The sequence below is a fragment of the Vulpes lagopus genome, chromosome 12 (assembly GCF_018345385.1).
Source record: "Vulpes lagopus strain Blue_001 chromosome 12, ASM1834538v1, whole genome shotgun sequence".
In the NCBI taxonomy this organism is placed as follows: domain Eukaryota; kingdom Metazoa; phylum Chordata; class Mammalia; order Carnivora; family Canidae; genus Vulpes; species Vulpes lagopus.
In genome coordinates, this window is record NC_054835.1 from 6961501 (window position 1) to 7222944 (window position 261444).

Below are 261444 nucleotides of genomic sequence, written 5' to 3' on the forward strand. Positions count from 1 at the left end.
CTGCTGGAGAGAGGAGGTGGGAACAAGACCTCATCTGTGTGTGGACCCTCAGAATTATTCAAGGTATGTTCATGGATCTTGTTGATGATGCTAGAAAATGAACAAGTCTCCTCCCCTCTGGAGGCCTCAATTTTCTTAACTATAAAATGGGGCTATGATGAGAAATCCATGTGCTCAGGATGTGAATGAAGCTACTGGCACAAAGTCCCTATGCATAGTCAGTATTAACCGGTGTTAACTATCATGGCGGGGGCTCCTGGGTGGCTCAGATGGTTGAGTGGCTGCCGTCCGGGCTCAGACTGTGATCTCAGAGTCCTGGGATCAAGCCCTACGTCAGGCTCCCTGCTCGGTGCAGGGTCTGCTTCTCCCTCTTCCTCTGTCCCCCACCCCTCAACATTCTCATTCTCTCTCTCTTAAATGAATAAATAAAATCCTTTTTTTTTTTTTAAGATTTTATTTATTTATTCATGAGACACAGAGAGAGAGAGAGAGAGAGGCAGAGACACAGGCAGAGGGAGAAGCAGGCTCCATGCAGGAAACCCGACACAGGACTCAATCCCGGGCTCTAAGATCATGCTGAAGGCAGCGCTAAACCGCTGAGCCACCCAGGGATCCCCTGAATAAATAAAATCTTTTTAAAAAAAAGGGAAAAAGGAAAAACCATCATGGCAGATGCTGCCTCTGTTGCCAGTAATTCCCTGCCCTAAGAAGATCGTACCTCCCCGCCCATGGTCAGTGACTCACAGTGCCTCCCTACAGGCAGAACATACTTCTGTGCCCGTTGACATTGGGCTTGGCCATGTGACTTGCTCTGACCAATAAACTGTGAGAAGAAGTGCCAATATATGCCAGTGCCCCGCAGAAGCTTGAACAGCTCTCCTGGGGACGTGCAGCTCTCTAGCCCTTTTCTTTCCAGTGGATGTATTCTGTAGAGATGCTACAATTTCAGCCTCGATCTCAGCATGAAGATGGTATGTGAGGTAGTGAGATGGGACAGTAGGGCAAGCGTGTTGTAGACAACAGTAAACCTGAATGGAAACAAACCGTGGCTACTGTGATCTACTGATATTTCAGGGATGCTTGTTACACAGCATAGCCTAGCAAAATCTGACCAATATGGAAACTGGCACCTAGAAATAATGGCCCCAACAAATATGTAGCTCTGGCTCTCAAAGCAAATATCAGGTGACAAGAAAAGAGTTACTGAAGGTATCGAGGGTGACCATGTCATACGGCAGGTAACATGTGAGAATTCCTGTGTACAGGTAACTCACAAAGCCCATACCATATGGCACTTAGGGCTTTAGCTGAAGAGCTGGGGAAAAAGCAATGTTTGGTATATCTTGTTTGCTATTTGCTGCATGTTACAGACTGAATCATGCCCCCCCCACCAGTTCATACATTGAAGCCCCAACGGCAGTGTGACTGTCAGAATGTGACTATATTTGTCGTCTCTTATTTTTAAAGATTTTATTTATTTATTCATGAGAGACACAGAGAGAGAGGCAGAGACATAGGCAGAGGGAGAAGCAAACTCCCTACAGGGAACCCAATGCAGGACTTGATCCCAGGACCCCGGGATCACGACCTGACCTAAGGGAGACACTCAACCACTGAGACACCCATGTGCCCCAAAATGTGACTATATTTGGAGAGAGTCTCTAAAGAGGTAATTAAAGCAAAATGGAATCACCAGGGTGAGCCCTAATCAACATGACTGGTGTCCTCAGAACGAGGGGATGTTTGCGCACTCACATGTACAGGGAAAGGTGATGTGAAGGCACAGGGAGAATGTGGCCATCCCCCAGCCAGAGAGAGGCCTGGAACAGAGCCTTCCTTCGTGGCCGTCAGAAGGAAGCCTCCTGCTGACACCTTCAGTGGAGACCCCTAGCCTCTGGGACTGCGAACAATACATTTCTGTCTACTTTGTTACAGCAGCCCTAGCAAACTCGTGCACTGCTTTTTCCCAAGACACCACAGAAAAGAGATGCACTCTGAAGGGAATTAGCCTATTTGCAAGCAGGGATGAAAGGGAAAGAGAGAGCCCAGAAATTCTGGATTTTCAGCGTTGAAAAATACAGCTATTTCTCATCTCTGTCCAGTGGCAGAGAAAGGAAGCCAGAGATCCAGGAGCCCAGGGCCCCGTGGCCTGGAGCCCATGTGAAGTTGAGCGATGCCATTGCAAGAAGGCCACCCATCTTATGGGAGCAAGCTTGGACACAAACATCTCGTCCTCGAGTGAAAAAAGGTGATACTGTCTGGCACACACACATAGACATACACACACACACACACACACACACACACACACACACCCCAGCAGTTTGTCCTCCAGAAACCTAGAGAACCCAGGGCCATTTTTGGAAAAGCCTGCTTTCTCTTTGCAAGATGAGTGGGCAAAACAGACCCAGTCCCCGCCCCTCTGGCAGTTGGTTGATTCTTCAAATTCGAGTTACAGATGACATTTTAGTAAACCTTCTGACATATTGGTATGTGGAATGCACAGTACGATCTTGGAGCAGATACGAGTTTTAAATTTAACTATCTGCATCCCCAGAAAAGTATTGTTTGAGGAGTCCAAGTGTGAATTTTAAACTTTCTGTAGAGACTTTTCAAAATGGGTAATCCACAACTTGTCAATAAAGAATCTTCTAGACCGAGGACAAAATAATGCAACTAAGAAGCGCTTTGTGTGATGGAGTCCAGCTGAGATTCGGTCTCAACGGTAAAGACGACATCCAGATGTGGCAATTACCTGCTTTGCTCAAACCTCTGGTGATGAAGTCTAGAGAAGCAGGCCTAGAAAATTTGGCTGCGTCTTTAGCATACGTTGCTGAGTGGGGACAAAAAGATAAAACATTAGCTAAGTTTCGAAGAGGATCACACTGGCAAAAGAGCTTCCAGCCTGCACTAAAAGAGGCTGTGACCGTTCACGACTTACAACCACATGTGGGCCCCGGAGGGAAGAGAGTAGATGGAGAGATCTGCTCAGCCCTCCATGAGGGTCCTTGGGTCCTCATTCCATGTGGCCAAGGACGAGATGGAAAAGGAAGTCCACCCATAGGGCCCCCCACACACAAGGGCCTCGGAGAGCAGAGGACAGAAAGAGTTTCAAGGGAGCACCGTGGGGCCCATTGGAGACTGTCTGTGTCACCCTGGAGGCGGTGGCCCTGGCAGTCTCCACCTGGCGGACTCAGGATTGCAGCGCACGATGCCAAGGACTTGCCTCCTCTTCCTACCCCTTCTAGAAGATAGTGTTTGTGGGTATGCTGTCCCCATTCCAGCATTGAGTAGTGGGCGTGTGGATATGTGTGCCAGGGCCACCATAACAAAATACCAGACTCAGCGGCTTATCGGTTCTGGAGGCTGGAAGTCCAAGGTGTCAGCAGGGTTGGTTTCTTCTGAGACCTCTCTCTCTCTTTGGCTTGTAGGCGGCCACCTTCTTGCTGTGTCCTCACATGGTCTCTCCTGTGTGTGTCCACACCTGGGTCTAGTGTCTTTCCATGTGCTTGTCTTCTTATGAGGACACTGGTCTTCCTGGATCAGGGCCCCCACCTTGATGACCTCATTTGAACCTAATTACCTCTCCCAAGACCTTAGCTCCAAATGTGGTTACTTTCTGAGGCACTGGGATTTAAGACTTCAACATATGAATTTTGGGGAGACACAATTCAGATTATAACTGTGTGGGAGACCCTCAAGTTTTCCCCCTACTTATAGATCTCTTTAGCAAGAGAGCCATGGGCTGGGGTCATCCCCTAGGGCTGCATTTAGCAGGTGGCTGGGCTGGAGGGTTAAGGAAGGCTTCCTTTATGCTTCTGGCACCCCTCACGCTGCCCACTGGTCTCCCTTGTCCATATGGCTCCTGGGCTTGCTCTCAGCATAGTGGGTTTTCACATGGTGGCTGGCTTCCAAGAGGGAGCACACTGAGAAGCTCAAATGTTAGAAGCTACACAGCATCATGTTGGCTCCGTTATGTTCCTCGAAGCCAGTCCTAGGACCAGCCAGGAATCTCTCAAGAGGAGGAAAGAAGACACCTATGTCTTCTTGGGAGAAATGAGGCAATCGGTGGCCGTCTGTAATCACCCACATCTGTGCAAGAGAGAGGAATATTTGTGGCCACAATGGTAGGTAGGTCATTGTTCCCAATTATTTGCTGTCTTTCCAATGAGAGGATTATCCACACCTGCCCCATTGCCATGTGAGTGCAGGCCTCGCAAGGGGTTGCACTCCTCTACCCCCCATGTCAGGCTCAGCCTCATGACTTGCTTTAGCTAGTGAATCAGGAGAAGTGACACCAGGCTGTTCAGAGAAGCTTTCAGAGGCATCACGTGGCTTAGCTAGGCTGCTCAGGCCTCCCTCTGCAGAGAAGAGACCGTTAGGGGAGCTCCCCTGTTCCATACAATACACGTCTAATTGGCAAGCCTTCTACTTATCTGGAGACCTTTATATGTTTACATCTCTCCACTTTCCAATATTCAAAGTCTTTAAATTCATTCATTTTTCTAGAAGTAATACCTGGCAAGTTTGGCATCTCAAGCTACCACCTATTCTTCCCTAGTCCACAAAAAGTCCCTGAGGGTGGATATCCAGGAGGTCCCCACAATGGTCACATTTGAGCACACAGCCAGGGAGCACCCTGTATGGTCATGCTCTCTACAGGCATGTGGGGATCATCTGCCCGGGCCCCGCCTGGCCTGAGTTCTGACCTCAGGAACCCCTCCGGGCCCTCACACAGGAACACTGTGGCTCAGAGTGGTTAAGTGATGCCCCCAAAGTCACTCAGCTAGTAAGGAGCAGAGCTGGGATTTGAGCCCTGTCTCTCCAGTGTTCTGAGTTCTTAGCCACTGGGCACTCTGGCCTCACTCTGTAAGTGGTCTATAGATATCTGGTAAGTGGATGAACACAGGACCCAGTGGTTCTTTTGGAAACCTGGAAGGCAGGTCACAGGGGTGTCTCAATCTCAAGGATTGACTAAAACTCATAGAAACTGGGGGGTAGGGTAGGATGCATTAATCAGGGTCCACTCCCCTTTCTAGCCCTTCTTCTCCCACTCCCAGAAATTGGGTATCTTCAACACAGAATACAGAAAATATGCAAAACACCAGTGGCATTGACATTAATGAGAGTTTGCAATGCTCAGCCACTGCCCTGGGAGCCTTCCACCAATTAGTTCACTTACCCTTCCCAGGAATCTGATGAGGTTAAGGACCATGATTATTCCTATTTTACTACTGAGGAAACTGAGTCACAGAGTAGGCTAACTCTGTGCTTTTCGAGCTATCTGAGGTGGAGGAACTTTTAGAGACAATTTTCCAATCTGCCTGGAACAATATTATTGTAATGAACACAATCACAACTGGATGTGAACAGTGTCCAGTTGGATTGAATGTTTCTAAATTATGCTCAGTTCTGGTGCTTTTCTTATGATGTCAACACATAGTGCGTGGGCCAACACCAGTCTGTGGACCACACTTTGGGTAGCATGGGCTAAGGGACTTGCCAAAGGCCACACAGCTGGTGAGGGATGGGGCCAGGATTTGGACTCAAGTCTGGGCCTTGACCACTTACCTGGCAGAGGCGCTGAGAAGGGTTTGGCCATGGAGTATAACTCACAATGAGTATCTGAGTATCTTAGGTGCTATATCTCTCCTGACACCCTCTAAAACATCTGAAACACCACTAAATTGATAACTACGTTGGGTTCAATGGGTACTTTTGGAATTAATAAATAATGAATAAAAAGGTAAACAATCAGACACAAAATTGTTCCTACGTGTCAATCGTGCGTTGGACTCCAAACCAAGATGTTGGATATGGAGACACTGGAGGGGATCCGACTCCTCCAAATGTCAAAAAAGCCGGGTCATCTCCAGGTGATGGGATTAAAAGTGTTTTTATTTTCTTCATTGAGCTCATCTGCATTTTCAGCAATCTCTCTTTTTTTTTAAAGATTTTATTTATTTATTTGACAGAAAGCGAGCGCAAGAGAGCAAAACAGGGAGAGAAGCGGGGCTCAATCTCAGGGCCCTGGGATCATGAATGCTTAGCCAACTAACCCACCCGGGGGCCCCTCTGGCAATATCCACAAAAAGCATGCTTTACTTTTGTAGCAAGAGAAAGGTTATTTGGGAGGAAATAAATAGTTTGGACTTGAAGTTCGCTTACAGTTCAGTTGGAGAAAAGATGGTCGGTTCATGGATGGTAAGGATCCTGGCAAAGGAGCTCAATACATGTTTGAGTTCAAGCTCAGTCACATACTAGTTGGAAGAAGACCCTTTCTAGGAAGGGTTCTTTTCTTTACCTATTTCTTGGTCTCTTGCCTCCCTTGGTGCCACTGTCCTTACCCTGTGGGCTGGCTGTGCCGGGCCAGGCTGCCTGGACCGAGTCCCTCCATGGGGCACTGGGGGTGTGACAGTCACAGCTGGCCCTCACGTGTGTGGATGGCCAAGCTGCTCTCTACCTGTGTGGTTGAGGACTCCCTACAGCAATCCGCATACCTGGTCTGTTCAGTTTCTGGGGGAGCCAGGGATGGGACTAGGCAGGTCGTGCAACCCAGAGATCCTGGGAGACCCAAAGCAGGAGCTGCAGGCAGCACAGCCTGTCTCCTCCCTCTCTCTTCCTTCCTGTCACCTAGCTGGTCCCTGGAGCAGAGTGCGGGGTCCCAGGGCCACAGCTCCAGCTTTTCCTCCTCATTCCCCTCCCTGCTCCTGTGTGTCCCCTTTCCTGCTGCCTTAGCTCCCTGCTCAAGGTCAGGGAACAAACAGATAAACCCTTTCCCTAGAGCCAGCCGCGGAGAGGACGCCTCCAGCTAGAATCCAATTCTGAGTCAGGGCCAGGGCTCTCTCTTTCCTGTGAATGTGAAGACAGGAAGGAAATTTTTTTTGTAGCCATAAAAATCAGTAAAAAATGTTTTGTAGGCAGAGAAGAGGCCAAGCAGTTGGCTTTGGTTTCAGGCACGAATTGCAAATGGAAATGGTCAGATATGGGGAGAAAGAGTCTGGAGGTAAACCCTAATATTATTGTAGATTGAGCAATATGTTCTTTTACCTGAGGGCCAACTGGGTGCCTGACGTGACATTGAGAATATGGAACTGACTGCTCCCAGGCTCATGGAGACAGAATGTGAGGCCTAAGAGGAGTCAAGTGTAGGGGTGGGCAGGGAGTTGAAGACTCAGGATGTTTCTAGGCTTTTTGGATGAGACAATCCAGCAGCCAGGGCCAGGGTGGCTTTGAAGACCCAGTATAGACAGCAGTGAACTTGATGGCTTTCATATCTTTAGAGGGATGAATCTGGAGACCAGAGAAGACAGCATCAGCCACCTTGGGAAGGGTCATAGAGGCAATGACAGGGACCTAGGGCTTTATCCAGAAGCCCACGGGAAGCCATGAAAGGTTTAAGTAGGAGACTAGAGTGGTCAAGTTTAAATTTTAGAGCCTCTCTCAGAGTGCCTCTTGTACATGTCCTGGATGGAGAGCAGTGGGAAGACAGAGGAGGTTGGTGGCCTAGCAGGTAGAGGAGTGACAGATTCACGGTTGTCAGATGGAACTGACAGATCTGGGTGACCGACCGGACAAGGTGAGGTCACCTGGGAAAGAGGAAAGAGATGCAGACGGCACAGGGGCTTTAGGACAGGGTGCCTGGGGGTGTGGAAGGGCTCTCCAAGAGGAGGGAGGGGAGAGGTTGGAGAAAGAAAATATATTTTTTATCTCTTGATATTTATTTATCTATCTATCATCTATCTATCTATCTATCTATCTATCTATCTATCTATCTATTTATAGCTTTTGGCTCAGTGCTGCAGAACAGGATGTCAAGAAGGATAAGGCACAATTCCGACCTGGAGAAGCTAGAATTCTAGAATTCCCACACACTAAGTAAAAGCCTGTGAGGGGAGGTCTGTAGGGATATCTGGCTGTGAGCATCTCTGGGATTTGGAGGCGGGACAGGTGGGTGGGAGCGCTGCAGGACCCGGAGGGGGCCCATCTGGAGGCATCAGGGCAGTAGACAGCCATGGGACTGAATATTTCATTTCCCTTCCCACAATCCCGTGGGCCTGACTCTGTGCGAGACAAGTTGTCCCAGCTTCAGGCCCCGGCCTGCCACCCACTCAGCCCCAGAGTCAGCCTCTCTCAGCTCTCTGGTCGGCTCCAAAGTGTCTCTGTCTCTCGCCTCCCATCTCTTTGGGGAAGACTCTCCCTTCCACATTCTACCTGGATTCCTGCTGCTTATTCTTCATGTCTCAGCAGAGAGGGCTCTCCCTCCTGGAAGCTTTTCCTGACCCCCTAACACTGAGTTGGGTGCACCTCTCCTGTGCACAGCATGGCCTGACCCAAACGCGTGGAGAATGGATGGACATTTGGAGGGATGGATGAATGGATGTTGGTATCAGGAGGGGACACAGTTGAACGGAGGGAGATGGATGGGCTGAGTGGACGAATCAGCGGATAGACGGATGAAGAGGATGATTGATTCATTGGATGGATGGATGGTTGGACAGGTGGAAGAGCAGTGGGTGAATCCGTTAGGTGGAAGGTACGTAGATTGGCTAGATGAGTGGGTTGGAGTGGGTGGATCGTGGTAGATGGGTGGGCAGAAGGAGACCGGATATAAAGGAAGACAAAGGAGATGAGGTTGGCTCAAGCTTGTCAAAGTCTGTGGAAGGGCAATGGTGTCCAAGGCAGAGGTGGGAGGTGGCCTGGGGATGTTCTCTCCTAACTCCTCCCTCTGACCCTCAGCTTCCTTGCTGCACTCTCTTCTCTGCACTGGGAGGGACCCAGCATTGGTACAGCAAGAGATGGAATTAGCACCAGCAACTTCTTTCCATCTTACCTCTTTTCCATAACTCATCACTCTGTTTATGTTTTTAGCCAGTTGGTCTGATTATTGACAGTGAGCTGGAGTTTGAGGCTGAGCTAAGAAGGCTAAGAAGCTTGAGTGTCTCCTGATCCACTGTCCTCCTGCGTCCTTGCTTTCTGTGCCCTGGAGTTCTTCCAGCAGAGAGCCGGATACCCAGCCTGGCCACGCAGGGCCAGGCTGGAGGCACAGACTCAGCCGGTACCAGCTGCCCAAGCCCTGTCGCCCTCAGCTCCAACCAACCTGGGTCCCTGCTGCCTGGTGACCACCACCCCGCCCCCGCCCAGCAGCTCCGATTTTCAGCTTGGGTTTGATCGCCTGCCAGGATCTCCCAAATGTCAGCTGCAGCGTTAGCATCTTTAAGAGAGCGCCCGAGGCGATCTTTAAGCAGGGAGGCTGGGGCCCCATGCTGATGAGAGGAGCCAGCTCAGAGCTGACAGCTCTGCCTGATGCCTCCCCAGCCTCTGCTCTGGGAGCCTGTGGTCCCCACTCTTGGGCTTGGATGGCACCTGGGTTTATTTTTAGGCCTGGGTGACTTAGGGCTTTGAGGTTGAGGTCAGTCCCCTGAGCATCCCCTTAACTGGGAGTCCCCCCTGCCGGCCCCAGAGCAGGGAGGGTCCTGTCCTGTCACTGCTCAACCCTCCAACACCTCCTGGCCTGATCCCTGATCCGGAGGAGGAATGGGTAAGTATTTGTTAATTGAATGAATGCATGAGCCTCCTAAGCTGCCTGAAAGACATGAGTGGTGATAGAGTGGTTTCTCCCCTACCCTCACCTTGAGGAGGAGATGCTCAAGGTGAGGGAGAATGGGCAAAGGCTCCAGACTTCGGAGTCAGACCAACAGGTCTAGGCTGGTGTATCAGATCTAGTGTGTGGATGCTGTGCGTCTTTGGGAAAGCTGCTGGTCCTCTTTGAGCCTTAGCTTTCTCATTAGTGAAATGTGCAAAAGGATCCTGCCAGCCCTGTAGCATCGTCAGTAGGATCCACTGAGATAATGAGGTGGGAACACTGGCTACAGTGCCTGACACTTAGTAGGTACTCAAAGAACTTCCCCCGGGCCCCCAGGACTTTGCATGTGCTCTCCCTTCTGCCTCCACGTCCTTCTCCACACCCTCGGCCCTGTCCTTCCAGATCATGAGTACGTTCCCCCTCGGGGACTCCCTCCTCACCTGCGCAGCCTAGGCACAGCTGACATTCCTCGAATCCCCCAGGACTAAGTTCAAGCCTCAACCAGAACCCATGTGAAGTGACTGATTTCTGTTCAGAGCCAAGTATCAACCAATTTCTTGAGGGCAGAAGCTATCTGTATTGATTTCTAGATCCCTGGAGTCTTATATGGGCCCTAGTACACAGTTGGTGCAGAATGAATGAATGGATGGATGAATGAATGACTATCTAGCTGGTCTGAGCAGAATCAACTGAACTTTCTGGCAGGTTTTAGTAATAAGAGAGAGTATGCCTCAAAGACTGAGCCCTACTAACCCCTTCAAAAAAACTCTCCCTCATGTTGGTGAAGGGCTATTGCCTTTCTAAAGCTTCCGCTTCTTCCTCCAATTGTCAGAGGACCGGACAATTATTCTCAGTTCGCAATTGCTCAATTGTCACACAGCATGTTAGAGGCAGGAGCAGAAGCTGCCCTATCCCTGGTCCAAACAATCCTTTTGGTCCTTGGCCCCTGGGCTGATGGCTCTTGGTCCATTTTATGACAATCTCTGGAACTGATATGCTGAAAGGGGGGTTTGAGAGTTGGTACACCTCCGCAGAGAGGAAGGATCAGCACCCAGCTCACCTGAACATATGTTTCCTAACTAAAGGCTGTAGAAACAAGACTCAGAATGGTTATAGAATAAAAATAAAATGAGATAAATGGATGGTGGGTTAGATGGATGAATACTTGGGTGGGTGAAAAGTCGTTGGATGGGTGATGGCTAGATAACTGAATGAGTAGATGGATAGTGGATGGATGTGTGGATGGATGGATGGAGGCAGGGAGGGATGAATAAATGGATGGATGGGTGGATGGATGGGTGGATGGATGGATAAATAAGTGGATGGAAAAAAATAAGTGGATGGATGGATAAGTAAGTGGATGGATGGGTGGATGGATGGATAAGTAAGTGGATGGTTGAGTAGTGGGTGAGTGGTAGATGGATGTAAGATGGGAAGATGGATAAGTGAACAGGTTCTATGAATGCATGGGTAAGTGGATAGGTAGGTGAGTGGGTGGATGGACATGTGAATGCATGGGTGGGCAGATGAGAGAATGGATAGATGAGTGGATAGGTGGGTGAGTGGATGGATGGGTGGACGGAGGCTGGGTAGATGGATCAGTAGGTGAGTAGGTAGATAGGGGTATATGGATGGGAGGAGATATCAATGAGTGAGTGGGTGGGTAGCACTGACACACAGCAAAAAGCACACTGGTTGAGGGTCAAAGAATCTTGCCTTTGCCCTGATTCTTTTTTTTTTTTTTAAGATTTTATTTATTTATTCATGGGAGACACACACAGAGAGAGAAGCAGAGACACAGGCAGAGGGAGAAGCAGGCTCCATGCAGGGAGCCAGAAGTGGGACTCCATCCCTGGTCTCCAGAATCAGGCCCCGGGCTGAAGGCGGCGCTAAACCGCTGAGCCACCGGGGCTGCCCCCTTTGCCCTGATTCTGTCTCTAAAGCCCAATGGGACTTGTAGTAAGTCATCCTGCCTTTTTGGACTTCAGTTTTTTTATCTGTCAAAAGGGGAAATGGTGGGGCAGCCCGGGTGGCTCAGTGGTTTAGCGCTGCCTTCAGCCCAGGGCCTGATCCCGGAGACCTGGGATCAGGTCCCATGTCAGGCTCCCTGCATGGAGCTTGCTTCTCCCTCTGCCTGTGTCTCTGCCTCTGTGTGTGTGTGTGTGTGTGTGTCTCATGAATAAATAAATAAAATCTTAAAAAAAAAAAGGGGCGGGGAGGAAATGGTCCCTGCCCCTCAATGCTCAAAGATCAGAAAAGATTCCTGGGCTGTGAGTACTCCTGGCACCATGGCCTCCCAACCCTACTGACCAGTCTCACCCAGCCACGTGCCTATCCTGTGATGAGCCTGCTCCTTCCTGCACCACAGGGACCTTCCGTGCAGCTCCCATCAATATTTCCTGATGGTGCCCAGGGAACTCTGTTCATAGCTAAGTCACAGGGAACAGTCCCTCGAGTTTGGTCGAACCCAGCTGATCTGGTCTGGAGTTAAGAGGCCATCTCTGAGGTCCCAGAAGTAGATTCTCATCCCATCTCTGGCACTCAGTGCTGTGGGGCCTGAGGCAAGTCCCTGCACCCGCCTGAGCCTCACTTTCCCCATCTGAAAACAGAGATGGGTTGCACCCATCTCCCAGGGTGATCTCTGTGACAAGACAGAGATCTTGGGTGCTCAGCCAGGCGTGGGGCCCCAGGTGGGCTCTGAGAGACAATGCTAGTATTCCTGCCCTGGGGCCAAATGACCACCGGTGGGGCTTGTCCCTTATTTCACAAAACTCTGGGGCATGCAGGTTTCTGGAATGGGGAAGTTCTAGGGAGCCAAGAACCCCAGGGAACAGGCAGGCTCACAGCCTGAGCTTTACATGCACCTCGTTCCCCACACCCCAGGGCATGGGGCTTCCGGGGCTTCCCCTCAGCAGCCAGGTGACCCTGGGTGAGCAGTCTGGCCTCTCTGAGTCTTGCTTTCCTCACCTGTAAAAGATGGGCCTTGCTTTGCCATTCCTTCACCAAAGTAGGTGATTTGCCTGCCAGCCCGCTGGGTGGGGCCGACACCCTTCCTTGATGGAGAAGCAAACACTGAGGTCTGGAGAAGTTCTGGAATTAACTTCAGTGCTGAGTTAGGATAGAAACATGGACCCCTCCCAAGCTTTGCTCCTCATGTGCCCTGAGTACTCCAGCTGAAGCCTGGAGCCGAGGGCTGGACTCTGGGGCCTTCAGCACCCCACAGCCCATGAGCCCTCCTGCTACTCCCCTGCCAGCCCCTGGCAGTCCCTGGTCAGTGGCCGCATCCTCGCTGCATGCTGGGTGGTCACAGGATTCTCCTCGTGGGTGGTAGGGACTTAAGAGATTGCCACTGTTGCCCCTGCCTCGCCACACACCTTGTAAGACCCAAGGGGCACCCACAGAGTCCACAGGAGTTTGGGCAGCCCAAGCAACAGGGCTGTTGGGTCAGGTGAGCAACCGGAGCTGGGGACAGGTGCCCAGGTGGGAGAAGTAGGAGCCGAAGGCCCTGAGGAAGCAGCAATGCCAGGTCCCAGCCCCCCTCCAGCCCTAGGTTCCCCCCTCTCCTTCCCCAACTGCTGCAGACTCTGGTCAAAATGGCACCTCCAACCATCTGTCGTCCCTCCCCCATCCCGTGGGCGCGGCTGTGACTCCAGGACTGGCTCGCCTCATAAACAGGCGGCTGGCGGGTCCCCAGGGCCAGGCGGGTGATGGGCCTGGTGCTGGCCCAGGGCTGCGGAGCCACGGAGGAGCGAGGGTGGGCTGGCAGGATAGCAGGACCCACGAAGTTTCCGTGTCCTCTCAGGGTGGTGCCCCTGCACCCCAGGGGCTCCCCTCTGCACCCATGCCTCTCCAGGTTCCTTCAGCTCACATCCTGCCTGGGTCTCCCATCCTACCTGCCTTGCTCTCACTATGTTTAGCGAATCTCAAATCAATATGTGGGTGTAGGGGCACCTGGGTGGCTCAGTGGTTGAGCCTCTGCCTTTGGCTCAGATGGTGATCCTGGAGTCCTGGGAGGTGCTGGGGGGGGGGGGGGTCCTGGGATGAGTCCTTCATCGGGCTCTCTGCAGGGAGCCTGGTTCTCCCTCTGCCTCTCTCTGTCTCTTATGAATGAATAAATAAAATCTTTAAAAAAAAAATCAAAAAAAAAAATCTGGGTGTAGAGGCGTAGAGGCTGCCTGGATCCTCCCTTAACCAGTGCTGTCTCCTTGGGCAGTAAGCATCCCTCCCACCCCAGGATCTCTACTTTACAACCAAGGAAACTGAGGCCAGAGACCTGGGTAGTGGGGGACGTGGGAGTGGTGGAGGACTCACCCCCACCTCTTCTGGCTACAGCTCGCCTCCCAGGGGTAAGCAGTTAGGCAGAAAGAGGTGTCATAGGGTTCAAGCACCCGGACCTGAAACTGCAAACCGGCTCCCTGGCCTCAGTGTTCCCATCTGGGGAATGGGGGAGTCCACGCTGCTGCTGCTGCCGGGAGAGGGTACCTTTTGAGCCAGAGAGCACACAGGGACTGCTCATTCTCTCACAACCCCCCAGGACTTGGGAGAGGCAGCCCTGGAGAGCTGGGGGGCAGCGGCGGGTGAGGGAGTGTCGGGGTCTCATCTGTCCAGGTCAGTACCCTCCGGGGTCCTCCCCACCCCCACCGCAGCGCTGCAGGGCCAGCTGCCCCTCCTCTCTCCAGCTTCCGACTGCCAGCTCCATCCCCGAAAGCCCCCAGACCCCAGATGCAGTGTTTTTACTGCTCTGACCGCGCTCAGCCTCCCTCCTCCTCCTCCTCCCCTCCTCCTCCGTCGCTCCCCCCTCTCTCGCCTCCATCCTCCCCCCTCCTCCTCTTCATCTCTCTCCCTCTGTTCTCCTCTCTGCTCCCGTCCCTCCTCCTCTCCCTCGTTCCTCCTCCCCCCTCCCGAGCGCTGCCTCCCTCCCTCCGCCCTCCCTCCCTCCCTCCCTCCCTCTCTCCGGGGGAAGAAAGGTCACCGTGCGGCTGATTACTCAGAGCTCAGTTGCTGTGGCAACCGGCGGGGGAAGTGGGCCAGGCTGGCTTTGAGGACGCGTGAGGTCGGCCGCGGGCGGCTGGAGCCGGCGCGGGCCTCTGTGCTCCAGCGAGAGGGAGGCTGCCGGCAGCCCGGCTCCTCGGCCGCTGCGGGCCCGGCTCCGGGGGTTCATTTTTAATGAAGAAGCCCTGCTCCCCTCGCGCACCCCTCCCGCCTCCTTCCCTCCTCCCCGGGGTCTGCAGGGGGAGTGCGCCCCTCCTGGCTTTGACTGCCTCCCTCTCTCCGGTTCTGGGTCTCTGTCTCTGTGTCTCCCCCTCTGCCAAGGTTCCGATGGCTTCTTTCTTTCTCCCCTCTCGGAGCTCAAAGGGACTGTCTTTTACCAGCACACACACACACACACCCCTCTCCCCTGCAGCCTTGGTAAGGAGCCCAATAAAATCCTCAGCACCCCCCCCCAATGCCCCAGAAGCCTTTGTCACTGGCCTGGGAGACCCCCCTCCTTCCTCTGCAAGCCAGAAGCCACAGGGGTCCACAGAGGGTACAGCCCTGCAGCTCCCCCCCCCCTACTGGCCTTTCCCCTGTGCCCATTATGTGCCCAGCCCTGCCTTCCAGGAGCTTCTGGGCCCCTTGGGAAGGCATGGCCCTGCTCAAAGAGGAAGCCAGACCTGCAGGGGTGGGGGTGCCAGCGCAGTGGGCAGGTGGGCAGGGGGCACCTGCTCCTGCGGGTGGAGAGCATCTCAGCCCCTGCTGTCCGTTGGCTCCTTCTCCAGCCAGCCAGCCAGCCCAGGGAGCCAGGCCAGCTAGGAGGGAGGGCTGGGGAGGTCTGGGGCTTGGCAGTGAGGGCCCATGGCTCCGGAGCTGGGCAGGCCTCGATTCCAGTCCCCATCTCCCTTTAGGACCCTTCTCCATGGCTGGTGGGAATGTCAAGTGGTTCAGCGACTTGGGAAAACATTTGGCAGCTTTTTAAAAATTGAAACGTACATTTACCACAGGACAGGCGATTCCCCTCTAAGGCATTTATCCCAGAGCAATGAAAACTTAGGTCCATGCAAAGACTTAACGCATGAATCTTCATGGAAGCTTCATGTGTAACAAGCAAAACTGGAAAACAACCTATTGATAGGCAACTGGCTCAACAGTTTGTGGTACGTCCTTACATGGAACACGGCTCAACAGTAAGAAGAAATTAATTCTTGAGACACGCAACACCATGGAGGAATCTCAAGGTCACGATGCAGAGTGAGAGCAACCAGGCAACAAAGAATGTATACTGTGTGATTCCATTTATAGAACATTCTAGAAAATGCAGACTAACCTATAGTGACAAAAAGCAGCTCAGTGGCTGCTGTGGGACATTGGGGACCAGGAAGTCCCACAAAGGGGCACAAGAGAACTTTTGGAGGACGGTGGATATGTTCACTGCCCTGATAGCAATGATGGTTTTTTGGGCGTATATAGATGCCCAAGCCCCTCAAATTCTGCAGTTATTGTTATGTCCATTAGACCTCCATAAATTGAAAAGCCAAATTCCTGTTGTGCCACTCACCTGCTGTGTGAACTTGGGTGAGTCCCCTCACTCCTCCAAGCCTCACAGAGAGCAGGGGAATTATACTGGCAGCCTCACAGGGATGGTTCTGAGGATTCAGGAATAAAATGTTAACCACTTAGCTCCATCCAGGGCAAACCAGTGGTGCCCCCACCAGGTCCAAGGGGGCACGATGGCCCAGGTGTGCAGCAAGGCCATGCCAGAGCCTGACGTAGACTCCCTGTCCAGTACTCTTCCCGTGGGGCCAGGCCAGGCTGCAGACCAGTCCCTGGCTCCTTTGCTGCCACCAAGGCTCCCAGGGGAGCTTCCCAGCTTTGTGCTAGGGAAGGGGAGGTAAAGTGCTATGTTGAGTCCCCCAAGCCTCTGCAGGGAAGGAGGCTCTAGCCTCCAGTAGCTCAGGATTCCATGGTCCCTTTGAAGCTGCCTCCCCTAGTGGGATGGAAGTGTGCCTCCCCTCCTGCATCCCCTACCCCTGCTCCTGCCCAGGATGGGAGAGAGCCTGAAGCCACAGCCCTGACACCACAGAGTCTCCTGACTCCCTCAGAACAGGGCTGAATAGGCCATACCCAGCAGGCCAGTCACCATGGCTGTGGTTACAGAGAGGAGCTTAACTGAGAAAAATCTCACTGGATACCACTTGCCTTGGCTTCAGAGGCCCATACAGATCGCCCCGTGTTCTGTGACCATGGCTACATCACTGCCCCTCTTTGACCCTCCTCTTCTGGAAACTTCACCTGCCACTGCACTAACCAGCAGCACACTGATTTCACAAACGCCCTCTGCATAGTCATTGCTTTGGGATGTCCATTTCTCGGAGGAAGAACCAAGGCCTGCTGAGTCTGGGAGAAGTGTCCACCCTCAGCCAGGTGGTGACCGGTGACCAGATGGTCGTGAGCAGCCGCGATCCTGGGTTCCCATTCCAGCTCTGGCAGGATGGAGTGACCTTGGGCAAGTCACTGTGCCCCGCAGAGCCTCAGCTTCCTAGTCTGTGAACTGGGGGTGATAAAGGGACAGAATGAGCTCAGGCAGGTGCGGCCCTCAGCACAGAGCACTGCTCATCAGCCTTGTTATCATCCTGTGGGTAGAGGCCCGGTGGTGACCTCCGGCTGCCTCCTCCATTAGTGGCAGGGGATGAGGATCTTCCGTGGGACTGGAAGCCCTGGAAAGGGGAGGGGGCATCACATTTGCTGTAATAACTGCTCCAAGCCCCCTCCTCTCCTTTCCCCATACAAAACCAGGAGGCCTGAGCAGGGCCTGTTTCAGCCCTGCTCCCCAGTGGTCCTCCCTGGCTGCCCTTGAACCTTCTCCCAGACACCTCCCAGATGCTGGGCATGGACAGGCCCTGAAGGAGAGGCCCTGTCTAGGGCTGTCAGGGCTGTGCTGCGGGAAGCCCAAGGTCTCATGGGGGCCTGGAGGAGGCCCCTGACCCATCCTGTTCTGACGGGGAGAGGGCAGAGAAGGAGAGGTCTAACCTAAAACCCAAAGCTTGAGTAAGAAACAGCCAGGCAGGGGCACCTGGGTGGTTCAGTGGTTGAGTTCCTGCCTTTGGCTCAGGGTATGATCCCGGGGTCCTGGGATGGAGTTCTGCATCGGAGTCCCTGCAGGGAGCCTGCTTCTCCCTCTGCCTGTGTCTCTGCCTCTCTCTGTGTCTCTCATGAATAAATAAATAAAATCTTAAAAAAAAAAAAAAGGATCAGCCAGGCAAGAGGCTGTGGGGATGCTCCTGCTGAAGGACACAGTAGCATGTGCAAAGATCCAGGGGGTGAGACTAAAACAGGGCTAATGAGAAAAATTGAAAAATCCTCCATTTCACAAGCAGGGAGCTACAGAAAGTAGCACTGAGGGAGGGAGGGAGAGAGGTCAGTGTGGGTCACGCCATTCTGGCTTTGTGTTAGTCTCCATGTCAGGCTGAGGGTAATGGAAAGCCATGGAAGGTTTGAGACAGAGAAGTGACATATTCAGTAGCACTTCCAGAGAGATCACTCTGGCTGCCTTGAGTAGCAGGGAGTGCAGGGGCAAAGGTAAGAGCAGGAAGACCCGGTGAGGCTGCTGCTAGATATCCAGGTGAGACATAATGGGGGGCCGGTCTGGGGAGGCAGACAGAGGGGCTGAGTGGCCTGAACAAAAAGCCTTAAAGGCTAGATTTGTTGGACAGAGGGGTGAGGGAGGAGAGCAAAAAGGGGGCGATGGGTCGGTGGTGGGGCCATGTCTGAGTCAGGTCATGGAGGAGAAGCGGGCAGGGTGGTATCTTCCCAGTCCTGGGGCCCCACAGCTCCCCCAGAGCCCGTGACCGGAAAACTGCCCTCCTCAGGCCCCAGGGGGAACAGTCCTGGATGGAGCCTGGGGTCTCTAGCAGGTGGAAGGCCTTGAGGGTAAACAGCTGGCAATGGTGGGGGCCGAGTCCCCAGGCCTGCACCACCCATAGCCAGCAGGGGCTCTTGGTCTGGACTAGTCCATTTCCCCCGGTGAGTCACTCCAGTAAAGCAGAATGGGGAGGGCCTGGTTCCCAACCCTGGTGGATTTCCATTCTGCCTCAGCTCCCCTCCCCTCTGGTTTCCTCCTCCCGGAGACAGACAGATGTGCACGGACAGACCCGCAGCCGGCCCCAGAGGGCTCAGCCAGCTGAGCAAACACTGCATGGGGCCTTCATCAATCATGAGAGAATGGGGTGCAGGGCTGGGGGTGGGTTGTGGGCAGCAGTGACAGCCCTGAGAGTCCCTGGACAGTCCAAGTCGAGCTGCAGTCCAGGGCTTGGCTCCTTCACCCCAGCCTCCGGCCCTCCTCTGTCCCCTGGCTCCACATGCTGAAACGTGAAGGTCCCCAAAGTCAGAGTCCTCTTTGACCCCCATGCCCAGTCACAAGCAAGCATATCCCCTCTCCCTGCCCACAGCCACGCCCAAGTCTAGCCTCATCATCTCCCCCCTACACCAGCCTCATCTGGGCATCCTTGCCTCCATGTCCCCTTCTCCTCAGCCTCCTACTCATGCAGCCCCTGGGAAGCCTATGGAAACTTTAAAGGACTTGATGGGGTTTCGACTGGCTCCTGACAGCTGCACGCTCTACCCAGAAGGTGTCGAGCTCTGTCTGGCTCAGCGTGCCAGCCCATCGAGACCCTGCTGCCCCATCGGGTCCCTCCCCTCCCTCCCTCTCTACCTCTAGCACCGGTTTGCCTGCCACCCTCCTGACCTCTGCACTCACCGGTCCTGATATCTGGAAGCCCTCTGCTTCCTGATCCTCAGGTCTCAGCTCAGATGTCACCTCCTCAAGGGCCATCCTGCCTCTGCCCCAGGCCACATTCCCTCCTCTGCCTGCCTCCCCCCACCACGCTCCCAACTACCTCCCTCACCTGTTCACCTGTGTCTGTTTGGCTGTCCTTCAGGATGTTCCCTAAGGACACAGTCCTCCAGGGGACAGACACTTGCTCATCTGTGTATTCTGAGCCAATGAGGGAACAAATGGACGAGTGGATGGATAGATTGGGCCTCCCTGGGTTTGCAGAGGAAAGGGTCGCCAGGGGTCGGGGGTGGGGTGGGGAGAACACTACTGTCAGCCCACGCTGCTGTCCTCTGGACGACCTCCCTTGGGAGGTGGGCCTCTATTCTGGTTCCTTTTTTTTTTTTTTTTAAGATTTTATTTATTTATTAATGAGAGACACACACAGAGAGAGAGAGAGGCAGAGACACAGGCAGAGGGAGAAACAGGCTCCATGCAGGGAGCCCAACATGGGACTCGATCCTGGGCTCGATCCAGCCCATGCCCTGGGCTGCAGGCGGCGCTAAACCGCTGAGCCACCTGGGCTGCCCTCTATTCTGGTTCCTGACTGTTTCCCATCTCCCCTGGGTGAGATCTCACCAGCCACCCTGCTGAAACCACTGAGGGGAAAGATGGAAAGGGCAGAGGTGAGCTCAAGGTCCTGATGCCTGGAGCCCAGTCCCCTTGTCATTCACCAAGGGACAGAATAGCACAGGGGCTGAAGTCAGGTCAGTAGAGTTCAAAAGCCAGCTCTGCCATCCGCAAACCACGGGGCCCGGGGCAGAACTCATCTCTGTGCCTCTCTTTTCTCATCTGTGAAATGGGGAGAATAATGGCATCTATCTCATAGGACCAGCATGAGGAGCTAACAGACTGGGACCTGGTGTAAATAGCTCAGCCTGGCATGCCTGACACATGGTAAGTGCTCAGTAAATGGCAGTCCCCGGACAAGCATCAGCTGAGCTCCTGCCCCGAGCCAGGCTTGGAGGCCCGTGCCAAGTGGAGGGCACAGGCCAAGGCCCCGTTCACTCTCTGACCAATGATGGGTATCTACCTCTTTTCATACTTGGACCTCTGGCCTCTCCCCTGCCTCTCTGCTGGTTCCGGAGGCCCCTTCCTGTGTCCGAGAAGTCCATTCTGGCAAGGCCAAGCACTCCCATGACCTCTCATGATCTTCCAGATTGGGAGAGCTTGCAGAGCATGTGGTCCTGTGCTATCTCCGGCCGCCCCCACGCACCAGATGTGGAACCGAGGCTCAGAGATGATGGTGCTAGCTAGAGGCCTGATTTCTAGCTCAGTGTTCCTTCCTTGGGTCCTCGGGCCACTCCTGCTGTGGCAGCTCTGGGGAGAATCCACTTGGTGTGCAAAGGGCTGGGGGCTCCATGAGGACAGGGACCATGACTGCCTTGTTTACTTTGTGAGCCCCACACAGGCCTGGGACCTGTGAATGAATGAATGAATGAATGAATGAATGACACCAGGACCCACCTGCCTCCCAGGGCAGCATCCCAAGAGAAGCCCACTTTGACCTCCTGTCCCGGTGGGGTCAACAGACCAGGACCAGCCCAGGGGAGGAGGTTGCCAAGGTTGCCAGTGGTCCAGAGGCTTCCAGAAGTCTCTTGACAAAAGGATCAAAGGAAGCAGATGACAGGAGGGCAGGAAATGGCTGCAGGTGGGGGTGGGGGGCACAGAGCCCCCTGCCCAAGCCCAGATGAAAGAGCCACAGGAAAAGGACACAGATGGAAGGGCCATGGGGGGTTGGGGAGGACAGGATGCGGACAGAGGGCCTCAGCCACTTCCTTTGCGGAGAGGATGGACCTGAGGGTCTCTCCCTCCTCCCCCTCCCCCTCCGGTACAGGGTCTTCCTTTTTATCCCCAGCTACCATCACCCAGCCCGGGCCCCCAGCACCCAGAGGACACTCAGAAAATGTTTGTGGATTCACTGTGTTCATGAACAAATGAAAGCTTTTATTAGCCAAACCTGACTTCTCTAGTAGTCGAGGAGAGAGGGTCAGTCCAGTTTTGAGATCACGTGAAGAAGCAGGGTCTTGCTTCTGGTCACCTAGCAAGTCAATGACAGAGTTGACATTCAAATCAGAGTCTTTCCAAGTCTGTAAACTGTGCTCTTAGATACACAACCTCAGGCTGATGGCAAAACTCCTTGCTCATCCACCCGCCCATTCGTTTGCCCATCCATTCATTCATTCCACAAGCATTTCCTAGAATCCTCGTCACGCCGAGACCTGTGCCGGGCACTAGGGTACTGCGTGAATGAAATAGTCACAATCCCTGCTTGCTTGGGATTCCTTGTCTGGAAGGCAGTGTTCCACCCACAGGATTAATTCATCATGATTGTGGAAAGTGTGAATGCTGGGGTGCAAAGCTGGCATATGCAGAGGACCTGCCCCATCCATCCAGGGGCCTCTGAAAAGGCTTAGGATATGGACAGCAGGAGGCATGGACAGGTGGCAGGCAGTCAAGGACTGTGGAACGCATGGAAGAAAATAATTGGCATAATCCTGATCTGAGCAGGCATCATTCAGTGAACCTTTTCCCTCCACAAACACCTTGGGTGGTTTATTCTATAAATCTTTATAGTAAGATGGAGATGCAGATGCCCTAATCATCCCCATTATAATCAGAGAGGTCAGTGATCACAGCTGCTAAGAGACAGAGTCAGGGTCATCTGATCAGGGGGTCGCAGCTCCTGACACTGAACCCAGCGTCTGCAGGAGAAGAGACCCTTCTACTCGGTGGCTGGGGGGAGTTGGACCTGTAGGGACACAGCACACACCTTCCCATGTCATCTGTCAGTCCTCCTAGGGCTGGAAAGGGCTCTGAGTTCAGAGGAGAATATTTAAGGAGGGAATGCTTCTGAGCTCAAATCAACTGGTGCTGCGTTTTGGGCGACAAGGATGCCTGTCTGGTGTCCTGACCAGCGTCCGAGAGCCAGAACATAGCAGAGCGGACCCGGCCTTGAGCCACAAAGCAACAGAGGTTGCCATGCTCCTCAGAGGCAGCCGGGGGGCAGGGCTGCAAGGGCCCCAATGTCACCATTTCTCCTTGTCTCTGAGCCCTGAAGTAAAGGCTGTTTTCCTGTTTCTTCCTTGAAGAGACAGGAGGCCTGAGATCCTCCCTGGCCTGGGCTGTGGGGTGGCTGGGGTTTGCTGTCTCTCGGTGCTTCTCCTCATCACCTAGAGGTTGGAGGGCATGGGATGGAGGCCCCCACGAAGCCACCTGAGCCACCCCAAGGTCCCTGGATCCCTTGGGAAAGTGATAAGGACACACTTATGATACGAATTAATGTCACATATTCCCTGAGCACGGCCGTATATCTGGCCCTGTGTTGAGTGTCTCCCCAGAGTATCTCCTTGAATCCTACATGGCAGAGACTGCCGGCTGTTGCCCAGTATCCATTCTTCCATCTTCCTTTTAGTAACAGAACATCCCCCTCTGGGGTTTTAAAGAGGTCCAGGGCTGCCAGGCTAAATACTACACATCCCAGGCCCCCTTGCAACTAAGCATGGCCATGTGATCTGTTCTGGCCAATGGGACACAAGCAAGGTGTCCAAGCACCTTCCAGCTTCCCTTAAAAGGAAGGGGTGGTCTCCACCTCCTGGGTCTTCCCAACACTCCCAGGAAAGATTGGTAGGGGGAGACGGTGGCCATCTTCCACCCAGTGGATGGAGGCAATCCCGCACAAGATGGGAAGACAGAAGGAGCGTGGGCCCTGGACCAGCTCCCAGAGCGGAGCCCCCTAGACTGACACACCAAGGAAATCAGCTCTTCTCTCCTCTAGCTCGGGTTCCTTGGGTTCTGCTAGAAGAGCTAGGCTGCATCCTAACAGACACCCTAAGGCTCCCACAGGGAAGTTGGCGTTACCTTGGAGTGGCCAAGCCGACCCTTTAACTCAGGCCAAGGAAGAGTGACCCAGAGCCTGTGCTTGAGGCCCCTGAGCTGAACGCATTGCTGCACACAGGTGACGGCTCAGTGAATGACTTCCAGGTGGACAGATGAGGAAAGAGCCTGGGGTGCTTTCTAGGGAGGATCTAACCCTGGAAGAATTGATTGTTTCTGAGCCCTGAATTTGAGTTCGATTTCCCTGGGAGGAGCTGCAGCTCGTACTTCTAATTTCTACGCCCAACATTCAAAGATGATCACTTTGATAATGTCTTCCGGTTTACAAGTGGCTTCATACCCACTGTTCCCTTTAACCTTGACCCTCCCTATGAGGTCAGCAGGGAAGCACTGTCATGATTCCCATTTTGCAAGTGGGTAAACAATCTCTGGGCACATCACTGCTTCACCTGCAGCAGGTCTTCTGCTTCCTTTGGTAATTTTTTGAGAGAGAGAGAGAGAGAGGGAGAGAGCCTGCAGGCACTAGTAGTGAGGGAGGGGCAGAGGGAATCTTAAGGAGGCTCCATGCCCAGTGTAGAAACCAAGAGCCGGTTGCTTAACCCATTGAGCCACCCATCCAACCCAATAATGTTTTCTTTTTTTTTTTTTAAGATTTTATTTATTTATTCATGAGAGACACACACAGAGAGAGAGAGAGAGAGAGGCAGAGACATAGGCAGAGGGAGAAGCAGGCTCCATGCAGGGAGCCCAATGTGGGACTCGATCCTGGGACCCCAGGGTCATGCCCTGAGCTGAAGGCAGATGCTCAACTGCTGAGCCACCCAGGTGTCCCTCAATAATGTTTTCTTAGCAATATGCTACTACTGACAATTTTTAAATTTTATTTATATTTTAAGATATGTTTTATTTAAAAGAGATCTAGAGAGAGAAAAGAGAGCACAAGCAGGAGGGAGGGACAGAGGGGGAGGGAGAAGCAGACTCCATGTTGAGCAGGGAGCCAGACTAGGGGAGGCCAGGGAGGATCATGACCTGAGCCAAAGGCAGATGCTTAACTAGGGCACCTCAGTGCCCCCCATTTAAATTTTATTTATAATTTCATTTTTTAAAGATTTATTTGTGTGTGTGAGAGAGATTGGAGAGAGAGTATGAGCAAGAGAGGGACAGAGGGAGAGGGAGAGAAAGAGAATCTCAAGCTGAGCTTGGAGTTTGACACGGGGCTCAGTCCCAAGACCCTGAGATCATGACCTGAGCTGAAACCAAGAGTCAGATGCCCAACTGACCGAGCCATCCAGGTGTTCCTACTGGTGATTTTTCAAATATCATTTTTAAAGAGGAGTGGAGGGATACCTGGGTGGCTCAGGAGTTGGGCACCTGACTTCAGCTCAGGTCGTGATCCTGGGGTCCAGGATCCAGTCCCGCATGGGGTTCCCTGCATGGAGCCTGCTTCTCCCTCTGCCTGTGTCTCTGCTTCTCTCTCTCAGTCTGTGCCTCTCATGAATGAATAAACAAATCTTTTAAAATAAATAAATAAAGAGGAGTGGAATGTGGGAGTGCAGTAGGAGAAGCCCATCAGGAAGACTCAGGAGACCCAGTGGCCACTGGACTTGCTGATGACCTTTAGAAGTCTCTTCTACTCTCTGATACCTACTGCCCTGATGTAAAATGAAGAAGTTGGAGATGGCCCCTTCCCCCATTTTCATTCTGGGTTCTGCTACCCTGGGCCACTGCAGTTGACAGTGGCCAGAGTTCCCAGCCATGAGGGCAGAAGCAGCCCCATAGATGGAGGGCAGCGTGCTACTCCTTGGCCCTCTGCCAGCACTTCCCAGCTTCCCTCCTAAGCCCAGGTCTGAGTCCTGGGACTTCTCATGTCACTCTCTTAGCTTCAGTTTCCTCATCTGTAAAATGGGAATGATAGTAAAAGTAAAGACATTGCTCATAGGACTTTCATGTCAATTATATACATTAATAAATATATTTATTTATTTATTTACTTAGAATAGAGCCTGTCTCAGTAACTGCTCCATTCATGCTTATGAGTGTTATGGTTAGTGATTGTCAGTCATCGTAATATATTATTAATCATTATAATGAAGGGTTCTTGGACATTTATAGATGATTGCAAGAGAAATGAGGACATTTGAGTGTCAAGAAATGGCAGTTCTGTTGGAAGCCAAGGGAGGGGTCTTGATTCAGTGCCCCTGGGTGCCTCACTAGGGGGTCTGTGGGTTCCTAATCTGGGCACTTTACCCTGCCACCTTTCTTCTCTGTAAATTTTTCCCATCAGCCCTACTTGGGTTGGTTAGTTATGTTAGGAATGGAAATTCCCAGTCCCGACATTGAAAAAGGTCTCAAAGTAGCCTTAGTCAATCCTTTTCCTGAGTCATGGCTCTGTATACACACTGACACACACAGCCCTGCCTGTCCTTGAATACCTCCCCAGGTGGGTCACTCATTACCTACAAGGCTGCCCTGTTAGTTTATCTTGTGAGGCAAAACCGACCTCTCTGGGTGGCCTCCACTGGTTCTGTCTTCGAGGTCCTCCTAGAGCAAGTCCACACTCTTCCCTGCAGCTGGCCCCTCCAGCAATAGGCACAGTGACCACTAAATTGGCCCCTCCCCACCTGAAACCTCCCTGATGCCTTGATCACCCTCCTAGAGTGAGAATTAGCACAGAGCACTGGTTCAGGGGAAGCAAAGTGATAACAGCCCCGTAGATAAGCCCAGGGAGTCATGCTGGCCTGCAATGCCCACCTGCCCACCACCAGCCTAGTTCTCTCTTCTTGCTGGCCTGGATCCTTCCCTTTTGTACCAAAACTGCAGACAGAGAAAAAGGCAAAGATTTGCCTGAAGCAAATACAGCAAATCTTTTCACAACCTGCCCCCCCCGCCCCGCCCCCAAAAGCTGACTCGGAGATACCAGGGAGAGGAGGCCTACTTGATTAGATTTCTTTGGGGTCTGTGGCCTAATTTCATTGCATATCTTTGCTTGAGGTTCCTATCGTGACTGTAGCATGTCTGATTCTCCAAGCTGTTCATGGGCTGGTGGATAAACTCTCAACTCTAGATATTCTCATTAGACCCTTGTAAGCTATATTCCTGAGGTCCTGTAGACTATGCTCCTATTCGAGCCTCCTCATTCCCCAACACTTTGTCCCTCTGCAAGTCACTTTGCCTCTGCAGGCCTCAGTTTCTCCATCTGAAAGATGGAGATAATAATTGTCCCCACTTCTTCGAAGTTTTTTGTTTTTTTGTTTTTTTTAGCATCCACTGAGGTTGAGTATCTGAAGCCCCAGATCCAGTCCCAGGCATACAGGAGGTCTTTAATAAGTGTAAGAAACAATTCATTCTCAGCTGGAAGATGAGCTTGGTACACTGGTAAAAATCAGCCAGAGTTAGGGGGGGACGAATCCCCTTTGTGAGAGGGGCTTGGTCTGATGCAACATTTTGCCCTTTCTGGCTCCTGAGTCAGTGAGTCTCAAACTTTAGTGAGCTTTACTTGATCCAGGGAGCTGGAAAATGCAGAGCCCCAGGCCCAGTGCCCAGCCTGATTCAGAAGGTCTGGAGAGGCCCCAGGAACGTGCAGTTTAACAGCCTCACCACTGCCTCCGCTGCCCCTCCTCCCAAGCTGGGAATAGATGTTCCAGCGACAGGCACCATGCACGTTTACTCTGTGCCTCTGTGCTGGGACCAGAAGCTCAGACTGGGAAACACGAAGCCAAACAGAAGCCAAACAAGACGCAACAGTCCCCTGCCCCCAGGGAGCTCACCGCCTGATAGGGGGTGTTCCCTCAGGGTCAGCTGAGGAGGCTGAGTTCTGGAATGAGCATGGACAGCTGTGGGAATTCAAAAGGTCAGAAGAGACCTACCTCCTGGCACTGTGTGGTTGTTGTCACAAGACAGAAAGTCTCCTAGGCTGGGGCCTTAGGGCATGAAGGCCTTGGGAGGGAGGGGCCAGGGCTGGTCTGGAAGCAAAGGCTGCTGTGCCTGACCTTGCCTGTGCTGGGGATGTGGGGGGTCGGGGGTGGGGGATTCGTCGTAGATGAGGCAGTAAGGTGGTATATGCACTGAGGCAGTTCAGTGTTGCTGATGAGCTCGGAGCTCAGCTTTATCCTTCCAAGCTGTGTGACCTTGGGCCTGCACCTTCCCTGTTCCTAAGCTTTATTTCCACCTCTGCAAAGGGATGACAATGGTGCCAGCCACCTGCAGTGGTGATTTGCCAAGAAGGTAAGGACCCTTTAGCTCCAAGGACTCTCGTTGCCTGGGCCCTGCCAAGGCCCCTGGGCTTAAATGTGTATTCATTACTTCGCATTATTTTTCTTAACCAGGGTCCCCCCAATTCTAAAAGCCTTGGGCCCCACAAACCAGGATCTGCCGAGGCCCACTTCATATGGTTGTTGGAAGACTTAATGACAAGACAGTGAGCCCCTGGCAAGCCTGGGTCTGGAAACAGAAGCCTCCTCAACTTCCGGAGCCTTGGAAAGAGAACAGACTAGTTCGTTGGACAGGAGCAAAGTTTGTCCCCTGGAAGGCCAGGACTTTCCTGAGAACTGAGCCCCACTTGGACTCTGACATCCCCTGGCCCCTATGACCTCACGACTCCAAACCTCTCCCACCCAGGCTGGAAGCAGAGAGGAGCAGGTAGGAAGCAGAATGGAGGACATGGGGGAGGGAAGGAGGCTGTAGAGGAGGGAAGTGACTAGCAAGAGGATTAGATTGAGGCTGGGGCAGACCCCTCTGGCTGCCAGATGCACTAGCCTTTGAAGGACCAGGCTGGTGAGAAGCCACAGGGAGGTAAGGGCCCTGGGCCGAGGCCTTGGGGTTGACATGGCTTTGATAATGACCTTCAAATGTCTCAAACCAGGAGAGGATGAAGGCTTTCCAGGACCCACAGCAGGGAGAGGGGAGAGGGAGGGATACTGGGGGCCTGGGAGTTTTCCCCCCAGTATGAGAAGTGCTCCTTCCATGCCTACTCCGTGCCAGGCCCTGCCCAGGTGCCTCACCTCCCTGAATCCCCACCTCCTTCAAGCCCTCATGCTGCTCCTCTTCATCCCTCCCTAGAGGAAGTGGAGGCTCAGAGAGGGCAAGTTCCTAGCTTAACGGGACACAGCAGGGGTGAATACAATATACTGATGGATTCGGACCCAGCTCTAACTCCAAATTCCAGTTCTTAACCCTCTCCTACCACAGCCTTCTGCGTGGGCTCCGTGGCAGCAGAGGGCTCGCAAGAAACATGGGAATGAATGAAGCGAGGAAGGAAAGAATTCACAGGCGAGGCTCTTCCCACGCCCCCGCCCCAGCCAGCTCCTTCTCACCCCGCCGCCCCCAACCGCCCCGGCCTAACTGGGAGGTTTCTGCAGGTTCCCCCGCGCTCCTCCCGGAGCCCACCCCGAGGCAGCCTTCTCGGACAGACACCCCCCAGCCCCGGCTAGGGGACGCGTCCCGACCCCCGAAGCCCAGCGGGAGAGCCGCGACCTCCGGCGGGGAGGTCTCCGCAGCCGCCTCCCCTTCCCGGGACAGCTAAATAATTGATTCGCCCATAAATAATTGATCCGCGCCGCGCGCGCGGCCTCTGCCCGGGGGTGCGGGGTTCCCCGTTAGGGTTGGGGGGCGGGGGAGGGCCCGCGGTGCCGAGCGCGCAAGTGGCGCACGGTTTCGCTCCGCGGGCCTTTCTCTCTCCCTCTCGCTCCCTCGCGCCGGCTTTTTCCCTTTTTCTTTTTCCTTTTTTTTCTTTCCTGGAGCGGAGCCCGGCGCCAGGAGTCTGGAACCAGCTTGACAAGCTTTTGAGTTATGGAGGGGGGAGGGGAGGGAGCGGGCGGGCGGCGCGGGGAGGGGGCGCGGGGGTGGGCCGGGGCGGGGAGGGCGCGCCGCAGCGGCGTGGGGGCGGGGCGCACCCACTCCCCAACCCCGCAGACCCTCCCCGGCTTCGGGCGAGCGTGGGGCGAGGCGGGCAGGGGGAGTCGGCGGCAAGGGGGCGGGGATGAGTCATCCCGGGGACCCGGCGAGCGGCCCGGTTGGCGGAACGAGCCGGGCTTTAGGGCCGCAATAATTGAGGCCCGGGGAGGGCGGCGGGGTTTACACGGCCTCGGGGGCCGCGGCCTCCCCCGCCGAGCAAGACATTCCTTTCCGCTGAACCGGGCGCCTGGGCCCGCGCCGCCGCCGCGCCCTGCACGCTTCGCCCTAGGCGGCCGGGCCCGGGGCTGGGAGACAGCGCCGGCGGGGGCGGGGTGGGGAGCGAGGCCTCGGGTGGCCCCCTCTGGCCCCCAGCGTTGTTCCCCAGGAACCCACTGGGCCCCCACCTGCCCTGGAGGGAAGGGATCGGTGTGCCCATTTAACGGGTTGGGGACCTGAGCCCAGTGACGGTCATCACTGCCGCGGGTCGCTCAGCTGCCCCCCCCACACCCCCACCCCCGCCCCAGGTGCCTGATTCACAGCCCTTCTCTTTTACCTGAGGCCTGAGATTCTCCAGACACCCCCATACACATTCCTCCGGTTTGACTTGGGGCCTAGGGGCTCAGGGCCAGGCACGCAGTCCAGGCACCCTAGCCATCGCGCTGATTTAGAGCAGGGCGCTTTGCCAGGAGCCCCACTAAGGCACCACCCCTGCCTCACCATCTGACCATGCCGAGCCAGACAGCCATCCGGGTAGGGATGCGGGCAGTGGGGAGGATGAAGAGTGTTGGGGGGCAGGAGGTATGGATCTGGAGTCATTAGTTTACCAGGACCAGTAATAGAGAAAAGTTTCCAGACCCCTTGAGACTCCAGGGGGACCCACTGTGTCCCAGGAGGACACTCCTACATACTAACAGAGACCCGGGTTCCAAGCATGCCTTCTCTGAGGCTTCAGAGTTTCTTCTGGTCAAGTCATGGATGTCTCCTGTGTACTTCAACTTCCCTAAGGGACCCTCAGCATTTCCCCCAGCCCAGCCCCCACCTGGCCTCTTCTAGCTTTTCCAGCCCCCAGCCAGTTAGTGACCTAGATCTGCTCGGAGGCTCTGGAATGTCACCGGCCTGGCCTCAGGCTCTCAGCTCTGTGGCCTGGGGCTGCCCCTTCCACCACTCTGAGCCTTTCTTGCTCATCTGTGAGATGGGTCACTAATTCTGCCAGCCTGGCCAGGGCACTGGAAGGTTCCATGAGGCCATGAAAGTCTCGACTTAGCACAGGGCCTGGCACACAGTAAGCTCTCAATACGCGGTCCCTGTTGTTGGAGCTGGTTGTTGTTATTATTATTTCTGACCGATCCGGAAGCTGTGTGACCCCCCCATCCCTCCCCCCACCCCAGCAGAGCTGGAGAAAGCTGAGCCTGTTGAGCAGCCTCACTCCTCCTCCCCACCCCCCACTGAGCCGAGTGTCGAAACCATCCCGGAGAAGCTGCTGAGCAGAAATTTCCAGTCTCCCTGGCAGAGCCTGGAAGAGTTTGGGTGCGGCTCCCAGATGCAGTTGGGCAGGCGCTGCAGGGCCAGGGCTAGGGAGGGATCCTGGGAATGTTCTGTGAGACCCAGAAAGCACCCCAACCCTAGGGGGTCACCTGGCCCCCAGCTCTAGCGCGAGAGCCGCTCCAACACGGGGAAAACCCCACTGTCGCCTGTAGTCAGTATGGGGCTCAGAGCTTTACCCCTCCTTTAGCAAGCTCCCGAAGTCTAAATGAGCACCCCGGGAAAATGGGGTAACAAGATCACTGAAGAGATGATGCCTGTGAGCCCTAGCACAGCACTCCCCAAATCCCAAATCTCCGTAAGTGGGGGCTGTTTGCTTTAGTGACTCTCCCAATCTTAGAAGCCACCAGGCTTCTTTGGCCACCAGGAGGAGCAGACACACACACACACACACACACACACACACACACACACACACTCACACAGGATGGTGGGTCTTACTGGGCTTGTAGGGGCTGTAGGATCCCTGCCCCAAGTGGCCTGGAGGGGCCACGGGAGACCCTGCAGACCTTGCAGACAGCCTGACCCTTGCTTTGCGCACCGGGCTGTGTGACCTCAGGTGAGCAACTCAGCCTCTCTGGACCTGGTGTTTCCTATCAGAAACAGGGACAGTGGCCTGTGACCCTCACTCAGCAGAGGGAAATAAGGAGCACTGGAGGAGGAGGAAATGAAGGTCAAGTCCCAGCACTGCCCCAGACCAGACAGATGACCTTGGACAAATTTGATGAGACTAAGACAAGATCGAGTAACACTGAGTATGAATGAGTAGAGTGAGTAGTACTAATGAGTAGAATATGTCAACTGCTCTCTGCTTCAGGCTAGAGCTATTAGTTCACAGTTACTCTTGGAGGGAGCTTTTATTATTAACTTTATTTTCCAGATGAAATAGTGAGGCACAGAGAGGTCAATTCACTTTCTCAAGGATTCGAACCCTTATCTGTTGGCTGAATCTCCAAAGAAAAGCAAGTTAAATGTTTTTAAAAATAAAACATTTCAAGCACCTACTATGCGTAAGACACTGAGGTAGGTGGCAATAAAATTAAGGATGCCTGGTCCAGCCTGCCAGAAGCTCATAATTGAGTCTAGACACAAGACTCCAATGGGACCCTCCTGAAAGTTAAATATGAAAAGGACCAGCATAGGGGCACCTGGGTGGCTCTAAGTGTCTGTCTTCCTTTGGCTCAGGTCATGACCTCAGGGTCCTGGGATGGAGCCCCGCAATGGGCTCCCTGCTCAGCAATGAGTCTGTTTCTCCCTCTTCCTCTCCCTCTGGGATCTCTCTCGCTCTCACTCTCTCTCAAATAAATAAATAAAATCTTTAAAAAAAAAAAAAAAAGAAAGAAAGAAAAAAGAAAAGCACCAGGGGTTTAAGTGGAGGCTGGCACAGCAGCAAGGGCAGGCGCATGGCTGCATGAGAAGATGTAACCCCCTTGGGGGCAAGGAAGACAGTGGGGAGAGAAGCAGGAGGGGTGTTGCTGAGGCTGGGGCTGGGCTGCAAAGGCCTTAGGCCTTTGCTCTGCAAAAATGGGGAGCGGTCGAAGGTCTTGGGCAGAGGTGGACATCATTCTGTGGGAGTTTTAGAAAGAGAATTCTATAAGCTGTGAAATGTCCTGGAAACATACACAAAATGACTAGAAGCACAGGGTCAGGATGCACAAACTTTTACAGTGCCTCCTTTAAAAACATTTTTTTTTGCCTTGTACAGGTATAACTATTCCAAAAAAAAAAAAAAAAAAGGACATTTTCAAAAGGAAGAGGGGAGCTGGGAGGCAGAGAGACGTGGGAGGCTGAAGCTGGAGTGAGCCAGGATTGGTGGGCAGGCCGCCTCTCCGACTGCTGGCTCCCCGGCTGTTTGAGTGATGGGCAATCTGGCAGGGGGGGCCACGGCAAGGGGGGGGCATTTGGGACCCTCCTCTTAATCTAGAGCCTTTTCCTTGTCTGACTGGCGGTGGCTTCAGCCTGTCCCTACCCCTCCCAGAAGTCTGTTCTCCCTGATCTGCCCAGTGGCTGGGCTGCAGAGCACAGGCTGATACTTCAGTCCTACTGTATATGCTAAATGGGGCAGTTATCCCAGGGCCCCCCTATGTCCTTGAGGACAGACTGTCCCCTGTAGCAGCACTGGGCACTGTGCTAGGTGCTTTACTGGCAGTGTCTCTTAATCTGAATATAATACAGCAAAAAAAAAGTAGGGGTGCCTGGTTGCCTCAGTTCGTTAAGCATCTGCCTTCGGCTTGAGTCATGATCCTAGGGTCCTCAGATCCAGCCGGCATCAGACTCCCTGCTCCATTGGGAGGCTGCTTCTCTCTCTCCCTCTACCTGCTGCTCCCCCTGCTTGTGTGCGTGCGCGCGCACGCTCTCTCTCTCTCTCTCTCTCTGTCAGATAAATAAATAAATAAAATCTTTAAAAAAATGTGTTGTTCTCCCCATTTAACAGATGGGAAACTGGGGGCTCAGTAGCTCACTCACCCGAGCTTTCAGTGAGGGGGGAGTGGGTTCTTATGAGGTGGGGAGATCACCTGAAAGTCCCTACCACTAGGCTGTACTGCCACTGGCTCTTCGGGAGAAAAATCTATCTCTCAGGTGTCCCTAGATTTTGTGCCTGGGGCCTCCCCTGTTTCTGGAATAGGAGCTATAGTTCCCCCTCAGAGCCATTCCTTCTGCGTGGGATGCTTCTCCTCCCCTCTGAGCACCATCTACAGGAAACCCCTACTCGACCTGTGAAACCCAGTGAAGCCACTACTTCCTCCCCAGAGAACCCCAGACCACCCCTACAGTCTCCTTATCTGTGTTCTGTTCCTAAGGAGCTCCCCGGGGAGAAGAGAAGATGCTCAGGAGACATGGCTGGGATGAGAGTTCCAGCCCAGCCCTGCATGACAGCAAAGAGGGAACAATCAGCTTGTTCTGGGTGTTCAGAAGGGCAGGATTGGAGCAGGGTGGGTATGAGAGAGAGGATGGCCTTGGCTCAACCCAGGGAAAGACAGATCAAGCAGCCCCTGGGATCATTTGGCTTCGAGGCTGGAGAAGGACAAGTTCAGATGGAGAGAGAAACATTGAGGCTGCCTAAGCATGGCCTCTCCGGCTCTCCATCAGCCCAAAGATGACACAGCCCTTTCCTGCCTGGGCGTCCCAGCTCATGCGCACACTGGACCTCTGTGGCAAGGCTGGGGTGGGATGCTGCCTTTTGTGGACAGGTGTCGCCAGCCCCCCCACCCCCGCCCATCCCTAGTGAGCATGCACACATGGAGATTAAAAGCCCCCTGTCAGAGCCCAGAGGCCCCCATCCCAGAGAGAGATGACCAGAATTGGAAACAGAGCAGTGTGGGCAACTCATAAACTCAGAGAACCCCAGTGCCAAGGACAGTGACTGGCACATAGTGGCACATAGTGGACGCTTCAGCATATGTTGGGGAGCACAAGAAAGCCTGAGTGAAAGAATGAATGATTGTCTGACCCCAGCCCAGGGAGGAGAGCTGAGAGCCTTATGTCTGTCTGTCTGTCTGTCCCCTTATAATGCAGACCTCTTGTGTCTGGGGAGCCCCAGAAGTGCAGGGTGGCTGGGATAGGCTTTGGGAGTGGGAGAGGCCGGGGGCACAGGGAAAGCCTTAGAAAAGTGGCCCCCCTGGGGAGGGACACAGACAGTGAGCCATGTTTCTGCTGAAACACCTCTTCTGCTGTCTGGGCACGGGCAGTGCCTGGAGCCCCAAGACACCCTCACACCAGGTACCCCCCATCACCCTGGTGGGGACCTCCCCACGTAGTTCCCCAGGAGGCAGCATGCTGAGGTCATTAAAGCCAGAGGCTCTGGACTCAGACATTTCTGAGCTCCAGCCACACCACTGACTAGCTGGACCAGTTGCCTCAGTTTCCCCATCTGCAAAGGGGACTGAGAGCACCACCTGCTGCACATGTTCACTGGGAAGATCACTAGAGGTGTCAGTTCAGCACACTTTGTCTGCCATTGTTATCAACAACAGTATAGGGAGGGCCGGCTGCGGGGAGATGGCCAGACAGCCAGGCCTGGGCTCTGGGCCCCGTGCCCCCAACTTATAGGGTGACTTTGGACAAGGCCCAGCTTCTCACCAGGCCTGTTTCCCCAGTGGTACAGTCAGGCCCTGCTAACCCCGCCAGCCTTGCCCCTTCCACAGGCCAGACCTGCACATACAGCTGCCCCCTCCAGACCTGCACGTAGTGGCTGGGCTTGCCCAGAGGCACACAGGCACGTGTGCACACATGCCCACATGCACACACACACACACACACACACACAGTGCACACCGGCCCACATGTAGTGCACATACACCCTCACATAGGCACATGCTCATTCACGTTCACACAAGCAGACACACAGGCAAAAGCACACACATTTACACACAGACCTCACTGGCCCATCCCATGCTCAGCCCCCCACCCTGTGCCCTTGCCCTTCTTGCCCAGACATGCACACCTGCTCACACTCAACCCCCCCCCCCAATCTGCTGTGCACCAACTGTTGGTACGGGAGGGGCTGGGAGCGGGAAGGAACAAAACCCACGACTCAGCCGGGGAAGAGGGGTGCGGGGTGGGGGGTTGCGCGGGCGAGGGAAATGACAGCCCGCGGTCCCCCTCGAGTCCCGGCTCATGAATATTAATGCGGCGGTAATTAAAATGCAGGGACGCAGCAGGATGGATGCGGCTGCCTCCGGAGCGCTGGGGAGCGCGGCGTCTTAGCAGGCGGGTGGAACCCGCTCCTCGCTGGCGAACGCGGGATGGGCCGCGGGCCGGGGCTCCGGGCTCCGGGCTCGGGCTCGGGGCTCGGGGCTGGGGGAGGTGGTTCGCGCCCCTGCCGCCCCGCCCGCGGCGCCCCGCTCCGCGCTCGGCCCCAGGCCGGGCCGCCGGCCAGGCCGCCTTTTCCCGGAGCCGGCCCCCTCCCGCCCTCGCCGCCCGGTGATGTCATCGGCACAAAACTTTCCGCTTCCCGGCCGGTCTCGGGGCCCTGAGTCATAGCCGCCCCCGGCCCGGGCCGCGCCGTCTGTTTGTGCCGAGCTGGGCCCCGCTGGCCCCGGCCTGACGTCAGGCTGGCGCGGCCCGGAACCGCGTGGGGCCCCTCAGCCCGGTGCTGCCGCGGGGCCGGGGGTGGGGGGAGGAGGGGGATGGACGTCAGTCCTGGGGCGCTGGGGTCCAAACCCCGAGTCACCTCCTGCCGTTGGCTTCATCTCGGCCGGCTCCTCTGAGCTCTCTGAACGTGTTTCCTTATCTGCCAGTTCGCAGATGCTCAGCAAGTCTTCACAGACTCCGAGCCAGTTGTGCAGCTGGATGAACCCACGCCCAGAGATGGAAAGGGACTCTGCCCAAGTCACACAGCAGGTGGGCAAGTCACACAGCTCTGCTGGGTCCCTGGGCCGGGAGTCACACGTTCTTTCTGCTAGGCCACATGCTGTAGCCGCGTGCAAGGCCCGGTGAAGGGCTTAGAGCAGGTGCCGAGAAACCCCCCACCCTCATCCTATGGGGGGCCGGGGAGTTCTGGGGCAGGACTGGAGGGGCTTGAGTCCCGCCAGGCCATGGGACTCAGGCCAGCTTTCTCATCCCTGAAGCAGCCACCATCATCTAGAATACTAACCCTGTGGAATCCATGAAGATGAAGAAAACTGAGGAAGGCCACGTGGCTGTGCAAACCCTATGGGCTGCTCGGGCGTGATTAAGATTCTGGTCACTCTTGAAGGTGGGCGAGGAGGCCCTTTTGGAATCCGGACACCTAGGTTCAAATCTCAGCTCTCCCACTCCTTTCCCGTTCCCTCTTCTGTGCCCTCAGGCCAGCGGTGCTAGAAGCTGAGCCCCTGTGCCACAGCCCACCACCTTGTTAGAGGTGCCCCTCAGGCCTTCACCAGAGCTGCACAGGGTAAGCCCAAACCTCTGCAAATCTTAAGCTCTTTCTTGGGCCTTCCACACATGATCTCGGGACCCACGTTATAGATGGGAACTAAGAGCCTTTTGGCTGCTGCTCTCAGGGGCTGAGTGGGGATTAGGCTCAGGTCTGTAATCTGGGATGCAGGGCTGTGGCTCTTCCCCAGATGCACTACCACCTCCATCCAATATCTGCCCCTGGTGCTGAGAAAAGCCTGCCGTGCTGCCCCCACACGCCTGCCTCTCTCTACCTCCCCCCCCCCCCCCCAGCCTTACTGAGACTCCGCTGGTGCTCCAGGCTTCCTTTTCTTGCCTGACGCTTTGCATAGGCTGTTTGCTCCCCTCTGCCCCCAGACTCTCACCCTCGTTTCCCATCTTCCAGGTGGACATCTCCTCTTCCAGCTCTCTTTGCCCTGTCTCCTGGAGGGTGTCCCAGTTACCACCACCCCACAACATAGACACACATCGGCACACACTCCCCTCACCCCACCCCCGGTCACAGACTACACCACACAAAGGCACAGACCCAAAGGCACACACACTCCAGATGCCACAGACTGCACACACACATCCCCCCCACACACCACGCAGATGACTCACAGGTACACCCTACACACCCTGACCACACAGCATACACACACGTTCACACCCAGACCATCAACATGCATCGAGGCTGTATTGGGGCCTTGCCTCTGAGCTCTTAAAGCTTCTAATGTTGACCCCCTACCCCTATCATGGTATTTATGCCCTCAGTGAAGGCCTAGACCCACTTTTTCCTTCCCCCTTCGAGCACAGAATCTTGCATCAAGTTTCGTGCAGCCAGTGGTTGGACCCCTGGACCCCTCCCTTGGTGACATTGGTCACCTCCAATCAAGGCCTCCTCAAGTGGGTACACACCTCATCTCTACCAGGGGCTCTCCTCACTCCCTGTAGAGCTGCTCCTGGCCTGGCCTTCTTACCCACAGCTCATACTCACCTGGGCTTTGCTCAGCTCCCCTCCCACCCAGGCAACAGCAACTCAAGAGGAAGGACCGTGTCCGATCGGTCCTTGTCCTGCAACTGCACCCCCACCATCCCCAGCCCAGCACCTCAGGAATATTTGGTGGTGTGAACTGGGCCAGAGCCTTAAAGTCTGCAGCCCCAACTTTCCCATTGGTAAAATGCGGTAACATTGAATGTACCTCACAGAAACTCAGAGATATCATGGTGACTGCCATTAGCACAGCCATTCAGGCCCCTGCTGGGCTGAATTTATGGCTGAACTGAGCTTTGGTGGGTGCCACCCATCCCCTAGGTGAAGCCCTTGCCCAGGTGAGCGCCCTGGTCAGTCATGCCTTTCCTGCAGACTGGGTCTCTGAGGCACTTGGTGCTGAGCCCCTGGAGGTGGGTGGTTTGGCTGGAGTTCCTTTTTTTTTCTTTTTTTTTTTTTTTAAGATTTTATTTATTTATTCATGAGAGACACACACACACAGAGAAGCAGAGACACAGGCAGAGAGAGAAGCTGGCTCCACACAGGGAGCCTGATGTGGGACTTGATCCTGTCTCTAGGATCAGGCCCTGGGCTGAAGGCAGATGCTAAACTACTGAGCCACCGAGGGATCCCTGGAGTTCCCTTGGGAAGCACTGGCTGTCTGTCCCAAGCACCCCCCCTTGGGGACAGCAGTCCCTCTTCAGGCTGAGCCTTGCAGGTTGGGGGACTGGGCTGGAGCCTCAGATGGCCTCCTCCATCCGGCAGAACACCACCCAGTGCCCAGCCCTGTTGAATTGGGAGAAGCTTATCAGGCAGGAGGGCGAGCCTCTCCTGGTGGGTGACCAGAATCAGGAGAACCAGGAGGGTAAGATGAGTAACATGGGAAAGGAGCAGAGTTGCCTGCTTTCACTGAGGCGGACGCATTTATGGGAGACAGACAAAGATGACTTGCCCAATGCCCACACATGCCCACTTCATCCTGGCTGCCTCTTGGGTGCTGGGGGCCTTCCCTCCATCCAGCAGGATCACCCACCTCCTATGGAGAGATGGAGACACAGAGGCCAGGGTGGGGAGGGGACTGGCCAGGCACCCAGAAGGGCTGGCCGGGTGGAGCAGCCATCTGCTGCTCGAATGCCTTCATTCACAGGTGCTCATGGGAAGCTTCCATGTGCCACCTGGAATGTTGTGCAGGGTGTATGGTGAGAGACAAAATGGTTGATTCTCTGGGCCTTAGAGGCTAATGGAGTCAAAGGGCCACAAGCCAGTAAAAAACAAACAAACAAACAAACAAACAAACAAATGCAGCAGGACATGATTGCAATAGCAGGGGTGAGTGGGGTATGTGCTGGAATGGAAAAGAAGGGGCACCCTGGCTCATTTACAAACATTTCTGTACCTGGGCCCTGTGTGTGTCCCAGGGTTTCTTCCAGAACGTTTCTTAGTTCACTCATCCTGTCTATGAATGTGGTTGGAACACCTTGGTCTGAAGTAGGGTGCAGAGTAATTATGAGCAAGGTCCAGACTCCTCCTTCTGGCTGTGTGACTTGGGGCAGGTTCCTGTCCCTCTGTGAGCCACCAGGTTATGACGACCCCTGTAAAATAGGTGCATATCCTGCAGGGCTGTTGTGAAGAATCCTCCAGATGATGTGTGTAAAGCTCAGGCTTGACTGCCCCAAGCGCCCTTGGCCCCTGACTGCCTTGCTTAGACCCTGTAGTCTTTGCCTGAACTCCAGTACCTTGCAGCTCATACCCCAGGAGGGTATGAGCGGTGCCTGTGAGCTGGAGGCCCAGAGCCAGCTGGCCAGGATGACACAGACTGCCAGGGACAGTTTGGTTACCCAACTGTGTACTCTGGGCTCCTGCCTCTCTGGGGTGGAATGTTTCAGATGGAGATGAGTTCTAGAAACACAAGGGCAACTTGCTTGGGGGAGCCATGGGCCCTAACTCCTACCTGCTGGGACACCCTGTTAAAAAAGGGAAAATTGAGGGGCACCTGGGTGGCTCAGTGGGTTCAATGTCTGACTCTTGATTTTGGTTCAGGTCATGATCTCAGGGTCATGGGATGGAGCCCCACACCAGGCTCTGTGCTCAGTGGGGGACCTGCTTCTCCCTCTCCCTCTGCAACTCCCCCTGCTTGCAGGCTCTCTCTCTCTCTCAAATAAATATATCAAATCTTTCAAAAATCAAAAAGGAAAATCCACCACAGCCTCTAAGAACTGACCATACCCACCCATGTGGGCCACGTACTGTGAGGCATTCCAACAGCCCCTTGAAGCTTCTGCAGTGTAGATGAGGCACAAAAGATAAGGAAACTGAGGCTGGGAAGGGGAAGTCCCATGCCTCAGGCCATGCGATTGTTGTGTGGAAAAGCCACCCTCCTACCCCCCCACCCAACCCCTGTTAGTGGTAGTGTTCTGAGCCGGAAACCTGAACTCTTCTCACCAGGCCCCTGCTCTAGTCTCATGAGCAGAGAAACAGGTTTGTGAAGCGCCCAACTTGCCTAACTCACACCCAACTGTTTTCCGTCCTCCCAACTCCTGGGTATCACCCCCAGGCCCTCCTCAGAAACCCTTGGCATGAGACCTGGGGAGGGGGTGCTGAAAGCAGATGCTCACTAAAAGGCAGATCATCAGTGGGAACTTCCTGGATAAAGGCTCTGAGACCCCAGGATGTCACAACTGGAAGAGACCTCAGGAGTCACCACTTCGGCAACTTTTCTGTATGTTGTGCCTACAGAAAAGCTTTGGCTCAGAGAGATGGAGACACCGGCCTGGTGACCCACAGCAAGGTTCTGACCCAGTTGGGGCTAGATGAGAACTGGATTTGGAAACTAGATGGGGGCGAGATTTGCAACTAAACTTCCCGGGTTCAAATCTGGGTCTGTTCCTTACCAGTTGTCAGCCTAAGTCTCTAAGCCCTCTGTGCCTCAGTTCATGATTCTGTAGAATGACAGAGGCAGTTGTGAGAAACAGGTGAATGAACACACATACTATGCTTAACAACAGGGGGGCTGGTACGCAGTGAGCATGCAATAGATGTTCATGGTAATCTGTCATTGCCAGTCTCTGGGTTTCTAGTTCAGTACAAACCCATTTGCCCAGTGGTGACCTTCAGGGTCACCTACTCTGGACCAGGTACTCTGCCAACACTGAAGACCAAGCCTGCCCTTCTGGTGCTCACAGTCGAGCTGGGAAATGCCTGAGATCTGAAGTTGGCAAGAAGAGGGGCAGAAAACACTGGGCAGAAGGTATAGCATGCATGAAGACTGGGGCACAGAGGACATCAGGCTCCCCCAGAAGGTCCACATGGCTGGAGATCGGGACCAAAGGTGAAGAGAGGAGAGGAGTGGCAGAGGGGGTCAGACATCTGGTGCCTGGGAATGACAGAGTCCACAGAGCCAGGGATGGCTAGAAGGGAAGGAAGTGGTCAGGCTTGCATTTTGGAAGGATCTGCTGGCTGACCTAGAGGGCACATTGGACGGGAAGGGGGCCAAGAGAGAGTGGGAGCCCAACCCATACATGGGCAAAGGTTGTAGACGCAGGGAGCAGACTCCTTTAGGTGGGAAGCTCCTTGGGTCTGGGTAAGTATTGAGCTAGTAGTTGGGGGCGGGGGGGATCCAGGATGGACTTGGGATCCAGCCAGGGTCCAGGTGCATGGCTGGAACTGATAGTCTGGAAATTGAAGGAGGAGAAAAGATCATGCATCCCACTTGGGCCATTCCAGCTGCAGCTGTACCCAGGGACCTTGGTGGCTTGAGTTCCTCCAGGCTTTGGGGAACAGCGCTTCAGTCCCTTCTGTCAGTATGCCCTTCCTCATGGGGCAAGGAATCTTTGCCACCAAGATCCATGATCTGGGCACTGGGATCCTGGAATTCCCTGCTCAATGGCCCCCAGCTCACTTCCTGAGTCCATCTTCCTGAGGATGGCCTGAGCTGGCCATTTGGACACCCCTGAGCTCTAGGGCAGGCCCAGAGGTGGCTGTTTGCAGGGGATGTGGACAGAATTTATGCACACAGGCTGGAGTGTCCGTGCCTGAGCACACAATGCCCCTCATAGAAAAGGACAGGACCTGGGAGGCTGAAAGAAAAGGTGGGCCCATTGGGCGGGGCTGTCTCTCCCCATGGATCCCAGGAATCTGAGACTTCTAAGTACAAACCCAACCTTCCAGGTTTGTATTTGACCTTAGGAAGGCGTATTTATCAAAGAAGGAGGATGGAACATATTTTATTTAGCAGTTTATTAGCTTGATTTATAACTTGTGAATACTTAGACCTCTGCTTGTACTCCTGCCCGCCAGTACTGCCCAGAGAGAAGCAGCCTCCCTGGGCCCCTGCACAGCCATCCAGTGGCTGACCTTGACCAGCAGGTAAACTCCTGGGGATCCTCCAGGCTTCCTTCCCAGCATCTTGACCTCACTGTGCTCTATCCAGTCCTTCTGCTTATGTCTGCCTTACCCTTTGCAAATTCATCTCCAGCCCCTCCTCCTCCAGGAAGCCTTCCCTCCCTAGAGGCGGTGGCTTTCCAGTTTGTGGCTGGTATTTTTGTTCACAGGGGCCTGTGGTGGTCTAATGCGCAAGGATGTGGGCCCTGTCCCTCCTGCAGCATCAGAAGCTCCTAGAAGCAGCACCTCCCGGCAGAACCAGTATCTTGCAGAGGGTAGGAGTCTAGCTCAGAACACACACAGACTTGAGGTCAAATCCCAGCTCTGTGACTTTCTTGCTGTGTGACCTTGGGAGGCGGCTTCGCTGCTCTGAGCCTCTTTCCACTTCTGAAAACCCATAATCATAACCGTACCTCTCGCAGCGAGGAGGCAATGTGGAACGCGGAGCCCACGTGTGCCCAGCATTTGGCAAGTACTCGGGGAAGGAATTAGGAAGGGCAGGAGTTACATCATTCACGTCTTTTTACAGCTGAGAAAACAAGCAGAGGAGGTTCAGCGAGGTGAGGCCGGTTGCCCAAGGTCACACAGCCTGAAGCGGGACAGGAGCCCGAGCCAGGCCGGGCAACTTGCGCTCTAATCACGGCCCTGCGGCCCAGGCCTGCCCCCACACGTTACCTTTCCCCGGTCTCCGTGGCCCTTGCGCGCCCGATGGCCGCGGGGGGCCGCGGGGACGGGTGGCCGGGCCGGGGACTCGCCCGCGGGGCGGGACGGGTTAACCAGCTCCGCCGCATTGGGCCGGCCTCCGGGGGAGCCAGCCAATGGGCGCGCGCCGCGATGAGGTAATGCCGGGACCGCGAGCGGTGGGCGGGGCCGGCGGGGACCTCGCCTCGCTCACGTTCCCTCTCTCCCCACCTACCCCTCACCTTTGACCCTGAGGTCCCTTCCCCGGCGGCACCCCCGCGGTATAACCCGGTGCTGGAGCGGAGGGTCTGGGGGATAGGGTGGAGGAAGCCCTGGGTCCTTTAAGGTCTTCAGCAGGGACCCGGAGACCTCTTGCCTCCTCCGGGCCTCAGTTTCCCATTTTGCAAGGTGGGAGCCGGTGATGGCTAAAGGCCGGAGCGGAGGTGGTCGTCCTGGGATCCCAGGAGTCTTCAGCGCCTCCTCGCCCTTGGCCCGGGCGTCAGCGGGCGGCGCGAGGAGTCCCCGGGGCCAAGCGGAGGGAGCCTCGCGGGCCCAGTTCCACCCTCCACGTGGGCCCGACCCGTCAGCCCCTCCCTCCCCCTTGGGTACCTGCGCCTGACACCACCCCCCCTCCGTCCCTTCGCTGCCACCAAGCCCCGGGTTAGTGGCAGAAGTAGCTGGACTTGGAGGTTTCCTAACCAGAGGTCAAAGTTCGATATTAATTGAGCGCCTGCTGCGTGCTGCTCGGAGCCTGGGGCTTGGACGCTGCCCCCCACCCCCCCGCACCCTTTCCCCGTCGCCCCCGCCCTCCCCCGGGCTGTCCGTCCCAGGCTCCTTTCCCGCCGCCCGCGATCCGGGAACGAAGCGGTTAAAGCCTTTCTAGCCGAGCTGGCAGGGCCGCGGCGGCCGGGCTTATTAGTCAGCTCGCGGGGAGGGGGCGGTGGGGGAGAGGAGGGGCTGGAGTTGAGAACCGCAGAAAGCTATTCTCAGGGGCTCCCAAGTGTGGGGAGGGCGGCTCAGCAGGAGCTGCTGCTTCCCAGAAAGTTGATTATTTTTAACCCAGGAAGAAGAAAGGAAGGAGGCGAGGGAGAAGGACTCAGAAAAAAGAGAGGATTGCAGAGGAGAGGAGAGGAGAGGAGAGGAGAGGATGGGGAAGGCGAATGGGGAGAGGGGAGGAGAGAGGCTGAGAGCAGAAGAGAGGGCAGGGAGGGGCAGGGCAGGAGGGGCTGGCAGGGGGTGATGGAGGGGAGTGGAAGGAGAGGCAGGGCCAGTCCAGCCAGGGAGGCCAGTTGGCAGGGGTCTCTGGGAGGGGAATGGATGTGGAGGGGGCACTGCCACCCTCCTTGGCCCCTCACTGCACCCCTGCAGCTGTTCTCTCTGCCCCGGGGCCCTTCTGCTGGACCCACCCCAGGCTGCCTTCCTGAGAGCAGCACCCTATGGGCTATCACCAACCCAGGGCTGTGCCAAGAGAGTGGGGGCCCCCTGAGGCAGTCGAAGTCCTAGGGAGCTGTCCACCCAACAGGCAGCACAGGGACAGGGCCTGGCCCAAGCAGTAACCACTGGGGGAGGGGGCAGTTGGGCTGCCCCCAAAACCTCATGGTCCCCAAAGGGAAAGGAGGAGAGGGCACAAGGCACCCAGGACTCCTTTTCTCCAGCCTTGGGGCAGAGCCTGGCTGAAAACTAAGCCCAGGGAGGGGCGTTAGGACACAATGACAAACAAGAGACACAGCCAGGCCCACACAGGGCTGCTGTCTTGCCTCCAAGCAGAGGCTGCACAAACCACTACGAATAATGCATTAAATAACAAGCAGGCAGTGGGCCTGGAGGGCTGGTCCCAGGGGCCTAATCTCAGCAGGGGTCATAGGAGGGCTCCGGGAGCACCTGGAGTGCTAACTAGGTGAAGAGTGACATGACAGTGGATGGGGTCCCAGGGCACAGACAGAGAGCCTCAGAGAGGATCAGTGTGGCCCGAGACTGTGGCCCTTGTCATGGAGGTGGCTAGATGTTCGGGCAGAGTTCCATGGAGCAGAATGAGGAGTCCAGACCCGCAGAGCTCCCTGGGCTGCCTGGAAGAGGGGGTGTGTGGGTGTGTGTGTGTCCCTTGCACTGAGTGGCCTGCCCTCCACTTGAGGCAAGGGGGGCACACATCCAGCCCCTGCAGTACCAGGAATGGCCAGGCCTGGCCACACCAGAGGATGATGGATGAAGGACCCCACCCATGGCTGGAAATCTGGCACTGCCCTCTCCACCTCTTGTTACTCTAGAACCCAGGATCAGACTCCGCCCCAAGGAGCAGGAAGCCAGGAGTCCTGGGCTCTTGGCTGGAGGGCAATGTCTGTACCCTGATGCCTGCTGAGGGCCAAGGAGGCCTTGTTGTGGCATCACAGAATCATTCACACCCACTTCCCACTTGGGTCCCCCTCTGTCCTGTCCCAGGATGGGAAGGCAGGTCTGCTCAGCCTGTGCCAGGGAGTGGCTCCGCCAAAGCCTGATTCCAGGCAGCACCTGGGGGCAGAGCTTGGCCACCTGCAGCTCCGACCCTCCCTGCACACCCTAGGCCACATGGTCTGTGGCCTTCCCATCAGTCCTTCCCTTAGCCACTCCCCCACAGGTGGCTCATGACCTCATGAAGTCATGATTACAGTTAAGGGACAGACCTGAATCCAAACCCATTGCTGACTGGCTGTGAGCTCTAGCAAGTGGCTCTGGCCTCTGTGTGCCTCAGTTTCCTCGTGTGCAAAATGAAGATAATAATGACAACGGCAGAGAAGCAATGGAGGTAAGGCCCTTAGTGAAGAAGTGGTCTGTCCCACCAGGGTCCCTTGCAGGGCTGAATTTCTGCCTCGGAATAATGAGGGGGCTGGGCGGCAGCCTCCAAAGTGCAAGAGTTAGCCTCGCCACCCTCTCTGCACTGGCCAGGAGGTGGTATGGCTCCCATTTAGCAGAGGAGAAAACCAAGGCTCAGAGACATGTGTCGGGTCCAGCCCTGCACAGCAGGAAGGTGGGGGAATGTGGGTTCGCACCCCTTGCCTCAGGAATTCTGTTCCCACTGCCCCTGCCCTCCAAATAAACAAACAAGTGCACAATGCCTCCGCCTCCAGGACGCTGTCCTCTCCCTCCCCAAAACCGTACAGTGACCCTGGGCCGGCCCTCTGTGCCCAGGAGGAGCTGCGTCCCTGTCAGGCATCTCTGAGCTGTGCTTTCTCCGTGGTGGAGCACAAAGGAGGGGAGCCGGGCAGAGAAAGAGCCCGACAGGCGAGGAGCCGGCTCCGCGGGCGCTTTTCTCCCCGCTTTCTTCCTCTCCTGGCTCTTTGTTAAGCTCCCTTTCAGCTGAGCCCGCAGAGCCTGGGTGTTCCGAGCTGACAATAATTGCTGCGTCTAGACAGTGTCTGGTATGAGGCCTCCCTCTCCAGCGCCTCCCCGGCCTCCCCGAGGCTCCTTTCCCAGCCCTGCGGCCCAGCTCCACGCCCCCCATTTCCCATACCCCTTCTCCTCTCTGGCTGCCCCCCCCCCCAGGTCACCCCTCCTGCTCAGACCTTCCTGGCTCCCTCTCCCCATCCCACCCTTGGGCGGGCACACACTCACCCCCTTCCCTCCCCTGAAATCCAGGGAACAGAGGCCAGTTGTGCATTTGGCTCCAGCTGGGAGACCTTGGGGGAGGCTATAGGCGCCCAGGAGCGGAGGTCCCCTCACTTTGCTGGGCTTGGGGCTGAGCTGGGAAGCTCTGGGATCCACCCCACCCCAGTCCTCCCCTCTCCATCCAGACCTAGATGGGAACCCAGAGGAACCCGAGTAGGAGGGACTTAGGAGAGGTGGCACTTCTTGGCACCTCCAACCAGACATGGATGGAGTGGTTTCAGGAGGTGTGAGGAGTGGGAAGTCGGATTTCACAAGTTCTAAGGTCTATTCCCGCCCCAGGTCAGGTCAGCAGCTCTGGAAGATTCCCCAGGAGCCAGAGGTTCCTCACTGGTGTCAGAATTGAGGCCCTCCGGGTGTCAAGACCATAATAATAACATCCAACGTTTGCTCAGCCCTTTCCCTGCTCTGACCAGTGTGCAAATTCTGTACAAACATTCATTTATTTAACCTCCCAACATTTATTTAATCTCACTAAGAGAGAGAGAGAGAAAGGGAATGAGCTTATTATTTACCATTTTACAGATGAGGAAACTGAGACCCAGGGAGGCTAAGTAGTGGTCACAGAGCCAGCGAATGGAGGAGCCCAGATTTGAAGCCACAGAAGCTGGCTCCAGCCCCAGTGATTCCCAATGGTACAAACATTAAACACTTACTGAATACCTGGGGCTGAGATGAGCACTTTACACTTCTTATGTCCTTTAGCCTCATGACATTGTTGGGTAGGATCCAGGGTTCTGTCCATTATACAGACTAAAAGAGCATGGCTGAGGGCTGCTGGGTGTGGCCAGATAGTGCAGAGAGGCCTGGTCATCCAGGATCTCTCCGTAAAAGGCTTGACAGGAAGTAGAAGCTTCTGTGCCATTTCCCACTTCTTCCCTCTGGGCCTTCTCGAGCACCTCCTGGGCATGCAGCCCTGGCCAGGCTGGAGCAGACAGAGGCCAAGGTGGGGCTCTGTCATCACGAGACCCTGACTGGCAAGTCTGCCAGTTTCCATCTTGAGTGGAAATTATGATGATGCTCAAGGGGCACAGGGTCTCTGGGAGCCGAGGGGAGGGCCCCTAAATCCAAGAAGGCTTCTTGGAGGAGGTGGAATCAACATTGCCCAGGAGGATGAGTAAGACCTAGGCCTAGAAGGAAGGGAGAGGTGTTCCTGGCAGAGGGAATCACACGTAAGAAAGTGCCAAAGTGAGAGAGGAATGGGGTCAATTTCAGAGGACCCGGGAACCCTGAGCAGCTTCAGGCTGGACAGGAGTGGGGGTCAGGGAGGTGAGAGCCCAGCTGATAGGAGGGGCCTTGATCGCAAAGCCAGCTGGAAGCTGGTACTTATCCTAAGGCAGGCAGGCAGAGCCGTGATAATTGGGGATGTTGCAGGGGGCAGGCTGGGGGGAATGGAGAGGCCTGCCCCGTTATACAAAGATGGCCTCCCCTCATGTTGGGGACTGGCCTCAGGTGTGTCTTCCATGTCATTCCGGACATGGGAAGTGGTGGCCTGGAGGCGAGGGTAGCCTGGCGTGCTCCCCGAGGCAATGAGGCCAGGTACTGAATGGCCTTCAGAAAGCAGCAAGGTATAGGGAGCAGCAAAGGTTTGGTGGCTTAGGAAGAGGATTAATTGGGAAGATTAATCCAGAACCTTCAGAGGATGGCTCAGAAGAGCACACTTGGAGGTAGGGAGGCCGAGAAGAGCTCACTGCCAAGTCGGTTTCCCTTCTCACCTCCACCCTCTCCTCCCTCTGCAGTCATTTTGATTCCACACCACCTCCCCCCTCCATGCGCTGTGTGCACTCTGCCCCCACCCCCCCACCCCCACCCCTGCTGCCAGCTGGAGTTGGAAGGAAGATGCAGACCATGGATGGAAATGTCAGAACGCGCAAGCCCATGCTTGAACACCTCTCATGGCCGCCAGGGGCTGACGCTGGCAGATCCACTGATGAGCTTGGAGCCTGCCACCTCTGGGTCTGCCTCAGAGCGACGCGGCCATGGGCCCGGGTCATCACATCTCCAGACTTGACTCGGAGTGCACAGCATAGGCCCAAGAGGGAGCTGGGGGCAAGCGGACATAGCACCTCCTGTCCGTAGATGGTGCAGTGCTGTGCTGCCCGTCTGATGCTGGGGCTTCACACGCTGGGACAGCAGGAAAGTCGGGGCAGGCAGAGGACATAAAGCAGACGAGGACGGTACGGTAGCCTACTGGTGTAGACCTGAATCATGCAGGCCTGTCATCTCTGACCCCAAACCCCTGGTTCGAGAACTCAGAATTTTCTCAGTTGTAGAAAGATGATATGACACGTATACTGCCAATTTCCCAACACCCCCCAATGAGGTGTGGGGCAACTTGTGTAATCACACACATTAACATGTCCGCAGCAGAGCAGATGAACAAAGATGATGACTACTTAATCCCACTTCCTTGTCTTACCAATGAGGCCACGTGGTGCCCCGCTCCCAGGGTGGTCCTGAGAATTTGATGCCTCCCATGGTGCCAGCCGGCCTGAAAGTGCCTCAGACCCAGGTTCCTGTCCTGCTCCCCACCCTTTGCACTTGCTGCTCCTTTCCGGAATATCCCTCCCCAGACATCTCAGAAGATGGCTTTGTCACTTCCGCGAGGACTCAGCCAGGTTGGCCCTTGTCGTGCCTGTCTCCTCCTATCCCTCTTGCTCTCCTTCCTCTTCCTTCCCAGCACCTGCCACCTGACCTAGAACTTAATCAAGGACTCCTTTATTTTTTTTTTTAAGATTGTATTTATTTATTTATTCATAAGAGACACACACACACAGAGAGGCAGAGACACAGGCAGAGGAAGAAGCACCTCCATGCAGGGAGCCCGACGTGGGACTTGATCCTCGGTCTCCAGGATCACGCCCTTGACTGAAGGCGGCGGTAAACCACTGAGCCACCTGGGGCTGCCCAAGGACTCCTTTATTAATTGCCTTCTCTCTCTCTCTCTCTCTCCCTCTCCGTGGAGTGCGAGCTCCTCCAGGGTGGGTCTCTTTCCTGTTGCCCACTGGGTGCCAGCACCTACGACAATGTTGCACAGGGGCCCTCCCAGTCCCCGGCATGCACAACGGCCTGTTCAAGTGCCCTGCACATCAGACCAGTGCAGTAAAGCCTTGCTGGTACCATGGTCATTACTGATGTTATTGATGCTCTTGCTGTTTCTATTATTATCATCTTATTATGTTCCTGAGCTGATCCCAGACCTTGGTTCTCCAGCCTGTGAAATGGGCATCCTGGGGAAGCAGGCCCCAGAAGCTCAGGGAAGCCTGGAGAGTGGGGTGGGGGGAGGCAGCAGTAACTGCAGGAGAGACAAAGAATGCCGCCCGCCCACCTGGGGGAGCCTGCGCCCCTCACTGGAGAGAGAGGCCCAGGAGAAGCTCAGAGAACGCCAGCCCCAGCGCAAGCAGGGCTGCCAGAAGGCCATACATAATTCATTGCCAAATGGGACCGCGGGCGGCTCACTGCGCTGTGAGCTGGGGGCTCACTCTGCGCCTGGCACTTTGCTGACTGCTTCTCACACGTCGCCTCATTGCATCTTCGCAGGTTTGCAGGGTGCGATCCTGCCCCTCCCCCTGGCTCACCAAGAGGGGACCTGAGGTTCAGAGGATGGGGTGCCCGCTTGAGTCGCATAACTTCTCAGGGCCCAAGCTGGGCCTCGGGTTAGGAGACTGGGTTGCGATCCAGCAGCCCCAGTCACCGCGTCTCTGTGGAGGGCAGACGCAGCCCAGGGGAGGGCCTGGAGGGACATAGGAGGATGCTCACCCGCAGGGCAGGCAGGGGACAGGGTGGATGACAGAGGGGCTGTGAAAGGCTGGGGACAGGCATCGCGTCCCTGGCCCACAGCCCACTTCCCTGTGTTCTCTTCCCCTTCAGTGACCATCAAGAGCACTAGCTCTGGACTTTCAAGGGCTCAGTTTGCTCAGCTGTACAATGGGAATGACAAGACCCACCCCCTGGGACTAGGAGCTCATGTAGATGGGAGCTGGCCCCAAAAGCGACATTGGCTCCAAAAGCAGCACCTGCCAAGGGGAAAAGCCAATCCCCAAAAGTTACATATTCTGCAATTCTGTTCAGATAACATTTTTTGAAATAACATTTTAGCAATGTTGGATAGATTAGACATGGTTGGGGATTCAGGACAGCTGGATGGGGATGAAATAGGGTGTGGTTATAAAGGAACAGCAGCAGAGACTCTTGTGGTGATGGATCCTGACGCCGAGGGACACCCTGTGACAAAACTGTACGGAACTAAGTGCAGGTGCAAAGTAGGAGAAGCAGAAGGCTGAGTGAGTGGGGTGGGTTGTGTTGTGCCCATGTCCCAGCTGGGACATCAGCCTATCGTTTTGCCACACCTTTCTGTTGGGGGCGACCAGGGGCAGGGTACCTGGGCTCTCTTGGCATTACTTCTCACACCTGCGTCTCAATCTACAGTTAGTTCAATAAAAAATTCTAATTAAAAAATATCTGCTGGGGCGCCAGGGTGGCTCAGTCAGTTGAATGTGTGCCTTCAGCTCAGGTCATGATCCCAGTGTCCTGGGATTGAGCCCCACATCGGGCTCCCTGATCAGTGGAGAGTCTGCTTCTCCCTCTCCCTCTCTCTCAAATAAATAAATGCAATCTTTTTTTTTTTTTTAAATGTCATCTGGGGATCCCTGGGTGGCTCAGCAGTTTAGCACCTGCTTTGGGCCCAAGGCATGATCCTGGAATTCTGGGATCGAGTCCCACGTCGGGCTCCCTGCATGGAGCCTGCTTCTCCCTCTGCCTGTGTCTCTGCCTCTCTCTCTCTCTCTGTGTGTGTGTGTGTGTGTGTGTGTGTGTCTCTCATGAATGAATAAATAAATAAAATCTAAAAAAATAAAATAAAATAAAAAATGTCACCTGCCTCTGCCTCAAAAGGGTTAAGTGAGTTACTGTGTGCAATTCTCCCCATCACAGCATCCAGGCCAGGCCAGGGACCAGGGGGCATTTGCCTGGCAGCTAGAGTTTTCCTCACTGAATTATTCTTCCTGCCTCACTCAGAGTATCCCCAGTCTTCACTCCAGAATGTTCCTGCCCTCTTCCACCTTCCCATAGGCAGGAATTCAATACCGCCCCATGAGACTCTAGAATAGATTCTGGAGGAGGACAAGGAAGGCCTTTGTCATCAGTCTCCTGTCTGCATGCGGCGGGAAAACCCAGCCATGCTCAGAGGCGTTCAATCAGGATTGTGAGAACTATGACCTCCACTCCCATGGCTCCCTGGGTCTCCTGCCTCTGGGACAGTTAGGGGCAGATCAAAGCATGTTGAGTTTCAGGCAAGTGGGTCCTAGACCTAGCCAAGCTCTGTCTCACTGAGTAATTCTAGACAATCATTATCCTCTCTTTGGTACTTAACTTCCTCATTTGAGGCACAAAGGAATTGGACTAGATTATACTGAGTAGTCTCCAGGGCCCGTGATGCTGGCCAAAGAGGACTTTCTATCTCATTCCGTGTGACTGGACAAGAAGAACTTGGCCCCAGGCCTTCCATCCCCTCCTGCATGTGACCTTGGGCCCTCCCTGCCTTTCAGCATCAGTACAGCCAGAGGGTCACACAGCGTGGGTCGTTAAGTCACTCAACAAACATCCACTGTGTCCTCTCTATGCCAAACACTGGCACAGACATTGGAGGGAAAAAAAAGGTCGGGAAAAAAATACTGTTCTTGCTTTCATAGAACTTGCAGTCTAGAATGACACGAATAAATCAAAAATCACAACCGAGATTATACAGAGAAGGACAGTGCTCAGTTGGGACGGTGTGCTTAGGGGCCTCGTGAGGGCTTCCCTGAGAAGTGGCAATTAAGTGGAGGTCTGAGCGAGGAAGTAATGCTAAGCCAATGGGGTGGCCATGGGTAGTGGCTGCTCTAAAATGGGAGCAGCAGGAACTGGGGGCCGGTGCAGACACACCCTGGGGTGTGAGAGATCATGATTCAGAAAGAACCTGCAGCAGGTGCAGGTATGAGGCAAGCATGGGAGGCAACAGTGTTGGGCTAAGGAGCCTCATCTCCATCTCAGACAGAAGGGATCCTCCGAGATGTATTACGCAGGGGAATCACCAGTTTGGATCTGTGTCTTGAAAATCTCCTGTTTACCGAGAGGAAAAGGGGATCTCACGGGCCGTCATTGATGCGTTGAATAGTTCTTACCGTGGTGTTACTTAAACATGTACCAACATAAAATGAGGCATAAATTCCTTGTAGCTCTTAGACAACCATAAAACCAAGACACATTGATCAAATACAAAATCAATTCAAATCAGATTAATTTTATGTGATTTAGTATGTCTTTTGTTTGAAACCCTGTCACCAGCTCCAGTAAGAACATGGCCCAACTACTGTGGTTCTGAGTTTGTGGGGCAGTGCAGATTGGCCTTTTAAATCAATAAGACCTAGGCAGACAATTCAAGAGGGAAAAAATGGGGGAATGGGGAAGAAATGCTTGAATTAAAGTACGAGAGAATATCCAAATGATCAACAAACACATGAGAAGGTGCTCAGCTTCATGACTCATCGGAAGGGACACAAGTTAGGACCACAGGGAGCTACCACCTCAGATTCCAGCACAGCTACGGGGAGGGGGACTGACAGTATCAAGTGTTGGTGTGCCGGATGAGCAACCAGAAAGCCTCACGGCTGGTGGGAATATGAATTGGTCAAAACACCATGGGAAGCATGCACTAGGTCTACTCCAGCTGAGCACGCCCTGCCCTCTAACACAGCACTTCCCCTTCTAGGCACAGATCCAACAGAAGCACATCTGTGCGTTCACCAAAGGACGTGACCTGCAATATTCACCATGGTACTATTGGTAATAGTCCTAAATGGAGTGAACCCAACTGTCCTGCAGCTGTAGAAAAAAATGGAGGATAAATGAATTGCAAACTATCCGTGTGGTAGACAACTGGCCAGCTTTCAAGATGCATGATCTATAACTATAAGCCACAATATAGACAAAGCTCACAAACATCCTGTGCAAAAGATGTCTTATATATAGATGACAGAAACAGGTACAACTGGTTAGGCATCATGGTAGATGTTAGGCATCATGGTAGATGGAGATCAGGCATCATGTGTTAGGCATCATGGTAGATGGAGATTACCTTCATGAGGAGGTGGGGTAGTGACCAGGGATTCGGAGGAGGAGGAGACCATTGGACTGGACAGTGGAGGAAGTTGCTAGAAACAGCACTTTGGTCCTCAAAGCTCTGAATTCAATTGAAAGGCCAGAGATGGGGTGCGGTGGGGTGGGGAGGGAGGGACCAAGAGGTACAGCCCGGGATCCCCCAGCCTCCTTTCCTTACCCACAAGGACCACCAAACTAGCAAGCAGTAGCCCAGGCCTGTAGAGCCCACCCTGGCCTGACAGAGCCTAAGGCACCTTGTCCTCCTTCAACCCCATGACATTGCCTTGCTGTTCTGTACCACAACTGTTGACCAGAGATGCTTTGGCTTGGTGGTGGGTGCCAGGGATAAGGGAGGGGCTGACCCTATAGGCCAGAAAGTGGGAGCTCCTCCAGGGGAGAGGACTTGCAGGCAGTGCTGGGACACTGGACACTGGTAAGCAGCTTCCAGGGGAGGAGTGGGCGCCGGGCAACATGAGGCGGCCACATTGGCACAAGCTGCCAACCCCGGCCAGCCTCAGGCAAGCTCGGCTCCAGCCCTGGCTTTGATCATCCATTTGTTTGTGCCTTCACCTCCCCTGCCCTGCTGCTTTAGAGTGAGTAAAGGGGGGAGGGCCATTCCCTGCCCCTGAAAAGCGGACAAATAACCCACACGCAGCTGCCAGTGAGGAGGGCCTTGCCTGTCTGCATGAAGCTGGTGTTCCACAAAGGCCAGGTGGATGAATGCTCAGCAGGGCGGGATGCTGTGTGGATGGCTGACTGGGGCCTCCCCACAGGAAGCTCACTGACAGGCTTCCCAGAAAATGGGATTGTAAAATCAGACTCAGAGTTTTTGCTTAAGAAGCACCCACTGTGGGCCAGGCACGGGGCTCAGAGCTCTGATGCACAACCTCATTTAATCCTCCCATTTACAGACCCTGAACTCACACAAGACTATTTTTAAAACCAAGTCTGACAGTATCTGCCTTTCCGTTGGAGTGTCTAGTCCTTTTACATTAAATGTACTCGTCGTAGTAGGTAGGTTTACATCTAGCATCTTGCTATTTATCATCTATTTGTTCCTTCTCTTCTCCGTGCCTCTTTCACTGCCTTCTGTTGGGTTAATCAAGTATTTATAAATATTCCATTCTGTCTTTGTTTACTTTTTTAGCTATACCTCTTTATATCTTTGGTTGCTCTAGGAGGGGCTACAATATGTATTCTTAAATTATCACCATTTACCTTCTGGTAATAAAACATTACTTCATATATTCTGTAAGAACTTTACAAAAGTAGAATTTTATTTTTGCCTCTCCTGTCTTTTGTATTATTGTGGTCATATATTTTACTTTTATATGTAATAAATCCCAGAACACACTGATATTTTTGCTTTAAGGAGTCCATTATTTTTAAAGAAGTTCAGAAAAGAAAAATTGTCTTATGTACCCACTTATATCTTTAACATTACCAGAGCTATTTTTTTCCCCCTGTCAATCTGAAATTCTATCTGGTAAATAATTTCCCTTAAACCTAAAATGAGGGCATCTGGGTGGCTCAGTTGGTTAAACATGATTGTTTAATCATGTAATTGGAGTCCTAGGGGAGAAGTTCATTAAAACTCTTGATTTTAGCTCAGGTCATGAACTCAGGGCTATGAGATGGAGCCCTGCATTGAGCTCCACACTGGGCATGGTGCCTGCTTAAGATCTTCTCTCTGTCTCTCTGTCTCTGTCTCTCTCTCTCTCTCTCCCCCCCCCACCCCCATAGTCCCTCCTCACCTCTCTCCCTCTCTAAAAAATAAAAATAAAAAAATAAGTAAAATACTTAGGAAAAACCCTAAACCTTTCTTTGGCATTTCTTTGTTTTTTAAATAGGCTCCACACCCAGTGTGGAGCCCAACGTGGGGCTTGAACTCACGACCCTGAGATCAAGACTTAAGCTGAGATCAAAAGTTGACACTTAACCAACTGAACCACCCACATAGCACTGGCATTTCTTATCATACAGGTCTCCTGGCAACAAATTCTCTACTTTTATTTACCCAAGAATTTAAAATCTTTTTCCATTTGGAAAGATATTTCACTGAGCATTCTAATAGATTTTTTTTCATCATTTTTCCCTTTCATCATTTTTGAGGTGTTGCTCCATTGTCTTCTGACTTACATTGTTTTTATGAGAAGTCTGTTGTCTCTTACATCATTGTTCATTGCATAATTGTCTTGGTTCTTTGGTTTGTTTCTTCTCTTTTCTTTTTTTTCCAGCTGCTTCCCAGATTCTCTCTTGATTGCTGGTTTTCAGCAGTCTGGCCATGGTGTGCCTAAGTACAGCCTTCTTTGTCATTATCATGATTAGGGTTTACTGAACAACCTTGACTGTTTTTTCAAACAGAACATTGTCAGCCAATATTTTTTCATCACCTACTTCTTTTCTGCCCTATTATCTGACTCTTCTCCCCTGGGACTCCAATTACATGTGTGTTAAGACTGCTCAATCCCATCCCACAGATTATTGAGATTCTGTTCATTTTTGTCATTTTTTTCTTCATGCTTCAGTGTGGGTAATTTCTATTGACCTGTACTTAAAAATTTTATTTATTTATTTGAGAGAGAGAAAGAGATGGAGACAGGGCACAAGGGGAGGAGCAGAGGGAAAAGCAGACTCCCTGCTAAACAGGGAGCCTGACTCAGAGCTCAATCCCAGGACCCTTGAAATCATGATCTGAACCAAAGGCAACCACTTAACCAACTGAACCACCCAGGTGCCCCTATTGACCTGCCTTTAAATTTATTGGTCCTTGAGGCACCTGGGTGGTTCAGTTGGTTAAGCATCTGACTTTTGGTTTCAGCTCAGTCATGATCTCAGGGTCGTGAGATCGAGCTCTGAATTGGGCTCTGTGCTCAGTGGGGAGACTGCTCAAGATTCTCTCTCCTTCTCCCTCTTCCCCCTGCACCCTACACACACACACACTCTCTCTCTCTCTCTCAAAATAGACAAATACATCTTTAAAATTTTTTAATTTACTTGTCTTTTTAAATTGGGTCTAGCCCATCCAGGGGATGTTTATATGGCTTTTAATCCCATCCAGTGAACGTTCGACTTTTGAGATATTGATTTTATAGTTTAGAATTTGATCTGATGCTTTTAAAAAAAAAGTTTCCTTATCTCCTTTGTTATGTCCTGCTCCAAAAAAAGATATGCTGAAGTCCTAAGCCCCAGGACCTCATAATATGACCTTATTTGAAAATAGGAAAAAAAAAAAAAAAAAGAAAATAGGGTCATTACAGATGCAATTAGTAAAATGAGGCCACACTGGAGTAAGGTGAGTCCTCAATCCAGTAAGACTGGTGTCCTTGTAAGAAAAGGAGAGAGGGGCACCTGGGGGACTCAGTCAGTTGAGCATCTGCCTTTGGCTCAGGTCATGATCTTAGGGTACTGGGATTGAACCCCATATAGACTCCCTGCTCAGTGGGAGTCTCCTTCTCTCTCTTCCTCTCCCCCTCCTCACCCCCTTCATGCTCTCTCTTTCTCTCTCTCTCTCTAGTAAATAAATAAAATCTTAAAAAGAGAAAGAAAGAAAGAAAGAAAGAAAGAAAGAAAGAAAGAAAGAAAGAAAGAAAGAAAGAAAAGAAGAGAGACCAAGAAAATACCATGTGAAGAGGGAGGTTAGGATTGGAGTGATGCACACACAAGCCAAGGAACATCAAGGATTACCAGCCTTCACCAGACGCTAGGAGACAGGCATGGAATAGATTGTTCCTCGGGGCCTTCAGAAGGAACTAACCCTGGCCAACACCTAAATTTCAGACTTCTAGCCTCTGGATATGTTGGAGAATAAATTTCTTTTTTTTCCTTTTTTTTTTAAAGATTTTATTCATTTACTTATGAGAGACACACACACACACACAGAGGCAGAGACACAGGCAGAGGGAGAAGCAGGCTTCACATAGGGAGCCTGATGTGGGACTGAATCCCAGAACCCCAGGATCACACCCTGGGCTAAAGGCAGGTGCCAAACCGCTGAGCCACCCAGGGACCTCCCGAGAGAATAAATTTCTGAGAGAATAAACCATCCAGTCTGAGGTACTTTGTTCTGGCAGCTCTAGGAAACTAATGTACTCCTAAAATTTCTCATGTCTTCATCCATTATAATTGCCTTTTCCCATAGACTTTTTTTTTTTAAAGATTTTATTTATTTATTTATGAGAGACACAGAGGGGCAGAGGGAGAAGCAGACCCCCTGTGGGGAGCCCATGCAGGACTCGATACTAGGCCAGGATCATGACCTGAGCCGAAGGCAGATGCTCAACCACTGAGCCACTCAGGTATCCCTCCCATAGACTCTTTAACAAATGTATCATAAGGACTTAAGAGTTTGCTTACTAGGGCATCTGGGTACCACAGCATTTGGTTGAGTGTCTGAATCTCAGTTTTGGCTCAGGCCATGATCTCAAGGTTGTGGGATTGAGCCAGATATCAGGCTCCACTCGGCACAGAGTATACTAAGGATTCTCTCTCCCTCTCCCTGACCCTCCTGCTTGTGTGCTCACTCTTTCTTTCTCTCTCTCAAATAACTAAATAAATCTTTAAATTTAAGGAAAAAAATTAAATAAAAGTTTACTTACTAGTTCAAACATATGGGTTTTTTTTTTTAAGATTTCATTTATTTATTCATGAGAGACACAGAGAGTGAGGCAGAGACACAGGCAGAGGGAGAAGCAGGCTTCCTGCCAGGATCCCAGTACAGAACTCAATCCCAGGATCTGGTGATAATGACCTGAGCTGAAGGCAGATGCTCAACCACTGAGCCACCCAGGTGCCCCTCTGGGTTGTCTTTGATCTGTTTCTACTGACTTAAAAAAAAATTGTCTATGTGTCACATTTTCCTGTCTCATCCCATATCTAGCAATTTTTAAATTTATGCTGGTCATTGCGTGATACAATGTAGAAACTCTGGATTGTGTTATCTTCTTCTGAAGAATTTTGTATATTGTCCTATTAAATTTTTGGCCCTTCACCTTGATTTTTGCAGAGGCTTGGTGTTAGACTTCGTTAGGACAGGTTTACTTCTAAGTCATTGTCTCCCAGGATCTCACTGAAAAGCCTTGTGTTTAACAAACCACTCTAACTTGATGAAATCTGAACTAGGAAATGTGTTTCCTCGATGCCAACCAGCTACAGAAATCTCTGCTCAGCATTTTCAGTCCTTCAGCTGTGTTTTCTCCTTAGTGTCAGAACCCACACCAGAGTCAGCCAAGGACTTAGGGGAGTTTTCTCTCTAAGTGGCTCTCTTTTCTGGGATTATTCTCTCTCAATTTCCAGCTCTCTAGAGGCTCTAAACTCCAATTTCCTACTCTTCAGCTAATAAGATTTTTGATTTCTGTTTGTGTTCTACTCCTTTATGCACTATATAAACTGGAGAATGCCTTCAGAGGAAAGGCCAGATAAATGTGTCTCTCACCGTATGGTTTCCTTTTCTCAAGGGTCATATCTCCTCCAGTTTCTGTCTGCTTTTGGTCACTCTCTAGTAGTTCCAAACAGATGTGTTTTATATATTTGTCCAGATTTTATAATTGTTACCAGCAGAAGGTTAATCTGATATAAGTACTCTTCCACTATAAGCAAGTCTGTGCTTTGTAAATCATTACAGTATACTGCCTAAGACTTATAAGTTAATGCTCATGTTAGGTCTAGTTTTAGGCTTGACATTGGAAGTAATATGGTTTTGTTGTGGTCTGGAGCCAGCTACTCCCAATGTTGAGTCTTGACCCTGATACTTTGTTGAACAGAGTCCTTTATCTCACTGAGGTTCAGTGGCCTCACTTGTATAACAAGAATAACAGTCTCTGTCTTGCAGGATGAGGAATGGAAATAACCTGAGTGAAAGTCCAGCACCATACATGCATGCAATAAAGTGCTCAGTAAATGGGAGCTGTTATTAACAGTGAATTACATGATTCTCTTCTTATAAGATCTCCAAATGACATGACCATCAGCTAGACCCAATATTGGCCTTGAGTAAGTTCCCACCCTATTCTGTTAATAGATTTTATTGCTCTTCATTTTTTTTAATTTTTTAAAATTTATTTATGATAGTCACACACAGAGAGAGAGAGAGAGAGAGAGAGAGGCAGAGACATAGGCAGAGGGAGAAGCAAGCTCCATGCACTGGGAGCCCGATGTGGGATTCGATCCCAGGTCTCCAGGATCGCGCCCTAGGCCAAAGGCAGGCGCTAAACTGCTGTGCCACCCAGGGATCCCTGCTAATAGATTTTAAAGTACAAGCTGATGTCCACGAGTTTGGTCTTCACAGTCAAGTCAAGGGTGCATCTGCTGAGTACAAGGAGGGACTCGGCACCCTCTGCGATGGAGTGAACCACACCTTCTGCACCGTAAAAAGTCTCCATTTAGATCACCAGTAAGGGCTCCTGCTAGCTAATATCTGGCCAAGTCAGGTCCTCATTGAATGTGATGTGCTAGGCTGGGTGACACTTACTCACCAGGCTTAAACAACAACCCAAGTAGGTAGAAATCAATGCACTTGGTATTTATGGGGAAGATGTTCTTTGAAGTAGCTCAGGCCACTGACACAGCAGCCAAAACAAGTAGCTTGGCAGAGGGGCCCATTGTCTTTAGGCAGAGCTGTGGGAGCGAAGGCTGCATTCTGGATCAGTTGTGTGGCTTGGGCAAGTCCCTGCCCCTCTCTGAACTTCCTTCTACTAAGAGGTGACCTCTGGGGTTCCTCTCACCATGGGATCAGATCCTTAGTCATGGACTTACCTCCAGCATGCCAAGTGAGGTTGGGCACCCTGCTTTAAACAAACAAACAAACAAAACAATCAAAAACTCTCTGCTTCAGCTTCCTTATATATAACATGGGGTGCACATGCCCAACACCCTGTTCTGTACCAGGCTATCATGGGGCCCTTAAAAATAAAGTACTATGAAGTTCGGAATAAAAAGCATATATTCCACCCCAAATCTAGAGCCTTCCATTGTGCTGGGCAAACTCAACAGTCTTTATAAGGGCAAGCAGGGGAGATGGAGCCAGCCCCTCTTGGGGAAAAAATGAGAGCTTTCAAAGAGAGACAAATAACTTGCAATTTAAATGCATAAGAGACCAGGCTGTGCCACCACATATGCAGATTGATGCAAATGATATGCAAATGGCCTAGAGTCAGCCTGGGTTTGCCAATGTCCTTTGCCAAGTAGCCAGTTATGGGGTTCAGCCAGGACTGGTCTATGCCAGAAGCTCACATCTGGGGCCCAGAGGCCTTGGGGTGAATGTTTGGTTGCACTTCCTCCAGAAAGCTTTCCAAGACCTAACAGGATGCAGCCCCTCCCTTCTCTCCTCTGGGCTTGGAGCCTACCTCCAGATTCTCTACAAGGGTGACACCCTCTCTCCTTTCAGACTGTGAGCTCTTGAGCACAGGGCATCCTTCTCACTCACCACCACACCCCCACACCGTGCATAGCCCAGAACCTAGCAGACACTCAGGGTTTGCAGGCTGAACGAATACAGGAAGGCAGGATGAGTTAATTTCTTTTTTTTTTTAAGATTTAATTTATTCATTTATTAGAAAGAGAGAGTTCAAGCAAGCAGGGAGAGGGGCAGAAGTAGAGGGAGAATCTTGAGCAGACTTCCCCCTGAGCTTAGGAGCCCAACACGGGGCTTGATCTCATGACCCTGAGATTGTGACCTGAGCTGAAATCATCAGTGGGATGCTTAACTGACTGAGCCAGCCACACACAGCCTCTGGGGGAGTTAATTTCTAAGTCCTGCTTAACCCAAGAAGAGGCTGAGCCCTCATCAGAGGCTTTGAGTGCTGTCACCCAACAATTCAGCATCAGTACCCTGTTACCAATGAAGATTAAGGGATTGGGGATCCCTGGGTGGCGCAGCGGTTTGGCGCCTGTCTTTGGCCCAGGGCGCGATCCTGGAGACCCGGGATCGAATCCCACATCGGGCTCCCGGTGCATGAAGCCTGCTTCTTCCTCTGCCTGTGTCTCTGCCTCTCTCTCTCTCTGTGACTATCATAAATAAAATTTAAAAAAAAAAAAAAAGATTAAGGGATTGAAGTTTGCAAGTGATTTACCCAATTTGTGAATTAGAAAAGGTTCCACTTGGTTGATATGAGGACATCCTTACCCTCTCTCTTTCATTCTGTCATCCTTTCTGGGGTGGGCCCAGACTTTACCTAGAAGTGGTGTACAAGAAGTATTGGTTGACAACTGAATGAATGCATGAATGCATTATGAACAAACAAACAAGGTGTCAGCTAGCTTTCCAGAAACTGTCCATAAGCCATATCCCATTCTATGCACCACTCTGACGTTCAGCTGCTGATCTTTGTCTATTGTTGTAGCAGTTATAAATTTTATTTTTTATTAAAAGATTTTATTTATTTATTTGACAGAGAGAGAGAGCACAAGCAGGGGGAGCGGCAGGCAGAGGGAGAGGGAGAAGCAGGCTCCCCATGGACCGGGAAGCCTGACATGGGACGCCATCCCAGAACCCCGGGATCACGACCTGAACAGAAGACAGACACTCAACCGAGCCACTCAGGCACCCAGCAATTCTGAATTTTCTTTGGTGCAATGAAGTGGACAGTCCTGACTCTCTGACGAGTGTGCCACCTCAAGTAGATGCTTTTCTTTTTCTTTTAAAAAATATTTTATTTATTTATTTGAGAGAGCACAAGAGAGATCACAGAGGGAGATGGAGAGGAGGAAACAATCCCTACTGAGCAAAGAGCCTGATGCGGGGCTCAATCCCAGGACCCAAGATTATGATCTGAGCCAAAGGCAGATGTTTAACCAACAGAGCCACCCAGGCACCCCTAGTGGATGTTCTTCTGCCTAAGGTCTTTTCCCAAGGGCTCCTGAAGCCACTAGCACAGCTTAGAAGTGTGGGAGAGTAAAGGTCCCCCCAGCAACCTCCTGCAATGGAGGCCTGGAGCTAGTGGACAGATGCTCCCACCTCTCATCTTCTGGATGACAATTCTGGGAGGCATTCTGTATGCTTCCAGAGTTCCTGGTTGAATAAGATTCTCCTTTGCCTACAGCAGGACAGGATACCCACATCGTTCCTCTTCCAAGCCTGGCCCTGCTTTCCTGCCTCCTGAGGTCACTTAACTCAGACTCTGCTTCCAAAGGACCCCGAGTTAGGACAGAGTCAGTTCTTAAAATCTGGTTGCATTCATGGCTGTGCATCTCATGAAGAGGATATACATGCGAAGGTAGAAAATAGATGGAGAACGGCAGATGACTTGCCTTCACAGCCAAAGTGAACTGTTTCATTTAGAAGCCAATACCAAGTGGTGTTGAACAAACACTCATTCATTCATTCATTCATTCAGCATAGAATTCTTGCCCTCCTGCTCTGTGCAGGATATAACAGACAAGGCCCTGCTCTTGTACCACTAGCAGCCAATAGAAATAGGACTCAAGGGACACCTGGGTGGCTCAGTGGTTGAGCATCTGCCTTCAGCTCAAGGTGTGATCCCGGAATCCCAGGAACAAGTCCCACATCAGGCTCCCTGCATGGAGCCTGCTTCTCCCTCTGCCTGTGTCTCTGCCTCTCTCTCATGAAAAAATAAAAAAATAAAAAATCTTAAAAAAAAAAAAAAAGAAATAGGACTCAAGTCACAAATGCAAACCACATAGGTAATTTAAAATTTTCTGGCAGCTTCATTAAAACAAAGTAAAAAGAAACGGTGGAATTCATTCTAATAATATTTGTATTTAACCTAATATACCCAAAATATTATGATTTTGACATGTCACAAATATTACAATTATTACTGGGATTTTTTTTCCCCATACTTTGAAGTCTTTGAAAGCTGTCATGTGTTTTACACTTAAGGCACATCTAAATTCAGACCAGCCACATTTTAAGTTCTCACTCAGTGGCAATAGGTGGCTAGTGGCTGCTCTGCTGGAATAGTGCAGCCTGGACCCTGGCCTGGTGAGACTGTGACTTTGAGCAAGTCCCTTCAGAGTATGTCTTCGTCAGAGAGAGATTTCAGAGAGAAAGTGCTTTGTAAACATTGTGAGCCAGTGGTTGCAACCGTTTCATCCATTTACACAGATTTGGGGAATCACGCACCCAATTTTCCTTGTGGAAAGAGATCTCTCTTTTCCAAACTTGGGGCATGAATCCCCAGTCACCCAGGGGAGGAGGAGGGTAGATTTGGAGGAGGAGTCAGTGACCAAGTCCCTCTTCCCCTCCTCCCCCAGATAGAGCAGCGCTGCTCTTGGGAGGGCTAATAAGAGACCATTTTATACCAAATGACCTGCCACCTCCCTATTAAAATGCCAGATAGTTCTGCTCCTACGGTGCAAGGCTGGTGTCTGCCAGGCAGGAGGATGGCTACGGTTGGGTTTAGTGATGGGGCTTTAACAGCTGCTTTAATTTTGTAAAAATCTAAAGTCGGCATTTGGAGCTGGTTGTGTGGGAATGCTAACTGGCTCATTCACACATTAGACACACATTTACCAAACGCCTCGCATGTTTGCACTGTTACCGTGAGAATGCTGGAGATACAGAGAAAAAACAACAGGGCCTGGCCCAGGGAGTGCAAGTCTAGTGCGGGAGGCTGGACAACAAGCAAGCAGACACAGCAAAGCTGGTGAGAGGTGGAATCGACATGGTCAAAGAAGGCTGGGGGAGAGCTTGTGAATAGATGTGTGGCTGGAGGGCAGGGTGCTGAGGCACCCTAGCTGGACATCAGGCGGTACCCACAGTAGGTTGAGTCCAGCCCAGGATAGGTCTTGAATGTTCCCTGAGACTCCTGCTCTGAACAGCAGGACTGCCACAGCAATTCTGACTCAGTTTTGCTGTGGCCTTTGGCAAAATCACCAATTAGGTGAAAACATGGCAATTGCATTTCATTTTCCGGACATTCATAGGCCTCTACTGATGCTCTGCTGTGAGGTATTCAGAGATGCAAAAGAGGTTGGAAACAAACAAAAAACACAGGACTCCATTTCTAGCAGAATGGTGAGTTACACAGTGGAAAAACCATCCTGCTACAAATACTACTTGGATATAGTGGCTAAAATATAACAAATATCCTCCTAAATGCACGGCTGAGCTTGCAAGAAAGGAAGGGACCTCCCCAGGGATAAAAACAAAGAAGTAGCTGAAAACCAGAGCGAGAATCAGGAAGGCTGGTGCTGGCTGCTGTGTCGCACCAGGTGGGCAGGGCTGTGGGTCTCAGCAGCCTGAGGATTGGATTTTACGTCCCCGTGGGGACAAGAAATAAGGCTTTGGGCTCTGCAAAGCAGGGAGTTGTAAATGAGACCCACCTCCAAGCCAGACTCTTCAGAGTTATTTTCTCAGTGAAAAGGTAGATGAGGATCAAAAACAAACAAATAAAAAGAAACCCACTCTCTGCTCAGACAGATTACCAAGAAGCTGCTCTGCAACAGCCTGGGCTTCGGATGGGACACAGGCATCTCTGGGAATTTGTAACCACAGACTTAGCCTCAAGGGGTTTGGGATTTAAATTTACACTACCCTGCTTCCCGGTGTGTTCTGGAGACCCTACCCTGAAAGCAAGAACTTAATATCTACAGGCGTCTCTGGCTGGAGATGCCCTGTGCACAAGGCAGAAACAAATGTGAATACTCACTAGACAATACTCACTAGAGGGCCTTGACTTTCACTCAAGCTCACCCCACTGACAAAGGTCCCCACAGATGAGCTCACAAAGAAAAAATTACAAACAATAGCAGTAATAAGAGGTCAATGATAAAACCACCAGTAGGTTTGGACACCCTCCCCCCTCCCAATCCTGCCACAACCTCACATGATAGATCCAGGAGCTAGAGACTACAAAACAGCTGTGATTAAAATGACTAAGAAGTTCTGGGAAATATCAAAAAGAATTAAATATCATGAAAAAAGAAGAGCCAGGGTTTCTGATTAGAGGAAGAAGATCAAACACAGGCATTTGTCACTGTTCTCTCCTGAAACTCCTTTAAAATGGCAGAAAAGGAATTCTTAACATACTACAATGGCAAAGAAAATGGGATAATTTTGAAATTGGAAAGTAGATCAATGAATGGGAACCAACTTAATGGATATGAAAAATGGAGTACTAAACCAGCAGTGAGGAGAGTGCAGAACCCCTCAAAGGCTCAAGAATTGAGTACCAAGTACTACTGGCAGCAGAGGTGAAAGGGGAGATTGAACCACAAGGAATTTGTTGAAAGACAGTTTATAGAGTAGTTGGTAACCTTAGAGCCCACCCTCCAAGGTGACTGTCTCTATCATATCCCAACAATTCCAACAGAAAACAGATGGTTTATTCCCCAGAGTGGGTAAACCAAAGGACTCTACTGCAGAAAAGTGAACCCAGCTGGGGGAAATGAATGAAAAAATGGGGAATGAATGAAAGTCTTCATATTGAGTACTGACACTCCCAACTGGCAACCAGGCTTAGAATGAACTTCCAGGTAGGAGATTAAAAGAAAACTTTATGCGTATCTGAGAAGTCTAAGAGGAAAGACCTAAAGATGGGAAATTTCCCCATGAAGGAGCCTAGCCAGATCCCTTACCACTAGAGTTTTTGGTGGGCAGCCAAATCTGAGCTGAGTTTCTTAGCACCTTCTCCTTCTCCTCCTCCTCCTCCTCCTCCTCCTCCTCCTCCTCCTTCTTCTTCTTCTTTTTAGATTTTATTTATTTATTTGAGAGAGAGTGAGAGCATGAGTGAGATGAGGAGCACAGGGAGAAGCAGACTTCCCACTGAGTAGGGAGCCCACGGTGGGACTAGATTTCTGGACTTCAGGATTATGACCCAAGCCAAAGGCAGACGCTTAACCAACTGAGCCATCCAGGTGCCCCTCTGAGCAACCTCTGTTTGCAGAAGCCAAAGATCATCAGGCACACATGGGAGGCTCCTAACCCTGAGTCAGACAACAACAAATAGATAAAAAGCAACTTTGGAGGGAATGCAGATGATCATAATAAGAAGAAAAATGTAAAAAAAAATCATTAATATCATCAAAGACATAAGACATATAGCACACAATGAACAAGTACAGTATGTTATTAAGAAGGAATATTCTGGGTTTCTTTGTGTTTTTTATTTATTTATTTATTTATTTATTTATTTATTTATTTATTTATTTATGATAGTCACACACACACACAGAGAGAGGCAGAGACACAGGCAGAGGGAGAAGCAGGCTCCATGCGCCGGGAGCCCGACGTGGGATTCGATCCTCGGTCTCCAGGATCGTGCCCTGGGCCAAAGGCAGGGGCCAAACCGCTGCGCCACCCAGGGATCCCAAGAAGGAATATTCTGAAAACAAAAAAATATCTCTTGAGTAGAACAAACTAAAAGTTTAGTGAAAGCGGGATCCCTGGGTGGCGCGGCGGTTTGGCGCCTACCTTTGGCCCAGGGCGCGATCCTGGAGACCCGGGATCGAATCCCACGTCGGGCTCCCGGCGCATGGAGCCTGCTTCTCCCTCTGCCTGTGTCTCTGCCTCTCTCTCTCTCTCTCTGTGACTATCATAAATAAATAAAAATTTTTAAAAATTTAAAAAAAAAGTTTAGTGAAAGGACTGGAAGAAAAGTTTGTAGATGATGCAATAGCTCAGAAAGCAGAAGAAGAGGACAACACATAGGAGGGAAAAGACATGAAAATTAGAAAATCAGCCTGGGAGATCTAACAACCAAATAAGAGGAGTCCCAGAAAGAACAGAGGAAATAGAAAGGGATGGTAATCGTCAAATAATTCATTAAAGTACATTTCTCTGAATTAAAGAACATGACTTTTCAGATTGAAAATACCCACTAAGTATCCAAAATGGATGAAAATATCTGCACACTGACACATGATTGTGAAATTTCAGATCACTAAGAACAAATGAAAAATCATACAAACTCTCTGAGACCAAAAAGCTAGGTTTTAAACAAAGCATCAAGAATCAGAATGGCATCAGACTTCTTATAGCACCACTAAATTAGACCAAAATGAAGCTAATGCCTTGAAAATCCTGAGAAAAATATATTTCAAACTTGATAGTTCTATACCCAGATAAACTATCAATCAATAGTGAGGATAGAATAAAAACATTTTCAGCAATGCAGTACCTGGATGGCTCAGTCAGTTAAGCATTGAACTTTTTTTTTTTAATCTTTTTATTCATGAGAGACACACACACACACACACACACACAGAGGCAGAGACACAGGCAGAGGGAGAAGGCTCCATGCAGGGAGCCCAACGTGGGACTCAATCCCGGGTCTCCAAGATCACAGCCCAGGCTGAAGGTGGCACTCAGGTCATGATCTCAAGGTTGTGAGATGGAGCTCTGTGTTGGGCTCTGCACTGGGTGTGGAGTCTGCTTAAGATTCTTTTTCTCTGGGCAGCCTGGGTGGCTAAAACGGTTTAGCACCACCTTCAGCCCAGGGCATGATCCTGGAGACTGGAGATTGAGTCCCACGTTAGGCTTCCTGCATGGAGTCTGTTTCTCTCTCAGCCTCTCTCCCTCTCTCCCTCTCTCTCTCTCTCTCTCTCTCTCTCTCTCTCGAATAAATAAATAAAATCTTAAAAAAAAAAAAGACTCTTTATCTCCTTCTGCCTCTCCCCCCAGCTCATGCTCTCTATCTCTCTCTCTCAAATAAATAAATAAATACTTAAAAAAATCAACTCCACACAGGCACAACGGGATAGCGTTTACGCCTCTTGCTCCCATGGGCTTCCCTGTGGCTGCTGGTGCTTGCATTGCCATGAGATCCACTCAACACCCAGGCATGTGCAAGACAGGTCCACAAGATCAAACAATCATTTGGGATTAACATCAAGAGGTAGCCAGCTCACTAATGTATTTTCATACTGTGTCTCTCTCCCTTCCTTTTCTCTCACTCCAGTTTTTCTTGGATTGTACTCCCTAAAGCATTAGTGGCACTTTACTTTCACCTGAGTTCTACTTACTGAGGTCCCAGAATCCAGACCTCTGGTTTAGGATTTGGTGTTGGATTATTCACACATCATACTTAATTACAAAAGGCTGAGGGACACTTGATGGCTCAGTGGTTGAGTGTCTGCCTTTGGCTCAGGACATGATCCCAGGGTCCTGAGATCGAGTCCCACACTGGGCTCCCTGAAAGGAGCCTGCTTCTCCTCCCTCAACCTATGTCTCTGCCTCCCTCTCTGTGATTGTGAATAAATAAATAAAATCTTTAAAAAAATACAAAAGATTGAATTTTTTCCTCTTAAGGTCAGGAAAAGAACATCTCCTCTCACTACTCTTAATCAACAGCTACTGCAATAAGACAAGAAAATAAGACATATAACTTGGAAAGAAAGAAAAAAAGAAACATGTTTCTATTCACCAGAAGTGTCTAAGTAAAAAATACCATATAACTAATAAGTTTAGCAAGATTACATAAGTCAGTATATTAAAAAAGTGTATTCTTATATACTCACTCATAACAAATGACTGGAAATTAGAATTAAGAAATAGAACTGGAGGGGTGCCTGGGTGGCTCAGTCAGTTGAGCATCTGACTCTTGGTTTTAGCTGAGGTCATGAATCTCAATGATCTCAAGGTCCTGAGATTGAGCCCCATGTTAGGCTCTGTGCTCAGCACTGAGTCTGCTTAAAACTCTCTTTCCCTCTCCCTCTGCCTCTCTTCCAGTTCTCTCTCTCTTTCAAATAAATAGATAAATCTTTTAAAAAAAAGAAATAGCGGGGGATCCCTGGGTGGCTCAGTGATTTGGCACCTGCCTTTGGCCCAGGGCGCAATCCTGGAGTCCTGGGATCAAGTCCTGCATCAGGCTCCCGGCATGGGGTCTGCTTCTCCCTCTGTCTTTTCTCTGCCTCTCTCTGTCTCTCTATCATGAATGAATAAATAAAATCTTTTTAAAAATCCCTGGAAAAAAATAAAATACTTGGGTATATCTGTATGCTGAATACTAGAAAACACTAATGAAATAAATTTTAAAATACCAAAATAAACGGAGAGATATACCATGTTCATGGATTGGAGGACTCAATTTTATTAAGCTGTCTAGATCTAATTGATCTATAGATTTGATCTAATTCCAAACAAACCCTTATGGGCTTTTTGGTAAAAGCCAACAAGCTCATTCTTAAACTTACATGAAAAGGCAAAGAAACCAGAAAAACAAAAACAAATTTAAAAAAGAACAAAGTTTCAGAACTCACACTAGATTTCAAGATTTTTCTATAAGGCTATTATAATTAGTGTGGACATTTTAGCCAGGGACTTTGCTAAACTCACTAATTTTAATCTTTTTTTTTGTTGTTGTTAATTTTGTGTGGATCTTCTATCTATACCATCATGTCTGTGACTAATGACAGTTTGTTCTTTATTTCCAATGTTATACTTTAAATTTATTTTTCTTGCTTTATTGGAAGTCCCAAACTTCTATCAACAGTAGAATATATAGCTAAATTGGGGCATATTCATGCAATAGAATCCTAACCAATGTTAAGAATGATCAAATTATTGTTACACAAGACAGCAGTATAAACTTCACAAACATAATATTGAATAAAAGAAGTCAAACACATGGGGCATGTGGCTGGCTCAGTAAGTAGAGCATATGACTCTAAATCTCAGGGTCCTAAGTTTAAGCCCCACATTGAGCATGGAACCTACTTTAAAAAAAAGATAGCAAGAAGTCAGACACAAATGAATACACTGAATCCCACGTATAAAAGGCAACAGTAATAAAAACCAGACTAATAATTATGTTTTTGGAGTTGCTTACTGAGGGGACAAGAGAGGAGTCTTCTGGGATGCTGCTAACATTCTATTTCTCATCCTGGATTGTGATTACAGAAAATGTGTTCACTTTGTAAAAAATCATCAAACTGAAACTAAGATTTGTGCTATTTTCTATGCGTATGTTGTTAGTCTTTAATACAATGTTTAAACAGTTTTGGCTATTTTGCATATATATTATATTTTAAAACTTGGCAAATACTAAAATGTATAGAAAATAATAAAAAGAGGGGTGCCTGCATAGTTCGGATGGTTAAGAATCTGCCTTTGACTCAGGTCATGATCTCCAGGTCCTGGGATCAAGCCCCACATTGGGCTCTGCACTCAGCAGGGAGTTTGCTTGTCCCTGTCTCTCTCCCTCTTGCTCTTCCTTTCCCTCCCCCACTTGTGATTTCTCTCTCCCTCTCTCTCTCAAATAAATAAATAAAATCTTTATTAAAAAAGGAATGCTTTTGGGATCCCTGGGTGGCGCAGCGGTTTGGCGCCGGCCTTTGGCCCAGGGCGCGATCCTGGAGACCCCGGATCGAATCCCACGTCAGGCTCCCGGTGCATGGAGCCTGCCTTCTCCCTCTGCCTGTGTCTCTGCCCCTCTCTCTCTCTCTGTGACTATCATAAATAAATAAATTAAAAAAAAAAAAAAAAAAGGAATGCTTTTAAATTAACATGCTAAACTCCTCAAAGAGATAAGGAAAGGAATAACCCAAAGAATCCGCAACATATAAGTAAGCGGATATGAATCAAGAAAAGGGTATAACAAAATGATAACTATTGATGTAACAGCTCAAGATATGGGGAAAACTCTTGACTAGACACAGAGAGAGCTTTCCCTCTCTCAAAATAAAGACCAAGAAAGACCATGCTAAATAAATAAAAACAAAAATTCCACTTAGATACATTGTAATTCAGAATATCAAAGATGAAGAGAAAAATCTTAAAAGCAGTCCTAAAGGGGAAAACAGATTATCCAAAAAAAAGAAATGATATATAAGCCAGTAGGAGAACTCTCAACCACAAGAGAGGCAAGAAAAGAATGGAATAATACCTTCAGGGTATTGAGAAAAATTAATTACTAACCTAGAATAATATACCTAGCTAAAGTGTCACTGAAGAGTGCAAATGAAAACTCTAACTTACAAAGGCAAAAATATTTCATCCCCTAAACTCTTGGTGAAAAAAACTCCTGAGGGATGTTCTCTGCAAGAAGAAATATGAACCAAAAGGGAAGGAGTATCAAAAACTAAGTTGGTAAATGATATTAGTAAATCTAATTATTGTATTAGGATACAGATTTGGCTGATCTGACCAAGATACAAAACACCAGGATCTCTCAAAGACAGAATCTTATTTCTCCCTAAGTAACAGTATGGACACAAGTAGCTCATATAACAGCTTTGAGGTGTCAGGGACCCAGGCTCCTTCTGTTTTGTTGCTTCATGATCCCCGTGGTGCTCTGGTACCCAGAATTCAGGATAGCTGACCACTGCATCTACTCCCTGGTAGCAGAAACAGGGAAAGGGCAAGGCACAGTTTCCATTCAAGAGCATGATCTGTAAACTGCACACATGCCCCTCCTACTTGCATCCCATTGACCACAGCTAGCTCCAAGAGACGCTGAGACACAGTAGTCTGTAGCCCAGATACAAGTTCTATTACATTGCAAATAGAGAGAACAGATATTGGGTGACGACCAGCAACTCCACCATAACCAGTGAGTAGAAAAACCATATAGTCCTAACTAAATATTTTTACATTAAAAAATATAATTAAGGGATCCCTGGGTGGCGCAGCGGTTTGGCGCCTGCCTTTGGCCCAGGGCGCGATCCTGGAGACCCGGGATCGAATCCCACGTCAGGCTCCCGGTGCATGGAGCCTGCTTCTCCCTCTGCCTGTGTCTCTGCCTCTCTCTCTCTCTCTGTATGACTATCATAAATTAAAAAAAAAATATATATATATATATATATATATATATATATATATATATATATATATATAATTAAGGTGTGCTTGGGTGGCTCAGTCAGTTAAGCATCTGCCTTCAGCTCAGGTCATGATCCTGGGGTCCTGAAATTGAGTCCCACATCAAGCTCCCTGCATGGAGTCTGCTTCTCCCTCTGCCAATGTCTCTGCCTCTCTGTGTGTGTCTCTCATGAATAAATAAATAAAATCTTTAAAATATATATATAATTAAGGGGTGCCTGGGTGGCTCAGTCAGTTAAGCATCTGCCTTCAGCTCAGGTCATGATCCTGGAGTCCTGGGATCAAGCACTGAGTCACGCTCCCTGCTCAGTGGGGAGTCTGCTTCTCCCTCTCCCCCTGCTCTTGCACACATTCTCTCTCTCTCTCTCAAATAAATAAATAAAATCTTTAAAAACAAAACAAAAAATTAAATTACATCAAGCAGGAAATGTTTCCAGGGGGAAAAAAAGCCTGTAATAAGTTGTTTTGAAGTGATAATGTGCACAATTTGAAACTGACACACACATTCACTCACTGTCAAGTATCTACAAAAGAATGAAATTTCCATCTAAACTTAAGAGATTCCACCTGGGACAGAGCAAGTAAAGACCTTCCACAAAGATGGAACACAAAACAAGAGACAGTGTTAAGGACTAGGCTGATGGGCTATGTCAAGTCAGATTCAGCAGATATGCCATAAACCTATATATCACTTACCTGTTAAAAACCAAAAAGGTGAGGTCCCTGGGTGGCTCAGATGGTTAAGACTCCCTCTCTTGGTTTTGGCTCATTGTTGTGATCTCAGGGTTGTGGGATCAAGCCCTACATCGGGCTCCACACTCACACTCAGGATGGCTTCTGCTTGATATTCTCTCTCCCTCTCCCTCTGTCCCTCCTGCTGGTGCTTTCTCTCTCTCTCTCTCTCTCTAAAATGAATAAATGAATTTTGAGGGGAAAGGGGAAGATGGCATTGAAATTCCAGACAAGAATAACAAAGAATAGATTTCATGACTTACAATAATTCTACAGCAATTGGGTCAATGAGATGTTGGCCTCAGGTCAGACAAACAGGTCACTGGAGCAGGACAGAGATTCCAAAAACAGACCCCACACACACCGTTGATTGATATCAGTGATGGTGTCAGAGTAAGACAATAGAGAAGACACCTTTCAACAGTTGGTGCTGAATCACTTGATGCCCACCTGGAAAAATAATGAGCCTCCACTCTTACCTCATGCCTTACACAAAAACTACACTGAAATAGGTCATAGCTATAAATTTAAAAGGCAAAACAAGGAAACTGCCAGACAAAAATATAGGAGACAAATCTTCTCCATCTTGGCAAATATAGATTTCTTAAAGACATAAAAGCACACACAGTGAGGGAGAAAATTTTAAAACTTTCACCCTTCAAGAGGCCAGTGAAACAAATGAAATACTTTAAGGAACTGCTATGCTCAGTAAGAAAAAAGGCAAATAACTCAATTAAAAGATGTGAACAGATATTTTGCAAAACCAGATATACAGATTTTCCAATGTGTATTCTTTCATTACTATGAAAATATGTATATTTTTTTCATCCACATGAAAAAGATGCTCAACTTCAGTAGCCATCAGGGAAATGTAAATTTAAAAACCATGATGGGGCAGCCCCGGTGGCTCAGCGGTTTAGCGCCACCTTCAGCTTGGGGTGTGATCCTGAAGACCCGGAATCGAGTCCCACGTCAGGCTTCCTGCATGGAGCCTGCTTCTCCCTCTGCCTGTGTCTCTGCCTCTCTCTCTCTCTCTCTCTCTCTCTCTCTGTCTCTCATGAATAAATAAATAAAATCTTTTAAAAATAAAAATAAATAAATAAAAAGACTGACCATACCAAATGTTAGGATTTGTAACAACTGGAACTCTCAGACAATACGGATAGAGATGTAACACTTTGGGAAACCATTTGGCAGGGTCTTATAAAGTTAAACATAGAGACATGTGGGTGGCTCATTCAGTTAAGCATCTTCCTTTGGCTCAGGTCATGATCCTGGGGTTCTGGGATTGAGCCCCACAAAGGGGTCCCCTCCTGAGTTTGCTTCTCCCTCTCCCTCTATCTGTGTTTCCCCTGCCTATGATCTCTCTCTTTCTCATGCTCTTGCTCTCTCTCAAATAAATAAATAAAATCTTTAAAATTAAAAAAATTAAATAAATAAAAATAAAGTTAAACATCACTACCATACAACCCAGCCAGTTCACTTTTAGGTGTTTCTTTATCCAAGAGAAATGAAAACCTATGTCCACACAAAGACTTGCCCATGAATGTTTATAGCAACCGGATTCATGACAGCTCTGACCTAGATGGAAGCAAGCCTAATGTCCTCCAATGAGCGAATGCAGAAACCAACAGTGGTACATCCACACAATCCAACGCCACTCTGCAACACAAGTAATAAGGTAACAAACTGCTGACACGTGCAATAACGTGGATGAATCTCAAGAACATTATGGTGAGTGAAAGAAGCCAGAAACAAAACAACATATCCGTTGTAGGGCCATCTAGATGAACTCCGGAAAAAGGCAAAACTAATCTAGAGTGAAAGAAAGCAAAAAAGCAATTGTTCTCTCTCTTCACTCCTGTGGAGCTTTCACGGGTATATTCATTTCTCAAAACTCATCAAAATTGCATGAGTATTATATGTAAATTATATATTAATAAAACTAATATTTTAAAAGAATAAGTTAACAAGGCAGAGGGGAGGAGGCATTCAGAGGATACCCTCCAGGAGCGCAGAGGGGCTGAGTATCTTAGACGTGCACCGTCCAATCCAGCAGCCATGAGCCATATGTGGCTGCTGAGCACTTGAAATGCAGCTGGTCCCAATTGAGATGTGCTGTTAAGTGTGAAATACATACCAGGTTTCAAGATTTTAGCACCAAAAATACAAAATGTTTCGTTAATAATGCTATACGAGGGATCCCTGGGTGGCGCAACGGTTTGGCGCCTGCCTTTGGCCCAGGGCGCGATCCTGGAGACCCGGGATCGAATCCCACATCAGGCTCCTGGTGCATGGAGCCTGCTTCTTCCTCAGCCTGTGTCTCTGCCTCTCTCTCTCTCTCTGTGACTATCATAAATAAATAAAAAAAAAATTAAAAAAAAATTAAAAAAAAAAATAATAATGCTATACGATTACATTTTGAGATACTATTTTTGATGTATAATGTTAAGTTCAACATATTACTAAAATTATTTTCACCTGTTTCTTTTTGCTTTTTTTGGAGAGGGAGAAAGAGGATTCCAACCAAGCTCCAGGCCCAGCACAGAGCCCAATAGGGGGCTTGATCCCACGACCTCTGAAATCATGCCCTGAGCCAAAATCAAGAGTCAGAGGCTTAACTGACCAAGCCACCCCAGGTGCCCCTCTTTTTGCTTTTTAATATGGCTACAGGAAAATTTAAAATACTGTGTGTGACTCACATTATTCCTTTATTGGACAGCACTGCTTTAAACATTGGTAAGAGGGGCACCTGGGTGGCTCAGTGGTTGAGCACCTGCCTTTGGCTTGGGTTATGATCTAGGAATCTGGGATCGAGTCCTGCATCCAGCTCCCCACAGGAAGCCTCCTTCTCTCTCTGCCTATGTCTCTGCCTCTCTCTGTATCTCTCATGAATAAATACATAAAATCTTAAAAAAAATAATCATAAGGAATAAAGAAGTAAATAAAAAAAATCTTTAAAAACAAACAAAAATTTATGGGCAGCCCCAGTGGCTCAGCGGTTTAGTGCCACCTTCAATCCAGGGCGTGATCCTGGAGACCTAGGGTTGAGTCCCATGTCAGGCTCCCTGTGTGGAGTCTGCTCCTCCCTCTGCCTATGTCTCAGCCTCTCTCTCTGTGTGTGTCTCTCATGAATAAATAGATAAAATCTTAAAAAACAAACAAACAAAAAATTAAGGGCAACTAGGGGAAACAACAGAAGCATATCTATAGTTTCCAAACTATCAAAGAAAAAAGGAGAGTACAGAACACTGCAGATTTAATAGATGATAGAATATGAGAAACAACTTTAGAAGATAGGGTGAGTAGGACAGCAAAATAAAATGGTAGATGTGAATCTAAATATATCAACAATCATTATAAATGTAAATTGATTTCATTTGCCTCTTAAAAAACCGAGAATGTCATATTGGATCAAAACAAAACAAAATACAATATTATGCTGGTTAGGAGAAACACTCCAAAGCAAAAGAAAAGAGAAAGGCAGAAAATAAAACAAAGAGAAAAGATATACTAGGCAAATATGGGCCAAAAGAAAGCCAATATAGTAATACCAGTATCAGACAAAATACACCTAAGTCCAAGAAACATTAAGAGATAGGGACCCTACAGAATGATTGAAGTAACAACCCACCAAAAGGGTGCAACAAAAATTAAATTTTCTATACCTCACTACACAGCCTCAAAATAAGAATAGCAAAAACTGGAAGATTTGCTTTGGAAAATCAAGAAATCCACAAAAGGAATGGGGATTTTGATGCTCCACAGAAACTAACAGAGCAAGCAAAGAAAATTTACATGAGATATGAAAGATGTGAACGACAGAATGAACAAGTTTGATGTGGTGAATACACACAGAACCTGCAGGAATCCATGCACCTATCCCAACCGAGAATGCACGTGTGGGGCTGACCTGTGATCCCCCAAATTCACATGTTGAGGTCCTAACTCCCAGTACCTCAGAACATAACTGTATTTAGAGGCAGAGCCTTTACAGAAGTGACTGAATTAAAATGAAACCCTTTGGGGGCCCTACTCCAGTCTGATTGGTGTCCTTACAAGCAGAAGAAATCTGGACACACACACAGACACCAGGGGTGCCGGACAGAGGGAGGTGTGTGAATACATAGGAGAAGTTCAGGAGATTGGCCTCAGAGAAAACCAAACCTGTTGACACCTTGATCTCGGATTTCCAGCCTCTAGAATGGTGAGAGAATGAATCTCTGTTGTTTGACTCCCATGTCCACAGCCCCAGCCAACTCATGCAACACATGATGGTCAAGTGCATGTGCACACTTAGAAAAACTGACTTGTGGGGCACCTGGTTGTGCCACAGCGCTCAGTGGTTGAGCGTCTGCCTTTGGCTTAGGTTGTGATACTGGGGTCCTGGGATCAAGTCCCACGTCAGTCTCCTGGCGGGGAGCCTGCTTCTCCCTCTGCCTATGTCCCTGCCTCTCTCTGTGTATGTCTCTCATGAATAAATAAATAAAATCTTAAAAAAAGAAACAAAACTGACTTGTGTTGGGTCATAAATGAAAGCCTAAACGAATTTTGGAGTGGATGCAAGGCAGACCACATTCTCTTCCCACCATGCCACAAAATAAGTCAACAACAAGATAGTCAGATTTAACACAACAACATCTGTATCTTTGAAAACTAAAAAGCATGTTCCCAACGACCTCATGGGCTCATCAGGAAATGGTCGCAGGAACATTTCTTTCCTGTCCTGACCTTTCCTTCCACGCAGAGGGAGCTGAGTTAGTGTAACACACTGAGCCTCTCCGCCCAGAGGAGGAAGCGGCTGCTGATGGGTCCATGTGGGGAAGATAAAGTGGGCTGCTCCACTGACCAACTTCTCTTCTCTTCTTGGGAGTGAGCTGCCTGCAGGCAGTGGTCCTTCTCTGTTCCCTGACCACCAGACCACCGCCACACACAGCAGCACAGTGACTAGGGGTTAAGGCTGCCAAATCCCCATTTTCAGTGTTAGGACACCAATTTAGCTGTCACACCTATTCTCATCGGCCAACCTTACCTTTAACAGGTTTTGGCGGGGCCGGGGGCGGGGGTTGTTTTGTTTTTTAAACAGGTTCCATGCCCAATGTGGGGCTTGAACTCAAGACCCTGAGATCAAGAATGGGATGCTCTACTGACTGAGCCAGCCAGGCGCGCCACCTTTAACAGTTTAAAAAAAATTTTTTTCTTTTTTTAAAGATGATTCTCAGGACGTCTGGGTGGCTCAGTGGTTGAGCGTCTGCCTTCAGCTCAGGGCCTGATCCCGGGATCCGGGATCAAGTCCTGCATCAGGATCCTTGCAGGAGGCTGGCTTCTCCCTCTGCCTGTGTCTCTGCCTCTGTGTGTGTGTGTGTGTGTGTGTGTATCTCTCATGAATAAATAAATAAAAATCTTAAAAAAATAAAAATAGGGGATGACCATACCAAATGTTAGGATTTGTAACAACTGGAACTCTCAGACAATACGGATAGAGATGTAACACTTTGGGAAACCATTTGGCAGGGTCTTATAAAGTTAAACATAGAGACATGTGGGTGGCTCATTCAGTTAAGCATCTTCCTTTGGCTCAGGTCATGATCCTGGGGTTCTGGGATTGAGCCCCACAAAGGGGTCCCCTCCTGAGTTTGCTTCTCCCTCTCCCTCTATCTGTGTTTCCCCTGCCTATGATCTCTCTCTTTCTCATGCTCTTGCTCTCTCTCAAATAAATAAATAAAATCTTTAAAATTAAAAAAATTAAATAAATAAAAATAAAGTTAAACATCACTACCATACAACCCAGCCAGTTCACTTTTAGGTGTTTCTTTATCCAAGAGAAATGAAAACCTATGTCCACACAAAGACTTGCCCATGAATGTTTATAGCAACCGGATTCATGACAGCTCTGACCTAGATGGAAGCAAGCCTAATGTCCTCCAATGAGCGAATGCAGAAACCAACAGTGGTACATCCACACAATCCAACGCCACTCTGCAACACAAGTAATAAGGTAACAAACTGCTGACACGTGCAATAACGTGGATGAATCTCAAGAACATTATGGTGAGTGAAAGAAGCCAGAAACAAAACAACATATCCGTTGTAGGGCCATCTAGATGAACTCCGGAAAAAGGCAAAACTAATCTAGAGTGAAAGAAAGCAAAAAAGCAATTGTTCTCTCTCTTCACTCCTGTGGAGCTTTCACGGGTATATTCATTTCTCAAAACTCATCAAAATTGCATGAGTATTATATGTAAATTATATATTAATAAAACTAATATTTTAAAAGAATAAGTTAACAAGGCAGAGGGGAGGAGGCATTCAGAGGATACCCTCCAGGAGCGCAGAGGGGCTGAGTATCTTAGACGTGCACCGTCCAATCCAGCAGCCATGAGCCATATGTGGCTGCTGAGCACTTGAAATGCAGCTGGTCCCAATTGAGATGTGCTGTTAAGTGTGAAATACATACCAGGTTTCAAGATTTTAGCACCAAAAATACAAAATGTTTCGTTAATAATGCTATACGAGGGATCCCTGGGTGGCGCAACGGTTTGGCGCCTGCCTTTGGCCCAGGGCGCGATCCTGGAGACCCGGGATCGAATCCCACATCAGGCTCCTGGTGCATGGAGCCTGCTTCTTCCTCAGCCTGTGTCTCTGCCTCTCTCTCTCTCTCTGTGACTATCATAAATAAATAAAAAAAAAATTAAAAAAAAATTAAAAAAAAAAATAATAATGCTATACGATTACATTTTGAGATACTATTTTTGATGTATAATGTTAAGTTCAACATATTACTAAAATTATTTTCACCTGTTTCTTTTTGCTTTTTTTGGAGAGGGAGAAAGAGGATTCCAACCAAGCTCCAGGCCCAGCACAGAGCCCAATAGGGGGCTTGATCCCACGACCTCTGAAATCATGCCCTGAGCCAAAATCAAGAGTCAGAGGCTTAACTGACCAAGCCACCCCAGGTGCCCCTCTTTTTGCTTTTTAATATGGCTACAGGAAAATTTAAAATACTGTGTGTGACTCACATTATTCCTTTATTGGACAGCACTGCTTTAAACATTGGTAAGAGGGGCACCTGGGTGGCTCAGTGGTTGAGCACCTGCCTTTGGCTTGGGTTATGATCTAGGAATCTGGGATCGAGTCCTGCATCCAGCTCCCCACAGGAAGCCTCCTTCTCTCTCTGCCTATGTCTCTGCCTCTCTCTGTATCTCTCATGAATAAATACATAAAATCTTAAAAAAAATAATCATAAGGAATAAAGAAGTAAATAAAAAAAATCTTTAAAAACAAACAAAAATTTATGGGCAGCCCCAGTGGCTCAGCGGTTTAGTGCCACCTTCAATCCAGGGCGTGATCCTGGAGACCTAGGGTTGAGTCCCATGTCAGGCTCCCTGTGTGGAGTCTGCTCCTCCCTCTGCCTATGTCTCAGCCTCTCTCTCTGTGTGTGTCTCTCATGAATAAATAGATAAAATCTTAAAAAACAAACAAACAAAAAATTAAGGGCAACTAGGGAAACAACAGAAGCATATCTATAGTTTCCAAACTATCAAAGAAAAAAGGAGAGTACAGAACACTGCAGATTTAATAGATGATAGAATATGAGAAACAACTTTAGAAGATAGGGTGAGTAGGACAGCAAAATAAAATGGTAGATGTGAATCTAAATATATCAACAATCATTATAAATGTAAATTGATTTCATTTGCCTCTTAAAAAACCGAGAATGTCATATTGGATCAAAACAAAACAAAATACAATATTATGCTGGTTAGGAGAAACACTCCAAAGCAAAAGAAAAGAGAAAGGCAGAAAATAAAACAAAGAGAAAAGATATACTAGGCAAATATGGGCCAAAAGAAAGCCAATATAGTAATACCAGTATCAGACAAAATACACCTAAGTCCAAGAAACATTAAGAGATAGGGACCCTACAGAATGATTGAAGTAACAACCCACCAAAAGGGTGCAACAAAAATTAAATTTTCTATACCTCACTACACAGCCTCAAAATAAGAATAGCAAAAACTGGAAGATTTGCTTTGGAAAATCAAGAAATCCACAAAAGGAATGGGGATTTTGATGCTCCACAGAAACTAACAGAGCAAGCAAAGAAAATTTACATGAGATATGAAAGATGTGAACGACAGAATGAACAAGTTTGATGTGGTGAATACACACAGAACCTGCAGGAATCCATGCACCTATCCCAACCGAGAATGCACGTGTGGGGCTGACCTGTGATCCCCCAAATTCACATGTTGAGGTCCTAACTCCCAGTACCTCAGAACATAACTGTATTTAGAGGCAGAGCCTTTACAGAAGTGACTGAATTAAAATGAAACCCTTTGGGGGCCCTACTCCAGTCTGATTGGTGTCCTTACAAGCAGAAGAAATCTGGACACACACACAGACACCAGGGGTGCCGGACAGAGGGAGGTGTGTGAATACATAGGAGAAGTTCAGGAGATTGGCCTCAGAGAAAACCAAACCTGTTGACACCTTGATCTCGGATTTCCAGCCTCTAGAATGGTGAGAGAATGAATCTCTGTTGTTTGACTCCCATGTCCACAGCCCCAGCCAACTCATGCAACACATGATGGTCAAGTGCATGTGCACACTTAGAAAAACTGACTTGTGGGGCACCTGGTTGTGCCACAGCGCTCAGTGGTTGAGCGTCTGCCTTTGGCTTAGGTTGTGATACTGGGGTCCTGGGATCAAGTCCCACGTCAGTCTCCTGGCGGGGAGCCTGCTTCTCCCTCTGCCTATGTCCCTGCCTCTCTCTGTGTATGTCTCTCATGAATAAATAAATAAAATCTTAAAAAAAGAAACAAAACTGACTTGTGTTGGGTCATAAATGAAAGCCTAAACGAATTTTGGAGTGGATGCAAGGCAGACCACATTCTCTTCCCACCATGCCACAAAATAAGTCAACAACAAGATAGTCAGATTTAACACAACAACATCTGTATCTTTGAAAACTAAAAAGCATGTTCCCAACGACCTCATGGGCTCATCAGGAAATGGTCGCAGGAACATTTCTTTCCTGTCCTGACCTTTCCTTCCACGCAGAGGGAGCTGAGTTAGTGTAACACACTGAGCCTCTCCGCCCAGAGGAGGAAGCGGCTGCTGATGGGTCCATGTGGGGAAGATAAAGTGGGCTGCTCCACTGACCAACTTCTCTTCTCTTCTTGGGAGTGAGCTGCCTGCAGGCAGTGGTCCTTCTCTGTTCCCTGACCACCAGACCACCGCCACACACAGCAGCACAGTGACTAGGGGTTAAGGCTGCCAAATCCCCATTTTCAGTGTTAGGACACCAATTTAGCTGTCACACCTATTCTCATCGGCCAACCTTACCTTTAACAGGTTTTGGCGGGGCCGGGGGCGGGGGTTGTTTTGTTTTTTAAACAGGTTCCATGCCCAATGTGGGGCTTGAACTCAAGACCCTGAGATCAAGAATGGGATGCTCTACTGACTGAGCCAGCCAGGCGCGCCACCTTTAACAGTTTAAAAAAAATTTTTTTCTTTTTTTAAAGATGATTCTCAGGACGTCTGGGTGGCTCAGTGGTTGAGCGTCTGCCTTCAGCTCAGGGCCTGATCCCGGGATCCGGGATCAAGTCCTGCATCAGGATCCTTGCAGGAGGCTGGCTTCTCCCTCTGCCTGTGTCTCTGCCTCTGTGTGTGTGTGTGTGTGTGTGTGTATCTCTCATGAATAAATAAATAAAAATCTTAAAAAAATAAAAATAGGGGATCCCTGGGTGGCTCACCGGTTTAACGCCGCCTTCAGCCCAGGGTATGATCCTGGAGTCCCAGGTCGAGTCCCACATCCGGCTCCCTGGGTGGAGCCTGCTTCTCCCTCTGCCTATGTCTCTGCCTCTCTCTCTCTCTCTCTCTCTGTCTCTCATGAATAAATAAATTTTAAAAACAAATAAATAAATAAAATAAGTAAATAAAATAAAATATAGTAAATAAAATAAAAATAGTAAAATAAGTAAATAAAATAAATAATAAAATAAATAAAAGTAAATAAAATAAAATAAAATAAAATAAGTAAATAAAATAAAAAATAAAAATAAATTAAAAAGATGATTCTCCCCCACCCCCACCTTTATCTTATCTGTTCAGAATCCGGGAGAGAAAAGGGGAAATTATTTACTTAGCCCCCCTCAAAGACATCAACAGAAATCACAATGGGAATTATGAAATATTTGGTCTTGAGGATAAAAAGATAAATGCAAAATTAAATTGGTAGATTGGAACTAAACTGACATTTATAGAGAAATATATAGTCTTAAGTGCATTTACTCTAAAACAGGAGTGATTTAACACACATGAATAGAGCTTTCAACTAACTAAAGAAGCTCAAAAAAAACTGGAAGGAAGAAAACAGTAAAGATAAGAGCATAAATGAAAAGGACATCAACAATCACGAAAATGATCAACAAAGCTGGAAGCTGGTTCTTTGAAAAGACAATAAAATTGACAACCATCTAGCAAGATTAATCAACACAAAGAAGAGTAAAGGCACAGATATCTGATATTAAGAATGAAAAGAAAGTAAAGTACAGATACAGTTGAAGTTTTAAGACTCATAAGAGGGCACCTGGCTGGCTCAGTAGTTGAACATCTGCCTTTGGCTCAGGTTGTGATCCTGGGGTTCTGGGATCGAGTCCTGCATAGGACTCCCTGCAGGGAACCTGCTTCTCCCTCTGCCTGTGTCTCTGCCTCTCTCTCTCTTTCTCATGAATACATAAAATCTTTAATAAAAAAATAAAAGACTCAATACCATGAATGATTTTATGTTACTATATATGAAATAGAGAACTTTTAGAAAAATACAGATGATCAAAGTTCACTAAAACAAAACAAAACAAAAACAAAAACCCTAAATAAAGCAATGGCCAGGAAAGAAGATAAATCAGTGTTTTATAAATCACCCCTCTCCACCGGTGAGCTCCCCTCAAACCCCAGGTGCAGTGAGCTGTTCCTTACAGGCAGAAGCAGTAGAGCAAGAATAGCTAGAAATCTGGGAGAAGTTGACTCCCATGCCCCAGTCCTCACTGATGTCTGCTCCACTCCTGCCCCTGTCACTGATTTTTTTTTTCTCATGCGAGCTCATGAATTCCCCTTTTTTTCCTAAGCAAATTCAGTCTGGTTTCTGTCATTTGTGGAACTCAAATCATGTCACAGTAAAATTTCAAGAAATAGAAGCCTTGGGAAATCCCATAGGAGTATGTCTCACACCGTCCTAGGACTCCCCTGTACCTAGGCACTCATCCAAATTCCACATTTGTGGCCACCGTGAAAAACAAACTTCCCTTCTACCTCCTTCTCAGATACCTCCAGAGAGTCCCTGATGACCAGTTAGTTGGTCTTTTCCTTGTGCCACATCACCCCAGTCCTGGAGTGGGGGCTTCTGCTCCTGCCTGCTGTTCTGCACTAGGATGGCCAGAGAATCACAGAACTCTGTGCCAGCCACCCAACACCCAGGCCCCCAGTTCCCTGGAGAAACACTGATGAGAAATTTCAGGTCACTGGTGGCTCCACTCCTGCCTGACACACTGACCGCAGGCCCCCTGCTCAGTATATGGTACATCTCTTTCATCCTCTTTCCTCCAAGCCCGACAGCAACACAGAATTTGGCCAAGCAGCACTTCTTCCAGGGGGAAATGTCTTCTAGTAGAAGGCATAGAAGGATCCCTAAGCCACTGGACAGGAGACTTGGAGGCATTACTGAATTCGGAGTTTAAAGGGAACTCAGGGGGCACCTGGGTGGCTCAGTCGGTTAAGCATCTACCTTCAGTTCAGGTCAGGATCTCAGGGTTCTGAGCTCCCACTGAGCAGGGAGCCTGCTTCTCCCTTTGCCACCCCCAATCGTGTTCTCTCTCACTCTCTCTCTCAAATAAATACTCTTTAAAAAATAAATAATTACAGGGACCCACTCTTCAAATGAGAAAGGAGAAGGGGCACCCAGGTGGCTCAGTTGAGTGTCTGACCCTGAGGTCATGATCTCAGGAACTTGGGATGGAGCCCCGCATTGGGCTCCACACTGGGCATGGAACCTGCTTGGGATTCTCTCTCGTCTTGCTCTGCCCCTCCCTTCCCCTGCCTCTCTCTCTCTCTCTGAGAAAAAAAAAAGAGAGAGAGAGAAAAGAGAAGGGTGAGACTTACATGACAGGAGTGGTAACCAGGCTGCTACTGACTGAGAACTTCCAGAACTCTTTCTTCTGGAAGAGTCTGGCATGCATGGTCTATCTGAATAAGCTCCCAGCATAGAAGGAGGCAGTAGGGCAGGGAATGGACAAGACCTGAGGGCCCATTCAGGGTGCTTAGAATTGATGCACCTAGCAGACAGTCTCCCCGGCGGCTCCCTGCACATCGCCAGAAAAGAACCCCATCTTCTTATGCCCTCGGGTCATGTATTTCAAGCACAGCGATAGCAGGGGTTAAGCCACATCAGTAAACCAATAGCCAGTTGTATGTGTGCAGTAAGTATGTTTTCAGTCAATGATAACTATTTAATTGGGGCTTAATTAATGGATGTTCACAGAGCACTGGAGATGCTTGGGTGCACGGCCTGCTGAAAGGGACAAGTGCTATTATTCTGTTAGGGGCAGTATTTTAAGACATTTGTATTCATAGGTGTGAGAGATCCAAGAAGATTAAATTCGCTGAAAGTGTACATGAAAATTAGTGCCCGGGTGTGACCCCCCGCCTCTCTCCACACCCCTTCTTTCCTCCTTCCTCCTTCCAGAAAAGTCATGGGTCCTATAGAACCACTCTGGTGTGAACAAGGCTCTCAGATACTCATAGCTTTTGACTCCTAGGCTGAGCCCACAGTGTACTTGGAGCTCCCTGAGGGCCCCAGCGAGGGTTCCCCTTCCTCCTGGCCACACCCTAGTTCCTGCCCAGGGCTGCCTGCACCAACTAGGAGCCTAATAAATCTCGGTGAAGTCAAGGAGGACAGGATGTTAGACTCCCTTAATCAGAATATTAGGTTCCCGGTTGCTCATTGGTAGCATCACAGTCGGCTAGCCTTCCTGCTTCTGAACCCAAGTCCCCAGAAAGGTAAGCAGCACCCACATTTTTCAGGTGCCAAAGCGAGGCGCTGTATCTGGCTGCAGGGGGTTCTACTAAGCACCTCCAGGTGCTGGAGGGGAGGGAGAGAGGCAGAGCAAATGGAGGAAGAAAGGGTGAGGGAAGATTCTTCTCTCCTGGTTTGCAAGGAACTCCTAAAAGTGAGGACACCAATGGAGGCCCTCACTCCCAAGGGCCCCTGAGCCCCTCCATTCCCCTGCCCTGACCCCACTATACCCTCCACAGGGCCAGGGAGGGCAAATCAGCTCTGGGACTTGGGAGGCCCCAGAAGGAAAGGCTGTGACCTTGGCTGACAGGCTGCATTCTTCCCCTCCCCCGTGCCCTCCCTCCTCCGGCCCCTGGAGAATTCTAGCGGGGGGGGGGGGGGGGGGGGGGGGGGGGGGGAATTCTGGCCAGAGAGTCCAGGGAGTTCTCTGGAGAAGAGCCCGGTCCCATTTATTCATTGCCCTCCCCAGTCCACCTTCCATTTCCTCTCAAATGCTCCATGGAACTCACAGGGTCGGGGATCATCACTTCCTTGAGGAGGAGCATGCAGTCTAAGATGATGCTTCAGTGGGTGGGCAGGCCTGGGTCCTCTTTGGGCCACAGTTTTCCCTGTCTGGAAAATGAACTTTGGATTAGAAGAGCTCCAAGACTCCTTCCAGTCCCATAGGCTAAGATTTCCTTTTTCTTATGGACTCCACTCCTTATAGATGTGTGCCCTTGGGCAAGTCTCCAAAGCATAGCCCCTGCTAGCTCATCCATAAAATGGGTACATTACCGGAGGCAGCCTGTCAGCTAGACTGGGATTTTCACTCCAACACACTGCTTGCTTGCTGGTTTCTTGGGTCCACCAGTGGAAGTGGCTCAGGGCCACTTAGCTAAAACTGAGTCCAGACCTTGGTGTCTGGCAAGGCTGGCTTCAGGTTCCCGCTTCACCAGTGACTAACTACCTGACAAGCAGCTAAGATCTCTGATCTTCAGCCTCATCTAAAAAAATAACTGAACAGGGGCATCTGGGTGGCTCAGCAGTTGAACGTCTGCCTTCAGCTCAGGGCATGGTCCCGGGGTCCTGGGATCGAATCCCACATCAGGCTTCCTGCATGGAGCCTGCTTCTCCCTCTGCCTGTGTCTCTGCCTCTCTCTCTCTGTGTCTCTCATGAATAAACAAATAAAATCTTTTTTAAAAAATAAATAACTGGGGATCCCTGGGTGACTGGGGATCCCTGGGTGGCTCAGCGGTTTGACGCCTGCCTTTGGCCCAGGGCGTGATCCTGGAGTCCCGGGATTGGGTCCTGCGTCAGGCTCCCGGCATAGAGCCTGCTTCTCCCTCTGCCTGTGTCTCTGCCTCTCTCTCTCTCTCTCTCTATCTCTCTATGTCTATCGTGAATAAATAAATAAAATCTTTTTTAAAAAATAAAATAAAATAAAATAAAACAAATAACTGAACAGATACCCACTTCCTCAGATTGCTAAGAGTCCACACCTACAAGCTCATGGCCCATGCTAAGTGGTCACTCAGTGTCAACTGCCACTTTGTGTTTGGCCGAGGGCTCCAGGGGGCCAAGGCAACCACAGTGGCCTGGAACAAGTCCCCAGCTCAGAAGCAAACCTGGGACCCCTTCTCTTTTTTTTTTTTTTTTTTTTTTTTTTTTTATTTATGATAGTCACAGAGAGAGAGAGAGAGAGGGGCAGAGACACAGGCGGAGGGAGAAGCAGGCTCCATGCACCGGGAGCCTGATGTGGGATTCGATCCCGGGTCTCCAGAATCGTGCCCTGGGACCCCTTCTGATGGCAACCCTGTTCTTGAGGCCCCCGGAGTGACAACAAGGCAGCAGTGAGCACAGGATGTTCTCAACTACCCCCCTTCCCCATTTGCCCTTGGATCTTTTAAAAAGATTTTTATTTATTTATTCACGAGAGACACACAGAGAGAGGCAGAGACACAGGTAGAGGGAGAAGCAGGCTCCCTGCAGGGACCCCAGTGGGGGACTCCATCCTAGGACTTAAGAATCACACCCTGAACCAAAGGCAGATGCTCAACCACTGAGCCACCCAGGTGTCCTGTCCTTGGATGATTTTCTGAGAGGCCCAGGACCACATGGGCCCAAAGCTTCTGCAAGGGCATGATTAATCTCTGGAGGGACCTGCATGACAGGCCTCCCTCCCTCCATGGTCTATCCCTTTCCCTGGTCTGTCATTTCAGGGGTCCCAGAAGCCAGCCTTCCGGGGGGAGGGGGCAGTAAGCAGGCCCCACCTGCTACTTTGAGAGTTCAGAGAAAAGCTGTTTCAGCTAGGTTGAGGGTGGTGCCCTCCTGGGTTACAGCCACACTGAGAGCCAGGGAGCCAGGCATCCCCGGGCCCAATGAAAGGAGTACTGCAGCCTTGACCTTGGTTGATCCAGGTGCGGGGAGTGTGCCTCTGGCTAGTCAAGCTTTGGATGTTTAGATGTGCTTGCACCTGGAGTGCTGGGGTCCACCCCCCAGCCCCACGCTAAACATCTGCTTCCTGAACACCTTTGCTTAGGCTTTTCCAGTTGAAATTCTTGCCATGCAGGAGGCTCCAGTTATTTGTGGCCTTCTTTATAGCCCTGATCATAATAAAATATTTTGGTGAGCGGGTGCCACAGTGCACAATGCCGAGAGCTACTGAGGTTGTCTCTTTAAATCCACCAGCCGAGCCCCATGAGTGGCCCTTCCTGCTCTTCCATCCCTGTTTGACAGCTGGGCAAACTGAGGTTCAGAGAGCAATTTGCTCAAGGACACACACAGCGAGGAAATGAAGGAGCAAATCTACCAGACTACACAGTTCAGCTCTTAACCTTCCCACTGGGCAGTGTCCACTCTGCCTGCCATGGCCTGAGTTCCCTGAGGATGGGGACTGCTCCTGCTTCAGGACAGGCTTCTCCCAGGCCCCGTGCAAGGCCCAGAATGAATAGTGTCTACTGACAGACCCAGTTCAGTGCGACAGAGACAGAGAGTCTGAGACTGAAGGAGAGAGGGAGCAAAAAACAGAGTAGGTGGGTGTCTGCCAGAAGCCCTTCTACTCCCAGTCCCAACCAGGCAGGGGGCACTGCAGGTGTCATGAGTTTTGACATCACCCCCCCCACCCCCGGTGCTGGGCAAGACCCAAGGGTGTCAACTACAATGTGAAGGCGGTAATAGGGAGCCGCAGATGGTCTGGAAGCAGAATGACGCAATGCGAGGGGGGCGGGGGGATGGTGGTGGTGGCACTGTTTACTGCACAGTGTAATCGGGTGCTGGTGGCCACAGCCCAGTCCTTCGAGAGCTGAGCAGACAGTGGCGAGGCACGAGGGAAGGCGGCGACGGATGCCAGTGGCAGCCCGCCTCCCCCCCCCCCCCCAGTCAGAGCGAACCCGACCCAGCCACACACCGGCCTTCGCGGGGGGTGGGGGACAGCCCGAGAGGAGGCCCGGCCACTAAGATGTGGGGAAACGGCGCCCTTTCACCTGCCTTCAGGGGCAGAGCAGGGGAGCTGCGAGGGCGAGGCCCCAAAGAGCACAGGCTGGGGCGCGAGGAGCACAGCCGCGCGCGGTGGGGCGCAAGGCCGGGCGCACAGGCCGGGACGCACGGGCTGGAGCGCGCAGGCTGGGGCGCTGGGGCGCGCGCACCAGGGGCGAACCGCGGCAGGAGGCTCCCGTCGGAGGAGCCGTGTGTGCCGCCGGCGTGCAACCTGGTATTTCTCTGCCCGGCCCCCAGAGGAATGTTTCCATTACCCAGGCAGCGCCGAACGCCAAAGCCTTTTCTCGCCCGGCCCCGCTCGCCAGCCGTCCCGCGCCGCGCGCCCCGCTCCCCCGCCCCGCAGCCCCTCCGGGCCGCCTGCGCCACGGCACTTTGTGCAAATGTAACCTTTCCGCAGGCCCCGCCTCCGCCAGGAAGCCGCGCGCGCCGGTGCCAGGAACGCGGGGCGGCGCGCTCGAGCTGGAAGGCGGCCCGTTAATCAGCGGCGGCTGACAGAAGAGCCGACAGCCCGGGCGGCCGGCCTCGGCCCCGCTCCCTCCCGGCGCCGGTGCGCCCGCTCGCCCGCTCGCCCGCGCGGCGCTCCGAGGGGCCCAGCCTCTCCATCACGCCGCTCCTCGGTTCTCGCATCTTCTCCCCCTTACCCCCCCTCCCGCGCCGGGTGCCCCGCGCCGTCTGCCTCCCGCCAGCTCGCCTCTTACTGGCTTCCTGGGGAGCACAAAGTCCGAGAAAAGAGAAAAGAGGTCCGTTCACACCACTCCTCGCCAGCCTGTCGCGGGTGTGCCCCAGCTTCCCCACGGGCTCCCCGGGATCTCGGGGGCCCTCCTGTCCCCCCGGACGGATCTTAAGCTGAGCTCTCTGGGTGACCTTGGCGCGGAGAAGCCCAAGAAATCCCTGAAATGACACATTCCACTCCAGATGGCCCCGGGGGAAGGGACCCAAAGGTTTCACGGGTTTTTCAAAGAAGTCGGTTCGGAAGGATGAATACTCACAACCCTAGTCATGCTTTCCATTCATCTCATCAATTAATCTACCAAACAAATATTTATTAAAACCTACTATGTGTGCCAAGTGCCTGCTAAGTCCTAGAGATGCAGCCATGAACTCTGGATGATGATCCTCTATAAAGAAATGTCAATTTTCCCCCTGGCACTTTGGGGCTGGGAAGTTGCCAAGGTGAGCTGCGGCAGGAATGACAGGTGAGCCCAACCTGGGCTGGGACAAGGGTGTCTCTGAGGACTTCACAGGTCCCTTGCACTTAACTCGGCCTGCTGGCCAGCCTCCCTGCTCCCAGGACCGGCCTCAACCGCAAGGCCCTGTCCCGGTTCGGTTCTCACAACAATAAACAGTGTGCAAGGCATACCTGGGGGAGAGGGGTGCTCCCCAACTGCGGCAGACCCTGTGCTCTCTCTAGGGCACTGGTACTCAAAGAGCCACTGACCCAAAGGTCCCAGTGTTATTGTAAACAGGCTGCAAATGTGTCTGTGTTTGTTTTGTAGTAAGAACATTGGCTAGCACTTCTCCAGCGATTGCTGGGCAGCAGGCACTGTGTTGAGCATTTTATATGCATCAGCTTTCGTGATTTATTTGCCACGGCAACAAGTGTGTTTTGAGCCCCTCCTCTTGCCAGGCATCCTGCCAGATGCTGGGGACAGACTACTAGAGAGCACGCTTGCCCTCGTGGAGCACACAGTCTGCTGGGGAAGAGGCAACAGACAAACAAATGAATTCATGAACATCATAGCCTGTGATGAGGGTTGGGGATGAACTAAGCAAGGCAGTGAATGAGACAGCAACCAGTGGGCAAGGCAGGAGGTGGGGTGCTAGCTCCTTTGTGTGGGAGTAGTCAGGGAGGGCATTCCTGAGGAGGGGGCCTTCATGCTGAGATGTCAGGGGTCTGAGAAGAGCCTGTCCTCTGAAAAGCCGGAGAGGAATGGCCCAGACACAGGAACAGTCCATGAAAAGTTCTGTCATTCTCACAACTACCATGTGCCCATTTTATAGACTAGGAAACTGAGGCTTAGAAAAGTAAAATTCCTTCCTGCCTGCCTGGGGTCACTCCACTGGGACTGGGCAGAGCAGGCTCCAGAACCAGGCCTTCCCCTACACGCACTTTCCCCTATCCCCGTCTAGCCCCCTGCCCTGAACCCCCTTCTGAAGATCACTTAGCAAGCCTTTCATGGGGGCAGAAATGAATGGAAGTGTGCAGTGGAAATGTTCTATCTAGACCAGAAGCCCTGATTTCACCCTGTGTCCTCCTCTCCCAAGCAAGGTGACCTTGGGTAATACACCCATCCTCTCTGAGCCTGTTTCCCCCTCCTCGTAAGGAGGATTATTTTGCAGTCCAGTGAGGTCAAGGACACAGAGTGTTTAGCAGAGGGCTCCCAGCCCTCTGAAGGCACTCAATTTGATCTTCGCTGTCGCCAGATTAAATGAAGTGTTGCTAGAGAAGTGGTTTTTATAACTTCGCAAAAATTAGACTGGATGTTTTTTTGCTGCAGGGCATACACAGGGATGGCAGTGAGGGGTGGCCTCAATCCTCTGCTAAAGGGTCTGTGGCAACACCGGCCAATGCCCCCTCCTGGCTCAGCTCCCCCAGCACCTGGAACCTGTCTATCAGTACTCAGCCCTGCAGGGTGCTGTCTGCAAGTTTACCTATCAGAGGTGGCAAGAAGATCCTGCTCACTGAGCCGCTGTCCCCAGCAGAATTTCCTCAGCCCCACCGTGCCCCAGGGCTGGGGTGCGGGAGGCATGAGGGGCAAAGGATGCCCAAGGCCGGGGAACCAAATGCTGAGCCTGGGAGAAAGAAGAAAGCCAGGGTGGGTGCTTAGTTTCCAGCAAGCACTCTAACCTCCTGGCTGTAGAATGGGGATGATAAGAGCACGTTGTAAAGGATTCGGGCAGTTTGTGGCCCAGTGAGGGCTCAGCAGTGTGGGTGAGTCCTCATCACTGATTTTTCTAACCTGGGAGGTTGGGAAGATAGGATGGAGGAGGTACCACTGAGCAGAACCTTGTAGAACAAAGAATTGGAGGGCTCAAGCAAAGGGAGTGGCGGGTGAAGGGGCATCTGGGAAATGGCACATAGTCAGGTGGGAGCTGACGAGGAGAGGGTGGCCAGGATCAGAGGAGTCTCAAGGCAGGGCAGCTGGACAACCGGGTGGCATTGCCACATGCGGCATCAGTGAGGATGCTCCCTGCTGCAAGCAGTGGGCATCCTGACTCAGGCTGGCATTAGCAGTAAGGACACCAGAACAGAATGGCCAGTCCAGGGCGGGGGCGGGGGGGAGTGCTGTCCCTTTTGCAGCAAAAGCTTAATCCTCAGGGAACAGTGGAGGCCACCTGCTTGAGTCCCACACGAGGGAGAAAGGGCATCCCACAGCCACTGGTCCCAAGGCCTTCTCTCCATCTCAGGAGATGCTGGGCACTGTGGCTTAGAACAGAACTCCAGAACCAAGCAACTAGTGAGGGGCTGGCTTACAGAAGCCCACCCTTGTGCTTGGGTAGCTCCAGAACAGTGCCCTCACATTCTGGGGAGGTTGGGGTGGATGGCAGGTGCAGGGGTAGGAGGGCAGGAGCCTGATCTCTCTCTCTACCAGACTCAGAGCATGAGGGGCCGGGTCCACCCCACCTGCATGTCCGCAGCATCCAGCACAGGCTCGGCACGGGGCGGGAGCTCCATGAGGGCTTCTTAAATAAATGCTGAATGGTGCCCTGTTTCTGTAAGCTCCAAGAGCCACAAGAGAGCAACCATCAGTTAAATAGACGATCCTTCCAACCGGGGTTTCTTTTTTTTTTTTTTTAATTTTTATTTATTTATGATAGTCACACACAGAGAGAGAGAGAGGCAGAGACACAGGCAGAGGGAGAAGCAGGCTCCATGCACCGGGAGCCCGACGTGGGATTCGATCCCGGGTCTCCAGGATCGCGCCCTGGGCCAAAGGCAGGCGCCAAACCGCCAAACCGCTGCGCCACCCAGGGATCCCCCCAACCGGGGTTTCTTATGAGAGTTATCAGGACCTTCTACACTGGAATCTCTACAGGAACGGGAGTGGACTGAATAATCCCCCCTAAAGACATCCAGATTGGGATGCCTGGGTGGCTCAGTGGTTTAGCATCTGCCTTTGGCCCAGGGCCTGATCCTGGAGACCTGGGATCGAGTCCCGCATCGGGCTCCCTGCATGGAGCCTGCTTCTCCCTCCGCCTGTGTCTCTGTCTCTCTTTGTGTATCTCTCAGGAATAAATAAATAAAATCTTAAAAAAAAAAAAAAATCCAGATTGTAACGGCTAGAATATTCCCTTAGAAGGCAAAAGGGACATGGAATATGTGATTAAATTAAGGATCTTGAGATGGGAAGATGATCGTGGCTTGTCTGGACCGGCTGTGAATGTAATCACGGTGTTCTTGTAAATGGAAGGAGGGAGATTTGACACAGAAGAGGAAAAGGGGAGGTGAAGACAGGCAGAGGCAGAGTTATGTGGCCACCAGCCAAGGAATGCCGGCAGCCACTGGAAGCTGAAGTGGTCAGGAACAGATTCTCCCCTGGAGCCTCCAGGAGGACCCAGCTCTGCCAACACCTTGATTTTAGCCTGGTGAGGCTCAGCCTGGGCTGTGGCCTTCAGAACTGTGGGAGAATATGTCTCTGTTGTTTCAAGCCACCCAATTGGTGGTCATTTGCTACAGCCGCTGGAGGACACAGAGACAGGGTGGTAATTAAAATGCAGATGCCTGGGTCCCATCCACAAACTGCCCCCACAAAAAGCTCTGAATGCAGGGCCAGAGACTCTGAGTTTTAAGCAAGCTCTTTCCTCCCCCTCCTGCTGCACAGCAGTGCCACACAGGGAAGTGTGAGGAGCTTCTGCGGCAGAACAGAAAGGTGATCCAGGCTTAAGCTACACCAGAGAACACTGGTGAGAATTAACTTTGGCTCACGGCAGCCTCTTTGGGGCCGTGAGGCCCCAGTCCTGTGCAGCTCACCAGTTCTGTCCAGCCTGCCCCACAGCTCTCCCAGGAGCCCTGCCCCGAGGCCTTGCATGTGGCGTTCCCTGCTGGAAAGCCAGGTTTGGGGAAGGGCAGCATGAGGGGAACCAGCTTCACCTTGGATTTGGGACACCTGCTTCTCACCCGTCCTTGCCTCTATCCAGCTGAATGAATGACTGACCATGAGCACCTGCCTTTCCTGCCCTGGTCCTCCATCCTTTGGCCAACAAGGCAGAGCTCAGGATCTGGGCCCCCATCTCCTGTTGGAAGGCATGATGGCCAGGATTTGCTTTTAGCACTAATGTCTTTTATGGGGATGCATACTCCCCAGCTCAGAGAGGGGTCTGTTGCTCCCTGCTATTAGCCCAACCTGTTACCCCCAAACGGCTGAACTGGCTCAGTTCCAAGGGCTAGTGGGTCCTTCCCCACTCTGCTCTCAGGCATCAAGCAACCTTGCAGACAGGGGCTGCAGTCCCCCAGCCCATGGCAGCCTGATGGCAAACTGGTCCAAGTCCAGCCCTTCTTTCTACCAACCCAGGCTCAACTGCCACTGCCGGCTACCTCCATATCAATCTCCTCCTTACTCAGTGGCTCCCCATCACCTACAGCAGTGGTTTCCAAAGCTCTCGAGCTCCCGAGACACTTGCCTCCCTCCTGCACCTATGATTATAAAACAGTTGGGGGCAGCCCGGGTGGCTCAGTGGTTTGGTGCTGTCTTCAGCCCAGGGCCTGATCCTGGAAACCCAGGATCAAGTCCCACGTCAGGCTCCCTGCATGGAGCCTGCTTCTCCCTTCTTCCTGTGTCTCTGCCTCTCTCTCTGTCTCTCATGAATACATAAATAAATAATCTTTAAAAAAAAAAAAAAACAGTTGAATGCTGAGCAGCGCAGGTGGAGGCAAGGCAGGAATGAGGGGCGAGGGGGGACGCAGCCCCACCCACCTCTCCTCTAGAAGCGCAAGGCGCAACACCCAACACCGTTGGCAAACCATTAGCCAGAAGATAAGAAAGGTATGAATGTGGCCCACACAGCTCCCATCCCACCTTGGCTCCCATCCCTCCTTGGCAGGCCTCCTGGGCCAAGGGTCATGGCTGCAGGAAACCTCCCCAGGGGAGACTGCACTTTGGAGCCCAGCAGGGTCCCCACCACCCTATAGATGCACCTACAAATATTTAACTCATCACCACTCTGAGTCATGCTGGGCACTGGGATACTTGAAGCAGAAGTGCCTGCCTTCAGAGAGCAGGAAACTTCCAGTAGGGGCCTCACATCCCAAAAAGCAAGTACAGGGACAAGATGGTTGCAAATGGCAATAAGCACCCCAAAGACAATGAAGCCAATGAATAAAGGGCTGGGGGACATGAGTAGACTGGATGGTAGGCCAGGGCCTCCCTAAGAAGGTGACATTTAAGCTGAGACCCAAAGAATAATAAAGAACTCCTACACCAAGGACAGGGAGCAGAGCAGCCCAGTAGCGGGAATAATACATGCAAAGGCCCTGTGTCTTCGTATGCTCCTATGAGGGATCAAGGAATAAACAAAAGTGTCCCACTGAGTCCCTCCCTCTCCACAAGAAGACAGGTACACAGAAGTCCAGAGCAGCTTCACTCCTCAGTCTGGGACCAGAAGGACTGGGATGGCCAGGGACAGAAGGGACAACAATGAAATAAACTGAGCCACGAAAAAGGACAGCTTGCAATGAGATGGACGATCCCCAAAATATGAATGATGGGAGCCAGGCCCAAAGGAGGTGATGGAGATCAGACTAGGGGTTCCGCCTGGGGTGGGGGCCTGACTGGGAGGGGGCACCAGGGAACTTTCTGGAGTGTGGCATGTTCACTGTCTTGTTCCGGGTGGCGGTCACACGAATGCCAGACCTCCTGAAGCTGTACAGTAAGACTAGTGCATTTGATCCCATGTAAAGTGGCACTGGAAAGTAAGAAGGCCCCCGCCGCCCTAATTGGAAAGACAGGACCCCACCTCAGCCCAGCCCACCTCATCAAATCCGGAGGCGCCCGGCAGGCCTTGTCTGAGGTCAGCTCCTGAGCAGAAAACAAGAGTCGGGGCTCCCGAACCCGAACCCGCACACGACCCAAAGCCCTCTCTCCGACCTTTACGGGAGCCCGCAGGGAGGGGGTCTGTCCTGCTCCCCACCCCCTCCTCTTCCGAGCTCCTCCCCCTCCCCCCTGGGGCCGGAGGCCTGGAGGGGGTCCCAGGGTGGGGATCGAGTGGACGTGCACCGCCGTCGGGAATGTGGGGCCGGGAAGGGCCGGCTCCTCCCCGAGCCCCGAGGCTGTAACCCGAGCCTCCGGTTAAGCGGATTTCTCCCGGGGCAGGACCCCCTCTGGTTCTGGAATGCAGCCTGGGGTGTGGGGGCGGGGCCGGGAAGGGGTAACAAAGGGTGAGGCCGCTTTGAAATTCCGCTTCCTGCTCCCCCCCAGCACTGAACAAACACGCCCTCTCCTCCCGCCGGCCGGGGTTGGGAGCGGAGGGGGCTCGGCCCTGAGCCGCCTGAGAAGCTGGGGCTCGGGGCAGCCCCCCGCCGGCTGGGGTGGCACCCGGCCAACACCGTAAACCACCCCGCACCCATCCTCCGAGCTGCTCCCCTCGGGCTCCCCTGGGGCCAGAGCAGGAGACCCAGGACCTCTTCCCCAACCTGATGAGGGTCCACGGATCAGAGCGCTTGGGCCCTGGAGGCACCAGGGGCCTCCTGCAATGGGTGAGGCTGCCCCGGGGAGGCCAAGACTGAGGTCACGGGGTGCCCTTACCTACTACCCTGCGGGGGACCTGCCACCTGCTCACTCCTCCCCTTGTCCACCCCACTGAGGCCAGCTTACATGGCTCCAGTGCCAGGATTCCATTCTCAAGCCGGGACAGGCTGAGACAGGGGCTGTGAACTGGCCCCAGTGTGGGTTTTGTTTAATCTCAGTAAGAAGAGCCACCTCCATCCAGGGCTTTCCCACAGCTCCCAGAGTCCCGTGGGACTAGGGCGAGGCTGTGGCCTCTGCTGCTCAGTCTCCCAGCAAGAAAACTGGGGAATGGAGGAGCATTGGTGATCTCCAGGCCCCCTCCTCCTTCAGACCTAGCACTGACCTGTAGTACACACACGATGACCTACACACGACACAAACAGGCACCCACGTGCACATGCACCTGCCCCAGAGAGCCCCCAGGTCAGGGCTGCCAACAGTTGATGGCCTTGAATGTCCCTGAAAAGCCCAGCCCCCTGGTGGCTTCCCACTTCCCCAGGAGATATCCTGACCCCCCAACCCCCATCTCCACCCCTGGAGCAGTCCCATCCTGCTGTCCTATCTTTCCATGCATCCCCTCCTCACCCTGAGAATTACCTCCTTCCAACCCTCTTGTCAGCCTCCCACTGCCCTTCTTGCCCTCTCTCAGGGGAACCTTGCCCTCATCCCCCAATTCACATCTGCACCCAGTGCTAGCACATGGCTCCTCCAAGCCCAGGGACAAGACACCAGATGGCTCCTGGAAACTCTCCAGCCATGGATCCCCCTTCCCTTGGGCAGGACTGCCACCTCAGCTGCGCACCTACTGGACCCCAAGAGGGGACCTCTCTCTCCCTTTTCAGCTTGCACTGCAGGCCTCCCTCAGCCCCTCCTCATCCTGTAGGCCACCAGGACTGCCTGAGGGAGGGCCAGGAGTTGGGGTTGTGGGCGGCAGGGTGGCCAGCCCATTGGAGGAAATCCCCAACCTAATGTTTCTATGAAAAGATAGCAAGGGTAGAGGTGGGCTCAGCCGGTGCCATCCCTAACAGATGGGAATGTTAGAGGTTGAGCTTGTATGGATGGGCTTGGGGGGCCCCAAGAAGCTGACAGCCCCTCCACAGCACATCACACCTGCTACATGTGGTCCAGCCACAGGAGACCTGCGGGTCCATCTGAGGCGTCCTCTGTGGTCTTACCCTCCCCAGTCAGCTTTGCCCACTTCACCAGGCTGAGTTGGGGGTCTCTTCTGTGCTCCCCCAGACCCCTGTGCTGCCTCTGCCACAACACTGACCACTCTGGACTGTCCTTGTCTCCACTGCTCTGTCCTTGCATCAGCTGGGACTCCAGCATTCTGCTCATCGACAGACACAGAGAGAGGAGCCAATGAGAGGAAGGAAGGAAGGAAGGAAGGAAGGAAGGAAGGAAGGAAGGAAGGAAGGAAGGAAGGGAGGGAGGGAGGGAGGGAGGGAGGAAGGAAGGAAGGAAGGAAGGAAGGAAGGAAGGAAGGAAGGAAGGAAGGAAGGAAGGAAGGAAAGGTAAATGGTTGGATGGATGGATGGATGGATGGATGGATGAAGAGCCCCTCCACTAACTGCTCATTCCCCATTCTTATAGGTCATGCCCACCCTCAGGGAGGAATGTCCTCCTCCCCAGCCTTGTGCTGGTCATTAACTCTGTGCCTGGACTTTCCTGGTTAATGAATAATTAAGCTGGACAGGGTCTGACCTCAGGCTGACCTTGAGCCTCTTCTAAGGTCTTCCTGCAGTCTGGTTATGTGACCGCTTCAGAGTGACCCTGCTCTTCTTCCCTACTGGTGCATTCTGAATCCTGGGGAAGTGCCAGGCACAGAGAAGTCCTGGCCTCCACCCTGGGGTGCCCTGTCCCACCCATGAGGCCACCCCCTTCCAGGACACGGGGAGCAGGGACTCCTTTTCCTCCTCACTCTTTGCCAAAGTGCAGAAGGGCAAAACTGAGAACAGATACATGGGCCTTGAGCTGGGCTTCGTCACTGATGCACTGAGTCCCCTGGGGTCCAGCTGTCCCCCACCCCCTACCACTAGGCCTCAGTTTCCCTGCCAGTCAAACAAGGAGGACAGGTTCAGCATGACTACAACACATTCCACGACGCTGCAGACACAAGTGGGTGTCATGACCGATCAAGATGAGACCTCAGAGACCACTTCTTTGTGTCTAGTGATGGCCTGAAATCACACAGCAAGTTGAGGCAAGGCTGGGAGGAGGGTAAAAGTCTCCTGAGCCACAGTCCTGGCCTCCCTCCCTATTTGTCCTTGTTCTGTATTCTATCCTATTCATCTATCCATTCATTCACTTATGCCTTCATTCAGCAGGTATGTTGGGCATGGCTCAGGAGGAGGGGCCAGGGTCACACCCCCAGGGAGGCCAACCTAGGGGACACAGCCATGATCCAGGCAGCAATGATGCTAAGCATCATTGGAGCAATTCATGCTAAGGGGTAGGTTTACAGAGAAGTGCCTTCTCCTACCTGAGGGGTGAGAGGGCATGCTGGAGCAGGTGTCATGGATGCTGAGGCCTAGAGGAAAAGTAGAAGAGAAGAGGGAGGAGCCCCTGGCAGGAGGATCAGCATGAGCAAAGGGCCCACAGAAAGAAGGTGGCCCCTTGGGAAAATACAAGCAGTTCAGTTTGGTTGGCTGTATCAAGACCTGATGAGCCAGGGCACCTGGGTAGCTCAATTGTTTGGGCACCTACGTTCAGCTCAGGTCATGATCTCGGGGTCCTGGGATCAAGCCCCACATCAGGCTCCCTGATCACTGGGAAGCCTGCTTTTCCCTCTCCCTCTGGCCCTTCTCTCTCTTATTCTCTCTCTCTCAAATAATGAAATAATATCTTAAAAAAAAAAAAAAAAACCTGATGAGCCATAGGCAAGAGTTTGAAATTAACCCAAAGACAATGAGGAACAAACAGGTTTGAAGCTGGGGCGGGGCATGGTCAGAGTGCGATCTAGAAAGATCACTCTGGCTATGCTGCATGGAAAAGGATTTTAATGGAGCAGAGACATAGCCCTAGGTGACTATGAGTGTCACCCTAGGCAGGAAATAATGGGGTCTGAAGCCATGACAGGGAGAGGGAGGGGCTGGGAGAGAAGTCAATAGATTCAAGAATGATTAAGAAAGAGAATCACCAAACTTGGTGACTGATTTCCACTTTGGGCCAAGATGGAGTAAAAGAGGCCAGATTTACTATCCCACTTGAAACGACCAAAAGTTTCAGAAGAAAAATACATAAATTAGTGGCTTTTGAGAAGGAACTATCTAAAAGGATGGGAGAACAGTGCCTAGTACTCACACAAAGGTGGGAATAATGCCTGGAAAACTCATAATTCACAGGTTAGGGGGTGGAACAATCAGGAGAGTCTTGCCTCAGAGGTGGAGAATTAGCCCCAGACTGAGCATTGCTAAAACCCGCCTAACAGATCATAAGGCAAGACCCAAAAGGATTAATTAGTTCCTAAGTAATTTAACTGCTTCTGAGAATAAAGCTCAAGAAGATTTATCAGAATACAAAAGATCCAAAATTCACGATGTCTGGTATCCAATAGGAAATTACCAGACATCTTCTTCTCCAAGAGAATACCAAATAGTAGATGATACTGGTGCTGCAGGAGGGCCTGGAGGACCCAGGTGCCCCAGAATGGGGGGCCAGTGGCTTCCATGGAGGCTTCAGCAATGGCATCTGGGGCCAGAGTCAGGGCCATAGTCAGGGAGGCCACAGAGCTCTCAGGAGCAAGGCTGAGGACAAGGAGTAGATCCCTGACACCAAGCTGGGCCACCCTGGTCAAGGTCATGAAGATTAAGTCCCTGGAGGAGATCTATCTCTTCTCTCTGCCCATCAGGGAATCTGCGATCATTGAATTTTTCCTGAGAGCACACCCTCAAGGATGAAGTTTTGAAAATTATGCCTGTGCAAAAGCAGATCTGTGCTGGCCAGTGGACCAGGTTCAAGGTATTTGTTGCCATCAGGAATTACAATGAACACATCAGTCTGGATGTTAAGAGCTCCAGGAAGGTATCCACCGCCATGGGTGGGGCCGTCACCCTGGCCAAGCCTTCTTCCATCCTATGCAGCAAGGCTACTGGGGAAACAAGATTGGCAAGCCCCACATTATTTCATGCAAGGTGACCAGGCTCTGTGGCTCCGTGCTGATGCTCCTCATCCCCAACACCAGGGACACTGGCATTGTCTCAGCCCCTCTGCCCAAGATGCTATTGATGATGGCTGATATTGACGATGGCTACACCTCAGCCACGGACTGCACTGCCAGCCAGGGCAGTTATGCCAAGGCCACATTTGATGCCATTCCTAAGATCTACAGCTGTCTCTCCCCAATACTGGAAAGTGACTGTGTTCGTCAAGTCTCCCTATAAGGGATTCACCAATCACCTAGTAAAGACCCATATCAAAGTCCCTATGCAGAGGACCCAGGCTCCAGGTGTGGTCACCACATGTTTTATACAAGAAAAATAAAGGGAATTAAAAGCCTGTGGCAGGAAGGAAGGAAGGAAGGAAGGAAGGAAGGAAGGAAGGAAGGAAGGGAGGAAGGGAGGGAGGGAGGGAGGGAGGAAGGAAGGAAGAAAGGAAGGAAGGGAGGAAACAAGGGAGGGAGGGAAGGAGGGAGAAAGAAAGACATACAAAGATGCAGGGAAACTTGACCAATAAAGAAAAAGAAAAGAAATCAATCAACTAAAACTGACCCAGAACTGACACAGATGTTAGAGTTAGCAGAGAAGTATTCTTTTTTTTTTTTTTAATGGAAAGTATTTGAATTTTTTTTAAGATTGTATTTATTTATTCATGAGAGACACAGAGAGAGAGAGGCAGAGACACAGGCAGAGGGAGAAGCAGGCTCCATGCAGGGACCCCAACATGGGACTCAATCCTGGGACTCCAGGATCACATCCTAGGCCAAAGGCAGGTGCTAAACCACTGAGCCACCTGGGCTGCCCGCAGAGAAGGATTCTAAAACAGTTTTTCTAACTGCATTCTATATTTTCAAAATGTTTAGTAGAAACATGAAGACATAAAAAAAAGATCCAAATTGAACCTTGAAGAGTTGAGGCTTACAATGTCTGAGATGAAAAAATACACGGAATGGGATTCCTGGCGGATTAGACAAGACAGAAGAAAAGATCAGTGAACTTGAAGGCATAGCAGTACAAAACCAAAATGAAACAGGAAAAGAAAATGTTTTTTAATGGAAGGAGCACCAGTGAGGTGTAGGACATTTCCAAACAGCCTGATATATGGGTAACTGGAATCCCAAAGGAAGGGAGGAAGAGAACAGAAAACATATTAGAAGAAATAATGGCTGAAATTTCTCCAAACTTAATAAAACAAGTGTCCAAGAAGCTCAATTAAACCCAAGACACTTGATTGAGCAGATTGGCCGGTGATGGCGGGTAAGGAAGAAGAATTGGGCAAGGGTGATGTCCCAGATTCCTGCCTGGGAGACCTTAGTGAGAGTACCACTGCTGAGGGGGAGGCCTGGGGGAGGGGTATGTGGGGTGGGGTTCGGATGGGAGGCCCTGTGTGGGCTGTGGGGACACAGTGGCAGCAGACACAATGGGTCTGACATTAGGAAGGCAAAGAAGTGGAGATAGACGTCCAGGAGGCCATGGATGAGGCGGAGCACTGCCAGGGAGGGCTGAGGGTCAGAGGCAAGACCCCAGGACACACCCTCAGGTAATCAAGAAGCAAAGCCAAGAGAATTGGCAGGGCAGATGGGACACACAGAGAGGGCACAGGGAAACCAAAGGGGTACAGGAGGATCCAGTGAAGCAGTCACGATGACAGATTGGTCTAAGGTGGCAATGCCATTACTGAAAGGTGAAGTCTGCTGAGGTTGGCTTGGCTTCCTCCAGGTCCTGGGCTGACCCTAGGGCAGGACTGTCCCACGATACTGCACAGAAAGTGACAGACATGAGGAGTCCCAGGGAGGGGTGGGATCTGCAGGACAGAGAGGTCTGAAAGAGGGTGGCAAGCGTAAGGTACTTCTAGGAGAGAGAGGGCTAGCTGGGCAGGAGGTGGGGAAGACGGAGTTTCCAACTTCAGAGGTGCAGCCATGCAAGCAGTGACCAGGTTGGAGTGGACCACAGTGCAGGGGCAGACAGTGGTCCCCAGGAAAGACGGGCCAGAGAAAAGGAAAGGCCAGCATGCTGGCCAGGGGTCCTCATGGTGCCCTGGAGGGATACTCTGAGCAGGGAGAGGAGACTGCCTTGGGCCCTGAGAGATCTAAAGTCTTCTGAGATTGAGGAGTTGTACCCAGAGTGAGTAGCAACCCCAGGGACAAGGGTGTAGGAACCGAAACGGGGTGAGGGAGCTGGGGCGGGCTGGGGGTGGTGTGCACAGGGAGCCCAGCTGTGGTGGGTGGAGGGGCATCACAGACTTAGGTTAGGAATCATGATGAGGGAAGGAGGGGGGAGATAGAGAGAGGGCACGCGCTGGTTTTCTGCACACAGGCTCCATTATTGCTGCCCAATATGAGGAAGGTGATTTGTGCATCTTGCTTTTGCAGGCAGCTATGGCTGCCTAGGAGGAGAGCCCCGGCCCAGCCCCAGCCTGGGCCTTGAAGCCAGAGCTGCAGGATGGAGAGGAAGTTGAGACTAGCCAGGCCCACAGCCTGGCCACAGGAGCTTCCTGCCCTGAGCAGAAGCTGGAGTGCAGGTGTAAGAGGCCCAAGCAGGCAGCAGCTGGCCTCCGTAAGCTCAGAGGCTTCTGAGAACCTCACCTGGCAAGGGGCCTGGAGCGGGGGTAGCCCTCAGCCTGTTCATCAAGGCCACCTGCTGTCTCCTTCCCCCCACCAGCCCTGGAGGCCATCTCCCTGGACCCCAGATGGGTGCAGAGGGCAGCTGCAATCCTGGCTGGCTTCTGCCTCCCTCTCCAGCATCCTCCACCAGGCAAGCAGCAGCCAAGCTCTGCCTTGCTCTCTCTGTCCTCTACCGCTCTGCTGAAACATCAAAAAGCACCCACCTCCCCACGGCAGTGTCCTGTGCTGCCTAGTGAGTGTGGGATTACCCGAGTGTATGCTCGGGATGTGCATGGAGGCAAACACAGACCTGGGCAAGAACATAAGCAGCCTCAGGAACGTGCAAGTACTGGGGAGCAGCTACCAGGGCCGACGTGCATGCGTGCAGAGAAATTATACACGTTTGCGTGCCAGCACGGAGGGAATGAAACCCCAAAGGTTTCATCATACCCGGTATGATTGAATGATCACATGCATGCTTGTACATCGAGTATGCCCGTGTGCGTACACTGTGCACCCAGCATGCAGATGTATACCATGTGCAGGCGCACAACCATTTCATACACATTCATGTAACTCCATGCATTCACAGAGATCTCCATTCCGTGTGCTTATAAGCATCCACAGAGAGGTTCACCCCCACACACACAGATGTGCACTGAAAACCAAGTACAAACAGATACACACAGGCACATGTAAGGTGCACATACAAACATGCTCAAAGATGCACACACACATAGGCGCATATGTGTATATGGGTCGGAATGCAGTTATTCATGCATATACAGAGCTACTCACACTTACACATATGTACACGCAGACTTAGCAATCTATGCACACATGCACAGTCATGCCCATGTACACATACACAGATGCACTTGCAGATATACACGGGTCTCCATATGTTCCTGCACACTTATGAAAGCCTTACTGAGGGCACTCCTGCACATTCCTACTGATAGACACAGATGTACATTTGCACGCCACCCTGAAAGCTTCATGAGGGCAGAATGGTCCCCTGGTTCACAGCTGCATCCGTGATGCCTGGCATGGGGCCTGGTGCACAAGCAGTTTGCTGGGTAGAACACTGGGGAACAGCCTTGGCCATGGCTCAGAGGCAGGAGGCCAACTGTCTGAGGAGTGGCCAGGAGTCCCACGAGACTAAGTGAGGCTAGGATGAGCCCAGGTGGCCAAGATTTCCTGAGGCCTGCTGGGGAGAGGGTGTTCAGGGCCAGGTCACCCATTCATTCCACCTTCCCCTGCCCTCCTTCCCCACTCACACTCACCTGCTCATCCCTGTGTGTGGACTGATGGCAGGTATAGTCAGATATTGGCAGGGGGGCAAAACAGGGCAGGAGGGAGCAAGGTCATAGAAAATATGTGGCCTTGAGGCCTGGTAGGCCAGTCTTGTTTCAAATCTTGGCTCTATCTTGAGGGGATCTGGCCAGGTTACTGGTTTCTTCTGTGCCTCTTCCTTCCTTCCTTCCTTCCTTCCTTCCTTCCTTCCTTCCTTCCTTCCTCCCTTCCTCCCTTCCTCCCTCCCTCCCTCCCTCCCTCTTTCCTTCCTTCCTTTCTTTCTTCCAATATTTTTTTTTAAGATTTTATTTATTTAATCATGAGAGACAGAGACACAGACAGAGGTAGAAGCAGGCTCCTCACAGGAAGCCCGATGTGGGACTCGATCCCAGAACCGGGATCACGCCCTGAGCCAAAGGCAGACACTCAACCGCTGAGCCACCCAGGCGTCCCATTTTGTTTTGTTTTTTTAAGATTTTATTTATTGATTTGAGAAAAAGAGAAAGAGCAGGAGCAAGGGGAGGGGCAGAGGGAAAGGGAGAACCAGGCTCCCTGTTAAACAGGGAGCCCCATATGGGGTTTCATCCTAGGACCCCTGGATCATGACCTGAGCCGAAGGCAGACTCTCAATGGATTGAGCGACCCAAGTGCCCCTGTGCCTCAGTTTTCTTACCTGGCTAGCAGGAAGGCAGTTTTGATGCTTAGGTGTCATTGTCTTCTCTCGGTGCTCCCTCTAGCATGAGCAAATCTGTGGTCCTGGGACCCTGAGAACCTGCAGGTGGGCTCTTCAGGCCTGGGGAGGGTGGCGCTAGGGCCCTCAGCAGTACTCACAAAGCTGTGCTCCCTCTGGACCCACAGGCAGGTCATATGGTGAGGATTTGCTTCTCTTGGGAACTCACCGAAGCACACCCTAGGTGATCAGCTGAATGTTTACAAAGTGAACCCACTTGTATAACCAACATCCAAATCAAGAAATAAGCTATATTTCTCCACTCCCCAGAAGCCAGGGAGAGTTGGTATTTACATAAAGCAATCCTAGTCCCCACAGGCCAGCATGTCCATCTGGAGCTTTGTCTTCCCTTGTAGACAGCAAAGGGATACTCAGCTCTGCAGACCCCTTTGCCCCAGGCTACCCCACCCTCATCTCCTCACATTAGCCAGGGTGGGAGAAACGCACATGGATAAGAGGCAGGAAGATCTAGCCAGGCCCACCCTCTGGCCCTGCCCCTCCTCTTCATCAGATCAGGGCTCCTGTGGCCAGCCAAGGGGCCTCCACCTCCCCTATCAGAGGGGAGATCTTGTTTCAGATCTTGAGCACATCTCTGGAGCCCCACTTTGGGAGCCAGGGAAGAGCCCCACTCCATGAGGGGGAGTGGAGAAGCAGGAAGGAGAACAGAGCCTGTGAGTTCCTATACTGCCCAGCTCCTTCCACTGAGCCACTTGTTGATACCACCCAAGGTCCCACTTTAAGGAAATACTTGAACACAGGGCCGACCCGCTCCAAACCCCATAGCTCCTTCAGCAGTGGAGATGATTACCGTTATTTTACAGATGAGGAAACTGAGATTCAGAGAGACCAAGAACAGAACCAGGACTCCCAGGCAGGATTTTTGAATGTCAGGCTTCCAGGTGAGGGACTGAGCTTGACCTTGGCATTCCCCTGCTCAGAGCCCTCCACTGGGGACAAACCTCCTTCCTAGATCCCTAGCCCTTCATGGCCTGACCCTGCCAACCTCACCTCTCCTCCCCTGCCCACAAGCACACTGGTCTTTTCCTGATGGACCGCCAAGTGCCTTTTGGACTCCAGGTATCCATATGTGGCTGTGTCATGACTTACTGAATACCCAGCTTACCCTGAGAGAGCAGGGATTGGGGCTGTCTTGCTTTCAGCTGGGCGTGCTATGCCCGGCACAGTTCCCGGCACACAGTGGGTCCTCAATGGAGATGTGCTGGAAGGGTGGATGAGGCTGCAGCAGACAGGCAGGGAGGGGATGGCAGAGGCAAGGTGCATTAGCACAAAGCAGCCTTGGGGGCACAAGGTCTAACTCCTCTTTGCAGGGAGCCTGGGGAGGGACAAGGACTTGTCCAAGGTCACTCACTGGTGTGTGGAGGGTCAGGATGAAAACTCAGATCCTCCGCATCCTCCAGACAGTTCTGGGTGGGGAGGCCCTTCCCTCCTCATTTCCCTTCCCCTCTCTTTCCCTCCTCCCTAGAGGCTGCAGGGCCAAGCTGCCCTAAGACAAGGGGCTGGGGGCCCCTAACCTGACCTTCCTTCCTCCTTCCCAGGCTCTGGGATATGTCAGCAGCCTACTAAGAAGACCCCCCTGCAGTCTCCCCTCAGAGAGCTGGCTTTGTAGAGTCTAGGGCCACTAGCTCATCATGGCCATAGATGAGTGAGGCCTCTCCCCTCTCTGAGCTTAGTTTTCTCATCTATAAAATGGGGATATGACCCCCCTCCTAGAGGCGTTGGGGGGACTCTGGTATAAGGACGAAATAAATTCCCAACAGGCTCCTGAGAAGCGGCAAGCGCAGGCACTTCTCTTGAACCTGCTCCAGGCGTCCTCTCAATAAGCGAGATGTGGGAACTACCCTGGTTTATAGATGAGGCTCGGAGAGGTCACGCACCTCCGCAGACCGCAGGGTCCCAAAGCCCGTCTTCTCGGGCCAGGACAGGTTCCCACACTTGGCGCCTGCTGCCCTCTCTCCGCGGGAGCCACCCTGCCCCGCCCCTGGCGTCCGTCCATCCTCGGGGCGGGCTGGCGGGCTCCCCCGAAGCAGGGCCGGCGGGCGGGGGGCGGGCAGTGGAAGGGGGCGCCTGTCCGCGCCTGCCGGCGTGGGTCGATACTGCGGCGGGATGAATGGGAGAGGAGAGCCGGGCGGCGGGGGGAGGAGGAGGGGGGAGGGAGAGGGGGAGGGGCAGAGGGGGAGGGCGGACCCCCGCCCAGCGGGCCCGGCCCGGGTGTGCAGCCGTCAGCGCCGAGCGCGGCCCCGCGGCCCCGCCGAGGGATCGATAACTAATTTCACCGCAGCAGCCGCCCCAGTTTTTTCCCGATAATTGTGCGCCGGCAGCTGCGAGCGAGGCCCCCAGCCCGGCGCGCGGCCCCCGCCCGCGCCCGATCAATTGACACCGCCACCGGGCGGCAGGAAAACTCATTTTTCTCTCCCTCCCCGGCTCCCGGTGGGCGCGGGCTAAGCTCCGCCTCGGGCCGGGGGCTGGGAGGAGCGGGACGAGGGGGAGTCGGGGAGGGTCCCGGGAGGGGGGCGCGGGCCGGCTCCCCCGCCGACTCGGGTTTGGGAAGGAGGCTTCCAGCGAATCCGAGGAAGCCCGGGGTGGGCGTGGGGGTGCCTCAGTTTCCCCAGTCTACGCGTAGGGGGGTGGCCAAAGGCGGGGGCGCAGGACTGACTCCGCCCCATCTCGGTATTCCCCGGCCACCCCTGGCGGCTCCGAGGCAGGGCTGAGCGCGCCGGCGCCGGGGTTCGGGCGCGAGGGTTCGAGTCCTGTGTCCAGCGCTCACCGCGGTGACCTTGGATTCGTCCTTCCCCTTGAGCCCTTCCTCTGTGAGCCTGCTTGCGCATCTTCCCAGAGGGGCCCGACAGAGTCCTGGGCACACAGCTGTTGATCAGAGGCAGTGAGGCAGCGCACAAGAAGGCGCCCCGTACACCATGGCCCCCATTAGCTCCCATTAGCGAGCGAGTGGAAAGGAAATCGTCATCGCTTGCTCACTGAGCACCTACTGTGCGCCGAGCCTGTTCTAGGCGTTGCGGACGGACAGAAATCGCTGCCCCTGCGGAACTGACGTTCTCAGAAGAGGATGAGGGGATGGCTGATAAATATAATAGATAAGTAAACAGTGAGAAGATGGGAAATGCCATGGAGAAAAATAGAGCAGGGCAAGTGGGACAGGGCTTCATCGGGAGAGAGGCCCCCTTGCAAAGCTCTGAGCTGCCAGCTCTGCTCTCAACCTGCTGGCTGCTCAAGGTCGCGGGAAACCTGCAGACTTGGCATTCTCAGAAGAAGGTGGTCAGGAGGAGGGAAAGAGGAGAGGGAAAAGGCAAGATATGGAGCAGGGTGAGGGGAGGGAGGGAGAGAGGGCACAGTGCAGGCCAGAGGGGCCAGAGGGGCCAGAGAGAAAGGGGGTGCAGACAGAGGGAGGAGAGAAGACAAGAGTTCTGATGGCCAAGGCGTCCTGGAGGGTCGGTGTCAGAAGGGACCTGTCCCAGCTGTGCCACTGAGGTGGGCTCCTGGGTCCTGTCTCCAGACCCTGGAGAAGGATAAGACGCTCCAGAACGGAGAGAAGAGACTCATGGACAGGAAGGAGTGGTGTGGGCGGCGGCCCGTGGGCTGGGTCAGGAGATGCTGGGGAGCCTTGCCGGGCCTCTGAGGCAAGCCAGAGCTTCACGGACTGTGTTGGTACAACTCCTACAACTTCAGGAGGAGTCGGAATGACTGGTTGGGGTTCGAGGAACCCCATCTGCTGACCAGATCCTTCCAGTGCGCATGGCCCAGGCCCCACGGTCCAGGCCCCACCGCCCGGCCCCGCCCCCAGGCCTTGGCCCCGCCCACGACCCGGCCCCGCCCTACCCCGACAAAGGCAAACTAGTTCCCAAAATCTGTCCGAGAAGTCCTAAGGCTTTTTCCCCCACAGCGGTCGGTGAGCCAGACAGGGCTGGGGGCCCACGGCTACTGGAGGGAGGAGGAGTAGGGGGACATTCTAGGGCCGAGCAAACCTCAGGACTCTCCCCCTGCTTCCGTTTTTCTCATCTTGAACAAGGTCAGGTGGTGCTGAGGCTCTGAGGTTCTGTCAATCTTTCTTCCCTCCAAATTCCTGGCACGCCAAGCCGGCAAGGGGTTGAGAGCAGTGACTCCGCAGAATTGAAAGGGAGATTGCTAGCAAGCAGATGAGGCTAGTTTAGGAGGGGAGGGCAGGGCTGGCTGGCTGGGACTTGGAACAATGGGGAGGGGGCGGAGGTCCCGCCCACCTGCTTGTCCAACTGCCGTCCCTCCACCCACCCAGACTTTTGTTGTCATCCAGCACGTATTTAGTAAGTACCAACTCTATGTGAGGCACCATGGAGGGGAGTAGGCATAAGGTCCCTAACTGTCCCAGCCTCTCCCTTTCCCCATGACCTCCACATTTTCTCTTGGAGTGTGGACGTAGGAGCACTGGATTGGGAGTCAAGGCTGGACTCAGGCCCACCTGGTGACCTAGGCAGCCTCTTTGGCCTCTTTGTACCTTGGTGTTCTGGCACCCTGTTAGCTGGACCCACAGTCCAGAACCAAGCAGCTGACACAGGATTGCCCACTCTGTCCCAATGCTTCCCCCTCCCTCATAGGATTTGTGCTTCTCCCTGCAGCTTTAGGTTTGTCAGTTCAGAGGTCCTGGTTACCTGGGCTAGGGGAGGGAGACAGAAATGGGGAAGCCAGGAAGCCCCAAACAGCATGGGTCTCACTGAGCTCAGAGCTGTGACTATCATCTTGACCACTTTGGGATCCGTGTGCCAGAGATCAGCAGGCAAAGAAGGGAGTGACTGTTCAGGCCCGGGTAATCTACCCCAGATGCAGCAAACTGTCTGCATAAAGTCTTCTAGGACCTGCAGATAGCTAGCAGGAAGGGGGCATTAAAGGCCTGGACCCCATGGAAGACAGGGACAGAGCTGAGTGCTGCAAGGGGCAGACTGTATGAACATCTCTGAACATCTCTTGCACACAACTTGAAACCCTTAATCCAGGCCAACTGTGGTGATGGCCCCTGCCGACTTTGGCCAGCTTGAGGCAGCCACAGCCCATGATGATGCTTCAGGCTGAAAACTGCATCTCGCTTTCTGCCCTGAGGCTTTTTGGATGTCCCGTGTGGGTACCCGTCCCTGCCCCAGGAACCCACTCAGGACCCACACAGGGCCAGATACAGTACCCTATAGGCCAACCCTTGATCCAGGGTGGAGATGGAACCACGGAGTAAAAGCCTCCCCTTTTCTTCTTCAGGCAGATGGTCCTGAGACATACTTCATAAAGAATCTCAGACAATCCCAGGGGACTGGCCACCCAGACCTCCATAATAATGAGCTCAATAATGTATGTTTATATCTGCTCTTTCCTGTTTCACTACCCACCTCCTCATCCCTCACTCTTGCTCCTGGGAATATGCTTGCAAACAAACTCCCAGGCCCTTCCTTTAGCCTGCTTTCAGGGAACCCAGACCAAAACAGGGATTATGGACTAAAGCATGTCCCCCCGGAATCCATATGGTGAAGTCTTAACCCCCAGACCTCAGAATGTGACTCTATTTGGACACAAAGTCTTTAAAGAGGTAATTAAGGTTCAGTGAGGTCATTAGGATGGGCCCCAATCCAATATGACTGGTGTCCTTAAAGAAGAGGAAATAGGACATAGACACACATAGAGGAAGGACCATGTGAAGACGCTGGGCACAGGTGACTGTCTACAGGCCAAGGAGAGAGGCTTCAAAAGAAACCAAACTGGCCCACACCTTGATCTTGTACTTCCAGCCTTCCAGACCCCCAAAAAATAAATTTCTGTTGTTTGAGCCCTACCTCCACCCACAGTGTGTGCTACCGTGTTACAGCTGCCCTGCCAGACATATGTTCTGTTATTACCCCAATTTTATAGTCAAAGAAACTAAGGCTTCAAAAGGCAAAGGACTCACCCAGGGTCACAGAGCTAGTAAGTAGAGAGCCCAAAGTCAAACTGGGATCTTTGGGCGACAGAGTGCCAGCCCTTGACACTAAGGAACGAAGTGAGACCATCTGGCTCAAAAATCCTCCTCACTTCTGGCAGGTTTGAGAAGCCCCTCCTTCCTTCCTGGCTCTCCCCCTGCACCCCCTAGACATGCCCGCTTGGATTGCACTGCTCTTGCAGAGGCTCCTGGAGCTCCCTGCCTCTGGGCCTCTGGTTTCACTGCTGCTGCAGAGCTGAGCTATTCCAGCTCATCCTCTTCCTCCCCTCCTCTGAAGGCTCTTCCTCACCAGCTAGCTCGCTCACAGCACACACACACACACACACACACACACTCAGTTCTCACCTCCCTTTGGCAGCCACTCTGAGGCTCTCTCTACCGCCTTCACTAATGCCTGCTGCAGACTAGCTGCAGAGCAGCTTTGGGGGTACCCCCCTGAAGACCACACTCTGCTCCTCCCTGTGCCCCTGTTGCCTGTGAGCCCCCTCCTGCCTGAGCAGCATGCCAGGAAAATGTGCACAGATGGTCTCATTGACTCTCACCCCCCTGTAGCAGGGACTGGTACCATCTTCATTTCATACACTAGGACTTGAGGCCCAGAGAAGGGCAGGGGTCTGCCTCAGGATACACAGCAGAGAGTGGTAGGGCTGGAATTTATCCTGGCCAAACTCAGAGAATGGAATTTATTCCAAAATGTCATGGCTTACATGGGACCTTCCCTGAGAGCAGGTTGTAATTGGGGGCAGAGGGCAGGGACCCAGCAGAGCAGCCAGAGGTCACCCCCCTACCTCCCGCGCCTGCCACTTGTCCCTTTGGAGCATTCTCATTCCTCGAAGGACAAGTATGAACCTCCACCCAGTCCACAATCATTCCTGTGTGGCCACCTGCCCCTCAGGCAAAAGGGTGCCCTACACAGACCCTCAAAGACTCCTGCTCTACGTGGAGGGATACTGGCCATGACCAACCTTCTGTGAGCACCTCCTCCATGCCATGGTCTTTGTTGTATTGTATCAATGGAAAGGGGAACCAAGCCAGGCCTGACCACCCCCCAACCCAGAGCTTGGTCTAGTGGAGAAAACACACCCAATTATCCCACTAGCAACTATAACTTTCTGACTCGGGGCATCTGGGTGGCTCAGTCCATTAAGTGGCTGACTTCAGCTCAGGTCATGATCACCTGGGAGTGAGTCCCACATTGCTGCATGCTTGGTGGGGAGTCTGCTTCTTCCTCCCCCTCTGCTCATACTTGCTCTTGCTCCCTGTCAAATATATATTACATATATATATATAAATTTCTGACTCAACAATGCTGGGAGGGACGAAGTCAGTCTGTGAAGGGAGTAGCAGATCTGGAGAATGAGTAACAGTTAATCAGATGAAGAGGGAAGGAACAGCATGTGCAAAGGGCCTGTACAGGGAGGGTCAGAGAAGAGGAGAAGGCCTGTGCCCTGGAGCTCTGGAGGCTTCTGGAAGGTGTTAAAAGGGCTCCCCAGGGCTGGGCCAGGCAAGGTCCAGTGAGCCATCTTAAAGGCTCTCATCTTTATTCAGCAGAGATTTGTGTTTTGAAGACCCTTGCCCCAGCTCTGTGTGATGGAGAAGAGGGTCAAAGCACAGAAGCAGGTAGAAAAGAGAGAGGTTGGCTTGTGTCCAGGTGAAAGAGGCCTTGGGAAAATGACAGCTGGCATGAATATTAAAAAGAAAGAAAGAAAGAAAGAAAGAAAGAAAGAAAGAAAGAAAGAAAGAAAGAAAGAAAGAAAGAAAGAAAGAAAGACCAGGACTCAGCAACAGAGGTGACACAAACAGCCAGTCTTGATTTCAAAGTGGGAGTGATCTTGGAGATTGCCAGTTTATGGACACACAGTTTTATACATGAGGAAATGGAGGCCCAGAGAGGAGCTGTCTTGCCTCCACATGACTCTGCTGGTTCATTCATTTGACATTTACTGAGCACCTACTGGGTGCCAGGCACTGTGCTAGAGGCTGGGGACAGCACACAGGTGAGCAAGACAGATCTGTCCTATTGTGCCAGTGCCACACCAGCCAAACCTGTGTGGTCCTGAGGGCTGGAAGGGGAGAGAGAGGGGGAGGGAGAGACAGGGAAATGATAATGATGATGACAAAATTTTACTTACCAAGCATTTTCCATTGCCAGACATTGTGTCAAGCCTTCTGTAAACATGATCTCATTAATTGCTACATTGCTACAAACAAGTGCTGTTGGGCCATTGTACAGATGACAGGATTAAGGGTCAGAGAGGTGGAGTGATCTACCTCACCAGTAAGGGCCAGGCCAGGCCCTCACCCCACCTTCCCACAGAGCCTGCCTTGTCAGGCCCTCTGGCCAGACCAAGTCCTCCTGGGGCCCCAGACCTGAGGCTGCTGGGGGCGGGGGGAGGGTGTGGGGGATGGTGGTGCATAGAGGGGCATCCAGAAGTACCTTCCCCTAGGGACACTGGAGGTTCCTGCCCCTTCCCCGTTCAGTGGAGGGGCCCAGGCTGGCTGGAGGTCAGAGGGAGGTCAGGAAGGAAGCAAGGAGAATGTGTCAGCGCTGAAACTGCAGCCTGCAGGTCCCCCTTCCCGCTCACTCAGCTCTCCTCCCCCTCCAACAACAAGCAACCTCAGTAAGTCCACTCAGCCCAGGGGAGATGGGACCAGGGTAGGGAGCCGCACACTCTGGTCACCCCCTGCTCCAGCCCTCTCCAAGGCACAGTCTGGGCCAAATCACTGTCCTTCCTCCTCCATCAGTAACAGCAGGAACACTGGTGCTGCCTACCCCTCCCAGGTCAGGCAAGCATGCATGTGCACACGTATGTGGTTGCAGCCTCCCTGCTCACTCATCCAGACATGCACACTCCTTCATTCACTCAATAAAGCTTTGAGTACCTGTTCTGGGCTGGACCCTGTGCTGGGTCCTGGTGACAGGGGTGGACGCAGCATTCTGGGTTCCTGCTATCAGATGCCTGTGGGCTCAGAGGGAAGAAGGATGCTCATGAGCCATTATTGTACAAGGCCGTGCTGAGACCAGAAGAGGACACAGGAGGGAGGGACCAGGGAGGGAAATGGGAGAGATAGTCACCCCAGCAGGGGTGACAGTCAGGGAAGGCTACTTGAAGGTGATAACTTTCTAAGACCCAAAGACTGGATAGGAGCTAGTCAATAAGATGGAGAAAGGAAATGTGAACCAGACAGAAGGAAGAGCACGATAGAAGGCCTGGACTCCCTTGGGACCATGCCCACTTGAGGAATGGAGAGGAGGTGGTCAGGGTTGGTTCTTGGGGGAGCAAACTGGGAAGTTGGGGGTAAGGCTTAGGGGCTGCATGGGACGCATGGGTGGCTCAGTGGTTGAGCATCTGCCTTCGGCTCAGGTTGTGATCCTGGGGTCCTGGGATCGAGTCCCACATCAGGCTCCCTGCAGGGAGCCTGCTTCTCCCTCTGCCTGTGTCTCTGCTTCTCTCTCTGTGTCTCTCATGAATAAATAAATAAAATCTTTTTTAAAAAAAGGCTTAGGGGCTGCAGGAGTTCCAAGCCAGGAGCTAGACTGGGCTGGGTCTTGTAGGCCATGTGAAGATTTGAACTTCTCCCTTGGGAAGTGAGGCCAGGGAGCAGGGGAGTGATAGGTCAAAGGTGAATTTCAGAATGCTCATCCAGGCTATGTATACACCTGCTCACTCCTGTACCAGCCTTCACATGTGTACCTGTTCACAAGTACCCACACAGCCAGACACACACAGGGATCCACCTGTGTGCCCGACCCTGAGCAGAGCTCTTCACAAACACAGCCCCCTGTCAGTCCCTACAGCTAGGTTGTGTCTAGTGTCTGCCTTTTACAGAGGAGGACACCAAGGCTCGAGGGTCAGAGAGGTGGAGAGTTTGCCCAGAGAGACACATGATGGCTCAGCAAAGCAGAGACTCCACGCCTGGACAACTGGCTTCCAGCCTGTGCTTGTGACCACCGGGCAGAGAGCAACCCAGAGAGAAGCAGCAGTTCTGCTTTGGAAGGACAGGCTGGAGTTCCTCCTGCTTGCCTTGTAGGCTTTGCCCCAAGGTCCAGCCCGTCAAACAGCTGGGGTGTGTTTCCTGGGGAAACTAGAGATGGAAAGTCCCAGATAGGCACCCTGGGATGACTAGGCTGTTCATGAAGCTCCCATTCCTGCCCCTTGGCCCTGTAATCGTTTATACAGTAGGGTTACTCATATTATTTCTTTTCTTTCTGGAACTCTGAGCTGGCTAAGACCTGGCTAAGCTGGAGAAGATGTGGTACAGCCACTCTGTATCAGTTTCCCATTGCTGCTGTAACAAATGACCACAAATGTAGTGGCTTTTTTTTTTTTTAAGATTTTATTTATTTGTTCATGAGAGACACACAGAGAGGCAGAGACATAGGTAGAGAGAAAAGCAGGTTCTCTGCGGGGAGCCCGATGTGGGACTCGATCCCAGGACCCCAGGATCATGACCTGAGCCGAAGGCAGATGGTCAACTGCTGAGCCACCCAGGTGCCCCTGTAGTGACTTAAACAACACAAATTTGTTCTCTTTCAGCCTGGAGGTCATATGTCCCAAAGTCAAGGTGTTGAAGGGCTGTGTTCCTTTTGTGGACTCTAGAAGAGAATCTGTTTCCTTGTCTTTTCTAGCTTCTTGAGGCTGCCCACAGTCCTCAGCTTGTGGCTCCTTCCTCCTTCTCCAAAGCCAGCAAGAAAGCATCTTCCAACTTCTCTCTCTCTGACTCCAACCTTCCTGTATCTCTTTTATCAGGACCCTTCCTCACTACTCCTTTTAAGACCTGCTGCTGTATCTTGTTAATGCTTAATAAAGAAGCACATTTATTACGACATCATGAATGTGATCTTAAAAAATCCCGATAGCTGTATTTCACGTTAATTGGCTTCCTGTGTAATCAATCCTATGTATTTGTTATGCTTTTACAAACAAGGCAAGGTATGAAAGTGTCACCAAATGCTCCAGTCGTCTGTGGCACGGAAAAAGTCACAGACATTCGCACTGCCCAGGAAAGTCTTGGGATCTTGGATATGTGGCCAAGAAGCTGGGCCAGGAGACTTTGGGGGTATCTGTCTGGAGCCTGGAGGATGGGTGACTTCAAAAGCTCCAGGAGGTGGCCTCTCAGAGTCCCCTTGGATCAGGTCAGGCTCAGTCCTGGAGGCCACAGCCCAGGCCCTGAGGCAGGGACAGGAGGAAGAACTCAGATGAGGGGGGCACCCAGTCCATTGATGGGGCACACGGAGACAAGAGCAAATTCCGTCGGGTTAGTTGTTCTTCTACAGCAAATCCATGTAAGCAAGCGCTGCAGAGATGCAGAGAAATATCAGTGCTAGAGCCAGACGGCCTTAGGTTCAAATCCCAGGTTTGCTACTTGTCAGCTGGGGGGCCAGGGCAGCTAATCTGGCCAATACTACCTTTCAGTTTCCCTACCATGAGGTGTGGTGAGTATTAAATGAATGACTTCAAAGAACAATACTAAATACACATCTGTCTGTCCGCTGTGACCCACTGCAATGATGATGGCAATGACCATTCTGACCTCTATTGTCACAAGCCAGGAGGTGGGGACTGGGCTGCCCTGGCTGCCAGAGCTCTTTACTCCTCTTCTATAAGAGGAGTGTATTCCGAAGAAAGGGTGTTCTAGGCCAGTGGGCAGAGTGGGGCCTCCTGGGCTGGATTCTGTGGATTCCCAGGTCCTGCAAAGTCCTGTTCCACCTACCCAGCCCCCAGGTGCTCCCCCCACCCCCGCCTGTGTCCTTCTCCCTCCCACAGAGCCTTCCTCTCTGTCCCCCTGACACAATCCAGCCCTCTCACCGTGCCCCTGCCCCTCTCACCACTCACCCTCTCCACCCTAGCCTTGGCTTTAGAAAGCCTAGCCACTTTCTCCAGGAAGCCTTCCCTGCTGTCTGTGGCTGGGTTCGAGATTTTTCTCTGAGCTTCCTGTAGTTCCAGCATTGTGGCCTGATTTATGGGCCTGTTTATCCCATTCCATGATGAATCCATCCTTGCACAAGCTGGCACATAGTAGGTGTGCAGCAAACATTTGTTAAAGGTAGGAAGGAAGGAGGGGGTTAGTCCAGCCCTTCAGGAACCATGAGACAACAGGCTGAGGAGCTTGACGGGGGGGGGGGGGTGGGGGGGGGGGGGGGGGGTGGGGAGTGGCGGTCAGCTCTCAGCCTGCGGCCCCCCAAGGGCACCCAGCCCTCTGTTCCCTCTCTGTCTGCCTGCTGATCCCCAGGGGCAACAGAATGGGGTGGAGTGGGGGCAGCAGGAGTGGTGGTAGGGGGTTGTAGACAGAATACCCAACACCCTGGGGAGGAGAAGGCTGAGCTCTGAGGTCTCTAGAAAAGCTGGAGCAGGTGGGGAGGGGAGGCTGAAGCTCAAATCTGGCTTTGCCCACCCAGGCAGCAGCTCCTGCAGGCAGCACATTCATCCCTGCATCACTGCCACCCTCTACCCCCCTCCTCCTCCCGGGGAGGCACTAGAGGCCCCTTTCACGGCCGCCCTTGGGTCTGTGTGCACGTACAGCCAGTTATGCAGACTGTGTGTATGAAAACCTAGTTCCTGAGACATTGCAATTTACTTGAGATTCCTGCCAATTTGCTCCTGTGTCTCACTTAGGGAAGCCTCCCCACCACCGAAGGATGGTGTTTGGGCCGGCTCACGCTCCCAGGCACCTTGGTTGAACAGAGTCCTAGGGTGGAGTGTAGCCTAGGGGTAGGAAAGGAAAGGCTCTTTCCTGAGCCCTGGCACTGCACTGGGAGAGGTCGCCTGGATCACCAGACTGGGCACAGAGTTGAGCAAGCAGCTGCGGAGCATCATGGGATTCTGGGGCAGGGAATCCAGAGGCCAGGCCTTTCTGGGGGCTGTCAGTGGCTGATCTCAAGAGCGGAGACAGCAGCTGGAGCCTGTGCAGAGAGGGCAGGGCTCTGGCAGGAGATAGGGGAAGGGCTCCCCAGCTTGGTATTCCGAGGCTCTGGGGAGCCAGGAGCCTGTGATGTCCTCGAGGAGCCTAAATTCTTGCTGCCGCCACCCTCACACTGGCTTGCCCCAAAGGCTTATTATTATCACGATTGGTATTGTCCTTTCCCCCCCCCAACATCTACCCATCCAGGTCCAGGCAGGCTGCTGCAAGGGTGCCCTCCTGGAACTCTGGGGCTAGGAGTCTGCACGTTGCGGATGACCAGAGTCTGTGCCCCTATGGGGGTCGCTGAGGCCGTGGAGCCGGAGAGGGGATGGGGGGTGGTTTCTGGGAAAGCCCACAAGAAGAGTGGAAGCCCAGACCCTAAGGCATATAGCCAAAGACCGGAAGGGTGTTTCTGGCAGGAGGAACATTAAATGCCAGGGCCCGGGATGGGGCAATACCTGGGAACCACAGTTATTCTGTCCGCGGCCCAGGGTTCTGGGTGTTAGCGAGGCACTGGGTGGCGGAGGCAGGGCACCCACGGGCAGGGCCTTGAACGCCGAGGACACGCGCCCTCTCGCTCCTTGGACGGGGCCTGCCCCCCCCCCGGCGCCCCCCACCTCTGTGCCCCCCCCAGCCCGCCTCCTCTCCGTCTCCTTCGGGCGGGCCCGGGGAAGGCTATGGACGGCCGCGGCGCCCTTTCAAGTCCGCCTCCCGGAGGCTCCCGAGCCGGCCGGGCGCGGGGGCCGCTGCGCCGACATCAAAGCCCGGCGCCCCCAGCCAGATCCGGTTGCGGAAGGGGCGGGCGAGCCGGGAGGGAGGCAGGTTTCGGCGGATTCCCCTTTCATCCCCCCGCGCGGCGGGCGCGCACCTCCGGGGGCCCCGCACGTCCCTGCTGGGCAAGTCCGCGCAGGGCCGCGAGCCGCGCCGCCGGGCCGGGCGGGGCCGGGTGGGGCCGGGCGGGGCCGGGGGGCGGGGGGCCTCGGGCGGGTCCCTGCCCGGCTCCGAGCCTCGGGCACCCTCCCGGGCCCGGGAAGCCTGGGCGCGGGTGGGGGGCGGGGCGGGGGCGGAGGGGCGGGAGACGCCTTCTGGGGAGGGGCCCTCCGGGAGGCGCGGGAAGTCTGGACGGCTGACACCAGGCGGGGACGCGGGACTGGCGGGGGTGCACCTGCGCCTTGCTCCGCCCAGGCCGCGGGAGGGCGGCCGCGGAGCCCCCTGCAGGATCCCACCCTGCCCGCCTCTGCGCCTCTGGCCTCGGCTTCCTAGCGGGCCTCGCTTGTCCTTCCTCAGGCTTGAGACTCATCCCTTCTTGCGAAATGGCTCTGCCTTCTGATGTCACAACAGTAAGAATGACAGGGGCCACACGTTGTCCCCGCTGTTCCCAGTGTGGTTGACTCAGGACTTCTTTTCTCAGCTGCACAGCCTGGGGCTCAGGGAGGGGACTTGACTTGCCCCGGGGTCACACAGCCAGGAAATTGGAGCCAGAGGTAGGCTCCGTGGCCAGGATGCACTTGGTTTCTGTGGCCTCTGCACTCCACTGTTCCTGCCTGCTGCCACCCCCCGCCACCAGATTGATCACAACACAGACATGGAGTAGGGGTGAGGCCGGGCTGGGAACAATGACAGCAGACACTGATTTGGCAGCACCCCAAGAGGAAGGTGTATCTATCACCCCCATTTTACAGACCTGAAAGCTGAGACACCAGGAGGTCACACAGCCAGCTAAGGAGCAGGGCCAGGTGTTGACCTAGTTTTTGGCTCCAGGGACTTGAGGCTTGGCCACCGCTGAGGGAGGGTGAGACAAGCAGAGCCCCCAGAGCACTTACTGTCTGTCAGCCCCAGGCCAGGAACCAGCTGAGTCAGCCCATGAACCTCAGCTGGGTGTGTGTGGGGGGTTCTGCTCTATGCCAGCTATTCAGCAGAGGGACTCAGACACAGGGAAGTGAAGCATGGGCCACAGCGGCCAGGAAATGACAGTCAGGCTTTGCACATGGCCTGTCTGGCTCCTGCCTTGATAGTTGTGGTGGCGAGAGGGGCACTAGCACCGCCACCCTACCCCCACCCCCACCGGCCACGCAGCTCAGTTGTGGAGCCCTTGAAGGGCTTCTCTGGGCAGGGCCTTGTCTGCCAAGAGGGGGCAATTTTAATGGGCCTCCCCAGGATGCCAGGTGCACTCAGGCTGGTGGGATGGGACCGGTGCCCGGGTATCAGGCAGATGCCACCCCAACCCAGAGATTTAAAATTCCTCCCTGGAAAATCAGATAATCAAGGAAGTCAAATACCGTGAAATGAGTGTGATCCTTGCCAGAAACCCAGAGGGAGCATCAGAAAATCATCACATGGCAAGTGCAGGCGTGTGACCCACCTCCTTGTTTTACGGGCAGGGAAACTGAGGCACAAGACACAGCAGCATCTATCGAGGGCCTCCTTTGTGGCCAGCTGTGTGTTGGAACCTATTCAGTGCCTGCGCTCCCTGAGCTCGGAGATGTGCTGAGAATGGTTCCTTATGTGCTAGTAATGTTACCATTATTCAATTCTGATCCAGGAAGGCTTCCCTGAGGAGGACACATCCATGCTGAGACCTGATCTTAAGTAGGAGTCAGTGAAGCTGGTGAGAAACACAGTTCAGGCAGAGGGGAAGGCATGTGCAAAGGCCCTGGGGCGTGAAGGAGTTTGGCTCAGGAGATAAAGAGGCTGGAAGCCTGTTGCAAGAGTGAGGGGGAGAGGCACAAGCATGGAGAAGCCAGGGAGGAGGCAGAGGGGGCAGGACCCTGGGGGCTCAGAGGACCTCCCTAGGCTAAGTCAGTGCTGGATGGAGGGAGAGGAGGCAAGCAGTGGGAGTCAAAGCTGACAACTAGGAATCCAGCCCACAGTGACCAACGTCAGGAGAACCCTGGCTGGGAGCAGGAGAGAGGAGGGAGCTGTCTCTAGTCCTGTTTTAAATCCTGCTCTGTTGAGCTCCTGAAAGAAAAAGGGAGATCAAAAGGTAAAATTTGCAAGTTAGATTTACCCTCAATTCTATTAAAGCACTGAAAGCTGTTGAAAAATAGTATTAGGGTCTTAATTCCACAAATGTTGGAAATCCCAGCCTGGAAGGCCCTGTCCTCCACGTGGGAGGAAGGAGGATGGGGCAACTGCCTGGCCTGTGGGCTCAGCTAATGTGGGCCAACAGGAAGCTACCAAGGAGAATCCATGGCTACCCAGACTGGGTTTGGGCTTCTCAGAAGGGTGCTGTATACACAGTTGGGCTGTTTGGACCATAGGATGCCCAACTGCTGATGAGTGGGGTGGGGTGGGGGCAAGTCTTATAATTGTCCCTGGGTGGGGAAGGGGGAAGGAGGGAGAGGGAGGAAGAGGGGCAGAGAGGAAGGAGAGAGAAGGAAGGGAAGGAGAGGCCCATGCTGGGTAGCAGTCACTGCCATGATGCGTCTGCTCTTGGGACCCACACTGTCCCTTCCTTCCCTGGTGGAACAGCATCTCCACTGGGGGGGGGGGGGGCTGTGCTGGCCCCAGGCCCTCATCTGATCCTCACAGAGGTCTGGACCCCAGTCACCCTGCTCAGCCAGACACCAAGCCTGGGCACTTAACCTGGGACTCTGCACCCCGGTGTCTCTCGGGGCCTCATCCACAGATGTCCGGCACCGTGTGTGTGTGTGTGTGTGTGTGTGTGTGTGTGTGTGAGCACGCATCTGCAGATGTTAGGGTAGGAGTGCAAACTGGACCAGACTGGCTGGGCCTAAATCCTGGCTCAGCCACTTGTGAGCTGTGTGACCTTGGGTGAGTGACCCAACCTCTCTCTGTGCCCCAATTATGTGGAGGTAATGAGTTAATCTGAGAAACCCCATAGCATAGCCCTTGAAATAGAGTACGTGCTCTATGTTAGCTACTGAAAGGCTGACAATAAGATTCCTTCAGGAAAAGGCTCTAAACTGAAGGGAGGGGGGCTCAGAAGGTTCTAGAAGCTCCTGAATTAACTACAAAGCTTTGTGTGCAGATATGTTTTTTCAGAGTCGAGAAGGTCCTTAGCTGTCATCACAAAGTCTCATGACCCCCTCAAAAGCTGAGCACCCTTGAGGCAGCATTGACAGCCTCCCCCATGCCAGGAGGGTCCATTTTCACGCAACATTTGAGGGGCTGCCTGTTGCCTGTCAGCCCGGGCAGGTGGGTCTTCAGCTGTCCTGCAGACACCCATTGGCACCCACACATGGGGGGCCATGTGTACGCAGGGACACTGAGCCCCTAACTCCAGGGGAATTATTTTTAAGGCTGAGAAAACACTGCACCCAAACCAGCTCCTTTCTCCAGGATGGGGAGGCTCAAAAACAGACTTCAAAGGCAAGCTTTGAATAAACAAAACACAATAAAAATAACTCTTGGAACCCAAATGCTGAATCACAGCCCCAGGCACACTAAGCCAGTGATGCCAGTCCTCCCTGACGACAGGGACCTCGTGCTGGGGCCTAGGAGGCATCCTCATTTGCCTTACCTCCCAGCAGGCCATCCTGCCCAGCCTCACCCTCCAGGCCTTGCTGGAACTCCCACCAGCTCTATTCTGGTCGCTCTGTCCGGTTACAAGGGTCCTTTGCCCAATTCTTACCTGCTGAAGTGAGGGGCTTCCCTGTCTGGCATCAGGGAGGCTGTGAGTATATGGTACCTGGCAGTGCCGCCCTGGGGAGCAGGAACCTGCTCCTAGGAGGCAGTGTGGCTTTAAGGATTTTGATCTGGGTTGGGCTGTGTGACCCCAAGATGGTCTCAGAGCCTTGTAGAAATGGGAATGACACAGCACCCCCTTCATGGCAATCCTTGCAATGAGGACAGGAGAGTAGCTGTGGGGGAGGCCTGGGTGTATGGCCAAGGCCAGCTCCCAAGCATGGGTGACCAGAACACCCACACTTACTGTGTGACACTCGGTCCCACTCTCTCCATCTATAAAATTGAATGATCTTGAAAGACCCTTCTATGAGATCTCGGATTGGGAAGTGCGAGCATATTAGGTGTTAAATAGTGAGATGCCTGGGTGGCTCAGTGGTTGAGTGTCTGCCTTTGGCCCAGGGCATGATCCCGGGGTCCCGGGATCGAGTCCCACATCAGGCTCACTGCATGGAGCCTGCTTCTCCCTCTGTCTGTGTCTCTGCCCTCTCTCCCTCTCTCTGTCTCTCATGAATAAATAAATAAAATCTTTTTTAAAGTTTAAAAAATAAAATAAACTAGCATGTACCATACAGAATGTACATACAGTTGATATTACAGAATAAATATATGGGCATGTTGGGGCACCTGGGTGGCAGAGTCAGTTGGGTGTCAGACTCTTGGTTTTGGCTCAGGTTGTAATCTCTGGGGGGTCAGGAGATCGAGCCCCCCATTGGGCTCCATCCTCAGTGTGAAGTCGGCTTGGGATTCCTTCTCTCCCTCGCCCTCTGCCCCTCCCTACCCTCGATTGTGCCCTCTCTCTCAACCAAATAAATAAATCTTTTAAAATATAGGCATGTCTGTACTTCCTTGTATGTGCACAGAATACCTCTGGAAGGTGCCAGGAAATGGGGTTACCAAGTGAGAGGGACCATGGCCGGGTGTGGGGGGGTGCTGGGAGGGGCTTGGGGCTTGTGTCTGCCAATGCCGTGCCACACATGGACATTATCTAGTACAGACATGCAGGTGGATTTTTTTTTAAGTCCTTTTGGAGGTTTGATGGTCCTGACTCCTGCCTGATGCTGACCCAACTACCAGGAGCTGCTCTGGGGGATCCAGGGACCCATGACAGGGATTTGAGGTGACGGCAAAGCCCATTCCTTGGTGTCATCTCCTGGGATCTGCTCCCCTGTCCTCAGTCTGGTCTCTTGTCTCTTGGCCCAGCCAGCTGGAACTCCTCACAAGCCTTCAAACAAGCCAGGCAGGGCCTTGCCTTCAGGCCAGTCCACCTGCAAGTGTCTCCAACCCGTTTCTCCCAGGCGGTCTGTGGGCCCCCCATACACCATTTGTGCAGATTAGTATCTGTGTCCAGGACCAGCCACACAATTTGCCAGGGCCCAGAGCAAAATGAAAACACAAGGCCCCTTGTTTAAAATTGATTGAGAATTGGGCACCTGGGTGTCTCAGTCCGTTGAGCATCTGTCTTCTGCTCAGGTCCCCAGATGGAGTCCTGCATTGCGCTCCCCACTTAGGGGGGGTGTCTGCTTCTCCCCCTGACCCTCCCCCCTCTTGTATTCTCTCTCTCTCTCTAAAATAAATAAAGTCTTTTAAAAAATTAAGAATTTCAAGAGGACACTAGAAGACCGATAAACCTGGCGTATTCTCCTGCAGGGGCCATACCTCTGTGAAGCCAGCCCCATCTGTATCTCCCTCACCAAGACATGGGCTCCCTATTCAGAGAACTCAGGACAGAGTCTGGTACACAGTAGATGCTCAATTAATGTGTCCTGTGAAGGAACGAAGGAAGGAAGGAAGGAAGGAAGGAAGGAAGGAAGGAAGGAAGGTAGGAAGGCAGGAAGGAGCAGTAGAGCAGAGGAATGGCAAAGTTTGCCAGCCACGGCCAGCCTGTGTACATTGGCTACAGCCCTGCCCTCTCGGCTGGAGGAAACCTGAGCCAGCTTCCAGGAGGAGGAAAGCTCAGCCTCAGAGGAGGCATCTGCCCCCTGTGCTCCCGGCACACCTGCCTGTGCTTGCCCCCATCACAGCACTTACCACTGGTTTCTTCTCTGGGGCTTAGCTGTGTGACCCTGGGAAAGTGACTTACCCTCTGTGCCCTGGTTTCTTTATAGGGCATATTGGGCTAGGGGTGGTGCCTCCTTCATCACAGAGTTGTGCCCTCCTTCGTGGAGAAGTCAGTTCTAAAACTGGCAGTCTTTAGACCCCATATGCACATGGCTCCGGCTCAGTCATGTCCATTGTTACTCCTCCGTGATTCCTGGCTGCACTCTAAGCTCCTGTGGACTCCTGCTCGCCCTGGTTAATATTACAGAAAGCCTGTGGCTGGTGGAAGTCACCTGTGAGCCGACCTGGGGAGGCATCCTCCCCTGGGGGACACAGACTGGGTCCTCAGGGTGCCTACGAAGTACCTGAGCCAGCAGGTTCCTGTAGAAGATTCTTTGGGGGGTTTGCTGGCTCTGTAGCCAGGAGAGCTGGAAGTCTGCCCAGAACCCATTGGGGGGCTCCCTGGGCACTTGGGGGTGTCACCGCAGTCCCCAGAGCTGCCAGGTGCAGACAATAAACCAAGGAAACCCTGGTGAGTGAGTCATTAGTGGTCCCCTGTGCCTCATGATGGGAGATGGCAGGCAAGCTGCTCCTGGTTGCTGCTCTTGGGCTCCAAGTGCCACCGTTCAGGAGGGTTCCAGAGCCCAACCTGGTGGGTCAAATCCCTGTTTCTGGGTTGGACTCTGCCTGGCACCCAAAACTGGTTCCCATGGGTCCCAGTGGCTCAATGACCACCAGCGGCTGACCACCAGTCGCCCCTGCTTCCTGAGGCTGTTTATAGGGGACGCTGAGGCTTACACGGGGCTCCCTGGAGGTGGCAGCGTGCACTGTCTCCGTGGAGGCCTCTGAAGGCCTTCAACAGGGTCCCCTGGAAGATGCAGACCATCTGTCACTTAGGACATATTTAGAAGAGAATGACAAAGGGACCCAAAGAGGCAGAAATGTTGGGGAGGGGGATTTAGATAATGGCAGACAAAGGCAGAGGGACTGGGAGGAGCAGTGGGCAGCCCCTCTGGGCTGGGGGACGCCGGCCTTTCCCTCTGTCCAGGCAACAGCCCTCCTGAGCCCCTGGCCCCAGCCCCCTGCCCGTGTTGGGAACTGTGGCACCAGCCTGGCTGCAGAGACTGTGGCAGTCACCCCCCCCCCCCATCCTGGCTTCTGTACTCTGTCCAGGTCTCATCATGCCCCCACCTCATGGCCCTGGAGAGTCCCAGTGTCCACCCCCTGCCCTGCGCAGTGGCTTAGGTCTCCCACTCTGTGCCCCCAAATCCCCAGGCCTCCCACCCTCGCATTTGCCACTCCATCCTGGAATCACCCATTTGAGTCCACATCCTACACCAGACCCCAGACTGTGACCTCCTGAGAGCAGAGTCAGTCATGCAGGTGCCTGCTGTGTGCCCAGGGCCCAGCATGTGTGTGGCACACGGTAGATGCTCAACAAACTGCACAATGAAAGTGGGAGTCCACAGGGCAGCTCGTGTCCCCAGAGCTCCACCTGCAGTTCCCATCTTCAGTGGCTCCCCATGGCTACAGAGCCCCTCTCTGGGTGCCCCCAGCACTGCCTTTCCTGCTCCATTCCCTTGGGAAATCTTGAGGCTCCCTGCCTCTGTTGGGGGGGGCGGGGGGGGGGGCTTGGGCTCTTGCATTGCACTTAGGCTTATCTTGTCTTCACATCCTCCCCAAATTCCATCTGCTCTGAACAAATCTCTCTCTTCCCCGACCTTGCTCGGTTTGCCCTGGTGCTCCTTGTGCTAGAGTATAGATACCAAGGAAGGGACGGTCCTCCAGATCACCCCATTTTGGGGTTTGAGGAGAGGGAGCCCACATGGCAAGGTTTTCAGCGGTTGACACGGGGAGTTGCATGTTGGGGTCAGTCTCCTGGCCAACACTTAGTCTGTGTGACCTTGGCCAAGAGCTTAGCCTCTCTGGGCCTTGGTTCCCCTCCCCCACCCCCACAAGGAATGGTTGTACTAAGAGTAGCTCAAGAGAAGAGCTGGAGGCTGGGCGCTGGGGTAGGACAGCTGAGGGCCTCACCTCAGCTCCAGCTCCCACGCCTGTGCCAGCCAGAGCAGGACCCCCTAACCTCTCTGGGCCTTGGAGTCCTTATCAGCAAATGGTGCTCAGGAGATGCTCTCACAGGGTGGAGGGCTCCAACCAGGGAGGGAGGGAGCATTCAGGGGAAAGGAGCAGTGATTTTCCTGCCTCTCCATCACTGCCTTCTGCCCTGGGTAGAGTCATTCCTCCCAGTCTGCCACCCACCAGCTAGACCCAGGCCCCACCCGGCCTGGCACAGGTCTGCACACGGCCCAGGACAGGGTCATGGTGCGGGGATGGCATGGGACCTGGGGGTGTGATTATTCCAGGTGCGATGGCAGACCAGAACTGGGAGGACTGGGATGAGTGGGGGCAGGGATACAATTGCCATGCTGCACCCTCCTACGGGTGGGTCCGGGGTGACAGGAGAACAGTAGCCACCAGGGCCGCTTTCTGGGTTCTTCCAGACATGAGGCTGCCTGGATCCCAGGTGGCCAGCCCTGAGTGGAAGTGTCCCAGTGAAGAGGACCCAGGACCCTGGGTGCCATGAGGGAGGGGCCAGAGAACCTGGGGGTCCCCATCCCATGCAGCCCCCCCACGTGCTCCCTTCACGTTCAGTGTCGCCCAGAGGCAGGTGGGACCCAAGCAAGGAACACAGCCGCGAATGTGGGGCCGGGTCGCTGGGAGGGAAGGCCTGCGAGTGCTCCTAGGCCTGTGCGCTGTGGCCTGTGCGCGCGCGGGGGCTCTGCGGGCTGTGCCTGGGGGGGGCTGTGGCCGGGGTCCCCGTCTGTGCGCGCCGTGAGGGGCGGGCGGGAGGCTCGAGGCCCTCTGGACACAGAATCCCCGTCGTCGGGGGGAAGGAGGCAGAGCGGAGAGGGGAGGAGAGCAGGCCGCTGGGAGAGGAAAGCAGATGCACTGCGGGGACGGGGTCAGGAAGGGCACCCGGGCCGCAGGGAGGCAGGGCGGGGCGGGGCGGGGCGGGGCGGGGCGGGCCCGGGGTGCGGGGCGCGACAGGGCGCCCCTCCCCGCCCCGGACGCCGCGGGGGCAGGGCCCGGCGCCCCCGCCCCCGCCCCCGCCCCCGCCCCCGGGAGCTCTACGCGGGCCTCGACTTCCAGCCTCGTCGCCGGCAGCGCCGCCGCAAGCCTAGCACTTTTCGGCTCAATAGCAACAAAAAGCAGTGAGAGAAGGGGGAGACCAGGCCAGCGGCGAACCCGGGGCAGGTGGAAGGCGGCGCGGCGCGGGCCCGCGGCGGGAGGGGGGCGCGGGCGGGAGACGCGAGCGCGGCGCGAGGGGAAAAGTTTCCGACCCGGAGCCGGAGGCTGCGAAGTTTCGGCCGCGCCGGGCGGCGCCAAAGCCAGGCCAACACTGCCCCCGCGTGGGCGCGGCGCGGCCCTGCAGCGGGCAGCCGGGCGAGGGCCCGCCGCGGCCCTTGGGGAGAAACTGAGGCCCGGAGACGGGGGGCGGGGGGGAGGTGGGCGGCGCAAGGTCACGGGGGAGGGGGCGCGGCAGAATCAGGCCTCCTCTGAGTCCCGCAAGCTCTCCGAGAAATGGAAATCCTAGGGCGGGGTGGGGTGTCGTGAAAGCCCAGGAAGGAGGGTTGAAGGGCGTCATCCCAGGCAGGGAAGCCTCATCCAGTACCCAGGGAAGGGGAGTTGAAGCGTTGCCCCCATCCCATCCCCCGCAGGGTTTCTCCAAACTGCCTAGATCTGTGACCTTTCTTCTGGAGGCAGGGCACCCCTGCCTGTGAGTTGCATGCAAATCCTCCCCATCTACTACCCTCCTGGCCCTAAAACCCCCACCGCCGGCCCCCAGCCCAGCACCCCGCTACCCATCCTTTCTGCGGGGCGCCTGGGTGTGGATTCCGTGGCTGTTTCCTCACTGGCCAGGAGGTGGCGATAAAGACCTGGATCTTGGGCTTGGGGAGAGGTTGGGGTCCGGCTGCTTGGACAGAGGGGAGGACAGGAGGCTTCAACTTTGCCCGGGAGGTCAGTGCAGCGGTCAGATCAACCCTCCTGGTCCTTTGCCACCACTCGATGTGATTTTGAACACTGCCCATGCCTCCTCCCCCCACCACTAGGAAAGCAACATCTGGTCTCCACCCACCCAGGATGCTTGCCCTCCAGGGACCAGATGGTATGAACCTGGCCTGGGGAATGCAATGCGGAAGACAAAGGTTTGTCCACTCCTTTGGAGTCTGGACACCCTCATCCCATGGTGGAGGTCAGCAAGTGGCCTTTGGTTCCAGTCAAAGATGGAAGCTGGTGGGGCCTCAGGGCAGGTGTCTGTTTCAGGTGTGGGTTGCTCTGGGTTGACAGAGGCTTGGTCCCAGGTTTGAAGTGTGTGTGGAAGGCCTCTCGCCTTCCAGAAGAGGGGTTCACCTGGAACAAGCCCTGGCCCCATGAGGATGCCTTGCCCCCACCCCTCAGCCTCATCTCAGCCATGACTTTGTCCTCTCCTTCTCCTAGGTCCAGGAGCCTTGGAGCCCAGCAACTTGTAGGGTGAGACATAGCAGGTCCCAGCCACTTGAAATGCATGTTTATTTGTGGGGCAAGAGAGGCCTCTCCTCACCCCCTGGCCCGTGTCCACACATGGGCTGGAGCTCCAGTAGCCATTCACCCAGGAGCCTGCTGTGACTTCGTGGAGGGCAGGAGCAGCCGGTAGCCCTTAGGGCGGCCTCGCTTCAGGACTGTGTGCAGCACCAAGCTGGGCAGGAAGGATTCCTAGAGAGACAAGGAGGACTGACTGGACGCTCCAGGGGCCTCTGGGCAGGAGATCCCAGGGGGATTCTATACCCCCAGTCCAAAGGGGCGGACACTGGAGTCAGCCCCTCTGTACAGATGAGGAAACAAATGCAAAAAGCCCCCAGCACCTACAAGTATGGAGCTGGGAAGCTGAACCCAGCTCAGCTCGAGACCCCAGCCCTTAGCCACATGCAGGGAGGCTTCACTCGGTACCCCAGCCACCCCCTGGGCAGGAGTGCTCTGGGTGGTTGGTTGCCAGCAGGTGCTCACCAGCTTCTGGCTCCAGGAGCAGCGCGATTTGCCCACTGGCTCCAGAATGTGGTCGGTGTCCAGCAAGGTTTTGAGGTCACCTTGCTGCCTCTGTGTGCTGGCCCTGGGGATGAAGGGCAGGCTGTTCATGAAGGCATCCTCAGACAGGTGACTCTGTGGCTCCTGGGTGGGCCTGGGGAGGGTGGGGACAGGAGCCTGTGAGTTGCATGGACTCTGAGTTCCAGGTCCACCCATGGCTGGCAGGGCCCTCAAGGGCTCCGACCCTTAGCCTGCCCTCCACTGGGTGGGGTAGTCGACAGGGTGAGGAGAGGGTGCCCTGGCAATGTGTAGGAGTCCTGTCCCCTTCCCCGAAGCCTCACAGGCCGGGGCACTCCCAGCAGAACAACGAGACGCTGGCCATGGCCTCCTCCTGGGCCCTGGGGCTTAGGGCTTTGGGCAAACTCTCCAGCCATCTCCCGACACTCCCGGACACCCGTTCTGATGTCGATGATCGGGTGGCTATCCCATTCTCGATGTTGCTCTGCCGGACTGGAGGAGAGAGGGCTCCAGTGAGATCTCTACCTGGCGGGGCTCTGGCACCCCCACTCTCCCCTCCTCCCTCTCTGGCAGGCAAGGCTGGGCAGAACCCTGTCTCCATGGCAACCCGAGGCTCCCCAGTGCCTTCTGGCTGCCTCCAGAGAAGGCTCAGGTTTTAAAACTATCTTGCGTGACTGTTTCTGCCTTTATGACCCAAACTGTGCCCCCACACACACCATACCCCCTCCTGCTGCAGCCCCAGATGGGCCTTCTTTCCCATAATGGGAAGGCCAGTCACGCCACCGTGGAAATCCAGAGACAATGCCGAGCCTCCTGCAGGGGTGGAAGGGCTGAGAGTCTTTCTTGCCCAATAGCTGCCCTTCTGGCTGGTCAGGGACCCCAAATTCCCCAATGGCTGCCTCAGGATGGAAAGGGCTGGGAAGCAGTCAGCTGGGCCCCGCCCTGGTGCCCTGGGACGTGACCACAGCTCCTGTGGCCACGGCGGACAAAGAAGCTTCTCCTGTGTCAGCCAACTGCCATTGGCCTGAAACTTTCTCCAGTGTTTGTCTGGGGGCACTCTGGCTTCTCTTCTCGGCCGCCGTGTCACCTGCTCTCTGGGCTTTGGCTTCCCCATTAAACAAGAAGTTAGACAAAACTGCAGCTTTTATTTCCAACTTCCTATGACCTTAAGGGGCCTGGGTAGGGTCCCTCCTGAGTCAGTGAAGGTCCTGGATTTTAGGGCTTTACCCACAGCTAGGCTTTGGAGCAGCCGTTTCCTGAAACTGCACACAGGAGGTGGTCAATAAATAGATGGAAGCTCTTGGAGGCCCTGGGGCTGCTATATCCTGAGAAGTGAAGAGGCCGGGCTGATGGAGAAAGGGGTGGGAGGAGGATTGGTAAAGGTTATACCAGAGCAAGGACACGGATTCTTCCCATCTGCCTCTTGACACCCATTTCAGAAAACACTGAAAACCGTGCCAAAGCAGACACCATCACATCCATCCCCAAAGAGCTGAGAGCAAACTTCTATTCCCAAACCCAGGTCTGGTGGTTCCTAGCTTCTTTGCTGGACGGGGCAGTACCAGCCTTCCCCAGAGAGAAGGTTGGATCTAGATCTTTCTGGGCAACTCCTCAGCCAGCCATGCCTTCATGGATATGGGCAGAAGGTGCTTTAAGTGCCTTTGCCACCTTCTTCAGCCCCTGTAAGCCATGGAAGGGGCCAGACAGGGGTCGGGAGGCCATGGGTGCCACCTGTTCCAAGGTGGGCAGATATGGCACTTCCTGAGAACCCCTGGCAGCAAGAAGTCCTGCAGCGGTAGCCAAGCCTGGGTAGCCATTGTTCCTGCACTGTGGCTGCTCTCTGGTGCCACCCATATTCAGACACCTCTGCAGGACCTCGGACACTACTCGGTCTTTGAGGTCCTCCTGACACTCTCTGGAGAAGCCTTCTCGGCAGCGTCAGTGGATTCCTGGCCTTTGCAGGACGGCCCTTACTCCCAGGGCCATAGCCTCTGCTCTCTGGGCTCCAAGCTGGAACTTTCTGAAGTCCGGGCGCTCCCCATCCTGTCTGCCTACCTGCACAGTTGCGCTCCCAGTAGCGGAGTGCTGTGTCCCGCAGGGTTTCATCAGCAAATCGCACTCGGAAGGGGCAAAACCGCCTGCACCGCCCTGAGCCTTCCCCTGAGGAGCTGTGGGTGAGCACAGTCTTGAGCTTAGGAGCCTGTATATTGTGGGACCTGCTGGGAGAGGTGAGAAAGGGCAAGGGAGGGCCAGGGTCGGAGCCCCCAGCCCCACATTCCACCCCAACAGCACACATCCACTCAACCAGAGCTCGCTGTGTATCCTGACAACCACAATACCTGGCCTTTTCAGGGAACGCTTTGCCTGCCAAGGAGGTGGATCAGGCCTGCCACATGCATCAGCCCACCAACCCCACACAACTCTGGGAAGTATGATTATTCTCCCCATTTTGCAGATGAGCAAACTGTGGCACAGAGATGTTTTACAACTTGCTCAAGGTCATGCAGCTCGTAAAAGGTAGAGCCAAGATTTTTTGTTATTTTTGAGCCAAGATCTGAATCTTAGTTCCAGAGCCGGCATGCTTATATATCAAGCAATTCAGCAAAGAGAAGAAAGAGAGGAAGTTGAGAGTCAAGTCATTCTGGGTTTCCAGCCTAACTCTTTGAAGCATCAGTTTCTTTATCTGTAAAATGGGGCTCATCATTGTGCCCACCACATGGGGTGGTGAGATGAAACGGATGGCAAAGCACTCCACCTGGATGTGTGGTGCCCAGAGTAATCATTTCTAACTTCCAATTGCTCTTTTTTTCTTTAAGATTTTACTTTATTTATTCATGAGAGACACAGAGAAAGAGGCAGAGACATAGGCAGAGGGAGAAGCAGGATCCCTGCAGGGAACCCGATGCGGGACTCGATCCCAGGAGCTCGGGATCACAACCTGAGCCGAAGGCAGACGCTCAACCACTGAGCCACCCAGGTGCCCCTCAAACTGTTCTTATAATCATTAGTCTCAGTTATGCCCTTTCCCAGGCACATGAGCTTGGGCAAACCACAATCAGGTCTCCATTTTGCAGTTTTCCTCTTTAAATTATGTATTATATATTGTAGAGCAATATAATAATAGCCTCCTTCTAAGAGTTTAGAAAGTATCAAATAACTTATGGGAGGCGTCTAGTACATGGCCTGGCATGGGGCCTGCACTCAATAAAGGGCATTCTGTTGTTGTTACATTTATTAATTTTAGCCTCAAGGGCAAGCCTGCAGGAGGGCCTGCTTGATCCATCTGTGGCTCTGTTATTCAGAAATGTCACGTTCCACCTTAAGGACACACATATTGATGTATCTACATCCGTTTATCTGACTACTTTTTTTAAAATTTATGATAGTCACACACACACACACACAGAGAGAGAGAGAGAGAGGCAGAGACACAGGCAGAGGAAGAAGCAGGCTCCATGTACCGGGAGCCCGACGTGGGACTCGATCCCAGGTCTCCAGGATCGCGCCCTGGGCCAAAGGCAGGCACTAAACCGCTGTGCCACCCAGGGATCCCCCTGACTACTTCTTTATGTCTGTGTGGACACGTAAAGGATGCTTTCATCAGCCCACTAAAGAGCCAGGCAGACAGGAGACGGCTACAGGCGTTGGGACCTACTTAGTGATCCGATAGTTGCCGGCTTATCAAGGCCCAGTCTGTGCTGGCCTCAGGGCCAGACCCAGGTGCATCCTGGCTTTGCCCAGAGGACTGAAGTCTCAGCTTCTCCTGTCAAAGGCTTCTGGAGCCCATTCCAGGGCACCCCGGTGTCCCCTGTAGGGCCTACCAGAGAATCTCACATACCATGAACTGCTCAAGTATTAGCTCTTAAATGTGAAACACTGTGATTGTGTCCATCCCTGCTGTTTGTCATATTTGAGATAATGAGTTCCATACGTGTACTTATTATGTCTTATGAGAAGTAATGTGTTTCTTTGGGGTGATTGATTTAAAGTTCCTGGGTTGGCAAATGTGTTTCACTTCTGGCATCTATTCTGATCCACTGGTAGCATCTGCCTGGAACACTGTGTCAGGAAGGGTTTGAGGCCCAGTGGAGGAAAAATGCTGGGGTCAAATAATACTGTCAGCCATGGGTCCAGAAGGAGAAGGGATGGCATGTATGTAGTGCATTTACTTTCCTTGCTCTTTAAACTCATGGGCAATGCTCTTCACCTTTCACCTCTGTTTAAGCCTGTTTATGCTGGAGGAGGTTTTTGGTTTTTTTTTTTTCTACATTCTTTTCCTCCATTAGAGCTATGGCATCAAGATCCAGGTAAGCTATACTGCCCAGGCTCTTCTACCTCCATTCCTTATCTTATTTCCCCCAACATTTGACACGTAGCAAAACCTAATAAAAGCTAGAGGAAGAAATGGACGAATTGATGGTGGGATGGATAAAAGGAAGGAAGATTGGGTGGGTGGATGGATGGATTGACTCATGAATGAGTTAATGAAAAGGTCTGAATAGGACTGGATGTTAGAGGGATGGGTAGATGTATGGATAAGTGGATGAATGCTTCTGTATATGGGTATGTGGACTCATAGATGGCTTCATGACAAGATTATAGATGGACAGTACCCTGGATTTACAAGTGCATGGAAGGATTTGTAGGTGACTAATCATTGGATTCAGGGATGGATAGAACTGTAGAGTTTGTGGATAGAAAGATGACTGGCTAGATGGATGAATGGATGGATAGATGGATGGATGGGTGCGTGGGTGGAGAGAGATTCATGGATGCATTGTATAACACCTGGTTCGCAGAGAAGCTGTATGCAAAGATGGATAGGTGAATGGGAGCAGGAATATCTGAATGGATTCATGGATGGATTATGAATATGTCGGTAGGAGACCTGATGAATAAATGGGTGGATGGATTCATAGATGTTGATGGATAATCCTTGGATAGGTTAGGAGGAGACCTGCTCTGGGATAGATCTCTGGGTGGATTCATGGACGGATTATGGATTTGGCAGAAGACCTGATTCGTGGATGGACACATAGATGGATGTATAGGTGGACAGATAGGTAAATTCATGGGCGAAAGACAATAGGAAAGAAAAGAAGGAATGCTCCTTTTCCCCACCCCCTACCGCCAGCCTCCTGTAGCTCACTGGTTGCCTTTCTTCAGGGTGAATTGTGAACGATCTTTCCTCAGGGTCCCCGGGGCAGGTATCTGATGGAGCAAAATCTTCTTAAGACTATCCTGGAAGTACGATGACTGGCCCCTTGAAGATAAACAAGCCACACCTGGCATGAGTGGTCAGGGTCCTCCCCACCTTCAGATCATTGTCAGCAACCCTGTCCCCATCAGCAGGTAACGGATACTTACCTCAGGTCTGGAAGGAAAGAACAGTGGGGACACTGGGGAGAATTGTGGCAGTGCTCTGACACACTCCTTTTGGGTGGTGATGCTGAGGATGCTAGCCAGGAGGAGGTGGAGATAGCCATGAGCCTTTACTTGGGGACGGTCCTTATGAGGCTCTCCCTAGTTATATGGCCTTGGGCCTCGGTTTCCTCAACTGTACAAAAGGGGCAATGGGGGACACCTGGGTAGCTCAGCGGTTGAGTGTCTGCCTTTGGCTCAGGGTGTGATCCCGGGATCCGGGATCGAGTCCCACATCGGGCTCCTTGCATGGAGCCTGCTTCTCCCTCTGCGTGTGTCTCTGTCTCTCTCTCATTGTCTCTCATGAATAAATAAATAAAATCTTTTAAAAAGGGGGGTGGGCAATGGGAGGCCCGCCCTCCAGGGGTGGTCCGCAGGACTTCGGCGGGCGGACTCCGCTGGCAGTAGTAGCTCCATTCGCTCCGGAAAGGACTCCGCCCCGCCCGCCCCGCCCCGCCCCGCCCCGCCCCGCCCCGCCCCGCCCCCGGAGCGGACCCGGAGCGGACCCGGGCGGGGCCTCACCCGGCGGCGGCCCCGCGCGCTCTGCCCGCCACTGGTGCAGGAACTCGCGGAACCTGCTGGGGAGGAGCTCTCCTAGGAGACCGCGCAGCGAATCCGGGGCCTCCCAGGCCGCGCCCCGCCAGGGATCCTCGCTCTCCCCCGGCCTGGCGCGCGGGGGCGCAGGTTCCCGGGGCGCCCTGGCCAGGAGCAGGGGCGGCAGCAGGAGTGACCTCAGCTTTGTCCGGTTCTGCGCCGCCCGCTGGGCCACGGTGGGCAGGGCTGGCAGGCGCGGCGAGGGGCTCCCGACGCCCGCGCCCATCTCCGGGTACGAGGACCCGCTCGGCCACCACCCGCCGCCGCCGCCGCCTGCCCCCGAGGCCCTCCAGCTGTCGGGGACCCCCGCGCCCGAGACCGCGCGGAGCTGCGGCAGGGGCAGGCTGGGCAGCAGCGGGCCTCCCCTTCCGCAAGCGCCGTCGCCGGGGAGCCCCTTGAACGCCATCTGCTGGGCCCCGGGGTTGGGGAGACGCCTGGGCATTGTCTGGCCCTGCGCTCAGCTCAGGGCATCCTCACGCCAGGGGGGGACGGGGGGTGCCGTGTGAAGTGGAGAGGAGGGCATAGGCCAGCCCCCAAGCCATAGTGCCCGGGGTGGGGAGGGACTTGTGGTTAGGGGGTAACGCCACTGTCTCTCTTCTGGCCGCCAGTGGCTTCAGGCCAGAGCTTGCCCAGCCTCTGTTTCCTCACCTGCAAAATGGTCACGTCAGAGTACATGCCTTTCTGAGTTGCTGTGACGTTTAGGTGAGTGAGCACGTGTAAATGGCATAGAATAGTGCCAGGCACTTTGTGCATGCTCAACAAAAGCTAGCTGCTACTATTGTTGTTATAATTACTTTAAAATTGTTATTATTTAGGATTTCGTCTCAGTTCCACTACTTATTAGCTTTGCAACCTTGGACAAGCCAGTTGATTCACTTCTCTCATGCCTTTATCTGTAGAATGGGGATAACAGAGCACCTGCTCCTCTGTGACTAAGCACACTGGAGTGTTCAAGGTCTATTATGCTATTAGCACTCCACTGGGAATTAGGAAACCTGGAACCAGGTTTGAAAGGAGACACCTGCCTAGCAGTTGCCCAGTCCTGCTGGGGCCTTAGGGCCCCTTGGGCGGAGAGCTTGTTGAGAGTACAGATGCCCCAGATTCTGATTCAATAGGTTTGGAGCCAAGATACATATTTTTTCTTTAAGATTTTATTTTTAAGTAATTTCTACCTCCAATGTGGGGCTCGAACTCACAACCCAGAGATCAAGAGTCACAAGCTCTACTGGCTGAGCCAGCCAGGCGCTCCAAGACACATATTTTTAACAAACTTACCCTTTGGGAGACAGAGTCCTACACTTGCTCCCAGCTTTTGACACGGGGGTGGGGGGGGTATCTTAGAGGCTGCTCCCTCCCTACCACACTCTCCTCCCAGACTGTTATCTCTGAGCTGGCTCCTGGTGTCACACTCACCTTAGTGGGGCTTCTAGTGGGTCCAGAAAAGGTCCCTTGAGTTTAGAGCCCCCTAATCGGTGGGCTGGTCCTTGGGAGATCCCATCTTCCCAGCCTGGTCTCTCTGCTGCACCCTCCCTGCTGCCTCAAGGGCCTGTTCAGGGTCATTGTGATCTGCCCCTCACCCAAGGCCATGTGAGGAACAGTGGACTTTTGGGCCTGAAGACAGAAGGTGGGGCTTTGTGCCCAGGAAGCCAAGGCTATATTCACAAGGGGGTTGGTGGAACTCCTGACCAGAGCAGCCAGGCCCAAGCCAGGAGCAGAGGGCTCAGGGTTCCACTTCCCTCTCTGGATCTGGGAGGCCCAGGTGGGTCAAGTTTGAGCTGGGCAGCTCTGGAAGTACAACTTCCACCAGAAGCCTGGGCAGTAAGAATATAGTAGGCCTGGAAATGAAGAGAACCAATTTCAGATCCAGGCTCTGCTTCTGTTTGCTATGTAATGTTGGAAAGTCTGTCTGTTCTCAGGGCTCCATAGTAAAACAGACTGTTGGGCCCCATCTGTGACTCTTGACTAGGAAGGGCAGGGGAGAAGCTTATTCTGTGGAACATGAGTGGGGGAGAAGGATTGTTTGGACCAGCAATTTCACTGGCATGATATCATTTTACAATTTTGTAAGTCTGCCTGGAGGAGGCATCATAGCTGATGTATTTCCATTTTCTGCAAATACTCAATGGGATGGAAGGGCATACCTCCTCAGGAAATTGGAATATTGAATGGGGAAGGTGAACATTTTTTATACTTATTCTAAGAGCACGTGAGTTTTTAGAAAATGGATGAGGAGCACCTCACTAACTAGATGATTTCTAAGGAGCCCTCCAGCCCTTGGCATGCTGCAAACATTTCTTGACCAACTACTGTGTGCAAGGCTTGGGAATTCAGTGATGCAAGAGGCTTTGAGGTTGGAGCTGTCCAGATCTGGAAAGGCCTCAGAGACCAGGTGTAGGGAAGGGACTTTCTCATCCATTGACAGGAAAAAAAAAAAAAAAGTGGGGGTGGATTTTTAGGCACCCCTAAAAGAGCCGGGCTCAGAGCTGCCTCCAAAGGAAGATTATAGATGCACCTAGCATTTGAGATTGCTTAGGATTTATCCCCTTCCCTTTAACATATGGAAAATGAAGCTTAGGACAGGGGCCCAGGTCAGGGAAACCAAGTCTGACCTGGAGTACTCTGGAATACATAAAAGGATTTGGAGGACTCCACAGCAGTCAGCAGCTCCCCCTCCCATAGCCTTCACTTCGTTAAACACTTTTTAAAAAAAGATTTTATTGATTTATTTGTGAGAGAGTGAATGTGTGTGAGAAAAAGCATGAACAGGAAGAAGGGGAAGAGGGAGAAGCAGACTCCCTACTAAGCAGGAAGCAGGAAGCAGGAAGCCGGACGCGGGACTCAATCCTAGGACCCTGGTATCATGACCTGAGCAAAGGCAGACGGTTAACCAACTAAACCACCCAGGTGTGCGAGCAAACACACTTTTAAAGAACCTCCTGTGTGCAAAGCCCAGAGGAAGGCACTGTAAATCTAAGACCAGAGCATCAGTTTAGGAAAAATGAACTAATGATAAATACTATTTACTGAGAGCCCCCTGCAGGCACAGGGCTGAAGGTTGGACCTGGGCTATCCTACACATTGAACACTGTCAGAAGAGGAGACTGAGGCTTGGAAAGGTTCACAAGGCCTACCCACCTGCAAACTCACATTCCATCAAGGTTGTTTCAGGGACCCCTCCAAAATTTCTATATATGGGAGGAGCCTATGGGAGGGCAGGTTTTTTGGAATGGAAACTTCAAGAACTAGTTCTGTTTATTTGGGGTAACAGCCCCTTGGCACTGTCAAGGATATCTTCCTTTCTTTCTCTGTTCTTTCCTTCTTTCCTTCCTTCCTTTGATCTGTATGTTTTTATTTTATTTTTATTTTTTAAAAGATTTATTTATTTATTCATGAGAGACAGAGAGGCAGAGACACAGGCAGAGGGAGAAGCAGGCTTCATGCAGGGAGCCTGATGCGGGACTCAATCCTGGGACTCCAGGATCATGTCCTGGGCCAAAGGCAAGCGCTAAACAGGGGAGCCACCCAGGGATCCCCATGCATATTTTTTTTATTTTTTTTTTTATTTTTTTAAATTTATTTATGGTAGTCACAGAGAGAGAGAGAGAGAGAGAGAGGCAGAGACACAGGAGAAGGGAGAAGCAGGCTCCATGCACCGGGAGCCCGACGTGGGACTCGATCCGGAGTCTCCAGGATCGCGCCCTGGGCCAAAGGCAGGCGCCAAACCGCTGCGCCACCCAGGGATCCCCGCATATTTTTTTTTTTCCCCGCATATTTTTTTTAATGCAAATTATTACGGGTACAATTTGGGTAATAAGGCACCTCCCCCCCCCCCGCCTCTTTTTACCCAGTGGAAAACCTACAGAACGCTCGCTTTTAAAAGTCCAGCTTTCAGCCTCTAACCGCACTGGTGCGCGTGCTGGAGGCAGGAGAGGCGCCGCGCGGAGGCTCTTTTAAGTCCGAGAGGTCCTACCACGGACCCAAAAGTCAACTGAGGTCAGCCGCCCACGGGGCGGGGCGAGCCGGCCGCGGGGCGGGGCTAGCGGCGGCCCCGCCCCGGGCTCCCGGAAGTGACGTGTGGGGACAAAGGCAGCGCGCGCCGCGAGGTGTCGCGTTTGTCCGCGGTCTGTCGGAGCTGGTGGTGGGCTTGTGGGGTCTCCGCCGCCGCCGCCGTCTTCCCCATCCTCTTTCCCGTCCTCTTCTCCCGGGTCCCGGGAGCCCCCGCCCGGGGTAAGTAGCGCGCGGCGGAGCGGGGAGCGATGGCCGCCGGGGGAAGGGAGGCCCCGGTCCCCAACTGCCTCGGTGCCCTGAGGCCCCGGCTCGTCACGTGACCCGGCGCGAGCTGCCCGAGCCCCACGTGCGATCTCCGGGGTGGTCGGACCTGGGCCACCGGTGGCGGCGGGTGGGGGAGGAAGGTCGAGGCGGCCGGACCCTGGACGGGGCACTCCCCCGGGGGTGCGTCCGGGGACCGTAGCTAGGCCCTTTCCCATCTGAGCCTCAGTTTCCCCTGTGAGAAACGGGGATTAAGGAGAGCACGCACACGGAGGGTAGGTGTCAGGATTCAGTAAAATGCTCAGGTCAGAGCCGGGCACAGTAGTGCCCCGTTGCATGGGAGTCGCTATCGTATTTCACCTTGGACCCAGCTCCCGTTCCAGCTCCCCACTGGTGCCACTCAGAAGGCAGCTCCCCGCGAGAGCCCTTGGAGCCAAGGTCAGCCTGTTTGCCCAGGGGCTGCCAGATCGAACCAGAGGCCCAGGCTCTGCTGCCCATCAACAGCGGGATCTCTCTGGGATAGAAACAGCCGGTGTCAGAGGCCCTGGCAGTGGGGGGGGTCGGTCTTGTACAAGGTCTGAATGTGTAGAATGATTGCCCAGAGAGAGAGGATGATCCCCTGGGGGATGGGGGCCTTGACTGTGTTAAGGGGTCTGAATTCCCTCCTTCGATGTTCTTGGTTTCCTGTGTGTGTTTGTGTTAAGGCACAACACTCCTTTAGTGGAATGGCTTTCTGTCAGTCAGCTGGGGCCTGGGGGAGGGTTGGAGGTACATGCAGAATGCTTTGGTGGGGACCAGAAGCCATAGGGTCACAGAGGTAGCATCTCCAGAATCTCTGCACTGTTTCTGTGCTGGAACAGATGGGAAGCTCACTCCCCTCCACTGCAGGTTTGCAGAGCTGTTTGTCTGCTGGACCGACCCCCCAGCATAACAGTAATGATCCCTTAGGTGTTTCCAGCACTCTGCAGTTCATAGGGCACATCACTGCATTTTTCCCGTTTGATCTCTACAATTGGCAGAGAGAATTGATGAGAATTTCATTTGACAGAGATTTCTGAACTTGAGATAATATGTACCTGCCACTGTACAGATCACTTGATGCTTTCACACCGACCTGTGACGATTGTCACAGCGTTTCTGTAAAGTCAACATTGCTGTTTCCATTTTATAGATAAACTTAACTGAAGTTAGGTGTCTTATCTGAGATTAGACAGCCAGAGAAAAGCAAAGCCAGGATTCAGATGTGGTTCATTTGACTCTACCAAAGCCGTAGTTTGTTTTTAAACACCCCATCTCTCCTCCTCCGTCTGGCCTTTTTTCGTCTTGTTTACTTCCTCCTTCCCTTTCTTTTTCATAGAGCACCTTGCCATTCCCATATGTCCAGCTGCTGTCACAGATCCAGGGAGAACAGACCCTGTCCAGTAGGCTGCAAGAGGGAGGAAGTAATGTCAAGCAGGCTCTTGCCTCCTGTTGCTTCCAGGTTTTTTCTTAGAGGCTGGTAAATGAGGAGGATGTGATGCCTCCCCAAAGCACTGATGGTGACAGTTCAAACACCATTTTTTTCCATGGACCCTGGGAGAAGTAGTAGCTGGGGCGGCTGCCTACTAAACACCTTGGAGGGAAAGAGGAGGTGGCTGCATGACCATGAATGATGGACAACACGTTCTACCTGCTGAAGAGCATAGTCCACTGTGAACAAAAGGCTTCTCTTCCCATCCAAGCTAGCTGAGGATGCACACAAAGCCAGATTGTGTCCAGGCCTTTTCCCACCCCTGCAGCCACATAGCTCCTCACCACAACCTGGGCAGAGTAAAGGAGGACTTACTGCTATTTGACTGACAACCCCACTGTTCCCTTGGACTCCTAGGGCCCTCTTTCCCACTCTGATCTGGACACTGGGAGATAAAGTGTAGACAGGGCCCCAAGGAGTCATGTTTACTAATTAATCAGCTGTTGGAACAAATGTCAAAATTATACTTGCCATTTCCCATCCTGGATGTTCCTCCCCTGGCTTGTTCCTAGAATCTGCCTGTAAGTGGAGTTCTTGTAAATTAGATTATTCAGAGGACCTTGACATTTAAAGAAATCGTGTTGTAAGGCTTTTGGTAAAGCAAAAAATTACATTGTTGGTAATGGCTTTCAATGTTACCAGTTTTGAATGGTTGGATTTTTGTAAGACTTTTTCAGAAGTGGAGAATGTAACCACATAAAGCTCATTCTTTGAATCCTTCAACAATTAGCAAACCCCCACCTTGTATCAGGTGCTGGGCTAATGGGGTATGGAGGTCCTGTCCCTGTCCCCAAGAAGCTTGCTTCCTTGGAAGGGAAGGCAGACAGGCAAAGAGAGTACAGCCAGGTGAGTGGCCCCACATTTATTCTGTTCATTTAGTGGGGATTGAATTTTTTGTTGAATGCCTGTATGCTACATGGGATGCGAGAGAAATAACAGTGATGCATCTCAGGATATTGCCACTGTTTTTCTAAGGAGCTCCCAGGCTGGTGGGAGACAGATATGAAGACAAAACCAGCAGTTTGCCAAGACTGGCGGGCAGTGATGGGGACGGAGTTGGTGTTGCTGAGCTCCTGTCTGAGCTCTGCTGGCATGCTGTGGAAGAGCTGGCTTTGATGCCATCTGTCCTGGGTAATGGTAGAGAGGCTGTGACATGGTGGCTGTGGGTCCTGTTGATGGGGGCTGGGCAGCCCCAGACTGAGCTTTGTGGTGACATTCAGGCTGGTGGCCCTCTTTCCTGTCAGCTCTCCGGGAAGTACAGTGATCTCCATTCTACCACAGCTGGCATTTCTGGGTGTCGGCAGGTTTCTATGTTCTCTGGCTTACCATGTGACTCAGGGCTGGAGCAGAAGTTCATTCCTGTTGAGCTGTGTGCCACTTTCTCTCTAGGGTGTGGAGGAATAGACTCAGGTGCTAGGACACTGGTGTGGGGCATGGCGGTGAGCCAGGGTGAGGGGATGCTATATTTAGAACCAGGGCCCCCCAGCCTGTTACCCCAAAGGGCTCTTCGATTGACACAGTAGTTGGAACTTGCCTTCACTGCAGTCCCAGACTCTTGTACCTGAACGGAGAAGCTAGAGCATCAGTCTGAGAGCTGATTCAAGAATCTGAAGGGGGAAAAAAAAAAAAAAAAGAATCTGAAGGGGATTGAAGGACTCTCCACACAGCAGAAGGGCTCCAGAGGACGGAAACAGTGACAATCACAGATCTAAGAACTGGACCTGCTAGGGCATGTGGATGCTGTCGCTTTAATTCTGATTCCTCAGAGGGCTAGTGTGTGGCCTTGTCCCTGAGGAACATACAAATCCAGGAAGAAGCCAGGGGTTGGGGAGGAGGACCCTCCCCTGATGCCCCTACTGGCTAGCTGGGTTCCCTAGAAAGGGCTGACCTGGTGGAAGCAAGATTGCACCAGTGAGGAGCATTCCTGAGTTGTTGGGTGGAATTGGGCCTGCCACTTCTGGAAGGCTCCTTGTCTTTTAGGACAGGTTCAGAGTACAGTTGTCCATTGGGGACTAGTAACAAACGTGGTCAATGAAAATTCTGTCCTTCTAGTCAGAATGTATTGAGGGCTGTATGCTTGTCCTTAGGGCACTTTTCTGTTTCCCATCTGATTACTTCTCTTGAAACCCTTAAAGCATTCGTGCATCCTCGGGGTTTTTTTACTTGTTTTTGAACATTATTCTGGGGTTCCACATGAAGCTTTCTGTGTTACCCCATCTTCCAGGAGTCCTGTGACCCCTGCACTGAGGGACTCCTGTGGGCTCAGTGCTGGGGACACAGTGGTGAAAAGGCAAGGTCATGCCTCTGGAGCTTCCATCCCACTGGAGGCTAGACAGTAAGTAAACAGTGTACTATAGAAATATACATTCTGATGGCAGGAAAATGTGGGGATTGGATCGAGGTGTTGGAGGAAGCCACTCTCACTGGGCTGCTCCTGGAGGGCCTCTGGGGATGTGACCCCTGAGCTGAGAGCCTGTGATGGGAATGTGCCCCTGTTGCTATCTTCCTACAGCGCTGCTGCTCCTTATCCCAACTGCCAGGGTGGCTCCTGCTGTTCCCACTCTGCCAGTTGGTCCCACCCAAGCTTATATCCCGGCATACCTTGGGCCCTTCAGAAACTCTCAGCTCATTGGTTTTCCATTACCAACAGGCTAGACCCATGGCCCTCAGCCTGTTGCTGGAGCCTCCTGTACCCAGGACCAGTCTGCCCATCTAAGCTCATCTCCCCATAGTAACCCTCTTCCTCTGCATTCCAGTCAGCCCAGGCCATCACAACAGTCTTCTGGGTGACACACGTGCCCTGCCCCCTCTGTGTCTCTTTGTGCTGCACACCCCCCCCCCCCCCCCCCCCAGCATTACTTGTCTTCCAGGGACTAGCTCAGGTTGCCTTCTCTCAGCCGCTCCCCTGTCTGCCATTTGGAAAGGAATCCTCCATTCTTTTAAGTTTCCATAGTACTTTTGGCTCAGTGCAGACCCATTTTGATGCATGCAGATGCCTCAGGGTAGACATCTGACCCTTCTGTCCCTCCCTGGCATGAGTGGCTGGGTGTGGAGCTGCCAAACCCTCCCCTCTCCCAGGCCCAGGCTCTTGCTTTGTCATTGCCTCTCCACCTGTTCTGACAAACATCCTCTTGTTGCATCTGCTCTCACTCTCGCCCTGGAGTCCACACAGCTTGTCAACTGAGTTCCAGAAACATACATCTCTTGTCACTTCCCTGCTTGACTCTCGAGTAGTTTAAGCTCCCTGCTTTTTAGCGAGGAGTCTAATCTACAGATGTGCTCCCCTGAGTATGTATTTCCAGTTGCAGAGGCTCTCTATGTGCTTTTCACGCCTTTCTTCCTGGAGCAGGCTTGCCTGGTTGGCTTAGTGAACCCTTCCTCATCCTTAGTTTTAGCTGATGGTCGTCACTTCTCAGGGAAGCGCTTCCTCTGGGGTGTGTTGTGCTTATGTCTTGTACTTGTCTGCAGCCCTGCACAGTTGCCATTGTGTGCATGGAGCTATAGAGAGTCCTGGCACCTTAACAAAGGACCAGACCCCACAGTGAGCTTCATTCTGTGCTCTAGAGTGAGAGGGAGGCATGCAGACTCCCCAGACCCCTCCCACAATCAGCTGGAACATCCACTGTGGAAGGTGGGGTTCCCTGCTTCACTTTCCTCAAGTGTAGATTGGGGGTTCTCGATACCCTAGAGTTAGAAGCCATTGGGTCAGGTGTCATGTATAGTAAGGAAAGGACTAGAAGCCCAGGACTCTGGGTCTTCTCCTCTGATACAGAGGTAACTTTGCAAAATGTCTTGAATACGAGAGACAGCACTGTCATCCAAGGAATAGGAGCAGTTTTGGGGACACTGGACATCTGTCTGCATTGGACAGGGTTGCATGACCAATGAAGCGTGGGGTGAGACTGGGGCCCTTGACTTGGCTGATTTGCTTTTTTTTGTTGTTCAGGAGGCACTGCTGCTGGGTTTGGTGCCTGAGCTGACTCGGTTGGTGACAGCATGACAAGTGAGGTGATAGAAGATGAGAAACAGTTCTATTCAAAGGCCAAGACGTACTGGAAGGAAGTCCCGCCCACAGTGGACGGCATGCTCGGGGGGTATGGCCACATCTCCAGCATCGACATCAGCAGCTCCCGGAAGTTCCTGCAGAGGTTTTTGAGGGTAGGCAGGTCTGGTGTGCTGTCCAGGAACAGAGGATGTGGCCCTGGTGGCCCTCCCTGTTCTGCACGGGGCGCCACTTTTCACACGGATCACCGCAGGGTTTTTGGTTATCTGTTGGCGTCGACCACCCAGGCCTCAAAGGCTGGGGCGGGGGCAGCATGTAGACTGGGGCCTCTGTCTCAGGGTTGTCAGATGGGAGCTGGTCACTGTGCGAGGGTTTCCAGCACCAGCACGGAGTCTCACTTTAACCGTTCCGTTTTGTTTGGATTGAATCCTTCACTCTCTTGCCATGTTTGCGGGCTGTTGGGCTGTGGGTGCTGGCTGTTCTGCTGAAGGCGGGCTCCTAGTTGTTCACCTGCCCTGCCCTCCTCTGTGCCAGGCTGGTGTGTGCCCAGCTGTGGCCTCCCCTGGTGAGCATCAGAGGCTGGTGCTTGCTCCTCATTCTACCTGATATCTCTCTGCCCACTTTCAGTCTTCCATTCTTTCACTGCTTAAATTTTTTCCATCCTGTTGTTTTAATGGGGCTCTGGGAATGAGAGGAGATAAATGCACCTATTCAAATTACCCATCTTTAAGTGGAAGTCGGCTTTCATTTTAGACAGGTGGCCCAGGACAGGCACAAGGTGTGCTCCTGCCCACTGGCGACCCCATGTGTGCTAGCCCACAGCCTACATGCCTGGTCCTTACTGGAATGACCTTGGGAGCGTGGGAGGAACAGCCCTTCTTAGGGACAGGGTCCCTCAGGCTTTTTGAGCCTTCCTTACGGAGTCTGTGCCTTCTCTGCTTCTTAGGAAGGCCCAAACAAGACGGGCACCTCCTGTGCCCTGGACTGCGGAGCCGGCATAGGCAGGATCACCAAGAGGCTGCTGCTGCCGCTCTTTGGAGTGGTAGACATGGTGGATGTGACAGAAGATTTTCTGGTTAAAGCCAAGACGTATCTGGGGGAAGAGGGCAAGAGGGTGAGGAACTACTTCTGCTGCGGCCTCCAGGACTTCAGCCCCGAGCCGAACTCCTACGATGTCATCTGGATCCAGTGGGTGATAGGTGAGCTTTCCCCAGCCCTCTCCACCTTCCACACAGGTGGTCCCCCCAGAGTCCTGGAAGCCACCGCCCCAGGGCACCTGCAACAGGCAAGATGGCAGGGGTTTCTCTAGTCTTCCCTGGGCTCGCCATGACTGTGGAAGGCACTCCCTTAAAGTACACCTTCCATGTTTTATCCGTACCTTTTATGACCCTTTGGGTGTTTTTTGTTGTTGTTAAAGATTTATTCATGAGAGACACAGAGAGGCAGAAACATAGGCAGAGGGAGAAACAGGCTCGCTGCAGGGAGCCCAATGTGGGACTGGTCCCAGAACTCTGGGATCATGCCCCAACCTGGAGGCAGACACTCAACTGCTGAGCGACCCAGGCATCCCTGGGTGCAGTTTTTTGTTGAAAAAATGGAAATGACCAATAACTTACTGCATTCAAAGAACTTAGAAATGAATTTTTATAAGTAAATGTTTTTTATTAGAGGAAGTATTGAAGCCTTGGCTGCTCCTGCTGTTCACAGTGAGTGAGCCGTGCTTTACCGTCCATCCTGCACCTACTTAGCCTAGCAGCACACCCAAGGCACTCTTCCTGGGCTGCTGACTTGGTGGCAGATGGGGGGGGGGGGTGCACCGTACCAGCATTTGGCCACCCACTTCATACTCCATAACAGATACCACAGCCCTGGGGACACACTGGGTCTGGCCCTATATTTTGTGGTCCCTAAAAGCCTATCTGGAGGTTTTTTTTTTTTTTTTTTTTTGCCTGTTTGGAGTTCTAATTAGGGAAGGAACCATTTGGTTCCCCTAATCCAGGCCTCAAAGCAGGGGGATTGGCATGGAGCGTAGGTGTCAGGCAGGGCCCAGAAGTCGTCCACTCAGGGTGAAATCCCAGCTGTGTACTTTGTGACTGCTCTCTGGTGAGTGGCTTCTGAGCCAGCTTCCTCTTACATGGAATGGGATTTGGTAAGCTTCTCTGGACTGCTGAGAGCCAGGGAGGCAGCTCCCTGTGTGTTTAGACAGCTCAGTAAGGCAGTGAGAGGAGGCTGAGAGCCATGCATTGCCAGTGACATATACGTGCTTGGCACCACTCCCTCCCTAGTGACCCCAGCCTCTGTTGTCCCCAGGCCACCTGACTGATCAGCACCTGGCTGAGTTCCTGCGGCGCTGCAAGCAGGGCCTGCGCCCCAATGGCATCATTGTCATCAAAGACAACATGGCCCAGGAGGGTGTGATCCTGGATGACGTGGACAGCAGTGTGTGCCGGGACCTCGAGGTGGTCCACAGGATTGTCCGCAGTGCAGGCCTCAGCCTCCTAGCCCAGGAGCGCCAGGAGAACCTCCCCGATGAGATCTACCACGTCTACAGCTTAGCCCTGAGATGAGCAGGGGCTGGCAGGAAAAAGGGACCAGTGTGGGGTGGGGACTGGCAGCCGGGCAAGACCCAGAGGCTCCATGACGATGGTTTGGGAGTGTTGAGCAAGACCGTTAAATATACCTGTCTGCCGTCCATCACTAGACTCTTTTTCAAAAGACATAATGGGACCCAGTGAGGAAGGGTGCCCCTGAACGGAGCAGTGAGGCTGGAGCCTGGCTGTGCTGCTTCTCTGGGCAGTACAGACTCGCGTGACTTCAGGGCCCCTGGTGCTCCCCACTGGGAATACAGTGATCCCATCAGAAGTGGAGATTCCCTGCATCTCCCTTCTACCACCTGGCCTTCCAGCTGTAGGCCTGGCTGCCTTAAGAGGAAGAGAACTCTCGGTCATAGAGGACTTTTTTCCCTTGGGGGGAGAGGAGAGGAGTTGGGCCTGGAGCTGGCACTGTCACCCTGTTGCTACGGCGAGCCTGGGCAGGCCTGCTACCTCCTGCAGCTGCTGGGGATGTTTGCTTTCTGAGGCCTGTGTGGTGATGGAGCCCTGGTGTCCCTAATGTGACTGTTACAAGTCTGCAGCCTCACTCCTGGCTGGGCCTGGCAGCTCCTCCTCGGTGAGCATTTTCAGTCAGAAAATAAAAGGGTGAATCCTGTAATGGGAAGGCCCTAGCCAGTGTGGAGTGGTACTCTTTTTTAACTGGGACAGCAGTGCTGTGTTAATTGTCCCCACCAGATGCTGCCATCCCCTAGTGCTTCTAGCAATAGTGCTTCTCACCTCTTAATGGCTGCAGTGGGAGCCTTTATCTGAGGCTGGGGAAGGGTGAGGGGCCAAAATGTCACCTTGAAGGCCAAGAGAAATGTTTTACTTTATAATGTATCTTTAGTTGCCTCAGCTTGCTTCCCCAGCATTTACACAATTCATAAGGGCCCATGTGCCTAGGACTCAGCTTTGTGAGAGCTCGGCCTGGGCAATACAGTCAGCTTTCAGCAGTGTAGCTTTCTTCATCAGATGGACCCCTCACAAAATTGAGACATTTTGGAAAGGACTGTTTCTGGTCATGCAGAATTGCTTTTAGCAGAAGACGTGGTCTCTCAAGGTCCCAGGTTTGGCACAGACAGCTGCCACCAGAGTCCAGTCCCGTGCCTTGGTGGCTGGGCCGTGGGTGACCTGGTCCCAGAACGGCCAAAGGTGGCAGGGGTCAGCTCAGCTTTCTCCCTAGCCCACCAGAAGCACTTCTGTATGTGACATAATCTAGCATGAGGAGGGGCTGGGAGTGAAGGGCCTTGCAGGGTTGTCCCCCACAAGCCTACCATGCTTCCTTCTGGCTTTAGCTGGGCCCCGTGCAAGACAGACCAGCCTCCTGCAGGTCTCAGGAGGACAGAGACTCAAAGCTACCCTGCCTGATGCTCCCTGCAGACGAAGTGTACACTTGTCCCAAATCTATACCCTGTCCCTTTTCCCAATGTGGTTGAGACTTGGGGGTTCTGGCAGACAGAAGGGGGGGCAGTCCCCCTGGAAGACAGAGTTTTTTTCCCACAGGAATGACCGCAGCTGCTGGGCTCCACCTGTGTTCTCGGTACACAGTAAGGATCAAGTCTCATCTCCCAACATGTACCTTCCGGAAGATGGCCAGAAGGTTCTCCCCTAAGGCTGCTACAGGTACCAAAATCCACCAGCAGGCTGAGCTGCCCAGACCCTGCACCCTTCCATCCGGGAGTGGTCAGATGTCCTCTTCAACGGTACCACTATGCTCACTGAGGAGGTACCATTTCAGCCTGTCAGGCAGAGGTAGGGCTTTGACCTTCGCATCCACAGGCCAGGGCTGAAGATAAAGCCGGATGTAAACCCGACATAGGTGCTTGAGGGATGGAGGATAGCTCTCCAGCTGCCTCAAGGAGAAGTGAAGGGCCTGGATCTTCTCTGCTAGACTGCCCACAGGATGGATATCGAAGTTTTCAGGCAGCTGGAGTTTCTGGGAATTCGTCACCATGAGATCTAGGACGGTCTCAGCTTTGCGCAGGAGGTCCACGTGGCTCTCATCTTCAGCACAGCCTGGGTGGGAACAGAGCCTCTCAAAGATGATGTGGAAGCCAGACCAGCAGGATGCACCATGGAGGGAACAGTTATAGGCAGCTCCAGACTCCAGCAGGAAGCGCAGGAGAGGGAAATGCAGTTTGAAGCTCTTGAGGCAGATGTGTGTGAGGGACTCGTGGGCTGGGCACTCGCTGGGGTCAGCCCCATGGGCCAGGAGCAGCTGTGTGACTTGGAAGCAGAAGCGACTGATCATCTGGGCCTCTTCTTTGTCCCCTCCCACCGTCTCACCAAGCAGGAAGATGATGCAGGTGAACACAGTGTCCCCGTCTTTGGTGGTAGCCTTTACATCTGCCCCTACAAGAGCCAGTCAGGAAAAGAGAAAACAGGAGAAGGTCTTAAAACCCTGCAAAGTAATGCTTCATGTTTAATGGTGGGAAGAAAGAGAAGGGCCTGGGAACAGCCTGTGGACCAGCCTCACCTCCTTCCAGTAAGAGCCGGATATTCTCAGTATTATAGATCTGCACCCCGTCACTGCTGGCCAAAGCATGGAGCAGAGCAGTCTTTCCTATGGAAGGAAGAGAATGAGGAGTGTGGACCAGGAAACCAAGGTCAGGACCACCCCTCAGGTGCAGGGGACACCACACAGGATGAGAAAGTGGACTTTGTTTTGTTCTCAAGGATTTTAAGTAATCTTTACACCCAACATGGGGCTTGAACTCACAACTCTTGAGGTCAAGAGTCACATACTCTACCAACTGAGCCAGCTGGGCACCCCCAGAAAGCAAACTTTAAAAAGGATCAACTTCTCAGCCAAGGTGGAGGGTGATCGGTTTCTAGTCATTCCCTTTCCACCCACACAGAACCAAGAACAGAGTGGCCAGAAGACGTGGGATATTTCTGGACACGCAGATGCTGCTACCTGAGACCCGGGCTGAGTCTCTGCCAAGAAGTGCTAACTCTGCCTCAGAATCTGACCACATGCATGTCCTACTTCCTCCTACAGACAGACCTCAAGGGGCTGGCGTGGGGCCAATGGCTGCACCACTTCCTGAAAGCTTCTGCAGGTCAGCAAAATGCAGCAAAATCTAGCCTGCATGCCTAGCCACTATCCTGGGGTGCTCTGGCTTTCCCTCGCAAAGCACCCAGTGCCAAGTGCCCTGCTTTCCTGTGGGAGGCACCCACCATGCTTGTCAGCCGCGTTGACATCTGCTCCAAGATCCAGGAGGCGCTGCAGGCAGGGCAGGCGCTCGGGCTCCTCACTGGCCAGGTCCAAGGGGCTGCTCTCATGGATCTGAGCCAAGAAAGCATAGCTGAATGGGCCTGGGGGCCTGTGAGGCTGCCCATAGCCCCCCACTCACTACATCCCTGCTTCAGAGCAGGCTGGACCCGGCCCTTACCCGGTCCCTCCGGTTAATGTCGGCCCCGTGGCGCACCAGCAGCTCCACCATGTCCGGCTGGTTTCGCAGGACGGCGATGTGCAGGGCCGTGTAGTAAGTGACAGGGTCTGCAGGCACAGACACAGCTTGTCTAAGTCCTATTGGCCCCAGCCCTCTTCCCTGAGGAGACCTAGGCTTCTGTCACCATGAGGGGTCAGGACAGAGCCATCCTCATCAGGTGCCAGAGCGCAGGCTCTGGAGTCAGACCTAGGTCAGGATCCTGGGGGCATCCTAGTGGGCGCAGCACCTCACCTGTCTAGGCTTTAGTCTCTTCTGTAAAATGGAACCGTAAGGGGGCCTCTTCTCAGGCTGCTAGGAGAAGCACCCGGAGTGACAGCTTCTGAAGCCTGGTAGTAACAGCCACATCCTCGAAGCCAGTCTCCAAATGACTGACTTCCTAACAGGCCCCGTGCCCCTCAGCTCCTCAGCCCTCCAGGAGCCTAGCACCCTCTGAGCCTGTCTCAGATGGGGAGGGGAGGTGTGCCTGGCCATGTGCTGTGTCGGCTCAAAAACCAACTCAGTCACAAGTCAGCCCTGTATGTCTCCTGGCTGACCCTGCCCACCCTGGTAAGAAGGCCAGAGAAGTAAACTGGCTCCATCCCCATCCCCTGGCCCTCTGGGCTAGAAGCTAACCCAGCCCTGTCGTGATTTACACCCAGTGTCACTTCCATGTTTTTCCCTCTCCTGTGGCATGAGCAAAAATGCGAGATGGCTCTGAATAAGTGGCAGAAAATTGCTCTCCCTGAGCTCTGGGCACAGTGCCAGCAACCACATTTTCATGTTAATGGAACCCAGGATTTAGCTGGGCAAGTGTGCTGATCAATCACATGGTAGAAGCAGCAACCAACTCGCCCTTGAAGCAGAGGTGGTAAGAGCCATCTGAAAGCCCACAAGGGGATAGGGTTCCTTAGTCACCACCCATGGAAGAAATAAGGAAAGTGGCTCCCAGGAGAACAGGAGAAGCAGTGCCTGAAGGCTTGGCTCCCCACCCAAGGCAGAGCCCCACTTAAGCCACCTATCCACCCCACCCCCAGCCCCTCTGGGCTCCAGCTGACCTTCAAAGTTGAGGTTGGCCCCATTGCGCAGGAGAACGTCGGCTGCCCGGGTCAGTCCCAGCTCGGCCATCTTCAGCAGGGCATTGCTCACACCTTCCTGGTAAAATGGAGAGTGGGCCTTCCTCTCCAGCAGCTCGGTGAGAACAAGGATTCGGCTCTCCTCGCTGGCAACATAACTGGGCCTGGGACAGGAGAGAGGTGGACCAGTTGGGGTGGGGGTGGGGGATGGCTGTAGGATTAGCTAGGCTACACACCCTGTGGGTGGGTGGTCTGCTGTCATCACCCCCATCCCCCACCCCCAGGGAGGATCCTGGTTCTGCGAGGGCAGGAAGTCTCTTTGGAAAAAGGCCCGTGGTATAGCAAGCTGGATCTTTTAACTTCAGATGACTCCTTGCGTTTGCTAAGAACTGGGGCTGTCTCCAGCCTCCTCTCCAGTTGCCCAGACAGTCTGGTCCCTGGATTGAGTACAAAGATTCACAGCTATGGTGCTGGGCCTGAAGGGGAGCCTTTGCAGCCAGGTGCAAGAAGCAGACATTGGCACCCTTTCCCCTGACACTGACTGTCCCTGAGCTGCAGAGGAGGCCAGACCAGGCAACCCCCACAGCCAGGGCAGCCCAGGCCCTCCTGTGCTCACACTTAGATGTCTAACCCCCCAAGCCCCAGAAGGCTGAGTGCACACGTGGCCCTTCACACCCCAGCACCAACCCTACCTGTCTTCCAGCACTGACCTCCAAGAGCTGCTGTGGCTTTCTCCAGAAGCTCAGGCCTGCAGGCAGCTCCTTCACAGGCCACCACCTCTGACTGAGGCCTCGCTTCCTCACCGATGCTCCCTACCCCCCTTAGCCTCACCCCTCTGGGACCCTTAGTTGTCAGAATCAAAGTCCGACCCCCTCCCTGGGCAGGATTCCGACTGTTTCCCCAGCCTGGGAGGGTGCCCGGCGCTCCACGGATACACAGCAAAAATTCTGGTACTAGGAAAGGCCACACAGCACGCCCTTTGCTGCCCTGCCCTCACCCTCACAGCAGCCTTAAAGTTAAGGAAACATCTCACACTGTTTTCAAAACAAGCCTCAAAGCCAACAGCAGCGAAGAAGCAAGCCTGCTTCCACCGAAGTCCCCAGGGAGACGCATGAAACACGCCTGCTTCGGCTCTCTCTGCTCTTCTCTCCATTATACCGAAAGGACACACACCCGACTAGTGACCGTCAGTCTCTCCCCTCTGAAGTATGAGCATCACCGAGGCTGGGGGTTTCCTTTAGCTCACTGATGCATCCCCGAATACCTTTCCCACCTGCTCGTCTACGTAAGATGCAAACTCAGCTACAGAATTCAGTTTCGCACTGCTCTCGGGTAAAAACTGAGGCCCGCAGACTCCTCCCTGCTCCCTTGCAACTGGCAGGCAGGGCCGAGGGTGGGGCATCGAGGCGGAGGCCCCGCCGGCACCCCACCCTCCCGGCCTCCCTGCGCGGGCCTGGAGCACTCTCCACCCTGCAAGGGGCAAGACCTGGGCCAGGTGCAGGAGCTCAAAGCAACGCAACTCCGGCCTCCGCCCGCCTCTGCATCCGTACAGCGGGGACACAGCCACCCCCACCCCCGCCACGCCTGTGGAGATCATTAAGGGGGGCAGCGCCGGGTCGGCCGGCGGCGGCAGGGAAGCTAGTTACCCGTCCAGGGGCTCCTGCCGCTCGGGGTCCTGGATCCCCAGGGAGCCCAGGATCGCATCCACCAGCGGCTGGTACTCGAAGATGATCCTCCGGAAGCCGTGCAGGAACGGCATCGCGGCGGCCTCGGCGGCGGCAGGGCGGCCGCACCTTCCACGGAGGCCGAGGGGCCGACCAGGCGCGTCCCGGCGGCCGCGGGCTCGACCTGGCTCCTGCGGGACCAGCCCCCGCGCCCCGCCGGCCCGCCGCCCACCCCGCTGCTCCGCGGCGGAAGTGCGAGGGTCACTTCCGGCCGCTCCGGCTAGGGAAGCGGCGGGCGGCGACAGCGCCCCCTGCGGGTTGGGAGGGCCGCGGCGCGCCCCGGAGCGCAAGCCGGGGCATCGGGGGGCCAGCCCCGGCCGAGCGGGGTCGCGGATTTGCCGGCACACGGGATCCCCGCCCGGCGCTGCGATCCCGCCCGCCGCCGCTGGGCGCCGTCCGCGCTCCGCCCACTGCGCGCCCCGGCCAGTCGCTGCCCAAATTCCCGGGCGGAGCGGTGCCTGGCACCCCGGGCGGCCCCCGGGTCAGACCTCCTTCCGGCCGGGCCTGGCTCGCGCCTGCCGTCACGGGAGGTGGCCGGTGGACGCCCGCCCGCCAGTCTCCCCCGCAGCTCCTGGCCCGCAGGCCGCCAGCTCCTCCCACTCTCCGCCCCGATGACCCCGTGAACGACCCGTGAGACGGGTAATCGTACCCACCGAGGGCTGGGTCGGGAGCTCCGCTGGTGTCAGGGGTGGCGGCCGCGGGAAGGAGCCGAGGCTGGGCCTGTGCCCCAGGTCGTCCGCCGCGACCTCCCCGGAGTCCCACAGCGGAGCCGGCCGCCCTCCGGGACCCCAGAGTCCTTCCCCTGGAGCTGGCGGTCGCGGTCCGGCCTCGCACCCCGCCACGCGCCCTTGGGCGCTCTCCCACCCGGCACCTGCCTCGGGCCAAAGCTGCTGAGTGAAGGAGAAGAGGGCTAGAGAGCCGTTCGGAGACCGTCTTCCTCCCCCACCGAGGGCGGAACGGATCTACCCGGGAAACCCAGCCCTAAGCGTCTGGCTACAGGGACCCAGCAGGGGCCAGTCTGCAGCCGGGGCTGCATAATTGATCCTCGCTGTTATTGTTAAGTTTACAAGGTTGCTGCGCAGATCAGATGACAAGCTATCAAAACCTCCACTGGCACTCAAAACCCCGTTTTGCCTCTGCCTCTGTTGCCTGGACGGGCCAGAAGGAGGGGTGGGAGGGGTGGGCAGCTTGGACTCGGCCGGAGGGGCTCCAGACCACCGGGTCCATGCCTCCCAGCACACGCTTGCCTTGATTCTCACCCCAGGAAAGTGTGTCTGTGTGAAGATTTTATCTATTTGAGAGAGAGAGGGAGAAGCAGGCTCTCTGCTGAGCAGGGAGCCCAATGCAGGGCTTGATGCCAGGACCTCAGGATCAGGACCTGAGCTGAAAGGCAGACGCTTCACCAACTGAGCCCAGGCACCCCAAGAAGTGTCTTTGTGAGCGACATTGAGAAATTTTGCTCACACTGATCTGGAGCTTTCCATCTTATGCCATAAAATCAGAAGATTGGGTACCTGGGCCCAAATTCCCATCTGGCAATAGCAAGCATCTGAGTGGGGCACTTGCTCCAGTGTGCCTCAGTCTCCCCAGGTGTTAGCCCCCACCCCCACCCCCACCCCCACCGCAGGGGAGGGGGCTGGGAATGTCTACCCCTCTTTGAAGTGTCCACACCCTGCCTCTCCATCCTGAGGTCCTCAGTGGTGTGGCAGCTGATAGGCAACCAGAGGCTTCTCAGCCCTTCCCATTTGATTCAGGGTCACTTGCTCCATGGCACAGGTCAGGGGGCCTGACTTGCCCCTGGGAATGTGGTGAGGAGGCCTTTTCGGATGGGGCCCAGCACAGACCTGGGGGGACCACATGGGCTGAGGCCCACTGCTACCTGGCTCCGCTGGTTTCCTAAGGCCGTCATAGCAAAGCATCATCACAGGCTGGGCAGCTGGAAACAGCAGTTTCCAGAGAATACAGCAGTGTATTCTCTCCCAGTTCCTGGAGCGAGAAGTCTGAAAGCAAAGCGTCAGCAGGCAGAGACTGAGCTCCATCCAAAGACTCTAGAGAAAGTTCCTTCCTAGCCTCTGCTGGCTCCTGGAGGCCCCTGGCTTTCCCCGGCTTGTGGCAGCTCTGTTCCCATTTCTACTCCTCTGTTTATGTGGCCTTCCTCCCCATGTCTCCCAGATCTTGTTCTTTCTAACTGACACCAGTCATTGGATTTAGGACCCACCCTAATCTCGTACAAATTCATTTTAACTCGATTACATTTTTGGGACGCCTGGGTTGCTCAGCAGTTGACTGTCTGCCTTCAGCTCAGGGCGAGATCCCGGGATCCAGGATCGAGTCCCACATCTGGCTCCCCTCAGCGAGCCGACTTCTCCCTCTGCCTGTGTCTCTGCCTCTCTCTGTGTGTCTCTCATGAATAGATAAAACCTTTAAAAAGAAAGAAAACTTGATTATATTTGTAAAAATACCCTATTTCCCAATAAGTTCACCAGCAAAAGTACCAGAGGCTCTGATGGATGGACCCCCACCCTCCATGGCCCTCTGGTCTCGGGTCTCAGTTTCCTCACTGAAGGCCCTTCAGCTGACAATCTTGCAGCCCATAAAGAGGTCCTTGGTGTTGCTGGTGGGCTCTGCCAACAAGAAAGCTAATTATCTTGTGACCAATAAAGTAACGGTAATGAGTTAGCGGTTACTTACTGACACTTTCTGATGTGCCAAGCTCTGTGCTAATCTCAGTCAACTCCATTAAGTAAATGATGGTGTTATACTATTTTTCAAACAAGGAAACAGGGCTCAGAGAGGTTTGGAGGCTCGCCTGACGTTGCACAGCTGGGTTGAGGGACGTGGGTGCTCCTCCCTCCATCTGGTGTTTAGGAGTGGAGTGACCCTGCAGCTCCTCTGGGTGTGGACCTGAGCGGGTCTGCAGAAGCAGGGATAAGGAGCTGATCCCTGCTCTGTCATGGCCCCTGGGCACCACACTGTGGAGCCAGGCCCTGCCGCCTGCCTGTCGCCCAGGCTCCTGTCTTTAGAAAACTCCTTGACCCCTGACCTCCCTCCTGTCAGCAAGGGCAACCTTGTTTCCTCCATCTGTCTCCCATTAAGGCTCTGTCACTCAGAGCCTCTGATTTAAGTTCCGAACCTTCTCTCTTCTTTCCTTGCCACTGCCTCTCACTGCCCTGCCAGCCTAGCCACTTCCTCCCGCCTAATTCCAGGATTCCTGAGCAGCCTGGGGGTTCTGGAGCCAAGCCCCTGGTGCTCAGACTCTGGCTGGGTCTGCCCCCTGCCCCAGGGAATTTGGGAGTCCCTCTGACTGTCTGGTGTACAGAGAGGGCTAACCTTAATATATAAAGAACTATTAAAAATCAATAAGAAGGGGATCCCTGGGTGGCGCAGCGGTTTGGCGCCTGCCTTTGGCCCAGGGCGCGATCCTGGAGACCCGGGATTGAATCCCACGTCGGGCTCCCGGTGCATGGAGCCTGCTTCTCCCTCTGCCTGTGTCTCTGCCTCTCTCTCTCTCTCTGTGTGTGACTATCATAAATAAATAAATTTTTAAAAAAATCAATAAGAAGAAGGCAGAAACACTAACAGAAAAACATGCACAGGTGAGTCCCAAAGGATGAAAAACTGTTAACCTAGAGGAGAGAAGTTTGGCCTCTCTGGCTGTCTGACATCAGCAGGGGTAACAGCTGATGTGGGACTCTGCTCTATAGCAGTTGAACAAAGCCAGTCAGAGAAAGGAGGTACTATGTGATTTCCACTTAGGAAGAATTGGCGTGTGCGTGTGTGCACCCGTGTACCCGTGGGTACGTAAGCAGGGCTTTGTTGATGGCCCTATGCTAGGATGTTGGTGGCTCTTTCTGGTGCTGGGATCTGAGGAACTTTTATCTTTTTTTGTGTTTCTGTGTATTTTCTTCCTTTATATCAATAAGTGTCTTGCCGGAGATTCAAGACATTGAATCAGCCACAGGCGGGGAATCAGGCCCTGCACACTCCTCCTGTACCTAGGGTCGAAGAGAAGGCTGTGAACGCCAGAGCCAGGCCCCGCTCTGTCCACAAAATCCTTCTCCCAACGCCGTCAAGTGACATCCTTCCCCGCATGCAGGTCACCTGCCCTGCCCTGGTGGTCCCCCAGCCAATGGCAGCCATGGTGGAGTGTCCCGTGTCCCGTGAATTAGATTAGAGGCTCGATGTGCACCATCTCACTGACTAGTCGTAAAACCCCAGGCAGGAAGGAGCAGCAGGATTCCCACATTGCGGTCCGAGGCTCAGAGGCCAGCGAGTTCCTGAGAGGCCCCATCAGGATTCACACCTGGAGCCTGGCTCTTAACCTCTTCCCTGAGCCACCCGTCCAGCCCCTGCCCTGCTCACACACTCTGGCTCACACACTCCTAGACCCTCACACGCTCAGGCACACATACTCTCTCACACTCACGCATGTACTTGGGCCATGGACTCTCACACATGGTCTGAAGGCTCACACGTGTGCGCAAACCGATGGCCACACTCACGAGCCATCCTCACCCCTGTACACTCTTGCCAACATATTCTCACACAGCCACATGCTTCCTCAGCCACCCTATTTAACCTCGCTCACACGGTCTCTCTCTATCACACACGTGCACACACTCGCACACACAGGGTGGGCAGCTCCTGCTCCATTCTCAGGACCCTCACCTCCCCAGACCCCTGTGCCCACAGCAGGGAGGGGTGTCAGCAGCCAGGTCTGTCCCTTTTAAGGCCCTCGATGGGGACATTGGATGAAAGCCCCCCCCCCCTTTCATTTCTTTTGATTTGGCCGAGGTTCCGTAAAGTGAGATGTTTGGACACGTGGCCACCCATCTGCAGGAATATTGCCTCCTCTTGTTTTTGGGCTGCAACCAGCCTCAGCCCCTGGCATGTCCTAGGGGCACCGAGGCACAGAGATGGAGGGTGAGGAGGATTGGTGATGGGAGCGGGGCCACAGTCATGGGACAGGTCACCCCCGGGGCTTCCTCCTGTCTGCCCTTTTTCAGCCCCCTCTTCCTCCCCCTCTCTCTTCCCCTTCCCCTCCCCCACACCCTGACCCCACCCTGACCCCTGACTCTCATGGCCAGAGCCTGCTGGGGGCAGGGGTGCTGCTTGGAAGGACAAGGCCTCAATTCTCTGCTCCCAGAAGCTCAGCCCTCTGTGGGCTCAGGGGGTAAACTGAGGGACAAGGAGGCCGGGAGGAGGAGGGGACGGTAGGATCTCCAGGCCAGGGAAGACTTCCCTGCCCCTCCCGCCTTCCACCTGTTCTCCTAAAAAGCCCCTGACACCTAAGACCCCCGGGTCGGCTGGCCAGAGCCCGCTCCAAGGGGAGCCTCCCCCGGACACAGTCCCTGCTCCACACAGATGCAGTAGGTGCTCCCTCAACCAGGCAAGTCCCAGGGGTGCTCCGTGAATGCTGACCCAGGTGGACAGGCTGCGAAGGTGCTTGGAGCCTGCCTTAGCTACTCTGGTTGCCACAACAAAATACCATGGGCTGGGGGGAGAGGGGGCTTACACAAGGGCCATTTATTCTTCAGGGTTCTGGAGGCTGGGGGTGGGGGGGCGTCCAGGATCAGGGTGCTGGCAAGGGACACTTCACCCTGAGGCCTCACTGCTTGGTTAACAGGTAGCCACCATCTTCCCATGTGCTCACCTCTTCCTTGCAGCCACATGCAGAAAAGGTATGCTGGGGGCTGGTCCTCTTCTTAGAAGTGCAAGAGGGGCACAAAGGGGGATCCCCTTCTGGGGGGGTCTCCATGCTCATGACCTCATCTAACCTAATTACCTTCCAATGGCTCCACCTTCTACTCCCATCACCTTGGAGGTTAGAGCTTCGATATATGAACTTGGCAAAGGGGGGCAGTGGGGGCCACAAACATTCAGTCCACTACACAGCCCTTCAGCCCCTTGCCCCAAGACAGGAGGGCTTCTGGGGCTCAGGCTCTGGCCTTTCTCAACCTTACCGCCCCATCTATATAAGAGGATGGTGGTTTGGGGGCTTGCCCACATGCTCTCCTGCTCCAGAAATCAGGGGGCCTCCTGAGACTGACCTTTAGCCGCACGTGGGGGAACCATCCCAAGATATAGCGCCCAGGCCTCTCCCTGGCATCGTCTCACCTCCCAAATCCTGGTCAGCCTGCCTCTGTCTCTCTGGTCCCTGGCAAGCAGGGCCATGTGGTCTTAGCCCAGGCCTCGCCCTCTCTGAGCCAAATGGGTGTGGGGAGGGTCCCTGGGAGGTCTGAGCCTGCCTCATCTCTAGCTGGTCCATGAACCCAGAGTCCTGATTCCAGAGACTCTCCCTCCTGAAGCCGCTGGTACCCCGTTGGCACCAGTTCCTGGCAGGCCAGCCCAGAGGCAAAGCTCAAAGGAAGGGACCACTGGGCCCCCTCCAGCCACTGTAGCCAGGCCTGGTCAGGCTGTGCCAAGGGAGGGCTCAGATCCCTCGGGGAAGGAGAGAGGGCTGAGGCGGGCAGAGGGTCCTTTGTGCTCCCCAGAAAGCCCTCCTCTCCACCCCCCACTGGCCCGGCTTGGCAGAGCGGACACAGGAGGAATCTGGTCCACCATCCGTCAGGGAGACAGAGTGGGCCCGTTCGAGGAGGGGAGCCGGGAAATTTGATCATTAAGAAACCCTCCTGGCTGTCTGGGGGAATTTAATTAAATTGCTGGAGAAAGCTATGAGAAGACCACATCTGGAACCAATATGTGGGCTTTGATTTTTTTCCTCCTCTCTCTCTCTCTTTCCCTCTCTCTCTCCCTCTCTCTCTCCCTCTTCCCTCCTTCCCTCTTCCCATCTCACTGCATAAAGGGAACACAGTAGAGCCCCGGAGCATTGGTTCCTCTGGGATAGGATTCCTGGCAGAGGCAGAGAGAAGCCCCAGGCAGGGACCCAGGCACAGAATGGGGAGAACAGAGGTGAAGTCTGAGACAGAGATGAGGAGAGAGAGCCGGGGAGGGAGGGCTGTGTGGCCTGGCTGTGCCTGGCGTTCTGGCTGTGAAGTTGTCAGCAGTGACAAAAGGTAAAGGCCTACTTTGTAGACCAAGAGAGTCATTCTAGAGGATTCCAGAAATCAACGCACCTGGCCAAGAGTCCGTCAGGCAGCCAGCATTTATCAAGCCCTTGAACTGCTTGAAACACCCATGGTGGGGTGACTCATCCCCATACCCTGAGGCATAGATCCCCCATTTACAGATGAGAGGGAAGTTACTTGCCTAAGGTCACGAGTCACAATGGCAGTGCGGGAGTGGTGGTGGTGGTGGTGGTGATCTCAGGCCTATCTGGATGCTGTCTAGACAGCCATGTGGGTCACTCTGATTGTTATTACTTTAGTCGGTGGCTATTTGTTTCATGCTTGCCACTGCCGGGCACTGGGCTGGGCTCGGGGAGGCAGGAAGCTCAGCAGGTCTGGGAGGGGCTGGGTACTGGCAGGGGCCAGGACAAGGGGACTTCACCCAGGCAGTCAGTGGCAGTTAATGTGGGTCCTATGCCTGGATGGGAGTCGGCCAAGGGAGGAGGTGGCAATGGAGGCATTGGGGTCTCTCTGTTGCCCTCATGGAGCAGGACCCTCCGGGTCCCAGGCCCCTGCCCTGCGCTGGGCCAGAGTGGGTACCCATAGGGGTGGAGATGAGTGGACAGCTTCCCAGCCTCGTTCCCCTGGCTGGGCCATTGACAAGGGCCTAGTCCCCTCTTGCAGCCACGTTAGCTCGTTAGCAATCCTGTCCCTGGTCTCCAAGCCTACCCTGTCCCCCAAGGTCCTAGACCCCTTGGGCCCAAACAAGGTTCCCAAGGGCCAGGGCTGTAGGGGGAGGACACGGTCCCCGCTCCAGGCAGGCAAGCTTCTCCTAAAGCCCAGCTCCCACTCTGCAGCCCACATAGCCAGGAAGGGGGGTGGATGAGGGGGTGCGGCCTCCTTGACCCCACCCCACCCCACCCCAGGATGCTGAAGTCCTACTCACATGCGGTATCCACTTATCCACTTCCCCCCCCTCTGCAGGCTGTGAGGGCTGGGGGTCTGAGGGTGGGAGCCGGCTCCAAGCAGCGCCCAGCAAAGGCTCAGGCCCAGCCCCAAGAGCAGGCACAGGAAGGAGTAAGGCACACATTTGTGGAATGGGTGTCTCACAACCTTGGTGCACACAGAGCAGATAATCATGTAATTGAAGCTCAAGAGCTTGGCAGGGAGTGGAAAATGAGTCACAGTGAGGCCAGAGAGGATGCTACTGCAGGCCCCTTGGATCCAGTCAGGTAGGAGGCTCTGTGGGTCCTCTGCACATGCTGGGCCCCCTGCCCGGTCACCCTAGACCCCAGCCCCTCTCATCTGCTGAATCCTGCTTCCGCCACAGGAGTCAGCTCAATGCCACTTCCTCAGGGAAGCCCTCCTGGCACCCTTTCCCCATGAGCCCCAGATCTTCTCGCTGCTTCTCTACTCTCTCTGGGCTGTCTGGGTCACCACTCCATCCCTGAGCCCCAGCCTGGCCACAGAACTGGAAGGCAGTCGATGACAATGTGTGGATAGTGGTAATGAGCCAGGCATTCGGGTGCCCCTGGCTTGTGAGCTGGGGGAGGCAGGGAAACAGGTCAGGTCCTGCCTGCAGGCTCTGCTCTATGTCTGGGGAGGCCAGGAACAGCGGTGGTGACAGTGGCTGCGGCCGTAAGTGGACATGTGCTGTGGACCAGGCAGGTGCTAGGGATGCCCGGACAGAACCTTCTTACAGCCTCATGGCAACCCCAGGAAGGGAGATTGGGTCACTCTTATTAGCCCCATTTGGCAGATAAAGAAGTGAAAGTTTGGGGAAACTGGCCTGCTGGCCCACAGCCCAGGGCTTGAAAGGCTGAGCCTGGGGCAGAGCCATCATCCCCCTGGTGCAGGGAGGAAGGCCTCCAGGAATCCGAGGGACCCGAGGGAACTGCTCTGAGCAGCAAGAGGTAGGTAGGCTCTGGGGAAGGAAGAGGGCGTGAGGCCGAAGGGCTGTGCTAAGACCTGGGTGATCGGGTGGGGGGTGGGGGGTGCAGGGTGGCAGGACAGGGGCACAAAATGCAATGATCAAGGTTCCAGGAAGCGGGCGAGCAGGAGACCAGGGGCCACCAGACTGCGGGCCATCCACGGCCCCGCTAACCCGAAACAAACACAGAGGGAGACGCAGGGTCCCTCTCGTAGGCCCTGACAGGGTGATGATATACAGAGTTTTAAATAAATGTATCTCATTAGGGACATATTGTCTGGCAGGAGAAAAATGATGCCCTTTCCCACCCTGGCCTCCCCTCCCCCTCCCCCCCCCAAAAAAGGTGGGGGGAGGAGGAAAAATCCAATGCTGCAGCTAAAAAGGAAATTGCATTAATACAGATTGTTTTATTTAAAAAACCTTGACCTCCACTTCAAAAAAAGTCATTAGACATTCTCCTTCTCAAAGGCTGCTGGAGCGGTTATGGGGAGGCCTGTTCATTCTTCAATGACTTACTGTTCCCGCGCTCGGGGAAATGTGTGAGGGATCGGGGAGTAATTTAAGGCTCCCTGCAGAAAGGTGTGTAAATCTTTGCATGTCTAAAGAAACTTTACCAGACCACTAAGTCAGAGGAAAAGAAAACTGGGGGAGCCCCCCCCACCGCCGCCACCACCCTTTTTTCCGTTTCTTGCCTTTGGAACTCTGATCCCTTTGATGGTAAAAATGGTCATATTTCACCCCCAAAATATCAGCAATCAGCGAACTAAGGAAGTAGAAGCCCATGGGGAGTTTCACTGCCGATTAGGCCCTTGGTTTAATTATTTAACGCCTGCCTGGATTGTGCAGGCTGTGAACACACTCGCCTGGCGTGGGTTCAAGAACAAGTTATAAATAATAATAACCATTATATCCTCAATTAAGCTGGTGAGCTGAAAGCCTCTTCCCCCCCTCCCCCACTTCCATCCCCGGCTTTGTCGTCAGCCACTGCCCCCACCTCGTGGCACAGCCCCCCCCCATGCTGTGTGCAATGAGAAGCCCCACAAGCCCCACCCCACTCACCACAACGTAATCACAGCAAGATGTTGCAGGGTCCAGGAGGGAGCTGGGGCAGGCCCGGAGGGCTCCGGAAGCCTTTGTGAAGGTTCAGGGCTCCCCAGGCTTCAGCCTGGGCCCCTGGCCCCTGGCATCCTTCCCCAGACTCCCAGAGAAGGCAAGGCTGCAGTGGGTAGGAGCAGTCTTCCAGAAGACGGCCCTGGAGACCTGCAGTGTGAGGCGGTCCCCAGTTTGGGATTGGTCCTTTCCCCTTTGGGCCTCGGTTTCTCTACCTGTGACAAGAGGGAATTCTCCAGCAGGGGTCGTCCTGGTTATTACATGGGTCCCAGCAGCCCAAAGCCCACAGCTTGGAAGGCAGGTTTGCTATAACAGGGTGGCCAGCCCAGTGAAGTCTAGTCTGGGATGCTCAGGCTCCGAAGGCGGACAACACCTACTCAGAGTCCCGCCAGTGTGTACGGCCTGGTGCTCTCCCAAGATCACAGTAGATGCTCAATAAATCACTGTGGAATGAGTTGTTCAGGACTGTTTCCTGTTGCCCTATCTCCCCCAGGAAGTGGGGGGACCCCACAGGGTAGCAAGAGGGTTGCTGCAGGCCTGGAGCCTGCCCTCTGGGAACCCTGCATACACTAGGTATTCAACAGGAGCCTGTCAGGCCCTAGGCTTGGAGACTGGCCTATTCTGGCCCCACCGGGTCCTCAGGACTCCAGACCTGCCTTAGTGTCCCCCTGGCACCAGCCCATGCGCAGTCTACCTTGCTGGCTGGGTGTCTCCTGGGCGGTGGGGCTTCAGGCCCCCCGCTCCGCTCCCATGCAACCAGCCATTCACGCTCAGGAAAACCATGTACGAGTCCTACTGTGTGCAGGCAGGGCCTGCATCGGCTTCTCCTTTTTTCCCTTCTATGCGAGGTTCTGGGGACACAATGATGAGACAGAGGAGGAGAGCAGGCAGTTTGCCAATAGGACAGGAAGCCGAGGCACAGAGTGGGAAGCCCGTGCTCACAGTGACAGCAGGTGCACAGCGGGGCGGGGCCGGCCGCAAGTCCTGTCCAGTCCTCCTCCCGTCTAGGTCAGGTTCCGTGTGCTCTCCTGCCTTTATCAGAGACTTTTCTTCGTACCTTCGTACCTTTTCTTTATACCTTCGTCCACCATTTCCCACGTGCCAGGCTCACTCCATCTGTGAGGTGGGCCCTGTCGTTACCTCCGGCTGACAGGTGAGGAAACAAATCCGGAGAGGGACCTGAAGGGACCCATTCCCACCACTGGAAAGTGTCAAACACAAGGCCGCTGCATCCAAAAAATCCAAAACCGAAATGGGAAAAGAAAGGGCCATGTGCAGGCTGGTCTGAAGGTAGTGAGTTATCTCAATTTCAGCCAGTTACAGATGGGGCTCCTTGTCCTGATCTTTCCTCTCTGCTCATGACTACATTGGGCTAATCTTAAAAAAAAAGAGAGAGAGAGAGAATAAAAGAAAAGAAAGAGAAAAGAAAAGAGAAAAGAAGAAAATAGAAAAGAAAAAAAAGAAAAGAAAAAAAGGAAAGAAAAGAAAAGAAAAGAAAAGAAAAGAAAAGAAAAGAAAAGAAAAGAGAAAAGGGGCACCTGGGTGACTCAGTCCTTTGAGTGGCTGCCTTCAGCTGAGATCATGATCCCGGGGTCCTGGGATCGAGTCCCATGTCGGGTTTCCTGCTCGATGGGCAGCCTGCTTCTCCCTCTCCTTCTGCCCCTGCTTGTACTCTCTCTCTCTCTCTGTCAAATAAATAAATAAAATCTCAAAAAAAAAAAAAAAAAGCCACGTGGAAAGAAAAGAGAAGCTAATACACTGACAGATAAAGTTACTGTGATTATGTCCTCACCTTAGCTCTGGGCTTCCTGGTTAGCAAGGCAAAAAGGGAAATGCCACAATTGACCAGGTATCCTTAGTTTGGTGGTTTTTTTTTTTTTTTTATTGTTGTTATTTAGTTGTTTTCTTTTTAAAGTAACGATCATAATTCTTCCAGAGGAACACGGAACTTCCTAGTCCTAAATTCTCACAGAACAATTTGGCATGATGGCTCGGGGCCTCACAAACTTAGTGGGACACAGAGCGTATGCTTTCTGAGGCTCAGTTTCCCCTCCCAGCACAGTAGTTGTGAGGATGCTGCAAGACAGCACGGTGGGTGCATCGCCTGGCTCACAGTAATGCTCGTGGACTGCAAGCCCCTGGGATCACTGAGCGCATCTCTATCTCTGGATTTGCAGGTGAGGCAGAAACATTTTTCGAAGCTAGAATATTTCAACCCTTGCCAAGAGGTAAGAACCAGCCACTCAGTGGGACATCCAGGCCAGGAGATCCCCAGGGAGGAAACCGAGACTTGGGAAAAGTCTGGGGCAGTGAGCGGAGGGAGAGGGCCAGATGTCCTGCCCCGTTGGGCTCAACTCCACTTCCCACAGGGTGGACCGGCATCCGGGATGAGCGGGGAGCCCTGCTGTGACTGCAGCCTGACACAATATTTACAGAACCCTGTGATCTGTCACGGTCATGCCTGGTCACGTCTGAGTCACATCAGCCTGCAGTGTTTACGATTCCCTAGATGCGCGAGGGTGAACACAGTTTAGCTTGTGTACCACTGTGTGCCGTCCCTCCTAAATCGTCTCCTTTGAAAGAGGCTCCTGGGTATGTGGCCACCGGGGCTGATCAGGTGACCCAGAAGAGCCTCAAGTTTCTATGTCATCCTTGGTCTCTGCTTACCCGTCTGTGAAATGGGCCCAGTACTTGAGTGATTGACAGCCAAGTGTCCTGCAGAGGCTGTTGTGACCAAAGAATGACATCAGTGTAACTCCTGAAGAAATAGCACTGCAGTAGGAAAATGGGTAGTGACCATTAAACCAACATCTTGCAAATAAATGCAAAAGGTCCTTAAATACCAAAAAATATATTTACCTTCAGCGATAATTCAATATATGCAGGTTGAAACAGGAAATGCCTTTCAAATTTTAAAATAAATTATTATTACCATTCCGGCTCAGCGCTGCCTATAGAGAGGGGCAGCCACGTACTCCCCCGCATCACGCTGCCCGTGACTGGCATTGACCACAGGATGCAGAGGAGATTCAGGGGCTGGTTCTTGATGCCAAACAGTGGTTAGAAGAGTGACTGCCACCCAGTGGCTTCCAGAAATTTCTGGTTCACAACATCAAGGAGCTTGAAGTAACAATGATGCTGGTGAGCAACGGATCATATTGTACAGGGGGTCGTCAACACCAGGCTGCCTGGGGAAGAACATGAGTAGGTAACTCATGTGCATGTTTTATTTGATTTGTTTGACAGAGAGAGTGAGAGAGAGAGCGCACAAACAGGCGGAGCAGCAGGCAGAGGCAGAGGGAGAAGCAGACTCCTGGCTGAGCAAGGAGCCCAGTGTGGGGCTTGATCCCAGGACCCCGGGATGGTGCCCTGAGCCGAAGGCAGATGCTCAACAGACTGAGCCACCCAGGTGCCCCTATTTGTGTTAAATAAAACCAGAAAGACATTGTTGCCATAAGCAAGCAAACAAAATAGCTCAAGCAAACCAGGATGCAGAGACTCTACCCAGGAGGAGAAATTGATACAACCTTACTGGAGGCTATAAGGCAACGTGATCAAAAGTCTTAAATCTTTTACAGAATCTTTGACTCAGCTTGTGAGTTTTCTATTTGCTGCTGAAACCAACTTTCCAATCTAGAGATCAGATAGTCCCGGGCTAACATCAAGGCAGGGCTGGCCGCAGGCTCTGGGGAAGAATCTGTTTCCTTGCCTTTCCCAGCTTCTAGAGGCTACCTACCTCTTGGTTTCTGCCTTCCTCCTTCAAAGCCAGTACCGGCCAGTTGAGTTTTTCCTCACACGGTGTGACTCTGACACTGGCTCTCCTATCCTCCCTCTCCCACTTTAAAGGACCTGTGTGATGATGCCGTGATCTAAAAGCGTCTCCTTGTGTTAAGGTCACCTGACAGGCAAGCTTAATTCCATCTGCTACCTTAATTCAGCTTTACCAAATCCACAAATTCCGGGGATTATGATGTGGATGGACATCTTTGGGGAGGCTATTATTTGCCGACCACATCCAGATATCCTAGGTATTTATCATCAAGAAAAGAAGTATGGATGTACAGCAGTAGAGAATGATGTATCACCGGGCTTTCATTAAAAATAGTGGTGGACAGGGATCCCTGGGTGGCTTAGTGGTTTAGCACCTGCCTTTGGCCCAGGGCATGATCCTGGAGTCCCGGGATCGAGTCCCACATCGGGCTCCCTGCATGGAGCCTGCTTCTCCCTCCTCCTGTGTCTCTGCCTCTCTCATGAATAAATAAATAAAATCTTAAAAAAAAAAAAAACAATGGCGGAGGGATGCCTGGGTGGCTCAGTCGGGTGAGCATCTGCCTTCAGCTCAGGTCCTGATGCCAGGGTCCTGGGATCAAACCCCACATAGAGGTCCCTGATCAGCGGGGAGCCTCCTTCTCCCTTTGCCACTCCCCCTGCTTGTGCTCTCTTGTTCTCTCTCTCAAATAAATAAATCGAATCTTAACAAAATAAAATAATGGGCAGCCCTGGTGGCTCAGTGGTTTAGCGCTGTCTGCAGCCCAGGGTGTGATCCTGGAGACCCGGGATCGAGTCCCACATCAGGCTCCCTGTGTGAAGCCTGCTTCTCCCTCCGCCTCTGTCTCTGCTTCTCTCTCTCCTCTCTGTGCATTCTCACGAATAAATAAATAAAATCTTTTAAAAAATAAAATAATAAAGTATTAAAAAATAGTGGTGGACAAGACACAGTGAGCAAGTCATAAAAAGTTGACTTTTTTTTTTTTAAGATTTTATTTATTTATTCATGAGAGACACAGAGAGAGGCAGAGACCCAGGCAGAGAGAGAAGCAGGCTCCATGTGGGGAGCCTGACACAGGACTCATCCGGGGACCAGGATCACGCCCTGAGCCAAAGGCAGACGCTCAACGCTCAACTGCTGAGCCACCCAGGCATCCTGTTAGCTTGACTTTTAGAAAAGATTTTATTTATTTATTTGAGAGAGAGAGAGAGAGAGAGATAGTGAGAGAAATAGAGATAGTGAGAGAGCATAAGCAGGGAGGAAAGGGAGAAGCAGGGAGCCTACCGCTTGAGCTTGGGGCTCCATCCCAGGACCCTGGGATCACAACCTGAGCTGAAGGCAGACACTTAACTGACGGAACCACTCAAGTGCCCCAATTGTAGCTTGACTTTTAAAATATGCATATCTTTGTCTGCCTAGAAGGTACATATAAGCTAGAAAGATATATTATAAAATTATTTTTAGCTCATTCCTTTTCCTTGTCTTATTGCTTTCCTTGGCCTTACTATTGAATAAATATAGTGATTATCCTCAATCTCTTTCATTAAACTAACTTTCAAAAAATGTATTAAATACCTGTTATGTGTCAGAGAGCTCTGGGAGTGGGATATATGTGATTTTTATTTTATTTATTTATTTTTAAGATTTTATTTATTCATGAGAGACACACACACACAGAGAGAGAGAGAGAGAGAGAGAGAGAGAGAGAGAGGCAGAGACACAGGCAGAGGGAGAAGCGGGCTTCATGCAGGGAGCCCGACATGGGACTCCATCCCGGGTCTCCAGGATCATGCCCTGCGCTGAAGGCAGCGCTAAACCGCTGAGCCACCCGGGCCACCCTGATTTTTATTTTCTTAATTTTACTTATGTTTTCTAAAATCTCCACATTAAACATCTTATTTCAGTGATAAGAAAATTAACTTTTCTTTTCTTTTCTTTTCTTTTCTTTTCTTTTCTTTGCTTATGTGAGCTTTTGAGACTCAGGCAAATATGCACTTCCATTCATGGTCAGACCTAGGATCTAACCTCCAATGGAGCCACCAATTAAGGATCAGCTCTTTCTCCATGGAATCTTCTCTGGCGAGCAGGGACCATCTCTGGCCCCTTCTGTTTGTCCTCATCTCCACTGCCTGGAGCAGGGCCTGGTTCGGGAAGTCCTATTTGAACTGAGGTTCCCAAATAGGATCCTTTTTACCCTTAATTCCCTGCTCTGGGTTAACATAATAGCATGGATCTAAATCATCACAGAAATTATTATTATTTCTTTTCTAGCTGTATCCCTTTGGGGTAATGAGTTCTGTCTTCTTGGGGTTACCTGGCCTTTCCTTGGGTGCATTTCCAGGCTCCAACAGGCCTGGAGCTCTTGCCCCACTCTGCCCTCCCCGTACCACCCTGGCCCCCAGTTCCAGGATTGGCAAGGGTGGTAACAACTCAACAGCAACAACAACAATAAAAATAATGTCAAATTCGCGAGAATTCATTTGGGTTGGTCCCTTTATTATCCCTATTATGGATGATGGATCAGCCTCAGAGAGAACTAGTGAGTGACCTCTCCAAGGCCACACAGCTAGTAAGTGGCAGGGAAGAGATTCAAAGCCCTATCCTCTCAGCTCCAGAGTCTGAATTTGCTATCACTGCCCAGCACTGCTTCTTGGAATAAATGTTTTAAAAATAATAATTGTTGACACTTACTGAGTGCTCATTATATGCCAGGTGCCCCACTATATATGTATATATATATATGTATATATATATCAACTTACTGAATCCTCCTAACAGCCCATTTTACAGATGAGCTAACCGAAAGAAACAGTCTAAGGACACTTCTAAGATCCATGGCTAGGAAGTGCAAGATCTAGATTTGAATCCAGAAGCCTGGGGCCTGAGCACCATCATCATACACAGATACAGGACATTACTTTTTGTTTTTTTTTTAAAGATTTTATTTATTTATTCATGACACACACACACACACACACACACACAGAAGCAGAGACACAGGCAGAGGGAGAAGCAGGTTCCATGCAGGGAGCCAGATGTGGGACTGGATCCTGAGCTTCCTGGGACTGGATCATGCCCTGAACCAAAGGCAGAGGCTCAACTGCTGAGCCACCCAGGCATCCCAGGACATTACCTCTTTGTCTTTCTCTGCATGTAGGATGAATGAATGACTGAGTTGATGGAGGAAGCCACTGTGATGGAGACCCAACCACTCTAATTCTCAGCCCTGGGCCTCAGTTTATCCATCTGTTCAATGGAAGGGCTTGGACCGAACAATTTTCATGGTTCTCACAGCTCTGGGAGGAGCCTCTGCTTTTGTTGCCTCGGTTTCCCCATCCAAGGGAACAGGATATATACAGTCCCTCAGGCCCTTCCCAGCTCCACAGGCCCATATTGACAGTGCCCTCCCTGTATTTTAGGCCATGGGCAGGGTGGGGAGGCCCTCCCGGAGAGTTCCCAGAGCCCACTCACAGCCCCACTCTGCTCGACTGTCAGGAAGTTGTTGAGCCAAACACACCGTGTGTCCTGCCCCCCTCTTCTGCCAGCTCTTCTCACTGGGCACAACTGGGGGCAGCGCTCCAAAGAAGAAAAACCCTGTTATCTCCAAACCCTCAATCTCCCTGTGTGTGTACCTCCAGGACTTGCCCTGGTTAACATCACTTGGGGGACACTCAGCCTCATTTTAGGGGTTTGCCCATTGTCTCTGGGGTGAAAATGATTCACGCAGGATGCAGTGGCTGGTCTGCAGCTTCTCAGGCCTGCTCCTGATGGGCTTGTTTTTGTGGCTGGGACATCTTGGTGGTGTGGGGATGGCAGGAGGACAGGGCCAGGTCACCCCACAGTAGCGTGGGGAAAGAGCTGTGGCTCCTGAGGGCTTTCAGTCTCAGCTCTGCCACCGGAGGCATCTTTTCCTTGAAAAACAAAAACAAGAGTAGAGATCCAAGCCTGCCTCTCCCTCTTACCTTGTCACCCATCTGTCAGTCTGGCTGTCGTCTGGCTGTCTATCCTCTGTGTGTAAACTGGGAACTCTGGAGGGAAACTCTTTCCTGAGAGCTTGGTCTTCCTTGGGGAGGGCCTGGAGTATCCCGGAGGTGGGGTACCAGGGGTGTATTGGGGGCAGGGAATGCCTACCCCCCAGAAGTTTGAGATTGTGCAGCTTTCCGGAGTGGGGGCCAGGTGGAGCGAAGGAAGTGCACCTCGGCTTCTTTCCGGCAGCTCAGGAAGGAGTTGGGGTGCACGGGGCCTGAGGGTGGAGCTGGGAGTTGGGCTCTTCCCCGTCAAGCGTCTCTGAGTCGCCCCCCTTCACCCTCGAGGAGAAATTTGTGAATGGAAGGGGCGCGGGGGGGGGGGGGCGAGGGGTGGGTGCGGCCGCTCCTTCCACTACCGCCTCCCACCGACACTTGTTGGGGGACTCAGCAAACCCCCAAACCCCGAGCTTTCCCCCTCCTCGCGATGTGGGTGGGAGGGCGCAGGGAGGACCCCCTCCTTCCCGCTCTCCCCGCCCCCAGCCTCCCGCCGGACTCCGCGCAGGACCCCCTCCCCCCCGGCGGCCGCAGGGTGGGGGCGGGCGAGGCGCCGCGCGGGGAGGAGGAGAGGCCGGGGCGAGGTCTGCTTCAAGAAGGGGCGTGTGGCCCGAGGAGCTCGCGTTCTAGCAACTTGGAGCGGGCGAGGCGGCGGAGGGGAGGGAGAAAGTTTGCTTCCCCGACGTCAGCGCCGGGCGGGCCGCGCGGCGGCCGGGCGAGGAGGCGGCGGGAGCGGGGCCGAGCGCGGGGCGGCCGGGGCGCGCTCGCTCCCACCCGCGCCTGCCACCCGCGCCCGCGACCCCGCGGCCCTCGCGGGCATGGACAGCGCGGCCGCCGCCGCCTTCGCCCTGGACAAGCCGCCGCTGGGCCCGGGGCCGCCGCCGCCACCGCCCGCGCTGGGGCCCGGCGACTGCGCCCAGGCGCGCAAGAACTTCACGGTGAGCCACCTCCTGGACCTGGAGGAGGTGGCGGCGGCCGGGCGGCTGGCGGCGCGCCCCGCGGCCAGGGCCGAGGCGCGGGAGGGCGCGGCGCGGGAGCCGTCCGGCGGCAGCAGCGGCAGCGAGGCGGCGCCGCAGGACGGTGAGTGCGGGCGCGGGGGGCCGGGGCCGGCGGCGTGGGAACGGAGGCGCGGGGCGCGCGGGGCGCGCGGGGCGCGCGGCGGGCGGGGGCCGGGGGGTCCCGGGGTCCGGGGTGGGGCGGGGGCCGGGGGGTCCCCGGGTCCCGGGGTGGGGCGGGGGCCGGGGGGCGCCGGGGTCCCGGGGTGGGGCGGGGGCCGGGGGGCGCCGGGGTCCCGGGGTGGGGCGGGGGCCGGGGGTTCCCGGGGTCCCGGGGTGGGGCGGGGGCCGGGGGGTCCCGGGGTCCCGGGGTGGGGCGGGGGCCGGGGGTTCCCGGGGTCCCGGGGTGGGGCGGCGGCCGGGGGTTCCCGGGGTCCCGGGGTGGGGCGGGGGCCGGGGGGTCCCGGGGTCCCGGGGTGGGGCGGCGGCCGGGGGTTCCCGGGGTCCGGGGTGGGGCGGGGGCCGGGGAGTCCCGGGGTCCGGGGTGGGGCGGGAGTCCCGGGGTCCGGGGGTCCCGGGGTGGGGCGGGGGCCGGGGGGTCCCGGGGTCCCGGGGGGGGGCGGGGGCCGGGGGTTCCCGGGGTCCCGGGGGGGGGCGGCGGCCGGGGGTTCCCGGGGTCCCGGGGTGGGGCGGGGGCCGGGGGGTCCCGGGGTCCCGGGGTGGGGCGGCGGCCGGGGGTTCCCGGGGTCCCGGGGTGGGGCGGGGGCCGGGGGGTCCCGGGGTCCCGGGGTGGGGCGGCGGCCGGGGGTTCCCGGGGTCCCGGGGTGGGGCGGGGGCCGGGGGGTCCCGGGGTCCCGGGGTGGGGCGGGGGCCGGGGGTTCCCGGGGTCCCGGGGGGGGGCGGGGGCCGGGGAGTCCCGGGGTCCGGGGTGGGGCGGGAGTCCCAGGGTCCGGGGGTCCCGGGGTGGGGCGGGGGCCGGGGCGCTGGCGCGGGGCCCGCGGCGGCGGAGGGACGCTGGGGCTCGTCTGTCCGTGACCCTCGGGGTGGGCCTCCGACGCGGGGAGGGGCCCGGCCGGAGACACCGCGGCCAGTCGTGGGAACGGGGGTAGCGCGCTGCCTTTGTGCGGGTCGGGGCGGCCCTCGCGGCGCTGCCGAGTCGCCGCGGGGGAGATGGGTGTGATGACTGCCCCGTCGCGGCTGGGGAAACCGAGGCTTCCGAGGGGCAGAGCAGCCGAGGCACGCAGCTGGGTTTCGAGCTCTGCCCGGTTCTCCGATCCCACTCCAGCTACTGCTAGGTCTTAAGATGGGTTCCCCGGCTAGAGTGGCGATGCCTGCCCCCCCACCCCCAGACCCAGGTTGCCCCCCTAGCAGCTTCCTAGGTGGAATGGCCCAACCTCAAGGAGTCAGCTAGGCCTCTCTCCTCTGCCGAGGTGAAAGGTCATCAGGAAAGGAAAGGGCTTTAAAAACAAACAACCCACCCAAGTGGCTTTTTTTTTTTTTTTCCAGAAAGTCACACTGGATCACAGGGGCCAGAGCCCTTGGTGAGGAGGGGGAGGGGAAGCTAGAGCAGGAGAAGATAAAGATAAGGCGGAGGTCCCCTTCCCTAGACAGTTTCATGGGGGCAGAGGAGAGCCCTGAGTCCCCACAGCTCACCTACAGCCTGCAGAGGAGGTGGGGTGGCTGAGACCACAGCTCCGGGCGGTAGCTCTGGAGAGTAGGCTGGCCTGCCACCAGAGGCTCTGGGCCCCTAAAAAAGTCACCCAGTTGACTAGTGGCCTTCCCACCTGCTCCCGGGGACCCCCACTTCCAGCACCAGCTTCCAGGTCTCAGCTGAAAGCCCCACCTGGCTGCATGCCCTGCTTTGCAGATGAGAGGAGATGCAGGGGAAAACTGAGGTAACTTCAGCCTCATTTGAAACCTTGTCCAGGAGCATGTGCATACGTGAGGCATGTCTGACACACAGCTGCGCCCCAGAGAGCACCCAGCTGGTGCCAGCTGTATCCCAGTGGGCCCCCTCCCAGTGGTGCCCACTGCCCAGCAGCCTCAGCGGACTGGCATCTCTCTGCACCCTCGAGGGTGAGCATGAAGTGGGCAGACCCAGCCCTGGGAGTTGGAGTTCCCTGATGGAAAAGTGGAAGTGGAAAAGAGTGGATCGGGGGTCAGGTGGCGTGCCTCCTGGTACAAGAGGAGAGGTGCTCTGTCAGCCTGAGTTTGTTCCTGAGAGGAGGGGCTGGCTCTGAGCCAGCTTCCCCTAAGGGTAGAGGAGAGGTCTCTGGTTTTTCCCTGACAATTGGGGGGCCCCCTTGGGAGTAGGGAGAGAAGGAGGAGCAAACTGAAGGTGAAGCAAAGAACCAGGGGAGAAAAGGAAGGAGAGGAGAGAAGAGAGGCATGCAGGAGTGATAGGGGGGAGGAGGGAAGGAGGCACAGGCTTTCTGTACTCAGTCCTGGCCAGGGGCTGGGTGCCTTTTTCCACCCTGGCCCCCAGCCGTGGGGAAAGACAGTGGAAGGCATTGCTTCTCTTGGACACAGCGTAGAAGGTTTCCAAATTCAGGGTTTTTCTGGGGAGTTCCAAAACAGCTTGTGTCAACTGGGGACACAGCGCCTGGACCGGGCCACTGGCAGCCCCCAAGCAGCTCTGTGGGTAGTGGGCCTCCCCAGCAGCCCCTTGGGGCCCAGCCACCCTCAACAGGAGCCCTGGTGGGGCTTTCCTGAGGTGAGGTTTCCGCACCCCCCCCCCCCGGGCACGCAGGCAACTGAGAACTGAGAAGGCCTTGGGTGTGGGGTCAGGTAGGACTGGATGAGAGCAGCATTGATCCGCCCCAGAGGTGGGCATCTCCTTCCCCTCATCTGGGAGAGACAGAGGGGCTGCAGGCAGAGTCGGGCCAGGCTCACCCAGGGCACCCAGGGCTGCCTCCTACCTTGGAACCCCCGCCCAGCGCCACCTGGAGATGTGCAGTCCATCCAGCTCAATGCTTCTGGCCCACGGGGAGATTTTCTCCAAGGCTTCTGAAAAGTGAAGCAGACGGGACAATATGGAGAGTTCTTGGGGAAGCTGCATGTTTCAGTTTAAAGGATTCTGTGTGTTTGGGATTATATCCCTCTTCCTGGCTTTTGGTGTTAAAACGCCCTTTCTTTTATGAACCAGGGATTATAACTGGAGATTGTTTTATTTTAATGTCCTTACTTGGCAAAATTAAAAGGAGGTAACCCTATACTCATTCCTTAGATTGAAAGCAAATCACTAGTCCATGAAATCCAAATGTTTTATATAGAGTCAAGCATCTCCCCAAGGCCAACTGGGCGCGTTCCAGGGGTGCCCGCTGCCAGGCAGAGTTCCCCTGGAGAGGCAGGCGGGGCGGCAGAGGCGGGGGCACTGTGTGGCCGCCCTGGCCTTTGAGAATCCCTCAGCCCCACTGTCTGGGTCTGGGCCTGCAGAGAGAGGGCAGAGGCCAGCTGCCCTGCTCTCCTTCCATATCCTTCTGTCTCTGGCAGGTATCCCCTCCCACTGCCACTCACTGTGGATTCCCGAGTCTTGAAGTCTCCAAAGTGGGAGAGAAGGAACCTCTCGGTGGGCCCAGCCTGTGTCACTGGACCCCTTCCCTAATGGGGCAACTAAATCTCAGAGTGCCAGGACTCTGGACCCCAAGCCTGCAGGCACAGGTCCTGGGCTGTGACCTTGTCCCCTAGTCCTGGGCCTGCCAGGTGCGCTGGTGCCTCGCTGAAGATTTGGACATGCTCAGAAGTGGGTTTTCCTGTGGCTTCTGGAGCTGTTCCTGGGTCCAAAGAAAGTAACGGACACCAAAGAGAGATGAGAAGGGACCCTTATTAAAAATTGGGGGCTAATGGGGAAACTCATGAGTTAGAAAACTGATACATTTTCAAATATGCCAGGATAGCAAGGCTCAAAAAAATGTTTTTAAAAATATTTTTTTCTCTTTTGTTTTCACAAAGCCACCAGTAGATGTAGCCTATTCTTGCCAATGATTTTCCCAGAGCAGGCGCCCCCGGAACTGGCCTGGAGGCTGTGGCTCCGCTGGTGACTCAGAGCAAACCGGGGTCTCACGTTCCTCCCAAATCAAACGCTGAAGTCTGCGCTGGGCGCTGAGCTATGCCAAGCACGTTAGGAAAATAAACCCTCGTTTGCTGCCTTTGCAGTGACTTACAACAAAAGAAACCACATTAATAACTGAGATTTTCTTTAAAGCATTCCCTCCTGTGGGCAGGGCGGAAACAGGGATTCGGACACACTGGGAAAATAAACAAAGCCCCTGGAGCCAGGCAGGAGAGGCCCCCCGGCCTGGGAGCACCCCACCCCCTAGCCTTTGCAGGGCTGGTACCTGTTTCAGAGACCTCAGGACCAAGCGATCCACTTCCCAGAGGGTCAGGGCAGCCTGGTGCTCAGAAGCTGGGGGCACAGGCTGGAGCCCCCAGGGAAGGGGAGGCTGGGGAACCCTTCTCGGAGCTGCTCCTCCAGACACATCTGCTAATGCCAAGGAAGCCAAGGGTGAACCTGGTTTGGGGTGTGGACCTGCCCCTTCCCCTTGCCAGTGATGGGTGAGAAGGGCCCAGTGTCTGAGTAGAGGACTCGAAGGGACCATTGAGTTCTAGAATCGGCAGACTTGCCTTCAGGTTCTAAAATGTTTATTCGAAAATATGCCCAATGGAAGATTTCCCACTTTCACCATTTTTAAGTGCACCGTTCAGGGGCACAAAGCATCTTCACGCTGTTGTGCAACCCTCAGTACCGTCCGTCTCCAGGACCTTTTCATCTTGCCAGAGTAGAATTCTGCACCTGTGAAGCCCTGACTCTGCATCCCCCTCCCTCCACGTAGCACCCAGCGCTCTCCTCTCTGTCCCTATGAAGCCGACGACTCTAGGGACCTCGTGTAAGGGGAAGCTCACAACATTTGTCCTTTGGTGTCTGGCTGATTTCACTCGGCGTGACATCTTCCAAGTTTCTCCACGTGGCAGCAGGTGCAAGAAGCTCCTTCCTTTTGAAGGCTGAGTAATATTCCAGGGAGCATGTGTGCGTGTGTGTGCACATGTGTGCATACGCATGTGTGCCATGTTTCAACTGTAATTCATCTTCCAATGGACACTTGGGTGGTTCCACCTTCTGGCAGTTGTGACTAATGCTGCTGTGAATGTGGGCGTGCAAATACCTCTTCAAACCTCTGCTTTCTCTTCCCTGGGGTTTATACCCAGAAGTGGAACTGCTGGGTCATGCAGTAATTCTATGTTTAGTTTTTTGAGGACCTGTCACACTGTTCTCTGCAGCTGACCTCAGGACTCAGCCGCCTCCCTCCCCAGCTTGCTGTGATAGGTGGCAGCGCAGCCTGTGGGGTGGAAGCCAGTGACCTGGACAGGAACTGGGCTGGTGCCGGGCAGACAGAAGGGTTTCGCCAGAGCTGTGCCTCTTCAGAGCGAGCCCAGAGTGAGCCTTTCTTCCCTCTTCCCCTTGCTTTCCCTGCCTCCATTTCTGGGAGGCTGGGGGACAGAGCCATCTGCTGTGGGCCCTGGCTCTTGCTGCCCCCTCCGTGTGTGACCTTGAGCATGTCACATCCCTTCTCTGGGCTCAGTTGCCACCTGAACAATGGGAGGCAGGACACAGATGTTCAGAGAGGTCCCCTCCTGTCCTTCATTGTGATTTGATCCAGGCTGGGAGAATGCCCCCTGGGAACGTGGAGTCCCCGGGGTCTGGGTCCTAGCAGGGCCTAGAGAGGGCAGCCCTTGGCACATGCCCTGTGCAGGAAGAGAGGAGGAGGATGAGTGAGAGGCTGAGGAGCCAGGCCCAGGAGCTGAGAGCCCAGGGAAATTCAGTTTGAGAGCTGCTGGGCCTACCAGGGTGGCTGGTGGGAGGGCTGCTTCTCTGGCTTTTTGTCAGCAGGGTGGGTTCTTGCTTTGGTGCATTGTTCTCAGCTCCAGGGTGGTCTCATGCCTCTAGTAGATCATCTGCGTGGAGCTTGAGGGCGTGGCACAGGAACCTTGGACCAGCTAGTGCCCCACGAGGGCCCTGCCCCATGGGCAGAAGTTCAACAGGGCTGGAGGTGTTCCCTCCCAGAAGACTCTGGAAAAGTAGCTCTGGAGCGGTAGTGATAATGCCGGTTTGCACGGTGCATGCGAGGCCCAGAAAGCATCCCGAGGCTCAGTCAGTGTTGGTATCCATGAGATGGGACCACGGACAGCGATGTCTCTGTTATAGGCGAGCTGAGCCCTGAGTGGGTGTGGGAGATGGCACGCAGCAGGTGCTCAGTAAAGGGGCTCCGTTATAGTTCATTGAGATGTTCACAGCAACCCTGTGCATCAGGCAGGGCTAGTGATTTGCAATCCCTATTTTTTGGAGGCCCAGAGAGGCAAAGCAACCTACCCAAGGTCTCCCCACTAGGAAGGGAGGTGTGGGATTTGTTTGGGGAACTAAAGGGGGCAAAGAGGCAGGAGGGGAGAGGTCTTGAGGGCTGCACACAGTGGGGCCATTGGGTCAGTTGTGCCATGTTCAGGGTTTCTAAATAGGTAAAGACAAGAAGGAGGGGTTGTGGTGGCTTGTCCTGAGCAGGAATGTGAGGTCAGATGGATGAGGCAAAACAGTGTCTGGCCCTAGGTGGAAGTGAGTCTTGGGGGTGACTTAAGGGGGAGCCGCTGGGTCCCCTGAACACATCCTACAAATGGCACGTCAGGGTTGGGACCTGGCCAGGAGCTGTGGTGGGGTTGGAGGCTGTGGGAGTTGAGAGGGACGTGCCAGTGACGTGAGAGTGGCCAGCGGCCCTCACAGGCACGTTTGCCGAGTGCTCACTGTGCGCCACTCAGGGCTCCACTTGCCTCACCCCTGTTGTCATCCCACCGTGGAAGTGGGTCCTTTTATCATCCCCGTTTTATGCGGAGGGGAAACAAGCCACTTGCCAAGGTCACATCTTCCTGTGAATGTAGGGTTCCAGCCCCGGTCCGTCCTGCTCTGGCCCCTGTTCTCTGCCACTACTGGAAGCCATCCCTAGAGCCCCTGGGATGCTGGGTGGTCTGGCCGGGGATGCCCCCCACCCCTGGGCAGGTGTGGGCTGCACTCAGTGGAGGGGTCCCCTGGGTCACAGGCCTGTGGGAGATGGTCAGGCCTGGCAGTGTTCGGGGCTGCCCAGCTTGGGTTTGGGAAGGTGGGAAGTAAGTGGGGGGTCCTCTACCCCTCCCGCCCACAAACATCTAGAATGACCTGCCTCACTTCCGCAGGCCCGTCTCCAGTCTCCTGCGCCCAGGAGAGCAGTGGAAGGTCCCTGACCCTGAGGAACATCGTCCCTGACCCTGAGGAACATCGATAGGATGGCTCCCTTCCCAGGCTGGCCCAGCCCCCTTGCTCACTCACTCACTCACTCACTCACTCACTCCCAGGCTGGCCTAGCCCCCTTGCTCACTCATTCACTCCTTCCCAGGCTGGCCCAGCTCCCTTGCTCACTCGCTCACTCACCCACTCACTCCTTCCCAGGCTGGCCCAGCCCCCTTGCTTGCTCACTCACTCACTCACTCATTCACTGACTCCTTCCCAGGCTAGCCCAGCTCCCTTGCTCACTCACTCACTCACTCACTCCATTATCCTTTCCTGAGTGCTAACTATGTGTCAGGCCTTGAGGTCCTGCCGCCTGCCTAGACTTTAAGATTTAAGGCCCTGGTGAGGTTTCCAGGGGCGGAGAGGGACTAGCATGAAGTTGCCCAGAAAAGCCATGTACTCACAACAACCACCGTCCTGCTGCCTCCGGTCCTTTTATCCAAGAGAAAAACCTGCAGCATCTCAGGGGAAAGACTGGTCCCCAAAACTGACCTTATCTAGCTTTAAAAAGTCACAAATTGCCCCTATTTTTCTCATTTTGTGGTAGGTCAGTGAAGACCTACATGGGCTGGCATTTGGGAACCACATGGCAGACTCGTTTTCCCAGACACACAACCAGAGATGCACCCTCATGCACACACACTCATGCACACGCTCACCTCACAGTCACACAAACCTACTCTCACACACACACAATCACACTCACATTCAAACCTGCTCACAACTCACACATACACAATCCCAATCACACATGCCCTCTCATGTACACACAACCCACTCACCCACACACAAACTGGCACACATGCACACACACAAACCCTTTTACCTCCCCAACTCCACTCACACACAGAACCCCACTCACACATTCACATACAAACCTAGTCACTTGCATACACACACCCCTTCATCAACACACACTCACATGCACCTGCACACACTCACACTCAAACCCAAACCCACACACTCACACCTCCTTGTGAGAGCTCCAGTCTGGCCCACATGACCAAGTCCAGGCTTTTAGTGGGTAGGGCGGCTGCAGGTGGCCAGTGAGCAGCGAGCAGCCATAAGGCTCTGGAACAGGCCAAGGGTTAAGTGCCTTTTGTGAGGTGGTGAGTAGGAGAGCACCCTGGGAGCTTCCTGTTTAGACAGGGAGGAAAGTTATGCGTCCAGCTCCCAAGCTGAGCAGTCAGGATGCTCCCGGGGCTAAGCAGGGGCACGTGGGGCCAGGGACATGTGGCAAGGTGCTCCTCACCCAGGGGCTGCTGCCCATAAGAGTCCATGGCCTCCCTGGGAACGTGGGCCTGCTGGTGGCAGCGGGGGCAGGGCCCACCCTGGCCAGAGCCCAGGAGTCAGGGCACCTCAAGATGTCCTGACCACGAGGTCACTAAACCACTCTGATGCTCTCAGTGCCCCTTGCTCTATGTCCCTTCCACATCTGGGAAGCTGCCTGGCCCCAGCCTGGCTCCGAGGGGCCACTGCGATGACAGGTGCCGTCCACATGGGGTACTTTACAGCCGGTGATATCTTTTATTGCATCCTAAAAGATGAAGCAGGCTCTGCATTATTTTTGGCCCCTCCTGTGATCCAGTCTGCTTTTCTGTCATGGAAGGGGCTGCTGGGACCTTCGGGTTTGGGGGGCAGTGGGTGCATGGAGTTCTAGAGAAGCGCGGGCCTGGCGGCCAAGAGGTGGACAGGGGCCGCTGGGCATACTGTGGGCTCTAGGGAAGGTCCTTGGTGTGGGGCAGTGAAAAGGCAGGGAGACCTGGAGACTTCCACAGAGGCCTCTTCCACCCCAGAGCTGAGCCAGCACCTGGGTTGCCGGAGCCCTGACCAGGTGCAGGTGTGTCACCTCTGTGAGATGGCTGCCCAGGAGGCAGTAGGTGGGGCCCCAGCCATGGCCTCTCGCTGGCCTCAGGGGTTTGGACCATCTGTTTGTCAATAATTTCTGGTGGTCCCAGAAATCACTGCATTCAAATCACTCTGGCAGCTGGTTGAAATGCATGTTCTTTTTAAATTAATTTTATTTGAATATTTAAATATTTATTTATTTATTTGAGATGCATGTTCTTAGGCTCTGCTGCAACCCATGGAATCACACTCCATGGGGCCTGGGCTGGGGCATCTGCATTTACCAGGTCCTTTCTGGGCATTGCAGGGTGAGCAGCTCTGCACTCTCAAAGGCCCTTTCTACCAACTCTGCTCCTCTACCACCTTCCTTGGCTTGAGTGGAAGATGGTACTCGTGGGGGGTGGCGAGGCCAGGTGGAGCCTCTGTGGGAAGCCAAGGAAGCACCTGAAAGGGTCCAGTGTCCAGGAGGGCAGGGAGCTGCCGGGCGTCCCCAGAGACCTGACCTCAGTCTAGGAGAAAGCCATTGCTGTGGGCCATCCACAGCATTCTTTGAGCACCTACTGAATACCACCAGCCCAAGGCGGCTCTGGGGGTTGGAGGGGGGCGGGGATGTGGCCACAGGGGAAGGCTTTGGTCTCCCTCTCAGGCATCCTGACTCCCTCCAGCTGTCAGCAGCGGGGCACGGGGTGGGGGGTCAGAAGCCTCGCTGCTGAGCTGGGCTCCCCGTCACTCCATCCCTGTGAAGGTCCCCTGCCCACCTGCTGCTCTCTGGCAGGGGGGACCCAGGGACACGCCTTGCTCTGGCCCCAGGTACTGTACACCACCCGCTCCCCCTCCCCATCCATCCTCCCGTCTTGCCGTGGGCGCAGACGTTTCCACCCCAGAGATGGCGTTATTAAAAGTGACATTTAACCAGAGCTGGAATTGCCACGCGGATGGCTGCAACCCGCCGAATCAAAGCGGGAGCCGCCGGGCGTGCCTGGCAGGGGCCGGGCCTCTCCTCCACCGCCCGGGGAGGGCCGCCTCCCCTGTAAACCCCCGCAGAACGCCGAGGTCTTGAAAGCCAGTGCACCTCCTTTCATTAGACTAACAAATAACACGTAACAGAAAACATCTGTTAACAGCAGCCCCTAATGCTCTCAAGATGGGGCCACAGGCGGCCGGTCCAGCTAGCGGGGCGGCAGGGGGCCTGGGTTCTGGCCGCCCACTCCCAGGGTGGGTGTGGGCCCCGGAGAAGAGCCCGGCCCTCCGGCCCTCCGGGGCCTCCTGCCACCCCCTACCCAATGGAAGCTGGGGGCCCCCTCCTCCCATCCCATTCTCTTCTTGCTGATGACAAGGAGTCATCCGAGGGTCTGTTTGCATGGAGACAGGGCACTGCAGTCCTCTACACCAGCCGTGTCGCCCAGGCAGGTTTCTTCCTCTCTCTCAGCGCCTTGTTGGCCAGTGAGGAGAAGACCAGTGCCTCCGTGCGGGGTGGCTTTACAGATTTGGGGAGAGGCTGAAGCGGAGTGCAAGTGGATGCTGGAGTGATGCTTAGCAAGGGCATCTCCAGTTATGATGACAGTTGGAGAAACAGAGGCTAAGAGAAGTTGAGTAACTTGCCCAAGTTACATGGTGGGTGGAGAAGCGAGGTTTGCTTGTTTATTTATTTATTAAGATTTTATTTATTTTTTCTTGAGAGACACGAAAAAAAAGGCAGAGACACAGGCAGAGGGAGAAGCAGGCTCCCTGTGGGGAGCCCAATGCAGGACTCAATCCCAGGACCCTGGGATCATGACCTGAGCCAAAGGCAGATGCTCAACCAGTGAGCCACCCAGGTGCCCCAAGAAGTCTACCTCCTTTTCGAGACCCTGTGATGCAGAGTGAAAGGCACAATGCCCAGCACCTTGGGCATCCTGCTGCAGCCCCCTCCCTGCAGCTGATGGCGGAGGACCAGCTCATCCCTGAGCACAGGCTGAGCCTGCCCTCCCTGAGGCCCCGCATCCCCTCCCAGCCCCACCACTTGCCCCATGGGCTTGGAAGCCAGAGAGGCCTCTAGATGCCACGTCTTCCCAGATGGGGGCTGGGAGACCTGGCTGCCTCTCTGGGACCTTGAGCACCATCCTCTGCCCCAGACCCAGAGGAGAAAAGGCTGCCTCCCACACCAGGGGACGGCCGTCCAGAAAAACATCCCAACAGTGGGAGAAAAGACAACTTGGCACTGTGTCCCCTGTTTCCCCTTGTGGTGAAGCTACAGAGAACAGGCCTTTTGCCTTCCCCTGAGAGACTGCTAAACTCCATACCTCCCCAGGCCCCTTCCAAGAGACACCTTGCTTTGGAGTTCCAAGAACACTGGATGGGATTCATTAATTAGCCCATTCATTCAGGGCACACGTGTGTTTTGAGACATCGTGCTGGGAAAACCCCAGGGGACAGGCGAACCCTGGTCCCTCACCAGGGACTGGAGCATGCTGCCTGTGGTTCTGTCCAGCCTTTCACATCTGCCTGGCTCCCAGCTTGGCATCTCACAGAAAAGGAAACTGAGGCTCAGAAGGGCAAAGTGACTGCCCAAAGCCACAGAGGACAAATGTAGTGATCCTCAGAGTCTAGGGACAAGGCTGGCCACCCCATGCTGGGACCCCAGGTAGCCAAGGAGCTGCAGCCATCTCTTGTTGGAAGCAGCCCAGGCCCTGCCAGGAAGGGACTGTTCTTCCCATCTCCTACCTGGAAACTTCTGCAGTGCCCTGAGGAAGGCACTGCTTTTCCAGGGACACCCTGGTGCAGAGCCTGCCCCATAGCAGTGAGGCAGGAGGACCCTGGGCTGTGCTGTGATGGAGAGACTGGAGCTGGGCCGGGGCGGGGGGGTTGGGGGGGACTGGACCAGGGAGGGACCCCAGCCTTTGGGAATCTCGTGTTTCCAAGAGACATAGTGTTTTAATTGGAAGGCCAGCCTCTTCTGCAGAGCCAGCTGCCCTGCCACGACAACCCCAGGCGGGGAGAGTGTCAGGGCTTGAAGCGGGAAATTGCTGGAGACCAGAAGGACTGCTCTGGTTTCACCGGGAAGGAATAAAGGAAAGGCGAAGATCTAACGTGGCTGAAAGCGAGGTCACTGTTTCAGGCAACTGTTGCTGTTGTGGTGAACTCAGGTCTGGGCTGAGCAGTGCTCTCGAGACAGCGGCCTTTTCAAGGGCCTGATTTCTCTCAGGGGAGGAAGAATGAGGGAGGCATCCTACAAATGCTTCCCTCCTTCCTTCCTGCCACAAATATTTGCTGAGCACCTACTCCACTCGGCAGGTGTGGGCTGGATACTGGGATCCCAGTAGGGATCAAGGGAAGTGTGGTCCCTGCCATGAAGGAGACGCCCCGGCTGCTATGAGAACAGAGAATCAGACCCCCTACCTGGTCTGGAGGTTCAGGGAAGGCTTCCTGGAGGAAGCCGAATTTCAGATGGGACCTAAAGGGTGAGTGGAGTTGACCAAAAGAAGAGGTTGGGAAGGGTGCTTCAGGTGGCGGGAAGAGCAGATGCAGAGGCTCAGAGGTGAGAAAGAGATTGGCTGTTCCAGGAGCGGAGGAAGGAGCGCCGTGGGAGTGATCCAGTGAGCAAGGCCTGGTCTAAGACTTGTCATTGTTGTATTAAGTGCTGTGGGAGCACTTTCTGCTTGTCTGTGGGTATCTGGAGTGTGCAGAGCATCTAGGCCTTCCCGGTAGCTCTCTCGGTGAGCCAGTATTCCCTGTTTTGTGGGAAATGAGTGGCTAACTTAGGAATAGCAGGAGTCCTGGCTACCCAGAGCCTCCAGGGTGCCCCTTTCTCCAAAGGAGCTGATCACAAGCCCCAGCTGGCTGCCCTGGGTCCAATGGCCCTGAGATCCGAGATCCCAAGTTGGGGAGGAGAGGCTCCAGGAGCTGTTCAGAACCAGAGACGGGACAGGTCCTATTACCAGCATGGGGCTCACTAACCTGCCATCTGCCAGATGGATCCAACACTAGGGCTTCGTGCCACAGGGGACACAATGACCCTGAGATGGAAGCTTCCTTAGCAGACCTGCAAACTAGGCGAGGAAGGCCGCCCCAGGCCATCTGACTACAAATCCTGCATCCCCAGAGGGATGGAGGGAACGTGGGATGCTTGTGGCTGAGTCAGGGCAGTGGAGCTGGCTGACGTGTGGGTGTGTTCACCTTCAGCATCATCATCACTGAAATCCCAAAAGTCAGAACCTTTTATTGTGCAGCTAGTATGTGCTAAACCCTCCGTGGTTCATCTCATTCATTCCTCCCAGATCCTCTAGGAGGTCGGTAGTCTTCTGGCCCTGTTCTCCAGACATGGAGGCTGAGGCTCTGAAAGATAGACTGTGTATTGAGAACATGGGGGTGCCAGGTCTGAGGCCCTTGTCCTTGGCATGTTCCCAAGCCTGGCTGGCCCAGAGCCTCACTCAAGCCTCACCCAGCCTCTCCAGGCTTGCTTAGGAAGGGATGGGCAAGGGGTGCCATGGTGCTGGAGCAGAGGCTCCAGCTTGACCCAGGCAGGTGGGCTGGGAGCCTGGAACAGGGGCAGCCTCCCTGGTCCCGTGTGTAGCTCGATGGTGACCCTGGTATAGAAACAGAGGGCTGGCCCCAGAGAGTTCCAGTGAGCCCCCCATCTCCTCAGGGGCAGGACATGCTGCTGATAGGGCCTGGCATGGCTGTGGGATTCTGGCGCCAACCTCACCCCGATTTCTGATGATCTTGGGAAAGTGTCTTATTTCCTTGGCCTCAAGTCCTGCATCTGCAAAATGGGTGTCATGATAGCACTCAGGGCATGGATTGTTCAGAGGAGTTGATGAAACGAGGCAGGCAGGGGCTCGGTGCTATGCCCACCTGGCCAATCTGTTTTCTCTTTTACTCTCTCTGATGCTTGGGAGCAGGGGGCAGATGCACAGCTTAGCACCTCCAAGCCCTCTTACAGATGGAAAAACCAAGGAGGTTGAGGTTTCCTAAGGCCCCGCAGGAAAAGGAGCTGAGATTAGGACCAGAGCTCTGGGTCCCAGGAGCTAGCTCTAGTGGCCTTTGCTGGTACCTAACTATGCTTTCCAAAGAGAGGACAGATTATCTAGCACTGGGCACCCCCCCACACACACACACATGACCCTGCCTGGTGACCTAGGGTCCCCTGGAAGGACAGCATTGATTTACTGCTGCCCCAGCCTGGCTGGTACAGACTGCTACTCCCATGCAGAATGAGCATCTTGCTTTATTTTCCACCGCACAAATTGTAACCATGTATAATTTCATGACAAATACTGCCTATAAAACACAACACAACTATTTTTATAATGTGGCATTTGAGGTTAAAAATTCAAATTAGAGATTAATTGCAACTTCTAGAAGGTCTGTGGATAAGATGGTGGCTCGGGGAGAAAGGCTGAGATATTCAGATATGCTCCCTCAGGGATTACAGATGGGTTCTTGCCACATAGCCAGAACATGTGTGTGTATGCGCGCGCGCGCGCACACACACACACACACACACACATATGCATACTCAGCTGATCCCCAGGCTCCAGCAGAGCTGGTTTCGACATGGTGTTTGCACTCATGGGAAAGCTGCTCTTGATGCTGGCTTCTTTCTCTGCCCATGACCCCAAAGTCAAGCGGCCATCAGAAGCAGATTCCATGTTGATCAAGCAGCCCTGGGTTTGTAGAGGCAGATGGCAGAGGGAAATGCACAGAGCTTGGGGCGCCAAGAAAATAAGTTAAGGTATCAGGTTTACCTCTACCGGTGCCAGGCTCTCAGCTTCTCCCGAAACCCTCCCTGCCTCCATCTCTCAAAAACCAGAACCAGATGGAAATCTAAGTGAATAGTGGGTCCGTGGACAGGGCAGACGGCATGGGAGGGAGTCCCAGGCAGGGAGGAGGGGGAAAAGCCGAGCAAGCCCTATTCCAAAGAGGCCAGGGGTGGGGTGTATCTCCTTTGGCACCCAGGGGCCAGCCCAGAGCCCCCACAGAAGAACCTCGGGGTTCTGGAGAGCTCCCTAGCAGCTTCTTGGGCTCCGCAGGTCATGGTGAATGTTCGCTGCTTTCTTCAAACCGGGGTCCTCTGCACAACAGGTTTTCATCTCTATCTTCCCCTGGTACAGGCAGGTCTCGGAGGAGAAGGAGGCCTGGCCCCCGTGAGGGAGGCAGCAGTTCTGAGGAGTTCATAGCCAAGGGCTGGGTCCTGGTGGCCTTGTGTATCTAGAGGGCCCCAGGGAGAGGAGGTCCAGAGTGGGGCTGGTGAGTCAGACCAGGCTCAAGTGGCTCCCTGGGGCACAGGGCTTCCCCCTTTGGGTCTCAGTTTCTTCATCTGCAAAGGAAGGGTAATACCAAGTGGGTCGTGAGGACGCAGAAGGAGGAAGCACTTGGCGAATGTTACTGGCACATGGCCAGCTGCTGCCTCATCACTGCCCATGTGGGTCCCTAGGGTCCCTGCCTCACCCCTGGCAGCTGCTGATTCCTAGGGTCCCTCCTCTCCCCAGCAAGAGACAGAAACTGTCCCGGCCCAAATCAGCTCCGTATTAAGGCGACAACTCTCCCTCCACCCTGAGCCCCTCTAGGGACCGGGCAGGTGCATGGGGCTTGTTTATCCCCACTGTCTGCTGGCACTTCGGGGCGGGGTGGAGGGGAGGGGGCGCAGGCAAAGTGTCCACCCCGCTCTCAGCAAGGGCCATGTCCACCCAGGGGGACTGCTCGGCCATCCGCAGTGCTACCCAGCCGTGGACACGGCACCACCAGGAGCCTGGGCTGGCACAGCAGGTCAGGTCAGGAGCAGCCCGGGGGCAGGGGGAGGGTGAGAGCTTCCAGCCCACAGTGGAGACCTCAGCCCATTACCTGCATTCCCCCCTTCCCCTGCCTGTCCCTGCCACTCCCCATTATCACCACTTCTGCGGGTGAAGTCACTGTCCACAGGGACCCCTGTGGCACCCCCCTTCGTACCATGACAGATCATCCCCCTGAGGAGGCTCCCACTTGGGCCTAAGCCCGGGGCACAGTCTCTCCCTGCCAATCTTTACAGAAGGCTACCAACATTCCCATTTTACAGGTGAGAAGTAGAGGTTCCTCTACTCAACAGATATTTCTTGAGCCCTGTACCAAATGCAGGCACCAGGCGGAAACCACCCATCACCCTTTAGGAGCTTCCGGATAACGGGAGGTAGGGAATTGGCTGGTAATGACCCAGACAGGTGATGAATTGCAGTGCTGGTAAATTCCACCAAGTTTTGATGCACAGGGGCCCCTCTCGGGCTCAGAGACAGGACCTGCCATCCCCAGGTTGCACAGCCAGCACCTGGCAGAGGTGGAATGGGACCCCGGAGCCCTCTCATCCTTGCTCTCCCCATGGTGCTGCACTGTGGCTGACGAGAGCCCCTCTGAACAGGCTGCAAGGATCCACACCCCATATGCATGGGACAGGGGCCCACGACATGCAGCACACAGGGCAGGGGCAAGGCTGGGGGCAGAGGAGACAGAGTTCCAGAGGTGGGGCCCTCTGGTGCTGTACTTGGGGGGAGGGGGTGGCCCCCATGGGGAGCACATGTCTCTAGTTCTGCCAGGGTAAGGAGGAAGGTCCGGGTGTAGGAGAGGCTCCAGCTGTGTGCTTATCAGCACTGTCACCTACAATGGAGAGGAAAACGGCCCCAAGTGGCTTGAGCAAAAGTAAGATAGTGAAGTGCTTAACTAAAAAAATCCAGGGCGGGACTTCAGGCACTACGGGATCCAGGGCTGAAATAAGGGAGCAGCCAATATCCCTCACCCAGTGTCTTACCCTGCACCTGAACCCCATGGACCGGGACAGAGAGGGAGGCTACTCTCCAAAGGGTCGCTGTCTGGCATAACAGAGCTTACATTTATAAGGAAGAGTTCCCCAAGTGGCACTGGGGCCTGCTTTGCATGCTTTCCACATAGTATCTCACCTAACACTCACAGGGGGACTTTTATATGCCCGCTTTATAGACGAGGCAGCCAAGCAAGAGGTCAAGTAACTTTCCCAAGGTCACTTACCTTGTGGATGGAGGAGCCTGGGCTCACTCCAGGGCCTCTGTCTCAACCATGACCCTCAAAGCAACCAACATCCGTCCAGCTGGCCTGGGCAGCTGGCACTGGGACCACCCTTCTGCCGTCTTATCCCCTTCCACCAGCAGCAGGCAGTTATGTCACCAAGGCCCCACACCTCACTGTTCCTGGGGCTAAGTGTGTCTGGCCTTGTGGGTCTGTCCAGCTCCCGAAGAACCTGAGCAGTCTGTATCCTGGGCTGAAGGCTGGTGGCGGGAAGCTATGGAGGTAGCTTCAGCAGAGGTCGGTCACTGCCCTTGCCTGGGAGCTGGATGTGCTAGGGTCTTGCTGGGCACAGGACCCCCTTCCAGGAGCAGTGTCCCCGTCCCCCTCCCTTTAAAAACCCTCCGTGGCAAATACACTTTATCCACAGCCAAGAGTGGTGGAGGATTTCGGTTGTCCAGCTGCCATGCCATCATGTGTGGCCAACATGTCATTACCCATCTGTTAATTACTCTGCCACATTGTATTCTGGAACCAATAAAAAAAAAAATGTATTTTGGGTCTTCCACTTTCCTGGGCCTTTAAAAAGCTCCTGGGCCAGGGCGCTTGGGTGGCTCAGTGGTTGAGCATCTGCCTTCAGCTCAGGGCGTGATCCTGGGGTCTTGGGATCGAGTCCCACATCGGGCTCCCCACAGGGAACCTGCTTATCCCCCTGCCTGTGTGTCTGTGTCTCTCATGAATAAATAAATAAAATCTTTAAAAAAAGAAAGAAGAGGGGATCCCTGGGTAGCTCCTGTCTGCCTTTGGCTCAGGGCATGATCCTGGAGTCCTGGGATCGGGTCCTGCATCAGGCTCCTGCATGGAGCCCGCTTCTCCCTCTGCCTGTGTCTCTGCCTCTCTCTCTCTCTTTGTGTCTCTCATGAATAAATAAATAAATAAAATTAAAAAAAAAAAAAAGAAGAGTAAAAGGCTCCTGGACCTTAGGTTTTGTGGGTCTAAGGGCTAAACAGAGCTGGTCTGTGAGTCATTCATGCATTCATTCAGTGTTTATTGAGCACCTACCTTGTGCCAGGCACCACTGTCAACACAAACAACCCCGGAGAAGGATAGAGGGAAACAGGCTGGTCTGGTCCAGGGGAGTTTAATTGATGACTGTAAGGTGGCTGGGGGTGGCTGGGGGTGGCAGACAGGCCCCCTAGCCTTTGTGTGGTGGGGTTCCTATTGGAAGCGGTGCCTAAGGTGAGAGGTGAAGCCTGGGTTGAGCTTCAAGGCAAAGGTGGAAAAGTGTTCTAGCCAGAGGGAACAGCAAGTGTGAAGACAGAAAGTGATAGAGTGTGGCTGGTGAGAGGTTTGTGGGGGGGTGAGCAGGAAACCAGATGAGGTTCGGTTGGGAACGGAGTCAGGTTCTGAGTCTGGGATCCAGACTAGTCTGGCGTTTTGGCTCTTCTCTGGGTCTTGCTCAGGACCAGGGTGAGGAGAGTGAGGCATTTGAGGCACAAAACATCAGAAGGTGCTCGCTGTCCGGGCTGTGCCAGGGAAGGGTGGACATCTGAGAGGGCGCCTCACCCTGGCTTGGCGTCTGCTCACTCACAAAGGATCCCTGCTCTTCGGGAGCCTCAGACTTTGTCTTCACAATCAGTGGCCCCTCCCCCCCGGGGTCCCCTCCCCTCCTCTCTGAAAGCACTCCAGCGGCCTGGTTTTGTGAGCAGGGGCCTTGGTGGGTCTGGTAGGGGGAGAGTCTCGGCAGAATGCTAATGAAATCAGAGCTGCCCAGGTTGGGGCCAGGTCCCAGTTAGGGTAGAATTAAGCAAATGTGCCCAACCTGTTGCAAACTTTTTTCCATTCTTGATTGTTGCTGGCTGGGGGACAGCCCCCGTCACGCAGCCCCCTGCAGAGGGGGATGGGGGCACGTGATTGGTAGGGAGCAGGGTGCTTCCTCAGTCCTGGGAGCCTGTAGACATGGGCTACGCTGGGCATTCAGGGAGGCTTTGTGCAAGAGAGGGGCCAAGATGGGCCTCCTGGCTGGCAGGGAGCTTGGCCTGTCCAACCCACCCCCTCCGGACAGGTGAGGTATACAGAGGCCAACCTTATGCTTGTCAGCCATAGTGACACCTGTGGGTTCCCTATCTTGACTTCTTTCCAGACATCACCCTGCAGAATCCTCACAACAATCCATGAGTGATGTGTTACCCAGACAGGGAGACTGAGGCACAGAGCAGTGAAATGATTTGCCAAGGTTGAGAACCAGCAGCCTGGTTGCTGCAGCCCCATTTGGCCACCGTACCCAAGTCCATGGAATCAGCACAACCCGGTGGGGAGGGTACTTTTATTATAGTCACTCGAGATTTGGAAGCAGACGGGGAACATGGCCCAGGCGCTAAGAGCAGGTAGCCTTTAGCTCAGATCCCAGCTGGCCAAGCCTGAGCAGGCCACACTGACTCTCTGGACCTGTTTCCCCTCTTGCAAAGCAAGGTCATGACTATATCCCTCTTGCACCATCTCTAAGGGTGGATGAGAGAGGGTTTTGAGGGCTGGAAGGGTCCCCTGATGTGAAGAGCCACCCTCCACCCAGGCTCCATGTGTTGGCACGGACCGTGAGCTGCCCACCTCCTGCTCTGCTGCTCCCTCTGTGCCTTTCTCCCCGCTCCCCAAACAACTACAATAGCATATCAACCTCATGTTTTCTCCAAGAAGCTCTGTCGATGTCAGGACAGGGTCTAACGGACTCTGAAGGAGAAATGTGTGGCTCCCAGGGCCCACATTGCTGCTGCTCTGTCTACCTCTGTCCAGTCACTCTGGGCCCGAAAAGGCAGCTGGGAGCTCACAGCCTAGGAGACTCAGGACAGGAGCCCAAGCCTAGAAACGAGTTGTGAGGAGGCCGAAGCAGACATATGCACGAGGGGCTCTGGGCATCAGGGAGGGCTTTTCATGTAGGGTCTTGTAGGACAAGGAGGAGCGTCTAGTTCACAGTTCGGTGCTGCACCGCTGTCTGCCCGAGTGGCTTTGGGTCTAGCATACCTCCCCCCACCCCTCTCTCATTCATAGAATGGCACAGAAAGTAGCTGCTCTGCTGAGACTCCCCAGACATTATGGACAATGAGGGTCTCACAGGAAGGAGGTGAAGTATGCACGTTGTTGCTTTCCAAGAGGCCTATGGCTTAGGGGGGCTGTTCCCCTGGCACAGGGAGACACTCCTGTGCTCCTTGCCACACCCCCATCTCCCCTCCAAATCTCTCCTCTTTCAGCTTTCCTGTCTTCTCTGGGCTCCCTGGGCACTCATGTCTAGAGCCAGAAGCCTGCCCACTCTGGTCTGAATCCTGACTCTGCCTACCAGCTAGCCGATGACCTTGGGCAGGTCCTCATTGTTCCTGAGACTTGGGCCACCCCCATCCGTAGAAGGGGAATGAGTGATGGTGTTTATCTCCCAGGATGGTGTGCTTGGCTCAGGGCCTTGCACGTGGGGATTGGTCCACACATGGGTGAGGACAGATTCCATCATTTCACATCCTCCCACCTTATACCTGGCACCGTGGTGCTTGGCCACCCAAGTTATCGTGTGGGACAATCCACTTCGCAGCTGGAGAAATAGGCTCATTTTGGCTAAGTGGGCTATGGCCCTAGGTCCTGGGCTCCATGAGGCTGGTCTGGTGCCCCAAGACCATGCCCCAAGACCATGCCTTTGGCATTGTCAGTGAGTGGTTCTCAACCCCGGCTGCACAATAGCTTTACTTGGAAGTGCTCAATGAACACTCACGGCCAGGCCCCAGCCCTGAGTCAAACTCTTGAGGGTGGGGGAATGGGTGGGGCTGGGCGCATTATTTTTAAATCCCCACCCAGGGATTGTGCTGAGCATCTACAGCTAGGACCCCTGTTCCACCTGGCCGCCTCCATCCCTCCCACTGTACCCAGCCCATCCTTCCCCCGGGCCTCTGTTTTGGAGGCGCACAGCCCTCTTCCCTTGATAATCGGTATGAAACCTGAGTTTCCTCTGACACATTTGAGGCAATGACTCACTTTAGAGAGGCTCAGGTGTTCAGAACAGGTGATATTAGACGCCTGCATTGCGTCAGGTCACTGGGAAGGATCTGAACCCTGGCGACCATGTAAGCAGGATGTGGGGGCTTGACCCCCCATCATATAAGTTTAAATTGCACAAGTTATATTTATTTATTTATTTTGAAAGACTTTATTTATGCATGAGAGACACACAGAGAGAGGCAGAGACACAGGCAGAGGGATAAGCAGGCTCCGTACGGGGAGTCTATGTGAGACTTGATCCCAGCACCCTGCCCTGACCCAAAGCAGACAGGTGTCCCCTGCACAAGCTATATTTAAAACGAAAGCAGTATATACTCAAAAACTCACCTCTTATCATTTTACTACATTTACTATGATTCATATTCTTGGGATTATTCACATCTGTGGCATCTGGACGGTGCAAATACTGTATCCAGGTGTGCTTCTGTGCATGCCCTCCTGATTTTACCTTCATGAGTGTCACATAGCTAGAAACTGGCCATGGTGGAAGCATTTATACCCCAGGGATTGGCAAACATAAATCCAGGGTCCCTCCTCACAGAGAACCAGTTGTTACCATTTCGCAGCACACCACAGGCTAGAATTAATTTATTTTCCTTTTTGTTTTCCCTTTTTAATACTTTATTTTATTTTATTTTTAGAAGTTTCAAGTTCACAGCAAAATTGAGCAGGAAGTACAGAGAGTTCCTATGACCCCTCCCCTCACACACATGGTCTTCCCCACTCTCAACACCCTGTGCCAGAGTGACACGACTGTTAAAATTCATGAACCTAAATTGGTGCGTCATTGTCACCCAGTCCATAGGGTTTGGACAAATAGAGGATGACAGACATCTCCCATCGTAGTATCATACAGAATAGTTTGCTGCCCTCAAAATCCTGTGCTCCACCTGTTATCCCTTCCCTGGCTGGCAACCCCTTTTTACTGTTTGTATAGTTTTGCCTTTTCCAGAATGTCTATAGTTGGAATCATACAGCATGTGGCCTTTTCAGATTGGCTTCTTTCACTTAGTAGAGGGCACTTAGGGTTCCTTCAAGTCTTTTCATGCCTTGATAGCTCACTTCTTTTTTTTTTCTTTTTTTTCTTCTTCTCCTCCTCCTCCTCCTCCTCCTCCTTTTCTTTCTTCTCTTCATCCTCTTTCTCCTCCTCTCCTTTTTCTTCCTCTTGGTAGAGAGAGAGTACAAGCAAGAGGAGGGGTAGAGGGGGAGGGAGGGATAGAATCTCCAACAGACTCCCTATTGAGTGCGGAGCCCAACTTGGGGCTTGATCTCAAGACCCTGAGATCATGACCTGAGCCGAAAGAGTCAGATGCTTATCTGACTGAGCCACCCAGGTGCCCCAATAGCTCTTTTCTTTTAACACTGAATAATAGCCTATAGCCTGGCTGGACCACAGTTTATCTGCTCCCATCCTGGAGGACATCTTGGTTGATTCCCAGTTTGGGCAGCAAGGGATGAAGCTGCTAGAAACATCCACCTGTGGCTTTTGGTATGGACATACAGTTTCAGCTCCTTTGGGTAGATACCAAGAAACGTGACTGCTGGCTCATATGGTAAGAGTAGGGTTAGTTTCATAAGAAAACTGACACACTGTCTTCCAGAGTGGCTATATCATTTTGCGTGCTCATCAGCCATGAACAAGAGTTCCTGCTGTGCCACATCCTCATCAGCATTTGGTATTGTCAGTGTTCTGGGTTTTTTGTTTTAGGTTTTTATTTTTATTTATTCATGAGAGATAGAGAGGTAGAGATATAGGCAGAGGGAGAAGCAGGCTCCCTGTGGGGAGCTTGATGTGGGATTCGATCTAGGACCCCAGGATCATGACCTGAGCTGAGGGCAGACGCTTAACCACTGAGCCCCCCAGGTGCCCCTAGTGTTTTGGGTTTTGACCGTTCTAGTAAGCATGTGGTGATTATTTTGTTGTTGTTTTTTTTTTTTAAGATTTTATTTTTTTATTCATGAGAGACACAGAGACAGAGAGAGGCAGAGACACAAGCAGAGGGAGAAGAAGGCTCCGTGCAGGGAGCTTGACATGGGACTCCATCCCGGGTCTCCAGGATCACACCCTGGGCTGAAGGCGGCGCTAAACCGTTGAGCCACCGGGGCTACCCATCGTTGTTGTGTTAACTTAAAATTTCTAATGGCATGTAATGTGGAGCATCTTTTCCTATGTTTGTTTGCTATCTCCATCTCTCTTCTACAGTGAGGTGTCTTTTAAGGTCTTTGACCTAGTTTTTTAAAAATCAGGTTGATTATAATTTAGTTTTGTCAAAAAAAAAAACTTTTTTATGGTGGCATCTTTTATTTTATTTTATTTATTTGAGAGACAGAGAGACAGTGAGCAAGAGAGAGAACATGAGCCAGGTAAGGAACAGAGGGAGAAGCTGGCTCCCTACTGAGCAGGGAGCCTGACATGGGGCTCAATCCCAGGACCCTGAGATCATGACCTGAGCCAAAGGCAGCCACTTAACTGACTAAGCCGCCCAGATGCCCCTCATGGTACCATTTTAAAAATAATTGTTCTCTCACAGCACAACTTGCCTTGCCAACATGACCTAGCAGGGTGATATTTCTGTGCCAGGGCCAGAATATTGTCCCTCGTATATATATGTCAAAGGAGGTAGGATGATTTCTCTTGCCACCACTGAAGCCCTGGATGAGGGTTGCTTCCTGGCAATGCCAGATTGCTGCTCCTTTAGTTCCTTAAAGAGGCAGAACTGAACATATCTCCCTCCAAATGTATTTCTGTGACCTATGTGGAACTTCCCGAATGAATGTGTCAGGGGTCAATGGGCAGCTAGATGGTGGCACTTGCAAACACTGCTCTTGAGGTTGAAAGAGCCCAGAGAGGGGAACAGAACATATATTCCCTTCTCTGGCTTTGTTCAGAACTCTCCCAGCACCCTTGGGCAAGTCACGCCTCTTCTTTGGGCTCCATCTTCTGCATCTATAGAACCAGGACATTGGAACCAGGCTCAGGATTGACAACCCTCTTCCTGAGCCCGTAGCAAACAAGGCTAATCAACTAGGGCCCTTCAAAATCTCCTTTAACTCAGTGTTCCAAGCAGCTACTAGCTGGACTTTAGAAGTTGTGGGGGGATGACACCCACCATGAGGCAGCCCTGGTCTGAGTGCTCTCTAGAGCCCCTTTTGACTCTACCTATGTGGGCTCCTGCCTGGGGAGTGGGAGGAGGTGTGTACATACTCACCCACACTCAGCAGGAACACAGACCCCATCCCAGCAGGAGGCAGTATGGTTCAATGGTTAGGAGCTGGGGTGCTGACGTCTGGTATGTCAGGCTGTGAGTCCCTAATTAGTCTCCCATGAATAGGCTCTGTGGCCTTAGAGAACTTATTAGTCCTTTCAGATCGTATTTCTTCACCTGCATGAGGGGCTGATGATGATATGTCTGTTTTCTGGGGTTGCAGGTGTGAGGACTCTGCAACGTCATGTATGTAAAGTAGCTGGCACATAGGGGAGGGCAACTGGGGGAGCCCCTTTCAGAAGCATGACAACTAGTATGGTGTTTACACACGGTCCTCATAGCTGGGCCAGGCCTCTAGCTTGGGAAGTTCAATGCCCCTCCACTCTCCAGCCACCCACCCCAGCCTCTGCCTGTCTGCAGCTTCCAGATGAAAGGGGCTCAGCATGCATAAGAAATGGGGCATGCTATAGGCCTCACAGACAGGTCTAGGGGCAGGGCCACAGCTCCCACCAGTTAATCTTTGGGTGTCACCCTGAAGCCTGGGGAGGAACTCAACACCTCATGGACCAGAGGCTGGGCTTGGTTGGGGCCAGGGCCTCACAAAGTCTCAGGGCCTGGAAGTTCCAGAACTCCCACTTCCAACCCCCACCCTGGAGGCTGGACTCTGGCACCTGCAATCAGCATCCCCTCCATCAGTTTCTGGCTGAGGAGGAGGGAGGGGAGGCCACCAGCTGGAAGGGAAGATGCTGGAAGGGGATGGAGTTCTGTGACTGGAAAGGGCCACCAGCTCTAGTACCAGGAGAAACTGCCTTTGCTGAGAGACTGGATGCAGAAATGGTAGATGCTTTGTGCAGAGTCAGCTTCCCTGCAAGTTAACTGTCACTTGCTTTCTACGTGGCCAGTTTGTTTGTGGGGCTTGGTTTTTACACCTGGAGCTGACGGGCTCCCAGGCCCACCCAGCATGTCTTACCAGGGAATGAGGGGGGGTGGGGTGGGTGTCTCAAGTGCGAGGGGGAAGTAAGGGCTGGAAGCTGGGTTAGGAGCCCCCAGTTTGCTGGAGCCCCCCTTTCTGCACTGTGCTGCTCTGCTCCCAGCTCCACCTTCTGGGTGGCAGCAGGGGGTGGGGAACGGGGCCCCACCAGCCCCGATTTTAACATAGGACTTGGCTGGAAAGTAAAACCAGAGCGCTTCTGACGACGCCTGGGCACATTCACCAAGGCCATTACAGAGCCTATTACCTTCAGGCTGGGAACTTTTTAAAAGTGTGGTTTTGTTCTAAAACCCAGAATTTCTGATGGCCCAAGTTAACAAGCCCCCCAAGTGAATTCAGAAGGTATTAATGAGAAAGTTCTGAACAGAATGGAGGCATGTTGTAAGCAGCTCAGAAAAAAAATGCTCTTCTTCTAGTTTAAGGGCGAGTGTGGTACTTTGATGTGGGTCCATTTTCTTATAAAGTCCCCTCCAAGGTGGGGGAGGTAATGCTAAAATTTAACCTAGAGCCAACAAATTACTTGCAATTTGCAAGCACACGTGCTTACCCTTAGGGGCTAAAGGGGATGGATGGATGGATGGATATATAAAGACAGAGAGAAACCCACTACCACTTAACTGATCCCTTTAGCCCACTCAGATTGAGATCCTTTAATCTAGTATCTGGACAGTTCCTTTTTTTTTTTTTTTTAAGATTTTATTTATTTATTCATGAGAGACACACAGAGAGAAGCAGAGACACAGGCAGAGGGAGAAGCAGGCTCCCTGCAGGGAGCCGAATGGGGACTTAATCCCAGGACCCAGAGATCAGGACCGGAGCCAAAGGCAGACGCTCAACCACCGAGCCGTCCAGGGGCCTCTATCCTATCCGGACAGTTCCTAAAGATCATAGCTTCCTTTCAAAGGCAAAATGCATCGTGTCAGACACACCTGGAATAATAAAAAAGGAGCTTCCAAGACAGAGCGGTTCCCTCCAGAGCGGGAGTGGGCCCGAAATGCACCCTTCTGGTGCAGGGTTTGATCCAGGGAGTGACTCTGACGGAGGAGCCGTTTTGGAACCTTGCCAAGAGTCAGGATCCACCCAAATTGGGGGGAGTACCCCGAGAGCCTCACCACCTCCAGGTGCTTGGGTCAAAGGACCTCAGTTCACGGCTCTGGGGCGCACAGCTGAGGAGGTTCCCTAGCGGGGAGGCGCCCCAGGTCCCAGGTAAGGGCCTGTGTGGCCACCGACTTTGGAGAGACCCTGGGATCCAAGAGGCTGCCTGCAGGAGGAGTTGAGGAAGGGGCAAAACCCGGTGCGGATCTGCTTGGGGGGCCGGGATCCAACGGCCCGGTTGAACGCCAGCTCAGTTGCCTAGTCGCCGGACGACCTGCGGCGAGAGACGGCTCCGGCCTCAGTGTCCCGGCTGTGAAATGGGCGGGCGACGGTGGCAGCGTCTCGTCGCCTCGCGGCATCCTGGGCGGCGATGCGCCCCGGCCGCGCCCGGCCCAGCCCTGGGCCCTCCGTGCGCCCCGGGCCAGCGGGCCATGCCTGTCACCAACTGGGGGTGGACTTCCGCGAACTCCGGTTTCGCGGGATAGGGAAGGGCCGTCCTGGTTCCCAGCCGGGACCTAGCGGAGGCTGGGCCGGGGGGCGGGGGTGGGGGGGTCGGGGCTGGAGGGCCGAGGGGCGGCGGGGAGGGGGACAGGGCGGGCGCAGCGCCCGGGGCCCCGCGCGCCCCGCGCCCACCCCTCCGCGCGGGGGCCGGGGCGCACTCCCACCGAGCGGCTTGGCGGCGGCGGGCGCGGGCCGCGCGGGGCTGGGCGCGCCGATCTATTAACGTCTGTGTGTCTGGGCCGCGGGTCTGCGGCGAGGCAGGCGCCAGGGGCTCGCCTGGAACCAGATGTGCCGCGGCGCCGCTCTGGCCGCCACCGGCGCGGCGCGCTCGCACGCACGGGCTGGCGCGCACATGGCCGGGCGGGGCGGGCGGCGGCTGGCGCGCCGGGCCGGGCACCCCCTGGCTTTCGGGGCGCCCCGCGGCTGCGTACGAGCCACCCGGGCCCCACCCGGCGAGGAGAGCGACCCCCGGGACGCCGGGCTTCCCCGGGTGGGTGGGGTGCGCCCAGCCTGCCGGCCTTCTCCCGGGGAGGGAAGGGTGGCCTCTCGGAACGCCCGGCCCCACCCCCTTAGGACCGGGGACTCTTCCCGCCTCCCTCCCTCCCCCCCAAAGTTTGTTTTCTTAAGTTTGTGTGTAAGATTTTTAAAGTTCTGAGTCAGAGCTTCCCCTACGATGAGGACTTTGGGCCACACTGAGAAATGCCAGAGGGGGGCAGGGGAGCAGGAAATGGGGCGAAGGAAATGTAGGGGTTGGCGGCCTTTAAACGCAGAGATTCTAAGGGAGCTTTTTCAACCCACTGGGGTCAATACAGGGATTTCTCTGAGGCCTGTCCCAGCTTGGCACCAAATCAACATTAACCACGAGGTGGTCTTCAGCCCTGGCTGTGTGTCAGCCTCTTGCCCCATCCCCCTCCAGGGCAGCTTGGGGTGCCTTGGGTGCTGTGCTCTTCCCCACGCCTCCTTCCCTCCCTGGGCCTCCTCTGTGATGGTGTGGTGATCAAGGGACCTAGGCCCTGAGCTCTCTCAGGTCTCAGCAGTGCTCTCACCTTACAGGTTCCCAGAAGTGCCCTGACAGTGACTACTCCCAGGAGGGAAAGTTGGGAAGATGGGGGTGCTGGGGTGGGAAGGGGGCATTTTGGTCTCCCCAGATGGAGGCCCCATTGAGAGCCAGGACAGGGTGGTGCTGTGTGAGCCAGCCCAGTCTGGCTGCAGAAGAGGCAGCCTCACCCAGGGCCACGGGGTTTGGGGTGGTCCTCTTGGTTTGCAGTCCTTCCCAGACTTGTGGGAAGAGTGTTGCATAGAAAACCTTTGTAGATATGTGGAAAGAGTGGATGTTCTTGGCCTTGCAGCCTTCCTTGTTCTGGAAGTGGGGAGCCAGGATACTGAGTGGGAGAAGGGAGTGTCAGCCCCAGAAAAATCAACACTGGAAGATGAATCCCCATTAGGTGCCTGTGGGATGGGGACCCCTGCCGCCTCCAGGAGCTCAGGATGGCATGGAGGAAGCGAGACCCAGAGGCCCAAAGCTCTGGCCGTTGGGCAGTGCTGCAGTGGACGCTCCCTTGTGCAACACTGCCGTCTTGTTGGAACACATCACATTGCTCTTAAGGAAACCGAGGCCCAGAGAGGAGACAAGCTCAAGGTCATAGAGGTGTAAAGTAAAGGAGGTGGGATAAATTCCATCCCAGGCTGTTGGACTCTGGAGATCAAACTTTGGGATTGGGATCAAATCTCCTTCGCATTTGGAGGCTCAAGGAACAAGGCAGTTCCTGACTTTTGGAAGAGAGGATGCTGGACCCAGTTGGAGAGGGCATCGGGGTAGCCAGCTGCCTGTACCTCCAGTCCAGTCCCGCCATCCCTCACCTTTCAGGGCAGGGAGAGGTGGCTCCAGCCCCCCACTACCAAGCTCCCCTACAAGAAGAGGAATGCTCCTGTTCCTTTGACCTTGAGCACCAGCAGAGCCAGGCTGAAGCCTTTCCCTTTGGGAGGGACATTTCTCTGGTTCATGCTCTAGCCCTTAAATTTAGAGAAACAATAAATATATTAGTTTATATAGATAGGAGGGTCAGGAAAGTAGGAGAGCTTCTAACACTTTATCCCAATCTATAGTGCAAAAAAGTCTTCACATATTTGGGCGGGCACAGAATTGGGATCACCTCCCCTGGGACCCAAATCCCGTTCATTCATTCATTCATTCATTCATACATACATTCAGCCATTCATATATTTTTCTTTCAGTATTTATTGAGCACCTACTATGTGCCAGGGTGCTGAGAATAAAGAGACAAGTTCAGTCTGTGACTGGGAAGGCTTCCTCCTGGATCCAGCCGCACTTCTCTGGAAGCATCCATGACAGACAGATTCCTGGGGCAGCTTCAGGGCAGCCTCTGTTTTGTGTGTGTGTGCGCACTAGCTCTGGGGATAAGGCATCCTAGTTATTTAGGAGTGAGACTTTAGTGTGCCAGGCACACAGTTGCCCAAGATACTCTCAATAGTCAAAGTCTTCACTCCACAGATACAAACATGAGGTTCAAAGAGGTTAAGTAACTTGCTGGAAGGTTGCACAGGCAATATATGGTGAGTTTAGAACTCAAACCTAGACCCATCTGACTCCAAATAAATATACTAGTGGTTAATGTGATTTAGTATTTAACCAGGTCCCAGGCACTGTTTTAAGAATCTTATATATGGTAGCTCATCTAATCCTCAGCTAGCTCTATGAGGGAGATTGGAAAACTCACAGAGAAAGGGTCACACAACTGTGAAGCTGGGATTTGAACCCCGGGCAGGCCAATTCCAGAGTCCAGCTCTTAACCATTGACCCGGGTGAATCAGCCTTTATACTTGTGTGGGGAGCCTGTTCTGGTTGACTTGGTGTCAAGAAAGAGCCTGGAAGGTCCTGGCAGAGATGAGGTTGTGGTTGTGAGAACTTCTACTGAAGTAGGTGGGGCTTGAAAATGCAGTGGAAGGACAAAGAAACAAGCCATTTCCACATCATTTACAATAGAGGAAAATTGCAAAGAACCATAATGTCCAAGAGGGGAAGGACCAGTTAAGCAGGTTTGGTATTCCCACCAGGTGAAATGAGGCAGCCACTCACAATGATCCTGTGGAGGAGGGTGGAGATTAAGTGAGCACCAAGCAACAATGTGCTCAGCCCTGATTGGTGCCACTCCCAGCAAAGGGCACTTTACCTTATCTCACTGGATCTGCTCCATAAAATCGTGAGGTAGACAGGTGCCTGGATAGCTCAGTCGGTTAAGCATCTGCCTTCGGCTCGGGTCATGATCCCAAGGTCTTGGGATCAAGCCCCACATGGGGTTCCCTGCTCATTGGGGAGCCTGCTTCTCCCTCTGCCCCCCACACGTGTTCTCATTCTCTCTATATCTCAAATAAAATAAGTAAAATCTTTAAAAAAAAAAAATCATGAGGTAGTAATAGTCGCCAGCATAATAGCAAAGCGACTCGTGCGCTTCCTAGGTGCCAGGTATTGTCTAAGTAAGCACTTTAGGGACTGCTGTCTCCATTTGCAGCAAGGAAACTAGCCTCAGAGGTGAAGTCACTTGTCCACAGAGCTCACATAGCTGGTGCAACATGAAGCCGGAACCTGAATGCAGCTATTTCTAGAAAGCAGATAGAGTCTAAAGGGTTGTCCATTGAATAACTATAGGGGGCACCAGCTACACTGTAATCTATAAGGATGGTGCCCTTGGCATTGTGTAGTGCACAACGTGTGAAACCATACATGCTGTCGCCTGGTATGTCTGATCTTAATCCTGGCCTTTTCATCAATGTCCCATCCAAAAAAGAAAATGATATTCATGCACCCTGTAAGTGGGCTCACGTGCAGGCTGAGTACATGTGGATATAGGCCAAAAAGTCCACAAAAAATTAGACAGATATGCTGACGTGGTGGGATTTAGGGATGATTTTTCTCCTCTCAAATGTCCTTTAATGCTGATCTTTGTTGTGGTTGTTCCCTTTCCATTAAAAAAGAAGAAAAATTGGAATTCTAGAGCAGCTCCATCCGGTACGACTTTCTGCAATGTTGAGAATGTTCCCTATCTATGCTGTCTGGTGCGGGAGCCACTGGCCACCTGTGGCTATGGAACCCTCGAAATGTGGCCAGGGTGACTGAGGAACGGGATATATATTGTCATTCCAATCAAATCAATGCAAATTTTGACGGCTGCGGGTAGCCGCCTGTGTTGGTGCAGAGCTAGAGCGTGAATCAGTATTTTTGATATTTTTTATGTCGAGCCATGTTTTTCCCTTTGCTCTCCTGATGCTCACAGTTGCTAAACTCGTGGGTGAAAGTCTGCTGCAGATTCCCAGCTTGCCTGGGGCCTGCTGGATTGGAATCCCACAGGATGCGATGGGAATGTCCTTTAAAAAAAAAAAAAGATTTTATTTATTTATTTGAGAGAGAGAGTGAGCACAAGTAGGGGAGGGGCCGAGGGAGAAGCAGACTCCCCGCTGAGCAGGGGGCCCAATGCAATGTGGGACTCAATCCCAGGACTCTGAGATCATGGCCTGAGCCAAAGGCAGAAGTTTATCCGACTGAGCCACCCAGGTGCCCCCAGGAACGTCCATTTTTAACAAGCTTCCCTGATGTTCTGAAGCAAATGGTCAATGGACATCCCTTTGAGAAATTAGGACGAGCTGGTGTCACCCCAGGGGTGGTGAGAGGGGCAGGGAGTTTCCCAGAGTCGAGCATAAAGGCGCTGGAAAAACTGTCTTCAAGTGTTAGCAGCCCTGCTGGAGAAGGGTCCCCATGTGCTGCCCTCAAAGCATGAACCCCGGACCACTGGGGGACCCCCAGGGATATGGATTATGGCTCATCATAGCAGGGACCTTTCTGGAGTCAGGGTTGGCTGTTCGAGGGTGTGACCAGGAACACGCTAGGTGTGTCCCAGATGGCTCTGTGCCCAGGTTCTGAGAGTGCATGCTGCTGGGGAGGCTGGTGGGTGCTGGGATGCAGACAGGCACCACCCTGCAACACATGAAAGGGGATTGCCAGGCCCTCGAGGGCACCAGGACCTGGGAGCCTGGTGGGCAGGTGTGGGCAGAAGGATCAGATTTGCTCAAGGAGCAGAGAGGCCAACTGGGCTGCAGAAATCCAGGGCATCTCTGCACCCAGCCATCAGTGCTCACACTGACTCCCAGCAGGTGCAGGCTGCTGCCCTTGAGAGGCTCTCGGGCTCCACAGTGAGAGAGAAAACCCACATGGGGCCTTAGCAGCAATGTCACTGTCTAGAAATGGTTAACAAGGGCTGCTTTCCTCCAGAGAGCAATGGCTTTGGAGACAGACAGGACTGGGCATAAATCACTGCTTCATCGCAGCCTGGCTGTGTGACCTGGGTCAGTTGCTTCACCTCTCTGAACCGCCTCTCTGAACCGTACTGTCCCCCACTGGGTAAGGCTACAGACAGTGCCTTCCGCATTTCAAAAGGCAGGACTCTATACCCCAGTGGGAAGCATGTCATAAAGTTTAGTAAATGGGAGCCAAACAGGGAAATAAAGGGGGGAGGAGTGAGGAAGGAGTCCTCTGTCCTCACCCACAGGCCCAGCTGTGGCGGGAACACTCAAGACGGCCCTTAGAGCTCCTCGGAGCCTCAAACACATTTTCCAGCGTGCCTGGAACTCAAACGGGTCGTAAAAACCCTCCAGCGATGCTTTAAAGGTCAGCCTCTGTGGGAGCGCAGCAGGTCCCAGAGCCAGCCTGGGAGGGGCTGCTGGGCCTGGCCTTGCTCTTGGCTGAGGGAGGCTGGTGGGGACCCCAAGGTGGAACGGGGGCAGAGCGAAAGGCTCTCCTGGGGCAGAAGAAATGTGACTTTCCATCAGGCTGACATTACAGGGTGAGGTCTGTGGACGGGATTCAGAGAGTCTATGAATCACCCAAAGTTCCAGGCAAAACTGCGTGTGCACCTGTGTTTTTCTGGGGCCGGGGCCCATAGAATTCCTCAGATTCCTTAAGGGGTTCGTGCACTAAAGAGGGGAAGGACCAGTGAGCCAGGACCTGGGTTTCGTTTGGGAAAGAATAATAGTGGGGAGAACTCGGTTGTCTGTGTGAAGCCCCACCGTGTTTAGCATGTACTCAGGAAAGCCCTAGACTGTTTGGTCCTCTCTGTGTCACCCTGAATTGGAGGGGGATTGTAACTGTGGTCTCCCCATTGCACAGATGGGGAAACTGAGGGCCCAAGAGGAAGGGGGAGGGGTTTTTCCCCATTCTCAGATGCAGGAGGGGCAGGGGGAAGCAGTCATTTGCTCTCTGGGTGGGCTGCTGCTTGCCCATCCCCCTCTGCTCCCAAGCATGCCCAATTGCTGTGTCAAAGGTCAGCTGCTGTGGGTCCTCCCCCATCCTTCACCCCCTCCAGGGACCTAGGGATGGAGGGAGCAGAGAGGAGGCAAATCCTCAAGGGTGGGACCACAGTGGGCAGAACTTGGGATCCCCCCTCCTTGCTGGGAGCCCTTGGGCCAGCCACTGTGTCCCCTCTTTGCCTCAGTTTCCCCATCTGCAAAAAGAAAGGGCTTTGACAGATGGTCTGCAAGGTCCCTTCAGGTCTGAGTCCTTGAGAAGACAAAAGAGTCACAGGCTTGAGCCCCAGAGCTGTTTGTGGGATTGCTTCAGAACCAAGCTGCGGGAAATCGGAACATGTCTCTCCCTGGCCAGCCGCGCTCCCGGACTCCCAGCAGGTGCTGGCTCCAGGCCTCCAGAGGCCTGAGAGGCTCGCAGGCGCCTCGCTGGGAGATGAGACCCCACACTGGCCCCTGAGCGGCAACCTCACTCCGGTCTGGAAATGGTTAACGAGGGCAGCTTTCCTCCAAATACCAACCCCTTATTAAAATGTAGGTCTTACAATAAATTTGGCATTTGGCCACCAGCCTTAGATTAAAACCAGACGGACAGACGCTAACCTCCTTCTTAGACCAGTTTTTGAGCAGAGGGCTGCTCTTCTTCCTCCTGAGTGACTTCCTGATCCCCATCTCCTCCCTGAGCCCCCACTTCAGCCAGGTGCCCCCAACTCTCTGGAGGTGGTTTCGGGGTCTGAGGAGGGGAGAAGGCTGGGCCAACCACAGATGTGGCCAGAGGAAGTTTGAACCTGTGGCTCTCGGGCTGCTGTAGCCAGAGGCGGTCAGGCCCCAGAGCCCAGAGCCCAGAGGCCTGGGAGGCCTGAGGGGAGGCTCGGGAAATCCAGAGACTTTGAGGGGTCAGCTATAGCTGACCTCCTGGCCCTTTTCTGGGCCTGAGAATAGGACACAGATATCCTGTCTCTGCTCCCGCCTTGGCCCAATGACCCCCTTTGTTCAAAGGCTCCTGGGCCGGAGAAGTTTTGTCCTCCCCTGTATCCAGGGGGGCCTGCTATGGCAGCCCCCACAGTGGAGACGTTCTGTCCCAAGAACCCCGCCTGGTAGCAGCTTCCTCACTGAGGGTCTCCCCAAAGACCGAGACCCAGAGAGGCTCTGGGGCTGAACTGGCCGTGCTGAGCCATCATCTGGGCCTTAGCCGACTCTGTGCCCTACTCTCACGCCCCTCCCGGAGGCCCTCGCATATCCAGGGGGGGCTCCCTTCCGTGCCATCTCTGCCAATCCCAGTGGCTCTGTCTGCCACTACTTCTTTTTATAGAACAATTTATTGAGATAAAATTCACGTACCATACAGTTCCCCCATTTAAAGCGTGCACGTCAGTGATTTTTAACATATTCAGTTGTGCAACCGTCACCACAATTTTAGAGCATTTCCATCAGCAGCCCCCCTTAAAAAACCCTGCCAGCCTTAATCATCACCCTTCCTCCCCGATGCCACCCTTCCCCAGCCCCAGACCTGAACAGCCACTGTCTCTATGGATTTACCTGTTCTGGATATTTCTATTTTTTTTCTTTTCTTTTTAAAGATTTTATTTATTGATTCATGAGAGACACTGAGAGGCAGAGACACAGGCAGAGGAAGAAGTAGGCTCCCTGAGGGGAGCCTGATGCAGGATTGGATCCCGGGACCCTGAGATCACTACCTGAACCAAAGGCAGACCCTCCACCACTGAGCCACCCAGGCACCCCTGGACATTTCTTAAAATTGGAATCATGCATCATGTGACTTTTCATGGATGGCACCGACTTCTTTCACTTAGCACGATATTTTTAAACATAAGTAATGTTTTTAAGGGTTTGTCTATGTCGTAGCATGAGTCAGCACTTAATTCCTTTTTACACTCAAAAAAACATTCCCTTGTGTGGACAGACTACGTTTTGTTTACCTATTTATCCGTTGATGGACATTTGGGGTGTTTCCAAGTTTGGGCCATTACGAGTAACATTCATTGGTATCCAAGTTTTTGTGGGGCTCTGTGTCTCGCTTCTTTTGGGTATGTACCTGTGGGTGGAATCACTGCGGCTGATGGTAACCATATTTAACATCTTGAAGACCCTCCAGAATCTTTTCCAAAGTGGCTGCACCACCACCTTATATTCCCACCAGTGGTGCACGAGAGTTCCGATTTCTCCACATTCTTGCCCACGCTTGTTATTATCCGTCTTTTGATTCTAGCCATGGTGCTGGGTGTCAAGTGCTGTCTCATTGTGGTTTCAATTTGCATTTCCCTGATGACTAATGATGAGCACCTTTCCAATGCCCGTTGGCATATTGATATATTTTCTTTGGAGAAATGTCTATTCAGATGCCTTGCTCATTTTTTTTAAAAGACTTATTTTACTTATTTTAGAGAGAGAGAGCATGCATGAGATGAGGGGCGGAGGGGGAGGGAGAGGATCTCCAGCAGACTCCTTGATGAGCATGGAGCCCAACAAGGGGCTTGTTCCCACCACCTTGAGATCATGACCTGAGTCAAAATCAAGATGCAGACACTTAAGTGACAGAGCCAGCCAGGCACCCCAACTCTTTGCTCATTTTTAATTGGATGACTTGTTTTTTTATGTTGCTTTTAAGAGTTCTTAATATTTCCTAAATACAAGTCCCTTACCAAACATGACTTGTGTCCGTTTTTCCCATTCTGTGGGTTGTCTTTTTACTTTCATGTTGGTGTTGATCCAAGTTTTAATTTAGGTGAAGTCTGATTGATCTTTCTCTTTTTAGTTGCATATGCTTTGGGTGTCACATCTAAGTAACCATTGTCTGGCCTTTGGGAGGGGAAGGCAAACTGGCTTTGGAAGTCGGGACTTCCCGTTATTTTCTGGAATGAGGCATTCCTTCATTTATATAACCACTCAGTCATAAATTTTTTTGAAACCAAACTTCTTGCCTGGTCCTGGTGATAAGGAGGTGACAAGGCAAACCCAGTCTCTGCTTTCCTAAGAGCTGAGTTAAATGGAAGAAATAGCACGAAGTAGATAACCAAAACAGAAGAATGGCTTAATTACAGCTGTGTCGGAGAGGGAGAGGGCCCAGGAGCCTGTAACAGGGAGAGCTGGCCTGGCCTGGCCTGGCCTGGGTGCTGGGAAAGTCTCTCAAGACAGGGAATTTAGCCTCAGACTAAAACCTGGGTAAGCCTGAGTCAGACAGAAGTGGTGCAGTGCTCCAGGCATAGGGAACAGCTTGAGCAAATGCCCTGAGGTGGGTAGGAGCTCATGCTGTCTGGTAAAGCAGATCCCACCAGTGCCTGGCCCCTCCACTGGGTTTTCTTGGGGGGTCCAGTCATCCTATGGAAGTGTATGCAGCACACCATGGCCTTTGTGCATGGAAAGATCCAGAGAGACCCAGCAGGGCTCTGCTGAAGTTTCTAAGGAACTGTGAGAGCCTCCTTTAGCCTCGTCCAGACTCTAGGGCCAGCCCAAGCCTGCTTAAGCCCCCTCGTAACCACACCAGTCACTGACCTGGGGGTGTGTGGGTGCGACAGGCCCAGGTTGTTCATTCATACATTTATTCAACACTCAGAAAATATCTGTGAGGAGTTTACCTTAAGCCAGGCCCGGGATGGGTTCCAGAGAGACCAAAGAACCAGTAAGTTCCCATCTCTGTTGGACAAATGACACCACATTTACTCTACAGTATGATATAGCTACGACGGGTGTTCTGGGATGGCTTCCTGGAGGAGGTGGCATTCTACTGAGACACGCAGGTGAGTCAGGGAGGGAGAGAGGAGGAGTTGCAAGCCCAGGAATGGTATGCACAGAAGTCCACTTGTGAGGGATGTGCGTGTCCAGTGCAAGTACCGACCTCAAGGAGGCCACAAACTCGGGACAGCAGTCCTCAGCCCTCCTGATTTCCGGGCCCATCCAGGGGGTAGAGCCAGAAAGGCCCTGTAGAGAAAGCCTCCATCCTTCCGTTGTGTTCACCATCAGATTTGTTCCGGGGCTGGGCTGGGGGCTGGGGGTGGGGGCTGGGGCTACCTCCTCTCTCCATTATCCCCGGCAACTGGTTAAGAGGGATGTATCAAGAAAAGAAAGGGCTAGGGGATGGGCTTTCCTTGCTGTGTGACCCTGGGTAGGTCCTGAATCCTCTCTGGGCTTCCCTCTGTCTTCTCTCTCTCAGACAGAGACAGCCCTGCCTGCCCCTCTGAGGCTGCTGGGGACCTCCAGGGAGGTGATGCTGGGAAGCCTGCCTGTGTGATCTCACTAGAGGACCTGAGCCCCTCCTGTGGGTCTCCGTGTCAGGGACCAAGGCCAGCTTGATTGGATATGAAACCAGCTCTTATGCCTCTTGCTTGGGATCCTGGCTGGAGTGCGGCTGGCCGCCTAGGGAAGCTCTTCTCCAGAAGGCTCTGGGGACCATGTTTCTTCTCCTTCCTCCTCCCTCCTGTCATTCCTTCCTTTCTTCCTCCCAATGCTGGCCTGACTCAGTGCCATGCCTCACCCTGGCCCTGCCCTGGTAGGTCTCACAGGCTGGGCAACCTGCACGCTTTTGCCTCCAGCATGCATCCCACACAGCTCCAGAAACACCTCTGTGGCCTTCGGCCTCCCTCCTCCTGGTGGTCCCATTCACCCTAAGTCCACAGAGAGACCCTCAGAACCTCCCTGAAGAAGGAACGGAGGTTGGGGATGCAGGCCCTCCTAGGACTGGGTGCCCTGTGCCCAGATGGTTACAAGCTTGGGCTCCTTGCCCATTGGCAGGTTCAAATCCTAGCCCCGGCCTTTACCAGTCATACAGCCTTGACATGCTGCTTAACCCTGTGAGCCTCAGTTTCCTTATCTGTAACATCAGGCTAAGAGCCCCTGTGTAGGTTAATGAGGTAGCCTCTGTTATTCTCGTTTTTCAGTGAGATTCTGGAGGCTGGGAGCTGTTCAAAGGCTTGCCCTCAGCCACTCTGCTGGTGATTGGGGGGGGCCTCTTAACCACTGGGCAGTACTGCCTCTCTCTTCTCACCCCAAGAGGTGAGAGCTAATACCCTCAGGTCCCTCTGGGTGGCACTCAGTGGCAGAATTCCTGCCTGAGCACGAGACACAGGAGAACCAGGGGTCCTTCAAAGGAACCCTCATCTCTTCCAGAAGACCTGGGGGTGGGCGCCGAAGCCTTTGCAGGCCCCTCTGGGCCCTCCACCTCCACTTCCTTCCTCAGACTTTCCTGGCTGTAAATATTTCTGCAGCTTGGAGCTCCTTTGACCAAGGCCCGGTGTTAATTTGTTAAATCCACATCAAGGTCCCGGGGACCCGTTGTTTATTTTTGTGAACGTGTTGGCAGAGATCACGTTGGAGGGGGGAGAGGGGGCTGCTTATTTGGTCAGAATAGATGCTAATTAATAAAAGTTATTTATTTGGGTTGGAGCTCGCCGCGGCCCCGGGGTCAGGCGCAAACTGACTATTTGAAGCAAAAACAAACAGAGAGTGTCTCTCAACGGCTTGAGAAAGGCAGAAATGAAGAGGCCGGGTTTATTTGTCTTAGGAAGAATTTGCAGTTAATTCCCTCCAGACTATTTAGACCCTTAAATCACATGGAATAAGAAAAACCATGGGTGCAGGGGAGAGGAGCCAGGAACACTTGATCATTTGGCCAAGAGCAGGGTTTTTAAACGTCTTTGGCTTGCAGTCAGCCAAATAAATGGTATGTGTGAAATAATTTAATGGCAGAAAACTGTGCACAAGTCATTTTTTTGTATTGTAATGTAATCGGGGACGAAGTAATTTGGTTTGAAGGGAGAGAGGACGGCAGGCCAGGCCCCATCCAGCCCCTCACCACAGCACCTGAGCAGCCTGTGAAAATGCAGGCGGTTTCAGGCTTTATTTTGAACCCCAGGAGAAAAGCAGGACTCTTTCCTGAACAAAAGGAAATTTGGGGCACAGCCTGACTTGGAAAGAGTGGAGCCCCAGCAATCTCTGGCCGGAGGCTTAGTGAGTATTTATTTCTTTTCCAAATGCTTTCAAGTCCCAGCCCAGAGCCCCCAGGGGGACACACACGCCCACCAGGATACATTTCTCAGGAGGTGACGCAGGAACTTCAGGTCACAAATGGCCAGCACATCCGCCAGGAAGCAGAGGCCAGCCCGTGGGTTCGAGTCCCCGGTCACTGTGAGGACGCTGCTCCAGCTGTCCTCAGCCTCGCCTGCATCTCAGTCTCTGCCTGAAGCAGAGACTTTGGATTTGCCTTTCCATGTCGGGGCTGGGGCCAGGGGACCCAAGGGCCCTTGGAGAAAGACCCTTGACCTCGGCCATCAAGCCATTTGCACATAAGCACCGATGCTAAGGGCAGTGACCATTTATTGTGCAATTACTATGCTCTTGGCACTGAGTCAAACTCTGCTCTTTGGGCATGAGTGTGACTTTGGGTAAGCTGCTGTCCCTCCCAGCTCCCAGAGGGGAGGTCTTCCTTTGGAACAAAGAGGTGCTGAGGATGGGGGCCCAGGGGCATTTCTGCATCAGGGAGGTGCTGTGAGGCTGGAGGCCTCCTAGAGCCAGGACTGTCTCACCTCCCCCAGGAGCAGGTTGGGTGAGGGAGGAGACCCCCACAGCCTGAGCCGGCTGAGCCTTCTGACAAACAAGAATTCCCACCCAGAGGTACAAGCTCAGCCTCAGTTTCCCGACGTGTGAAGTGGGGTAACACCTCATATGGTGGGGGCAGAGATCCAGTGGGTGGAAGCATGTGTGGCACCTGGCACCGCTTGTGGGCCAGCCAAATCAGTGTTTGCTGAGCATCCCCCATCGGAGCTGCCCTGATGTGACCCTGGAGAGAGCGGACCCCAGACCTGAGGGGAGCCTAGCTGGTGTTCGTGGGGGAGGCCTGGGCTTGTTGGGGGGGCCCCGGTGATAAACGCCTTTGCGTGAAGATTTCAGCTCCAAGTCACACAGTTTAACTGGCAAAGAGAGCTGGGTTGTTTCTTCCGGCGCCCACTTGGCGGGGCGAAGGCTGTGAAATGGTTTTCATTTAAACACCCTCAGTTTTGAATTGCTCAGAAACTTCTCGAAAAAGTCTCCTTTTTTGGCTGAAATGCCTCCCGCATTGGGTGAGTGCCCAAACAGCATTGCCTGGAGGGGGACGGAAATCGTCTCTGGGATGGCTAGTGTTCCAGAAACTTCCATCCTGCTTTTGGGCTATTGACCACCACCCGGTTTTCAGCTCATGGGCCCTTGTTGTTTTGGTTTAGCTTTCTTCTCCCTCCAGGGGACGGGGATGCGGGGCAGAGAGACATTTGCAGGCACCAGACATTCTCATCCATCTTCGCCTTTTCTTGGAGGAAAGGGGTGAGGAGAGAAGGCTGGAGCCCAGCCAGGGGATGAGGCGCCTCCCTTGGGGCCACTCGCATTCCCTGCCACTGCCCCCACACCCCATCCTGTGTTTGCAACAGTTCTTGAGCATCCTGCTAGCCCAGAGCTCTGAGCATCGTGAACCAGATGATTCTTCGGCATGGGGGCCTGTCATTGTCCTGAAGGGCTGACCGGCCTCTACCCATTCAATCCCCATAGCACCTCCAGCCTCAGGGTCCTGACCATCAAAAATGTCTCCAGACACTGTCAGGTGTCCCCTGGAGGCAGATTGCCCCCAGTTGAGAACTCCTGGGTCAAACTCAGATGTAGAGTCATCTTTTCCCAGGCACCGCCCTGAGTCCTGCCTGACGAGACCCCCCATCTGCTCCCATGATCACTATTTACCAGTCTCCTGGAACGTTTCCGCCTCAAACTGAATCAGTTGGTTGCTCAAGGGTCAATTAACCCTGCTAATGTGGGACCTTATTTAAAAGCAGGGATTGAGGAGTATCCACCGCCGGGCCTGGAATGTTCTAGAGGCTTAGCAAAGCAAATGCCCAGCGTTGTGCAAAGAACATTGGATGTGTTAAGGGAATGTGTTGCTGGAGAAGCAAAAATGCAAGGTATGGACTCAACTTCAAAAGGCTGACAATATGTTCTGCTGTCCAAACCAGGCGAAACAGACCTTCCCATACACCACTGGTGGGAAGCCTGGAGGGGGGGTGGTGCAGATTCTGGCTACTTCTAGTATTTTTCTCACTGGCCCAGCAATCCTGCTTTTAGGAATCTGTCCCAAATATGCACTGGCAAAAATAGAAAATCATGTTTGCATGAAGTTCTCCACTGGCATCCTTTCAGTTGCAAAGGATTGGAAACGTTGCAAGTGCCCATCAATAGAACTCCAGTGGAACAAACCACGGGGCGATCCCCAGCCAAGTGCTTTGGGAACGCATAACTGGGAAAGCAAAAATACAAGGTATGGACTAAATCCCAAAAGCTTGACAATATGTTCTGTTGTCCTAACTAAGCAAAACAGACCTTCCCATACACGGCTGGCATATAAACCACTCGCTATAGAAAGGAGGGTGAATGATTTCTATGCATGGGATGGAAGGATCGCTGGGTTCTGCTGCTCAGTGGGAAAAGGTGATGTGCGGAGCAGTACATGGTATGCTCCTTTCTGATAGATGAGGGGGAGAAAATATTATATGTATTTTATTATATTTGCAAAAAAGCTATGCTGGCTGGGAGGATAAAGCAAGAATTGCTTTAAAAGATCAGTTCCTGGGATCCCTGGGTGGCGCAGTGGTTTAGCGCCTGCCTTTAGCTCAGGGGGTGATCCTGGGGTCCTGGAATTGAGTCCCCCATTGGGCTTTCCACAGGGAGCCTGCTTCTCCCTCTGCCTGTGTCTCTGCCTCTCTTTGTGTGTCTCTCATGAATAAATAAATAAAATCCTTAAAAAAATCAATTCCTCCAGGTGGAGGGAGGGAACAGGACAGAAAAGAGAGTGTGGGGAACAATCCAAATAAAGAAGGTTACGTTTGTTGTGCTGAGATGGAATGGTATCTGGAATATTATCAAGCGAAAATAGGCAAGTTGAAGCACCAATGTGTTCAGCATGATCTCATGCTTGTAAATTTTTTAAAATGTGCATTTGTAATCTTGTAAAGCATGGGGAGTGGAGCTGGGGAGAGGGGAGTATTTTGTTTTACTTTTTACCCTTCTCTGGTATATGAATCTATTACTGTGACAAGCAGTGACATTACTTGGTTATTAAAACATACATTTTTAATAAAATCAGATACATAAGGAAGTGCTGAACGTGGTGGTGTTGCATGTGTGCTGGGTGAGTGCAGGAGGGGATCCCACATGGACCCAGGTGGGCTAGGAGGACCCAGGTGCGTCAGGAGGGCCCCCTGGAGGAGTGGGCAATGACCTGGGCCCTTGGGGACAAAGAGTCAAGTTCTGCCCCTCAATAAACTTGAAATGTAGCAATAGTGTCTGTAAGCTCTCCCGACTTGTCCCCTCCAGGGAGAGGACGGGTCTAAAAGGTAATAGTTGCTGACCCCAGGCCTTCCCCAGGGTTATGCTGGGCATCCTTACCTGAGTTGCTGATTCTGCACCAGAGGCCAGCATGGACCCGTGGTCAGCTTCTCCGCTGGGACTCACCCCCTGGTCATTTCCATCTCTTGTGCCTTGCCTCAAGTGCCCTCCTCCCTCCCTCTCTGATCTGATTGGAAAGTTCTTGTACCTCCTTCAAGATCCAGTTCAAAGCACCACCTGTCTGAGGAGCCTCCCCGATCATCTCCCCCTCGCTCACCAGAGCCGAGTATCCTCCCGCACCCTGGCCACCCTGGTGTGACCTTTGCCGCAAGCCACCGAGTGTCTTATCCTGGGGCCAGCCTCCCTCAATCTGCTCCATCTCGGGATCTCTGGGTGGCGCAACGGTTTGGCGCCTGCCTTTGGCCCAGGGCGCGATCCTGGAGACCCGGGATCGAATCCCACATCAGGCTCCCGGTGCATGGAGCCTGCTTCTTCCTCAGCCTGTGTCTCTGCCTCTCTCTCTCTCTCTCTGTGACTATCATAAATAAATTAAAAAAAAAAAATTAAAAAAAAAAAAAAAAAGAATCTGCTCCATCTCTCCCCAGTACCCAGCACAGCCCCTGGCCCATACTGGGTGCTCAGGGGCTCTAACATGTCTTTCTGCCTTGTGCTCTCAGCAGCTGGCAAGTTTGGTGAACAGGACCAGGATTCTGGTGCCAAGCTGATGGTTCAAATCCCTTCTCTACCACTGGGTGCTTGAACTTTTGCCAGAGCTCTTGGCCTCCCTGAATCCCTCTCCCTTGTCCCTCTGTAAGTTGGGGGTGATGAGCATGGCACATCTGTCTATATAGGATTGCCGTGAGCAGTGATCACAGGTGCTAAGGAGCCTGTGAGCCATGGCTCGGTGCAACTGATTCCTACTGCTCTTTGTGATGTGTTATGTTAGTTGCACAACAAATACCCACAGAGGGCTTACCATGCCCAGAGCCCAGGCCAGGTGCTGAGGACCCTCAGGTGCCTCCTGGGCCTCCCTGACCTGGTCAGTTGTCCCTCCTGGCAGGAGGGAACTTGTGCCCTGGCTTCAGGTTAGAGGTCCGACGGTTTTTGTTCATTATTACATTCCTTGTGGGCACTGTGCCTGCCACATAGTAACTGCTCAGTTAATAGGTATTGAAGGGGGACACCTGGGTGGCTCAGTGGTTAAGCATCTGCCTTCCGCTCAGGCCAATCCCCGGTTATGGGATCTAGTCTCACATGGGGTTCCTCATGGGGAGCCTGCTCTCCCTCTGCCTGTGTCTCTGCCTCTGTCTCAGTGTCTCTCATGAATAAATAAATAAAATCTTTGGGACGCCTGGGTGGCTCAGTGGTTGAGTGCCTGCCTTGGGCTCAGAGCATGATCCTGGGGTCCTAGGATCGAGTCCCGCATCGGGCTCCCTGCATAGGGCCTGCTTCTCCCTCTGCCTGTGTCTCTGCCTCTCTCTGTGTCTCTCTTGAATAAATAAATAAATAAATAAATAAATAAATAAATAAATAAATAAAATCTTTAAAAAAAATAAGTGTTGAAGGAGGGCAGGAAGGGATGAATGAAGGGATGAAAGGAGTGGATTCCAGGGATCTGCTCCTGCTCTGGGAGCCGCACCACCATCTGCAGAGGGGGAGACACAGCGCTCAGGGCAAACTGCCCAGCTAGTGCCTGTGGGCGCTGGCACCTCCGCACCCTGGGGCTCAGGGCAGGGGCCTCGCCTGCGGCCAACCAACCTGCTGACCCTCACGTCCCCCCCCAATCCGCCTCGCAGGTGAGTGCCCCAGCCCAGGGCGCGGCGGCGCCGCCAAGCGGAAGAAGAAGCAGCGGCGGAACCGCACCACGTTCAACAGCAGCCAGCTGCAGGCGCTGGAGCGCGTGTTCGAGCGCACGCACTACCCCGACGCCTTCGTGCGTGAGGAGCTGGCCCGGCGTGTCAACCTCAGCGAGGCGCGCGTGCAGGTGAGCGCTGCGCACTGGGGGCATCCCACCCCCACCCACCCCACCCCATCCCACCCCATCAAACCCCCATCCTATCCCACCCTCACCCACCCCACTCCACTCCCACCCCACCCCGTGGGAGCACACCGCCACCTATCACTTGGGGCAACGGAGCTGCTGGGGGGTGGGGGGAGGCATTTAAGAGCAGGAGTATCTGAGCCCCATAGGACTGAGGTTCAAATCCAAGGCCGGCCCCTCACCAGCTGTGTGCCTTGAGCAGGTCCCTCAACCTCTCTGTGGTGAAAGTATCCTCCCTGTCAAGTGGGGATCACGTGGGCCTATTTTATTTTTATTTTTTTATTTTATTTTTTTATGATAGTCACACACACAGAGAGAGAGAGAGAGAGAGGCAGAGAGAGAAGCAGGCTCCATGCACCAGGAGCCCGACGTGGGATTCCATCCTGGGTCTCCAGGATTGCGCCCTGGGCCAAAGGCAGGCGCCAAACCGCTGCGCCACCCAGGAATCCCACGTGGGCCTATTTTATAGAGTTCTTCTGAGAATGAGAGGAGTTAACATATTTGTCAAGTGCTTAGCACAGTGCCTGGCGAAGGGTTTTGATAAATCAGAGTCACATTAAAGTGTTAAATGCTGCTCTGCCCCGGCCCTGAGCCAGTGCTTTGTAGGTGAAGTGCTCGCCTGCCTTCTCATTCCTTCCTCCCCCGTCTCTGAGGCGTGCTCACCCCGCAGCAGGATCATCCCCCTTTTACAGATAAGGAACCCCCCCCCAGGTGAAGCTGGCAGTCCAGAGCTGGTGGCACAGGGGGCACATCCCACATCCACCAGGGTGTGGGTCCCCTCTGCAGCCTGCTGCACCCCGTCCAACACGCCTCCCCGGCCCCCAGGTCTGGTTTCAGAACCGCAGGGCCAAGTTCCGCCGAAACGAGAGGGCCATGCTGGCCAACCGCTCCGCCACGCTGCTCAAGTCCTACAGCCAGGAGGCCGCCATCGAACAGCCTGTGGCTCCCCGGCCCACAGCCCTGAGTCCAGATTACCTGTCCTGGACCACCTCGTCCCCCTACAGGTGAGAGCAGAGCCCCTTCCAGCAGGGAGGCCTGGGGCCACTCAGGGTCCAGACTTCTTGGAGGCTCTGGAGGGAGCTGTGAGTGGTGCCCAGGCACCCCTGAAGCCAGGGCCTACCGAGCAGTGTGTAGCTGGTGTATGTGTGCTCATGAGTATATACGTGTGTGTATTGGAGGAGCATGAGCATGTGCACACAAGTGTGTTCTCATAGCAATATATGCATGTGATTGTGAGTGTGCATGCATGTGCTTATGTGTGCATGAATATGCATGTGCATGATTGTGCATGTGCATGTGAATGTGTAGGGGCAAGAAGATAAAGCCTGTCTGGAGGGGAAGCAAAGAACTCATGTCACCCTGAGGACACTGGAAACCAGGAGGAAGATTTCTGGGCTGGCACAGAGCCCCCAGCACCCTGTGCAGGCCTCCCCAGCCAGGAGGGCTGAGGGAATGGCCTCCCCATCTCAGAGGGCATGGCTGGGGTCCAGAGCCAAGGTCTGGGGCAGTTTTGCCACAGTCAAAGCTGGATAAAGGTGGCAGGGCAGGAGGAGGGAAGAGGTGCTAGGGAGTTCTGTTTCTGTACCCACAACTCCAGGGGGCACCACTAGTCCCTTATCTGTGTGAGGCACTCTGCTGGAACCCTGGTCTTGTGGGAGGCAAGATCCAGCAGGTGGGCCTGTGGGGTCAGAGTCCTCATGCTGCCCGTGGTGGCCAGCTCTCCTGCCCCATCCTTACCTGGAGCAAGAGCACCACTGAGAAGCATCCTCTGTACAAGTACATGTTCACACCATCTCCACCCCGCTGTGCGTAGGGCCCGTTGCAAGACTGGGGGTGAACACGACCCAGGCTCTGCCCTCAGGAGGCTCCTGATCCAGGGAGGGAGACCTGCAAACCCGCAGGGGCTGTCCTGTGGCCCAGTGCCATCTGTGGGTGTTTCTGACTCCTACTCAAATCCTACAGCCCCCAAGTTATGTCCTGCCCCTGGGGGGAGGGCTTCCCAGGAAAGTAAACTGAGGTGGGAAGGCAGGAGGACCAGAGGCCAGGGTCGGGGCTGGCAGCCAGAAGTAGTCAGCTTTGGGCAGCATGCCAGCTGCAGCTGCATGTCCTTTTACCTCTGTCACCCCCAGCACGGTGCCACCATACAGCCCTGGAGGCTCGGGCCCTGCGACCCCGGGAGTCAACATGGCCAACAGCATTGCCAGCCTCCGTCTCAAGGCCAAAGAGTTCAGCCTGCACCACAGCCAGGTGCCCACGGTGAACTGATGGCCAGGCCCCTAGGAACCAGCTGCCTCCTGGCCTAACCATGGCCAAGAGGGCGGACATGCGGGGAGGCGACCTTCTCCCGTCCTCCATCTCTGGGACAGGCTGCTTGGGCTCTCTTGCCCCCTCTCTCCAATCCAGACTCCTGGGCCCGAGAGGCTGCTGGGATGCCAGGAGCCTGGCTCAGCCCCTGGTCTGCAGCCGTGGGAGACTTTGGCCCCTGACCTTTGGAGGAGTTGGCCAGAGGCGGAACAGGAGCCCAACAAGGACTACATCGATTTTGTGTATTAAAACTGAAAAGCTTTTGTCTTTAAGAAATAAAAAAAAAAAATTTTAAGCCCCCCAAAATTTGAGGGAGGGCGGGTGAGGGCAGCAGAGCAATTGAGTGAGGGATGGCCTTCTGGGGCCCTGCCCTAGCCTGCAGCAGCCACAGGAACTGCTCTGGGCCCGGCTCGGACCCACAGCTGTGGCAGGGCCAGATGCCCTCACGTCTGAGCCTTCTTGTGAACGAAGCCCTCGGTCGCCCTGCAGAGCCCCACAGATGGGAAGTCGGCTAGCAGAACAAGAGACCCACACCTAGGTGTTTGGGAGAAACCCTGCTGTGTGACTCAGGACAGGATCCCTTCCCTGTCTGGACAGGGGGTGTCCCCTCTGCCCTATGGTGGGAGGCAGGGCGGGTGACCATGGATTTCTGGGCTGGCCAGACTGTGGGAGGAGGGTGCAGATGCTGCAATTAAATCTCTTATCTCCGGGCATGCAGAGGGTGTGGGACCTTCCTGGGCACTTGACTGTAGGGGGCCCTAGGCAGATGGTCTAGGAAGTGGGTGTGCAGAGTGGGGGTCCCAGTTGGCCTCCCAGGACAGAGGAGTGCTCCTAACAGCCAAGGACACCAGAAGACGTTGTCCAAGTACCCCCCCGCCTTTTGGTAGATGATAACTGGGGGTGACAGAGGACATATACGCCACCAGCTAATGACATCACTTACAGGGAGTTTGCAGGAAGCTGGGGTGAAGGGAGTGGTCTGAAGCCAGCCTTTTCCCCCTGCCCCCATACCACACCCTCTGGGGGAAGTTCAGAGTCATCTCTGTCTGGATAGTGACCTCAACCGGCCCCTAAGAAGTAGGACAGCACTCCCTGATCCCCAGAGAGCACAGATGACCAGCCCTTCCCGGTGAGGGCCCTGTACTGACACAGCAATCATACCCGATGGAGTCAATCAGCTGGACCTCTTTTCCCAAGGTCTGCCTTGCCCATGCTGCAACAAAGTGCCCCAAGGTGTCAGCCCTCCCACTGTGGGCCACATCTCCTAGATGACCTCAAACACCTCAAAACCTTATCATGGTCCTTGTGTGAGGGACAGTCCCTGTTTTTTTTGTTTTAGGAGGTATGGTAATTCTAACTATGAGTGAAGTGAGGACCCCTCCCCATCCCCCATCCATCCCATCCCCCGGATATCTTCTTCTCCACACTTTGTCTGTGATTTCACCCTGAATACTGGGTTCCTGTGAGCTGAGCTTTGCCCTTTCCAGATGTGCAAACAAGCCCAGGACACTCACCACGTGACTTCCTTGCGGTTGGACAGTTGGGACTCTGTCAGCAGCAGAGTATGGGGCACCGATGAGGGTGAAGGCGTGGGGAGAAGGTATTCTGCTGTCTGAAGGGGGCTCAGGCTCGCCTGACTATGAGAGCCAGAGAGGGGGAGACACCTGTGCCCTGGACTGGGGTGGGGGGCAGAGGGTGGTGAGTGGTTTGGACGTAGCCAGAGCTGTATTGTCTGGCTTAGTTTGGCCTCTGCCTTGGCTAAGTGATTTCTGGGCCCCCGCTTACCCTTCATTCACTGAACAAATATGACATGTGTGTGCCAAATTTGTGAACAAATTTGTGACATATTTGTGAACATATTTGTGAACAAATATGATATGCTTGCTGTGTGCCAGGGCTCTGCCCTGGGCCTAGAGGAGAGAGCAGAGAACTGACCTGGGGTCCCTTGTTGCAGAGGCCATGCCAAACATGGGAAGCCCCAAAGCTAGTCTAAGACATCTGGGCAGTCTTCCTGGAAGAGGAGTCCTGGAAGGGTGAAGAGTTTGCCGCACAAAGAGAGTGGGGGAGAACATTGTTTCTGGCTAAGGGAACAGTGTGTGTGAAGGCCCTGGGGGAAGCAAGCCAAAAGCTGTTTCTCTGGGCCAGTGGGATAATTGCAGGGCTGAATCTCTTGATGCAGGATGAAGGTGGAGAGAAGCAGAGGCTGGCTCCTGTGGGGCCTGCGTGGCCAGATCTAGAAGTTGGATGTCATCTTGCCAGTGGGGAGCCGTGGAGGGGATTGGCTGGGTGGAGGGACACCCCCGCCCCAGGTTCTGTGTGGAGGAGTGGCCATAGGGCTAGGAGCAGAGGCAGAGAGACTCCTGCAGAGGCCAGGGCAGATGTCCAAGGAGGGGCGGCAGCGGCCTGGACCAGATGGGGACAGAGAGCGCAGATGTGGGAGGTGTCCCAAACACACCAGGGGCACAGGTTAATGATCGGATGATGAGCTGAGGGAGCCGAGGGAGGCTAGGGGCGCCAGGATTGGGCTTAAGGCACACAGAAGTGCCGGGGAGGAAGAAGACCCTGGAAGCAGGACCTGCCGGGCAGAGGTGTCGGGAAGATGCTGGCCTGCCCTTCCACCCAGACAGGAGCTGGGGCCTCCCTCGTGAGCAGCTCACCATTCCCCCTACCCCAGGAATCTGCACCAGCCAAGGGCCGGCCCACCAGGCCAGAGCAGTGCCCTCCCGGCAAGGCAGACAAGCAGGCCTCTTTCCTCCCCAGAAGCACTCAACCAATAGTAAGTGACAGGCCAGCCCAGGCACTGGCCAGTGCTCCAGAGCTCAGACGGGGGCACAGCGGTCTTTCTATTTCTAATCCAAAGGGAGGGTGCCACGGAGCATCACCAGGCTGGGGCTGCCGGCAGCAGGGATGGGATCACCCTGGGAAGAAGGCTCTGGTTGGGGCCTAGAAGGTAGGTCCCAAGAACACCAGCTTCGGAAAAAGCTGGGGGCCTGTTTCTCACGGAGGCACTGGCCCTGCCATTGGGCCACAAGGACGTCAATGTCACTTCCTCCCAAGCATGCTGGAGAAAACAAACCGGCTTAATCGTTTACACATGCTCCTCCTGGGAGTGAGGGAGGGGACACAGCAGCCCTCCCTGCAACAGGCTGTCGCTGTTGTCACCCTAATTGCAGGGCTGTGTGGGCAGCCTCCTGGGCACCCGTCCCAGGATAGAATTTTCCATGAGGATAAGGTACCCAAGGCCTTGGCCCAGGCTGGGAGAACTTGGAATCTTCCTCTGTCCCACTCCTTCTGCCCATTTGGCCAAGCAGGCTTGGGAGAGGACAATGTGTGCATTTGCTGCTAGTTTTTTGTTTGAAATAAAAGAACTTGATTGAAAGAAAGAGAAAAGGCAGTCTGGCTCTTGCAAAACCCCAAACCTGAGAAATAGAGACCAGTTTTACCTTGGGCACAGCACTTCTGCAAGCGTCTTCTGTGAAATGGGCCTGGCAACAGGTAGTAAGCACCCCAGACACCTCATGGGATTGTCCCACAGTTACTTTCTATAAATGGACACTTGGGTGTTTATGATCAAGGGCACAGAGTAGAATTTGAGGGAGTCAGAACACTCCACGTCCTGGGGTGCAATAGCACTTCTCCTGACCCCAGAACTCAGCACACGCGCTTCAGCAGCTCTGTCCTGTCCCTTCCATGCCCACACTCCAGGAGCGCCCTTGAGGACCAGAGCAAAATGGCATTCCCTGCCCTTGTACCCCTGTCATCTGCCCCTGGAGGGCGCTGTGAGGTCGCAACTGGGCGCAGAGTTGGGTGATTATCCAGGCTGGCCGCAGGCCCTCCACCCAGCCTTCTTTTCAGAGAAACAAGCAAATCCCAAATCACCAGCAGGGGTCACAGCATAAAACTCGGCACCAGCCTTCCAGAAAATGTCCCGACAGTCGTGAAAATGTTCACATGCCGCCACCAGGAATTCCATCTCTAAGCCCCACTTGGAGAAAGAATCCAAAATTGGGGGTAAAAAGCCAGTATGTGCTGACCTGTTAAGCACACATCTCATCCACGCGATGTAAAAACTCTGGGAAGACACAAACACAAATATAAATATTATAGTTTAAAATTTTATACTGGCTTGCAATCCACTTGTCTGTGTATTTTCTGTGATGTGGCTAATATCCTCATAGAGAAACAGAACGAGCAGGCCAGTGTAGTAGTCTCAACTGCATAAAGAGCTCTTTTTTTTTTTTTTTTTTTTTTAAGATTTTGTTTACTTATTTGAGAAAGAGAGAGAGAGCACACACACACAAGCAGGGGGAAGGGGCAGAGGGAGAGGGAGAAGTGGACTCCCTGTACCCTACGTAGGGCTCCATCCCAGGACCCACTAAGCCACCCAGACGCCCCTCATAAAGAGCTCTTCTTAAAAAAAAAAAGATTTTATTTATTTCTTTATCCATGAAAGACACAGAGACAGAGGCACAGACAGAGGGAGAAGCAGGCTCTATGCAAGGAGCCCGATGTGGGACTCGATCCCGGGTCTCCAGCATCACGCCCTGAGCCGAAGGAAGAGGCTCAACCGCTGAGCCACCCAGGCATCCCGAGAGCTCTTTAAAGATAGAAAATGCCCACATTGGCTTCCTGTGGGGAGCCTGCCTCTCCTTCTGCCTGTATCTCTGCCTCTCTCTGTGTGTCTTTCATGGATAAAGAAATAAAATCTTTAGAAAAAATAAAGATGGGAAAAAAGAAAAAATAAAGATGGAAGATGTGGTTGCTTCGTGCTGTGGCCCCCGTAAGGAGCGGCCCCCTCCAGAGCTGGGCACTCCGCAGCTTGTTACTCTGCCCTCACTCCTGCAAGTCTCAAAGCTGTGTGGTCGTCAGTACCTCTTTTCTGCATTGCAGAGAGTGTGTGGGGGGGCTTCTTAACCCTCAGGCCACACCGTGGAAGGACTGAGCTTGAGATACGAGGGGTCAGGCACGGGCACCTTGAGATCAGAAGGAGCACTCAGAGGAGAGGTGGGGTGGTAGGCATCATTCTGAACGGCCCTGGGTTCTCACCCAGGGAGCTGCAGTGTGGTGTAACCCCTGTCCTGTGTGAGTGTGGGTGGAAACTCTGACTTGCTTCTAACCAAAAATGAAGTTAGCAGGTTTAGCTAAGTTCCCTCATCAGTTGACGTGACGTGATCAAAAGGGAGATTGATGCTTCTGGGTGGGCCTGACCTGAGCAGGTGAGCCCTTTAAAGGAGAGTCAGGTGTTCCCTGAAAGAAGGGATCCAGAGCAGAGAGATGCTCTTCTGCCCGCCGGCCTTATGACCCAACAGCCCTGTGGCGAGCTGCCTGTGGAGGGGCGGCCCCCAGCAGCAGAGGGCCTCAGGCTGACAACCACCGCACCCAACTCAGTCCTCCCTATAATCTGAATGAGTTTGAAGAGGATACTGAGCTCCAGATGAGGCCTCAGCCCAAAGTCCTTGTTGACTGCAGCCTGGTGAGGCCCTGACCAGAGGAACCAGTCAGGCTGTGCCCCAACTCCTCACCTGTAGAAATTGTAAGATCATGAGTGGGTGTTGTTTTAAGCTGCTACGACTATGGCAGCTTGTTAAGCAGCATAGAAAATGAATTCAGGTGGAGATGGAGCTTGGATGTCCACCTGCGCTTGGCCTTCCTTCCTCTGCCCGTGGCACACCCAACAACCCCAGACCCACTACAGGGGAGACACGAAGCCTGTGCTCAAACTATCTGCCAAGATACAGGGAGAGCCTCCTGTCTTATCTCCTTTCAGGCCATTCAGCACAAGCTGACAGATTTCTTACCCTAAAATCCGGCTTTGATCATGTGCCTCTGCTGTCCAAAGCCTCCTGTGCCTCCCTAGGGTTCTCTCAGCAATGTTCCATCACCCAGGTCAGGTGTTTGAGGCTCCACCATCTGGTTCTGCTCTCCCTGTCCAGCCTTAGCCCTCACCTTGTCCCCCACCCCAGACTCTCCAGACAGTCACTCTTCCCTGCCATGCTCCTTCCTCAGGCCATTTCCCTATGGCCGTGAGTATGCCTTCCAACAGGGGTTACAAAAGAGTGTCGACTTTTTTAAAAAACAAAGTCAAATTCTAGACAGTCAGCAGATACCTCTGCGTGTCTGGGGAGTTCTGTGTAGTTTGAAAAAAGAATAGTTCAGTGTTATAATTTTGTATTTGGAAACGGGAAGAAAAACCCTATTATTTTCATAATTCACACTTTAAGAAGTGAAGCTATTCAAAGTTTTCTTGGCTGGCACAGGTGCTGAGAGGAGCAAGCCTTGTCCCGGGGGTGGCACTTGGCAGGCCTCCAAGGAGCAGAGGTAAAGAACCATGGCATACCTCACAATCTCTTTGGAGACATATATATGTACACACACACTAACATAAAGTGTATATAAATATATGCATATTAAATACATATAACTATTATAGGTATATTATATGTATTTAATATGCACAGATACATAATACATACCATGCCTATTACATACAATATGCATATATACAATATGCATAGTAAAAAAAATCTGGAAAGTAATAAGCCATAATATGAACAATGATTTTCTTGGGGACATGGGATTGTGGGTGGTCTCCATTCTTTATATATACACTTGTAAATTTCCCTACTTGGGTACTAAAACTTGACAAAACTCTTTTAAAAATCCCATCCAAATTGGAACCATCTTTTTGGAGGACAACATATACCACAAACACTAAAAATGTGCTCAGTAATTCCACTTCTAGAATTTTACTAAGTAACTCTCAGTAATTCTACTTCTAGAAACGTACCTTCAAGAAACAGAGATTTCTGTGCAAAGATGCTCGTGAAAGCATTGCTAATGCTGACACATCCTGGAAAATTAATTTCTCTTTTTAAAAATTTTTATTTATTTATTCATGAGAGACACAGAGACATAGGCAGAGGGAGAAACAGGCTCCCTATAGGGGAAGAACCCTATAGGGTTCCCTATAGGGAAAATTAATTTCTCTTTTTAAAAATTTTTATTTATTTATTCATGAAAGACACAGAGACATAGGCAGAGGGAGAAACAGGCTCCCTATAGGGGAGGAACCCTATAGGGTTTCCTATAGGGAACCCGATGTGGGACTCAATCCTGGGACTCCAGGATCATGCCCTGAGCCAAAGGCAGATGCTTAACCACTGAGCCACCCTTAATTTCTCCAACAATAAGGGAAATTAAAGAAAAGATGAGGTTACCCAGGATATTGGAATATCAGGGAGCTGTTAAAATTCATGTTACTGACCATCAAAAGCCCAGGGAGGATCTCAAGCGATGACAGAAGAGCCAATCTGACCTATAGCTGCAAGCTTGTGAGCCACAGATGCCACCCACATCTGTGACACACCGTCTCCCCAGCGCTGAGAAACCTATGACAAACACTTTTTGTCGTGGAATCACACGCTGGGGTAAAAGCGCCCCTAAATCCGTATCTCCATATTATACCTACACAAGCGCGTAGGCACACACAACACACACACTCGCACACATTTTGCACACCACTCATTCACTTTGAGAGACATCCTAGGAGCCAGGTGCTCTTCCAAGACCTGGGGACACGGGTACCGTAGGACCCAAACCCCTGACTCCCAGAGGCACACACTCTAGAGGGAGAGACCAACAATGGAGAAGATGAAGAAGATGCCAGCCTCCCTGGGAGGAGGCTGCTGGAAGCCACCAAGGCTCAGCACACAGGCGAAGCGTCTGGCTCAACGTGGGGAGTGCACGGTGGGGTGGGGCCGAGGGCATGCTGACAGGCTGGGAATCCCTATGGGGAGCCGTTACAATGACCCAGGCCCTCATGGCAAGGGGCACAAACCTGGAAGGTGACCCAGGATGGCCTCTGTGTGCTGAGAGTATGGAAGGTGTTTATTTTCTTCTCTGAGCTTTTCTGTAGTTTCTAAACCTTCGACGTTGACCCTTACTCGTACAGTTTAAAAAACAAAAACAACCCACCTCTTTTTCGGGTTCCAGTTCAAAGGACAGCTGTCCTGGGAAGCCTGGCTGGATTCCACCTGCCAGGCAGACACACCCTGTTCCGCGACTGCCTGAGGCCCAGCCCGCTCAGGAGCAGAAGTCAGTCTTTCTGTGAAATCAGGATTCTTTGCTCTTTCAAGACTTGCCTATCCCTCTAAGTCCCTCTCACACCAGGGAAGCTCTTGGAAGCCTTGAGCCAAGAAATCCATTGGAGGAGGGAGCCCCAGGAGCTCCTGGTGGGGCCCATCATGGGACAGAGACCACCAGCCATCACCTGTCCCAGGCTTCCTCCATGGAGGGTGTGTGTACTGGAGAGAGGTGGTGGGAGGTAAAGGTTCTATAGCATCAGACAAAATAGGCAACATTTTGTTTTGAGGGGAAGGTCCCAACTTGCAGCCCAGCACCCTGACCCTGGGGTGTGTGTGACACCCCAGCCTGGCTCTGGCCTTTTCAGCTTACTTGGGGAACACAGGAAGATGCCCCCAGGCCCTGCATGCCAGCCAGGGGCAGCTCAGCTTTCCAGGCCCCGGGCTGGGCCCCAAAGTCCTTGCTCACCACTCACACATCACACCACCCCCAACGAGTGGGGCTAAATCCGGGCGGATGGTGGTGGGCATGTGCACTGCAGAGACGAGGGCTGGACAACTCGCACTCTGTGCCGTACCCGAGGTGGCCTCGGGGATGGCCGAGTGCGCTGCCTCTGGCCAGGTCAGCAGATGTGGACTGGTCTTGGGGACCTTGCCCGGCTTGTGTCACCTGCTAGAAACAGGTGCTGGCTTCCCTGGGCCTGGGTGTGCAGCCCCGGGGGAGGGGGCAGCTGCTGCCAGGGGACCTCTCCCAGCCTTCCCCCATCCCGGACTACGTCCCCCTGGGGGGTAGGAGCAGATCAGGCCCCTGGGCATCTGTTTCCCTGAAAAACCCTGCAGCTCCTGCCCTCTGCCCCCTGACAGTGCTCGGGGCTGGCCCCTCCCTGCTCTCTGCTCACACCTGCCTCTCCTGGGTGAGCAGGGTACTGTCCACGGCACCCAGGGATCAAGGGCCCCTGCCTGGTTCTCAATCCCACTTTGCCAGCTTTCTCAGAGATGCTCTTAGGACACAAACCCAGCTACTCTGATCCCCCCCTCCAATGTCCCCAACATGGCCCCAAAGCCTCAGGGGAGCCTCACTGCTGCTGACCCCTTCAGCCCCATTCCCTGCATGTCCTCATCCCCTTCATCTCCCCTCCACCCCTCACCTTCCCTCATTCTCACCTCCTCTTTTCCCTTCCACCCCCACCTCCCTGGACTCTTCCTCCCCTCCACCTCCCTCCTATGCCCCCACCTCCCATTTCCCCTTCATCCTCCCACCTTCCCTCCATCCCCACGCCCCTCCACCCTCCACCTCTCATCCACTTCCCTGGTGCTCCCACTGCTCCATCTCCCCATTAGGGTGCTGGCACTTGGGATTGTCACTGTCTGTTGTCTTGCTTCCCCCACACACATTGCAGCTGCCTCCCCCAACATCTAGGGGGATTCCAGAGATGAATGGTGTTGCACAGGGGCTCCACGGGCCAACCCCTTCACACAGGTCCCATGTTCACAAGGTTTCTGTGGTGCCGGGTGGCTCTGAGTTAGGCGCTGCGCCCCCTCAGCCCCTTTCCCCAGGAGAGAAAATATTACAACATAAAAATACATCCTAGGTCTGCTCCTCTGGCCTAAACCATATCCCAGCTCAGGGACCTTGGGCTTGGGCATGACTGCTCTCTGCCCCTTGAGCCCTCCTTCCCTCAGCAAAACAGAGATGCCCCTCTCCAGGGATGGGTTTAAGGATCAAGTGAGCCAGGGCTTAGCAAACAGCAGGCTCCGCAGCCACAGTGGAGACTAGAGGCTCGTCTCGCCACCAGGGGGGAGTGTTATCCATTCCTAGCTCGGAGCACGGAGCTTGGAGCGTGGGGCTAGTGGCTCAGGATCCCCTGAGCCCCTATGAGGCCCCCACCCAGCAGGTCCACCAACCCACCAGGGCAGTCCAGGGGCTGCAGCCTGTGGGGAGACACGCCCAGGGGCTTCCCAGATCATGGGGAAAGGGGGCAGCCCTGGGGAGGAGGGTAGGGGGACGGAGGCCACGGGGGACAGCAGCTACAGCAGGGCGTGGGAGCCCAACAGGCTGGATCCACGGCTGGCCCTGTGCTTCAGGTCCGCCCCTCAGTGTCCTCATCTGTGAAAACTGAGTTGATAGACCATTTCACTCACAGGAGGCAGGAGGGGTCAGGTGTCAGAGCAGCTTATTGCTGCACAGCTCAACACACCCAGTCAGGGTGTGTTTGTGTGTTTGCCAGAGACGGTGTCCTGTCAGTTTAGCCCCCACACACATACCAACAAAACTATCCAGCGAAAATTACCAACTTGGGGGGTGGACCCCAGGAACAGGCAGCCGGGATGTCCTATGGTGGTGGGCCAAGCTGGACACACTCCATTTAATGACAAAAGCCACATATATCTCAGAACAAGAGTGTGGGAGACACACTCACAGACTCCCCACGGGGGTGCTCATTTGTGGGTTTTCAAACCTTGCAGTTACTAAAGGAACTGGAAATTTCCTTTAAGTTGTTAGTGTTTCAAGGCCCAATGTCCTAGCTTGACAAGCCTTTAGGGGAGACTGACTCCTCGGAAAGAGAAGCCAACTGTACTGGAGGCCCCTCCTATGGACATTTGCACCTAGAAGATGATCCCGGGAAGGATGAGGACTGAGCCAAAGGGGGGTCAACCAGACACGGAGGAAAATAACCCTACCTTCACCTTGATAAACTCCCACCACCCTATCCTGGGCCCTGCTTCTAGAGGGACCTGGCAGTGGCTCCCAGGCCTGGCCATCAATGGGACACGGGGGGAGCTTTTGTAAAAATGTGGATGCCCAGGGCCTGCTCTGAACTAGCTGAACTGGAACCTCTGGGTGGCTCTCAGACATTTGCATTTATCATAGCCCTGGATCTGGATGGTCGTCTGGTTTAGGAACCTGGACTGAGTCTCCTCCGATTCTTAGCAACAAAGAATGTGGTTTTTAATGCTCTGGTATTTGAGTAGAAGGATTTTCTAGCAATCCTGACATCTCTATGTGGTCCAATCAGCCACTTCACCCGGAAATCCAAGGAGCACGCACACATACATGTGCACACGTTCATGCCAACACACGCAGGCCTGCGGTGCCCGGGATCCTGTGTTCAGCACGTTGCCAAGAAGCCAGGTCCTGGGAGCCTATTACAATCTCGAAAGGATGCCCAGTCCCCCAGGTACAGTCACAGCGGCTCGTGGCCAGTGGTCTGGTGGTCGAGGCGGTGTCAGCTGCAGGTCACAGGTGGCAGGCTGCTTCCCAGACGATCTGCAGGGCCATGGAGGCACAGGGGAGCTGGGCCACGGTGTAGGCCAGGGAGCGGGTGGGTGCCCGCAGCTTCCCCAGGTAGGCCACGGTGTGCACCATGCGGCCCAGGAAGAAGATGAGGAAGTGCATCTGGGCGATGAAAGGGTCAGGCCCCAGGAAGGAGTAAACGAAGCCCAGGAACAGGAAGGGGTAGATGGTCTCCATGTCATTCCGGTGGGCTCTGGGAAGGCAAGAGCGCGTGGTCAGTCAGGTGTCGGCATTGGTAACATCATGGGGGCTGCAGCCCCCTGCCCTGAGAGGCCCCGCACCACCGGGGATCATCTCAGCATGCCAAGTCCTTTCACGGCCAGGACAAAGAGATACCACGGAGGCAGGAGGGACAGCAGCTCCAAACTGGCACCTGCCACAGCTGAGGGATGAAGCCCCGCTTATAGGCTAGGAGCCAGGACAGGCAGCAGGCTGGGGTTTCCTCATTTCCTTAGCAAGCTCTCCAGGACTTGGCCCCCGCCACACTCCCCACCGTCTTCCCCTCTGGCCTTGGACACCAGGTGGAAAAAGTGGGGCTCTGAGGGTTTGAGAGCTGGGTGGAGTCCGACTCGAGCCTGTGCCCTTTACCGCCAGGCAGGGCTTCTCTGAGGCCACCCTCCTGAATGCAGGTGCCTGGGCACTCCTGAGTGGCATGGGCTAGAGCCTAAGAGCATGCATCTGAAACACTTGCCTGATTGTTCTATTCTACCCCTGAATACCAGCAAACCCTCCTTCCCCTTTCAGGGACCATAACAGAGCTACTTCCACTCGCTGGAGCTGACCCACTGCTGGTCGTTGGTGAAGCTCTTCCTTTCATCATGCTATCCCTGTTGTTGTTGTTGTTTTTTAATTTTGTTTAAAATGATCAAGCGTGTGAGTATGTGTGGTGGTGGGGGGTGCAGCGTGGGGGACGGAGTGGGAGGGCTGTGCATAACCCCGCCATAAATAAATGACCAAGAAAGAAAACTCATCCACTTCTGCAAAGAGTTTGGTTCACATTTTCCATGACTCCTGCTAATAGGCAGCTTCCTTGGGAAGAGGTGGGGAAGGTCAAGTCCCATAAATTAGAGGCTGAGCCAGCGATTGAGGCCATAGATGGTTCATTGGAGGATAAACAAGAAGTGGGCTCCAGGGCTGTGACCTCCCCCAAGGACAGGCCATGTGTACTGAGGCCTGGGAACTCTGCTGGAACCAGAGCACTTTCTCCAGGTCCTTCCAGCTGGAAGGCATTTCACCAATAAGGTGCCAGCAGGCCAGGCCCAGCCCCACAGCTCCCAGGTGTTGGGCCTGCTGCAGAGTCCTTCCCTCCCACTTGCAAGGAGAGCCTGAGGCAAGGGCTGACCTGGGCCGGGCAGGGCAGGGCAGGGCAGGGAGGAGGCATTCCTCAGAGGCAGCCCAATGCTGCTGGGGTCTCAGCCCCAAGACTGCGGTAGGTGTGGTCCAGACAAGACATTTGCCTTAAAGCCTGGATGATAAGGAGTCATCCACAGGTTGCCCCTACGAGGGAAGAACTTCCAGGGAATGAGACTGGCAAGCACAAAGGCCTCGAGGTGGGGATGTTCAGGTGTTCAGGGCACACAGTGACCCAAGCGTCTGGAGAGTGGTGGAATGAGAGGGAGCAAAGCAGGATGAGGGCAGGAGAGAGGTCTTGTGAGGTGGGGTACTGGAGCCTGGGTACTGTATAGAAGCTTCCATAATCCCAGGGGGTCTGGATCTTCCTCAGGTCAGACTCAGGGCATAGTAGTTGGCGTCTGTCCTGTCTTGGAGCCTACAGGAGCCCTAGTTTCTCCTGAGTCTCCACTGTGGGAGCCGGCCCCGGGGAGAGCAAGTCTGCAGCAGGGCACATCTCGCCCAGCTCGGTGGGGAAGGCTGCTGCTTGCCCCTCCCTGCCCTGGCCACAGGGAAGAACTAGACGGGGAGGCTAGGCCGGGGGCCACCCCAGCTCCCTGGGCAAGCAAGTCCTTTACCTTACTTGTGTGGTCTGACTGGGGGAGGGGACAGCAGGAGCTCCCCTAAAATGGCTCTTCCTGAAGGAAATGGGGCTTTGTACCCCGGCATACCCCAATACACTATTAGAGAGACACTTTTGGAAAACCTATTCTAAGACAGTGAGTCAGTTTTTAGAACGCTGTTAAGAGAGTCATGGGCCAAGGACCCCTGGATGGCTCAGCGGTTGAGTGTGTGCCTTCAGCTCAGGGCATGATCCCAGGGTCCCGGGATCAAGTGCCACATCGGGCTCCCTGCATGGAGCCTGCTTCTCCCTCTGCCTGTGTCTCTTGAATAAATAAATAAAATCTAAAAAGAGAGAGAGAGAGAGAGAGAGAGAGAGAGAGAGAAACATGGGCCAAACTCCAAAGAACAGATGAGGGGGAGCAGGGTGGAGAGAAGGGTAAGATGAGCCAGGTTCATGGCAGGTGAGGGGCATCCCCACTCTTCGGGGCAGAACAGAGAGGCCAGGAAATGAATATCCCCCGCCCACCCCCCACCCCTCTCGCAGAAAACCAAGCAGTGGTGCTGAGCCCACCTCCTAGCTCCGGGGACCCAAGGGCGCAAGGGTCACCAGTGAGGGAGGAGAGGTGGCCATGGGGCTGAGAAAGCCCTGAGGCTCTGACTCTCAGTGTCCCAGGCTGGCACACACGTCCCTCCTCCCTCGGGTAGGACTCCAACCACAGACGGATGCCCCCACGAAGCCACAAGTGGTGCCAAGGGCAGGGAGCTGTGGGGAAACCAAAAGTGAGGCAAGAAAATACTTCCCTTCCCTGGGGGCCTGGATATACACTGGCAGACATGGAGGGAGTCACGTACAGGAGAGACGCCTCAGCAAAACGTGTCATTCCAATAATAACCACTTTTTAACGTAAAAGTCACCCAAAGCCAGTCCCTGCTAGACTGGACTTGCTGGGCCTCCCGCAGCACCAGGCCGCCTCTCCCCCTCTCCAGATGTTGCAACACACCCGCTGCAGGGGTGCAGGTGACGGGCGGAGAGAGGGAGACCTGCGGGTACCCCCAGGCAGCTGGCAGGGGCCACTGCGGTCTGTCCTCTTCCCTGGGTCCCCCTGCCGCCCACACAGCCATGCGGTTAAATGCAGGCCTCACGGTTGCTCAATCTCAAAGGCAGGTAACAAGTAGAGTACAGTCTCATTCCTTTTTATTTTATTTTTTTTAAGATTTTTTCCATCCATCCATGAGAGACACAGAGAGAGAGAGAGAGAGAGGCAGAGACACAGGCAGAGGGAGAAGCAGGCTCCATGCGGGAGCCTGATGTGGGACTTGATCCAGGGACTCCAGAATCACGCCCTGGGCCAAAGGCAGACGCTAAACCTCTGAGCCACCCAGGTGTCCCTAAAGTCTCATTCCTGCAGAGCCAAGGGGTCAGACGGCCTGGGCCAGCCCCTCCTGGGGACATGTCTATGAAGTGCTAGGAACATTGCTGCCCCCAGGGGGCTGTGTGCCTGATTAACTTGCCATCCTCATCCTCCTCATCCCCCTTGTTGCCCTTGCCAGCCTTGTCCTGGACGTGACTGTTAAGGCTCATTCCACCCTTGCCGGCCTCCCCCCTCCCCCCGCCCCCGGGGCGCCTTGGCCAGGTGAATGAAAGTCCCTTAGGGAGCAAGAGAAAGGAAGGCCTGGCAGGAGCCTGCAGTCTGATCCTGGGCCTCAGGTCACCATCCACAAAATGAACCTGCTGGATGGGTGATGTCTAGGGGCCTTCTAGGGTTGTGGTTTAGGAACCAATCTCCTGACAAACTGGTTCAGTCGGATTAAGGATTAAGGCTGCACGCTCCAAATTTAGGTGGAAACTTTGCAAAGTGTGAGTCAGGTGTGTGTCTTCCTTCTTTGGGGCCACTCAGGTACTTCCTCACTGCACTTTCATACACTTAGGCTCAGGATTTGGCCTGAATACGTGTCACCAGGGAACTCAGAGAGCGATCATGGAAGATGCTGGGTTTCATCGTTTCCCTTGAAACCTGGTTCTGACTTCTCCCAGAGTTTCTGCTCCAGTGGTGTTGCTAATCTGCAAGGCAAATTTATCCTCCAAGGACCAAGGCCTAAGGGCTTTCCTGTCTGTGCAGAAGGAGAATGGACTGCATCACACACTCTGGGCTAATATTTAACCAGCTTGCTTCTAGGGCATGTCCTCCTCAGGTTTCAGCTTCTCTGGCAGTGGATGATGGGATGTGTGATGTTCTGAGCTCTGCACCTTTGAGGTGCCATGATGTTATGTGAAGTCAGGAGGAGGGGGAGGAGGAGGAGTGCCAGGGGACCAGGAACCTCCAGGTCTGGGCTGATGGGCTGATGAGTCCCCAATAAATACCTGTGCATCAGGTTCCCCCCACCAATAGACACTTGCTGAAAGGATATAAAATGTTATTTGATAAGAGGTGCTCGAAAAGTGCTGAATTGAAATTCCAGCCATTTGAGCATCACTCCTATGGAGAGTGGGTCATTTGGATCAGAAGGAAAAATTGCATTGGGTGGGTGGAAACATCTGGGCACCATGTGGGTCTGTTGGTTACAGCCACTAAAAAGAAACTAAAGGTCCTGTAAGGTCCTGTAACCTCTCTGTACCACAAGTAAGCTTGCTGCACAGAATCTGCGAACCCTGGGAGAAGCTGGGTGTACCCCACAGTAGGCAGCCTGCTGCCTCAACTCACGCCTTTCTCCACTGCCCAGGAGAGTCAAGCCAACCAGGACGAGGGTGAGATAAGGGTCACCAGTATGGCTTCATGTAGGGGTAAGGCTTTGGTCACTAATGTACAACCAGCGCTTAGCACAGTGCCTTGCATTAAGTGCTCATTGCACGTTGGATGGACGGATGGACGAATGGATGGATGGATGATGAACCTCATATGAAGAACTACACACTGGAGTTTTATTAGAAAGGATGGAACACGAGGCGCCTGGATGGCTCAGTTAGTTTAGTGTCTGCCTTCAACTCAGATCATGATTCCAGGGTCCTGAGATCAAGCCCCGCATCAGGCTCCCTACTAAGCACAGGGTCTGCCTCTCCCCCTGCCCCTGGCTGTGCTCGTGCTCTGTCTCTCTCAAATAAATAAATAAAATCTTAAAAAAAAAAAAAAAAAGAAAAAGAAAAAGGGTGGAACAGCAAAGAATTTTACTTCCCACATTTACTTTACATATTTCTGTAATGTTTAAGAACCACAGGTATGTATATTATTTTCAATGGCCAAGAAAACGCAAAGAAAAAAAAACACACCCCACTCTCTTTCAATAAAAGAATCTCTATTATTCATAGCACAGCGTCCCACCCATCTGCCTGTGATGCATGGGAATACACTGAGAATTATGGGACTGTTCGCCTCCTGCCTCCCTCCTGGGCAGCCTCCCAGCCTCCCACTTCTCCCCCCAACTCCGATGCTGGTCCCTCTCCCCTGGAAACGCTGCCTCCTCACTCTCTAGCCCACTGGTATGAACTGCAGCAAACTGCCAAACACTTTCTCTGTTATGAACAGTGCCTCATAAGCCCTTGCACTGCCTTAGTGTGTACGTGTGAACAAAACCGCAGGATGCATTTAAGCGGGAAGAAATATTGCTGAATGGTGCACAAATCGACTTTCACCGCAGAGAAAGCCTGAGAACAGCCTTAATTCCCATTGGAGGGGAACAGGCCAGACAGCTAAGAACCATCCCTTCGGCAGGGTAATGGCCTAAGTCTGACAGCGCTGACCCAGTAGGTGAGACTCTGCTGTGAGCTGATGGGGAATACCCCCTGTGAATGGACCAGTGGGTGAAGGTTACCCTTTGGGGGTAAAAAGGAAGCAGAATGAGTCCCTGAGAAGATGCAGAGACGCCCTGTGTTTGCCCCCAGAGGGTAGAGCTGGGTGGGGCCTGGAGGTCAGAGGGGAGGTGGGGACTGAGTTCTCACTGAGCATCTTTCTCCAACTCTGGGGTCCTGAGTCATGAGCATGTATTACTTTTCCACAATTAATTAGTTATTAAATCCATGAGTAAATCTGCACTGTCTGAGGGGCTCAGGAAGGCAGAAGACCTGGGTCCTCTGGGTGTCCCCAGCCCCATGTCCCAGAACAGGCCAGATGGAGCCCCATCAGTACTTGCCTGAGGCAGCGATCCACATCCTGGTCACTCCGGCAATACTGGAGGCCTCCATGTCTCAGGGCGTCCTCAGGGTTGGCAAAAGCCTGGAACGTATCAGCCAAGAATTACTGTTTGAGCTCCAGGTGCTGGCACTTGTCATGAACGAGGCTACTATGGACTGAATGCATATGCTCCGCAAATTCATATGTGGAAAGGTAAACTCCAAGGAGGTGGGGTGATTGGGCCTTGGGGGTAGAGCCCTCGCAGATGGGTTCAGTGCCCATTAAGAGACACCCCCCCGCCACGAAAGCTCCCTTGCCCCTCTGCCACTGGAGGACACAGTGAGAAGATGGCCATCCTGTGAACCCCGAAGGGAGCCCTCAGCCCTCAACCAGACTCCAAATCTGCTGGGACCTTGGACTCAGACTTCCCAGACTCTGGGACCATGAGAAATAAATCTGTTTGTAAGCCCCCGCCATCCATGGTCTGCTGTTATAGCAGCCAGAACAGACTAAAGCAAAGGCCCTCCTGCCCCTGCTCTTGGGAAATTGCCTATGAACACTGGAGGCCTCCGTGTATTGGGAAATTGCCTATGAACCAGGGAAGACCAGGTGGTGAGTGTTCAAAAAGAGAAGACCTTAAAAAAAAAAAAAGAAAGAAAGAAAAAGAAAACCTTGACTCTTATTAAAAAAAAAAAAGAGAGAAGACAAGCTTGGCCTTGAGGATGTTCACAGGAGACCTGACCACATCTGGGGGTCAGAGAAGACTTCTGTGGCCAAGCTTTGAAGGATCCAACATTAATCAGATGAAGGCAGGGTTGGAGAAATAGCATTGAAGATATACAGAATAGCACATACAAAGGCCCTAGGGTCAGAAGATAGACATGTGTGAAGGACAGAAAACCAGTGTGGCTGGAGCATAGAGAGCAAGGCCCAAGATGAAGTTGCTGGGGTCCTGGAGGCACTCTTAAAAATGTGGACTTTGAAGTAACAGCAATGAGAGTGTTTGATAGTCAAGGGCAGGGAACCCCAGTTCTTTACTGACTAGCTGCACATTTGTTTTAAAGATTCATTCATTTGAGAGAGAGAGAGAGTCCATATATGTGTGTATGCGTGGGGGCTGGGGGGGTAGGGTGAGGGGGGAAAGAGATGGGAGGAGAGATGGGGCAGGGGAGAGGGAGAGGATCCCAAGCAGACTCCCCCGTGAGCACAGAGCCCAACATGGGGCTCCATCTCACGACCCTGAGGTCATGACCTGAGCCAAAAATCAAGAATCAGGTGCTCAACCGCCTGAGCTTCAGCTCCCTCATCTGTGAACTCTGGATTCAATGGAGGTCATTTCCTACGTGAAGAGTAAAGGAGAGAACTGGAGAGGCCTTTGCACTAGGCAGGGGTTCCATGAATGGTCTGTGGGCAGCAGCGACTTAAGGTGAAACTTCAGTCGTCGGAGGCCCACACCCCGCACCCACGTGCCTCTGGCAGGCCAGCCCCCCAACTCCACAGCCACCCCAGCAGCAGGCTTTCTCAAGCACCCATCCAACAGGGCAAATCCTGCTGCCTCGGACTCTGGAGCCCTGGTGACCTCTGTCCCCAAGGCGCTGATCTGTCCCACCCGGTGGGGCTGCCTCTGCCCCACCCCAGAGTTGAACGGGCCCATGCCTGAGGCCTGTCATGGCCAGGATTCGAACCCCCACACCCAGAAGTCCTCTCCACTGGCCTTTTGGTCAGGGACTCGCCAATTTGGATGGCTCCATCCAGCCATGGTTTCCTTCCAAGGATCCTAGCGTTTAGTGGGGACCTGCTTTTGAAGTTCAGGGTTCTGGGGTTGCTCACTCCTAAAGGCAGGACTGGAATCCAAGCCCCTGGTGTCAGAAGCTGGAGAGCTCCCTCTAACTGGGCCAGGGGTGTAGAGAGGGTGGCTGGCCTCAGTGTACCCCCCTGAGTGAGCTGTGGCTGCTGCCTTCAACTGAATTCCAGTTTCTGTTGTTGTTGTTGTCTTAAGATTTTATTTATTTATTCATGAGAGACACACAGAGAGAGGCAGAGACAGGCAGAGGGAGAAGCAGGCTCCAGGCAAGGAACTGGACGCAGGACTGGATCCTGGGACTCCGGGATCACGACCTGAGCTGAAGGCAGATGCTCAACCACTGAGCCACCCGGGTGTCCCTGAATTCCAGTTGTTAATAAGTCATGAGAACTTTGGTGGAGCATTTGTTGTGTGCCAGGTGCTGACTTCTGGCTCTACCATGACTACCCTGTTTCCAGATGAGGAAACTGAGCTCCCGGACTTGCCCTCGGTCCAAAGCTGGTGGGCGGAGGAGCCAGAGGCCCACATCCATCATCTCCCTGCAGGGTGACTCCTTGGCAGAAACAGGAGGGAAGTTCTCAGATAGTAAGGAGCCTCAGGGGACAGCCTAGGGGCTGGGAAGGTTTCTCTCTGCTCCTCCCCACGACACTGGGGAAAGGCAGTCTCAAGTCGTCCCTTACAATCCCTGAATTCACAATAAAAAGAAAGCTCTTGGCCCCTGCAGCTTGTGCTGAGAACTCTATGCTCCAAGTTTGTGGAGCCAGACACTGCCCCCCACCCCTACTTCAACCTCTGCTCTGTGGCCTCCAAGGTAGAGTCTCCTCTCAGCCCAGGGTCCTCACCTGAAAACAAGGTGAAATAATTTCCCCCCACCTCCCCCAGAATCAGGGTGTGGATTAAACGCTCAGCTCCAAGGAAGGACTCAGTGGGTGAATGCAGCTGTCCCTGCTGGGTGCCTGGTGGGTGCCTGTATCCCACACCCAGGATGGATCAAGGCAGGGGGAGGGCAGAGGCCATCCTTGTGCCTGTGCCTCTGCCTCTGGGCATAATTTCCCCCAGGGAGCTGCTCTGCCTTGAACCCTGCCTGCACCTGTGCCATGGGCTGAGTCTGACTTCCCAGTAAGATCCCGGCTCCCTGGTGTCCACCCCCCAGAGCTAGCTAGCCTTGCTTTGCTTTTGAACTGGACAAAGGGGCACAGCTTCTGGAAATGATTCCCCTATTGAATAATGGGACTGCTGGCCAGCTTGGCCTGAAACTTCTTGGGCTCGGGCTGTCCAATGCGAGCCAAGTTGTTCTGAATGGGTCGTCCCGCCCACCGGCTCACCCCGGCTCAAATCTCAACCTCTTTATTGTTTTGGCTCTGGGATTTGGATTAGTGGGAGAAATTCCTCCTTGAAAATTCCAGTGGAGGGTGCCTGGGTGGATCAGTCAGTTGAGGGGTAACCATCTGACTTGGCTCAGGTCATGATCCTAGGATCCTGGGCTGGCTCCCTGCTCAGCAGGGAGTCTGCTTCTCCCTCTGCCCCTCCCTCGGCTCGTGCTCTCTCTCTCTCAAATAAATAGATAAAATCTTTTTAAAAAGAAAAAAATTCCAACGGAGCCTGGCGAGACCCGGCCTCTTGAGGCTGCGGTGGCTTTATACGCAGCCTTGCCACTGAGTTGGGAATTTCCACTTTTAAAGAAAGGTTTCTCAGCTCCTGTGTCATTAGTTCCCACTCCACCCAAATAACCAAATATCAGATCTCCTGTGCTGAGAAGCTTCCAGGTTGGATGGGGGCTTCGTCCTGTCTCACTCCACACTCAGGGACCTGCTTCTCTTTGAGGCACAGCAGCACTCACTGTGCCAGTACTTACCTGGTGGCACAGCAGTGAGTAAATGCTCCTTGAAACAGAGGACAAGAAGGTGTGGGCCCGGCCATCTCACAGGACTGGAAGAGGCACCTGGGTCCCCCCCGACCCTCACACCCTGGCCCTGAACACAAGGTGGCCAAGCTCCCCATCTCCACACCTTCCCAGCAGGGCAGCCAGAGAGCCTCCACGTGGGGAGGTGGGGCTCGGGACTCCGGGCCGGCATACCTTCTTCCGAAGCCTCACTTGGCCAGTGATGACAGCCACCACGTACATCTTGATGACCAGAAGTGCGCTGCAGAGCAGGAAGGCTGGGAGCGCCTGGCCACTCACCAGCGCCAGGACAGGGGGAGGCATGTCGATGCGCAGGCAGGAGCTCTGGGAAAGACGGCGGAGCAGCAGGCGTGTGGCTCAGTCTCCAGGAGGTGGGGAGGTGGAGGAGGCGGGGAGAACCAGGAGGAGGCTTGTCTGCACTCAGCCCCCGCCCACTCTCAAGGCAGAGGCAGCTTCTGTCCGCAGATGCTGGGAGAAGCAGAGGGCTGAGGTGGCCCCGATCCAGGCTCCGCCCCCAGACTACCCTCTGGGGGGGCCAAATCTTAAAGATTTTCTGTTTCCTCATCTGTAAAATGGGGGTGTATAGCAGTGCCTGCCTCTGGGGGTGTGACAAAGCTGGACATCTGGCAGGAGCTCCCCAGGTGGCAGTTGTTGCTGATCTGTGTGTGCTTCCCAGAGGGTCAGGGCAGGTGGTGGGCATGAGAACTGAGCCATCTGTCCCCACTCTCAGCCTGCACATTTGAACCACAGCCATAGATACCTTGATGTGACTTTGCCTTTTTGTAGTGCGTTACCTAATGGCACCCCAAAGATGTCTACTCTCCAGTCCCTGGAATCTGTGATTATGTTCCCATACATGACAAGAGGGACTTTGCAGATGGGATTATGTTAGGATCTCGAGATGTGGGTGAATTCAATTCAATCACAAGAGTCCTGGGCAGCCCAGATGGCTCAGCAGTTTAGAGCCGACTTCAGTCCAGGTCATGACTGGAGTCCGGGGATCAAGTCCCACGTCAGGCTCCCTGCATAGAGCCTGCTTCTCCCTCTGTCTGTGTCTCTACTTCTCTCTCTCTCATAAATAAATAAAATAAAATAAAAAATCACAAGAGTCCTCCAAGAGAGAGAGAGAGGAGTCGAGAGAACAGATGAAAAGACAGAAACTGAGGTCAGAGCGGAGAGAAGAATGCCATACTGCTAACTTCGAAGATAAAGGGGGCAGGCCATGACCCAAAGGATGCAGGCGACCTCTAGAAACTGGAAAAGACCAGGAAACAAATTTCCCCTGAAAGCTTCCAGAAGGAATCAGCCTTGGGATACCTTGATGTTTAGCTCACTAAAATTGGTTTGGGACTGCTGGTCTCCAGAACTGTAAAATACTGTTGTTTAAAGCCATGACATGTGTGGTAATTTTTTACAGTCGCTATGAGAAACTAGCACACCATTCTCCTTTGTTCTGTAGCATCTCTGGGCAGCCATCCCTTGGAGATGTTGCAGGTTCCATTCTCAACCATGGTGATAAAGGAAGTATTACAATAAAACAGCTCAAATGAATTTTTTTGGTTTCCCAGCACGTGTAAAAGTTATGTTTACTACTGCACTGTAATCTGGTAAGTGTGTGAGAGCAGTACATCTAGAAAATAGGGCATAGGGACGCCTGGGTGGCTCAGCGGTTTGGTGCCTGCCTTAGCCAGGGGTGTGATCCTGGAGTCCTGGGATCAAGTCCTGCATCGAGATCCCTGCATGGAGCCTGCTTCTCCCTCTGTCTGTGTCTCTGACTCTCTCTCTCTCTGTCTCTCATGAATAAATAAATAAAATCTTTAAAAAAAAAAAAAAGAAAGAAAATAGGGCACATACCCTAATTTAAAACTGCTTTATTTCTATATAATGCTAACCATCATGCCAGCTTCCACTGAGTCATCATCACTGAGCGCGGATCACCATAACAAATATAATAATAATAAAAAGTTTTGAAATATTGTAAGGATTACCAAAATGCAGCAGAGACACAAAGTGAGCAAATGCTATTGGAAAAGTGGGGCTGACAGGAGGCTTGCTCAACATAGGGCTGCCACAAACCTTCAATTTCTTAAAAAAAAGAAGAAAGAAACAAAACCAAAAAAAAAAAAGAAAAGAAAAAAGAAAGAAACAAAACCAAACCAACTCCAAACCCACAGTATCTGCAGAGTGCAATAAAGCAAAGCGCAATGAAATGAAGAATCCCTGTACTTTTCTGGGAGGCTCCCGGGCAAATGGTTTTATTACTTACAAGAACTTCCCAAAAGATCCATCGGCTCTTCAACAAAAAATGCCAACAGTCTGTGCCCTAAGATCTTTGAAATTCTGGCTTCAAAATCCTCACCTTACTGTGTCCCCCACCCCTCCACCCCTCCACCCCTTTTTCCTGGGTTTGCAGCAGGACCTCCGAAAAGGCAGGAATCTTGTCCCTTTTGTTTTCCCAGCATCACTTGCTTTGCTGGGGGGGTGCCCTAGGGCGGTGGGGAAGAGGGAGAATTCAGTCTCCTGTATCTTCTTCACCCTTGGGCCTGTCCAGAGGGATGGAAATGTCAGTTTGGGCTGGGTCCAAGGCAGCAGCAGAGAAGGACTGGCCACAGGGCAGAGACCCCTCCATGGGCTTTCGAGCCAGACTCAGCTGACACTCAATCCCAGAGCCAGCCTTTGGTGGCTGTGGCGCCGGGCAAGCAGGTTCCTTCTTTGAACACTTGTTTTCGGCTGTAACACACAGCTGATTGTCACTCTGCACAGCAGTTGAGAGAACTGAAGGGAGTCATGTTTAGGTATTAAGCAACTGGCACAGAGTAAGCCCCCATCTGTATGAGTTTCTGAGCCTCAGTTTCCTCTTCCTCAAAATGGGGATAATGCTTGGGTTGCCGGGAGGGAGGCTCTTGGAAACCCTAGTCCTTGCTGCTGGGGTAGGGCGTGGAGTGGGGGAAGATTGCTTGTCTGTTTGCTCTGAGCCCAGCCTTCCATTATCTGGATAAAAGATGTGCTTGTAAATCTACACCCATGTTTCTGGAACATGGGCTGCCAGCCCAGGGTTGTCCCAGCTCCGCAAGATAAATGATAGGTCATGATCAGGGACGGGACCTAGAAACTATCGGGTGTCCTGAATTAGGTTTTAGCCCTGCCTGTATGTTTGAAGAAATCGTGCAAGCTTGCTCCCTGCTGTTTCTGAGAACAGAGGATGCCTATCTATCTTGTCCCTGGATGGGGAAAACCACCGGAGATGGCTGTCTGCCCTTTCAAAAATTTCAGTTGTGGAGTTGGGGTCTGGTGGCTGCACCACCCCCAAAATCATGAACCAGACATGGCCCAAAAGAGGTGTTCACCCTTTCCCGGACTAGGCGGCAGGCTCTGCCCTGCTTGGTCTTCTGAAACACGATGGAAACCTCACCAGCAGAGGCTAGGAAAAACCAGTGTGGGCAGAGTGGATTATTACCCACCCTTACCTGGAGCAAAAGTCAGAGGGACCTTGTGGGGAAGCCCTTCTGACTGATAAGCATGACTTCATGGTAGGAATCTTTTCCTCATCGTCGGCTGGAATGAACCAACTAAGCCAGGGCCTGGCAGTGAGGACAGCCCTCTGATCTCTAGCCAAGAATTTCCCTAAAGCCTGTCAGCCAGTGGAACCCCCTGCTGTTGTTTTTGGTGGTGATGGGGTGAATGGGGGGGCAGGTACTTCTCTCTGAGCTCCGGTTAGGTTCTTTGCCCCTAAGAGAAGTGCCCCTGACATGCAGAGTGGGCCAGTGAAGCACTGGGTGGGGATGGGAGTGCTGGCCTGGCCCTGGTCTTGGGGCTCCAGGAAAATACAACAGTGATGGTAAGAGAAGCTCCAGGGCTGCTCAGGAGGAGACACCTGGGGTATCAGAAAGGTGTTCATACGTGGGACGACTGGGTGGCTCAGTGGTTGAGCGCCTGCCTTCAGCTTAGGGTGTGATCCCGGAGTCCCGAATCCCGTCCCACATCAGGCTCGCTGCAGGGAGCCTGCTTCTCCCTCTGCCTGTGTCTCTGCCTCTGTGTCTCTCATGAATAAATAAATAAAATCTTAACAACAACAACAACAACAACAACAACAAAAGGTGTTCATACCACCCCTGGGTGGTGGTCATGCAGGTGACTGTAAAGATTCGCTCCGATGTATCTGCACAAGTTGTGCCTTTACTGTGTTGACGCACAACAGCCTCCACAGGAGTTCTCTGGTGATGGGCTATAACCCCCGAGCAAAGAAAAGCCGCTTCTTCCAGCTCACTCTGCCTGGCATTTCCTGAGCATCAGAGGCCCAGCTCTCGGGCTGTCTGGGACTTCAGAGCAGCTTCAGAGAGAAGGGAAGTGGCCCCACCTTGGCCACCAGTTCCTGACCTGGCTGAGCGGTGCTGGGGCTTTCTCCAGCCAGGGATGGGGAAATGCAGCTATCAAAGAAAGTGACTGTGGCTGCAGTGAGTGACCTCGGAAGTCGGATCCCTACTGCGGTCAGCGAGGCTTCCACTGCTTCTCACCCTGGAGAAGGGGCGTTTGGGAAACGCGGCCTGTGGTGTGCGGAAGGGGTGCGGTGCAAACACGGGTCAGCGCGCTTCCTGCGGCGCAGCCCCTGCGGGGGCAGATAGCGCCCCCCCCCCCGCCCCCCGGAGTCCAGGAGCAGCAACCCCGCGGAGGGCTGTTGTTTTGCCCGGCCAGCTCACCTCTCCCTCCTACCTTCTTCTGGGAAATCGCAACTTTCCTTTCAGGAACCGGACCCCCATTGCCTGTAATGCTAAGTGGCACAGCCAATCAGAGGACGCCTTTTCTGGGAGGGGTGGCCACCTGACACAGGGGAGCCAATCACAAAGTCCCTGACATTGGGCTACTGTGATTGGTCCGAGCAGAGCCAATCAGAGACTTTCCCCAGGAGTTTATATGGCGACGCGGCCCTCTGGCCCCCGTTGGCTCCAGGACTGAACCCCGGGGCCGTGGTCTCCTGGAGCTGCTTGCAGTTCTTGGTTTCCTGCTCCCTGCGCGCCGGGAGCCTGTGTCCTGGAGGCAGCAAGGCCCCAACCTCTGACTCACCCCGGGGCCTGGGAGTCTAGGAATTTCCTTCTTTGCTTAAACAAAACATCAGTCAAATCACGCTTGTTCTTGGCTCCAAACTGTAGTGGCTCCCATCTTGCTCTGAAGAAAAGCCAAAGTTTGGATGATGGCCCGTGGCCCCATCCCATCTGGTCTCCATCTGGTTCTCCCTGGATTCTTCTCCGCTCACTCAGTCAGCCTCACTGCACTGTCCTTGCTGGACCTCATGCATGCCAGACACTGTCCTTGCCTGGGCCTTCACTCTGGCTGGTACCTCTGCCTGGAATTCCCTCCCCACCCTGGGCATTTGCTGTGTAGACACCTCACCTTCCAATATTTGCTCAGATGTCAGCCCCTCCAGCCCCTTTGACCACCTTCATGCTTTCTGGTGCAGCCTGACCCCACCCGCAGCACCTTGGCTGCCACTTCCCTGCCCCTGCTTTCCCTTTACTTTCCATAGCTCATTTCACTCAATGACACCCCATATAATTCATTTATTGTCCTGACTGTCTAACACCTGGCTTTCCTAGGGCAGGAGTCTTGGCTTTGTTTGCCAATAAACCACAAGCATGGGTCTCATGCCTGACATAGAGGCCCAACTGTAATTTGTTGAGTTGAATTAAGCTCCTTTGGTTAGAATTCCTTTCTTTGTAACCGAAAGAGTCCAGACCAAGATAAGTAAAAAGCTCCTGAATTTGTTTTTGGGTCCTGCTCCTGCCCGCCTACTTCCTGGAATGCCTGGGGGAGCCTGGCTCCCTCTCCTGACAGGCACAGAGCCAGGGAAGAGGCCTCTGTGTCTCTTGAGTGGGACAAGCTGCCAGGCAGGCTGGGACCAGAACAACATAACCCGCCTCTGGTGCCCAGTCAGTAGTGCTGGAAAGAAAATGCAATTTCAGATTGAGCTCAGTTACATGCAAAATCTCTCACCCAGCAGGGCAGAAACATAGTAGCTGACATTTACTGACAAGGATAAACAGTGAACACTAGAGGCCATATGTACCAGGCCGCTTCCCTGGGCTCTCAAGCTCCGCCTGGCCCCTAAGCCCATTCCTGAGACCGCCAAGATTGCCTTGAGGGATGGTGTCATCTTGTTTAAGGACACTTAAACAAGGACATCTTGTTTTAGATGGGGGTCATTTGGTCACAGGATCGCTAGGCAATGCTCTCACACTCAGCACTGGCCTAATCACAGATGCCATCGTATTTAATCCTCCTGAGTGAGATAAGACTCTTGGACCCATTTTTCAGATATGGGGCCCAAGGCCTAGGTGGGTGATTGGACTCACCCTGGGGCCCACAGCTGGGTTTTGATCCAGGTGGATGTTCTTGTCACAGAGGCGGTGCTGTTCTAGTTGTGGGGCTGTGAACTCCAGCCTGGGGGAACTGGTATGTGGTAAGCACTCAAGAGGCAGCAATCTTTTATGTGTAACATAAAGTTCTTCTACTCTCAGTATTCTTCCCCGAGTCAGGAAACTCCCAAGGAGCTCTTCTCCTCTTGGGAGTGAGGAATAACAAGGTTGCTCAGCTGGAAAGCCCAGTGGTGAGGAAAGCCTGGCCAGCCACACAGTAGAACACTGAGCCACCCAGTAGAACATCGTTCAGCCTTCAGAAGCACCTACTATCACACTACAACATGGATGAGCCTTGGGAAACATCAAGCTAAGATGCCAGACACAAAAGGCTGCTTAACATGTGATTCTATTTATAAGAAATGTCCAGGATGGGCAAATCCATAGAGGCAGAAAGCGGATCGGTGGTTGCCAGCGTGTAGGTGGAGGGGGAATGCGAGTGACGATTTAAGGCATACGGGGCTGAGGCTTTCTTTTGGGAAGACGAGAAAGTTCTAGCAACGATGCTGATGGTTGCACAACAGTGTAAATGCACTTGGTGCCACTAAACTCATACACTTTAAAATGCTTACTCTTATGTCAAAAAGAAGGAGAAAAGAAAAACTGGGCCCCTGACTTATTCACAGCTGTGTGTATGGCGCCTGGTGAGGTGTCTGCACGGGGCTGTGCTTCCTAAGTATCTGTTGAAAGATGGGCCACCTGAATGTGTGCCTGAGTTTCTGTGAATTCCTGGGCCACACTCCTCCTGTCCCAGTGGGGAGAAATACACTGTGGCTCTTCCGTGCTTTGAGCTAGCACAGCCCTTGATGGAGCCCATCTGCTGCTCCCTGCTCCCTGACCCCAGGCCTCAGATCCTGTTACTGATGCGCAGAGCTGCGGTCAGGCAGGAGCATTTCCTGGATGCTATTTGGGGACAGCACAGAGCTGACAGGAGAGGCGGGTGGGGGACAAGAGATGAGAGAAATGTTTGTCTCAGCACAAATCCCTGCCAAGACATTTCCAGAGAAGCTGCAGTCCTCTGAGTGTGGCTCGAGAAGCAAGAGGCTTGGGGTCAGGGAGAGCCAAGAGCTTCCCAGGCCCAGGATGCCAGTGTACACACGCACATCACCCCCGGATGCTTTCCCGGGGCATTACCAGCATCCGGCTCTGGACACAGAAGGAACCCATTTCCTAGGAGACCCCAGGAGGGGAGCTTTGCATTCCTGGGATCACAGTTCAGCCAGTCCTGGCTCAGGGGACTTTCAGCTGGATGAGGCTTTCAAGTGCAGGAAGGATGGGAGCCCTCCTGCTCCTCAACTCCAAACTTCCTCAGTTCCCCCAGAAGCACCACCGTCTTTCTGTTGGGTCTTTGTCACAAAGAAAGGATTTTATGATTGTGGGTTTTTAAGCTAATCATCCAAATATGCCAGATGCTGAGATGGTTAAGGGGGCAAGGGGTGTGCTTGCAGCCCCACGGTGGTCCATCTCAACTTGAACCCTGCCAGTCTAGGAGACTCACTACTTTACAGTAATAACAACAAACAGTAACAACAAGAACAACAGCAGGCAGCTATCATGGAGGTAGTCGCATTTATGTGCTTTTTTTTTTTTTTTTAAGATTTTGTTTATTTATTCATGAGAGACAGAGAGAGAGTGAGAGAGGAAGAGATATAGGCAGAGAGAGGATAAGCAGGCTCCTCGAAGGGAGCCCGATGTGGGACTCGATCCCAGGACCCCAGGATCACACCCTAAGCCAAAGAGACGCTCAACTGCTGAGCCACCCAGGTGTCCCACGTTTATGTGGTTTATGTATAAATTCACCTTATTTTATCTTCAGCATCATCACCCTGTATCATGGAGCCTTATCAAGACACTGTTATAGGTAGAAAAATGGCTTGGGACTGTGAATGACTTCACCTAAGGTCACAGATCTGGGCAGAGGTGAAGCTGTTTGCAGCCAGAGCCTGGGCTCCTCACTCCCAGGCAGAGTTGAGGTTTGAAATCAAGTCAGCTATTCCCTTTCTTGCACAACTCCTGTGCAGAAAGAACTTTTTACTCATGCTGAGCTGGAGCTGCCCTTTGGGGCCACAGAGGACATGCATGCTCGCTTCTCCTCCCCACAGCCCTTAGAAATTGGAAGACACCACCAGGTTGACCCTAAATCCCCTCTTCCAGGCAAAACAAATGCCACCCCAATCAGCTCGTCCTTGGATCCCATGTTTTCCCAGCCCCCATGACCTAGTTTTTAAAAGTCCCTCTAAGAGGGGCCATGACTCTGTGTGCCATGGGCCATGGACAGGCCAGAGGGGGAGCACCACCCCTTGCAGAGACTCCTCCTTGCTACAAGCACAGGACAAGCTGTGCCGCCAAGCAGGTCTGGCTACATCATTTGTGGCTACATCATGCAAAATGAAAATGCAAAGCCCCTTGTTCAAAAGTTATTGAGAGTTTCAAGCTGCTGACAGTGGAGCATTAAATTGGGCACATGGGACCCTGTGTGACTACATGAGCTGGCCCTGATTCTGAGCTCAGGGTCACTCAACATGAGCTGAGTAAGGAAGGCATGTCTGATTCAAAGCCAGAGAAAGGATAACATCAAAGCTTGATAGAACTTTTCATCACCTCTGTCTAATATAATAGATGCCAACATTTTATCACAAATAACAACGTGAACAAGAGCAGCTTCCTAAGATTCAGGCAACATGCAGTACTTTTTAATTTTAATTTTAATTTTTTTAAACAACACTTGTACGTGGGCACCTGCTAGCTCAGTTGGTGGAACATGTGACTCTTGATCTTAGGATCATGAGTTTGAGATCCACGTTGTAGGTAGAGGTGACTTGACCAAAAAAAAGTAAAGAGGAAGAAAGGAGGGAAGGAAAAAATGAAAGAAAAAGAAGAAAGAAAGAAAGAAAGAAAGAAAGAAAGAAAGAAAGAAAGAAAAAGAAAGAAAGAAAGAAAGAAAGAAAGAAAGAAAGAAAGAAAGAAAGAAAGAAAGAAAGAAAGAAAGAAAAACTTATATAACACACACGATGTTTCTGGGAAATGATAACAATCTTCAACATCCAGTTGAGGTAGGTATGATGATTCTTCCCCCTTCACAGATGAGAAAGCTGAGATATGGGACAGTTGAGTAACGCACCCAGTCACACAACTAATAACTGGTCTCACACCAACACAGTGGGGTCAGTCCTCATAACGCCCTTACCTCCAGTTTTCAGAGCAGATGCCTGAGCCTCTTGGGAGAGGAAGCAACCATAGTAAAGAGGCCATGAGTGGAGGGATCAAACTCAGGACCACACAGTTGGGAGGCGCACACCCTCTGCAGTCTGGCCTCTGCCAAAGACCAAGTAACAGGCTTGTAGTGTACTGAATAGTGTCCCCCAAAGAGCTGTGTCCAAGTCCTAACCCATGATATCTGTGAATGTGGCCTTACTTGGAAATAGGGTCTGTATTAGTCAAGGTTCTCCAGAGAAACCAAACATATACAATCACTTGTGCAATTATAGAGGCTGAGAGGTCCCACACACGTGCTCTGCCATCTGCAAGCTGGAGATGCACGAAGCAGTCTGTCCAAAGGCCTGAGAACAAGGGGAGTGGATGGTGTGAATCCCAGTCCGAGGGCTGGAGAAAATAATAAAAGATGTCCCAGCTCCACATGAGGCAGTCTGCTTTGTTCTATTCAGACTCTCAGCAGATTGGATGAAGTCCGTCCACACCGAAGAGGGCAGTCTTCTGGGTCTGCTGATTCAAATGCTAATCTCATCTGGAAACATCCTCATGAACACACCAGAAGTAATGTTTAGTCTGGGCACCCCATGGCCAGTCAAGTTGACACATGAAATTAAGCATCACAGGGTCTTTGCAGATATACTGAAGTTGAGGACCTCAAAATGAGACCACCTCTGAAAGTGGACTCTGAATCCAATGATCTGTGTCCCTATAAGAGGAAGCAGAGGGAGACTCGGACATGCAGAGGTTGGAGCAATGTGGCCACAAGCTGGGGAATGCCACGGCTTGCAGGCAGCCGCCAGAGAGAGCCATGAAGTGGATCTCACCCTCAGAGCCTCCAGAAGAAACCAACCCAACCAATAGCTTGATTTCAGATCTCTGGCCTTCAGGACTATGAGAGGATACAGTTCTATTTGTTTTAAGCCACACAGTCTGTGGTCATATGCTACAGCAGCCCTAGGACACTCGCACACTCCTTCTTGTGTTTTTAGAGGTGTTTGCATGTTCACAGAACATGGGTACCTCCTGGTTGGATCTCCAGAGAAAGCTTACTTTGTATAATTCAGCCAAACACTAAAGATTCATTTAACTGATACTGCTGATTTGAAAATAAATCTACAGACTCCATCTTGGACTCTCAGGGACCTGAGGACTTCAGATTGGAGCTGTTGCCCTGACTCAACAACTTGTTTATAAACAAGGAGCCTGAGAGGGGAAGTGGCTTCCCTGTTATGGTTCCAGAAGAACAAGGAGGGGCTGAGCCCTTCTGGACTCCTGTTGCTCCAGAGAGTGCTGTCCAGCAGACACAGAATGCACACCCCAAGTGCAAGCCACATAGGTCATTTGAAATTTTCTCATAGCCATATTAAAAAAAAAAAAAATGAAACAGAGGCACCTGGGTGTCTCAGTTAGTTAAGTGTCTGCCTTCAGCTCAGGTCATGATCTCAGGGTCCTGGGATCCAGCCCTGCATGGAGCTCCCTGCTCTGCGGGGAGCCTGTTTCTCCCTCTCTCTCTCTCCCTCTGCCCCTCCTTCCTGCTTGTGCTTTCTCTCTGTCTCGAATAAATAAATACAATCTTAAAAAATAATAATAAAAGTAAAAATCTTTAAAGAAATAAAAATAAATGAAACAGATGAAATTAATTTCAGTAACGGTAGGAGTTTCCTGTGGCCACTGTAACAAGTTACCAGAAAATCTGTGACTTAAAAGAACAGAAATGTAATCTTTCACAATTCTGGAGGCCAGACATCCATAAACCAAGGTGCTGGCAGAGTGTGCTCCCTGCCACAGCATCAAGGGGAGACGCTGCTCCTTGCCTCTTCCAGCTCCTGGGGATGCCAGCATTCTTTGGCTTGCGGCCACATCACTCCAGCCTCTGGCTCCACACGCCTCCCTCCTCTTCTCCGTGTGTCTGTGTAAATCTCCCTCGGCCTCTCACTTATAAAAACAGGTGTGACCACATTTGGCATTTACCTGGATAATCCAGGATAATCTCCCCATCTCCAGATCTGTAACCGCATCACAATGGCAAAGAAAGATGCCTCTTTCATACAAGGTAAGACTTACAGGTTCTAGAAATTAGAAACTGGTATCTTTGGGATATTATTCAGCCGACTCGAATAATGTAATTTATTTAACCCAATATGCCAAAAGTACTATTTTACATGTAGTTAATACTTTTAGATTATTAATGAGATTTTTTTTTCCGCATTAAGTATTTTAAAATCGGCATGGGTTTTGCAGGCTGGGAACATCTCCGTTTGGACTCGGCAGGTTTGGGGAGCTCGAGGACCACATCTGGTTGTGGCTGCCACCGTGGACAGTACCCCTGTACATACGAGGCAGGCTAATGCCATTTACCTCTTGCTGTGCCATAAAGTGTTCTAGGACTTTCTGGTTTTTTTATTTCCTTAAGACACGTGGCACAAAGGGCACAGATGTGATCAGACTCTCAGATGAAATGCATGCCTCAGTTCAGATCCTAAGATGGGGGAATCAAGATGTCAAAGCTGTCCTTGAGGTATGTGCCCAAACCATGGGTGGATTTCGAGAAAGATGGATGGACTTATAGGTCAAGTCTGCAAAGCCTGATTTATTGCTGAAAGAACAGCAAAACTCCTCTTCCCATGTGTGATAATGCCCACTTAGGCAGCCGAGGAGCAGGGAGGAGCACTAGCCCCCAACCAGGGCCTGGTTACTGTCAGGTACCACTGCCTCCTCACTGAGCCCCATACTTCCCCTCTCCGAGCCTCACTTTCTCCATTTCTAAAATGGGCGCGATGGTAGATCTTCCTTCGAGGATGACTAAAATAATCTAGGCGACCTGTGGAATTGTGCCTAGCATTAAACATAAGCTATCAGTGCTGCTGCTGCTTCAATAACAGATTCAACTACGCCGAGTCTCTCCCGAGGCAGACCCAGGGGCTGGAGATGCGAGTGTGAGGGTTCGTCCCCACCCCTGCTCCAAGAACTATCAGTCCGGGCCGGTAGAGTCTGGTAAAGGACTAATTACTTCACAGCAGGATAAGGATCATAATGACGTGTGTGTATCAGGTGAGAAGCTTGGGGGGAGGGGGAGGGGCTTTTGCTGGGTCCTCCAGGTTAGCTGGTTGGAGGCTAGAGGGTGGAAGTATACGGGACTGGGCCTAGAACGAGAGCCCTGCCTGAGCCCCCGTGAGGAGTCCCCCGTACCCCCAACACAAACACGGCTAGACACACCTCCAGCAAGGAAGCAGCCCAGGCAATTCCTGGGGCTGAGCGCCACAGGCACAGCTGACTGGACAGTGCAGAGCACCCGACCACAGGCAGCCAGTGGGGAGGCCTAGCCAACAGCCAATGGATGAGGCAGCCCGATGCTCCTCAGGTGTAAACAGAAGAAACCTGGAGAGAGATGGAAGGGTGCACATGGGCGTGGGAGGAGACTGAGCAGAGCACCCCTGGGGCAGGGGGGGTCAGGGGGCTCTGAGCAGCAGCAGCAGTGCAGAGAACCTTGACAGAAAAACCCCTCCGTGAATCCACTTCTGGTCCTGGCCAGCGCTGGGGTCCTCACCTGTGTTCCCACACCCAGTCTAAGAAGTTCCCCTTGTACCACGAGCATCCTCACCGTAAGCCCATCTATCCCAGAATGCTCAGGGGGCTCTGCCCTCGGGACAACAAAAGGAGCCAACTACCACTAACCAGAGCTGGTTGACATGGGTCCAACACCTGCTCTACAGGGTGCGGGGCTCCACTAGGAGCCAAAGCCCCTCTGAAGGCCATTTTGGATCCTGTTTGTGTTCTGGGCACTCTAGGGTGAGACAACATTTTCTATGCAAGCCAGCTCCCCAACTCTAACTCCACCACTGTGAAGGCCTCCCTGCTCTCACCTGGTCTCAAGAGCCAGATCCTCCCTGGCTCAGAGGAGCACAGTATTGGCCCAGGTGAGCTCCTTGCAGCCAGCAACCCTCTCTGCACTCCATATTTCTTACCAGACTCTTCTCTGGGCACAGTTCTGACTACCTGGACCCAACAAAGGCCTCTGGGGTGGGAGGCTGGGGTTGTCATGCCGAGCACGTCAGAGACAGCAGCTCCCTGGGCAGGCACAAACTTGTCTAAGACACACATAGGACCTGGTGAAAGAGAACAGGTTTTTCGCCTTCTGGACAGGGCCGCTGAGAGACAGAGCTTCAGCTGGAGCGGGGAACGTGAGCTGGGCAGTAAAACTTGGTGATAAAATAACAATTATCATGTAACCAAAGTAACGATATTGCCAAACTTTACCTGCCAGACACCGTGCCCAGTGCTTTATACATATGAGCTCAGTGTCTTCTCATAACAGTCCTAGGAGGTGGGTCTATTATCCCCATTTTAAAGATGAGGACACCGAGGTTTAGAAGAGTGAATCTGTTTCTGTGTTAAACCACAGTGCCAGGGACATATACGTGATAGGTGTATGTGGTGAAGACCCATCAGGGAGCCCAGGGGAGGAGGACTTGGTTGGGAAGGGGCCACTCCCCAGAGCAGGTGTGGAGAGCCCTCAGGCTGATCACCCCTGGGCCCAGCTGGATGCTCTGACCTCCCTCAGGGCCACCAGGTTTCCATCTTGACTGTGCATCTCAGAGCGGCAGGCAGTAACACGTGTGCTGTCATCTGAGTGCTCAGCCCTGGGCACTGGGCTGGGGGGAAGGTGTCCTGGAATTGTTCTGAACTCAGAGCCTAGAAAGGACCAGATAGGTCCCCTGCTGTCCTCACCAGGCCCCGGGAACCCAGGTGACCCAGTGTGATGGTCCTGGGAGGCCCTGGCCTCTCATCCCATCCTGGGGACAGTAGTTTTTGGCCTCTGAATTGCCCAACATTATCCTGGAGGGGAGGGAATGCTTCTTCCTTCTGGCTGGATGTCGAATTTGTACCTGGTCCTGGCCAGCACTGGGGTCCTCATCTGTGTTCCCACACCCAGTCCAAGAGGTTCCCCTTGCACCACGAGCATCCTCACTGTAAGCCCCTCTTTCAGTAACCCCTCAGCTCTGCAGAGTGAGCCACACACCTGAGTCTGTGAAAATGGCAGGCTTGTGACCACAATGACAGGGTGAGTCCTGGTGAGAACCAGGGATGTGTGAGGTTCCAGCCATTTCTGGGGGTTATAGAATTAAAGTAGGGGAGGGCACCCAGCAGAGGTGCCTTTCTGGCTCATTCATCCCTTCAACCCCTGAACCCTGAGCACTAAAGTGTGCCAGGCATGGTGCCGGGTGCTAGGGACACATGACTCATGTTAGAGGCGTCCTGACCTTGGCAGTGGTTTGGAACTGTCTACCTCCTGACCCCTCTCCAACCACATCTCCACCCCATGACCTCTCTCCAACCCAGGCCTGGAGTTCCACTGGGCCAGCCTCAGCCTTCCCTGTTCTCAGAAGCCGCTGCCTAAACTCATGGGTGATGACTTCAGAGATGTCACACCCAAGGCCTGGGCTGGCTTGATGTCTGAGGGGCTTTGGGTTCTTGCCTTCCCCTCCCTCTCTCTCTAGCATGACTCAGCAGGGACAGGCCCCAGGCTGTGGTAAGACTCTCCATTTTTATGCAACCGCTTTCTTCTTGCCTGCCTCTCAGCCCTCTGACGTCGGTGTGCCCAGATGCTGGGCAGATAGAGGTCCTCACTTCTGCTGAGGTCAAGGCCAGTGTTTTGTCATATCCGGGGGCTCAGGGGGAGGGGGTACCCCCAGAGAGGGGTCCAGTGAGGAGGCTGGTGCTGTTGTCCGGATGAGAGGCGATGGAGCCCGAGGAGAACTGGAACAGAGAGAAGTGGCAGACGTCAGTGGCCGGCTGGCTGTCAGGTTTAGAAACGGGAGGGAGGGGGCAGCCCTCATAGCCTAGAGGTTTGGCGCCGCCTTTGGCCTGGGGTATGATCCTGGAGACGGGGATCCAGTCCCACGTTGGGCTCCCTACACGGAGCCTGCTACTCCTTCTGCCTGTGTCTCTGCCTCTCTCTCTGTCTCTGTCTCTGTGTCTGTCATGAATAAATAAGTAAAATCTTAAAAAAAAAAAAAAAATCACGTGGTGAATCCTTAAAAAAAAAAAAAAAGAAATGGTAGGGAGGTGAAAACAGAATGCCAGTAGCAGTTGGAATAGTGGTTATCTCTGGGCAGAGGAGGGGGATTGACTGGAATAGGACCCGAAGGAACTTCCTGAGTGCTGAGAGATTTCTGTCTCCATCTGGGTGGATTTCATGAAAAAAAAGAAAGAAAAAAAGAAAAGAAAAAAGAAAAGAAATAAAATCCCAGTGGCCCAGATCTGACTCGAATAGCTAAGTAGGAAGGGATGCCACTTACTGCAGGGAGAAGGCTTGGAAGAAATGCTGACTTGAAGAAAAGATTAAGCATTCCATTTTGTGTTTAACCAATCGCTGGACATCTAAATTGTTCCCAGTGCATTCCCCAGGATAAACAATGCCAAGATGAGCATCTGTGTGCATTCAGATGAATTCCTACAAGTCGTATTTCTGGATCAAAGTGTGCCCTTAAGACTTTGGATTCCCATTGCCAATGAGGTTGTCTCAATTTGCATTCCTATCAGCGTTCACTATGAGTGCCAGGCCCTGTTCTGGGTCCTAGACACGTGGTGGCAAAGGAGACAGGGAGATTGCTGCCCATCTTCTTCCCTGGAACTCCCGATCTGGGATGGGAAACAGGACAAGAAGAAGGGCCTTCTTGTTCAGAGGGATCCATTCAACTCTGAATGGGTGCACACATTGGAAATATGCTTGCCCACAGCCTTGGCCTGAAACCAGTCATCAGCTGTTTGTAGTGGCTTTTCTTCTGTAGCCAGAGACAGTTATATTAGAGAACCAGAATCAGAAGGCTTGGGTGAGGTGGGGGGGAGGGGTAAGAAAGCACAGAATGTGCAAAGGTCCTGCAGTGAAGAGTATAGGGCAGGGAAGCAGGGCCAGGCAAGAGGTATGAGCTTCATCCCCGGAGCAATGGGAGCCACAAGAGGATTTTCAGCAGCCAAGGGACTTGGATTTTTAAAAGATCATCTGACTGCATTAGGGGAAGAGCTGGCAGGGATGGGGGTGGGGGGAGGAGTGGAAAGTGTGTTGAATAAGTTAGATGCTCTTTTGTCCACAGCAGAATTTGCATTGAGGTCCTCCACACTTGCCACTAGCTAGCTGGCAAAAGAAGCATGGCCTTTAGTCAGCAAAATTAGTGTGATGTTAGGTTTTATTGACAGAGGTTCACTGTCAAGACATGGAGAGATGGCCAAAATATGGAGAGATGGTCACATTTTTTTTAAAGTTCCAGAACAATAGCTGTTGTGTCAAATCCTTTTTTGGTACAAACCAAAGCAAATATCCACACATAGAAAGAGTCCTCCACTTTAAAAAAAAAAGATTTTATTTATTTATTCATGAGAGACACACAGAGAGAGGAGAGACACAGGCAGAGGAAGAAGTAGGGTCCTCAAGAGGTGCCGGATGTGGGACTAGATCCCGGTACTCCGGGATCGTGACCTGAGCCAAAGCCAGACGCTCAACCACTGAGCTACCCAGCCGTCACTAAACAGCCCTCCACTTGTTTGTTTTTTAAAAGATTTTATTTATTTATTCATGAGAGACACAGAGAGAGAGGCAGAGACACAGGCAGCAACACAGGCAGAGGGAGAAGCAGGCTCCATGCAGGGAGCCTGACGTGGGACTCAATCCTGGGTCCCCAGGACCATGCCCAGGACTGAAGGCGGCCCTAAACCGCTGAGCCACCCGGGCTGCCTTCTCCACTTGTAAAAGCAGAGAAAAATTTCTGGAAGTAGGAACAGTCAGCCAGTAACTGGGTGTCTCTGGGGGGAAGGACCAGAAAGGTGGGGGTCTGACATGTCTCCTTAATTACACACTTCTGTATTGTGGGAGATTTTATTAAATTTTTAAGCAAGATTTATATACCTATTTGAGAGAGAGAGAGAGAGGTGGTGAGGGGCAGAGGGAGAGGGAGAGAAAGAATCCTCCAGCAGACTCAGCTGAGCGCAGAGCCTGACATGGTGCTGGATATCATGACCCTGAGATTAAAACCAACTCAACTGACTGAGCCACCCAGGCACCCCAGAATTGTAGGAGATTTTAATCACAGGCTCATCTTTCACACCATCCAGACTTACTTTAACTTCCAGTTTAGAGAAAATACGAGGGATGGAGGAATAAGTTAGATCACACCAAGAGGCAGCAAGGGACAAATCCGGAGGTTGGGGCTTCCCTGGAACACCTGGCCCCATCTCTCTGACAGGTCGCTGTCACAAAAACAAGGGGCCCGCTAGCTTAGAACCCCGAGGACATACACTCAAATGTCCTGCACAGCCCAGCTTGAATGCCAGGATGCACAAACCAGCTGTGAAAGACAATGTGGGCTTAACTAGGAAGTCTTAATAAAATCTCATCTGGTCAGATGTGAATTGTCTGAAATGGAAACATGGAAATCACAGACAGGTTACAGCAGGTCATAAAACAATATATTTTGTTCAGTCTCCCAGATGAAACCACAACAAGATCATTACATTGACCCCTACATCCTCCTATCCACAGCACCCCCTCATCCAGTGATCTGGTCGTGTGAGGTCTCAGGAAGGAAAACAAAGCCCTAGACTGCGTAGGCACCTGCCTGGTCAAAGATCTGGAAGACTCTGGTATTTGAACAGCCATGTCTGGGTGGTGGCGATGTGACATTTTTGTTTGTTTTTGCTTGTTTGTTTGTATTTTCTCATTTTCTTCACTCACATGTCCTGTTTCTGTGATTTAAAAAATATTTTAGGAAAAAATAAAAATAAAAATATTTTAGGGCAGCCCAGGTGGCTCAGCGGTTTAGCGTCGCCTTCAGCCAGAGCATGATCCTGGAGACCTGGATCGAGTCCCACGTCGTGCTCCCTGCGTGGAGCCTGCTTCTCCCTCTGCCTCTCTCTCTCTCATTCTCTCTCTCTGTGTCTCTCATGGATAAATAAATAAAATAAAATAAACTGCTTTAAAATAAATAAATAACATATTTTAAAATACACACACACATTATGGTACTTTATTTTTTTTTAAAGATTTTATTTATTTATTTATTCATGAGAGACACACACAGAGAGGCAGAGACACAGGCAGAGGGAGAAGCAGGCTCCCTGTGGGGAGCCCAATGCAGGACTCCAGGATCATGGCCTGAGCTGAAGGCAGATGCTCAACCACTGAGCCACCCAGACGTCCCTGTACTTTTTATTTTTTTAAAGCTCTCAAGTCAAAAGAAATGATGCGTGGCAGCCTAAGGCATCTCCACGGTTAGACCCTTCTCTCTGTTGTTCAGGGTCTTTCCAAAAACCTATGTGAGGTCTGAGATGGAGGAGAGATGCCCGCCTACCACCCCCAGGAAACCTTGCAAGGAGCCAGGGCCCAAGCCCTGTGCCCAGACCATGCATCCTGGGGCCCTGCGTCTTGGCTTCGCCCCAGCGGTGCCTCTGGATCGTGCATTTGGTTTGCTCTCAGTCCTGGCGTCCCACCTACTGTATTTACCCTTGCGATCTCCTGGCCTCGGACCCCCCCCCCCCATCCCGGCCTGATTCCACCCCCACCTGTCACAGAGGTGTTGGTGTTTGCAAACCCTGAGCTGGGCTGGAGGGAAGTTGGTGCCATGTGGAGCACAGTGGGCACAGGACAGCACCCCGGATGGGACAGAGATGCAGGGTCAGCAAAGCAAGCTGTGAAGCCAGTGCTTCAGCGTCCCAGTGCTCAGAGTTGGCTAGAGTTGGTTCAAATCCGG

General features: G+C 53.2%; 5 protein-coding genes and 1 long non-coding RNA gene across 12 annotated transcripts; 3 read left to right on the forward strand and 3 right to left on the reverse strand.

The window, feature by feature from the left end:
• Positions 1–35666: 35666 nt before the first annotated feature.
• LOC121473548 lies at positions 35667–42851 on the forward strand. 2 transcript variants are annotated; one of them, XR_005983171.1, is made up of 3 exons: positions 35667–36008; positions 36239–36540; positions 42066–42851. It is a non-coding gene; the product is annotated as an uncharacterized LOC121473548 (long non-coding RNA). The 2 variants fall into 2 exon arrangements; XR_005983170.1 differs by lacking the exon at positions 42066–42851 and adding an exon at positions 36928–37970.
• Positions 42852–128552: 85701 nt separating this feature from the next.
• NTMT1 (N-terminal Xaa-Pro-Lys N-methyltransferase 1) lies at positions 128553–149522 on the forward strand. 5 transcript variants are annotated; one of them, XM_041725767.1, is made up of 4 exons: positions 128553–128669; positions 146237–146448; positions 147240–147492; positions 148604–149522. In XM_041725767.1, the coding sequence occupies exons 2-4, from the start codon at positions 146287–146289 to the stop codon at positions 148858–148860; spliced, it is 672 nt and encodes a 223-aa protein (XP_041581701.1). In that variant the 5' UTR covers positions 128553–128669; positions 146237–146286; the 3' UTR covers positions 148861–149522. The 5 variants fall into 5 exon arrangements, with proteins under 5 accessions (XP_041581701.1, XP_041581700.1, XP_041581703.1 ...); XM_041725766.1 differs by lacking the exon at positions 128553–128669 and adding an exon at positions 136610–136743; XM_041725765.1 differs by lacking the exon at positions 128553–128669 and adding an exon at positions 140575–140738.
• C12H9orf50 (chromosome 12 C9orf50 homolog) lies at positions 129209–136953 on the reverse strand. Its single transcript, XM_041725209.1, has 8 exons — positions 136261–136953; positions 136040–136053; positions 135864–135929; positions 135646–135759; positions 132165–132715; positions 130820–130988; positions 130242–130632; positions 129209–130169 (listed from the first exon to the last, which is right to left on the reverse strand). The coding sequence occupies exons 1-8, from the start codon at positions 136951–136953 to the stop codon at positions 130062–130064; spliced, it is 2106 nt and encodes a 701-aa protein (XP_041581143.1). The 3' UTR covers positions 129209–130061.
• Positions 149523–149702: 180 nt separating the features above from the next.
• ASB6 (ankyrin repeat and SOCS box containing 6) lies at positions 149703–156139 on the reverse strand. Of its 2 annotated transcripts, none has more exons than XM_041725764.1 (6): positions 155769–156139; positions 153374–153555; positions 152280–152386; positions 152065–152173; positions 151361–151447; positions 149703–151236 (listed from the first exon to the last, which is right to left on the reverse strand). In XM_041725764.1, exons 2-6 carry the CDS (start codon positions 153441–153443, stop codon positions 150569–150571), a joined length of 1041 nt encoding a protein of 346 aa, XP_041581698.1. In that variant the 5' UTR covers positions 153444–153555; positions 155769–156139; the 3' UTR covers positions 149703–150568. The 2 variants fall into 2 exon arrangements, with proteins under 2 accessions (XP_041581698.1, XP_041581697.1); XM_041725763.1 differs by lacking the exon at positions 155769–156139 and adding an exon at positions 155038–155295.
• A 17441-nt stretch (positions 156140–173580) lies between these two features.
• On the forward strand, positions 173581–224314 carry PRRX2 (paired related homeobox 2). The gene is made up of 4 exons (XM_041723781.1): positions 173581–174033; positions 218388–218575; positions 219458–219636; positions 220762–224314. The coding sequence occupies exons 1-4, from the start codon at positions 173772–173774 to the stop codon at positions 220895–220897; spliced, it is 765 nt and encodes a 254-aa protein (XP_041579715.1). The 5' UTR covers positions 173581–173771; the 3' UTR covers positions 220898–224314.
• Positions 224315–231348: 7034 nt separating this feature from the next.
• On the reverse strand, positions 231349–242474 carry PTGES (prostaglandin E synthase). Its single transcript, XM_041723905.1, has 3 exons — positions 242253–242474; positions 238391–238473; positions 231349–232505 (listed from the first exon to the last, which is right to left on the reverse strand). Exons 1-3 carry the CDS (start codon positions 242379–242381, stop codon positions 232256–232258), a joined length of 462 nt encoding a protein of 153 aa, XP_041579839.1. The 5' UTR covers positions 242382–242474; the 3' UTR covers positions 231349–232255.
• Between the last annotated feature and the right edge of the window lie 18970 nt (positions 242475–261444).

Coding starts and splice junctions, on each gene's coding strand:
- PRRX2 (XM_041723781.1), top strand. CDS start 173,772: ATGGACAGCGCGGCCGCCGCCGCCTTCGCCCTGGACAAGCCGCCGCTG. Junction 174,034..218,387: donor CGAGGCGGCGCCGCAGGACG/GTGAGTGCGGGC, acceptor TCCGCCTCGCAG/GTGAGTGCCCCAGCCCAGGG. Junction 218,576..219,457: donor TCAGCGAGGCGCGCGTGCAG/GTGAGCGCTGCG, acceptor CCCGGCCCCCAG/GTCTGGTTTCAGAACCGCAG.
- PTGES (XM_041723905.1), bottom strand. CDS start 242,381: ATGCCTCCCCCTGTCCTGGCGCTGGTGAGTGGCCAGGCGCTCCCAGCC. Junction 238,474..242,252: donor AAGTGAGGCTTCGGAAGAAG/GTATGCCGGCCC, acceptor GATACGTTCCAG/GCTTTTGCCAACCCTGAGGA. Junction 232,506..238,390: donor GATGTGGATCGCTGCCTCAG/GCAAGTACTGAT, acceptor TTGCCTTCCCAG/AGCCCACCGGAATGACATGG.
- C12H9orf50 (XM_041725209.1), bottom strand. CDS start 136,953: ATGCCCAGGCGTCTCCCCAACCCCGGGGCCCAGCAGATGGCGTTCAAG. Junction 135,760..135,863: donor TCTTTCCTTCCAGACCTGAG/GTAAGTATCCGT, acceptor TTTATCTTCAAG/GGGCCAGTCATCGTACTTCC. Junction 132,716..135,645: donor ACCCTGAAGAAAGGCAACCA/GTGAGCTACAGG, acceptor CACCTCTCCCAG/CAGGTCCCACAATATACAGG.
- ASB6 (XM_041725763.1), bottom strand. CDS start 155,150: ATGCCGTTCCTGCACGGCTTCCGGAGGATCATCTTCGAGTACCAGCCG. Junction 152,174..152,279: donor ACATTAACCGGAGGGACCGG/GTAAGGGCCGGG, acceptor TTCTTGGCTCAG/ATCCATGAGAGCAGCCCCTT. Junction 151,237..151,360: donor CCGGCTCTTACTGGAAGGAG/GTGAGGCTGGTC, acceptor TGGCTCTTGTAG/GGGCAGATGTAAAGGCTACC.
- NTMT1 (XM_041725767.1), top strand. CDS start 146,287: ATGACAAGTGAGGTGATAGAAGATGAGAAACAGTTCTATTCAAAGGCC. Junction 146,449..147,239: donor TCCTGCAGAGGTTTTTGAGG/GTAGGCAGGTCT, acceptor TCTGCTTCTTAG/GAAGGCCCAAACAAGACGGG. Junction 147,493..148,603: donor CTGGATCCAGTGGGTGATAG/GTGAGCTTTCCC, acceptor TGTTGTCCCCAG/GCCACCTGACTGATCAGCAC.